The sequence below is a fragment of the Falco cherrug genome, chromosome 7 (assembly GCF_023634085.1).
Source record: "Falco cherrug isolate bFalChe1 chromosome 7, bFalChe1.pri, whole genome shotgun sequence".
In the NCBI taxonomy this organism is placed as follows: domain Eukaryota; kingdom Metazoa; phylum Chordata; class Aves; order Falconiformes; family Falconidae; genus Falco; species Falco cherrug.
This window is the reverse complement of record NC_073703.1, coordinates 55,143,468-55,408,843: the sequence shown is the minus strand read 5'-3', so window position 1 is coordinate 55,408,843 and position 265,376 is coordinate 55,143,468. Positions and strand designations below refer to the sequence as shown.

At 37.6% G+C, this 265,376-nt stretch overlaps 4 protein-coding genes across 7 annotated transcripts; 3 read left to right on the top strand and 1 right to left on the bottom strand.

Annotated features, from left to right (window-relative positions):
• The first annotated feature begins 30,295 nt into the window (after positions 1-30,295).
• Positions 30,296-43,711, top strand: ARHGAP11A (Rho GTPase activating protein 11A). 2 transcript variants are annotated; one of them, XM_055715535.1, is made up of 12 exons: positions 30,296-30,557; positions 33,025-33,095; positions 33,423-33,519; positions 34,090-34,340; positions 34,884-35,044; positions 35,144-35,290; positions 37,034-37,108; positions 37,761-37,928; positions 39,173-39,308; positions 39,630-39,738; positions 40,510-40,657; positions 41,056-43,711. In XM_055715535.1, exons 1-12 carry the CDS (start codon positions 30,426-30,428, stop codon positions 42,639-42,641), a joined length of 3,081 nt encoding a protein of 1,026 aa, XP_055571510.1. In that variant the 5' UTR covers positions 30,296-30,425; the 3' UTR covers positions 42,642-43,711. The 2 variants fall into 2 exon arrangements, with proteins under 2 accessions (XP_055571510.1, XP_055571511.1); XM_055715536.1 differs by lacking the exon at positions 37,034-37,108 and having other exon boundaries at positions 30,298-30,557.
• Positions 43,712-46,241: 2,530 nt separating this feature from the next.
• Positions 46,242-75,385, top strand: SCG5 (secretogranin V). 3 transcript variants are annotated; one of them, XM_055715538.1, is made up of 7 exons: positions 46,278-46,367; positions 46,849-46,943; positions 47,638-47,870; positions 62,712-62,861; positions 65,792-65,904; positions 71,425-71,478; positions 75,194-75,385. In XM_055715538.1, the coding sequence occupies exons 3-7, from the start codon at positions 47,657-47,659 to the stop codon at positions 75,287-75,289; spliced, it is 627 nt and encodes a 208-aa protein (XP_055571513.1). In that variant the 5' UTR covers positions 46,278-46,367; positions 46,849-46,943; positions 47,638-47,656; the 3' UTR covers positions 75,290-75,385. The 3 variants fall into 3 exon arrangements, with proteins under 3 accessions (XP_055571512.1, XP_055571513.1, XP_005444208.2); XM_055715537.1 differs by lacking the exon at positions 46,849-46,943 and having other exon boundaries at positions 46,242-46,367; XM_005444151.4 differs by lacking the exon at positions 46,278-46,367 and having other exon boundaries at positions 46,681-46,943.
• A 17,123-nt stretch (positions 75,386-92,508) lies between these two features.
• On the top strand, positions 92,509-100,135 carry GREM1 (gremlin 1, DAN family BMP antagonist). The gene is made up of 2 exons (XM_055715540.1): positions 92,509-92,694; positions 99,424-100,135. The coding sequence occupies exon 2, from the start codon at positions 99,425-99,427 to the stop codon at positions 99,977-99,979; it is 555 nt and encodes a 184-aa protein (XP_055571515.1). The 5' UTR covers positions 92,509-92,694; position 99,424; the 3' UTR covers positions 99,980-100,135.
• Positions 100,136-116,082: 15,947 nt separating this feature from the next.
• Positions 116,083-264,365, bottom strand: LOC102051331 (formin-like). Its single transcript, XM_005444152.3, has 17 exons — positions 262,190-264,365; positions 260,067-260,184; positions 238,014-238,075; positions 215,350-216,110; positions 211,070-211,220; positions 200,117-200,204; positions 190,217-190,278; positions 189,374-189,462; positions 184,542-184,671; positions 182,937-183,083; positions 179,346-179,405; positions 177,062-177,182; positions 162,966-163,058; positions 143,273-143,324; positions 139,952-140,101; positions 126,856-126,940; positions 116,083-125,778 (listed from the first exon to the last, which is right to left on the bottom strand). Exons 1-17 carry the CDS (start codon positions 263,579-263,581, stop codon positions 125,734-125,736), a joined length of 3,606 nt encoding a protein of 1,201 aa, XP_005444209.2. The 5' UTR covers positions 263,582-264,365; the 3' UTR covers positions 116,083-125,733.
• Positions 264,366-265,376: the final 1,011 nt, after the last annotated feature.

Genomic DNA, 265,376 nt, shown 5'->3' with positions numbered 1-265,376 from the left:
GCAAGCATGTAGATGTGCTACGCTAATAGTTGTGGTGACGATGCTGTGATAAACAGATACAATTTTAATGTTTAACATGCCTCTGTAGGAAGTTGTTCCCTTGGAGCTGTGTATATTACAAAACATGCTTAGGTATACTGCACGGGACTGAAAGAGTTATTTCATTTATTTTTAATTCTGTTTTTCTCTGTTATTTTCACTGCCTGTATTTACATAGATACAGTTCAAGTTAATAGGTAACCACCTTTTCAAGCATTGTTTGCCTCCCTCATCACTACTTCCATCATTTACCTCATTCTCCTGTTCCTTGAACTGTAATCTCAGTGGTTTTGGAAACATCAGGCGTAAGAGGAAATTCAGTAGGTCACCCCAGCTATTTAACAAGCCTCTCTCAATCACATGCCTTCTCTGTTTCTTTTTTCTGCCATTTATGTATAGACCAAAACATGCCGGTTTTGTAAAAAACTTCATTCTATCTGTTGTGTAGGTATCTACTTTTCCTTCTTTATTTCTTTGTATCTCATCTGTCTCTTTACTCCCACAAGACAAATTATTTAACAAGACAATTATTTAAAGTGTTCTGCAATTAGTTTATGGAAAATGTTTTGAAAAGCAACAAAACTTTCCCACTATAAGAAGTCTTTGTGCTCTCTTTTAAAGGCTTAAATACTATGCTTTTGAAAGCTTAATTCTTTTAATCTTTTTGATACTTTGAAAAATTGCTTAAAGGAATCTTTTAATTTGAAGCTGTTTAACTTTGTTAAATATTTGTCTGTTGTATTTTTTTCTTCTATAACCATATGGTGGTTATTTCTGATTTTCTCACAGTTTTGATGTAGTTAATCACACAGAACCTGGGGCACGTAGGGAACTACCAACATTGACGTTTCACTAATGGACAGCTGTTCAGCAAGACTGATATCTCAGTCCATAGAGTATTTCGTATTCCAAATTCTTTAGATACAAGTTAAAATTCTTAATACCTCAACACAGCTGCTTCCTCAATCTGGTGGCATCTAAAGCTCTTTTTCAGGACAGGCTAGTAAGCCCCCAGCAATCAAAATCCGTAGGCTGTTTGCTCCTCTGTCTGTGTTGCTTGAAAAGCTTGATCCAAGGACTACTTAGTATTAAATATAACAGAAACTGAACCTGATTTCTTCCCTTCCCAAGAAAGTGTTCTGGTAGTTGGCTGTGTTATTGTTTCTTGTGTGCATTCCCTGTATACATAAGGTTCTTTCATTATTGAACGGGAGAGAGTGAGAGCACCCTTCCCTTTTAAATGTCCTACAGCCTGGCATTTAAGACATTTTTCCACTGAGATGTGGGGGGTAAGATGTTAATTTCCAGACAGTGGAACGAATTGAACCGAGGTGTCTCATATAATGATATAACGAGTGAGAGCATGTCTATGAGGGCTCCTAGCATCTGAGCCATTGAATTTAAATACAATACAAAACCAGAGTGTTGACTTCCTTGCCCTTTGAAGGGAATATATCTTGAGGAGAGATTCCAGAACCTCAAGTAGAATAAGTGCCTCCTCTCAGCAAAGACCACTTATGCACCTCAGATGATGTAATATAAGATATGATCTCTCAGAAGCAATTACTGTTAACTGTGTTCAGCTACTCACAGTTCAGAATGCAGCCTGTTGTCAGTCCGAGTAACTTAAGGTTCTGGATTCTGCTCCATGGCCAAGAACCTAAAATTGCTTGTTACTGCTCGTAACTTTTAGTTAACACTGTGTTTCACTGGATCTGAACTGCATGACATGGTCAAGGTCACAAAAGCAAGCTGTGGAAGAGCAAAATACTGAATTGAAATGTCAAAGATCTGATGCTAGCATCTTAACCAAGAGTCAACCTTCCTCTCTCAAATAGGTCATCATAATCCAATAAACATGTCATAAGCATGCTGTTGACTTATGCTTCCTTCTTTCCTTGATAGCATCACTTTCTCGCATTGCAGTTGTATAGCTACCATTTGAAAGTACCAACCTCTTTATATGTGTGATTGCAGCGATTGCGCAATCAGCTGTATTCATTACTATAGCAACCAGAATAAAAACATTCTGTAGCACATCCCATGTAAAAAGATCTTAGAGTTTCAGCTGCTTTCCTTCCATTTTATGCTTACGCTGAGTAAGGTGTATGACGCAGTGGAAATTGTGTGCTTTGGTTTGGTTGAAGGCTGCTCACACTAGTGAGGGTGGAAAATTGAATGATACTGGAACCCTTGTTTTAAAAAGGGAAATAAAATTTCTGACCTGCTCAGCAGTACTCAAATGAAACATATATACCCTTTCTCCAGCTTCCTTTGCACACTCTTGGCAGGGCGTCTCACCAGCTAGGAAGAAGAAGAACAGTTCTTGTAAAGGAGTAAATAACTTCCAACATGAGGCAGATACTCAAACTGCATATCCTAATGTTCGAAGTTGAATCATTGCCTTCTCTGAGCCTCGATGAGGCCTTGCCAACACTGATATTTTTTAATAGACCTTGCCTAATTATAATGTCTGAAATCAATAACATAAATAGTCTCAATCTTGAACATAACTTCACCCCACTTTTCATCTCTGTTTCCTACTTCTTCCTTTAAATCCAGCAGCAGGGCTTTCTGCTACTACCAGTTTTACCCTCTGAAGCACAGAGGAAATCTGGATGTGGCTCAAAAAGACATGATACCCGCAGGCTGAAATGAGAGATCCACGCGCCATCCATGCTTGAGCAGTTGTTCTAGTTCATTATTTTATTATGAATAGTACAGTATTTGGCTTTCACCCTTTAAGCTCCAGTTCCTAATATTGCATTGTTTCAGGAAATTGCATTTGTTGTTGGGTTTTTAATTAATAAATTTCCTAATATGGAGGGAAACTCTGAAACCTAAGTAAAGAGGTCAGTGAGTGGTTCTGTTAACACCAAAACTAAAGTAGTATGATTTCTATCACATTAGTTTTCTTGCCGCCAGGCTACAGTCTGGTATCTACAGTTGTCCCCCTATTTTCACAACATCTGTGTTACGTTACCTTTGGGACCAATACCTTTGAATTACATTGCCAGTACTTTGTGTCCAAGTTTGCTACAATTTGCCAGGAGGTTCAAAAGTGGCATGTGAACGCGCGGGCCAGGCGCCCTTACACACCCACCATGATTGCACAAGTTTCATTTCCTTAGGAAACCAGGCTGAAAATGAGAGGCAAACCCAGGGAACTCAAAACTTTGTCTCCTAATCCAATACGGTATCCACATTCTAGCAAGAGAAAAAGTGCAGTGTTTAGTTTTCCCTGTAAGTTTTACAGGGCAAAAAGCAGCCTGATCCACTGCTTACTGGGCTTAAATGCAGGAAATCTTGTTTCTTTTGTTTGCTATTAGTCAGTTGCATAATTTTGGTCAAATTCTCTCTCATTTCCCTTTTTGCCTGTTTAGACACAGTTCAGTCAGGCAGGAGCAAGCACTTTGTCCCTGTCTTTACAGTGCTTAGCATGCTGATGCCCATGAAAGACTCTAAAAATCAATTAATACATAATGCAGCATTCCTCTTGTTGATTACGGTATAATTAATCAGAATAGGAACAACATCTGAGGACTTCAGTCACCAATACACCAGAAATAGAGCTGTTCACAGATAACTTTTTGAAAACTTCCTGCAGATTAGAGGGGATTTGTTTATTGACTCTAAACAATTTTAATCTGGTACATCTTTTTTCTGAATCCTTTAAAAGCATAAAAAAAATAAAATCAATTACTCATTATGAAGAATTAATCCAACTTACTAGTTTCTTTTCTCTTAAGCAATCTTCTGAAGGATTCTTCTCTAAAGTACTTGTTTCTTTGGCTATTCAGAAAATGCAAGGATCCCGAGAGTGAATAATGGTCTTTCTTACTGTCTCCTTTTTCTAAATTGACAATGAAAGCTACATTGAGAAATTCTGTCTAGTTTTGATGTTGCTGGTGGTGCAAGTGCTGATAACTGTAGCAGATTTTTTTAAGTGAGTTCAAAAGGCTATGAAAGCCTGGCTTGCTCAGTACCTTACTGTAAACAGACCAAGGGATGGGTTCTATGATAAGATAGTAAGTGTGCACCACACCCTAGATTCAGTTACATCAGAAAAAGTGCCAGATTTTCATTCACATCACCTCTCTTGCTGTTAACTTCTGCTTTTCCTTCAGCACAGACTAAAATAATGGATTTGTGCCTCAAGTTTAATATTAGAAATAAGGGTTCTGAACTATAAAAAAGCTATCCTTGGCTTAATTGTAACTGACATAAGTCTCATTTTGAATGAACAAATGAGTGCTGTGCTTTGGGCTAATGCAAGTGATCCCACAAAGCCTGTGCAAATCATATGAAACACTGAGTGAAACTTGAGTTTAGTTTGGATTAGATGTCCATCATTATCAGTTTATGTTAAATCAGTAACAAGTTTTATATTGACAAAGCCACCTCCTTCCTCCAATTACTTTCAGGTTTCCTTCTTATGTACAGTGTGTTTACAAAGGCCTATTTCTCTTTCATGAACTTACAATGTTTAGAAACTTTGGATTAATTTTCCTACCTGATTGATAACTAGCCAGAATGTGTTCCTGATTCATCAAAGGAATTTGAACATAAAAAACTTTGACAAGATATGACTAGTATACACATCATCAATTAACGGCCGATTACTAAAAAAAACCTCTAAGCTGCCATTAACTGATGCTCTATGCAAATTAGCATGAAACAGTAGCAATGAGTACAGTTAAGCTGATGAGTAGAGGTCAGAATAGTAAGGAGAAGCAAATATATTGTCTGTGGTAGGAATGTAAGAATTATCATTCTAAAATACATCAATGCTCTTTCCTTTCAGCCTCAAACCTTGCATTTATATAATACATCGGGTACTTCAAGCAAGACTTAAAAAAAAAAAAAGTGTGGTTTTACTTTTTACTTAAGCAAACATTTCCATCATGTGTTGCTGAAGACTATAATAGATTATTTTGTACTTAGACTGCTGCTTAGGAAAGAATCCCAAGTAGCTGGGATTCAACCTTGTAATGAATGCAACAGTACTGTCATGAAATAGGACCTTTTCTGATCCCCCTAGGTGGAAAGAAATTTTACTTTCGGGCTTAATTCTATTTCCAGGGGGGGGGTCCCCAAATGCCTTGTGATGATCTTTGAAGCAGCACGTTGTGCAAACTGTGCTACAGAACACATCTTTTAAAAAAACGGTAATGCCTCTGTATATGGAAGGCCAGAGCTGAAGCATCAGGAAACTAGTGTCAGGGAAGGTGTATAAAATATACTGCCTGGATCTTTTCTGTGACTTAGACGTGACACTTGAACCCACACAGCTGTATGTGGAGCAGAGAAGACTCTTTTTGTTTTGGGCAGGGTGAGAGAGATAGAATGTATGCTTTTAGAACAAATCCTTACAACTGAGGTAAGTGAATTTCCCGTGTAAAAAGCTTCAGATTATAAATATGGGAAATAACTTGAGAACAAAGAAAATGTTAATGTTGTTTAAAAAAAAATTGCACCGATATTCATCCTTTCAGCATCTTTATGAACAAAATTAACTTACCAATCTTTGCACATCTATAAAACGTAGCTCATAGCTTACTGATTCTACCATTCATTAAACATCCATTATTAGACTTACTACATCTCTTAAAATGACTCATGCACTTGTATGTAGAATTTCAATAACATCCTGGTTGCTAGGGTACATGGGATCACTCTGACATATAAAGTATCTGTTAGAAACAGATTTTTTTTAAGTATATAATGAACAAATCTGTATGGTTTTTTGTTCAATAGATGTTTCTGCCAGCAGTTAATCATGCAAAACAACATGACATCTTATGCCTTCAAATAAATATTGATCTATATTGTACACAATCCGTAACTGATACATACAACATTTATTTTTCCATTTCATTGAACAACTTTTTATTCCTGACATATGTATGTGTTAGAATAGTTTCTGGGGTAATTTTCCTTGACTTATTTTTTTCCCCACTGGCCCACTCTGTCAGCATTGTTCCTTGCCTATAATTGGGTTTTATCTTTGTTTCAAGCTTCTCCCAGCTTTCTCTGGGGGTCAGTACAAAAGCATTAGCCATGGTATGGCTTTTGACATATGCTTCTGTGTCCTCATCTTAGAACTACAGGCTTGTTTATGCACATGGGACTGTGTTTGTTTCTACATCAAATGCATTCTTGCAGAGACTGGGGACATTTTAGGCATTATCACTCCTCCATTAGTCCAAGCTTTTCCAGAATTTATGCTTGTGCATAGTGTGACACAATCTGAACTTTAAGACCAGAGTTTTCTCTGCCACACTGGTATTTAATTTTAAATTGTGTCCCGAAAAAACTGTGTTAAGAGAACAATAAACCTGCAAAGTGATGGGGCTGGCATATGAGGAGACCAGAATTCATGCTGCCTAAAAACTAGAGGTGGATTAAATAAATTATTTTTTTCAGTTCCATTGCAAAATCAAAACAATCAGAAAGTACATTAATTTTATGTCAATCCAAAAGACCTTTTCTTTTTTTTTTTTTTTTTTTTTTTTACTCAAGATATGTTTTTCTTGGTTTGGATTCACCAAAAATCATTCATTGTGAGTCACTAAGAATTTTATTCATTATTCTAGGTAACATTTGGGTCTTTTCAATTGTTTTTAATTTAGCTCAGTAACGAAACAGGGTATGATTTTTCAAAATGAAACATCAAAAATATTCCACCATGTATGAAACAAAACCTTTTGCCTTAATAATAGCAAAAATCTTGATTTTAATACTCCATACCTCTTAGTATTATGTATCAGATTCAACTAGTGTTTGCAAATAGTGTCAGTACAGCAGAAAAGGACATTTTTGATTATTAAAAAAAATCCCTAGATTTATATAAATCCTCACTTTAGTCTGTAGGTAAATATGCATCATTAGACAGTCCTTACCTAAATATGAACATATTATTTCTGCAGGACTCCTGCCTAATGACTGTGCATTCAGTGCACATGATAATCAATGCTTACTAATTACTGAAAGCACTATTTTGCAAGAGAGGAAGATAACAAGTGTCATTGAAAGGGAAAGTGCTGTTGTAAGAGTATGAATAGTGGAGCTTATCAAGGGTCAGTCTTTAAACAGTTCTTACTTAATAACTTCATTAATAAGCTTATATGGAGATACGAGAGTGTGATGATTGAGTTTGCCAACATCAAAAAATACATCTACCATTAACGCAGAAGGCGGCTGCAATATCCAGGAAGACCCAGATGACTGTAAGGACTAGAATAATATACAAGGGATGAAATTTAATAGTATGAAGTACAAGACCTCTTTGGGACTAATACTGAGAGTTTCTGTTAATTTGTGAGCTCACTGACTGGAAACGGCTGTGGTGGGGACAACTGCAGTGAGTGGCTGATCACAGAATGATTTATGAGTCACCAGTGTGATATGGCTGTGAAAGAGGCAAGCGCACTAGATGACATCGGTTACAATAGTGTTGGAAAGCTGTTGTGTTAATCTGATGTGCAGGAGCTATTTCATCTATGAAAGTTCTTGGCATCCAAGCTCAAGAAAGATTAATTCAGCATGAAACAAATGTTACGGAAGGAGATGCTCCATTTCTCTGCTGTGTTTCAATCCGTCATAAAATCTCTGTTCATTTAGCTGACTATATGAAACTTCATTCTAAAGGAAAACATAAGCACAAGTACAGATAGAAACTTTGATGAATAAATTCAGATTGAGCATTAGAAGTTTCTGGCAAAATGGTCAGTAAAATCCAGAGGTGGCTGGGTTATGGCTTCTCCTATTATGGGCAAGTAATTCAATAATCCTTGAAACCAGTTTGGAACATTCAGGAAAAGGATTAGATTATGTGGTTGCCTGCAATTGCAGGAAATTAGATTTAGTGATCCGTAGCATATAGTTGTATAGTCCTATGAAAAGTTTGCTATTTTCTGCAGTATACCTCTCCATGAATAAGTTTATTGCAGTCTGCACTGAATACAGAATATTTAGCTTCCATTTTACAATTTCTGTTGCTATTACTTCATTAATTTTTCTAGATTGAAAGAAAAACTGTTCATGTTGTATATATGGAATACCAAAGTACTAAGAGTAAAATCCAAACAATTACATCAAGTAATGTTTGGTGTCCCATCTAAGATACCTATAATCTGGTTTTCCAAGTATTTAGAAATTCGTATTGAAATCATACTTAGCACTCTAACTTCTGCTGAGGAGACTCAGCTCTGCTGCGAGTCAGACCACCAGACCACAGGTGCCTTTTTTTTTTTTAGTCCTGAGTGATACTTAGATTGAGGAACTGTATGGAAAAGACAATTCAATATAAAATCCTCCATCATGTTCTATAACACTAAGTTAAGATGTAGCAAAAGACTATTTCTTTTCACCTGATCTGTCCCTAACAAGTAGAGATGTTCATCCAAGCAATGTTTTATCTGAAGGTGACTTAACGTTTCAAACTGAAATGGTGCCAATACGCAACTTTGGCAAAGGACTTAACTAGACAACTTGGTTGAATTAGTATCATTTGTTAGCTGGTCCACCAGTCACTGTTATTAACCCCCTGAGTTTTGGTTTAGAGGATAGCCCCCACAGGCTCTAATTCCACTATACAGTGGTAATGCCAGCCTAAGGCATTGCCATCTTTCCCATGCCTGGACGTTCGTTACCCCAGCGCTGCAGTTCATGTCCCCTGCCTACCTTGTACCTGTGCAGCTGACTGTGGGACTATGTTGTGAACTGTCAGCCAACTGATCTGCCTTATGTGTGCGTGTTTTCTTTCTCACTTAAATCAGTTAAGCCCTCCAGTTCACAGGATGACTCACAAGCTGTTGCTCTGGCTTAACCTAGAAGGAGGACATGTACTACCACATGAGCCCAGGAACAATCAGCCTGAACAGCTCTTCAAGCCACAGTATCATAGAACAATGACTCTGGGTATGTCTGTGCTGGACACTAGGTGTGTGACCATTGCTTGGATAGACAAAAGAGTTCACCTGTGAATTGCTGTTTGCTAGAAGTGGCTGTAGTCATTACACAATTATCGGACGCAACAATTTTTAATCAGGGCAGGCAAATCCACATCATCATCTTGGTGAATTTAACAAAGCATGAAAAGATTTATTATATCCAGTGGTACTGTGCATAGGTTGATCCTATTACTTGATCTCTTGTCTACTGAAATCTAGAAGGTAATTTAACACAGACAATACAATGTTTTTTCTCTTGATTTTACTCTCAGAGCTGGTTCCATTGTGGTAGCTGAAACTTACAGAAATACCCAGCTAGTGGCAGTGGCATGAAGAATTTCAGCCCACATAGTTACAGTTTGCTAGTTAGAAACAAGAAAAACTAAGTTCTTATTATGGAAAATTATAGGCCTTATAACACTTAAAAAATGCTAATCCTGTAAGCCTTGCACTTTATTGCCCTACTTAAAAATGAAAGGCAGGAACATTGTTTTTAAGCTGTGGTTTTACTCTGTCCTTATGTGCTCTGCTTTGATTTTGACACTGCCTGTATAAGCGCTTCTAAAAACTGTGATATGATAGGTGTTTAATTTAAAGTGTGCTTCTGGGAAATCTTTGTGCCTGTCAGGCAGTGATTTTTTAAAATCTGACAAAAAAAGAGAGCATTAATCTCATGACCAGATACCAGTTTCTTCTTTAACTTTCTTTCTCAGTCTTAATGCGAGTACTTTCTCTTTAGTCAGAATTCCTGAACAGTCAGACCTAAACTTTTCTCACACTATAAGGTGCTGCAGGTTGCACAGGTGCATTTGAGAAGTGTTTTCTCTCAGATGGTTATTGAAGTCTCAGATTTAAGATAGAATCTGTATGTTCATGAACTTCCTATTACAGTGTTCTATCAAGCTCACCTGCCATAATGCTTTAACCAAGGGGGTCATTCTGCTTTTGGTACCATTTATTTCAAAGAGAAGCTAAACCCTGGAAATTTTAACAGATGAGTTAATTATAGTAAAGCAGTTATCTTCTTTTTTGCATATGCTTCTCATAGGTATCATGTAAGGCAAGTGTCCATGTTTTCATTTTACCTAGTGTTGAGCTGTGAGTGGTAAGTTGAAGGATAGCCCTTCAAGTTACTTTAATTATGGAAACTAGGAAAGACAGCTTAACAATGAAACTGTGTTGCAAAATTTTTGTATTTTGTCTATTCAAATTTTGCTTACCGACTAACTTGCTACCTCAGCTGTGGTGTTACACTGAGTCTGAGAAAGGCACATGACAGATTTCAAATGAGTTAATTAACTAAACTAACATAATTTGAATTTTGATCTCCTAACTTTGAACTTTGATCTACTTTCAGCCTCACAAGAAAAATGTAATGTATACATATGTCACAGAAAAAAATCATTTTAGTGAGAGCCTAAGTTGCCTTGCATTCCATATGTAATTACATATTCAAGAGATAATCTCCATTACATACCTTTCAGCAGCAGTGCAAAGGAGCAATGACTTGGAAGAAACAGTTTTCAGAGATTACTGTAGATACGTATGTCAAGTTTCAGAGGTTATCAGCAGTTTTTCTGAGTTTTGTAATTGTTGATTAAAGAAGCTGCTATGTCAGTCAGCACTGACCCAAAGAAGAATACATATCCTAATACATACCCATAGGCTCTGAAGAGATCTTATATACATGTTCCCTTTACAGCCTGAGTATGTGTTGGAACTAGAATGGAAAAAGAGGAAAAGAACAAAAGCTCTGTAAGGAAATATCAAAGGCCATTAGAGAAAGAGCTTTTAAAAGGAGACAACGTAGCAAAATTATCAGGCACTGCTATACAGAGAAGAAGAATATTCAGCTGTTAAATGGAACTGACTGGCTATATTGTGAAAGCAAATACAACATTCAAAATATGTAAAACTTGCCTGTGAGGGGTTCTTTCCCTAGTTAAAAGTTGGTTTTAATTTTTTTAAAAGGTTTACCAACGGTTAAACATTTATTACTTCTCTGAATTAATTTATTATTTTTAATGGAAATTAATATTTATTGTTTATATATTTCATATAGGTAATGTCTGGTTGTCCTAGGCTGAAAAAATATATAGATAAAAAGAGTTTAGCAGGTCTACCATTTTAATGCATTTGAATAAAGCCACCAGAAACTCTACATGGCTTAGAACATTTTAATTAAATGAAAACACTGGTCGACAAAAGAATGACCACTTCTAGTCATATCACTTTAATATGGTCATTTTACATTTCATAACTCAGACCATTTGACACTGAGATTGATAATTTTTTTTGTAAAGTTATTGCTAAACAATATTCTTCTCCATTGAACCTACTTAAATCTTTCAATACATATTATTGTAGCTCTATGCTAAAAATGGCCTCTCTGCGAACATACTGACTATGTGGCAAATTTTTAAGTATTGAAAACTTAAAACTGGCCTAAAATGCAAAGTGTGATTCTGAACCTAGATTCAAACTCTTTAAAATTGTAACGTTATTTGAAATCTGGACTCACTTTGAGATGCACATCCATTTTAGAAATGCTTTCTCTAGTAAGCAGGCAAGAGCACAATGTTATCCCGTCATCCAGTATTGCAATACAGTAAGAGAGAATTTGGCGTGCCAGTTCCTCTTAACTGAAATAATCTTAGCATTGCAAAAGGTAAACAGTGGGGCACATTTCAAAAGGAAGTAAAGGGCCCATTAGGCTGTTCATTCCTGTAGGGTGTTCAGAAAATTTAGTAACAAAGAATATCTAATTAGGCATATGATGTTTTATATATAATATACCATAATTTGTTGGGTTTTGATCTAGTTCTTAATTTCCTATATCATGAGCCTGATGTGTTAAAATTAGGCTAACGTATAGCTACAATTAATTGCATTAGTAATTAAGGAATAAACTCAAATGTTGGACTTGGGAAGTGTGTAATCCAGAGTAGGCCTGGTTGTAAATCAGGAGATTAATAACTCAAATGTTGGTAGATACATTATCAATTAACTGCTAGGAAAACAAAAACAAAAAACCACCCACAACCCAGCCTAAATGTCTAAGGAATACATTTGGGGAAATGAAAGGAAAATCAATTGAGGAAAAAAATCAAGAAAAGAGATCTTTCCTAGCCTAGCTAAAAAACCCAAGTACAGCTACATGAGTTAGGAAATAATGGTAATGCCAACACTGAAGCTTTGTAGAAGCAACCCACCCTTTATCCTTAGTGCAATGCACGAGGGGTGAAGAAATGCTTAAAAACTTTCCAAGCTTTTGCCTGTGAGGAGTGACACACCCACAGCAGAATGATCCCTTGGCTAGAACAGAGGTTGCACTGTGCCGACACAGAATGATTAACTTTCAACTCAAAAAACAGGTAAGCTTTCTGGGTTAAGAGTTTGCAGAACAAGAACTCTCATACTGTAAATTTCTCAGATGTGACCTGAAATGAACATATTTCTGAGAGTAGGCTGGTTTACTTTGACAATGCTGGGTGGCATTGTGCAATATGTAACAATATAAAGTAATAGAATATGTATGCAGAGTTTTTTTAAAGTTTATCATCTTCTACCCTTCCAGCCCTCAGACTGTAAAAATACTAGCAGGAACTCACAGCTACCTTGGATACACATACTTGTGCTGCAGTTTTAGCTCCTGAACACACAGAGGGACATGATGTCTTTATTGCTGCCTCTCCAAGGAAGTATTCATGCCTTCGTATATTAGTTACACTGTGAAGTCCTGAGAAGAAAGAGGCTTGGTTATCTTGTTAGACATGTGGTCTAACTAGACAGTGGGAGGGGGTGGGGGAGGCGGTGAGGTAGAGGAGAGGGTTTCACGCTTAGTCATGAGCGGTGCTGGAGGCAACTCAAATCATTAGTATAGACTGGCTGTGTGTGGGATTCCATTACCAGCACAGAAAGAGAGATTCACAACCCGAGAGTGGTTTCAGAAAAATGCTGCAGAGTGGAAATTCCATTCCCTCCTGAGCTCCAGACCTAGGGGCTCATTTCCCATTAGGGAACAGGAAAGAAGAAGAAAAATAAAATTCCTGCTCAGAGAAAAACCACCCATGCATCAGGCGACACAACTAGACACAGATGTGAATGACATTTCTGGTGATGAGTGAAATTTGTTTTCATTTCAGTTATTTGGTATTTTGTAGTACCTAGCATGTAAACTTTGGCATGAAATGCTACTGAAGAGGCACATAAGCAAATTCAGCATAAACACTTACCTATATTTAAAGAAATAGTTGAGTTAGTATCTAGATAGATTGAAAAACAAATTAGAAACAAAATTAGATTACTTACCTATCTTTTACTGTTATCTCTGTGGGTTTACCTCATGTAATTTTAAAGTTTGTTTCTCCTTTGTTGTCATGTAAAGTACAACATAATTTGTAAGACCCACGTGACTAAATTGAATCCAATCAGACTAGATACATCTGAATTTTCAGCAAGTAATAAACAGCAAAACAAAGAAAACCTTTTCACCTTACTGTTTCAGTGGTAGCTGGCTAAAAATAAAGACAAGCAGCTATTTTTAATAGCATGCTATTTCTTAGGAAATGGAGCTTAAAAATCTTTTTTGAGTAAAGAATATTAATAAACTAGAGTTCTGGCCCTGTAACAGTAATGTGCATTAGTTGCTTTATTTGCATTATTTGACTACACACAGAATCGGCAATTGTAAGAGCACATAAAACTACATCTCCACCTCAAAAATAGATGAGACTACATCTTCACTCCATCACAAGTATGCATGTAATGATGATACAAAGATACTTGCACAAAAGTATTTTATTTTAATACTGTACAGGTTTAATTGATTTGAAAAGGTGTAATGTGAGCCATGCTGGAAATGGCTAACTTCCCATAAAGTAGCAAAATGTTTGAAATGCTCTGCCTTGTCATAAGATCCTCAGGGCAGGGGCTTTCCTTATTCTTTCTTGTTTGTACTTATTTTATTTAGGAAAATGAAGCAGAATTATTTCCACTCTCAATTTTAAGCCCCCAGTTTGAAGACTAAACTAGTGTCCTACAGCCAATGACAGAAGGAAGGCACTTCTATGACCATCTGTGTCAGAAGTCAAACTGCAGCCCCATTTTCTGTGGTCTGAATCACCTTACAGAAAATTACTATCTTTGCCCATTAATACACAAAATTTAGGAAGCCTGCTCACCGGTACAGAAACTTAATGTGGCTGTATATATATTGGACAGTACTATCAAAATTTCTTTTTACAAGACCAGTATAGGTATTGCTGTGGTTTAACCCCAGCCGGCAACTAAGCCCCACGCAGCCACTCGCTCACTCCCACTGGGGGATGGGGGGAGAATAGGCAGCTTAAAAGTGAGAAAACTTGTGGGTTGAGATAAAGACAGTTCAATAGGTAAAGAAAAAGCCGCATATGTGAGCAAAGCAAAACAAGGAATTCATTCCCCACTTCCCATCAGCAGGCTCAGCCATCTCCAGGAAGGCCGGGCTCCAGCACATGTAACGGTTACTTGGCCAGACAAACACCATCACTCCGAATGTCACCCACTTCTTCCCCCAGTTTATATACTCAGCATGATGTTCTGTGGTATGGAGCATCCCTTTGGCTAGTTTGAGTCAGCTGTCCTGGCTGTGTCCCATCCCAATTTCTTGTGCCCCTCCAGCCTTCTTGCTGGCAGGGCCCAAGAAACTGAGAAGTCCTTGACTTGGTATAAACATCACTCAGCAACAACTAACATCATCAGTGTGTTATCAACATGATTCTCACACGAAATCCAAAACAGAGCACTGCACCAGCTACTAAGAAGAAAATTAACTCCACCTCAGCTGAAACCAGGACAAGTATGCACTTCACAGGCATGAAATAATAAAGGCCACTGTATCATTTTTACTCTACTATATTTATTTGCAATTTAAACTAGTCTTGTACATTCTCTTACTGTTCTCCTCTGTATTTATGTTTAGATGGATGAGAATATAGACACATCACCTTATTTCTCCTTTTAACAACTGACATGACATTAATGATGCACTTTTTCACATAAACCCTTCTCTGTCCCAACCCCCACCCAAACAAAGAAGTGGAATTTGGAACCATAGGATTAGAAGTTACTTTTTGAGTCACTCAGCCTAGTTCCCTTTTATAGGAAACCATGAAATCTCTTTTGTAAAGTAACAAGGTACCATCCTAAAGCCAGTGAGTTACTTACCCCATTACTCCTATTGTAGGGCTATTTTGGAACCTTACATTCATGATGGGTGGAAATTTTTGTATAATTTACAATCTAAATGTGTTCATACTACATATACCTACTTGTGTCTTTACTATCATTAGCCTTTATCTAAATAATATCTTACTTTACCTCTGAAGGGTTTCTCTAGCTAATGACTTTCCAGACAATTGAATTTGTTGGTTTTTTCCACACAAGCCTCTGTGCGTCTTTCAGCCTCCCCTTGCATACATGCTCTTTATTCCTTTCATCATCCTAGGAGCTCTTTGGATTGTCCTGTCAGCAAAGTATAAATAATTGCCAATGGTAGCAAGATTCAAAGGGTAAGAAGGGAAGCCAGGCTTTTTTAATGTCTAAAAAAAACCCAACAAAATATTTACAGCAGTCAGGCTGCCAACCCTTAGTTTTGTAGAAGGATGGATTTTCACGAGAGTGGCACATGTCATCTGTGTGTTATTTTAAACTTTTAGAAGAAAAGCTGCTATGCAAACAGTATATTAAGGGATTTACTTATTATAGTGAAACGTCCATGATGAGAAAACATTTGCAATAGAACGGATTGAAGAACCTAATTTATCTCTGCTTATTTACAATGTCCAGATTGTACATCACTTGACAGAGAACTTCATCCAAAAGCTCTATTTTTCCAGGCCAATAAGGACTATAGTGAAGTTTTGCTCCTAGCTGGTTAATATAAACCAACTTCCTTGATTTTACTGATAACAGGTGTCTGTTGCAGATGCATGTGAACAAGCACATTAGTTCCATAGCAGAAGCTGTATAGGTATCAATAGTTATGTTAAAACTTCTATAAAATTATGGTTGTACAATATTAATGTCTACAGTTATTTCATGAAGATTTTATGAGTTCTGTTCAGCTTAAATTGAAATGCTTATATGTGTGTATGCATATAAATATATATTTATATAAAATTAAAGAAATACATTTATACAGTATTTTGTTTTATCTTAGACCACTTAGAATGCTACAAAGCCAGAAGGATTTTAATGGAGTTGCTGTTGATTTAAAATTAGGCTCATAATCAATAAGAACCAGGAAAAACGAGAGTGCTGATAATAAGGGATGAGAAGCGGTTTCATATCCATACCCACCAGTCCCGAAAATCTTTAAATGGATGAAATCAGAGCATTTAAAACCTTAACTCTACATCTGGAATTTGTTTTCAAAAGTGCAGTCACTCTGGATATTTCAGTTTTCTCTGCACTTGATTGGCAAATCCAGGTCTTTGGGGTGACTACCCCAGTTATTCTTAGTGCTGACTATTGCTGTGCATCAGGTCCTAGATATTTTAAGATAATCAGTCAAAATTGCATTTAAATTCAAACAGCTCCTAAAACTCTATGGCCCTTTAATTATTATTTACTATTCCAGCCAACTTTATGAAATCCATTTAACTCAGGGGCCCAGATCTTGGTGGTAGAGGTTAAACTGTAACATGCTGACGACGCTAACTGTTGGTGAGATGATTTTCAGCCCCTGAAGCCCCTGTAAACCCTTTTCTTCTCTCCTGCGTGCACCTTGTCTTTCTACCCTGCCCCTCGCCTGGCCGTGTAATACTGATACAGCTGCCCCATGAAGCAGTCATGTCCCTCCATCACGGAACTGTATTTCAGAGGTGCAGCCAGCGAAGCACAGATGGATGGGAAGCCAGGACAGCAAGCCACGGAGTTGCTTCTACTTGGCTTCCTGTGCTCAAGCCCTTCACAGAGACAGGATTCAAACACCTCATGGGGAGGAGAGAGGGGTAGCTTGGCAGAGCCACATGACTGCCTTCAGGCCCTGGAATGAAGCAAAATTCCTGGGGATTAGATTAAGAGATCTTTAATGTGGATGGTTAGAAGGTCTGGGTTTAAGTGCATCCTATCGTATTTCAGAAATTAAACTCATCAATGTCACACAGGCCTAGCAGCACTCATTGTAGTATTGCCTGAATAGTTTTAGAAGCTGAATACCTGAGACAATGAAACTGTTTTCTGAAAATGTAGTTTTTAAGATGTTAAAATCTAGAGCTATTTTCATTAATTAATCATAATAGTTTTAATTATGGTAAAACTTGAGTTTAAATTGGACATTAAATGCACCAAACATTTGGCTTTGAAAAATGAGTAGAAAAGTAGGTGCCATCATCACCAGGCAATAAATAAATAATAAATATTGATGAATATATTTTAATTAAAAAACCCACCACCTCACACAAAACCAGTCTTCTAAGTACCACAGGTGACCTGTTGCTCTCTTCCTGTTGTTCTTTTTATTGTCAGTCATGTAACAGACATTATCCTGGCACCATGGGTTTGAATCTTGGTAACTGACTTGAAGAGAGTGGGAAGGATTTTAATTTTTCAAAAAAGCAGCAGGTGGAAAGTGACTTGGTAAAGATGACAGTTGACTGAAAAAAACACAGCTGCCTACTCTTTACCCAAATACATGCTCTTTGGAGCAGCTGAAACTGAAAATTTTGAGACTAAAGGATGCAGCTTGCTTGGCTTCATGCTATAGCATCACATCCAGCAGTATTAACAGTGTACATCAACAAGAATGTCTTCTTCATAGAACATGGAAAACATCTACAAGCTATTCCACATCAGACACACTTTAACACAGTAACTGCTGAAAGTGGAGAAGCTCTCAAAATGTACCTTTTGTTCTGCAATTAGCTTATGGTTTCTTAAGCAGGAAATCAGCTTCAGCGGTGGTGGTTTTTCTGCAGCTAACATAACCAGCATAGGAATTGTTTGATCTTTGCAGGTTTTTAAATAGATAGTTTTGTGCAGAGTCAATAGAGAGAATTAAGTATCTCTGTAGCTACCTGAAAATATCTCATAAAGCTATAAATAAATGGATGCAGAAATTACTGAAATGAGAATTTCTTCACATTAAGATTTTTTTTAGTTCTACATTTAGCTGTCTTGAGAGCTTGTATATTTATGAAAAATTGAAACCAAATGGAAGAAATAATAATGCTTATGCAGTAGTATACTAATTACTTTGTTTCCTCTAAAACATGAACAAAGGAAGTTTTGCTTGTTTGAGGATTACATGATGCAGATCTGACTGGTGAAAGGAAAACTAACTGATTTGGAAAGGGGAAGAGCAGTCCTGCAGCTCTGACACTGGAACCGGTGGATACCACCAGTCTTCCACTCCTAGCAAAATTTCCTCCAAGAGCATGTGCAATTCATAGTCTGTTTCTGTTGGAAATGTCTCATTTTCACTTTTCCTTCTGCCAAAACCAGTTACAAATACCACAATCTGAAAAGTGCAGTATTTCTTTATTTTGCTGTATTTCTGTATTTTTTTTAGTTTTGAAAGAAACATGGATTATAAACATTCACTTGTTAGAATACAGTACTCACAAGACACTGTGGCAATTTAAGAGTAAATTAAAATTGGATGTAGCGTGGGAAGCTAGGATGACATGTAGCGTTTTCACCTTGACAGCCTTTCACTGGAAGTGGCACAGCAAAAGATCTTGACAGATCTTGATGCCAGTGTAAATGCCTTCAGCTGGAAGGCAGGTAATTTTTTTCAGATGCAATACGAATCTAAACTTAAAGGTAGTCACAAGACAAAAAAAAAAAAAGACGAACTTCTGCATTTCCTAGATGAGTGCTGATCTTACATCTATTTTTGGGAGCAAAAGTAACTAAAAACAAAATAAATTTTTAAATAACATACAAATAACATACATGTAAAAAACAGCTATATATGCATAGTTAGAACTAGTTTGCCTAGTAGAGTAAAGCTATAGGAAAAGTCCAATATGGCAATTTAGAAAGCGGAGATGTTTGGAAATGTCATGTTAAAAACAATGCAAAATTCCAGAGATCACAAAGAACGGAGGAAATTTAAGTATACAGCGGTAGGTTCTTATTTGCCTCTTTTGTTTGCTGTCTCAAGAAACCTTCCTGTTTTTTCTTCCTAGTTGCTGCCTTCTTTAAGTTCTCATTCTTGATGTATTTAGTGTCTTTCTATCATCTTTTTTCTTCTAAAATAATTGAAAATAATAGATGAGCAGACATTTAATTCTAATCCTGTAAAATAAACAGTTGTACTACATGAAATTGAAGTTTGTTTTAATAGGATTGCTGATTATGTTAGCATTAAATAAGGTCAGTTTTTGTTTATCTAAGGTGATGAGGAATGAGATAACACAGTAAAACCACACATAATACAACACTTAGGTAATAAGGCTAGGAAAATATACAATGAGATGTAATAAAGACATTAACCATTGAACAACGGTTCAAAAGCTGCAAAAAAAACTGGTTCGAAAGCTTGCAAGCTCACACAATGAGGCAAGCCACACACATGTGTATCAGTGAGGGAAGCTGCGGCGCTCTGATCATGTGGTGCCACTCCCAAGTGACAAACCCCATCCCTCGAGGCTGGGTCACTGCACCAGATATACCTACACTGCAGAGATCCAGTTCCCAGTCATACACAGAAAGCTGACCTGAGCTTCTCTGCACTCACAACATGCCGAGTCTCTGAAATGGGTTAAGATCCACCCACAAATAATAGAAAAGTATCTATATGTGTAAGAGGTTTCAGGATTGTGGCTTTGTAGGTAACAAGGCTGTTTCTAACTACATTCACATATAAACCTTATAGCAGTGAGATGTCAGTGCTGTTTGTATAAGTAGCTGTAATGAAAATAGTAATAAATTTGACCTTACTACTGCCACCTACAATAACGCTGCATGTTTGCATGTTTGTGTCTGGATTTCTCTATAATTTGTCAGTAGACTATTCAGATCTGAAAAAGGGTAATAAAGAAGTTATACTGTGGGCTCTTGAAACAGTCATCATTGTCTAAATCAAGGTCTGTTTGATTTTCCTCCATCATATTTACTAACCAGTCCCAACTTGTGAAAATGTAGTCAGTGCATTGGCTGAACTGTTTGCATAAGCCTATTTGAAGGCATGTTCCGTTCACTGAGTTGCTCTTCAATATGAGCTGGACTCAATAGCCATTAGAAGTATTTATATTTAATACAAACAGCAGCAGGCTGTATAGGAGAAGTGTATAAGTCACACAGTACCACTGTTTCTACCCAGTTAGAATTATGCTTTATGAAAGAAGTTGAGTAGGTCAGTTGGTGGTTACTTGGACTGAACTTCAAGAGACCTGGACTCTGTATTTGGCTTAGCCATTGACCTTCCTAGACTAGCTGTATCATCGATCTGTTCCTCTCCTACCTAATAATACGTGCTGCCATGTTTATTTTTATTCCAAGCTTTTCCTAATAGGTCCTGTCTCTTACTGGACTTACGCAGCATCTAGCATAGGGAGACTAAAATGCTAGCTAAGTCCAGCAAGCACATCTGTAATATAAATGTGTAAAAAGAAAGGGAAGGGGGGGAAAAGAAGTAATAAAAGTAACAGTGAATATTCTTGTTCATATACAATTATCTTTTCTACCAGAGGAAAAAAAAAGTGAATTTGTATAAAGAAATTAGATTAAAGCAACTTCAAAGATTAAAAGAATGGAAGAAGAATTGAGGGAATATATTAAACAAACCCACAAAATAATTATCTACTCTCCTTTAAACGTTCAGTAGACAGAGAGCCTTTTACAGATGGAGGTTCAAGAGGAGTCTGGGACTGCACAGCAGGAGAAAGACGGAGTTAGAAACAGGGGCGAGATTTCCCATCCCACGCACTGGGGTATCATAACAACTTCTCAACCTACAACTGTGTAACTGATGAGTATAGAGTGACTAGTGGGAAAACTGAGGAAAGAAAGCCTGTGTGTGCTCTTCAAAATAAGTTTGCTTAAAACCACACATCAGGTTGTTGTTCCTAGGCCAAAGTGTGCTTTGATTACAGATATGCACAGCAGAGCCCTCCAGTGACGTGTACGTCCCTATGTAGTCTATGAAACTAAACAACACCACCATCATGAATATTATCTACAGATTATATTTCTTCAAACACTCTCACTGTTCATGTGTTAAAACATCTTTTTTTTTTTTTTTTTTTTTTTTTGCCTCACTACACACAGGAAAAGCCCATTCTATAAAAGAAACAGAGAATGGAGTTAAAAAGGGGAATCTGTGGCTTCTGTTCTCTACTGAATTCCAGTAAAGTTCTCCTTTGAATTGGCAGATGAAATTGAGTTACTGCTTGTTTTTGTCCAGCCCCAACTCTAGCCCTAGAGCTAGACAACTCTCTACAGCAGCACAACTCTCAAGCCTGCACTGAGCTCCTAAAAGTACATACATTCCATTGCAAAATGATCTAGTGATCATCGTATCTAACAATACATCACATTCATAAATTGTTTAAATTATAAGGCTATTGTGAAAGTAGTTTGAGACAGCTTATCTGTAGAAACGAAAATTACTTCTATAACATTCAAATCCTTTAGCACGCTTCAAACATTCCAAAAACCAAAGGACACTAATTGTGTTGGCATAGCTTTAAGCCTAAAAGCCTTTTTATGCAAGAAATTAAGTCTTCATCAAGAAAATAACTCTTGAAATCTTAATATCTTTCAATGACAGCCACATTTGAAGAGCAATTTTTATATCATAATGATCCTTGTTGCATAATTTGGACAGGCTTTTATTCTCATTTTGATTTCCCAAACACAGCTTGCTTTTCCAGCTCTCCTTCCCACACTGATTGAAAAGGAGAGATCAAAAGTCAAGAGAGAAAACATCAAGATTTGGGTCTGGGGTTAAACTTCTAAAGATTTCAGAACAGCTCCTACTTCAGACATGCTATGGCATATCTGACTAAAGCCTTGGATGCCTCATATAAGACTTGGACAGGTGCATTCCACCCGAGATCCCACTGTAGGCACAAGTCCAAAACAGCAACTTTAAAACCCCCACTCTTGTGACCACTTGTGATATACAAGAGGTCAGACTAGACAACCTAAGAGTAATTACTGGCTTTAAATTCTATGATAATCTCTGAAAATTAATGTGCTGCCATAAATAAATAAGGCATTTTGCCTTTGAGTCATTACTTTCACAACATGGGAACAATATGCTAAAGCAACAAAGAAAAATTAAAACCCAGAATATTTGTGACAAGTTCTGTGCCGCAAGACATGATGCTTAGTGTCCCATCTAACTTTTGCCTTGGGGTCTGCCCAGCCTTTGCACTTCCAACGGACTGAGAGTTTCAGCCCGTGAGCTGAGTCCTATATATAGTTTGTGAAACTATTCTGTAAATGAGGAATAATATAAGAGGAATCTTAATTTCCTTTCCATGTGCAGAATTATACCAGTCTGAAGCTTCTACTTCCTTCCAAGGAAGTTTTATTAACCCTTACATCCTAGAAACACAGGTCTTCAGAATGAAGGCATTGTCTCAGTAATGGGTTCTCAGCATGATTTCTTCAGTGGATCAAAACTGTATCTCTTCAGAGAAGAAACCTGTACTGGGCTGGTGTGGCAAAGTTTTGGTAGCGGGGGGGAGAAGGGGTGGCTTCTGTGAGAAGCTTCCCCTGTGTCTGATGGAGCTGATGCCAGCCGGCCCCAAGATGGACCTGCTGATGGCCAAGGCCGAGCCCGTCTGCAACGGTGGTGGTGCTGCTGTCATAAGGGGGAAAAAAGTGCTGCAGAGCAGCAGCTGGGGGGAGGGTGAGACTGTGCGAGAGCAGCAGCCCTGCCGGCACCCAGGGCAGGAGGAGGCCGGGGGGCTCCAGGCGCCGGAGCAGAGACCCCCCGGCAGCCCGAGGTGCAGCCCCCGGTGCGGCAGGCTGTGCCCCCAGCCCACGGAGCCCCCGGGGGAGCAGACACCCCCCCGCAGCCCGCGGAGGGCCCCACGCCGGGGCAGGGGGTGCCCGAGGGAGGCTGTGACCCGTGGGCAGCCCACGCTGGGGCAGCTCCTGGCAGGGCCCGTGGCCCCGCGGGGAGAGGAGCCCGGGCTGGGGCCGGGCTGCGGGCAGGGCTGGGGACCCCGCGGGGACCCCCGGGGAGCAGCCTGGGCCTGAGGGGCTGCAAGCCGTGGGAGGGAGCCATGCTGACACAGTATGTGAAGAAGTGTAGCCCGTGGGAAGGACTCACCCTGGAGAAGTTCATGGAGGACTTTCTCCTGTGGGGGGGACCCCACGCTGGAGCAGGGGAAGCGTGTGAGGAGGAAGGAGCGGCAGAGACAACGTGATGAACTGACCACAACCCCCATTGCCTGTCTGCCTGCACCGCTCAGGGGGAGGAGATAGACAAAATCAGGCCTGACTTTGAGCTTGCGAAGAAGGGAGAGTGGGGGAAGGTGTTATAAGATTTGGTTTCATTTCTCATTACCCTACTCTTATTTGATTGGTAATAATTTAAATTAATTTTCCTGAGTTGAGCCTGTTTTGCCCATGACAGTGATCACAGAGTGATCTCCCTGTCCTTATCTCAACCCACGAGCCTTTTGTTATATTTTCTCTCCCCTGTCTGGTTGAGGAGGGGAGTGACAGAGTGGCTTTTGTGGGCACCTGGCATCCAGCCAGGGTCACCCACCGCAAAACTGTACTGCCCTTTCAAGCTAACTAGGCAATGCGTCCATATCTTTCCAACTGAAGTAGGAACCGGGAAGATAAATCTCTTGTATTATGGTTACATACAAAAGAGATGTGAGACACTTGAAAGTCTTAGACAAGAGCAGAAAAATACACAACCCATCACTCGTTCCTGAGAGTGGTTGGGAAATCATTTCTCCACATAGCAGATACCAACAATATTGTTCAGTGTCTTGACTCCATTGATAACCTCACAAAGCCTAGCATCTTCCTCCCTTACACCTTGGGTCAGTGTCACACAATTGTATTCTAAAATAGTGGTTGCCCAAATAAACTGTATCCTTGACACAGAGAATTTTTAAAAACTTAGATTTTGCCTTGGATATAAAATTTCCAATCCTTTAATGAATTTAACTATTTATTATTTCAAAATTAAAATGTCCTACCAGAAACATTTAATAATCCTCTAAATGCAGTCTCTACTTACATGGAGTTGAGAAAAGGAAATTGAAATTCCTATTACCTGAGTATTATCTCTAAGCTGTAGGATACGCAAGATATTCAGAGGAGCCAGTTGATGAAAAAAATCAGTTTCTCCTTTACCCATCAGGGAGTTTATGAAAGGGATGTGCTGAAAAAAGAGCTCATATTAAGTAGAATTTTAAAAGAATATAGAGGGTGAGAAGTGAGAGGAAGAGATTTTTTTTGCTTCTAAGTGCCACTATAGATCCTTGATTCAAACTTGGTTAGAGGAAACTGTTACGGTTTGAGGGAGTTGTCTGATAGCAGCATCAAATCTATGGTACTGCAACTTTCTTCCACTTTTTCTTTTTTATTATTTTTTCTCTCTGAAAGAGAAATAATTATCATTTTGCTCTGCCCTGAAGACCTTGCTTGAGACTGAATAAGCTATTGCTGTCCCTGAATTCAGAGAACAAGCAGATTTGCAAGAGATGCCTTCAGAACTTGCTGGGGAAGTCTGCAATCTTTGCTGATGCGGGAAGAGATGCAGCAGCAGCTAAGACCCAGATTTCCAAATAAGCTTGTACCTCTGCAATATATGAACAAACAAAAGCATTTTTCTACACTAGTGGCAGGGTAACTGTCATTATTCTATCTATATTCTTAGGTCAGGTTTGTAAATAATAGCTCTTTTAACACCAACTGGTATAGGTGGCAAAAAAACAGATAAGCCTTTAGGTATGCAGGATCTTTTTCAAGCCTAAAATAAAAATACTGGGTATAAAATCTACACCACCCCCACCTCCAAAAAATAAAACAAAACAACAAAGAAACAAAAAAACCCAACCCAACAAACCACAATCAAACCCAAATCAAAACCCCAATTCAAAACAAAAGTTAGAAACTACCTTAAGTTATTATTAATCTATCACACCAGAATTTTAAACTGCTTTTGCTTTGTATATCTTGAAAGTAAAAATCTAAACATAGACTTGCTATCCTGAATAGAAATGAAAGACTGCTTTGAGTATCTTCTCCGAGAAATGAAGCGCTCTAGGAAAACTGAATGGGTGTAAAAGATTATTCACCCAGAGGCTACTTATCCTGAATTATCAATATTGCCTAGGACATCAACAAAGCACTGACTGTTTTTTCCATCTACTGTAGGCTACTATTCATGGAACTACTAAAACTTTTAAGTTTCTTTTCTAGTATTGTTAAACAAAAGCATGCTTTCCGGGATAGTGGCTTGAATTCTGGGAAGTCTTTCCTGGGTTTTTAGATGTACTTAGCTACTTGGGTTCTCCTCCAGATTCCCAGTTGTCACACACATATGTTAAGGTGGAAATATAAATCAACTAATGTGTTAGCTTTAGCCTCCTTTTACCTTTCAGGTTTATTGAATAAACCTTATTTAAACTGAAGAATGCAACTTTCCATTTTTACTCTTTTCTTTCTGGGTACCTCTGTTCTTTTTCATGTTACTACTAAGGTAGGATGCGAACCAATTGCTTCTTGTATCTTTAACTTCTAATGCAATATTTGCAAGCTGCTGAGGTGAATGTTAGTCTTCATTTATTATTTCCATCTTGAGCAGACCATCAGTTGCTTAAGACCATCAGCCTTGCTTACATATTGCTTAAACTGTCCCAGTCTATGATGTCAATAAAATATAAGTCTATAACTATGCTAAGTATGATATGGTTATATCAATCTGTATTTTAACTATGAAGTCAGCTGTGGTTTAAGCAGCAGATGTGAAAGTCTGTGTCTGTTAGATGGCTTGTTCAGCTCTGCTTTCATTTTAAAGGTACATCCTGCAGCACGATGCACAGATCAATGTGTTGATTTTACCAGAGAGCATTCTGCATTGAGGAACATCTTAAAACATTTTCCTTGTTAGAAGTATCTTAACACCTTTTATTTTAAATTCTGTGCTTTAGGGTTAAAACATTGGGTGAAGATTGCACATCTAGCTGTTAAATCATTCTTTCTCAGGTAAATTGCCAGACCATTTCAGACCATTTAACCACTCAAGCACAAGAACTAAAAGTGAGAGAAAAACAGACAAGAGAGAACTGTCTTCCTACCAGTGTTGATAAAATGAAGTGTATTATAAGTGCAAAATGTCATGCACAGTGTCAAGTATAAACTCTTAGCTTCAGCCATGCTTGCAAGCATCAAGCACTTACAACAGAAAGTGTCTGCAAACTCAAACATTGAGTTGAGTTGACCAGTGTGGTATTATCAGTAGCTACACTGCTTTAAGTCAGAATCACTCTAAATTTCACAGGCTGATTTCCAAGATAGTATGTGGCATCAAAAAAATTGACATTCTTAGTGCGGTAAAAGGAATTTTTCACATTTCTCAATGTACTCAACAAATCCTGTTACTTTCAGTCATTTCCTGATTCTTTATTTTCTAGCAGAGTTCCAGATGGTATGGTGAACTTGAAGCCGGCTCAGTCGATTGATTTATTCTAATTAGTATTTGAAGGTATCAGAAGTACATTATCCAGCCCAAACAACAATCGGTAAAATGCTTCCTCAGTGCAATAAGTATGGCAGTTTAGTCACTGATTGAAGATCCTAGCATTACATTTGTTAGAATCTGCCTATGAAATCTTTAGGCCTTTCCAAAGTTTCACCTACATAAATTAGAGATGCAGGTATCTTTTCCCTCACATGGTGATTCCTTTGTTCCTTCAAACGTGGTCTTGCAGAGTAAATGAAGGAAGGTACATTGTATACTGCTGTTCTCTGAGAGCTATCCTAAAACTTCATTAGACAAATTTATTTGACTACAGCACTAGTGAATGTAAAAAACAAATTCAATTTCTACTTTTCACAAAATCACGTTTTAGAATATTTCATACAAAATACTGATGGTGTTTAGTGTGGAACATTCAGACTTGAATGAGTTAGCTTTGATAATCTGTCCTCAAGAAATCTGTATGGGGAGGAAGCTCAGACACAGAGTTAACAATTTATACAACTGATACTAAGGTTTTAAGATTGTTGTATCTAATTTTCTGCAATAGTGTCCTCAAAAACCTGAAGTGATAAGATGGTAAATTGAAACCAAACTCATAATCCAAATGAAAATTATTCTGTCCTCAAACCATGGTTCAGAGGAAATTAATGTTGAATGTCAGTTTGGAAGACACTTTCTAACCTTATTTTCTTACTTCAAATACACTTTAAATCCTCTTGCATATCATTTTCTTGATCTGGAGTTAGTTTTCATCAAGCTTATCACAGAGGTAGGGGATATATTTAACCTTAAATGTTGAAGGTATTCAGAGTATCCAGATTGTTTTGCTTCTGACATAATTCTGAATGGTTGCAAGTAGGAATAACATTGCATGAGACTGATCCTCCACATCACTTTCAGCCCTGGGCAAAATTGTTTATTGAAGACAAGACAAAGCAGCAGAGGGAGTGGGAGATGGAAAAGGGGCATAACTAACATAAATGCAGGCTGAACAGCACAGAGAGATGACAACTGGCAACTGGAGTAAATAATTCCTTGCTGAGAGAAAGCCAGAAACAGACATGAATGAGTAAGGATGTTCAAAATAAACTGCACTACTAGTCAGACTTTAAGGACATCAATGGGTAAACATCCCTCATGCAGCTGCTTTTCCCAGTGGTCTGGCTTTGTGCCCTCATGATCTTTCTTTTTTATGATCTATTCTTATGGTCTTTCTGTCTCCAGCTTCTTTGGTTGAAGAAGTAAGGCAAAACCAGCCCTTGCATTGCTAGAACGAGGAATGCTTACACTCTTTCCCAACAACTTCTGAGTTTGTTCAGGGAGGGGTACTTTGGAGTAAGGTCTGTTTTCCATATTCCTCGTGATGTTACTCTGCTTGTTGAAGTAGCTTGTTTCTTCCTCTGGCTGAGTTTCTGGTGGGTTTGACCACTGACTGTTCTGAGTGGTTACTGAAATGAGACTGTTGGTAAACATTTGACTTGTTTTTTAAAGCTCTCATTTCTGTAATAGCTTCCAAAATTCACAAAATGCCATGGTAGATGGAGGTGCTCATGGTTGGTTTTTTCTCCCTAAATGTCATACCTATATAGGGATAGTGCAAAAGAGCATCTGTGTGTGTGTGTGTACAAATAAATACATTTGTGTATTACATGCTGGATGCAAAAGGAGTGTAAGCCTGGCCTTCCTGATGACAAAAGTTATGCCCTTTACTTCATTCAGGACAGGATAGCTCTCTGAAACTTAGAATTATTTAAAATGCCAGAAACTTGGGATGTCAATTCTTAAGACTATTCTGTGGGGGAAAAAAAGGTAGCCAAATAGCTGTTTATTTTTTCTAACTCAGTTTTGAAAGAGCGTAATAGATTTGAGATGTGATGCTACAACTGTTTCCAAAATTAGATGCCTAGTTCTTATTTGCCAAGTAATTTTCCTGCTCCAGTCTCTACTATAAATAAAACAAAAAAATGTTAAAATAGTCACCTAAAGGATATTAAAGTATTTGACAAATGGTTTTGACAAAATTACAAGACACTACTGTGGCTTTAAATATCTTTTGTAAAATGTAAAGATTACTTCCATCACTTTTTTTGGAAAAAAACACAGCACATACTACATCGTCTGTTTTTTCTTATGTGACTACTGAAGGGAAAATCCTAGACACGAAAAGTTGCAATACGTTTATCAGATCACAGCTCCCTCTTCTGTAATTCATCATTACTACAGAAAACCAAGTTGGACAGAGATTGCTTAAACTAAATTCTATGATACCTATTCATTTTATTCCTTTATTTTCTCATCAGTGATACTTCAGGGTTTGAAATTTCACATTTTCCTGCAATTTCAATGCCAGGACAGATAATAAAACCTACAGTACAGCTGCATTAAAGCTACTTTTAGAGGAATATTACTTTTGCTCAGTGACATGATTTTGATGTCCATAATCGAAATCCTGGGGTTTTACTGAAGAAAATTCATGTCTAATCTGCTATTTATTATTGCTGCTAGGTCTTCCTTCCACACAACTTTCTAGGGTTGTTTTTTTTTCTGTTTTTATTTTGGTGACTTTTGAAAAAACTTCAGCTATTCTCCTTTTGTTTTATTCTCTAATTTTTGTGTTCATGGGTGTTCAGAGCACCGCAACATGGTTATCACCATTCTGTGTCTAAACTTTGTGGCCTTCTCTTTCTCTCAGTGAAGTAAGACTCACTTTAGAACTAGTACCAGCGTATGTACAGGGGAAAGGCTGGAAAGTTCATTTTTTCTACAGCACTTGTTTCCTGTGTTTCATTAATGTGGTGGTTAACACTTGAAGAGTTACCTTTGGAACAGAAATTTTGGAAGAATAAAAAAATTACAGTTTTTCCTGTAACAGCATAGTGCAAAGCCCCGAAGGAGCCTCCTGGAGGTCTGGAGCACAGCACGGGGCAGGTAAGCAAACCCAGAGTACACCCAACTCGGTGCTGATGGATTAACGGCCACTAAAACTGGGAAATTTGGTCCACAGAAAACGATGTATCATCTTGGACAGACCCGCACAGCCCAAAGCTAAGGCAGGTGAAGGCAGCATCACTGACTGAGGTAGATGCGAAGGGCCTTAACTTTTTCCCCACTCCAGCACACACCGCCATTACCACCAGGTAAGGCTGACGGCCTGTGCCCCATTCCTCTGTTTAGTTCACAAAACCGCGGCGGGTTACTTCTTTAAATCGAAACTTCTTTCCAAAGAAACAAGCAAGCATTTATTCTCAGGTAAACAACCAACCAAACCAACCCCAAGCTTGGCAGCACTGCCCTGAAACTTGCTGGTGCGGGGAAGGAGAGGTGGCGGCTCACAGCGGGCGAGAACCCCCCCTGCCGGCTGCCCCGGCGCCACGCCGGCCCCGGGCCGCGGACAGCCCCGGCGACTCGCGGTGCACCCCAGCCCTTGGCGCTGCCGGGGCCGCTGCCGGGGCCGCTGCCGGGGCCGCTGCCGGGGCCGCTGCCCGCCCCGCGGCGAGGCCGGCGAGGCCCCCGAGGCACCCAGCGTGCTGCCCGCAGGCGGCGCGGCGAGCAGGCGGCGCCGGGCAGCCCCGGCCGGCCGTTGGGCGGCGGGGGCCTCATTTCGAACGGCGAGCGGGCCAATCAGCGGCGCGGGCGGGGTAGGGCGCTGGGTTTGAGCCAGGCGGTAACTGGCGGCGTGGGAGCAGGGGTCTGGCCAGGTGGCAGCAGCAATGGTGCAGAGCAGGGTCTGAGGGGCGGCGGGGGAGGCGGCGGGCGCTGGGATGGCGGAGCAGAGGCGAAGGCTGGTGCGGCTGGCCGTGCTGGAGGAGCTCCGGGCTTCTTACGGGATTAAGGTGAAGAGTGGGAGCTGTCTGGCAGCGGCCAAGCAGCCGGTAGCGGCGGCCGTGGCGGAGGTAAGCGGAGCGGTGACGCTGCGGCGCTCAGGGAGGGTGCCCGGCGCTCCGCCGCGGCGGGTGGGCGAGCGCGGCGGCTGCTGTTGCTGCCGGACCGCAACTCGCGCAGGCCTGGGGGCTGCTCTGTCCCCGCTGCGGCCGCCGGGCCTGGCAGCAGCGATGCTGTTGCTCCTGCTGGCCCCTGGCCGGGCATAACCTCCTCCCGTGGGGAAACGGCTTCATCCCTGCAGGGGGAAAGTCTTCCTCGTTTTCCTTCCCTCTTCCCTTTCCTCAGCAAGTGCCCCCGGCCATCGTCAGGTGTGGTAGGGTAATGGTCTGGCGATGCCGAGCTCTCCCTGCCCGGTTAGGACGCGGACTGCGGGGCAGACCGGGCGGTGAGCGAGCCGTGGCCCTCTCGGTAACGCCGCTGATGGTCTCAAGCACACACGCGCGCCTCTCGTCTGTGCTACATCTTTTTACGCTTTACTGTGCTTAATGTCGCTCACTATGGATCGTAAGTCTTAGTCACTGTATTATTTCTTGGAATACGTAGCTACTGTGTAGCTTCTGGAAGCTTTATATCTTCTTATTTTGTTTGAATACTTAGACTTTTTGTTTGAACGGCTTTATTTGCTTGGTTTCTTAGTATAACACGTGACTATAGGTGTTTTGGTACAGACAGATCTGGCCTTGATTTGCCTGTGTTCTGCGGAATGAAATCCGCCCTCTTGCCGTAAAATACCTACTTTGAATCTGCTGAAGGAAAAAAAGTGTTTTCTGTCTCGGGACTCCTACTTTAGTTTTAAATATCAGAACAGATGCCAGTTTAGACAGCACTGAAGTCCATTTAAGAATACCGATCTTCTGGTAGATTGTAATTTATAAAGCATGGACCACTCTCATGTCCTAAATAAGACTGCCACACAACTGATACAGGGCAGACCTGATAGTTCTCAGAATGAGCTTTCTGTAAGGCTGAGAGGGTATTACAAAATGCAGCATCATTAACCCTTGCTCAACATAAGGCCAAAGAAGTTGTGAAAACACATGCTTGAGTTGGGTTGTTTGGAAAGGGAGAGGGCAACAGTAAAATTTCAATTAGTTTCCTTCCCCCTTGTTGATATCAATGTTATGGTTGTACTTTTTTTCCCTGTTTGAAGGGAGAGTAATGGAAACCGTGAATAACATGTATGTTGTAATAAAAGCTGTCTATGTAGCTGTCTGTAGTGCTTAAATTTTATATGAGGAAGAAAATGTGTATTTAAATAACAACTGGGCAATGTAGGAAAAGGAAAAATAGAAGAACGTTTGTTTTGCCAGAGGCATTCTATTTCTATTATATGGGAACCGACATAACTTTAAGAACTTTAATCACAACTTGTGATATTTCAAACAAGATCTAATAAAGTGGAGGATATCAGTTATTAATTTTAAATGTTGAATTACAAGCCACTGGAATTCTCTACTACATGATCTTGTAAACACAGAAAAACATCGTCTATTGGAGTTGGTTTTCTTTATGTACCTTTTGGAACCTGGAATACAATGACAAATGCTTCTTTCCTTATCATGTTATGCTTGTTTTCTGTAGTACAGATAGGCCCAGGGTGGCCTAATGGGTTAGTTATTGATTAACTATTTTCTCAACATAGTCAGCACTTTGAATTTCGGGTGTAAACGACCAAGAGTTTGCATTCATCCCTGATAGGAGGTTGGGCATGATCCCGCTCTTCTGATTGAGGGAGGGGCTGGCTTGCATGCTCTGTAAATATAAATAGCACAGGTGGAGCAAAGCAATAAAAGTACAATTGTTACATTGAAATGCAGGTTTTCTATACCTGGAACAACTGTGTAGTGACCTTGGATAAACAATTTAAAAAAATGCTGTAGGTGAGCATCAGTAGTAATGGCTGAGGAAATTGCTTGTTTTCTGAAATGCAACAGGTACTCTGATGCCTTGCTATAAGGCAGTAGAGTTGTAAGAGGTTTTTAAATACAAATACTAAACAAAGGAGTTCAGAACAGTTTTCTAGACTATTCTGTTGAGTTTAATCCTTCCTAGGACAGCAATCTTGAGTACCTCAAATGCAGAAAAAATTACTTGAAAGTTTCTTAAAAATCAACAAAACACATTTGAAATAAAATAGGATTTAGTCAATTTGAGATTGTCAAGGTGAGACTCCAGAACAGTCTGTTTAATATCCTTACTGATTTGGAGGCCTTATAGAAAAACTGACTCCTTGTAAAATAAAAAGTGCAAAACATACTGTGGAAAACCTTTCTATTCTTTCACAGTAATCTAGGGCGTTACCTGTAACTAGAGTCAGCATAGGCTCAGATATCAGGAGATGATAGTGTTTTTCCTGACAATCCCTCTTATCTGAAAACCTCGGGGTTTTGTTTTAACTGCCCTTCTGTTTGTACCCTGTGGAATACGTAGTTAATCCCATCAACTTTTGAATAACGTTAATTTAATTTTGTATTTTAGGGTAAAATCTTTGGAGTATCTTTTCATGCGTTACCACAATCACTTGTGCCAGAATATGGTTATATTCCAAGGTAAATTAATACTATATTTAGATTTATGCTTACTTTGCTCTCTTTATAGTATTGAACTTTTGTCAGAGGGAACAAAATGTTTATTCCAGACCTGCTAAAGCTTATGGGGAATATGAGAATAGTTTCAGTTTGGGAAGGGGAAGGATGCAGGAGTTAGATGGGTAATTCTGAGCCACAGCTATCATCAAGTTTTATTTCTTTATGCTGCTTTTCATTGAGAAAAACTAGCTTATGTATTAAGTTTTATCTATTTATCTTTAAATGTTTTTTTCTGGGAAAAAAACAAGCTTTATTCTGAGTGACAGAAGTATGTTACTTTTTCCTCAGCTTTCTTGTTGATACTTGTGAATATTTGGAAGAACACGTTCACACTGAGGGACTCTTCAGAAAGTCTGGCTCTCTTGTTCGTTTAAAAGCTTTAAAGGTATTCTCTAAAGCCTTGGTTGGTTTGAGTTTTTTTGTTTGAAGTGTTTGGGGTTTTTTTTTTTTAAATAAGCTGCATTTCACTTGATCATCTGCATGTTTCAGGTTTTGGACTCTTTCAGTAGTATTCAAGTTTTAACATTTGAAGTAGACTAGTAACACTACTCACTTTAGGAATGAGAGGCAATCTAGTCCAGAAACTGACAAACCTCATTTCCCACCCACCCCCTGCACCCCCTGGAATTTTCTGGCTTTCCAGATGGCAAGAATACAGTCATGACTGAACAAACTTGTTAGTAGTTATGCACACTGGATGCTGTGAGGATATTTCTTTAGCAGTGTTTTCCCAGAAGGATGCATACATGGTGTAAAGCTATGAATTAACGCACGTGGTCTGACAATATCATCAGTGCCTTTGTAGATAATGTAGTTGGGTAAAATGTGACAAAGCTGAAACTAAAAATGGGGAAGATGTAACTTTTCTGATATGGGCTAGAGCATTAATGCCTAAACTTAGAAATCTGACAGTATGTTGAAGACTTCAAATTGTGTTTCTGATGAACAATTTCAGAGTAAACTGGATCAAGGTGAAAACTGCCTCTCAGCTGCACTGCCATGTGATGTTGCAGGGCTTCTTAAACAGTTCTTTAGAGAGTTGCCAGAACCCATCCTTCCACCTCACCTGCAGGAAGGGCTTTTCAAAGCTCAGCAGCTAGGAAATGAGAAGAAAACTGCGACTGTGTTGCTGTCATGTTTGATGGCTGATGGAACAATTGAAGCTTTGAGATACTTTTTCAACTTTCTGAGAACTGTGTCCCTAAGGTCAGTGTAAAGTCAGTGCTTTTAAACAGCTCCCAGTTCCTTTAAGGAATTCCCTTTCCAGCAACGGCTGTAACTTTCTGCGAGTGGTTTGTGACTTTAAACTTTCTTACCTGCAGTCATTCACTAGAATTCAGTCATGGTCTCTTCTCTCATAAATCCAAAGTGTTTTCTTTATGAAACTTTATTTTGCTGGAGACTTGACTTTATTCCATTCTTTCATAGTTGTATTCCTTATTCTTTGGAAAGCAAAAGGAGAGACTGATAAAGTTAACATAATCTAACTGATACCTTGCATTCCTCAAAACTAGCTGGGGTCTAACACCTCTTGATTTCAGTAGCATAGTCACACAGCCTGAGGTGCATAAGTCTATGCATTAATCTTAGTATGTAAGGACTCAGGTGAATGACTGTGTATTTATTTTTTTTCATCTATGTTTGTGTTATTTGGTCTTTTCTCTCTCTACTGTTTATGTCCTGATAATGTGTGCAAAAACAAACAAAACAAAGCAAAAACAAACAACCAAAAAACCTTTTCTTTTTAAGATCCAATGAAAACAGAATGGATAGCAGTAATCTGGCAGTGATTTTTGCTCCCAATCTCTTGCACTCAAATGAAAATGAGAAGATGTCTGCCAGTACAGAAAAAAAAATTCGCTTGCAAGCAGCTGTTGTGCAAACATTTATTGACCATGCAGCAGAAATTGGTAAGATGATAAATGTTTATTGAAATGTACATACTGGTATACAGTTTTTCTCTTAATTTTTTAAATAACTAAAATATATATATTTGTCAACTATTTCAGGACAAGTACCAGATTTTATCTTGGAAAAAATTCCTGCAATGTTAGGTGTTGATGCCTTTCAGTCTACTCCCTCACTGTGGGGCCACGAAGACAGTGAGAATGAATCTCTCGGTGAATCTAAGAAGAGGAGGCACCGAAGTGTTGGGGGTAGGTATATTGTGTGAAAGTTTTAGCAACTAAAATAGAATTACTTTGAGACTTCAAGTATGTTGACCCTAAGCACTTCCTTCTTCCACAAGCAGAATAGATGCCGGTGAAATTTGTTGGATTTGACTTGCAAAATCTGTATAAGACTTCAGTAATCACATCACTTTATTGTATATTTACTCTGAGTTTATTCTAGTGTCTGTTGACTATACCATATATGTGTTTGGATTTGTGAAGCCAGATTAATGTTCCACTTTTTGTTGAGTTAACTTCAGATCCTGTTGCAGAATGCTGATAAAGATTTTTTGTTTGTTTGTTTGGTTTTTGTTTGCTAGTTTTGAAGTTATACTTCAACACTCAAAGGTAGTACATAATTTAAATCAGGTCATCAGAAAGCAAGGATATAAATAGCATGTGTGTTTTGAATTATTCACTAATACTTGTTTTGAAGTGTAACTCTGAATTGGACTGTGTGCTCTGATATCGTGGTTTGTTTTCTCTTTTTTTTTTTTTCTTTCTGCATTTTAGCTATTCAGTAGGGTTTGGTTTTTCTTGTTTGTGGTTGTTTTGTTTTGCCAAGTATAGATAATCAAATGGTATCTTCTCTGTTCTGCATTCTCTTTGAGGAAATACCGTGGAATACATATGCTTGACTTGAGTCAAATCCACTATAACACTGATTGCTATAAAACTATCGTATGTCTTTAGCATATGTACCTGGAATATTAAACCAGACAGCAATTAAATTAAGGTTTTATTGTTGTGTATCTTCAGCCAAGGCATGGGGTTTTTGGGTTTGTTTTTTTGTTGGGTTTTTTTTTTGAGTAATATGCTTTTCCACTCTGAAGGATAGAGATCATCCTGTGCTTGTAAAGTGATAAATGTTTTGGAATGTTAAAATTTTGAGAAGTAGTTAGCTAGAATTTGTTAATTCTGAGGAATAGGTTCTGGTAGTAGGCAGCTCCTACTCTTTCTCCAGATGTAGTAAAACATAGTATTACTAAACTTCATCTATTTTCAAAGATTTATATTTTTTAAAAAAACTGCCTGATCTACCAAACACCATAAAAGTATTACCACAGGTGTGTAGTTTGCTAAACTTTGCTGTGAGCACATGGAAATACAACTGTAGGTTGCAACAGCATTTAAACACACTTCCATTTTACACATTTAAAAGCAGGAAAACCAGTAAAATTTCATGCATATATTCTTCTGGGTTTAATTTTGTATTTAAGAAAAAACAGTACACAGTACCCCAAATCAAACAAACAAAAAAAACATAGCTCACAGAAAAGTTATACATTATTTCTTTGCAAGACCAAAAATTTCATGTTTCTGTTCGGGCCTGACTTCAAAGCTCTAAGAGCTTTTCAGCTTTGCGATGACTTCCAGTAAAGTGAGAAAATCTGTGAGAAAGACTTCAATGGATGCCTTCTAGGTTTGCTACAAGAAATTAGAAGGCATATGATTTTACAATGACCAGTAGAATTTTCTACAAGAAACTTCTGTTGTCTGTGCATGATTTTTTTTATTTTTTATTTTCCCTCAAGGAAAGTAGAACTTTTCACCTGTTGTGGAAGCAACAAAAACTATGTTGGACGGTAGTTTTCTTTACATAAAGCAAATCAGTTTAAACAATTGTTTTATTTCTGTGTGAAAGAATCCAAGTTAAACTTGAGTTGAAAATAGAGCAAGACAAACTTCATATTTAAATTTGATTGCTCGGTGTGTCTTGCATTTCAGATATTGTTAGTGGAGCATTGAATAAATTTAAATCTAACAGAACACCCTCCACTACACCTCAGCAAGACAGAAGCGGTAGGTATTGGCGTATTTGTACTACATGAAGCCCATGCAGTATCTTCTGGATTTGTCAACTATATTCCACAAACTTTTTTAACTGAAGAACTAAACTTAGTTGAAGATAACGTGACTATGTTTAAATTGTTTAAAACTTTGAATATAGCTACATATTTACTGAAGATACTGCATTTACATTAGTTCTTTGAGCAGCTACGATCACTGCAGCAGTGGGCTGTGTGGTTCTAGGATTACACAACTGAACTTGTGCTTTTTTATCTAATGCACACTAAGGCTTCAGTGCAGTAGGTGCAGCATTTTATCATCTTGGGAATGAATTTCCAGGACTGAAATTCTTTTAATCTCATTCTGTCTCTTAAACCTCCAGAATATGACTATAGCTCTTTTGTTTTCTCTTCTAATACCTATATTTTATTAATGTGTGGTTTTGGATTTTCCTTTCTGGTACTCAAAATAAAGAAAACAAACCTTAAGCTGTACAAATTGCTTTGCCTGTTCAAAATGCATGCACTTTAGCTAAACTTTTACAACAATTTTCTTTTGGAGTTTAAAAAACCAAACTACTGTTTATATTCCAATAAACTCTTGATCTTTTAGGCTGTTTATTTCAAATTTGTGTTTGGTTGGTTTTTTTTGTTTTAAATTTCAGTCCTTTCATCGATGACTCCAATTGTTCTTACTCCAAGTACCAAGCGTAAACTTCCAACTGATTGCTCTCAGGGCTTGTCCAGCAAGAAAAGACGATCTTTTAAGCATAGTTTTGCTTTTGAGTTGTTACCAAGTGCCATTTTTAACAGCAGCTCAACGCCAGCTTCAGGTACAGTGCCTTCATTTTTTTCCTTGCTGCTTGAAGTCGTTGTTTATGGCTTTTCATTTATATGTGCAGTCTTCTGTTCTTGTTAGACAGTCATTGATAATCTTCACTTTAACAGTGTGTCTTGCACTACTTGCCCATCTTAGTAAATAGTCTATGGTCATCAGTGACTATAATGTTACATGGATTGAGCAAAGGCAAAATTGGCAAAATTTTCTTGTTTTCTGTTATATTAATCTCTCAAATCTGCAGTCCTGATGTCCTTTTATCTTTTTCAGACCCTCTATATCACCTAGGTTATACTCACATTTCTGTCTTAGCACACAAATCCATGAAAACTACCTGTGCTTCCAATGTTTTGAAAGTTGTAGCCTCCTTCAGTCTCCTAAATACTTGAATGACTGGTCTTAACTCTGTGAAATGTAATTGTTGCTATTATAAAGGCTCTTTCTTGAGAAAACAAGAGGTGATTGGATTCTAGATGCTAAATAATCTCAAAATTCTATAGAAAAAGTTCTACTGTAGTTTGACAATACTTTAATACCACTTCATTCTGTTAGTGCTTCCAACTGTCAGGCTCTTCTGGAAATCCTGCTTGAGTTTTGTTTGGTTCCTTAATGTGCTGTCAACTGAAGTTAGAGTAAAAAGAAATTTCTAGATTGGCTATGTTTGTTTTGCCTGAAGATCAATTTTTTTTTCCCCCTCAAAACTGAGTGGTGTAAAACTTCATGGATTTTTTTTCTTAAATCATTTCATGCACACCATGAAATTCTTGTTCTACAGATAAGCAAACCAAAGCAATGGCATTTTCTGAAGACGGTAGTAATGCATCTATTTTATAAAAAAATTTAGTAGAGTAGCAGCTCTTCATTTATTGTTTTTAACTGTTCTGGCTAGGTATGTAAAAAAGCACACTGCTAAAAATACTAAGATTGAATCTAATTTTTCTTAAGTTCTGAAATCTGAAGAACTGATCTGATGATAGCAGTGTGGAAACTTAATTGAGGTAGTGATACTGGTAGCATGCAATTAATTGCAATCCAGCCACTTCAATGTGTGCTACAAGCAATAGCTTCATATACTATTAAATAAAAGTGGAAGTCAAAGTGATTTCAAGCCAGCACTCCACAAAAAGAGCAAACAAACCTGTGCTGTTTAAACTATTTTTTATTGAATTAACTGTGAACTCTTCATCTGAAAAAATGTGACTGTTTTAAGGTCATGTAAATGTTACGTTGTTCCTGTAGTTCAGTTTGAAGCAAGTCCTTGTGCGTCTCTCGAGTCATCACAGACTTCACTGTCTCCTTCAACTGGTGGTGAAAATCTTCTGTCTAGTACAGGGAACAGAAGAAGTAAAAGACATACAAGGAAAAAATTACACAGGTAATTTGCCTTAACTCTCAGAAACTACCTTTCCAATTTATCTTTAGGTCTCGACCCCTTGACTAACGATGTGTAAAATCTCAGTCTGTCTTTTAAAATCACCTTTTTTGGTGTTCAAAACATACCGTATTTTTATAGTAATCTTCCAATGTGGAAAAAATGGAGCTCAAAATAAAATAAGATCTGGTATAGTAGCCTCCTGTGCCTATTAAAAAAGCTTGGCAAGAAGGCAATAGAAGAAGTAACCATGAATATCAGTATGTTCTCATTTCCCTCCTAAATAGTTTTTTGTGTGGCACTTCTTCCCCTCTTTTCTCCCAGGGCTGAATCAGGAAAGACAGGTTGTTTTTCTCCAAAGATTAGCCGAAAAGAAATGGTTCGTAGATCATTACGCTTGAAGTTTGGTTTGGGGAAAAGCAACAGAGAAATGGTAAGTATTCTGCTTCCAGTCTCCTTGTTACTGTGCAAAGTTTTGGGCACCACTTTTCAGTCGCAGGAGGGACTTCCTTGGTTATAGAGGGATCACAGCATAACTGGACCTGCTATCAAGTACAAGAAGCCCTAGGTTTATTTTCATAACAGTAACTGATCAGCTTGTACTGGGTTCAGCTGAGATTGGGCCAAGAGGCTGGAGGAGGGGACAGCTGACCTGAATTGACCAAGGAATTATTCCATGCCATTATATGGCATGCTCACCAGTAAAACTGTGTTGGGAGGACTTTTTATAAAGTAGACACTGTTCAGGGGCTGGCTGGGCCTCTGCCCACTTGTCATGAGTGATTGCTTTGGCTTGCAGGTGATTCTTATGTCATCAGTCCTCATCCCCTCCCTGTTCCTTTTGCCTTTCCCATTTTCTCCTTCATCCTGCTGGGGACTTGGGGGGAGTGAGCAAGCAGCTGGAGGGGAGCTTACCTGCCAGCTGGGGTCAACCCATGACACTTGTGATCTGTAGGTCTCTCAGCTCCTGAAATTTTGATATTACCAAGTCTATGCACAGAAGCCTTATGTTCAGTGTGGTTAAACTACCTTATTGCAGGTGGGTTGTTCCCTACCTAGATCTACAGAGAATCAAGGGAAAATAATGTATGGTCAAGAAAAGGCTGCTATGGCTGATTTGCATAGCCTTTTCCTGGAGGTTCCTTTGTAAATGAGATTCCATATCACAGGTCTAAATGAAAGTAACCTCTTTTGTTTGTTCAAGAATGTTGTATCAGGATGTACGGTTGGTAATAGATCTGAAAATATTGGAAGGCGTCTTGCAAGTCAACAAGGTTTGGAAAGCAGAACTGAATGTGCAAATAGAGATGTATTCTTCAGCCCATGTGTCAATGAAAAACTCAGCAAGAAAGGTAGGTATCTAACAGAATATATTAGATGGGGAAAACTTGCTTTTGTAAAGCAAAAGTAACTTTACGGATAAAGGTATAAAAGCAATCGGATTAAAAGTGCTCCTAGCTAGTAGGACAAAAGTTACTTGACTGTTTGTGACTTCTGGGGAAAAAAATTTAGGACAGGCTTGTGTTTCTAGTGTATTTTAGTCATTCTGTTAGTTACACATGATGAGATACGTGAATTCAGTTCTTAATATTACAACCTTTCCTCACATCTCTGAAACTTAAGGGAATAATGGCATCTTTAAATTCAGTGCTGCTTTGATAATTAGGGTTTTTTTAGCAAGAATTTTGCCTAAATGATCATGAAAATTGCAAGACATTATTTCTAAACACTGTGTGGTATTTATTTTAAGGTTCAAAAAAAGTGAGCAAGTCAGAAGAAAACTTGCTAACACCAAAGTATCACAATAAAGTAGTTCACCGAATGTCATGGAATAGTCCTACTGTTAGAGATTCTCAGGTGATCAGCGGGAACGAGGGAATTCTGCCAGGACATCCTGAAACAGGAATAGCTTCTTCAGAGTCTGTTCTGGTATTTGGAAAGCCACCGAATGTTACAGATGAATTCAAATCCACAACTGTAAGCAAACAAGACAACAGCTTAGAACTTTTGCTTTGTGAAGAGGAAAATAATTCAACTGCAGAAACATTACTGAAAGTTAAGCAAGCCTTCTCTGCATCTGGAAGTAATCTTCACAATTTGATAGGTGATACGGTATCTTCCTTCTCAGGCATAGCAGGTAGAACATTAAATGAAACTCTGTGTCTCACAGGGCTTAGTCCAGAGAAAGAATTGTTAGCTGAAGAAGTTTCTGAAGATCTAGCAAATACAAAATCCAGAGAGCTGCTGTACCAATGTAATCAATCTTACGCTATTGATAAACAGCAATCAAAAAAAGATGAAATTAAAGTTTTAGAGAAAAACTTCAAAACTTCTATTGAGATTGAACTTCAGGTCTCAAAACCAGATATAAAAAATGTAACTGAACTTCATGTGCCTGAAGTACTGGCCAGGGAAGACAAGCTGACTGTTCAGAATGGTTCATCAACAGATGACTTCAACAAATTAGATTCCTTTGGAAGAAAAGAGGAAGTAGAATTAACACACTCACAAACAGCTGAAAACTGTATGGTAAAATGCTGTAATTTGGAAGAAGATGCGGCTAAACTTTCTGTGGCAGGACAGCTTTCTATTTTGCAGTTGCCTAAATCACAAAACGAAGGTGGCAACCAATACTTGCAAAGTGAAAATTCTCATGAAACTTTAACTAAAACATCAACTGTTTCAGACCATGGAAAGGTTTCTGACCACATACAGTGGTTCAACAAGCTTTCATTAAATGATCCAAGTTGTTCTGCAAGCAAAACTAAACCACCTCTTAAGTTTCAACGTACTCCTGTTAGACAGTCTGTAAAAAGAATGAATTCCTTACTGGAGGCTAACAGACGGTGTGTAAAATCTCAGCTGCTTAAAGCAAGTGATGGTTCATCACTTGTTAAATCTTTGAGCTATGATTCTGCACTATTCTCCTGCACAGAAAAGCCCTCGAATAATTCTGTGGCTTTACTGCTAAGGAGTGAAAGTATGTATGACCAAGTTTCTGTATCTCATAAGCAGCTAGACATAACATCCAAATCATGCTGCAGGCCGTTAAGTCCATCAGACAAGCCTGATGCTTCTGTCGGAACCGCTGGAATTCATGAGCAGAAAGTGACTGTTCATCCATCAAAATCTGTTCTAGAAGATCTAACCAATCATGAAATGGTGAAATCCAGTTTAAAAGTTAATGCAAACATAAATATTTTAGGGGCTGGCCTAGAAAAATCTACAATCACAAGAAATGCTCTGGGAAAAGAAAGAATTCGTTATAGAGGCTCTCCAAAGAATCCAATATCTAAAGTGAAACTGCTACCAGCTGCAAAACCAGTAGACTTGTAAGATTAAATATGATTGCTAAATGGGCTTATTGTAACTTGGTTAATATTTGGAAAATCTAAATTTGTATGATTATTTTTTTAGCTCTAATTTGGTATTTTTGATTTATTTTTGTAACTGAGTCATGGACTTGTACGAATAACAATTTGTTTTATGTCGGTTTTCTTCATTTACTCTGAAACTCTTATAAACGATAGTCAGTTCACCCAAATTAATTTGACTTCTAAAACAAAAAAACCCCCTGTCTTTACAAATGTTTGTGTTAGAGCTCATATTTAGTTATCTCAGCTTCTAAAAACATGCTGAATCGCCCAAAATTTTTGCAGTATTTGGACTAAGTACCAAGTTTTTTAAAAAAAATTCTCAGACGCTTAAAACAATTGTGAAAGAAATTTGTTTGGTTTTTTTCTTTCACATTTGTGAAAGAAAATGTGTTGATGTGGAGTACTGGTAGTTAAATTTATTTACTTGTTAGTTTTAAGTGTATTGTAGCACTACTTTGATATTTAAATTGGACCTTACACCAGCTCTACTTCTGAGACAATTTTTTTTTATTTCTGTTGAAGTAAGTTGGGAGCATATTTTTCTTGTTGAATAGGTAAATTTTGACATATGTACACTGGAGAATTATTGGAACACATGGAAAATACGCAGTTCATTCAAGAAGTGAAAAGTCTTAAAAATTCATCCAGCAATGTGTTCTGCAATAGGTACCAAGTAATTTGTTGTAAGCAGTAAATTGTTTTATCTTAATATGTAAGGAAGGTTTTAACTTATTTTAAAGCAATAGCATAGTGTTAACTAGGTGGTGCAGAAGCAGGTTTTAGATGTTGATAGTGTTGCAAGAGACAAATGTAAGAAGCCATAGTATGTTTAAAAGTTGATTTGCACAAGCAAATGTTTACATCTCTCGGAATTAAAACTGTCTGTCATCAGTTGTAAATTTATTTAAGAGTAAACACTTGAAACTGTTCATTAGCTTTCTGTATGTGCAAATTGCTTGTTGGCAAAATGTAAAAGCTGAAAGCACTGGATACTTTTGGTTTTAATAAAACCATTGGTTTTCTTCTTTTTCTGAGCCTGTTCTTAGAAATTTAGATTATGTTGTTATGTGCAGACTATGCACATCAAAATGAGTAAGTGTGAAAATACTTAAGTCAGAAGAGATTCTATTCTGGCTCTCTTTTTTGTTCATCTTAGGTAAGTGTTGGTGATGCTCATAACTAGCAAAAGGCAAGGTGCAACCTAATTTAGCAGAAGTAGGCTTCTGATTTTCTTGAATGATATGTTAACAAAAGAAGTAGTTCTGCTTGCTTTCTGTTCCCTGCCTCCTTCTCCACCTATAGAACAGTTTGGCTTGGAAAAGACCTTTAAAGATCATCTACTTCCACCCCCCCTGCCATGGGCAGGAACACCTTCCACTGGACCAGGTTGCTCAAGGCCCTATCCAGCCTGGCCTTGAAACACTTCCAGGGATGGGGCACCCACAGCTTCTCTGGGCAACCTGGTCCAGTGCCTCACCACTCTCATAGTGAAGAATTTCTCCCTAATACCAAATCTACCCTCTTTCAGTTTAAAGCCATTCGCCCTTGTCCTGTCACTACATGCCCTTGTAAAAAGTCCCTCTCCAGCTTTCTTGTAGGCCCCTATAGGTACAGGAAGGCTGCTCTAAGGTCTTCCCAGAGCCTTCTCTTCTTCAGGCTGAACAATCCCAACTCTCAGCCTGTCTTCATAGGAGAGATCCTCCAGCCCTCTGATCATCCTTCCCTTTCATGGTCCTCCTCTGGAGTTGGTCTAACATGTCCATGTCCTTCTTGGGTTGGGGGCTCTGGAAATGAACACAGTGCTGCAGGTGGTGTCTTGCAAAAGCAGCGTAGATGGGAGAGTTGCCTCCCTTGGCCTGCTGGCCATGCTTCTTTTGATGCAGCCCAGGATTTGGTTGGCCTTCTGGGCTACAAATGCACATCGCCGGGTCCTGTTGAGCTTCTCATCAACCAACACCCTCAAGTCTTTCTTGTCAGGGTTGCTCTCAACCCATTCTCTGTCCAGCCTTTATTTGTGCTTGGGATTGCCCAAACTCATGTGCAGGGCCTTGCACTTGGCGTTGTTGAACTTCATGAGGTTTGCGCAGGCCTGCCTCCTAAGGTTGTCCAGGTTCCTAGTCCAGGACCACTGAACTAGTTCCACTCAGTGATTTGGCGGAAACCTCCCACCTGGGTCAGCCCAGCTGAGCTGCTTCACTGTTGCTACGTTATTAAGATCTAGCACTAGGGACACAGCCAGGAGAGGGTCTTAACAGGATTGTTTGGTGTTGTGGTTAAATATGGGAAGCCTTGGTTCCATGAAATAAGGGAGCCAATGTGATGGTTCACTTCCATCTGAAGAGGAAGCTGCTTCTCCCTGCTCAGCAACATGTTCCTACCCTCTGCCTTCAGCTGGTGCTGGCAGATGGCTGGATGTGGGCACCACAGCACCACGATTTGCATCATTTCACTGAGGTAAACAAGGCTCAGCAAAGTGCCAGCTGCTGCAGCTGGTACAAGGAGGTGGGAGATGGAAATAGGGCAGAAGACAATAAAGGCAACGTCATGAGGAAGAAAAAGGGATCTGACTCCGTCTGTAATAGTGAGCTGTCACATCAGTTCCTCCTTGAAAGAGCAAGACTTGAGATTTTTTCTGTTAATGTGTACCTAGGTTTTGAACTCTAATGTAGCTTTGGCGATGTGTCACGGATATTTTTGATCGTCATTGTAAATTGCTCTTGAACCAGTGGGCTTCATCATCAGAAAGGGAGATTTTGGTAGAGGCCAGACAAACCAACCCTTAAACACTAGGAAAGGTGGTCAAAGAAAGCTGTAGGCTGTTGGTGGAGGTTTTACAGAACATTTAGGCACACATCTGTTTACATAAAGTCGATCGTATTTTGGAGAAAGATTAGAAGCACCAGATTCTCGATGGAGATCCCAACTGCTTAATCCTGCAAGGTACAGATGTGTAAAATGTACTAGAGGCCAGAAACATGAGGGACTACTCTAGACGTGAGAGCGTAGCTCAGGGATCTGTTGTAGTTTATGGGGTATAATCTCAAGAGCTTTTCTGGTGGTAGTTCTCCTAAAATGGAACATGTCACGTTCACCTCAGTAGCAGTGAAGATGTGTTACATAAAACAGCCTTTAGAAATTAGCGTTTTGCCAAGCACTATTAAATGACAGGCTTCATTTGGCAAGATCCTTTTATGGTTGTCTTTTTGTTAACCTCTGCTACGGGTGATGTAGATAGATCTGCTTAACCTGCAGACCTTTACCTCCGAGCACTTGGAGATGGTTGCCATGTTGTTACCCTGTAAACCTGCAGTTAGGTAACACAATCATACCGTAAGTAAATCATTGATGATGTTATTCTGGGGAGAGAAACTGCAGTGGGAAGCCGGACACAATCCTAGGGATACCTAATATTTCTGTAACCGTTAATCCATCAACGACGTTCCGTTTGTTTTTCAGCTGTTGTGTTCAGCTGAAAAGGGAGATCCTGACTATCCCCCCCCTCCCCGCACCACGCCACACACACCCCCCGCGCCCCCCACCTCCCCCCCGGCACCCAGCGCAGGGGGCCGTGGCAGGTGCCCGGGCAGCGGGCGGGGCGCGGGGCCGTGGCTGCGCACGGCGGATGCGCACGGAGGATGCGCGGGCGCGGAGGGCCGCACCCGCAGAGCCGCGCTGGGAGCGGGAGGTGAGTGCAGTGCGGCGCGGCGCGGGGGAGGCCCGGCCCGGCCCGGCGCTGGGGGGCTCCGGGCCGCCGCTGGGCTGCCCCGGGGGAAGGCGAGGGGTTACGGTCCGGCTTCCCACGGGCGCGGTGCAGGGGCAGCCCTGCGCGCCTGCACGTTAAGGGGGACTATTCTGTGGGAAGCGGGCTTGCGTGCCCCGCAGGCAGCGGGAGGCGGCTGCCCCCCCTGCAGCCCCCCTGCAGGCGGCCGGCGGCGGGACCGGGGTGATTGCGGCGCGGAGGCAAAAATGGCTGAAGAACGCGGAGGGGCACGCACGTGCCTTGCGGGGGGCGGCCGGAGCTGGGGGGGGGGCGGCCTTGAACGTCTGGCGTGGAGAAACCGGGCGGCTGCGTGTGCAAGGGCGACAACAGGGACTCGAGGGCTTTGTGTTTGGTTTTTTGTTTTGTTTTGTTTTGTGGTTTTTTTGTTTGTTTTTGTTTTCCCAAGGGATTGGAAGCATTGTAATTATTCTCGGATGTGAGGGGAGAAGGAGCTTTAAGGCACAAGCATTCTGATTAACATTCATCCTCTCAAAGAGGGCAGTAAGTGGTGCTTGGTTGGTTTGATACCGGTTGGGTGGCTTTTTTATTTGTTGGTTTGGGGTGGTTGTTTTGTGTGTGTGTGCGTATGTGTGTGCCCCTAAACCATACTGTGCAGCCATTTAGTGAAAAAGATTTAAGGAAACACATTAAACTTACTTGCTTCAGGTGGGGAAGATGGTGCATGTGAAGTGGGGAGCCTCTTGTCTTAATGTACAAATAAAATATAGTCCAGGACGTTCAGCAATTTCTGGTGATTCATTTTTCAGGCAATATAAGAACAGGGCTTGGAAAACATGTTTCCTGGCTTAAGACTTCTTTGCCTTGAGCCCAGAGGTCTATAAAACAGCATAATAAATGGCGGTGGGGGGGCGGGATATTGCCGTTAAGTGAAATAGCAGACCCATTTTGTTTGCAGTGACCGTTAATGAATGTTATGGGCAAATGCAAATCAGAGAATTGACTTCTGCAGTTTGCTACTTAATGTTATGTTATAGGAGAAGAACCTGTCCACACTCTTTGCCCCACTCCTTCCTCCCGCCCCCTAGTTTCCAGCTGGCTAGATTCCTAGCTGCCCCTAGAAGCCGTAGTAGTAACCTGTGGTGTGCAGGAGTAAGATAGGAGTTACTTCCAGCATGTGTTAACTGGACTTTTTTCCTCACTGTCATTTATAATCAAATTCCTTTCTTTTTCACAGGATAAAAGTGGCTTCCACCATGACAACTGCTTTGCTTTGTAACATGATGTTTCTGCTGCTGTTTGGGTTGGCTTCACCTTTTAGCCATAGCCCCAGGACCCCGGACAGGGTGTCTGAAGCAGATATACAGAGACTCCTCCATGGGGTTATGGAGCAACTGGGCATTGCCAGACCGCGGGTAGAATATCCAGCACACCAGGCTATGAATCTAGTTGGTCCACAGAGCATTGAAGGTAGCTAGTTTCTACTTTGAATTATGATTAATTTATTTATTAGTATCCTTTGGTAATAATCATTGTTTTGCGTGTAGATGCAGAATATTCTGAGTTTAAAATCATGGATGACTTCACCATGTTGTTTCCTGATCTTTGTTTTAATATCATCATTCATCTTTTTAGCTTCATTAATGTAATGATTTTGGCAGAAGAAGTAGTGGGTTTTTTTAATGTACAGGCTTTGTGGAAAAAGTCATGTTGTTTTAGAAGTCCCTGGTCTGTAGTACCTCAGAACAATGGGTTTACTAAATTCTTCCTCAATAGTGCATATAAATACATCGCATACATGTTTCATGTGAAACAAATGTGAGCTGTAGAGCCCAAATCTCATGGATTTTTAGAAACATTTGCAGACCAGAAAGAGATCAAATGTTTGTGGTGTCATGTGAGGTAAAGGGAGAAACCTTATACAGGGGGTTCTTCCTACATGCTGCAGAATGTTGTGCAGCCCTCTGCGGGACAGGACCCGTGCTGGAGCGCGCAGGGCTGCAGCTGCAAGAGGTGCAAGGACACAGGTGCTCCTCTCCCTGTGTCCACAAGTAGCACCTCCATACTGTGTCGCTGTGATGAATACTCTGGGCTCAGGTTCGTGTTTTTTTGGCCAGTGCTTCTGGTCGTTGGAATCAATCTCGGAACTATGCAAACAATCTGAAATATCTGGCTCAAATGTTAGGGGATTAGGATAATGCTGCAAGAATTGTAATAAACTGGCTTTTGTTTTGGGATTACAGCAAAAGGTTGAAGGTGTGCAACTTCAAATACTATAGTTTGTGTGCGCATCAAAACAGAGCAGAAACTCTCAACCCTTCTCTCAGAATTAAACTGATTTGACACAGCATAGAACATCTCCACAGCTGATAAGTCTGTGCCCTTTATTTTGTCTCCATTCAGATCAAGACTGTCCTAGCTAAAGAGACACAATTGCCTTAATGGAGGCTAAGGAGAGGATTAAAGCTGAATAGGCATTTCTATGAAATAAGTGCAGGCCTAAGTTTATGTATTTTCTAAAGAAACTTGGATGGACATACGCTTTTCTGCAAACTTAGATGGCAGAGATTAGTTTTAAGGAGTAAAACTTGGTCTGTGCCCTTTTCTTCTCCTTCATGAGTGTCTGTGTGTAACGAAGTTGGGACAGACTGGCAGAAGCGAGTAATTTTACTCTCCACCTCCCTCCCTTTTTCCCCCCAGACTTTTTTTTTTTTAAACTATAGAAAAGATAAGCAAATCTGGATCTCTGACAAATAGTTTTTCAGCTGTTTGCCATTACTTTCCAATTACAGCGTTAGCAAAACCAGATTAAGGATCTGTTCTTTTAAGTGTCAAAACTTTCTGGTGCTTGTGAGACTTGAAGAATACTCGTTTTCTAGTCATCCATGCAGTCTTCCACAAAAAGCAGGTTGGACGAACCTCTTTTTAATTATTTTATTCTGCCCCCCTTCCCCTTCTTTTTTTTTCTCCCTTTTTAGAAATAAAAATACCTTCTGTGTATGTAAGAGAGTAAAACTGAAAGGTGATAAATCTAGTTTATTTATCATATTTAACATTCTCTTCTTGATCAGATGAGGACTTTTCTGTATTTTGAAGTCTATCTAGATTTTTAACAGCCTACTGAGAAATTTCTTCAAAAGCAAAAAAGCCTTGTGAGGTGAATGCTGTCAATCAGTGTAGAAATAGACATGCAAATCACAGCTTTACGTCAAACATTTAAGAAAGTGTTTGGAAAGTGTTGGTTCCAGTTACAAGATGAATATGGTGTGACATCATTCTACACAATATTTTCCTCATACTGCTTTTTAAAAAAGTACAGATAATTCAGTAAATTTTCACCATGAGTTTATCTTTAAGTATAGACCATGAATTACAGGATAGCTAATCCAAAAAATTTTGCATTTCACGCTGTACCAATGATTTTAGTTATTACATTCTGAAAGACTTCAGAATTTAAAATATGAATTACTAATCAGTTAACAATGCTCTGTTTTATCCTCTTTGGATATTTATTTGTGTGTGATTTGGGGAAAAAAACCTGCATAATGGGTTTGATTTTCTGTTAGATGTCTACTTTGGAAACCGAACTGCTAAAATGGCATAGTAAGATATTTATTAAAAACCATCTAATTCTGTAAGAGGTTTCCATACATAATGCTTCCACAGATGGCATCCGCCTGAAAAACTGCAGGTTTTACCATTTTCCCCACAGTCTGCCCACTACTCGCTTATTGCCAGGGGACTGACACACTGACACTCCTGACCTCCCAGTGGCTCTAGTCAAACTGTTTTCTGAACAAAACATAGTAGAAACTGGATTCAGGCAAGGACCATGTCCTCTGGTGAGGAATGAGGACAGGAGGCATTTGCACGAGGCCCGTGAGGCTTTGACCCATTACAGGCAGATGAAGTGTCATGCTCAGTGTAGTAAAAACACTGTGACCTTTCCATACTGGTGTTTTTTGGTTTTTTTTTTGTGGTTTGGGGGAGGGGGCAGGCTGGCTCTTACACACATATTTTGTGAAATTCTGTCACGTGATGTAGAAAGAGAATTTCCTCAGAGGAGAAAGCTCCAGTCTCTGCTCTGCTAAACAGACCTGCAGGACTTTCTGGAAGAATGTTTCTGGTGGTGGTGAGCTCTTACAGCTTGCTGGTGTCTCGGATACTTCTTGGCCAATGCTCAAGGAGGTGAACCGAGCAGCACAAGAAATGGTGTTGTGGGTTGTGATGTTTAAGCAAAAAACCCAGTGCCTGTAGTACAGATGGCTGACAGGACTGTTGAGAGGGATTGAGAGAGGACTTGTGACTGGTGTTCCCAGTGGTATCCATGTGGATTGTAAGTAATTTATGGTTGAGCTATAGAAAAACCAACTGCATGTGTTTTTAGAGTACATCAGTACAAGGTTTCAGATTCTGAAGGATTCAGCAATAGGTTTTCCACCACACAGCTACACTGTTATCACTGGCCAACAATTTTGTGTGCCAGTGCTTAAAAAGAATCTACAAGATAACAGAAGGGAAAACTAAGGGGGAAAGGAAGAAAGAGGTTTAATGATAATTAGAATATGTCACAGCAAAATAGGGTTTTCATCCTAAATACCATCACAGCAAAGTGGTAATTCACTAAGTACTCTCCTGAGGAACTGTTTTTGCTGGGAAATTTCACCTGACAATAGCACAGGGTAGAATTGGGTATGGAACTTTTATTATTTATGAGAAGTTCTGAGCAGCCAGAGTGTTGACTTCCAGCCATTTTTCAGACTGTAGGTTGCAGTGACCAGTGCAGACAGTTGAAAGCCTGGTTCATCCCATGCCACCATCTTCATCATCAACCCCCTGACGGTTCTGGAGTGCGTCTGTTTCTCATTCTGACCAGATACTGCATCTCAGCAGAAAAAGCTTTATCAATTGGAGCTTAGTAACGTTAATATTTTCCTGCAGAAAATTGTCTGTCTTAACGAAATGTTTTTGTCAGAACTGCCCTAGCGGTGCAGACCTGCAGCAGTGTTGATAGCTGTGGATGCCATCAGCTTCAGCTGAGCCAGGATTGCAGAAGTACCCATGATTTTCAAAAGGCCAAGTGTTCACCCATTATATGTGTACACTTGCAAATGAGGTGTTGTCAGGAAAAATTAATTTCTGTGGTTTTGGAATTTGGAAAAAAAATTAGGCTGCCATAATATAGACAAGTTTATACTAGCAGTGTGATTGTAATGAAGTGTTTGCGAATTTGAGTGATTATTATAATAAACTTTTCCAGCTGAATTAAGATCTCAATAATGTTAGGTGTAACTGAAAGACTATTGAGGCTAGTTCATAAGTAGATTTCCTAATTATGCCCATTTTCCATCTCTGCTATCTACATTTTTTCTGGTGTTAATTGTCATATTTTGACTTAAAAATGCTAAAAACCAGAAGGTGGATGTGTCGCAAGGAACTATACGTGGTCTCTCCCCACCTGCTCCCCACCCCCCCCCCCCCGGCCAAAAAAAGCAGCATGAAGCTGCCTTGGCTGTAGTACATGAACTCATAAACTTGCTCTGTACCAAAGACAACTAAAAGGTGGACACTTCAGAAAATACATTTAGCAACATGTTTTCTCTCTCCTAAGTGACCCAATGGTTTTCTTGTTGGTGGACAGAAAAAAAAGTATAGTTTGTTAATTCGAAGAAGTTAATGCCTTTTCTTATGTTGAAATCTATAAATGCATGGGTTGATTTTTTTGCTTTTCTTTCCCTTTGCATTTGTCAATTTACCTGTTACCTCAGATCAAGCTGCTAAAATAGGAGGAGTCTGGAAAATGCCTGATAAAGAATTTAGTCTACCAAGAAATTACAATGATGTTCATGCTGTGTGTAATCCAAGGACAGCTCAGGGATCCAGAGGACTGTGGGAGCTGTGGCTTTTCTCTCTCAGTGGCAGAGCTGCCTGGAGGGATGGCTTCCCTGCCCCAAGCCCGCAGGGAGGTGCAGAGGCAGCGTGAGTATGCTAGGGTTCTGTTAGCGGGGTGGAAGCAGTTCACAGGATAAATACGTCACAAAAATGGGAATTTGCTGGCTGATTCCCTGTACTTGTGTACCGCAGCTGGCAGATGGTGCATGGCGTGTCACCAAGGCAGAAGCCAAACAGATCCTACGTGATGAGCGTCAAGCAAAGATGTTTTTAACACCCAAGGTAGTATCTTAGGAGCAGCTGGTTTTTGCTGACCACTTAATAGATTTTCTTTCTGCACCCCCCACCCCGATTCCTAAAAGTAATAAACCCATATTAACTACTTTAATTCCTCTAATAATATTCACACTCCTTGTTAATTTATCATTTCGGAAAACTATATTGGAGTCACTTAGCAGTAGCTACACAAAGAGGGGAAAAAACATATAAAAGCAAAAGGAATTTTTAATGAGTGGCTGTGTCTCAGTAGTTACTATTTAGGTTTATCACTAAAATACTGTACAAACACAACTGGGTTTTGTTCAGGTTTTCTTCAGACAAGAAGGAGGCTGTAGCTATGTTAATATAAAACAAAAGAATAAAATAAATAAATACCTTTAACATTTCAAAAACATAGAAGTTATTTTTCCTGCCTGGCAGGGAATTTACAAAGTAAGAGACCACATGTGGGATTTGGGTTGGTTTTTTTTTTCTTTCCTTGCATGTTTATAGGTTTGTTCCAGTATTTAAGTTTTTTTGGGGGGGAGGGGAAGGCAATATGTGTATAATGCAGATTTCAGGACTATTGTACCATGCATCAGAGAACAGTAAAATCTTACTTAAACACACGGGGGCACCAGTAGCTCAGCTCGGGCCGTTTATAGCAATTCGTAATGGGAAGTGTGAAGTCCTTTTTTCGTTTTGCAAATACAATCTCCTTACATTTTCATTGCCTCCTGTGCAATTCAATATGAAAGAAAGCCTCGAGTGGTTGGTTTGTTTGTGTTTGATTTGGTTGGGATTTTTTAATTTCTTAAAAACACTTCAGAAAAGATGATGGTTGATAAAGGTGCTGGCATGACAGCCCAGAGTCTGAAGTTTTCAAATTGCAAAAAAGCTGTAATGCTGTCAGCCTCAGTGACAGCATTAAATGATGTCTCTTAAATCCTGATCGTTTGTAGGAATAAGAAAATACAATGCCTCTTTGGGAGGCTTTTGACTCTCCTGCAAGAGACTGCTTATAGCTACTGAGAAAAGGCTGGGGTTTTTTTTATTATTTTGAAAGGAAATAAATACCTAGTTATTGTTTTGGAAAAAGGTATTTACTGTTTTCCTGATTGAGATGATGAAAGTCAGAAGTCTTGAACATTATGCTAATATTTCTATCAACAACTGGTAGTTAATAACTTGTCAGACCAGACTGTACAAATAGCATTTTGCATGAAACCTGCTGTCTGTAAAATTATGCAGGTTACTCATGCATATTAATGATGTCTATTTTGTTCAAATTTTCCTGATAAGAAAACCAAGACAGGCAGTGCTGGATTACCTTGCTGTCTGGCTTGTAACATACCTGCAAGACTACTACTTGTTTCCTACAAGGACAGTGAGATCTTCTTATTAGAAAGTTGCCAAAACTTTTGCTTCTGAACGCACTCAGTGAAACCAGGAATGACCTTTGCACTCGTTTGCTTTTGGGCTGGTGTGTGCTATGCTTATAGCTGAATATATTTGGACTTCCTTGGGTGATTAGAAGTAATAACCATTGACACGTTGGGGTATGGTATCTGGGGGTCAGCAAATGTGGCGATGTGATGGCTGTGTCTCTGCTCTAGTTTCCATCCTCTGTGGCTGCATCCCGGGGGGCAGCAGTGCAGGAGTCCCTGGGCTGGCAGTGTGATGCTGGGCGGGGGCAGACCTCCCGCGGCCAATTCTGGCGCTCTGTGGTGTCAATTTACTGTAAAGAGACCCCACAGTCACCTGGGATTATTGTACCTGTTCCATTGAGAAAGTCCCGCTGCAGTTAAGGCATGAAGTTGTATTCACATTAGGACTGCCTTTGCTGAAGCACACGTGACTTTAATCAAACACTGTGTTATGGGCCTGACATTTAACAAACCAAATCAAACCCCAGCATCACTGTACTAGTTTCTGCTTTCAGGGTGGGTTTTTTTTGCAAATTACTGAAATAGCCCAGGAATTAAGATTTCAAAATTTAATATAGACATCTCAAATTTGTAACATAAAATGAAAATGGTAAAGCTACGGGGTTTTTATGTATTAATATGGTAGGTATCTGGATTTGTAGGGATCGGACTAAAAATACCTGTCATTTTCTTTGTATTTTATTCCCCAAATTTTAATGCCAAACGTAACTAGAACTTGAGTATCAGGCAGTGGTGCATGTCATAAGAGAGGCAATTTAGGATGTTAATTTCTGAACTTAAAAGGTAATGACACTGCCAAATGACAGCAGTGGTTTACAGCAGATTTTCTGTATCTAAGTGATACGGCATAGTTCTGTGAAGAAATGTCATGTAAAATGACTATAATGAGGTGGTATGATTTTATTTGTTCTTTAATGAAGACAAGTGTTTGAAAATTTGGCCCATACTATCCTTGCTTCCACATGAATTCATAAGCCATGACAAGCAGTGAATAATAAGAAAGCAAAGTTGTTGTTTGCATTGCGATGTGGAGGTACTACCGTATTACCTCAATGTGTTTGACAACTTTCCCTCTTGAGAAGGAACAGCAGGATCCAGCGAGGCTGTGGGTGTTGTCACTGTAGGCTCTGCGACTTTGGAATTTCGGGAGCTGCCCTTCCTGGATGCCCCAGTGCAGCGGGAGGTGTGCAGGCACCATCCCTGTCTCCTCAGCGTGTCTGGGGAGAGGGGGGGAAAGTTCTCAAGAGTGTGCTCCTCAAGAGAAGTCAGTCATTGGGGAACACAAGAAGAAAAGTGTATTAATCACTGTTTCTCTCTAAGATCTGTGTTATTTGCATGTTGGTCTGACTATGGGACCTATTTAGATTTGCGGCTTTGAACCTTTTCTTGAAACAGCGGGCATATAGCAGTTGTCTTGTGGCTGTGGGAGGGAGTGCAGGTGGCACTTCTGTCTTCTGAGGAACCAAGAAGATAAAGTGACTGGTTCTTAAGACCTCCCAGTCACCACTGTTACATGGTATAGACTACTACCGCTGTTCACAAAGTCATCTTTAAAAGATGCCACCAAAGGAGAAAGCAGTTAGAGATGGGACTCTTCCAGGGAAGAAGGGTGGCAGGCCTGTGGAGATCAAGAATTAAGTTGATTCTTACGTACCTAAAGGTAGGTAATTAATTAGAATAGGACTGATAACTACAACTATTTTTTTTTTACATGTTATTAGAAGGGAGTAATTCAATAAGAGAAGTAAGAAACCTGAGGAGGAGAGGGAATATGATAGCTTCTGTATTTCTGGTGCTTTGTAGTACTTCTGTTTTATAGTGTTGGCAGATGGTATATAGTAATTTAATATGAAACTGTAGAATTTTATCTAGCAATGGAATATGGTCCATAAGTATTTAAAAATCTGTCAGTGAAGATCAGCCAAATTATGATGAGCTCTTGTTTTCAAAGATTTTTTTTCCCCTGCTTATCTTTCACATGCATAAAATAAATCCTTGGCCACATTAGTTAGGTTTTATACCTTTTTGTAATTGTTCTCAAAATCACGTGCATTTCTCCTGCTCCCATCTGAATTTTAAATTAACTGCAGTAAGAAAAGCTTTTTTAATTTATTTGGTTCTATGAAAAGATATTTTTGAAGTCTAGACAAAGAGATTCTTGCTTCTCTTGATTGTGGTGTTGCGTGCAGGAGATGGGATCTCTGGCATGCTCCAGAGGTTTCCAGAGCTATGCTCTTCGTGCTTTCCTTTGTGCATGCTCTCAACAGTGCCCTCACAACTGCTGCAGGGACGAATGAGAAGAGCAATGTTCTCAGCTGCTGAACATGAGGGAAGAAGCGGCTGGTTTCTCCCCTGGAGATGCTTTAGTACATCAGGTTAGCTGGCCCGAGTCCCTCTTGCAGTGCCAGAGAGCAGCACCAGGCCTGGTCTTACCTGGTAGGCTCTTCATCTCACTGCTGTCTTGCATCTTCATTATGTGCCAGCACTTTCATTCAAGTGTAGAAGAAACCTTGTCTTGAATCGGGCCATGGCTGGCAAAAGTTTTGAATAGGATGACCTCTGCTGTTGGACTTGTGAGGTTTTACCAGCTCACCAAAGCAGAGACTTGGGAGCCTTGTGGCCCCACACTGGGATTGTTCACCAGGTCATTTGCGGAGTTAGAAAATCTGCCCTGGTGGCAGCTGTCAGACGGGCATGCATCTGTTGAAGGACCAGATGGGACTTTGAGCCATCTGAGGGGGAAAATGGAGTTGAATGAATACAAACGGGGAAAGGAACATCAAAACTTTGTGAAGTTCAGTGAAGCAGTAGGCAGAAAACATGGTCCCATTCTGCACAATTCTGGTGCCTCCATGGTTTGCATTACAGGAGTATTTTACTATGAGTGTGTTGACACTGGTGGAGCACCTTGGCTCCTCATGCAGCTGGTGTCGCTGCCAGTAAATAAAGTGCTCCAGTCTTTCATTGGCACGTTTACATTCATAGGATTTATATAATGTCCCATCCCTTGTGGGATGAAGTAGGTCACTGTCAAAGGAGAAGACAAGTTGGCTCTGGAATATAGGATGCTTGAGTATGTATTGATGTAGTTTTCTTGGGGTTCCTGAGGTATGCTCTTGAATGGTTAAGGAAGCTGGCTAGGTTTCAGGTTTTCTGTTTGTGGTTCTCCTATGCTCCTTCTCCTTCTCTGTTCTCTTATTTAGCAGCTTCTGTGGAATAGAAGCTCTTCTCCTGGTACTAGCCAGTCTCAGCAACCAGGATAAGACTCTCTAGGATGAAGCTAGCTGTAGATGCATGGGGGGAAATGGCATTGGGACTATGAAGCTTTTAGTGATCTGGGAGAAGGGGCAAGCAAAATGAAAATGCATTGTTTGCATTCTGGATTTTTCGGACAGTTTGAATTAATTGGATTACATGGTGAGGAGTCTTGCAGATAATAAAGGAAAGTAAAAAGGAAGTTAGTGGATGGTGTCCCATTTTAAGATACAAGAACACCAGAAAGCATTCTGCCAAACTTGCCTTTGATTAGTGATGAGACATCACTTTTGATTATGACAATGACACAGCAAAGGTAGGTACGGCGAGATGACTGGGGATGGAAGTGCAGCATAGTGTGGAGAGCTGTCATGGTGAAAGGAAAAAGAGCTATGTCTGTATCAGAGAGGGCACACTGGAAATGATTTTGAGGATTTTTCCCAGTGATAAAAACTAATAGTCTAGATTAACGAAAGATTTTACAAAAAAGCAAAGATGGTGTTGCTTCTCTGCATAATATCTGATTACTCCCTTGGGAATCTTTCCACAAATGGGATAAGGTGTACCAGGCTTCTCTTGCAACTGATATTTGCTTGGAGTTTGTACAGATCCAAGATGGTAAGTAGTGCAATTCTTACCTAGGTGGAGTATTCCTCTGTGTGTCTGGGAAGGGCTGGGACACTTTAAGAATCTGCTTCCTGATGTTAAGAATCTGCTTCATGTTGTTTAAGAGTAAAAATATGAAAGCTAGGGCATCTGGCATGACTCTCAAATAAAGGACTTTAATTTGGGATCTGGGATTTATTTACTCACAGCAGATACTCATGTTCAGTTCTATTTTGTATCTCCTTGCTAAGATTGGCCAAACCACCTCTTTTTCTGGAAGTGGGGTAACCCTACCTGCACTGTGATGTGGGAAACTGTTCCAATGAGACTGAAAAGCAAATTTGTCCCTTTTTTTGTCTTTAAATGATCTGCAATCATTTTATACCTTTGAAAATCCATTCTCGCTGACTTTTCTTGAAATGAATCTTCCATGGGGTAGCGTTGCCTCTTTGTAGTTGATGTGGAAGATTGCTTCTGAGAGCAGATTTGTTTCAGTTGTGCGTTACACTGCCAATAGCTGGGTAGCAGTGACTAGAACTTCAGTGGGCTAATAGCATTTCCATTGGATGTGTTTGACCAGGGGAATATTCAATACTGGCAAGAAACTAGTTGCTCTTTGTGTTGTCCTTTCCTTTTTTTTTTTTGTTTTCCCTTCTCCAAGAATGGAGTCATCGTGTTGTTCCCCCTCCCGCAGAGATATTATTACTCGTACAAAGAAATGAGCTAAAATGTGTGTACTTAAAATTTTTAGTCATTCCAGGTGTCTCTAATTGAGATGATTAAAGGACAGGCTGGACCCATGGGCTGAGGGCTGGTTGTACCAGGTTCAACAAGGCTCAGTGCTGGGTCCTGCACGTGGGTCACACCAGCCCCACACAGCGCTACGGGCTGGGGGCAGAGCGGCTGGAAAGTGCCTGGGGGAAAAGGGCCTGGGGGTGCTGGCTGACAGCTGGATGAACATGGGCCAGCAGTGTGCCCAGGTGGCCCAGAAGGCCCAGAACATCCTGGCTTGTGTCCAAAACAGTGTGGCCAGCAGGACCAGGGCAGTGATCGTCCCCCTGTACTGGGCACTGGTGAGGCCGCGCCTCGAATCCTGGGTTCAGCTTTGGGCCCCTCACTTCAGGAGGGACATTGAGGGGCTGGAGCTTGTCTGGAGGTAAGCAACGGAGCTGGTGAAGAGTCTGGAGTACAAGTCTGATGAGGAGCAACTAAGGGTTGTTTAGCCTGGAGAGGAGGGTCAGGGGGGACCTTACTGCTCTCTACAACTGCCTGACAGGAGGCCATAGGCAGCTGGGTGTCAGTCTCTTCTCCCAGATAACAAGCAACAGGACAAGAGGAAATGGCCTCAAGTTTAGTTTGGATAATAGGAAAAAATTCTTCGCTGAAAAGGTGGTCAGGCAATGGAACAGGCTGCCCAGGGAGGTGGTGGAATCACCATCCCTGGAGGTGTTTAAAAAAGGCGTAGATGTAGTGCTTAGGGACATGGTTTAGTGATGGACTTGGCAGTGCTGGGTTCATGGTTAGATCTGGTGTTCTTAAAGGTCTTTTCCAACCTAAATGATTCAGTGACTTTTCCAGAATTATAGGAAGGGTGAAAGGCATTGTTCCATTTTTGTTTTCCATCATGCAACAGTTCAAGACCAGTGCCAGAAGATGGTTACATATATGCGTACTTTTAAAATGAAATCCAAAGCTTACTTATGACAATACTGACCTCAGTCCAAAAGACCTAAATTTCTGTTTATCCTGTAGGGATGTAAAATAACTATATGCTTACACAGAAATTATGCATGTGAAAAGGAGGTGATTGTTCTAGAGGTGGGTTTTTTTGCTAGTATGTGGCCCACAAACACCAGTTTATACAACAAATAAGGAGAGATGGGAAAAACATAGATTTGTGTAGTCCATCCTTTCTCAGTAAAAAGGTGTTCTCTGTACTATTCTTCTGGATTTTTGCTAGTCCAGTTGCAAATACTTTTAACAGTGTTTCTCATGCTTCCCTTGGCTAGGAAATTACAAAAAATTTCTTGATATTTAGTAGTCTCATCTTTTTTTTTTCTTTCCGTCTCTACCTCAAGGTTCAGGAGACCCATATTGTGCTATTTTTGTAGCTGACTGTATATGTTTGTATCAATATCCTGACTTGGTAGCTGCAGTTTATTTAATCCTAATAAGTTTCTTCAAATCAGTAACGTTACAATAACAAAACTAACACAGCTTGTGAGTTACTGTACATAATACCTCTATCTGGTATATTCATAGCATTTCATTTTTATTATTGCAGTCTTTACTGAGTGCACTATTTATCAGAGTTTATAAGGAATGAGCTTTGCTGACATTATTAAATCACTCAAGTGTGCTAAATTATGGCACCAGAGCAGGTGCTATTGTCTCCAGCTATTTTGGAAAGACAGGAAAAACCCTTAAATGATCCTGGACATTTATACTTAAAGGAAACAACCCTTTATATTAATATAAAAAGATGGTACTCAGTCAAGCGAATTCTTGGCAGTCAGTTTAAACTTACATGTATATATAGCACACTGGAGCCTGCTAAGTACCTCTGTTTTCTTTATGGATGGAGCTTTGGTGCCAAGTGGTCTGCACCACGTACAGGCGTAGATATGCTTCTATCTGATGGATTGTTCCATAGTGAACCACACTGTATACAGGATGTTCAAACACGTATTGATTATATGGTTCTGTAGTTTACAGCAGCATCATAACCTGATGCTTTTAAATACATATATGCAATCAATCTTCATGTGATGGAGATCAGTACAAAAGTATTTTATGCTATACATTAGATGTTAGATTAAGTGACATTAGATTAAATGTATGTTACATGTTTTTTAACCTCATCACCATAGCATTGTTGTGAATCTGTACAGTTCTTACAAGCATTGTCCTTGCATTGGCTAGGGACTGTAAACGTATAATAGTGTATATAACACTATTCTGGTTTTAGTACCAGGTTTCGTGCTCAGCTGCAAGGGAAAACCTCATATAGCCCAGATGCAAATTTTGTTATAGGGCTACTTTTATGTTTGTTACATATCTGTAAAATTTTCCTTCAACATTGTATTACAGGATAAGAAACTTGTACTTAAGAGAGGAAATTGTCATGTTGATTAGATTTTAGTCCATTGTGCAAATGAAATATTTGTGCTTATAGACTACTTGTTTCTGGTACTATAATGCCAGCTTCCAACTGATTATTTGCAAAATATAGACATTTGACTCAACTACCACTTCTAAATGTAGAAATGTATACAAAATTTGTCAAGACTGTCTTATGTTAGTAATTTTTGAAAGTGATTGTGTTAGCTTACAATGCCTAGCTGTATAAAAGATTATTTAGGCTGGTAGTATTTATTGTAAGGTGGGACAGGAGTACTTGAATGATTCTTCTGGAGCAACATTCATGTTCAGAAGCTTTATTCCAATCTTTCGGATCTATGAAAATGATAGAAATGGAAAATAAGACCATTTGGTGATAATATGGTGCTATTTACCTGAACAGTCATATCTGCATTCGCTTTTTAACCGGCACTTTCCAATCATTCAAATTCCTTTTCCTCTCATTCATTGTAAGTGGAATTCATACACTGACTATATGTTGTTATCCCTTATTATATAGTTTTTTTAAAAAATATTGCTCTGCTGTTGCACAACCATCTTGGTACTCAATAACTACATAAGCTGCTGCTGCAGTGTGTGTGGTGGCTGTCTTATGGCAGTGAAAAAGAGCATGCTTGAAATTAGGATTTTAGTTGTCTGAAATTCAGAAGTGTGCTGTACAATAGTATTTACAAAACTCCACAAGCAGCAGGATTTTATCCTGTAGATGCATTTGGCCAGTAACAGATGCAGAAAAGATCAGGAGCAGATAAATATTTGTAGAGAGGCATACAGAGAATGGCCTGAGCTTCATTCCCAAACCTTTAGCAGAAGACCCGACTTGTCAAAGGCAAGGCACACAAGCTGAGATGCTGTGGCACACCACTTCTCTGTGCGCTTGCCCAAGAAGAGGAAGCCCATCATGGTGTCCTCCGCCACTGAGTTATAAAACCTGCTGCACACTGCTGTTGTAACCCTGTGGTGGTGGTGCTCCAGCCCACAGGGCAATATGAAAGCCTGCATCTAGAACTGATCTATTAAGTAAAAAGTCACTGAATGTGATGTTTCATACTCTGATGACTGCTGTGTAGGTGTACACGCACAGGAATTCCCATCAACAATATGGACTCGTCATCACTTTTCACCATTACCGCAGGAAACTCAAATTTGCATTTAATAAATGGTTTGATTTTAAAATAATTTTCCTAGCTGTATACAACAAAATTTTCTATATCTTGGGTCCCCTCACATGATTTGATTTATTAATGTATTTCTGGGCTGTGCAGATAGTATTATTTCTTTCTATAGTGTCATTAACTTTGTCTTATTGCCATGATGCTGTCTTGGCATATCTTCTTCAATTATTAGTTGCTACAATGAACAGTAATAGTATCAGTGACTGAAGGCGATTGTGCAGTAAATGTGTTAAGTTCCATTACTGTATCATGTTTCTTTTTCTTTGCATTTTCTTACCTATAATGTACATAGTTAAGGAAAAAAACAACCCTGAGATTAATAAGTGGCTGATTTTGTTTCCTTTTTCGTTACCCAAGTTACCTGATTTAGGTCACAGGGTTATGTTCCTAAAGGAAATGTTTGGAATCTAAACTTGGATCTGTCTCTATAGCAATTATATATTTTTTTAAATCTGAGCCTGGATTACTTGAAGCAACAAAAGGACTTACACTTTTAGTCTTGTAAATAGACAGTGTGTGTAAATCGTCTTTGCTAGGTGGTGCGCATGAGGGTCTCCAGCACTTGGGTCCTTATGGCAATATCCCAAACATCGTGGCTGAGCTGACAGGAGATAACGTGCCAAAGGATTTCAGTGAAGATCAAGGATATCCTGACCCTCCAAATCCCTGCCCGATTGGAAAAACAGGTAATTCTGCTGTAGCCTTTGCACCTCTGTCTTCACTGTACATCTTTCAGTGCTGCAACGGGTGTGTTCTTCCATTCTGTACTCCAAGAGCAGAACTGTTGAGCAATCAGGTGGTTTAGATGAGCTTTTTTATTTTTAATATGTGTACCTTCTGTATTGCTGTATGACTGCTAGAGAAGGTCAGGTGGAAGAAATCATCCTGACCTCGGAGTAGAAGACAGTGAGATTTATGATAGCCTCTTGTTCCTGAGGGAGTTCATTTTTAGGCTGGCCCCTGAAAAAAGTTATCATTCTGTGCAGATGAGATTTACCCTTATTTTAGAGACTTTCATTGTGCCAAGAGGAATGAAACTGTCTGCCCTGATCTCCAACCCAGACCATGAGTCAATATTTAAGATACCTTGGCTCCAATCCATGTGGCTTTATAGCTCACTGAGGGTGCATCTGTGCCAAGAAATGGAGAGCGATGTGGACGTACCCCAGCGCGCTGCATGCAGGCTCACGCCGGCTGAGGCACGGAGCAGCCGGAGTGGTGCAGCCCCCAGACAGCGGGTGCCCCCTCGGCTCGTGGCTGCCCGTGTACCAAGCTGGGGGGGGACGGACGGGGACATGACTGGTGCTGAGGGATCTCTAAAGCAGCGCTGTGTGCGGATGATGTATACGTATCCCAAGAGAATTGATCTTTTTCCTGTTACTTGAGCCAAGGAATGGCTTCCAGTACTGAAAGTAGTAGTAAAACCCCCATTGGCTGCCTTGGGAGCTGGAACTAGGAATGAGCACTCTATTTTTCTCTCATTTTTCATTTGTGAGCTAAGAGATCTTTTCAAAAATCTTTTCTGTTTAGTCTTCTTTTATGTTATTTGGATAATGCAAAACAGTTGTCTGTATTCTTATTAAAAAATGTTCTAACTAGCTTAGAATTGATCAAAAAATAAATATTTGTCATGAGAAGTTTTGCAAACAGTGTTTTTACATTTCATTCAAGAATATGACAAAATTTCAAATAGTCCTCCCTTACTGTTTTCTATTATAGCTCATTTGGTGTTGATGCCTGCATCTCTTCTGAAATAATTTCTAATTTTCCATTTTGTTCAATATAGCTGTTGCCTGACAGGTTGCAAATCATGGATTTAGGTTTTCTCACACACACAGACTTCCTATCTTCTGTGCTTCCCCATTAGACTTCTGTTAGTGATTAGATTAATACATTCAAAACCTGGCATCCAGAGAAATGCCTCTGAAAATCTCTTCAATTTTTCTTTCTCAGGTGAAATAGAAGTTGTTAGCTAAGCTAATACAGTCAGATCTGAACACAGGGGGAATTCTTTGGGAAGCGCTGCCCGCTCAGATAAATGGCTCTTGTCGTAGGTACGCTGTGAGTGAAGATAGTATCTACTAGGATTAAAGTAAAATGTTTTTCAGAGCCTTAAATGGAAATTCAAGTGGTGACTGTATTATGCATACAAATTACCAGAGGCCTTCCTCAATCAGGTCTCTGGATTTGCTTAATGGAAAACAATTTTTCCAGTCACTGTCTACATATGCACATTCCACAGCAGGAATACATAAGCCTGGAGCACTTGAGCTTGAAGACTTCTGGATTAGCGGTTGCAGAGGGTACTCCTGTGTCCCAGCTGCCTTTTGTGTTTTCTGCCAAAAGCAGAGACATTTGGAGATGGTCTACCCCATTTCTGTTGTCACCTGCTTCTCTCTTGAGATGACCCGGTCCCTGCTGAGACTAAAATAATTTTTAAGTGCTTGTAGTTAACTTCAGTGGTTTCTGAGTTAGCCAGTATGGTTAGTTTTCCCCTGTTCCTTATTGGTAACTTTATTTTTTCCCTCGTTTGAAGGAGAAAAGCGAGAAAGCAGCATCTTTTCAACTTAGAATAACCTCTTCAGGTCACTGAATCTACTCATTTAAAGTCAAGTCTTTACTGTTTCCTGCATGTTAGGGAAAAATATAATCCATCTGCAAATCTTTTTACATGATGATCAAACAAGGACAGGAGGGAGGGTCTACAGGTGTGTCCTCTGGAGTTGCCTGTGTTGTGGCTGTTTGGATGCCCAGCATCACGTCCAGGGTGGTAGGGTCTCCTTGGGTATGTCTGAGAAGAACTTGCAAGCTCCCCATGCTGACAGAGCAGAGGGAGCTCCAGGAGCAGACTATCGAAAGAGCTACTCTGGCCTCAAGCTGCTGAATCTTTGTTTAATGTAAAGATGTCTTATTTTGGTAAAAAATCCATAACCTGATTTTTTAAAAGGGTATTATCCTTGATAACGACGCTGTCTGCAAAACCATCCATTGTGATTAGATGATGTTTCGGGACCCATCAGGACCCATCAGATTAGTTACCAATCTGCAGAAATGTCTTCAGCATAAAACTTCCGCCACATTGCATTTTTATGAGATCTGATGTGTAAAGGATTTTTAGCCATTTTGAACAAAGTAGCAAACCAGAAATGGAGTTCCATGAATAGCTACTCAGTGAAGGAAATCCTGTCCTTGCTCACAGCATCATTTTACCATGAGCTTCAAAAGTATTGCCTAAACAACTTCTGCACTTTCCTGGGGGCATTTAAAAATGAAAGAGGATCCTTCTGAAACAGAATAACATGCAGTTCTATGTAAACCCAAGCTCAATCACTAATCTAAAAGGAAAACGAAAAAGAGGGGGAGAGCTTGGAAAATAATTCTGTTTTGAAGTTTCATTAAGTTGTGTTTTGTTTTTTTTTTTAAATTTAAATATATCCTGACACACTCCTTTCAAACAAAAAAATACCTGATATTTTCCAGTCAGCCAGTTCTTTAAATGTCTTTTGGTTTTTTTTAAATGGCATAATTGCATTTAAGAAGTTTGCTGATTAATGTGGCACTGACTGTGTGTTTAAAAGCTACTAAGCACTCAGGACTTTCTGACATACTTTTGCAGTTGATGATGGGTGTCTAGAAAACACCCCAGACACAGCAGAATTCAGCAGGGAATACCAGCTGCACCAACACCTTTTTGATCCAGAGCATGACTATCCCAACACAGGCAAGTGGGTGAGTACATGCTTCTTGCTTATTTTTGTTGCACGTGAAACTGGCTATTTGCTGTGTGGGGTACTGTGAAACCACAAGGAGAATGTTGTGCTTGTTGCCAGAATAATTATCACCCTAAGGAAGCTTCTCAAAAAGGTGAAATTGCTCTTGAAAACATGGAAATAATGCCTGTGATTGATAAAAAGCACATAAAAACAGAAATTAGAAATCCTTGTCTTATTATCTGTCCCAAAGCATGACGACTGTGTGCGCACTTGATAAATGCACACACCACATTTCAAACCACAATGAACATGTAACCACATATTAGTGCAGATCTTAGCACGACAGTTCAAAACGTAACAAGGCCCTAATCTGAAAGTTTATCCAGGTTCAGTGACTACTCATCTATATAGATGTTGAAAAAAAAAAAAAAATAATGGAGTGCAGCAGTGCCTAAATACCTTAAAAATCTGGGTACAGATAGCTTGCTCGAAGGAATTTTCTCTGGTTTAAGGATTTTGGAGGACTTGATGCTACTTCTTCCTCTGTTCAGGTTGTGCACTATATTACGTTGAAAACCTGTTTCAGACGTTGCATATAATAAACACAGTGAGCTACATTACGGGCAAAAATCTTGCTCTGAGTGTACAAGGACTTTAGTAACTCCAGCTAGACTATTTCTGCAAGTTAGAGGCTCCAAAAAGAGCTCTGCTGCTTAATCTTAGATTACATCAGTTAAATGTCCAATCCCAAATCCATCTTCAGGCGCCAGGAAAACAATAACAATGATCGTAATTTATGCTTCTAGAGCAAATCATGAAATCTCCTTTTACATTGTTTTAACACTACTTAAGATTGCCCTAAGCCAGTGATCTGTAAGTATATATCGATAAATGGACATGTCTGGCAGCCTCTTCTCCTGCTGTAATTGTGAGACAATGATTCATCGTTCATAATCAAACCAGTGTAAGATTTATAGTCTTAATTACTTATGTGAGTGCTAAATTTCTAGAGAGCGTCATGCCAAAAATCCAAATTTTGGGAACTCTTGTTGCATTCTAAGTAATTACCATCAAAGGTTTTAATTTTAAAACCACCAGATGGTGAACTTTCTTATTTATGCCAGATAATGCTGTTAGTTTTCTTATTATTCATAAGTAATTTAGTCCCATAATACCATTCTGAAGTCTATAAAAGCACTTCTGTAAATCTTTGGCCTATAGCAATATTTCAGAATCAAGCGTACATACTGCATTGTCATCAGCAACATACGTACTTAACAAATGGTAGGTAATCATTAGTGAATACTGGCCTTTTTTCATTTCTCCATCCATCACCACTAATTCAGGGGAAAAAACTGCTCACACATGGATTAAAACAGACTGTTAGGTACTAAACAGTAATCATATCTAGCTGCAGCATAGCCAACTCCTGATCTTTTTAATGAGAGATGAAACAGCTGGTAATGTGCATGAGCAAATGTTCTGCCGAGATCCAGGAGAAATGCCCCGATTGCCTCCTCATTGTCTATTACTACACATTAAAAAGATAAATACAATAGTATCTGATTTTATGGCTGGTTTTGTTATTTTTATCTCTCTGGAAAAATAAAGGCAGGAAAGCGCTCTAAAAATTAGCTATTTGAGATCTTGTAAAGCAGAGATAAAAGTAGAGCAGCTCTTTTAGGTCACTTGCTGTCATCTGGATTAGGTTGTAAATGACCAACGCAGCCAACTGTGGACTGCCCAGTGGGTGACTGTGCATCCTTATCCTGCCACTGCCCCCAGCTGCCAAAATCCCCGCTGCCCGCCAGCAGCCCATTCCTGCTTCTCCCGTGGAAGAGCCTAGGACCAAATGCCCCAGGAGCTGTAACGGCTGTCTATTTACAGACGGCGTTTCCACAGGCTCCTGCGTGCTGTGAAGACGCTAGGCTGTCACCACCGTCTGAAGCCCTCGGAGCCAGTGTGTCTCCTGGACCCGCGCAAGCTGGCGTGTGCTTGCAGCTCTCGGGGGAGCTTCTCCCCTGCCTTTTCCTGCCATGGAGCAGTTGAGGCGGTGTTACAGTTCCCACTGACTTGTCCTTCCAGGGAGCCAGCATGCATTCCTCAGCGTAACCACAGTAAAACCCAAATTGCATTAGCAGGTCAGGAAAAAAAAAAAAAAAGAGACCTGCTTGTTCATGAACAGTGGGAAAGAAACAGGTTGGTTGGTTGGTTTGGTGGCAGATCCTCGTGCTTGCAAAGCTGTGGAGCCTCTGCAGTACCCTGTGAGTATCAGACACATTCTATACGGGTAGAACAAGTCTAGAAGCTGTCTCACACAGCAAAGTGTGTGATTCCATGTAGATGCTCAATATTATGTGTAAATACTGCTAATACATATGAATATACAAATAGATAAATTATGATAAATGTATACTGGGTTACAGGAGAGGGAAGAAAGAGGAAAAATTTTCCTGTCTTTGGGACAGCTCTTCCTTATATCAGTACACTGAGCTGTGGGAGATCTCGGGAACAGACCCTGTTTATAGGGTGAGATGCCGGCAGCTTATACTCCACTCCCCAGCCCCAAAGACTCTCTTTCTCCTCATATGTGTAAAACATAGAGGGAACAGTGGAAGTGTAAGACGAGGGACTTTTGGAAGTTTCTACCCTGGTGTGCAACTGTAGTTTCTAAAATGTCTGGGGGCTTTTTTCCCCTGTCAGTTTGGACTTTTCCTTGCAGGAGACTGGTACTTTCCATTTCAGTCTGCCTTTTCCACATCTTGCAACTTGACTCTAGATGGTCTGAAAAAGTGTTGTTGGCATCCAGAAAGACTTGCAAGAAGATGGTTTACAATATACAATTTTCAATACAAATCTGAAAACCACTTACATAGAAGTTATTTATTGAAACCCAAAGTGTTAACCACTACCATGTGTAGGGGTTAAAAGGAGGAGGGAAGTTCAGCTGTGTTTTCTGACACCAGTATCAATAAAAATAGAAAATTAAAAGCAACTATGTTTTTCAGCAACGCTTACTTTTACTGAGGCAATGGATAACATTTCACTCTAAGGGTAGAAGTAATGCCAGTTTTGCTTATCAGGTAGTGTGTGGATCCAAGACAGTACAAAGAAAGGATAGGAAGCAGGGGTAAAAAAAGTATTTGATGAAATTGAAGTTTGTTAAAGAAGTTGCCATCTCTGCCTTCCTAATTTTAATGGAAATCTGAAACTAGTCACTCTGATTTGATTTTATTCCAACTCTAGTTATAGTGAGCCACATGAAGCGAATCTTTCTTTACCAGCTGATGTTGTTAACTACTGGAATGGCACTGGTGATTATTAGGATGGGTTATGGTAAGTCTGGTCCCCCTCTTCAATTTCAGACAGTGCAGATTGTTTGATTTAGTATAGTATGCTTGGTGTAATAGAAATTGTCATGCTTTGTAGTCCTGATAAGGCTGTAAATTGACTGGGGGAAAAAAGCCCTCCCGTGAAAGGGTGCAGCCTTGCTAATGTATATCCTTTTCAGTTTTGCTTAGTAATTGTGCAGGTCCAGATTACAGAGCTGCTGATTATTACTGACTTAAAGAAGTTTTAGTGAAGACTTGAAAGGTCTAAGGGTAAATCTCTCTGGCATTAGTTAGTTGGTTGTAAGCATTCTAACTTCTGTGTTTTTCCCACCCAAATCCCAACCTGTAGTACCCTAATCCAGGTAGCCGAGAGGGTGCAAAGGAAGCTCCCGGAGTGGGAGGGAAATCGCAATTTATGTGCAGCACACCTCTATATGGGTGTATCTTTAATTGGAGAAACTCTGTGCCTTCATTCCTAACAACTCCTAGGTGAGGGATGAGAATGGTAAGCACTTAACGGGCAAATTTTGGTGGCTGATGAGCTCAGGCCCTTACACAGTAGAACATATTTTCAGGATTGCTGTTACCATGCAAGAACACTCTTGGCTCATGCTCCATAACGTCACTTGCTTTGTACTCCACATAATGCTGAAGTAGTAGTTACAGTCTTAAAACATTCCCAAACAAACTAAATAAAATATGATCTTCCTGAGCAGGAACAGTTCAATTGTGAGGAATTTTCCCGAGTGACAGAAATGTTAGCTTCAGTAGTCGTGAAATTCTTTTTATTTCAGAAATACCATTTTTCCTGTCATGAAAAGTATAAGGTCAAATAGTTCACCAATAGAGGCTTTGGTGATGCTTTGTTTCCTAAAGAGAGTAATTTATGCATCTGTGGGTTTCTTTAAAATGTTAAATTTAAGTTTTCCCAAAGTGAGTTTGCATAAATGACTAGCCAAGAATGTCTCCCCTGGCCAACTTCATCTCTGTTCCTTTTTGGCACAGCTCACACAAAATAACTGAGGTTGGGCAAGAGATAGGCCTTGTGAATTTGGGGTTTAATGAACATGAGAAGTGAAAAACAGACAATTTTGGCAGATTTCAGTGTAACACTTGAAAATGTTTGTTTTTTCTCATATCAAGGCTGCAGAGAGGGTAGAAGTGTTTGGTGAATTTGTCTTGCACTAGGATCACACTTTCTATTTATATAATCAATGTTAGGTCAGTTGTTTATAGCAGAATTAATGGCCTTGTTTATACAGTGTTCTGCTTTTTATACATGTAATTCTTCTCTCCTTCCATTTTCAGGTTAGGGTTTGGTTTTGTTTTTCTTCATAATACACAATTGAAACAAAATGTGTTGAGCATGTGTGTGTTATTCCAGACTTTATTAGAATTCACTACTTGTATGAAATACAACAATATGTGGATGCACTTATGTAAACTATGGTCAGAGGGTTTTTTTTGTGTTGGTTTTTTTTTCTTTTCTCATCATCATAACTTTCTCTTCTGCCAAGATGTTTTTGGCAGTTTTTAAAAGGTTCGCCATTAAAAAAATGTTATAGACCAAATGGTTTTTAGAAACTTTATTGAGGGCACTACTTAAACAAAGGAAGAGTTGGCGCTGAACTCCTTTCAACAGAACTTTGCACTGGGAAGTGTTGATATCTGGAAGGGAATAAGCAAAGACAACAAAACAGCAGGAATGACGCTGATTGCAGTTTTTAAAAGGAATTAGAAAATCCCTCATAAAGCAAGTATATTTTGCTCCTGTTCTTGTGTCACCTCAGACATATAGAAAGATGTACCAGGGGCAGGGTTTCTGTTCCTCTCCCTTCCACTCATTTTTCTTTTTTTCCTTCTCTTTTTTTTTAATATATATTTATTTATACTATGTATCACACGATGGGGAACATCCAGTCTACATCATTACACCAATGTACCTGAAGTGCTTATTGCCTGAACAGGGATGATAACATGGTGCAACATAGTGGAAAATTACTGGCTTTTTAATTGCTGGTAAGACTGTGGCTGCTCATGAAGAACTGCAAAATGTTAGCAGGAATATCCAAATACATGTTTGTGGTTTATCCTTCCCGTAAATCTACACACCCCTTTAAACTTGCTAATATTTAACAGCAAAAATAACATTTTAAAAGAAGAGTATAATTAATTTGATGGCTGCATTTTTTTTCCCCTTCCAGAGCAAGAATTTACTCTTTGAGAAGATTAATGGTGGTCCAAAAAGAAGGAAGAGGGTAACTATCAAAATACTTTATAGCCCGTGTATCATCTAGAGGGCTAAGAAGAATTAAAATCATAGTGTTGAAATGAACAGTTAGTCTAACACATCTGCATTGTACCTTAGATAATGTGTCAAGTCAGGGAACCTCTGTGATAAACTACTACAGCAGGCTTCAGGACTCTCCGCCGAGTACAAGACCTATTTCCCTAAATAGCCTGTTTCTTTCAGAAGATGCACTTCAATGTAGAGCATTAATTAAAAACCCCTTTATATTATCTGCCTTTTAAAATTGATCCTATTTGCATAAACCCATTTAAAATTATTGAAATGTCTTTAAAACACAATTTTAAAGTTTCCTACTAAAATACTGGTTACATTAATTACCACTATCCATGCATGTGAATATGTTTTTGAGTGTAAATGACAGAACTGTTTCTTTAGCTGATGTAATTTGATTCACTTACTTAGATTTACATCAGATTGCACTCCTATCTCTGTGTCCCGCCTGCTTGAAAGGCAAAGATGAACATTTTTCTGCCCCTGAAACAAGGCAGGCAGTCCACATATCACAGAGAACCTCTGCATAGCCCATCTCACTATTGCCTCTCTCTTTTTCAGTCATGTCAGCCTTTCTTTTACCAGAAAATCACTTTCTGGCAGTTCAAAGTCTTTAGCTTTGGTGCTGGTGTATTTTTTTAGAAGAAGAAAAAGTCTAGCTGTCTGTCAGAAAGTAGATTTTCAAAATATGACAGGAGAGTTTATATTGAAAATGTGAAGTACATTTCGTTTAAAGTAACTGACGCGTAAGTGAAGATGATTATTTATTTACTTGACTCTCAAACCAGAAGTCTTTGCTGGAAGCAGAGGAGGTGAGTTAATTTCTTACGGATTCACACATCACTGGTAATAAACACTGTTCAACCATAAGTTAATAATCCGTCTTGAGCTTAGTATCTGCCTCCCCACTTATGTTTGATTTTCGAGTTTGTTAGCAAAAGAGGAAAGAGGTTAGACACTTGATTTTAACTGTAAAATAAGTAGAACTTACTCTGGAAATAGTTATGTGGAATATTTATTAAGAGCTAGAACAGCATGTTAAAATAGGATTAGTGTAATATATACAGGAGGGAAAAAAAAAGAAAAAATAAATTAATTTTCTGTCCACGTGCTGATTGACTTAATTGGATACAAAAGGAGTGATGGCTGGAGAGATGTGACAGCCACGTGGCCAGCAGTAGCTCAGAATTTTGGAGATGAAGCTTCAGTTTTTTGGTTTGCAGCGGATCTATTTTTCTTAGCACAGACATGTCACTTAATGATAAATTCATTATCATTTAAATTATTTTATTGTTTTGAGAGTAAGACTAATGATTACTATTCCTTTAACGAACAATTCAGGATTTTCACTTTATGAGCAGAAGGGTAACCTAGAGCTGTCAACAGCCGAGTGCATTTTTCCAGAAACCGAAAAGCCCGCTGGATTCCCCTCCTGCCTTCTGCGGTCCCTGCCACTCCTCCATGCCCTTCTGCACAGACAGCGTGTTTAGGGAGGACAGCTTCTGGCAACAGATTCATCCTTTGGGTCAGAATGTCCCGATTTGAGTTTAAAGCAAGTCCTGCGTAACTGTGTGCATAGCAACTGTGTGGTGTCTATATGATGTTACAGTCACAGAGGCACTTACTGGAGTCTACCAAACTACATTTTAAGTATGTGTGTATATTAATATATTTTTATATATATATGTATATAAACACACATATAAACATATATGCATATAATCAGTTTACATAGCGAAGGTGTGTATTTGCTATTTACTACTGTATTATTCTTTTGCAGCATTTGCAGTGCAGGACAAGGAAGCCTAATTTAACTAGCAGTTCTCCCCTTTTTAAAATTTCTATGCACGAGCAAAGCCCTGTCCAGAATCTAATAAGCTGAACGTGACAGGAGTGCATCTGTAATCACTGAGTCATGTTGCTGTGGGCTCAGAGCTGTGCACAAAGGTACTCGGGAACCGCATTACTTTGAATTCAGCACAGCTGTATAGGATTAAACATGTTTCAGTCAAATCAGCCAAAAATGTTGCATTATATTTTGTGTTTTCTTTTGTCAGTTGAGAAGGACTCAAATTTTTATGTATTCTCATTCTCTTCTACTTTATTTCAAAAAGTAGCAAGCAAGTACCATTCCAAAAAAAAGACCAATTAATCTTCCTAAGAATCTTCAAATAGTTCCTAGAAGTTTATGCAACAGCTGAATTTCACTAAATTAACATTAAACAGAACTTCTTTAAACAAACACAAACAAATCATTTACATTTGTCTTATTTTTAACAATTTAAAGCATTAAAATAGTTTAGTTTTATTTTCAAATATTTTTCCACATTCATTTCTGGTTCTTAATATTTTTATGGTTTCACTTGCAGCAAGCAAAGCACTCAAAAAACAGAAGTAAGCAAAAGGGCTGCTCTGTACTATGATTAAATATTAATGATAGCCTCTACAAATCTGGGGAAACCCAAGGGCTTAAACTTGAAGACAGACAAACCCCAAATCTTTTCCAGAGATTTGAAAAATACTTGAGTTATGTGAAAATAAGTATTTCAAGTCTGTTTTAAAAGCTGGGGGTTTTTTTGCGTAGCTTTGAATTCCTACATTTTGGTGAAAGAAGGACATAAATATCTCCAGAAAACTAATTTCTGTGATACAGCCAGCCTGACAAGAATCAGGAGATAGCAGCAAATTTGCATTCCTCCAAAGTTTGTTCTTTAGGCAAACAATTTTTATTGGCATAAGAAACTGCCACACTAAAACTTTTGTCTATATCTGTGAAGGAGAAAGTATATATTTGAATTTTGTTTACACTGACACCGTAACAGGTCAGAAAGTGGGTGTAAAAAATATTCAAGTTAATTCCAAAGCTCCACTTAACTGCTTGATACTTGCAAATACAGTAAATAGGGTTTATTCCATTGGTATAGGAAAAATTCAAGCATAGGCTTTCTGCATTACTGTGATCTCTAGTTCTGAGACAGGATCTGTTCATCTTCAGTCTCACTTTGTGCTGCTCGCATGGCGCAAAGTGAAGTTAAACCCTCTCCAGAGATCTCCTCTCCAGCATTCCCTTGTTCTGGCAGTGGTATGAGAACCATTCCCTATGCCAAAACCTTGCTTGGCTCTGCTTCTGTGCCAGCAGTTTTTTATCTCAGCATCAGGAGAGGAAGCAAGGAGGGGTTTCCTGGAGAGGAGCTGGGCTGAAGAAGAGACTTTGGTCAAAAATGGTATTGTGATACCTAACTTGTCTCACAGCATAAGGTCCATCAAAGCCTACTGATTTAAGCTAAAGCTTACCTGTCTGTACTTCTCTGACAAGTTCTGTCCTGCCTCAGAAATTAGGGAGTTAGGTCTGCTGCTGCCTCTTTGTTGAACTGAGGAAAGGAGGAGTGGAGCAAAAAGACAAGTGTTTAATTCAGACTATCCTATATTCTTGATAGCCCTCCTTCACTTGTATTCTTTTTAGTGGATTGGATTAAACTCTTGCACATAAAAAAATACTAGAAAACAAAACGCTGATTGACTTGTAGATTTACTCCCTAGGAGCATTTTCTTTTTTCTTCAGTCTGCAAATATTTGATAAATAAGAAATCATAAATATATATACTTATTCTAGTTACCTTTTATATGTTTCCCTGTTTCTAGTAGGTATAAATAATTTAAAACTTTTTCAGAGTGTGAACCCGTATCTGCAAGGACAGCGACTGGACAACGTTGTAGCAAAGAAGTCTGTTCCACAGTTCTCAGATGAAGACAAGGGTCCTGAATAAGTACAGTAAAAATTAATGATGAAAACTCATGCCATCCTCTGCTAGATCGTAATATTGCTTATGTATGATCATCTATTAAAATCCTTGTGAATGACAGCATGTTTATTATTTATATAATTGTAGATGAAAAACATCTGTATTTATAAACAGTATGTTCTCCTAGATAACAAAAATATGGTTCTGCTTTTTGTTAAGTTATGGTAAAAGGACATTTCTGTTGTTTTTATTTTAGTAATGGAGAAAACTTTAAAAATGTTAGTCATTTTAATAGCTAATATAAAGTAAATGGTCTTAATGAGCAGCTTGTAAATAGGAAGATGTTAAAAAAATGGCCAGTTTGAATCCAACATTTAATCTTAAATGTTACTATGTTTGACACATGAAAATTACAGTTTTATGTTTTGTTCACAAATACCGTTACTTAGCAAAGACAAAGTATTTATTTTACCCAGAGAATTTTGGCTTTTAGTCCATTTTAATAAACATTTAAGCAATCTAAAAGGTTTGCAAAATTATATTTTCCAAAATATTTCAGAGACTTATTTGTCTCTGTTATTGCTGTGCAAATTTTAAAATTAAAGACCTGCTTTTTGACTCTATCCACTGGAATATTTTTTGTTAGTTTTAATCATTCCATGTCCACAGCTTTCCTGAACACTTGCACATCTTTCTTCTTTATCAGCGGTACTGTTGTGTGGAAATTAAATCTCCCCTGCTGCTCTTTGCTTTAGTAACAGCAGCATTTGTGCATTATTATAACGTTCTTCAATTATGTGTCCCTGGGATGTTGTAAGTGAAGATGGAGACATTTGTCTGTGTTAATAAGGTTGTGTCAACATCCTCTGAATCTAAATCCAGGATGTGAAGGTCATTACAGTTGATGATCTGAAAAACTATGATTCTGTAGTAACACTGGTAGCTGTCACTGCTCTTGAAGTTGCTTTGGGAAGCTTAAATTGCCTTTTTGTCCCCTAGGAGACTGAAGAACTTTTTATTCCAGAAAACAGAGTTCTCCCTTTCTGAAAGATGAGAATATGAAATTACATAAAATTTTGTAATTGTCAGGGTGCATCTGAAATATTTCAAGCTATGTGCATGGGCTGTTGGAATTCCAGAAAACAGCATTAGCTTACAGCTCTGAACTTCAAATCTGTGGGAGAAAAATGTTGCTTCCTTCCCCGCCCTATAGAAAGACACAGTAAAATAACGATGACCCCTTAGAAAAAGCAGAAACTAAAGGTTCTAGCTACTAGCTACGTAAGATTAAAGTTAACAGCATGGCACAAATACTGCTGCGTATGGCATTTGCTAGTTCTATCCCAGCACTTAGTGATTTGTAATAAATTACGTATGCAGAGAGTCAGTCCTCTCACGTCATTCATCCGTAGGTTGCAAAACTCGGTAACATTCTAGGCTGAACTATCATGTCTTTCATCCTGTTTCCTCTTTAAAAAAATTCTGGAAGAGAAAACTAAATAGTGTGTAATGCAGTGGGGTTTATACTCACACATGACATGAAATTGAGTTTGTGTGAATTGCAGAGCTTCTTTCACTTCTGGCGCCTGGAATGGGATGGGAGTGATCCAGCTGTTCATGTGAGACAACTCTTATTCTCTGCTTATTAAGCTTACTCTTTTTATCTGCACTCCTGCTTAGCCTTCACACGGGTACTGAGAGTTGGAGAGGTTGTCTCTAAAAGCAGGAAAAACTGCGTATCACAGCATGAATCTGAGATCGGAACCCACTGATGCTCAGCAGCCCAGAGGATGTGAAATGGTTGTTCGTTCCACCTAACCCCACCGCCAGCCGCTGGCGCTGCCACAAGGCTTCCAGTTGGTCAGAGGCTAATTTCCATTCCTCAGAAACTGGTGTTTCTTCAGATTCTCAACTGTCTTATTGATGCTTTTGAAGTCATCTGAGATACATTCTGTCCTTGCTAGCTCCAGTAAAATCCATTTTAATCACAAAAATGAAGCAACCACGAAGGCAATTTATTTCATTTTTTAAGCTCTTAGTAAGAACCAGCACATAATAAAAAGTGGTGTGTACAGTAAATGGGGGGGCTTAAAAAGGGATGGGCAAAGAAGTATTGCTTGCTTAATGGTATCAGAAATGCCACATCTGATTTCTTGAGGCATGTTAGGTTACTACCCCCCCTGAGTGGAGATACAATAATCTGGCACTGCAAACTGACCAGAAGAGGGATCTGGACAGAGCAGGCAAAGGAAAAATTACACAATTTAGAGATGTTTTGTCTTTAAATGCAAGCAAAAAATCCCCTTTACACTGCACAATACCATGATGTGTCTTACAGGAACTGTCTGCTGGAAGGAATCAAACGCGTGGTGGTGAGCAGCCATCTGCTGAGTCCATCAGGCAGCTTGAGTGTTTCACCAGGAAGACTCGAAAGCACTGTTGTGAAATATTAATAAAATATAGTTATTATGCTGTAATAATGACATTAATTATTCTAATTTCAATTCCATAGTAGGGCTGCCTTTCTGTACTGGGACTGGTAGCCCATATAAAAAAAAACCCAAAGGCCAAGCAAGAAAAAGTTGTCCCTCCTACTGCTCCGACAACAGTCCTAACATGGATATCTAGGAAGAGTCATCACAGTGCTGGTCTTTCAGAATCGATGAACAAAGATACCAGCTGCCCCCCTCACTAAGAGCTCATTCCACCAAAACAGTATTTAGAAGAATGTCAATAGCTGCTCAGCTCTTACAGGTGTAGTCACCCTTTTACATTTACAGCGCATGTGAATTAAGGAGCATGTATATTACTATTGTTTAGAATTTTCATTATATTAAAACCTTTTTAGATTATTTTAAAATCTGCAAGTGTGTTAATTGCCTCTAACGTATCTGAGACACAATGTGCTTAAAAGAAGCTATACAGAATAAAGTATATTGCCATGCAACATTGGTTTTGTCTGGTAAAGAAATATTTATGACCCTAGTTCAAAAAAGCCCTGTGTAACCGAACAGATTATAGTATTTCATTTGCGATACAAAACTTCCTCTGGGATTCCATCTGTGTGTGCACGCGCATGCATACACTAACATACACTTTTAAAAAGATGATTCAGTCATATAATAAGCTCGGTAGTAAAGAATATAAAGATGTCAACCCACAGAAAAAAGTAATATAAAAGTGCTTAGTGAATTATTTAGAAGGGGAAATAGTGATACGCTTCTTTTTATTGGCACATTTGCATTCACCTAACAAAACCATGCTGCTAATCTATTCAGCAAGTCACGAGCAAACCAAAGAAACCTGGAACTAGTTCTGGGAACCTGATGTCAAGAGTCCTGAGAGTCACCTACAGGACTGTAAGTAAAGCTGATCTGAAGCTTATTTTATCAAAATACGATGAAGCATATCTTCATCTGTTAAACTGATGAAGGACACAGGCAGAAAGATGACTACCAAGTCAAGTTTTTGGCTTCGTTAAGGGCAAAGTAACACTCAAGGCCCTTTGTTTCCAAATGTAAGGAGTTGGGGATGAAGACAAGTATTTTTTTGATGATGAAGACGAGACTTGAGTCCATGCCCTCAAATCAGGCTTCTAAGCAGTAGCTGTGTGCAAGTGTTGAAAAGTCTTTATTTTCATTTTCATGCTGTACAATAACTATTTTTTGAACACTTAAATTTGTTGGGAGAAGCCTACAAGAACACCAACCCAAAACAAACTTGGAATCTTCTGGCCTTTTTGCTGGTAAGCTCACTAAACCAATTCTAACCTCAGCTATAATGCTGTAATGCTTCTTCTGTGAAATAATTTTTACGCAAGTGCTTCTTTTTTTACATGCAAGTCTGGAATGCTGGATCATTAGGATAGAGAGTTCAAAGATACCTTTTCAGTCAAGGTCGTAAGACTTAGATTTATGGAAAGAGAAGGGGAAGGCAGGCAGATTCAGAAGATGGTACCATGACCGCAGAAAAACTTACAATATACAAGGAAAGTACAGTTTCACATGACCCATGTGGGAGAAGAGTGTGTTCACTGTTTTATTAGCCAAGTACACTATGATTTGACGTACCTGTCCGTGCAAGTCAGAAGCTATCAAGGCTATCAGGGAATCAGAAGACATTATCTTCCAATTTTGAAACACCTGAATCCAAGGTTTCAGGCTACTGGAGCTGACAATTAAGATTGGTTTACATTTCTTCCGTGCTTGATACAAATAGATTGGCAATCTGGTATGCCTTAAAGAAAAGACAGATGCAAAAAAACCAGAACATATCAAATCCATTGCCACATGTACACTTAAAAATTTAGGTTTGTCTGAAGTCATGCAATTACCTTCAATGCTCTTAAATAAGTATAATGTTCAAGAATTAACTCAAATAAGAAGTCTTCTTTTTAAATAAAGAATGACTGTGTCCCTTAAAAGGTTTACTTATTTGTGGTACCTAGAGCCAAAGGCAGACTCCAACCAGGAGCAAAGACTACAAGCTCCCTTAAAGTGGGCAGCCACTGACAATAAGATACTTACATGCAAACTAAATAAAAGCTAAAAGGAAATGTAGAAGAAGAAAGAGGAATTGCCATCATGAAGAGCCCCATGAATCACAAATACGGCTGACTGGCACAGGATAGGGTCCCAAGACAAGATTTTCAAATATGAGACAACAATAGGGTCAAAGGAATCGTTTTCCAAGTACCTGCATGTCCAAGTCTACCACGCTCAAGCCTTTTGCTGTTAGGTGAAGAATGGCATCGAACTCCAGTTCATCATCTTAATTCACCATGAGAAGGAAGTATGTAGTACCAGTTCGTATTTGCTTTATTTATGATGCTAACTGCTTTGCTGTGATTACAGGGATCCTGACGGCTGGAAGAGCTGCTAGCCATGTGTGCAACACATGGGCGCATAACAAACTTTAAATGATGTGAGTGTCATGACAGCAGCATTTCCAATTGGAACTAAAAGAGCTTAAAAAAATTTCCTGTTTGACTAACAAGGTCTCTTTTTCTGTGTGGGGCAGAGGTGGAGAAGGGATCAGAAACGGTAGGAATTGAGAATGTCTTCAGACTTCAAAGATTAGGTAGACCTGAGTCACCTCTTTTTATTTTTTCCTATGGTTCTTGTTACCAAAACACGTGGAATCCAGCTCCTATTGCAATGCATGGGTGTCTTTTACATTTAATCACTGTGTTTCTTCATCCTGCTCTGCTCTCCAAGAAAAACAGTGGTGGGAGTTGGTGGCTAAATTTCATTGTAAACTGAGTGAGGCAAAGGAGAAAGCACAAAGAAAAATAATGTGCTATTTGCCACTAGCCTCAAACTCTCCCTCGTTCCCTAACCGGTGTCACTCATTTACAGACCATTAAACCCTGATTTTAAATGTATAAACACTGACTACTTTTATTGCAGATATTTGTTTTGAACCTAACCACAATATGACAGTTTAACTTTCCTGGGAGCCACCAAAGATCTCCGTTATAGATGATAGGGGGTTTTAGGTCTGGGCATATGACTTTCGTAGACCACAGAATATGCATACAGCTTTGATGCTGAATTGAGTTTTAGCCTCTTTTAATTAATTCTTTATCCTGAGAAACAAAACAATATAACCCTAGCAGTTCTTCAGTGCATTATCTACATATGAATGCCCCAAAGTCCTTTAAAAGTGGCTGAAATTCAAGTGGGATAGCCCCTATGGGGAAATATGGGCCTGACTCCTCATCCTAACATAGAACACCTTTCTACATTGGGAAATAAAATACCACGCTGTGGCATTTTATATTTCAAAATGGAGAAAACAGATTCATGAAAGAACAAGTCAGGTCATCCAGAGAAACAGTCATAATTCACCATGGGTTAATTTTTTTTTAACAATGCTGCAAACACTGACTAACTCAATTGCAAAACTTTAAGTGACTCCGATCGGCAGTGCAATGGCTGTAAGATTTATGGGCTTTAAAGCTGTGTTACTGCAATCCAAGTAAGAAACTTATTTTTAATGCTGCATAAACCATTTATCACTTTAAAAAATAGTCATAACTGATTTAAGTAAGTTTTTAAAAAGATGTTGTTGTAACAGATAAGTTCTGCTGTCATAGTTTATGCGCAGACCTGGCTATTGGTTGAATTCCCAAACAACCCTAGGACTCGGGTGCCTCAGGGGTCTGCGCATGCACAGGTTACATTGTGTGCACACAGTTAAAAAAAGCAAGTTTTTTTATCAGTTATCTTCTGCTTTAGTAGTTTAGTAATTTCTAACTATATCAGCTATTTCCTGCTGTGCTTTCATGTTCCCGGAAGCAACCTATGAGCTGTTAAAAGGACAAGCATCATCCACATATTTGAAGATCAGGCCTTCGTAGTCTGCCCCTAAAATACCGGTTGCTTGTTAAAAATGCTTCGTGTCTGTTTTGTTGTATGTCTGGACCAGGTTTTTAATCTGGCGGTTTACAAAGCTGGGACTTATTTCCAATTAATAGATGGGCGAACAGTTGCAAACAGGTCGAGGACCAGCTCCGCTATGGCTTCAGTGCCCACAGCTGGATTTGTGTGCAATACAAACACCAAAGTCCAAGCACGTGATCCTCAAACCCTGCCTCCCTTGCCTGATCCTTAGGTAGCTCAACTCTATGCACAGCTCCATTTTCTTATCAATGACATACCTCAGGCACCAAAACTTCTACTCCTGTGCACACCTAGGACTGTTTGAAACTTGGTGAATGCACGGCTCTGTATCTATCTCAGTCCTGAACACAACCTGAATCCACAAACTTGCCAATTCCTCCCCTATATTCCCTGGGGGAACGAGCCTGGTAAAGGACCGACCTCACAGATGCCTACAGGACCAGGCATTGCTCAAAATAGCACCACAGGAGTAGACGGTTTAAATAAAAAAAAAAAAAAAAGAAAAAGAAAAAAAAAAAAAAGAGTCTGGATGAGGTATGGCAAAAGAATCAAGGCTCTAATGGCACCAGCGAAGGGGATCGAGAACAAACACAGATTTGTCATCTAGTGCTTAGTAGGGCAGGGTGAACATGAGGAATGTCAGGGTTACACCTGGGCTCTAGCTAGCCCTCAAGGAGTGCCTGGGTAGCTAGCCAGCACTGAATCAAAACACAGAGTAGACTTAGAGCATGGCGAAAACAATCCAAGCACCCTCCCCCATCCTCCCTAGCAGATGGCTTGATTTGGCTGTGTGTGGATGCAATCGGTTCCGAGCTGTCACAGCCTCGGCGGGGAGGTGCAGAGTCCTCTCACACCGTCAGGCTCCTGCCTCGTGGCGGAGTGGCTGCACCTCTGGAGGTGCAGGAGACACAGGTTTGAACATCCCCAGTGAACAGACAGGCACCACAACCTTTTCTTTTATGATTCCTGAAACAATGCAAGCTGCCTTTCACTCATTGTTAATGTATTATTCTTTCAAGAAAATTACATGCATCTGGCTGCTACCGAAATAATCGGAAGTATGTTGCATTTAGCAAGACTCGTAAATGAGCAATTCATTTATGTGACTGTACATTCTTTCTTCTAATAATGTAAAGAATACCTTTAGATCATTTTGCATCAGTTGAAAAAGAAGCATTTAAAGCCCCCGCTTTCTTAGCACTTCGCTATTAGCACTACAGTGACAAATTTGATCTTGCAGTCATTGTCATGTGTAAGTTTGCTGACCAAGAGCTCCAGCGATCCTGAGGGATGCTGTCAGTGTTGCTAACACAGCATCTCCTTATAGCAAGACATGTCTCGTTATAAGCATTTTCAGCACTGAAGCCAAGACAGAGTCTTTGTCTCCACACCAGCAGGAATAATTCTCAAGGTGATTTCAGGTGGAGTTCTCCCTAGTAAAAAATGCAGTGGCAAATACTGAAGGGGTTTTCAAGGCTTTTCGAGAACCTGGTGGTAGTATATGGAAAGCAAGAGGGATCTGGACCCCAGATAAAACAAACAATTTGATTTGAGATACTAAAACCTCAAAGTACTTGGTCTTACAAAGTACTTCTTTACATTAGAGACAAAGAAGTCACATTTGGTTATGGCGGTTTTCCTATATCTAGGAAGGTTTTGGGTTTTTTATATATATATATATATATACACACAAACAAATATATATATATTGTTTTTTTTTATATATATACACACACACACACAAATATATATATATATATTGTTTTTTATATATATATATATACACACACACAAACAAATATAGTATAACACCTGGTTATAGCAGTCACCTCCCCCTTAATGTGCAGAGGTTTCTAAACAAATTGTCCTGCCTCTGGTGGATAAAAAAGTGCCTTCTGCCTCCAGATAACTCATGCCCTTGTTTGGATTTCTCTCAACTAATTATATCAAGGTAAAACCACTGTAACTTGTCGCTAGTACATTTTTACATCACAATAACTGTCTCAATGTAAAAAATTCAGCCTGAAGGAGAGGCATAGCCAAAAGAAGTCATAAACTCTGAATCCAAGAATTTACTACGTTAATAAGGAGAATTTCTTCTTTGCCTCACATTGCAGGAAAATATCCTGTTAATTTCTTCTTGGTCAGAAATAGCTACAATGATTTTTTTTTTTTTTTAATCTGTCTGATAGCTTTTGGTGATGCCAGCTCCCAAGGATTCTTTGCTCTAAGTGCTCTATGATATTTATCAAGAGGAAAAATAGGTATTTTTTTACTGTGAATTCACTTTGAAACCCTGACAAGAAATAATAATACCTCCTTTACAAGGAGTCTAGTTCCATCTGGTTGAGAACCAAAAAGCCCTGCCACAGCCTGATCTGAAGTGTAATTGACTTGATCACTTGCAATTTAACTTCTTCGCTTATGTCTTTAGTGCATTAAGACTTCCTGGGGAGGGAAAAGAAAACTGTTTACATTTTTAGAGTTTTTAAAAGTGCATCCAAATGCTCCAAGTGTTTGGTGCCTGATTAATTACAAACACCTAGAGGATTGCTCCGGAACCTATTTACAGAACCTCTCCTAACATCAAGTGATTTTACACTTTTCCAGGCACTTTGAATTACATGTTATTTGTGTGGGTGGGTGGGAAATATATATAAAAGATTATTTTATCAAACTGTCAATGAAAGCGGCTAATGGAGAATTGCTGGGCAGTGTGGTTAGTCCCAGAACATACGATGACAGCTCTCCCATGACTCTGAACAGCTCTGCTGAGGGAAAGGGTGATGTCTGTTGTAGCTATGTTTGGAGAATAAAGTAAAAGGACTTGAGAAACACTAATTAGAATTCAAGATACTGTAAGAAAGGGAAAGATCAATGAATAAATATCCAACTACCCTTAGCCAAACAGGCTAAACAGGATACTTTTGACAAGGAAACAGGAGAAGCAAAACAGAGCAGTTGGAAATATCAAGACAAGAGATTTGGCCCTAGGCTTGCCTGTGTAGTTTCCCAGAAGTGATTTTCTTTGGCAATTTTTGAAAGAGTAAATTTTTGGTAACCATACAGATAAAAAAATAGACTATTCTTGTATTTTATTATTATTGTATTGTACTTTTAATTCTTAAGTTCGTAGAGTTTAACATTCTAATATGCACGTCAACTAGAATGCCCTTCAACAGGGGAAAGATGTATATATAAATTATTTTTGGGTCTTTTAGAAAGGGTCGCCTGACTCAAGCCTCTTGGATTGTTGTGCGTGCCTCATTTTATACACTCCAACAGCCCCACTGAAAACAAAGTCAAGCATCTGGCAAGTCCCTGCAGGATTCCGGACCGAATCAAAGTTTAGCAAAAAACTGAAGTATGAGCCCACCTCTCTTACCAAAGTACTTAACTGTCTGTTTGCACTTCTGTATATAGTTAAAATGCTATGCAAATGAACAGACTGCTAAATTGGAGCCTTATTTTAGCAGTTCTTTTAGATAACCACAACTGGTCAAACACGTCTTCGTCTGCCTTTAGATTTTTTTTGTCCACAACAGTGAAAACTTGGCGTATTCACTGGAAACACCTTTTTTTCTTTTTTTATTGGGGAGAATTACAGAAATTGAAAGGCCTTCTTCCCCATTAAAACCATTTAGACATTTCAAAACTGATGCATTCAAGCACACAGACATAAAACAGGTGAAAATTAAAAAAAATATTACTTATTTTCCCAGATTAAGTCAAACTCTCACCTCCTCTTATAAATAACTTACTTTGTGGGAAGTCTGATACCAAGCCAGCTTTAAGGATTTAGGCCAAAATTATTCTGTCTCCTTTGAACAGCCTGTTCCCTATGGCAGTTTTATAGGTGGGGAAATGGCCTCAAGAGAAAATCAGTGGGAATGAAAAGGGTAAAGGATGAAGGAGGGTGTACGGGGTGCACTCATGGCTCTTACACCTCTTCTTCTTGACATGGAGACCACCTAAATAAAAAATGGCAGTGAGGAGGAGTTCTGTTTCTTCCCACCTGCATTAGTATGAACTCTGAGGAGCACTAACCAGTGCTGGAGCAGTACAACTTCACAGAGCAACTTCCTTCCTGTAACACAGCAGCTGCTTTTGGGACACTGGATTTCAGATACAAAACGCAGAAGTTCTGCACAATCTAAATAAGTTGTTGTCTAGGCAAAAAAAAAGGGCTTCAGCTCTTTCATTCCTGCAAAGCTACTTTTTTAATCTGATATTCCATTTTCACCTGGATATTGCCAGGAAAAACAAACAGAACAGATAAGATTTCAATTTTGAAAAAAGGGCAATGGAATAAAAAACCCCCAAACAAACCAAAACAAAAGCCTTGCACATCTCCTTTCATAATAAAATAGTCACCCTGCCTCTCTTACTCCTTTTGCTACAAGCAGTCAGGAAACAAGCCTAGACTTCTTAGCTTCCAGCTACCTACCCGACCTGCTAGGCTGCCATGGTACGCCCTAGAGGTGCTGTGCAGAAGCCCCCACAGTGCAAGGAGGAGAAAGCACTCCTCTTCCAGGGAGCATATCTATACATGCCTTAAAAGTGTATGTAATCTGCCTAAGATGTTGGGAAGCAGTAAGGTGTGGGAAGGGAGTATTTTAGTTTTGCAGCATAACTGGAAACAGTATTTCACAGCTGTCATATCCCTGGAGTGAAATATGTAAGCAAATAACACACTGAGCCCCTAAGATGCCTCCTTTCATAATTCCCGGTTAAGACTTCAGACTGTAAGGGCTTCTTATACTCACACAAACTCAGTTTGCTTAGCTGAGTCACTTCTTGTATCACATTGCTTCAGAGCTGCCCTGAAAGCAAAGCATGTCAGCGAACACCTCCGACAGCTTCACGAGACAGAAGAAAAAGAAAAGCAAATGCATGAGGGCAGCGGAATTTTTCATGGGTATTCTGTGGCTTTCATTTTCTTGGCAAATTCTTCTATAGTCATCAAATGCATAGAATGCATCAAAAAAAATTGTGAAAAGAGTTTTAAAAAGGTTAGCTTGACAAATGATATTTCCTCATTTGGCATGAAAGTTTGTATTTGTCCAGCAAACTTCATCCTATAAAATAAGCTTCTCTAAATCACTTTTGAAAAATAGTCACATATGGATTGTATTATATGTGTAGGTGTTTTGAGGCCAGAAAACATATTTTTTGTTCTATATCTGCAGCACATAGCAGAGTGGAATGCTGGTGGGTGACCACGGCTCCTAGGTGTGGAGATCATTACAAGTCCACAACCTGACTCTGCATGTAATATATGCTAAACAAGAAAGCTTTTCAGACATAGCAGGACCCCATACTTTTCAGAGAGGGATCCCAGTCTTTTAAAGTATTAGATGCTTAAAGCTTTTATCTCAAACACATTTATTCTTTTGATTTCCAATGTCCTGTTTCTGAATGTTCGCAAATTATTCCTAGATGAAGCAATATTTTTAAATTAAAAAAATAAATATATTCAATTTTCCAAAACACCCTGAACCCCCAAATAAACATTTTTCCTTACATAATTTCCTCTCATTCAGCTAATGGAAATCTATATATTAAAATGTTGACATTCTGTCAACTTAAATCTAAAATACTGCTTTTCAATATGTACCACATTATCCAAATCTTCCTTTTCAGTCTGTGGGGTGGACCCTCCACCACGTGGACGTTAATTCTACAATTCAAATAAAAGAAATATTTATATTCTTTAATTAAACCAAATTTTGGTAAAGTGAAGCACAGTCTTAAGCTTGATTTTCTAGTAGATTTTATGAGAAATTTAACTCAATTCAGACTAACCTCAGCCTTTTCTGGTATTACTTTATACAGCTTGATATGAAGTACAGTGCTATTTAAATGAGGGTGGGTTTTTTTTCCATACAATCATCTGTAATAGAATAAGCTGTGGAGTACCTGAACAAGAACCTTAGGACTGGTGTATTAATAGAGTATCTCGAAACTAAAGCCCATAGTATCTCTTTCCCTCATCTTATCACATTTATTACTGTGTACTTACTTAGGTTTGAAATAAAAAGTGAAAAATCCTTTTCCTTGTTCATTTATCATAAGGCTTTTTGTCCATTAGTTTTGGATATATCTAAAACCCACAGGGAACTGGATTCTTTGAGTATCACTTCTTCTCTGTGAGAAAACATGGGGTTTTTTTCCCTGTAAAGCAAAGAAGCTCCCACATCTGGGCAAGAATGTAGCAATGGATCATTTCCACGCACAGCCCATCCAACACACACTACATATGATCTTGCTTATGCTCCAAGTCGTGGATTACTTCTGTGACACTGCCCATCTTGCCCATCAAGTCAGGACGATCACCAGTGTGCACCACCTGAAGCTCAACAATCCCCGTAGCATGAAGACAGCCCTCATTTCTAAGAGCATGTCCTACAAAAGTCACTTCTGAGAGCAGACATCTCTGCAACACACACATCTTCTGTCACATCAGATAACAACCGTGCCAAACTTCATCGCCTCACGGCTCCACTGGACAGCTTCAAATCCCCCCTAGGATGGCAGGTGGCAAGCAGCAGACTGCAGTGAAGCCAGCACTTGCTTCCAGCCTTGTTACAAACTCAGTAAGAAAAATTACGGTTGCGTTGGTGAGACAAATTCTTAACACTTCACTCCCTTATTTTCCCAAGTTTTTCATGAGTACCGCTAGAATTTTAAAAGGCAAAAAGCACAACAAAGCATCAGTACCTCTGTATTAACAAGACGTTGAGGCACGCTGGTAGGTAGGTACGTAGGTGTGTACATTCGTATTTTCTGCTTTAAAATACATGAATGAAGTGCTTTGGCATTACGCTTCTTGAATGTTACCAACAGAAAGGCAACATCTCAAGCTGCTGCCATACAAAAAGCACTGAAAACATTAGAGATTTTGTCATCAATGGCTGAATTTTATGTACCCTTTCAGTTTTTCCTCTGTAAATTAGTGCCAGATTCATAGCCCTGTAAACCAAGCTCCTTTCTCTCCTTAGCAGAACAGTTCAAAATACCAAGTAAAGCAGTTCAGATGTGCCCTGTCTCTCCTGGCCAGCTTGCCTTACTTCTGATCTGGAGGAACATGTCCGGGAGTGAGAGATGTGGGGTTTCTAGGTATATCAGGGCCAGATTCTCAGCTGGCATAAATCAGTTACATCTCCCTGAAGTTATTATAAGCTATTTCAATTTACTCAAGAAGAGGATCTGGCCCCTGTGAGTCTTTGGCTTCTCTGCAAAGGCTTTTAACGAGGCGCCAACTGTCCTGGCAGTGAGGATATATTGAGTAGCGCTCAAAGTTAGCAGTAGCAGACAGGAGCTCAGCCCAATAATATTTTTCTCTGCAAGAATTAAGTACAGCACTTCTTTTAAGCTTAAAACAATTCTTACTGTTCCACTAAAACAAAGAACAACTCACACAGTGAATACCCGCAAGAAATGGGAGAGGAAATTTAAAAAAAAAAACAAACCCAAAATAAGAAAGCCGAACAACACAATAGCGAGTGGGTAGTTGAATCCAGCCAGGTTCATAGTACATGCCACTACCGCCCCATGACACTGAAGTTCTTCATCTCAAACCTATATGCCACAAAAACGTGCAGATTGCCATAGGCCTCTTTTATACTAAATTACACAAAATTTCCCCATCAGTATTCCATATACAATTTGCAGCATTAGTGAGCATCAACAGAATTTCAAGTCTGGGTAAGGTGGGAGGAAGGGGAGTATTTTTCAAGTAGTAGGAAGGTTTTTTTTAAGTCAGAAGATAGCACAACCTTGTCTTTGGTTGGAATCTGACCAGCACAGCTGAATCTTTGGAGTAAACTTGGGGAACGTCCTGTTAAAGAATCCAGCAGTAAAAGAAATACAAACTTCCAAGCTAGAAATCATCTGGATACCTAATATTAAAAGAACAAAGAGGGAAAAGACATCTTTTCCCCACCTCCCTCACCCACAAATAAATAAAAATAGACATGTTTCTTCCTTTTTGCCAAGCCTTTTTTATATACCTTTTTTTTTATTTATTTCTACCTTCATTCAGTCCAAGGAAGCAGATACAGCTACAATTATTTACCCTGTTGGTATCTGACTAGTTTATTTTTCTGAATGAACAGGCAAATGCTTGCAGGAATAATTCTACTTTCCAACCATCAGAGAAATCTGAAAAATTGTCTTGCTGCACCCAAGATTCTAGTGCCTACTTGAAACACTCTGTGAATTGAAGTGAGTGAAAGAAAACAGATGGGAAAATATGGTGCAAAACATTCAACTGCAAGAAATGAAGACAGATCTTGAAAGGGGAACATACCTTCCACACCAGGAAATGCTTCCTAAAGGGTTTCTTAGTTTGCTTTAAGTCAGAGTGAGATCTACTCCAGATTAGCCACTCTGGCTAGAGCGCAGCAAGGCATTAAGTGGAGATACCTGCTCTGCAATAGATGCCCAAAAGTATCATCATCTAGGAGAGTCAGTGCCAGAGTGGCATGTAAGCTACATTCTAAAAAAATACAGCAGAGCAGCAGCTTGCCTGCAGCAATGCCTGGAAGAGCATGCGGTGCCAATGCCAGCACCAGGCACCACCAGGAAGGCGCTCAGAGCCACCACAGAAAACGCTTCCCCCAGCACCAGTGAGATGGCTGGCCATGGCCCTGGGGAAGGGGCCGCGTGAGGCAGCGCCCAGCCCCCCAGCCCAGCTCTAGGGCAGGTAATCGGAGAGAGAGACAGAGAGCAGAAGAGAAGTGAACAGACCCCCTCCTCACACATCAGTACAACTATTTAAGAAAAAGGAACACAAAAGTCTGTCAACATACTGATGGGTGGGAATTGTGACTTTTTCTTTGGATTCACAAAGGAAGGACCCCAATTAATGAAAAACTATTGATTTTAATAGCACTTTTAAAAATAAAATAACAAAAAATCCTAAAAATTCCCTAGGCCGCTCCTTCCATCCATCTAGATGTCATTTGCTGTGATTCTTTGCCAGTAATCCTTCCCCTTTTCATTGTATTCGAATTTCAGTGGCCCCTGAGCACCAACACATTTTCTCTCTCATGCTGCCACCTACCACTACAGTACAGTTGCTTGCCCTGTGATTGAAGTGATTATTTTTTAACAAGTTATTGCTAAATGTGTGCTTGAATTACAGCAACCAGCCTAATTTACTACCTTGCTGAGCACTCACCTATGTCACCGGTGCCAAGTGGAGCTGTGCTTTGACCTTAGCAAAGAGCAAGCTGCTGCCAAGTGATTGTGAAAAGTCAGCAGCCTGGCATCCTGCACGGCCCCTGGCATCCCTAATGCAGCAGGGATTTCGTTTTAATTCTTCTTGCCCATCTGCAAAACCAGGGACGATAAAAATCTCTGGTTTTCAGACGAGACGTGGGCCTCCCTGAGGCCCAGAGTGGGTGCTGACTGCCAGGGCTGGGCCACCGAGGTGCAGGGCTGGTTTGGTCCCCAGGCACTAATTCACACCGGACAGTGAGGAGAAAACAAGGCAGGGCTGGCAGCACCACCTGCACGGCCCGGGTCCCGTGCGGGGCGCTTCACTGTGCTTCGTGCTGGGTGATGCCCACTGCAGCTGACAAACACCTCGGTGTAATTAGCAAGCCCAAAGGTCAACGCTTACTGCAGAGCCTGCTCCCGCTCCCTGCGACTGCCGGTAGCGCTGCAGCCCTCCGCGGTGAAGAGCCCGTGGGAGGCGAGCGCCGGGAGGTCGGGGCGGCCGGGTGGCACCGAGGGAGGGGCGGGCTGCGGCCCCTCGATGCCCCCGGCCCCACGCTGGCTGCAGACTCGGGGTAAGCTTCGGGCAGCCCCCGCGCGGAGCGGCGCCCCGCTTACGGCTGCGAAGGGCTCGCTCCACAGAGACGCTCAGCCCCCGCTGGTTTTTGCCTAATTCCGAGCGACTCCTGGGACCCCGCGGGGGCCGCCCCGAGCATCGCGGCCCCCTCGCCGAGGGGCTCCGGCGCGGCAGCCTGCGGGGCGGCCGCGGGTGCGGAGCGGCGCTGCCCCGGCAGCCGCCCCGACGGTCGGGCGGCCCCGGCCGCCCCCGCACTCAGCCCAGCGGGGCGCGCCGCTCCTTCGCCGCCCCAGCCCTTCGCGGGATGCCTGAGGAGCCCGCAGCCCCCTGAGAGCCGCTGTGACAGGAGGGGAGAAGCCACCCGAGGGGTCCCGCCTCTTGAGAGACAAATAAATAAATAAATACTAATTTAAAAAAAATCTCATTCCTAAAGAGCTATGAGCGCAGCTGCGGACCGTAAGCCACGGTTTAATGCCCCCCTGCCCGCCCCCGCACGACTTACACACAGGGTGGGGTTGTTTTTTGCCAAAGCTGCCCAATTCCCGGCGTATTTGCAGAAGGCAAATCTCAGCGAAGGTAATTTGTAACGGGGAGGGCGGGGAAGGTGACTGCCGCCCTCCTGGCCGGGGCCGGCCGGGAAGGGGCTCCCCGCGGCGGCTGCGCTGGCCCGCCGGCCCTCGGGCAGCGGAGCGCCCCGGCAGCCCAGCCCGCGGCCCCGGGCAGCGTGCACGGAAGGGCAGGGGGGGCGGGGGGGTTAACTCTTCTTAAATGTCGTACTTTAATGGGGATGGAAAATGTGAATTTTCCGTGCATTCCAGGAACAATTCCTTGGGGTGGTGACCTTTAGCACCGATTCTCTTAAGAGAGGAAAGTAGTCGAGTGTTTATCTGGATGACTGAAAGCTTTCCCTGGTGGAAGTTTATGGAAGTGTTAAAGGGGGCGGATAACACGGGCTTTGGAGGCGCTTGTCCAATGATCTGGAGGGGCTTGGAGAGCAGATCTCAGCTGGCAGACATTTAAATGGGAGACAGCTCGGCGCTGCTGCAATTTGTAGGCAGGATCCGAGACTCACTCTCTATGGCCTCCCGGGCAGCTCCGGGCTCCCACGCCACCCGCTCCGCCGAGTGACCCGCCGGGCAGCACCCCGCCGAGCCCCGCGCCCCGCCGAGGAGCCGCCGCCGCCGAGCCGGGTCCCGCCAGGAGCCGCCGCCGCCGCCGCCGCGCAGGTGAGCCGGGCCGCGCTGCGCGCACTCACGACAGGGGCGCAAACGGGTCCGGCAGGTCCCTGTGGGAGGCAAAATTTTAATCGCTCTATCCTACCTTCGGGGAGGGGGAAGGGGAGGAGTCGTTCATCGGTGTCTAGCAAAACTCCGGGGCGCCTCGGTTTTGCGGAGGGTGACACGCGTCCCTCCCGTCGGCGGGAGCGAGGGGGACACCGACATTTCCGCTGCAGCGCTGCGGCTCAGGGCACCGTTACATCTCTCTCCCCTGACAAGCGCGGAGACTGCAAAACCACCGTTAGCTCTGCCTCTCATCTCCGCCTACAGCATCACTCCCGACAAATTGGATTCGGCGCCCATCCGACACCCGGCAAAATCCCGGCCCGGCCTCTGCGCGGAGCGGGGCGGGGGCAGATCCCCAGGTGCCGGCTCCGTCCCCTCCCGTCCCGCTGAGCTGCCCTTTACGAGACCACTCAGCCCCCGGCTCTGCCCCGGCCCGCCTTTGCGAACCTCTGCTCCCCCGTCGAACATGCGCCTCCTCCGCCCCCCCCCCCCCCGGGGCGGGCACCGTCCTGCCCGGGACACCCGGTGTGTGCCGCCGGGGCCGAGGGTCTGCACCGGCAGCGCGCCCGGGGGCAGCGCCGCGCGTCCTCGGGCTCCCTCGGGGTGACGGGCCGCGGCTCCACCACTGCGCCCGGCGCCCCTCCGCCTTCCCCTGCGCCGCCTCCCCGCTCTGCCCTCCCACCTGATTCGGAGCCAGGGGCGTTTTGCCGGCCCGACGGCTCCGTGCATCCGTCGGCAAGCGCGGCCCCTCCCCGCGCCGCCAGCCCCCAGGCGCCCCGCGGCCCGGCCGGACTCCCCCAACCCCCCCGGTTGCGCGGCGGCGCGGGGCGACCCCGCGGGCGCGGCCTGTCCGCGCTCCTCTCGGCCCCGGGCGCGACCTGGCGCCGGGCTCTTCCCTCCGGGAGGGCGCTTGTTTGCTCGCCCCGTCCGTTTTAATGCTGTCTCCCGGGCGCTCGGGAGTCACTTCTAGGGAGCTCGTCTTCCGCGGGGTAAGCCTAGACGGCGGCCGCCCCCCGCAGGGGAGGCCCGGGCGGTGTCGCCAGTCGCCGCGAGGAGCGTCCGCGCCCACGGGGAGCCGGGCCGGGCCGCGCCGCTCCCGGCCGAGCCAAGCCGGCGGCCTCTCCGCCCCGACGGCCGCCGGCCATCCCCGCGGCGCGCCCAGGCCGCGCTCGGCCGCAGCCCCGTCTTACCTCGGCGGGCTGGGCGGTGCGGCGGCAGCTCCTGGCCCGGGCGGGGCCGGCCTGGCCGGTGCGGGACCCCCGCATACCGCCGGCCTGCGCTGCGCGGCCCGCTGCTCTGAGCCGCAGCTTCCCTCCCCGAGCGCTCCTGGTGTCCCGCCCGTGGCTCCGCTCGGCGGCAGGATCGCGGGTGAAGCCCGTTTCTCTCTTCGGGGCCGAGACCCAGCGCTGGGGAAACCTCTTTTTGCGCAGACGGGGGCTGTGACACACCAGCCCGCCTTTGCCTCGCGCTGCCCGCTGGAACGACGCGGGGTTTGGTCACGCGTTGTGTGAGATGCGCACGGAGCCCTGGGCGCAGCGACAGTCACGTCCGAGCCACCGCCGCCTCTGAGCCAGGCCCGGTGGCTCCGGGCGGGGACAGCCCTGCGCCCCAGCGCCCCAGCCCCCTGCGCCTCCCTGCGCCGGAAGAGCCTGGGGGTAACGCGCCGGCGTGCGGCGGGGCTGTGCGTGACAGCGGGGGCAGTGCCCGCAGCTTTCCGCTCCTCTGTAGGTTTCAGCCCCAATCGGAGCTGCACCATTTATTTTTCCCTCTCGGCGATGTCGCGCAGCAGTGCGCGGCTGCTCCCGCGGACGCTGCTCCCCGCTGTGCGCGGCTGCGCGCCAGAGCCGAGCCGTGCGGGTGGGCTGGGGGCTGCGGGGGCAAACCGGGTGCGGGGCTGCGGAGCTGTCCGGCTGCAGGGGCGGCTCCGGGCAAGGCCAGTTCGGGCTTGGACCAGCCGTGCCCACCATGATGTTCAGCTTCCCTGTCGTCCCGCAGGATGCCCCATGCTTTCTTACAGGGGGAATTCTCCAAGTGTCAAAAGTTCGGGGTTGTTTTTTTTTTCCTGTTTTTTTTTTTTTTTTTCCCCCGTCATTATGTGTCTCAAAGCCATCTCCGTGACGTGCAAAAAGAAATTACCTGAAATGTAAACCGTATCCAAATTCTACCACCCAGAGATGTTAGTTTTGCTGTCTTCGTCTCAGAAAAAAAATTAAAAAATAAAAAATTGTGGTTCTCTGGGAGCTGCCATTGCTATGTCTTTTTGTATATTTAAAAATACAGACCTATGGACTATGAAAACATTACATAAGACTGTTTCTGTAATTCATATATAATAAGCCAGGCATAAAATTATTCCGATCCTTTGGGACATAAACCACTTCAGTTTTCTCAGTAGTCAAAGGCTGTGTTTTGCCTCTTCCTTTGGCTGGTATTTGAAGCCCACCAAATGCATGTATTTTTTTGTGTAGGTCTTCATCAGATTATTTTTCATGTTTTCTGTGAAGCACATGAGTTCATGGCTCATCATAATATTTTCCTAGTAAATATGGTTCACAGATGAAATTATGGGCCTGCTGAGGTCTGTGAGGATTCTGCTGTATGTTTCAACAGAATCAGGATCCCATCCAGTTCTTTTAAACAAGTTGCTTTGTGCTGAAAATTTCAGTAATAACTTTCTGACTGCCTGGGAACACATAGGGAAATTCTGTTTATGAACTGACATGTGGAGATCCTTAGTTTATAGCAGAAAATATATACACGAAAAAATTACAGCTTAATTGTATGAAATAATAAACCTGAAAGCATTTACAGTTCTCTGTGAATGGTTGCTAGTGTTAATCCACAAGATTTCTAATCTGTTTTAGATGATGAGATCCCGGGCTCTAGATAAACCACATATGAGGTGATATGAATGTTAGGGCCCAATTCTGCTCCTGTTTGAAGTCAGCAATAAAACTCTTGGCTTTAGGACTAAGAGCTTACAGATGATGAAAAGAAGAACTCAGCAATGAAATATGGAAAGAACAGATTTTTGAAGTATTTTATCACTTTAAAAAAGAAATTATTAATTCCATCAGATCTCTCTAGATCTGAACGAAGTAAGTGGGAGATGACCATTTTTGTTATAGTAATCTGTTCAAAGGATTCTTGAAGGGATCTCAAAAGGATTTCCGGTTATGCCAGTGTAAGAGCCAATATCAACTACTGAAAATTTTTTAGAAATTTGGAATTTAAACTTTTAGACTCTGATTCCTCACAGCTCCTACCCAAGATTTGGAGTTACTACTTCTGCAGAGTTATGCCTGTGACAAAGAAAACCACATTTACTTCAGGAGAGATTTCTGTTTGGTAAAACTTGGGTATGGTAACACTGATTTAGCTACTTGTACTCTTTTGTGTTCTGGGTTTTTTTCAGTAATACCCCCCCCCCCCCCCTCCCCCCACCTGTTAAGGAAACATTCATGAAGAGTAATTCATAGACGGATGAACCACCCTAGTTCCTAAAGTAAGCAAACAGAGGTGTCCTCTGCTCTCATAAGCAGATGTGTTGCATTGAGACCAGAGGTGGTGCAGAGCGCCCGGACTGCGTTTTGGCTGCAGAACTTCTGTACTGAGCCATACCGCTTAATTTTCCTTTGTGTTTTGCATTTTTTAAAGATAATTTATTTTTTTTATAAATGTTTAATGAGTTGCTATTAAAAGAAGGTCCTGCTAGAGCTGTTGCGGGGGTCATGAAGTTCACACAGCCTCTTCTGTGGGTCTGTGTTTAAATTGTATTTATGCCTAAATGATTGGATTGCTTTTACTTTTAGACGTGTGTTTTGGAAGTGACCGTAAAAATGTTTTTGCCGAGTTGCTGATTTTCATTTGAATCACAGTTTCTTTTATGAGCATGTAATATAGCTTCCACTTTCAAGGCTGGAAACAAACTCAGTGAAAAATTACCTTTCCTCCCCCAGTTTAGGATTATATTGAGACACGTGCTTACATTTCCTTAGGGTTAAACACATACTTAACAAAGATGCATGAATCTGGGACACAGACCTTACAATAGTAAACATTACCATCAAATTTTCCCCAAATTCCCATCCCAAAGTACACCTCGTTTTTACATGACTATACCTTACTGTGTCATCAATCGCACATTTCTGGGAGGGGAAAAAAAAAAAGAAAAGGTGAAGTAATGTGGAGGTCATCAATTTTAGAAATAAAAGTAGTCCAGGAATATGGTGGTGGAACTTCAACTCGGTTATGGGACACTAAACAAACACCTGAAGTTTCCTGGCACTGCTTATAAACTATCAATTTATTTTCAATTGCATGCAATGACTTTTTTTTTTCCCCCCCTTTTTTTTTTTTAATTTCTTTTAAGGCTCTGGCACCATGTTGAGTAAATAAAGTGCATATTAAAGTACTGTCTAAATACAGCATGGGTATACAGTTGCGGGAGAAATAGAAATAGTTTTGGAAGAAGTCATTCTGGTCTCTTGAGGAAATAATCAGTGGTTTGTAACTCTTGTAAAAAAGATATTTTAAAAAAAATTTTAAAAGAAACATGTTTAAATAACATTCAGGTTGGAATAGAAATGGGGAAAAAACAGCAAATGTCCAAGCTGACACCTGAAATTATGCTGCTGTAGTCTCCAATTAGAATTCCCAACTTTTTTTGTTTGTTCTGTGTCAGAGCCTTAAGTGATTAAAATTGCATGTTCTGTACTATGTTTCATTGAGATATTAAAAGCAGCCCTTCCAAGCTGTGCACTGGAGTTGGCAATAGCGTCATTCTTAACACCCCTTGCTTGAAGCCTGAAGCTTCTGCCAAACATAAGACATACTGGTACATAAACATAAATGAATAAAGCGAATGCATATATTTATCATGCATATTATAAACTCTAGGTGTTCTAACTATCTGTAGACAAACCCTTAAAACATTGGATCGGCAAAGCAAATCCCTGAACTTTCCCACTCCAGTAATTTGTTTCCCAGTCTGTTCGGTGAGAAACACTTTTTGAACAGCATAACGTAACTTTTATTTCCTTTGTGTGACTGAAAAGACCTAGTAACTGAGAAATTAACAGTTATCTTTTATAGCAAGTGGTACTTACCCTGAGCCTCTGCTGAGTCTCTAGGTGGCCCTTAAAGTGTTGGTGTTTGGCTGCTTTCCTCCTAGCTGTGTGGTCCCAGGCAGAAGGATTGAGCCGTCCAGGATTGTGCCCTTGGTTTCACATGTTTCTTGGGTAGTAACACAAGCAGGACTCTTCAGTTGAAACACAAATTTGTCCCTTACTGATGAAATGAGTCAAATAAGGGATACAACCGCAACCCTTCAAACAAGCAGAAGATGCTGGCTTCCTCAGGTGTTTAATGCGCGTGCCTCTTCACAGTTCTCTTGTTTCACAGTTTTTTTGCAAGCAGTTGCTCATTTCTGGTGGCTTCTTCCAAGCTGCCACAGGGAGGGTCCCCTGAGAGCCTTGTTGCTGATCTGTCTGTCTTGCTGCCACTGCTACATCACTGGCTTTCCAGAACAGCATGGAGACCACAGTACTTCAGGGAGGGGGGAAAAGTGTAACAGCTGAGTTTCTTCCTGGCTGGTTGGTGTATTGATCTGACTGAGCAGCCAAAAGAACTCAGAGATTTGGGAAGCAGCAGAGATGGTGGAAAAAGGGAGGCAGCAAAGGCTGTTCCTACACTATGAATTAGGTTTGGAGCAGGGATGCAGTTCTGAAGAACCTGATGGTCTCCACTTACTGCACTTCTTGAAGTGGTTATTTTTTTTTGTGTGTGCACAAACTACATGATACTTAATGTCGTATATGAAACTCTGCTGTCCTCATATGTCCTTTCAATATCATGCTGTATATAATGAATAAAATTCAGGGATCTGGAAAGTTCTGACCACTGTGACTGCATTTGTATAACCTCTGTCAAGGATTCAGAGTAATGTGTAAGAAAGTGTAATTTGAAATTACAGACGCATCTCTTTTAATGTATACCTAAATATTCTTTTATGTTAGTTGCCTGTCTTTTGCGTCTCTTACCTTAAGCATCATTACATTGAGATGGGTTGGACCACTTTAGAGGTGCAGTGTGACAGAGCTTGGGATGCTGTAATTCAGACAACAGGTGGATATAGCATGCACATTATATTCTGGATGTATATTATGCAAGAAGCTGTACAGAGCTTCTGAATCTGAATAAGGAACACATAGCTAGACTGCGTCTCCTGAGTCAAAATGTTTAGTGCTCTGGTATTGTAGGTAGCTATATCGTATAAATCCTTGTGCAGCATAAAATCTGTTCTTCCATAAGTGTAAGTCAGTAGCAACCTTCCTAATGTCAGTAAGCTATAAGAAAGGAATAAGAACTCTTAACTAGGGTAATATACATGGGGAAAGGAGCTGGGAAAAGATGTGTGCTACACAAAATAAAATTCTGTTTGGACTTACTTTAGCCTCTGATTTTCAGTCACTGTATGTGAAAGCTTTTATCACCTGCTAATTTGGAAATGGCTTTCCAGCTGGTAAAGGCTAAATGCTTATCTTTTGTAAGTGTGTGCGTGCACACACACACACATTTGTTTCATGGAACTGAATGTTTACTGCATACCTGGCTTCTGTTGAGATTTGAAATCCACAACTGTGCTTTATTCCCTCAACTTTCTCCATATAGGATGGTCCGCACACTGTATGCCATTGGTGCTGTGTGTCTGCTGATGGGATTTCTGCTACCAACAGCAGAAGGGAGAAAGAGGAATCGTGGATCTCAAGGTGCTATCCCTCCTCCTGACAAAGATCAGCCCAATGATTCAGAGCAAATGCAAACACAGCAGCAGTCAGGCTCTAGGCATCGAGAACGGGGAAAAGGCACTTCAATGCCTGCTGAGGAGGTGCTGGAGTCTAGTCAGGAGGCATTGCACATCACTGAGCGCAAATACCTAAAGCGGGATTGGTGTAAAACTCAACCGCTCAAACAAACTATCCACGAAGAAGGCTGCAACAGTCGTACCATTATCAACAGGTTCTGCTATGGCCAGTGCAATTCCTTCTACATCCCCAGGCATGTCCGTAAAGAAGAAGGCTCCTTCCAGTCTTGTTCCTTCTGCAAGCCCAAGAAGTTCACCACCATGACTGTTACACTCAATTGCCCTGAGCTTCAGCCCCCAAGAAAGAAGAAAAGGATCACCCGGGTTAAGGAATGCCGGTGTATATCTATTGACTTGGACTAAACGGAGACAAACATAGTGATTGCACTCTGACTGTATGCAGCCATTGCCAGCATGAGAGTGAGTGGCATGAACTAGCATACCTTGGGGGCTGGACAGAACTGAAAGGAACCTAGTGAATTACCTAAAACAAGCACCACCCCCCCCCCACCCCCCCAACACCCCCCCCCCCCCCCCCCCCCCCGGCCACCCAAGAAAAAAATCGATGTAAGGGAAGGGAGAAAACAGAAGTGTACAAGCAAATATATGAATGTTCACTACGACAAAAAAATTTAACAGGTATGAAATAAGAAAAAACTCTATTTACCTGCAGTCATGAATTAGGTTTCCTAGTGCATATTCACATTTTTGCTGCTTGCTGGGAAACTGGAGCTGTGGCTTTTGCTAATGTTCACCTGCTATGCTATTAGCTTTTACTGTATTAAGAGGAACATCAAAGTGAGAGGACAATATATTTGGAAGCATGAATGTATTCTTAAATATGAAGTAGGCAAAAAGCAGTTTAAAGCATAGCAAAACCATCACTGAAATAGCAGCTGTATCAAGAGTTTGTAACATGCTTCGTCAAAAAAACCCAACCATAACTGCAATCCAAAAGCCATGTCTGGAGAACAATGCGGGGACATGGGAGTGCTGAAAAGCCACTATAGGTGGATGGAAAGCAGAGCTACAGCGAGTTAGAAAGCAAAAGGCTAAAGTACGTAGATGGAGAGTACAAAAGGAAGTAGAAAAAGGAAAGATACATAAATAGGAAGACACAGAGGAAGAGATACTGTCTTCTGTTTACGTTTTGCTTTAATTTATATACCTAGTCATATATTACATAAATTAAAGAGAAACTATATACAAGGCTATAAATATACTTCTGAATTCTAATGGCTCTCTCAGTCAGTCAAAACCCATACTTGTGCCACTAGAACATTTCATGTCTTGTATTTCTGCTATCAGTTATTCTTCATATCCACATATATATGTATATGCAGTACCTTATAGTCATTGGTATCTATATGTACATACAATGAGTATGCATACTTCATTGTGTGTATCTGAACTCTTTCCTCTTTTTCACACACATACATAAAAACCATACATAACCACAGCACAAAAATCTTGCTAACCAAGATCAAGTACAGAATGGCAGTAATTTAGTACATAAAGAGCAAAGCAAAAATTAAAACAAGCATCATGTGACTGCAAATGCAATAACCACACAAGAGACAAAAGACACGACATTCATGACTAGTAAACATTGCATTGTTATTGTTATTTTAGCTTTGCCACAGGCATGCAGTTTGTTGAAAAAGAGATGCAGAACTTTGCCAGCAATAATCCTCTTTTTATATCTTTTACCACAGACTTGCATTTAAAATGGATTTGGACTAAGTAAAGAGAATTTCCTGAAAATTAAGGGCTAACTGCCCCTCTCATCTGGGGGGAAAAAACATAAAAGGGGACATGCTACTTCCAACAGGTCGATGAATCTCACCTGTGAGGTTATCCTGCCTTCAGGATTAGGAGCTTAAACTTGGTCAGGGCTGTAGGGTTTGGCAGGAGCACGAGAGGTCCTGCCAAGGATTTGGTCTGTGGAGGGGGACCCTGGGCTGTGGGAGGCAGCCCTTCCATGCGTGTTGCCCGTGCTTTCCTGGGTTCTGGATGTTGTCTGGCTGGCAGCACCTTGTACCACATGGTGTGCAGCCTGCTCGTGCCGGTGCTGAAGAGCTCACCAGGTGCTGCCGGACCTTCCCGCCTGTGCCTGCGGGACCCCAGCCCGCCCTGTTTGGGGGGTGTGTGTGCCAAAGGAAAGGCGTGTTCCTGTGCCAGAGTCAGTACCGGGCCTGAAAGCAACCCTGACATCACTGGTGTGAGTGAAATGGGAGTTAGGTCTGCATTAATTGTATGATGAGGCTTGGATAGTCCAGGACTCAGTTTCCCCATTCAGCAGCAATACCCTCTAGTACCCGCTCTCGGTGTAACTGTTCTCTCTCACACCAGATGCCTCTCTCAGCCACAAAGTGATTATCTTGACAGCACTTCTGCCCACTGAACGCCGAGAAAGACAATTGTGCTCTTACTAACACATCCAAAGAGAAAAATATACAGTGAGTGGCATGTCACAGATGCATCCTGCATGTCTTCATTATAGGAGATGCCCCAGCTGTTGCACAATGCACCACATAGTTATTGGTGATATCCTGCATCTCTGCAATTAATATATTTTTGCTGTAAAATCCACTGCTGTGAGGTCTGCATTTGTAAGATTAAGAGATTGCAACTCGTTGGTTGATATTATTAAAATGCGTTTCATCTGGTGTAGTCTGACTCAGCAGGTTTGACACATTTCTTCATGGATTTTAAAATCCAGTTTTAAAATCTGGAATTACAGGAGGTAGATTTCCACTGTGTGGAACATGAATAGTTAAACAGAAAGATAAGGATATTTAATGTTATTATTAATACAAATACACTTTCACTGGTCATAGGCAGGGGTTGTTTTCCTTTAAATTACTTTTTTGAGTTGGTTTGCAGGGGAAAGGGCCAATCTCAGCCATTGCTGAAAGTTTTGTACTAGCTAGGGTTTCTGCTCAAGAAATGGGAACACCTTAAGAATGATTTTTTTTTTTCTTCATGTGAAGTTGACAGCAAAACTCCCTTTGTTTTTTACAGCGACTGCTATGTCCCTGAACCCTTAGCCATTAAGCAAAGCTTCAGACATTACTGACTGCTTTATTTGAGATTAGGCTAGCATTCTGAAGGAAAATTGATAAAAGTTTTACAAATCTTTATGTTCCAAACCAGCCTGTGCACAGATCATGATGGAACTCCCCTTGAGGCAGATTCCCCCCCAATATGTAAATTTTATACAAAGAACTTTTATGAATTGCTAGTTATTGCCTGAGAGTAAGAAAGTTCTGCTAACTTACAATTATACGAGATATTTAATATCAACCACAATATGTATTTAAATGTCTGCTTTATTCTAAAAACAATAGACTATATAACCTAAGGCTGCAGTATTTTCATGCTCGGTCTCACAAAGCAAAACTTGGTTTAAAATGAAGTTTTAATTATTTTGTAGCTGAATAGAATTGGAGTTTCTTCTTCCCAGCATTTTGTACGTCATTTTAACTACTAGTAACAAATAAATAAAATATTTTCTCCAGCCCATGTCTATTGTTGGATTTTTTTTTAATTTCTTCCTTAAGTTTCCAGCTCTTTCTGGATCTGTTGTACTTTACTCTGACTTCTGTGGTTTCTTCTAATTATAAAAGGGCTTACATTATGACAGTGAGACACAGAGACAAGCAATGGCACCATCATTCAACACGGCTACTTCAATAAGGTTTTTAAATGAGATCTGTCACTTCCCCCTCACCCTTCCACAATTTATAGAAAGAAAAATCTCAATCTTTACTCACACTTTTCCCCTTGTAAACCATATAGTGACAGTTCAAAATATAAATCAGCCTTGAATTGTTGTACAGTTAAAGCTGGAGCCAGCGTGCCTGCCTTACACCTTCTCTCAGTTTTGTGTCTAGTCGGCAGTTCGCTCCCACTTTTAGGAAAAAAGAGTAAGGAACACCTTTACAATACAGCATGTCACAAGCTGTAAATAGGGGCAGAGGAGGTGACAAATAATTAGAAAAGAGGACAGGAGGATTTGACCCTGCTGGCAGCACTTGGGCATGGCCAGGGTTGAGGAAGGATGGCAACCACGTTGAGAACGGGTTCCCTCAGACTTCCCTCCCTGCCAGTGGGAGATAGGCAAGGGGTGATGTAAATTTTACCTTTCCAACCTGCCACCTTGTCCCATGTGTGAGGGAGTGGGTCAGTCATTACAGACCCCTGTACAGCCCTGCTGTCCGCAGCAGCGGTGGCATTGCCGGCCTTGGTGCAGAAAGCTGCTAGGCCAGGGACCGCCACCTCACTGAGCCGCTCCGAGAACAGCCTCTGATCCACGTAAACCTCTCGGCAATGGCAGAAGCCCAGCAATTTCCAGATGTACACCTCTTAGTTCCAAGGACTGAATGACACACGTCAGATATACAGTCGTATGAGGGACCACCATGTGGTGTTTTCCTCTGGCACACACAGATAACCAGAGAAAAGGGTCAGGTGTCCCGCTTCCAGCCCTGAGAAGCTGGGTGCAGGTTAGATCTGGTGTGTTTTTCCTTCACAGAATCATAGAACAGTTTAGGATGGAAAAGATCTCTAAGGTCATCAAGTCCAGCACAGTAATGGAGCTGAACAGTCTAGTAGCCCTGGTTGTTTGAGGTCTTTTAAAGCTGTTTTGGTTTAGTTTTCTTTCTCTTCTAGCTTTTTTGTGCTTCTAAAACCTACTGAAAGGCTAACAACATTAAAATCACTGTCTTTAGAAGGCAGTTGACTTTTTCTGGTCTGAGATATGGGCACAGCTGGATGGAATAAATTTCCTTGAAAAGATGTGCATATATATCTTCATTTGAATATTTAAAACAGAAAGAAAAAACTCCTGGGCTTACCTTTCTAGTACTCTGTAGTACCATGGTCTTACTATTTATATGCTAAGAAGCTCAGACATTCATTATAATTTGCATTTGGCCTACATACCAGCTTTGAACTGGAGATACGTTCACTGCAAAGTCCTGTGTACTTTATAGAGAATTACACTGATCAAAAGAAGATAACAGGGAGGGAATTCACACACCTTAATCAGCTTTTGGTCGGGGCCACAGAGATAAGACTTCTTTTTTCTCTCTCCCCAGTGATGCAGGCTAGATTTCTGTTTGGGGTTTCTCTGTGTGCTCTGCCACCCATGTGCTGCGCAGTTGATTCACACACACGTTATAGGACCGAGGCATCAAGAGCATGTCAGATTTGCCGAGCATGTGCTAAGACATCTGAGCAACACATGCGCACAGTAGGTACGGTGCGCCTTGGATGGGTCAGTGGAACAGACAGTGCCATGGCTCCGCTCCAGCTGCCTGTCAGCGGCGGTGCCTGGCTGGGAAAGGGGACCCACCAAAAGGGTCCCAAAGGGACTGCGTCAAAAATGAGGCGGTGGTTTAACCTTGTAGTTTACCTTCTCCTGAGGGGGGGGGGGGGGGGGGGGGGGGGCCGGGACAGGACAAAAAAAACCAAACCAAAACAAAAAAAAAAAGGAGCAGTAGACAACTGTACTGTAGGGGACTGGTGTTTCTTTGTGCTATCCAGTGTACAGGAATAAACCTAAAACTGTTAGTTCCAAAAGGTTTCTTAAAGGAGAAGCACTGAGACACTAGTAGAAGACTGAGACAAGAATGCTGATTTGCTTAACCCAATGATCCCCTTACACACTCTGCCTTTGCTTTTTAAAAAGCATGCATCTTATTTGCTCCAAATAACTCAAACCTGCCTTAGAAACCACTTTCTTAATTAGTGAAATACAACAGTCAATATCAGCAGAAGAAGGTCCAAAATTTTTTTCTGAGTCATTCTGCTTGGTTGGATGATTGCACTAAACAGCAGCTTCTGAAGGGAAGAGCTGCATAATTTAAAATTTCAGGGAGAAAAAAAATCTGTATTTGGATTTAGTCAAAACACTGGAGGTATCACTGGTACATATTTTTAATAATCATCAGATCTTGGCCTTAAGGTATCAAAAAGATTAACTGTAATAAGATTCAGACACCTTGCTTTATTTTTTTCTTTTTTTTATCAGCTGAGACTGAAACCAGAAATACACAGCAATGCACAGGTATCATAACGAATCCCAGTGCAGATTTTTGGTGCTACCTTGTAATGCAGCTTCGTAAAAACATCTGAAGCCTGTCTGCACTGCCTGCCTGGGAATGTAGCTGATGACTTTAAGGTGCCCTTTGACAATGTGTGGCTTCTGGCTGCCTGAATTTCTCCTCTAGCTTTTATGGGTCTGGGGGAAGAAATTTTAACTGTCACTTTCTCCCTTTCTTATTATTTTCTAAAAATATTGAAAATAAAATTCACGATCTGCCTTTTTTGAATGATCAAGGAGCAAGATATGAGGATCAAATTATATACTGACATAAAAGAAGAACGTTTGGGTTTGCATTAAAAAAACCCCCAACTTCTAAGTTGTGATAAGCAATAACTCCTACTTGCTGTGATACAGATGTAAATCACATAGCTTGGGCATGAATCAAATGGAGGAGTTACATTGACTCCCAGTAAAAGTTCTGCAAATAAAATTTGAAATCGCCATGTTTGCCTTTCTTTTTTAAAGAATGCCTTACGGAAACAGCCATATTCCAATTCATATTACAAGAGATCAAAAGAAAAAAGGTTAAAATAACATCTCCATCTCTCTCTAGAATAATTGAGAGCTATATCTTATCCTTCTGTCTAGTATATCAGTATGGATTCCGGCAAGAAAGCAATTGGAAAGAATTAATGTGTGTCAGTTACAGCTCATCTGGGACAGCAACACTCAAATTCATTCATCATAATTTTATAGTTATTGCATGGCACCACTACAGAGCACTGTTAAGTTTGTTTGATTTATTTAATGATGAATTTGCAGACCTTAATATTGTTTTTCCTTTAAATTAAACTTTACTGTTTCTCTATGTTTTGTAATTAGTTTCTTGAGATATAAAGGCACAGTCTTTTCTGTAGGTAAGAAAAGAGACTTATTGTCAATCCCAGTTCTGTATTAGGGTATTCTTTTATTCCGATAATTAAAAAATTATGCTCTATAGATGTAACATACATGTATTTATTTCTCTAAACAAAGGTACCAAAAGCCTAGGAATGCATCAGTATATTTAGACATCTGAAAAATGTACATTTGATATGTTTACCCATAAAAGTTTAGGCCAGTGTGCCAAGCTTCTTAACAACACACTTTATGAGTGATTAGTATAGAATAAAGCCAACAATGACAATAATTGCAACAGTAGGCATGAAGAACTTATTTTTTGGGGACACACACACACCCGGTTGTGTGTACTCAGTAAAGTTTGTTTCTAGACAATTACACTTCATGGCAAAGTTGAAGGCTAGCTGAACCTCTCTCCTTAGGATCTGAAGGACCTTGAATGCTCCTTAGGAAACAGATGTTCATGAGGAACATAGATTTGTATTTTTGTTGTTAATTTATTTCAACTCCAAATGAGTGAAGAGGCTAGCATTTGGGCGTTAAGTTAGATCTAGCAAATAAAAAGGAGAAGAAAACTATGTGTACAATGGAAAGAACTTACTGAATGGATCTAAATCCTATGGTAGGTAATTTGATCTAATTTTTGCAGAAAGGCAAATGCCAGATGTTTGCTCCACTTTGATCTTAATAACACTTTAGGCTGCAGACAATAAGATTGGTTTAAAATTTATTGTCTCTTTGATTTCTCCATTCTAATGCTTTTTAAATTCTTTACACAAGACAGATCTATATATAGGCAACCGGGGTGGCATCAGAAGCGTTGTATACTTAAGACATTCTTGAAAACCTCAGTGTGGAACAGTGTTTGCTGTTTTATGCATCAAAACAAAGCCAGATTTTATACAAGCAACATTCAATTTTCTTTTTATTATAATGTCTCTTTTTATTTTGCATATGAAGTTCTGACTGTCGCATCTGTGGCACAGCTCCTTATATGCTTTTATCTTTCAATAACCTTATTAAAAGTCAAGACAATATATTAAATCAAAATTAAGCAGCAGGAGTTGAAAGTTAAGTTAATCCATTCCCTTGCATTGAGAGTGTAATATACGTAGATCTTCGATTTCACCATTAAGTTGCTTTTAGGATACTTTTTGTGCAGAATATGCCTTAAAAGGAGAGCTGCCACTGAACGGACACCAGTGATAGCCTCTGAGAAACCGTAACATCCAAGAGGCATCCAGCTTGCCTGCAGTTTCAGTCTTCACATTCAAGGAGGCTATTGCTCTGCAAATGTGTGTTGAACTCAGCTTATGGCTGCTTATTAAGCGGCCTCAGGTTTTTAGCAGAATATCTCATATATTCACTGTTACTGAGAAACAATGAAAAGCAAGTGAAACTGAGAACAGTAGAGCAAGATCAACGATTAAAAAGAAACAAACAGAAAAAAATCCTGGTATGCAGCCTGAATGTCTTATCATAATTCTTTGGCATAGTTCACAGCCATCTGTCCCTTAGATCCATGCATGATGTCTCTCAACAATTGTTTTCACTCTGCTCAGCCCAGTAGTCTGAAAGTTAAAAAAGTCGGAGTCAGCTTTCCTTGGAAAGACATTTGCAACTTTGCTGATGAAACTGCCACTGCTCAGCCAGCTGAGACAACTGCCACCCTGCCAGGTCTTCTTAAACTGGCAGTGTCCATGGGCTATCAGGAGTCGGCCGCCTCCCTACTCCCCTACCACCCAGTTTAATCCTTGCAAGAAACTCCTTTGTAAAGCAAAACAAAAATTCTTCCTTCAGAACCAAATATTTCGGTTCATTACGGAGAACAAAATGTTATACACAGATACATGGTAACAAATACTCTTCCTGCCACATAACCATGACTAGTGAGAAGAATTCCCATGACCTCACCCCAAGACAGGAGCTGGGTAAAGCAAAAAACTCTTCCAATGAGAATTGCCTTAAGTTCAAATGCATCTTTGTGTCTTTTCTTCCTTATCTTTGCTACATTTCCAGAGCTAAAACATCTTTAATGTAGTCTACTATATTTATCACATTGACATTGAAATACTGTTTGCATCATTCCAGGGCATGTTTTGCCAGTCCTCTCCTTGACATAATATACCACCTGTACCATTAGAGAAAGGTCTGATTGAAAAGACAGGACAACCAAGTCACAAAACATAGGGAGGTTTAAATGCCATTTGATTTCAATTAAAAGGTGTGCAGAAGCACTGGTTTCCTAAAAAGGCATGGTGTTATGAGACTCCAAAAACCTTTTGCAACACTAGCCCTTGTGCATCGTGGTTAAAAGGTGTGCAAATGCTACCCAATGAAATTTAATGGAAGCCACACAAGGAAAGATTTTAGCCTCGACATTTATCTTTACCAACACATGGAACCACCTTGATCTGTTTTACTGTTGGTGAAAAAAGAAGGTAGTGTCTATTTCACAGGAGAGGATAGGAAGTAAGAGTCAGTGTGATGGATGGTGGAAAGAAACAGAGGGCAAGAGGGAAGAAATACGAGCGTCAGGTACTGCTCTCAAAGATGAGGTCTAGGCTGCTGTCAGAAAGTGTATAAATAGCTTATTAATAACAGGAGAGATGTATTGGCGTTAGTGTGAAAGGAGGAGCATACTCAGTTTGTATTGTGTTGTCAGAAATAAGCCGTCTAGGTAGAGTACAGTTATATTTGTTAGGTATGAATAGACTACGCCAGTACAAGTCAAGTACTGATCAATTTCTGTGAAAATATTCACTCACCTCAAGGCATTTATCCAGCAGATTACACTGCAGTAACCTCTGCCACCTCTATCAAATCTGTCACATTCACTTGCTGGGGGCATAGCTGCACTTCAGGGTAGCACAGAAATCCCAGGTAAGTTTTAACCTCATGAACATGGTTACCAGCAATAATTTAATTGCAAAAGCATGAGGTTTATTTAATTAGCATCATTCAATGGGCGAGACAAACCCTGCTTTCTGTCCCAGCATAGGGAAAAAAAAAAGGGTTATCAGGGAAATGTTCTTTTAATCTTCTATAACGATTACATCAGATCGTTGCTGAGCACACTGACATTTAAGAATGACACCCTGGTTCTCTTCCCACTTAACCCGCCTGTCCCAAACGCAGCTCGGCTTCCACCTGGGGCTGACACATGGGGAAAAGAAAGACCAGAATCACCTGGTGAGGTGACGCTGAGGAGGGGGTTCATGCTGAGGGGAACCCCTGCAAAGTGGGGTTTGGTGCTATTTCCATCTTGTCCTTGCTGGTAAAGGAATGAATTCAGGGAGGAGTGCACTATACACCTGCAGGGCACCCTTGACACAAGCTCAGCAGCTTGCTGCTGCAGTTTCACTGGCAGTGCTGGTACAACTAACATCTCCTGGGAAGCAATCTGGTTTATTGCTCTACGCCCAGATTTTTTTGAGATATTTAGGAAATGCTCCATTTGGTGTTGTTGCAGGTCTTGCTTGATTTAGGCACCTAAGTCTCATTTCCAGTGACCTGCAATACGGTAAGTTGTTCTTTGATCTATTATTTCTTTTCCAAATAAAATTACTATTGGGCAATATGTTTTGGTTCTGGATTTTTAAGATTTCAGAGGCTTAATTAATTCAGTTTGCTGCTGAACAATGTACTGCCTGATAGCTGTGGAAATAGGTTCTCCAGACTCTGGATTGTGCCTCTAAGCATAAACTAAGCGTAGAGGCTATTCACGTGAAACATTACAAAGGAGCTACAGACTGTAGCCTTTCCTCAGGGCTCATTGTTGGTACAACAACGTGAAATATATACATAGTTTTCATTCGGGTCAAAAGAAGCTGGAAGCTGGGGTGGCAGCTCCGTTTTTTCCAGCTTCAGCCTCAGTCTGTTTGGCTTTGCATAAAAACCTAACCTTACACACAGCCTTGGACAGGACTTGTTTTAGGCAGATGGTGCAAGCTGCCAAAGCTTCTATGTAGGGCTGTGTTTGGGGAAGGACCTCGGCAATGTAAGGCCTGGAGTGCTTATTACCCTCTGAGCTGGAATCGGATGTTGCTCCCTGAGGCACAGGTCAGCACGGCTGTCATGCATAGATGAGACCGTCTGCTCCTCTCAGTCGGAGAGGGATGTTATTTTCTTAAGGAGCAGGATGTTATTCCTAGAGGTCTGCCCCTTGGTAGGGTCAAGAGTAATATTTTATGGTTAATGTTTATGATTAATTTTGGCTGTGGCCTTTCCTTTCAGAATTTGTATGGTGTCGGTTCAAGCTGGTAAGGGGGAAGCTTGACAAGGTTGAGGCGTGAACCGTATGCTCACTTTTCCTTCCTAAGTAAATACTACAACAACAATGCACATGGGAACCAAGCAGCACATTCCTAAATCAAACCAGAAGATTCACACAAGGAACTTAAACAGTAGGGTCCAAGAGGGTGGGTTTTGCCTTTTTTTTTTTCCCCTCTTCCAAAGGATATATTTTCAGAAGGATGCCTTGGGAATAGGCTCAACACAATCCCAGGAGCAAAAAAGGGCAGTTGGGCATCAGATTTCTTGTGCTCACATCGCTTAAAAATTAGTATCGCCTTTGCCCCTTTTCTCTCAGAAAATGTCTGTTTAAAGTAAGGTGAATGATTCTCAGCTGTTCAGTGCTGCTCAAAGGATAGGACATGCTAACATCACAGTGTGCAGTGAGTTTATATTGAATCTCGCTTTTGGAACATATCCAGATTTTTTGCCTGGCTTTGAATAGGATCTTTAGATTCATATGCAAGTTATTCTCTTTGTAAGAATCTTAACTCTTCTCTCAGCTTCTGGAAACTGTGATTTCCCTTCACATTTTTTATTAATGTAATAGTTTCACAATAGGCTTGCAGATGGATTTGGTTTGATATTCTAGAAGACACTTAAGACTGAAAGAGGTGAGAAACTTATTTTAAAATCACAAGGCATTCTTTTTGTTGTCAGGACATGGTGTACGGTCCTGTAACTTGCTTTCTGTGGCAGTATCACCAGAGAGCAACAAGTAGAAAGAAGACATATTCTTGTGGTATTGTGAAAATTTCAAAAATATGCTATTGTCTGCAAGCAATAAAGATGGCAGCTTCAGAAGTGGGTGCATGAAGCAGTCTCAGAAACCCATCTTGGATCTACATTGTCATTTTGGAGTTTTGGAATGCATCATCCGATGGGGGTGGGGGAGACCATTATATAAGGGCTTCTGATGATTTTAAATCAGGAAAAAAAGAGAGCAAAATTCACATGGTGAAACACCTTCTCTCTCTCTTTCTTTCGACTCTTGTCTCTCATTCATCCTCTAAGAACTAATTTCTGTAGTCAGAGAATACACCTCACATTGTGCTTTCCTTTCGAATTCTCAGATCTTTAAAAATCTTTCAAATCTTTAAAATTGCTGAACTTCAGACCCTAAGGGTAACAAAGTTTTGGTAATGCATACACCTCAAACATCTGAAAGCATTTTGTGATCTATAATTAAATCCCTATTATCCCACATCATGAAGGCACAGCCTCCTCGGGACATTTGCATCGTACCTTACGCGTCTCAAAGACAGGGTCATTACGACTGCTCTGAATCACATATAAAACTAGCACAGTCAGTCCTCATCAATACTTCAGTCGAAATCAAAGTTGCTCAAGGTTAAAAAAAAATAAAATGGGCACAGCACACTTCTGTCTGATTCATAACCAGTCACCAGCCCAACATACTGCTACAGATGCTGCAAGTGAGATTGGCAAAGAGCACTTTCAAACATCATTGTTGCCATTTTTTGAGGTTAGTAAGAGAAGGGAAAGATAAAAAATATAGACTTCAAAACTTAAAAATGTTTCCCTGAACTATCATATGTGGTCCTTTGGAGATCACTTTATGTGGCCATTTGTGGGGTCAAGCTTTTCATAACAAGTTGATTTAAAATTTTACTGCTCAGCTAATTACATAATTGTAAAATTCTCAATGGTTGATTGGCACTATCTTGATTAGCTATGAATTGTGTGATAGGTTTTTATGCCTGGCTGCAACTAATAGAGTCTGAAATAAAAATTTTGTAAGTATTAGTACAAATACTTACAAGTATGACCAATAATCTGGCTGAGAAATTTGGAGATCAATTAATGGAGCCATTTCAAACGGCTTAATCATTGCAGTCCTGGAATTTACAGTTTGAATAAATTTCATTATTAGCAATGAACAAATGTTGGAGCTGGATAAATGCACATGAAACTAGCAATGGTTTCTTAAATGGAGGGAGAAAGAGGAGGACAGAAAAATTTACAAAGAGGAAACAATGCAGAAGAAAAAAAAAGCAAGAAGTCTTATAACACACTGTGACTGAAAAAATTATTCCTCACTCACCCCTCACATTCTTTTTCAGAAGCTGCAGAGGGTTTTCATGAAGGCCCAGCATGCCTAAACAAGTTTCACTCAGAAAGAATAAGTTGTAAAAGTTAAATCACCACTCATTTCTTTTGAGTCTGTCTTCAGCTGTGATCTGTGGAGCTTCGGTTTCTCTTGTCAAGGATAGATAAAACAGTACTGTAAGCCCCAATTAAAAAAACCCCAACTTTTCTTAAGTGTCTGGGAATTACCTGTATAAGAGCAGTACTTCTTCCAGCAGTAGCCAATACAGTAGATTGCCTATATGGAAGCCAGAAACTTCTGAAGCCCATACACCTGTTCATCTACCATCTTACAGAAGGTATTTGGTACATACATGAATGTGTCAATGTCAAAGATTGTAAGATGCCAAACCCCTACAGCAAATAGACACAACGAAATGCAATGATTATGTAGAAGGCAAAACCAAGGCTTGCAAACTCTTTTGAACATTTTTTCATCCTTCCTAAAAAGACAGCACGGAATGAAAGGCAGATACTCTATTTGGCTGGCTTTGTGGCTTATGCTATTTTTTGCACCTGGAATCCCTTGGTTTGTTGACTTATGGTAGTGGCACTCTCAAGACCAAGGACTGCTTTGTTTGACCTAGTGTGTTCATCAATATATGCATTGTTAATTTAATTATTTTGCAAGGCACCTTGGGATGTGCCTTTATGAAAGAGGTTACACATAGAAATCCCCTGTCTGCTTTGATTAAAGTTTTGTGACAAGCACATCTCAAATGCTAGTCATAAGCTCATTAGCTTTTAAATTATTTTAATAACTACAGTATTCCAGCTTTTAATATTGATTTTGTGCTAACTATATTTTCCTGAACTAATGGATGTATGAAAATTTAATTATATAATACTGAAATATAGATATTAGATCTATGAATGGATCAATTTCTTTTGCCTTATAAGTAGCATAGCCTGTATTAGAGATGTGTGTATAATATAATATAAATATATATATTAAACCCATTATACATATGCATATAAATGTATCTGCATATTAACTGGTATTTCCTGCTTTTATCTCCAACTTTAACCCTTGTAATATTTACAGATATGAAACAATGCATCTCTGAAATTATTGAATTGTATGAATCTAATCTATTAATTAGAAGCAATTTGTATTCTAGTACTTAACAGCAATCTATCATAGATCAACTTTGTGCTTATGAAGTAACACTTTTAAATAACCCTAGAGCTGAAATACACTAACAATTAAATAATGAATTCTACAGCATAGAAAACATGGTTTATGTCTGATGAGAGCTTTGTACTTTCAGAAAAGTAGCATTTATTTTAGAACTTTAGGATTGGTCTCACTAATTTGGATTTCTGTTCATCTTTGGTTCAACTTTTATTATGTAGGTTTATTCTTGAAAATAAATTCACTTTATCTGATGTATTTGCTTCCCTGCATGTGGCATTTCTCCCCCGGAATAACTGGCACAGCACTATGGCAAATACTGCGCCTTGGCTAGAGCTTGGGAGTTGCTGAAAAAATCCTGTGTTCCAAGAAGCACAAAGACAGCTCAAGAACTTCAGGACTCCAACACTTCTTTCCGACCCAAGGGTCAAATTTAGGTTTTTAATGAACACTAAATCAGTTGTTCATGTGGATAAAGAAAAAAATGTCATCTGACATCTTGGCATGTCAGCAGGATTCCAAGCAAAAAAGCTTATAACATCCATCTCTTCAGCAGTACACCATCTTATTGTCTTAAAGGATCAAGAAACTAGGCAAGACATAGTAAGAGGAGGAAAAGACAGCAACTGTCTCTAACTTGGATTGCTTTGGCTTAGCTAATTGTAATTAGGATGACCTAACCCGTCACATACTTAACTGTTCAGTACCTATATTGATATTTCTTACATGCTCATCATGTGGTATGTAAGCATCTAGCATGGTCTTCCCAGTACCTGTGTCCCCCCTTCTCTTCTATAGAAAATCGATTGCAAACAGTTCTTCATATTTGGTTAATGTCTACACCTTGGTGATTATTTCTAATCTGGCTTCTCAAATTCATTTATGCAGCTGAAATCCTTGCTCAGGTTCTTGTCTTCTCCAGTCTCAGTGTGGTAGTCTCTTCTGTGATGAGAAATGCAACTTTTCAAACCAAAACCCATTGGTTTGACCCTGCTGCTGTAGATCTGCTGAGTATCTCCACTGGCTCTGTCTTTTAACCCGAGTAGTTTGATAGGATTTTCAAGGTCCTTCGTAGCATATCTCTGCTCTTACTCTCTGTTGACACGATCACTCCAACCTCTGATAGGCTAAGGATAATGATTTTCAAACAAACACAGTAAGCTATTCTCAGAAACATCCAAAACCAAATCACATTTTTTCTATTTTAAACTTGTGTGATGTGTGCTGCGAAAAAAAAAACCCTCAACACTGGCTAAAATAACCAGTCTTTGGAGAATTGCTGAGCATCCTGGTGAAGATGCTTCCAATTTCTGTACTCCCTCAATGGTCAGCTGCTGGATGAAATTACTGCATCATTTTATACTTAAATTGTAATTGTTTTCTATTCTGTCTGTTGAGAAACTGGAAAACATATCTCTGATGATCTATAGTAAGGTTTCCTATGCTAACAGTCTAGAGAAATACAAGTAACAGTAAAATATAGATAAAACTGTAATTTATACTTTTTTCCCTTTAGATAATGGATCTCAAATATTAGTGTCTGGAGACATGAATGATACATACCTTTGAGACACTATTTTAATATAATTTTGTGAGCAGTGTGCTCTGAGTTACTGAAAAGCATTAAAGAGCTTTTCAATATTATATATTTGGAAATGTGACAAGTTGTCAGAAGTGGCATGAGAACTAAAGGAAATCCACATCCCCAGACGTGTGTGCAACCCTTCCCAACATTTATTAAAATACCTTCACGAAATTTATATCAGTAAGCTACATATTTGAATTCTTTGGAGATCCCCAAAATATTGTGTATCTTTTTAACAAGCACACTGATCCTGGAATATTAACTGGATCAGTAAAGCAGTGTAAACAATAGCAAGTTATTTAGACTTAGAATTATTCAAACAGAGAAACCTACAGTATCTCAACAATATATTTTGCATACAAAAATACAATTGATAAAATGAACAAAAATACTGAGAAGGAAAATACAGTCTTTTATTTACAGTCAAGGGTTCCTTAAGAATTTAGTTTAAAAATAAATACTCCATTCCACTACAATAACTTTTACAAAGTTAATCATGTGCACATCTTTTTTTTTGAGAAAATTAAACTTTCAGATACATAGTAGAAACACACACACACATATAATCGCAATGCAAAGGAGAAGCACCTGAATCTATTTAGCTTTTTTTTAAAAGATGTTTATAACATATTTAGTTAAGAACTACCCAAAAGAGTTTGATTCCTGAAAAATAAAAAAACCCTAAACTGTACTAATATTCCATTATTTTTGCTGTATATTTTGTGGGATGAAAAATACAAAGTTGAGATCAACTCAAATGACAACAAATATATGACTGCTGAGTTTATGTGTGAACATGCAAGCAAAACTATGATTTTACTAAAGAAAATCCCATATGGACATGAGAGACTTAAACCCTGTTACATCTGTGAAGCTTGCTAGGTACACAGAGAACATTAATAACATTGCGAGAGAACTTGCCCTTTTGCTACATCTTCAGAGAGAAGTTAACCTGCCAAAGAGACCTGTATTTTGATGGCTTTGAGTCATATGGAGAGAAGAGGGGGAAGAGTACCAACAACAACATTCAGAAGTGCAAGTATTCAACTCAAAATCATTGCAAAAGAAACCAAAAAAATTTTCAAAATAATTAAAGTTGAAAATCATACTATAATCCTACTAAAAACAGTTTCCAGAAGCCAGCTCTGATTCTTCCCCAGATTTTGCCTCCTATAACTTCTGAATATGGCAAAGCTTTCAGCTTGTACAGAGAGTTTAGCTTGTACAGCTGAGTGCAATGACAGGGGCAGCTTTTCTTTTTGAGGGTGATATACCCAAAAAATTAAAGTGTCATTAAAATAAATACATTTTTTTTTTTTTTTTTAAATCTGTTTCTCCTGGGCAACCTATTGTCAGTCATCAGATGGGGATTCAGAACTTTGCTGAGAGCTCCTACAAGTATATTTACCAACTCTCCATAATGTCTTTATGCAATCCCATCTGACATGGAACATGAGTTTTCTCTTCCTTTGCAACAGGTATCATTGATATTTCAAAACCAGTGCAATATGACAAGAACGCGTTTCATTTGATGTAGCTTTTCTGAACTTGGCACCTAAAAATCCATTAAATTTCCCTCTCAGGTCTCTCCCTTTTCTGAGCTATATGCAGGTGAAACAGTGTTGTTCAGGCTACAGTAGTGGTAAGTGGAGCTGTTTGTGCATGCACAGATTATTTGACTAATGCTCCAGCCCCCACAGAAGGTTGCCCAAAACAAGCTGAATTGATCATCTAATATAATATAATATTTTAATTAAAACCAACAAACAAACCCAAACACATTGATAGAAAGTTACATGAGGATGGACTTAATCAAATGAAAATCCACTAGAAAGAAACAGTGAACTTTGTATTTCAATGGCACTTTTAACCAACATCTTCATTTTAGGTACATTACTGAGTCTTTTTACTTGGCCTCTGGATAAGTGATGGAAAAGATGTATAAAACATAATGCCAGAACACTCGGATACATCTCCCATATCACACATAATTCTGGTCTGGAATAGAGCAGAAGTTGATTATGGAACTAAATGCTCAAGTTCTGCCTCCTACTCAGAGACACAGGTTTTCTTGACATAAAATAAGAGAAATGCATGAAAGCACTGTATTGATTGTCTAACTCTTTGAAAGGGAGTTGTGTTCAGCTTAGGTGAATTGTGAAGGTTCAACTCGCGTGCAGTAAAGCCATGTAAGTCTCTATTGTGGTTTAGAAGTTAATTGACCTCTCCGCACCTGATAGTTGAGTTTTCCTTGGATCTTTAGCAGCCAGTTTGGTAACTACATGACCACTTTTAATAAAAGAAGGAGAGTGGGGAATTATATGAATTGCTGAGGAAAACCGGTGATAGAGAAGTTCCCCATGCCAGTTTGCTAAATTTGAACACTACAGGGAAACTTTAAGGAGTGAGATTCATATGTCTGAACCTTCTAATTTCTTCACAGCCCTTCTGAAACACACTGGACTGTAACACAAAATGAATAACTGAATGAAAAAGAATCAGAAAAAAAGTATCATTTTTATGTGAAATTTAAAGACATCAGTTTTATTCCTTCAACTTTCTGTCAGATATGAAAGAAGTCTAGACTAGAACTGTGACCTTGTTTCATTTTGATTCGTTACAGAATGGTATCTTCCCCCCTAAAATCTAGAAGATACCCACACCACAAAAACCCATTCTAATAAAGGAAAGAAACAAGAATTATAAGACGATGACCATGGCTTTTATCCAGGTTATAGTCATTAGCTGCTAATGGCAATATATTCCTTAAACTACTTTACAACTAAGAAATCAGCACCAGGTGCTATACTATATATATATATATATATATATATGTTAATTTCCTGACTATTGATGCTCCAAGCAGTAGGAAATAGTGCTGTATTCTTTAATCTCTACACAGTTTCTGCAGTTTCTGTAACATACTGTCTGTGGATAGCTGCTCAGGATGAGCATTTGCCCAGCTACAATGGGATGTATTTACAGCATGCCACATGAGAAAGTAAAAATACTGAACTACAAGCTCGGTCCCTCTGGGAGAAGCCAGAGAGAAAATGTACCATTTAAAGTTTTTGAATGCATAATTCACAGACTGACAAAAATCAGGTTGTTGAAGATTCAGAAAAAGATTAACCAGTGAACAGATAGTACAGCTCCCCTTTCTAAAGCCACTTGAGCGTAACCTATGAGGATGCTGTGTGTTAGAGTCAATATAGTGCATGTATCTCAGACTGTGTCAGTACTCTTTAGAACCTGGAGCTTATCAGATGCATTACAGTTGAATAAGTATCACAAGAACATCCCACCTGCCATCTTGAGGATTATTTTATGCCCCAGTTAACTTCTAATTGTGGTGAAGACAATAGTTATCAGTGATGACAGAATTTGGCCCCATTATTTGGCCCCAGGCTACAACTGCTAGTTTCTGATTAGGAAAGCCTGAGAACTCGGATGGCACGGCAGCTAAACTCTTCTTACCTCTGGGAAAACATGAAGGTTCCTGGCAGGACAGCACCAGGAAGCCTGGAATTCAACTGCCTGTTGGGACTCTCTTAATGGATCTCTCGTTCAACAGTGTTTGTAGTCAACATTTTAGTAGTTGCAGCACAATAAAAGAGTAAGAATATATAAGTGATTCTGTTCATATTAAATAAATACAAGAACACAGGCGCAGAATGAAGTTCACATATGAATGCAGAATCTCTGAAATCTGTAGAACCTAATTAAAGAATACATAAAACTATATAAATTTTCTGCTATTTTGGAAGAGTCTACCAGCTTTTACTTTAATCTGGAAATATAAAGATGATCTCTTTCCCTTTTGAAAATGTATGGCCGTTGCCAGTATTTTCCAGTCTCCCTTCCAGGAGTCCCTGGGGCAATGGTGGCTCAGGCAACTCAACTGCAGTGTAACTCCAGAGAATCCGTACTTTTAGGAATTGATGGCTAAAGCAAAGGTGCTGTGCCAACAGCCTCATTCTCCATTCTCCAAAAGCTCCCAGAGTTCCAAAACCTTTTGAGGCTGCTCCTACCACAGAAAAGAAATCTATGTCCCATACTGGGATATTTCAGGAGAATTTTCATAACAGGATTCTAAAAGAGATTTTATTCAGTCCCATGACCTCATAATGTCCTCTACAGGTATTTTTTACTGTGTGATCCAGAGGAATACTTATCTAAATAAAACTACTTGCATATATAAGCACTATTAGCCTCTATAAAAAAGCTTTGTATTACCTCAAGACTGTTGAAGACAAAATTGAGGTGACAAAGTATGAAATGAAATTAACAAGAAATGTCTAACGAAAATAAAATAAAATTGGTGCCTTTAATTTACTCTAAGATGACAACTGGCAAAAACAAACCACAGGAAACACAATGCTGTTCTACATTATGGGAAAACTTAACGCTACTTGATAACGTACTACCAGGAAGGTGGTGCATTCTGGGTTTAAGTTATCGGTTCAGCTTTTTCACTTCATTGCTTCTTAAAACAAATGTTCTCTTTTACCCAGTGCTTACAGTTTACACAGAGGCCCTAATTTAAAGCTTGAATTCTATGAGGTATCGCATTAAGGTCATTTAAAGCCAGTTGAAGCTTGCCAAATTTACTGAAAACATAGAGTTTAGGTGTACATTTTCAAGTGGAAAAAAACTAACATCCATTTTAGTAATGTTTCTAAGAATATTTTTTGAATTGAAAATAATTGTAAAAAAACCCAAACCAACAAACCAAGAAAGGAAAGTTCTTGCAGGCATTTTGAAAAAAAAAATTTGCAAACCCAACTATTATTGAAAAGTTACACCAATTTTGCTTGCACAACTTTTGAACTTTAGATCTCTAAAAAAATTGCATAAAATTGTTATGGTTCAAACACCAAAACATCAAAAGCAGTGGAAATATTTGGTAATAATATTAACAGGTCATATCTAATATTTCACTAAAAGGAGAGACCATTATTTAAATTTTGCATCACATCACCTGGACCCAAGAGAAATTCCCTTGCATATGCTCAAACCTTTGACAAATACTAAGGAACTTGGATTTCTGTGATTCTGTGACTTCACATTGTGCAATCTAAAATGCCAATTTTCTCAGACCTAGCTTGGGAATCTCTAAAACAATGTTGAATTTCACAGCATATAAATTTGCTACCTTTTAAATACCACAAGATGCATCAGACAGATACTAATTACTTAATCATTTGTAATACAAGCGTTTATAATTTGACAATGGTTTCCTGCATTATGTTGTTCTACACCACACTGTTTGTGATATTTTAAATTTAAAACCACAACAAAGAGCTCTTTTAGCTTGGATAAGAATATTCCAATAGAGCTGAGAAAAAAATACTTTATTAGGTCTTTTGACATTCTTACATTTTTCTGTCTAGAGGAACTATTTGAACTGGTGAGCCAATGGATACAGGACACCACTTAGGTACATCTGAACTGAATCCAATAAGCTGTATTAGACTACACAAACCTTCCAGAAAGATGTTCCATCCTGACTTGAATGTGTCAGAAAATGAAGAAACCACAACTATCTTTGCTAACATCTTCCAGTGGTTAACTAACCTCATTACTAACAGTTTGGAATTTATTGCTAATTTTAATTTATCTGGTTCTAATTTTTATACTGTATTTATTATATTTTCTTATGCTGGCTCAAGGAATCATTTAGTTCCTAGTATTTTCTCTCTTTGGAAGAACTTACTGAATATAATCAAGTTACCTCTTAACTTTCTTTTTTATTTTCTTTACATTTATATGCAAACACATAGGCTTATCTTCAAAAGAAGAATGCCAAAGAGAACTCTCCAGACTGCAAATCCTGAAATTCACTAACTGGCATTGATAAATTCTAAAGGTGTTGAAAAAGGAAAAGGGAAAAGGGAAAGGAGTGAGATCCATAACAATATTGAACAAGATTAGACAAGGCCAAGAATGAGCAAAACCTGGGTGGATATGATTTTCTGAAGTGATAAACTTAGACTGGTGCCTAAACACATATTAAGGAGGTAGATTTTCAAATCTATGTCAATGCTGTAATGAGATGAATATTTCTAACTTGTCTGGGTCTTTCTGAAATTCCACATCCACACAAGATTAAGGCATCCATTCTTAAGATATTGACCTGAAGCAATGAAGAAATAGTATTACTAAATAAATAAAGACAGTCTTCCACTGTGCCATATTCATATGCTAAGAAAGAAATTGTTAACAATTAACAGGAAAATAAGGGCAATAAGTACCCTGTACATCATATGGAAAATGAAATATTTTATCATGTGTCATGTAGTAAAAAATTAGACTGGTCAGAGATAACCTGGCTGTTTGTATCTGGTTGGAGGAAATATCCTCAGTAATTCAGAAAGGTTGAAATCCTGTGTAAACTTTATCCTTCCTAGAACCGCTTAAGATATTAAATTATTTTTTTCTTTGCTTTCTGAATATTCCATCCATTCTACTTTGATTTTCTATATGTACAGAAACTGAATATCATACAGTTTCTATTTTGCTACAAAAAAATTCCTAAGTTAAATATGAAAGAATAATATTAAATCATACATTTACAATCCTATAATAAAACACATAATAAAACATTTACATGGGTTAGTCATGGCAAAACACCTGGGTAGTTTTCATAGATTAATAAAAACACAATGAAAATATAATTTATATTGTCAAAATATCTCAAAGACACTAAAAGGTCTTCCATTTTAAAATCATTAAGTGGTAACATAAATAAGGTAAAGAGCACTTCACAAATTATTGATATTTACTAATCTAAACTGAATTTTTCCTAATAATTTGATTTATAAATCAGTAATGTATATTATTTTCCTGGGTAATAAGCACCTACTGAGTAATACACATTTTAATAGTGCTTTACTTTACAGACTTTGAGAAGCTTGGCAATAAAATTGTTGAAAACAAAATGAAAGCCATGAAAAAAACCTCTTACGCCACATCTACTTTGTGGTCACAGAAGTGATTTCTGTGTGGTGTAGAAGCATTTTAAATTATATAGCCCAGAAAGTTTTAACTGTCTAGCTATTGCTGCTTGGCTTAATTTAGTCCAATCTTTACTTTTACTTCCTTGACAGCAATATAGACATGTACCAGAGACTTCTCTCCATTTCATCTTTTTATTTTTTTTCTTTTCTCTTCTCCTATTTTTCCCCCCAAACTAGAAAGCTCAGGGTAAAGTCAGGCACCAAAGTTAACGCAAGCTTAAAAGATAATTTTTGTTGACACTTGGTGACCCCAAGATGAATGCTGGTTGATGCCCACTTGTTAGGTCTGTAGTGTCTAAACACTTCATAACTGAACAGCTTACATAGATATGTTGTATCTGTTAATGTAACATTTTAGTGAAGGTCAGCAGGTGCACAACTGCCACTTCAATTACTGTCTGAAGACACTTCCGGGTATTACTATGGGTGTAAGTGTGATATTTAGCTGGTGAAATCCATCTAAGAGTCTTAAAGTCTTGATTAAGAGAGTGAATCAAATAGTCTGGGTGAATTTTTTTTTTTTTTAAACTTAAAAATAGTTTAACTAGTAGTAGAGGATTTAAGTCACGGGTGAAGCTGGAATCAGAATCTCTGTCTTGAGAGGAAGATCACTACAACTGAAAGTGAGGAAGAAACAATGTCTTTGTGCTATATAAGTTTTTGAATCTTCTGAAAAAATAGCCCAAATTCTTAAAACTTTGGCAAATTGATAATCTGAAAAAAGAATTACAAATCTGATGAAGGAATGGTTTACATTATTAATTTTAATTTTAATCCCTTTTTATATACATTTTTCATCATGTGAAAATGAAAAGTGAACTTGAACTGAAAACTCAAAACTTCACATTTAGAAAATTTGAAACAGGGTATTTCAATAATGGAAAAACTTTTTTCCATAATAGGTTTCTAATGAGAATTTTCAAGACTAATCCTTTTTCACAAACAGTGCTACTCTTGTTGACTAATATTTCAAGTAAAACATTTCATTGAAAAACTCCTGATCAAGTCAAATGGCAATATACACTATCTTCATGAAAATCATATCAAAACTCAACACTTGTTTGCTTAAACACTCATCAGAATTGCCCTGCTTGCTGTTGTTCTTTGGCTTTTATAAACATTATTGCTCCTTTTGTTCATCACTAATAATATTGGAAACAAATGTACTTTACCTATTTGGTGGAAGACAGAAAACTTACATCTTTGGAATTTACTTCTCTGCAATGGGAATAGCCAAACAACAAATCAGATTATTTTTGCTGGTATATTACTGACTGTTTTCATAAGAATTATGCTTACACATCTTCAGTGAATCTGCAGCAGCTAGAAACTAAAACATACAAGGGAGTCTTGATTCCCTTGTTTTTATCTATGAGAGAATGAGAGAGAGATTCATTTAAGAAACCTGCAATATATGAAATCTTCAAGTAAATTCATGAATGGGGGTCTCCACAACCACTGTTTTCCTTAATAAGTGTACATTTCTAGGGGTGACCTTGCCTGAGGTTTCATCGCAATTTCTCTATCTAAGTTGCTGTATGGATGTCTGTCTCACATATTCTTTCCAGCTTCTAAGCAAAGCACTAATACCTTGCCCCTATTACCTTTTCCTACTTTTTTGCTTCACCTAATTTCTATTATTTCTAAATTTCCTGCACCTAATTTCTCTTTTTAACCAACTTCAGACACCGTTGGCAGAAAGAAGGGGATTTCTCTCTTACAGACAGCAAGCAGAAGCGTATTTTCTTGTTTGTTGTTCCTATTTATAGGCTGTTACCTACTTGTATTTAAAAATCACTTTTCTGTTTTACCTTATATTAACTTTTGCTTCAAGATCTCTTCTTCTCAGAATCTAAATCCCTAAAATGCAGCAAGAATCTTCAAGTAACGGTGGGTATTCTGTAGTTTTTTTTCAAGCTCTGCTACTTTACGGGCAATGGTTATAATGTTACAGGAGGACAGTGAGACTCTCTTATTTCTTCCTCAAGTTTTACTTATTAGATTTTATATCTACCTATACCTATATCGATACTGATATAGATATGTAAGTTAGACATTCTTCATACAAATATAGGGGGACAAGAGCAGATTGCATAATGTATTTTAGAGTGAGATATTCACTCTTAAAAGAAAGCTTTCAATAGAATTGAAAGCCAGAGATTTAATGGCAAATGTTTAAGTTCATGGGAACGTATTGTATTTCAGTTCAATGAATAATGACTAATAATACCATCATTTCATGGAATTGATATTTTCAATATATACTGAAATAAAAATATACATTTTTATAATTTTTCTTTTGAAGCTCAAAATTTAGGAAATGTTAGGTTAAAACCATAAAAATAATGAATCAGTTATGCCATCAATCACAAAACTAAAGAATTAGAAGCTATTCATTTTCATGTGCAAAATACTGTTTCCATTTCAATGTATGGCATAAGCTGAAGCTTCTATAAAAATATTTATAGTAAAATACAGCATAAATCTATACTTACATTTAATCAGTTTTAGAAAGATGCATCCAATAGTTAGACACTGTAAAATTATGTAGAATCAGTCAATTTTGCCTCAGTTACTGCTGGAGTAACAAAAATTACGATGTAGTAAGTCTTTTGTGAGCTGAATAGCATATTTGCTCTCATCTACACAAAGCCCTGTAAATAACCTACAGGTTGTTAGTCATTACTTAACTCAGCATCCTAAATGCTCATTTTAGCTCTTCCATATTAATGCATTATGCACAGAGTACTTTGAAGAACCATTAACAACCAGATGCATTTTAAGCAATGTAAGGAAGAGTTACAGAAAATAACTTTGACTTCCCATGTAAAAACCTTCTTAGAATTCCCTCCAATAAATGTACAAACCCCTCTGAAGGAACTCAGAAGTCTTTAGTGGATTGTCTTGGAACAGATCAGCAAAGCAGAATTCAGTATCTAACATAAGGTGCTCCCTGGGCCATGTCTGTAGTAAAGCATCATGCAAGGTACAAAGTCACACTATCATTTTCGGTTTTTTCTTCTTTCAGTTGGTAGTCACATTGGCTTCCTTCTGACGCAGTCGTTCTTTCTGTTAAGGAAAAAGAAAGAGTTTCACTATCATTCTTGTGTATAATTTTCCATCTCCTCTCAAGTTGCTCTAAGCATTTGGTCTAGAAGACTGAGAAGTACTAAACAAGTCACAGTAGAGTTTTCTTTAATTAAAAAAAAAAAAAAATCATGTCTGGAGCCCTCAAGGAAGGCTCAAAACCAGTTCATTACTTAGTAAAAACTGAGCTTGCTTTAGCTATGCACTTGCCAGATACTGTGTATCTTTAAAAATACGCAGCTCTGTGAAGACCAGTACAGCTAGAGAAAACCAGATACATTTCAAATTCATGTGAATCTGATACCTTCTCTTGCCTGGAATGGTTTCTGCTGACTTAAAGGCTCTAATTTAGCATTAGCTAAACTATGTTGTTTAAAGACCTCTTCCCAAGCAAGTGTAGTCATTCATACCTCTGCCGCCTGTCCTGCAACTGATATGCTCTGCTGGGAATGGAAATAATATACTGATTCCTTCATGTACACTTCCTTCCTTAGTCTCTTGCTTCCTGCAGTTTGAGAAATGCTGATCTAACCTACGTGCCTTGCACACAGACAAAAAAGGTTTTATCTATAGTGTAAATTATTAGTCCTCTTTTTGTGTTGTTATCACAATACCTGGGAAACAGCAAGGAACAAAATGGGGATTTAATCCCTTTTACCATTATTCCACAGAGCAAAAAAGATTTTGCAAGGTTTTGAAAAAAACAACACTCAGCCGTTGGACAAATATATATGCAGTAAGCCTCAATGCACTATGGAGCATGGAAGAAAATACAAGAAACTTCAGTGGAAGGGGGAAGAAACCAGAAAAGCAGCTCTTATCACATTTTGTTATCTAAAATAGTGCTTAGGTACAAGTAAACAAAGTTTTAAACTTAACTGTTGGACTACCATAGGGCACAAGATTAAAGATTTCTCCTTGGGAAGAAAATCGCTCCACTACATTCAAACAAGGCATATACTATGTCACCCTTCAACAGCAGCACAAACCCACCATCATTCTGAGCAAAAACTGTGTCACAGAAACTCTTCTGAATGTCACACTGAGAAATACTCATACCAGGCTAGCTGTAGGATTGATTTTCTTTGTTTCAACTTTCTTCTCTGCTGTTAACTTGCTTACTGATTGCTGAGCCACTTTAATTCTGAAACAAAATACACAGAAAATACATTGTTAAATTCAAAGAAATTAAACATGTTCTGATCCTGCTTGGTATATACTCTATCTTTGAGAACCATCACCACTAACTCTTTAGGCATATTAGCCCAACAAACTGCTATTACTATTCAAAGACACTTAATAAAATATCAAAAGCAGATCAAAGTACATTTTATATAGAGAAAATCAAAAGCAAAAGGACAGACTGCTTGTATTGTTCACTGAAATTGTCACCAGGCAAACAATTTCTCTGCTCTTGCAGGATCTGGGTTTTATGGAGTATCAGGGTTTTAGGGTGTCTTCTTCCCACCAAAAAAGCTGCAGTATCAAGGCAAGAAGATACTCCTCTGAAAAAAACAAAAGCTAGCTGGCTCACTCTGTTGTATATACAGAACGTGCTATTTTATTAGGCCATCTGCCAGTCTACACTTGATATTTCCTCAGAAAACCTTGAGATGAAAGCACCTGCCAGTTATTCCTTAATGTTTTCCCTGTTGCTTTACATGGAATTGACTGACCAACCTGACTGATGTGGTAATAGCTGGAGAGGCAAACTAGAAGGGGTTCTTGTCTAGGGGTAGTTAAACCTGTCTTGTCTGCAGCTACAGACCAGTCTACTGAAAGCACTATTGAGATAAGGAGAAAGAAGAACACAGATCTGATTCCCCTGTTTCTTGCCTTTTGCTCTTAGGATTGTGCATAGGGAACCCCAGTTTCTGAGGGAGGAGTTCAACACAAAGAACCCAATCAAGAAGTTTAATCAGGAGAAAAATCAGAAACAGAATTTAATGAAAAGGACTTGACTCTCCTCTTCCAGAGAGAGGAAAGGGCAGGGGAAATTATGTGCTAAACAGCGATGAAAAGGAAAGAATTTTTTTGGCACTCCTAAGAAAGGATCTGCCCAGCTATCAGTGCCTTTAAAATGCTGATGCTATAAACACCTACTTTACAATACTATATGAAAAATGCAGAGGGAAAGAAGTTGCGAGTGAATTTTTACAAGCAAGGAGAACTCAGCAAACCAATTTTCACTAATGCACACCAAATCAGTCTTTTACTAGAAACAACACATTTCTTGGCACTCTTGAACTGAAAAATTCTATTTTGTTCTCTTATTTAATTTTTTCAGCTGCCAGATATAAGTGCTATGGCTAGTCAAGAAGTATTTAAAATACTATGTCCAGTTCAAACCACTTTAGACACACTCAATTTTTGAGGAATTTTGGAAGAAAAGCAAAAAGGAAAGTGGATTATAGCTGCACTTACTGATGTGTACTTCCTTACTCAACACTATCAGCAAAATAGATTCTTTTAAAAATATAGAACACGTTATTGTGTTTATCAACGCTCAGTGTTGGAAACTAAAATTCCTTCTGTGAGCTATGTATTTTAGAAGCATCTACTGGGTAGTTATTGGCGGTGTCTCACTTTCCAGTGCTTAAGAACAGGAGGAAACTGTTACAGTACTTTCAACTGAACTTATTTTCAACACAGTTTAGCTACAACATTGATGGAAAGTGTAAGTACACCCTCAAATACATAAATATAGAATTATTATTCTGTACATTTTAAAATATATCTGAAGTCTTTTAAAAACTTAATTAGTATTCTACATTTCTGCAGGTAAACTAAGAGGCAACGTACTATTCTATCTTTTTACAATTTTGTTAATCAGTACTTTAATACTTAATGATGGATGATAGCATGCACTGGACAGCAAGCTATTCCTCACAGCTACAAAGTTCATGCAAAGATGATGATATATTTCAACTGATGGTATTCAGGTTCAGCAGAAACACACCAAGGTATCAGCTTCTAAATTCTTCCCTATTTTGAGCACATTTTCATCCCACTCACATTCTCTTTGGCCTTAGGAGTATTTCCCAAACACTTGAAAAATGTTTTTATTATTAAAAATCATGGCATGTAAATATATATATATATATATAAATAGTTATAAATATAAATAATTGTAAATTATGGGATTATAAATGTTTAGACTTAAAAAGAAAATTATGCCTATAACTGGTTTAGGCCTAGTTCTGTGTATTTTATTCTATATTTGCACAATTTCCAGGAAACCTGGATTTTTAAAAATAGAATGCATAATTTGGAATACAAAATAAAAATAAACCAGCTCACTAACATTATTTGAATTGTGATATCTGGCTCATAAAAATGACAGACTAATTACATGTCACACTTTGGTCTCCTAGGGAAAAAAAATCATCACTCTGCTAACGTATGAGTGGTGAGATTAGCAGACATTACCAGAAAATCAAGTGCATAATTTAAAAGGAATGTAATTCTTGGGGATTTTTAAAAATCAGATGGCTCAATTTTAAGAAAGCAGTTAGCTCAATAATTACATCAGTAAAGCACCCATGCTGTAAAGGTGCCTTACAAACAAAAATAATTAGTTGTTAAACATGGTCAGGATACGAGAACTGGCTATTGCGTTTGGAAGCACTATCCTTGAAATTGAGAAAAATGGAAGAGTATGAAAGCTATCATATTCAAAATAATAAAATTGGCTAACAGCAGAAGTCTAATCCTCATATTTCCATTATTTTACTCTCACTAAAAAAACCCTAGATATGAACACATAACTTTAACTGTCCATTAAAAGCTATAACAACCTTCCATCAAAAGCTGCAAACACACACAATATTCTTTATTCATGTCCAGCTCTGGAGTCATCAGCACAGGAAAGCCATGGACCTGTTGGAGCAAGTCCAGAGGAAACCACAAAAATGATCAGAGGGCTGCAGCACCTCTCCTGTGGGGACAGGCTGATAGAGTTGGGGTTGTCCAGCCTGGAGAAGACTCCAGGGAAGACCTTATTGCGGTCCTCCAATACTTAGGGGAGGCTTATAAGAAAGAAGGGGACAACATTTTAGTAGGGCCTGTTGTGATAGGACAAAGGGTAATGGTTTTAAACTAAAAGAAGATAGATTCAGACTAGATATAAGGAAGAAATTTTTTACAATGACTGGAACAGGCTGCCCAGAGAGGTGGTAGATGCCCCATTCCTGGAAACATTCAAGGTCAGGCTGGATGGGGTTCTGAGCAACCTGATCTAGTGAAGATGTCCCTGCTCACTGCAAGGTTGGAACAGATGACCTTTAAAGGTCCATTCCAACCCAAACTATTCTATGATTGTATGTTCTAAAGTTGAATGTATGCACAACATTTGACCAAGTCTGTAATTGAAATGGTAAGTAAAAACAAACACAATACATACTCAAAGAATGATTAGCTAGTGACTAGACAAACTCAGTTAACTCAACTTAGTTGAGTTCTCTGTTCACTCTATTTTTTTCTACCACCCTTCCTTAGCACAAATAGAAATAATTTCTCATTTGTATAAACCACATAATAGCATAACTTCATTTGAAAAGGTTTTCATTAAAATACCAAATATTAGAAGTAAAATTAGACATGAATAAGGTACAGAAAGAACAAAATTACGAAGTATATTCAAAAGGACAGAACTAAACGAATAATTTTCTGATCTTTTCTTAGACCCATATGCTACGTTATTAATCAATTTGCAGATATACCACACAACATCCTATTATTTTTAGTTAACTTAAACTATCAAACATATTATAAAGTTGTTTAAGGCATTACTTGTAGTTTATGATAATTTATATAGATATAAATTGTTTAACTTTTTGTAAAAGTATAAACTTGCTTAACTATCAATTGTTCGGCAATTATGTGTTCAAAATCTATTTGAAGTAAAACAAAAGCTATGTCAAAATGCACGGGAAATAAATATTCTCTTAAATCTCCCTTCTTCCTTGTGAGTAACAGCACTCTATTAAATGGTAACAAAGGTGGCCAATTTTAACATTTATACCTTACAGAAACCAGGTGGAATAGAAAATAAGTTGAGGGAATATGGGAAATCCACTGAAGTCTTGTGTGGGTCAACAAAACTCTGAAGAGGACTTTGAAATACATTGCTAAAACATATACTGTAGATGTGCTAGAGTAAGTAGTGTCTTAGTGACACTGATTAGGGGGCAAGATTTAAAAAGTAGGAGCTTAAAATACTTACTCACTTCATCTTGTTATGTAAACTTGTTCATTCCTTAAGTGTTACACGAGACACCAAACAGAAGTCTACGTGTCTTTTAAACACCTCCAGGGATGGTGACAACCACTTCCCTGGGCAGCCTGTTCCAATGCTTGACCACCCTTGCAGTGAACAATTTTTCTCAATATCTAACCTAAACCTCCCCTGGGACAACTTGATGCCATTTCCTCTCATCCTAACACTGGTTCCTTTGGAAAAGAGACTAACACCCACGTGCCTACAACCCCCTTTCAGGCAGCTGTAGAGTGATAAGGTCTCCCCTCAGCCTCCTTTTCTCCAGGCTAAACAACGCCAGTTCCCAGCTGGAAAGATAATAGGGACTGATAAGTTCAGTTTCGGGAAGTTCAATTAATATGTATTCTGAAAAGAATCTCCTCAGGACCCTTATCCCGGAGAAACAGTGGCAGAAATCCAGCCCTGACGTAGAGCTCCACAATTGCAACTCACAGGCGCAGGCTTAACAACATGAACGAAGCATCCCATCAACCACTCTATACCCCTTCTGAGGTTTTGTCACGTGAATTAATGTACAGGCAAGCAGCTCACATGAACTGGACATTAGAGAGGCATGACCATGAAGGGGAGTTTGGAGATGTGCAAAGGAATGGACTCAGTTAAAAGATTTGGTTTTTTCTTCCTGTATCAGTATAAAATAGCATGGATGGGCACATTAGTCTAGCTATGTTTTAGAGATTTAATGGAAGAGAAATTGGGACTGAATCTAATAGATGTGAAATCAAGGAGAAAGAAAGGGGAATAGAAAAGTCAGCAGAGGTATATCTAAAAAAGAAAAGCAAGAGGGGATAGAAGTGTGTGGTAAAACACGCTAGAAAAATAGTGACAAGAACACTTTTGAACAGAGAGCACTGCAGAGGACAAAGAGATCATAAAGGACGGTGGAACAGGTGGATCAAAACACAGAGACAAAAGGCGTGCAGGTGCTAATTTAGCAAGCAATAACATGAGGCCAAAAAATTAAGGAATGGGATTGCAGGTTGGTTACACCTTGAAACCTGACCAGCTGCAACATAGGTGTGTTCAAAGGAAAAGTTACTCTCCTTCAACAGCGCGAGCAAAAGAGGGTTTTAGTTTTAGTGAATTATTTAGTGAATAAAAGTGTGGTGTCAGCTGTAATAGTGAGCAGTATTGCACATTACCACACAACATGGAAAACAAAATTGAATGAAATTATCAGAACAATGTGTTTTTAAATAGGAGACTCATGACTCTCACATTGCATATGGATCTTTACTATAAGCAACAGGAATACAGCTGGCTTTTTCCTGCCTTTATGTGGCAGGTGTTGTCTTCCCCTGTAAATTGGATGTAAGCCACAACTCTTACATTCGAAGTTATTAGTGAAAAATAAAGACATTATTTTTATTCAAAATTATTATTTTTATTTTGTAACTAGGGGAACTAAATCTAAACATAAGCCTGTATTTATTAAAAGGTTCCTTCATAAGCTTGGGAAAATACTTTTTCTCCTTACAGGAAAAGATACTATCTAGCCAGGGACTAACCAGATAAACTCATAATTTTCACCCCTGCTTCCCATTCAAGTCAGACAAAAGAGGGTGTGAGTTTAGAATCCCTTCTAAACAAGTCAGTTGCTACTCATATATGTTCAGGCTCTGCTACTGTGCAAATACAGAGACCAAATTATCTGGTTCTCTCAACCTCTTGATATTCTGGAATAATCCATTCTCTTTGCTTCTGCAGCTCCTTCTGTGCAGCTGATGGGTTGTGTGGATAGTTGTGGGTTATGAAAATAGCTTGGAACGACAATTCTGTGCCACCTGAGCTTTCCATGACTTGAAGTTCAAACTTCTCCCATAAGACTGTGCTGGCATAGGAATTGTGCAACCCAAATTTTCAGATGTGAGTGGAGATGAACAAGCAGAGGTAGTTACAGTCAGTATCAACTGTTTAACCTAGAGCTATGCTACATACCCAGCCTAGATCCTTAATGACTCCCTTTGAGAGATTAAGAAATATCCCCATAGCTCAAATTCCTTTCATCTGTTACATGCCTTACTGCTCTCAGTCATATGATAATTTCTGTATGCAGCCCATACAGAAATTACTTAATCCTTAAGTAACAGCACCATTTCCTGAAAACACTGTTAGACCACGTAATACAACAGGCTACATTTCAATCTCAAAATTTTAGAAAACAGATGCCTATGTACTACCTGGACTGGCAGATGATTTTACGGAGTTCTTGGTTAGCCTCACAGTTAGAAGCCATATCCATCTGAATAGGAGAATAACTTTACTTTGAGGATGACAGAGCCCTGGGACAAGCTGCTCAGAGAGGCTGTGGGGTCTCCTGCTCTGGGGACATTTAAAACCCGCCTGAATGTGATTCTGTGCAACCTGCTGTAGGTGACCCTGCTTTAGCAGGGGCTTGGACTAGATGCTCTCCAGAGGCCCCTACCACCCCCGACCAGTCTGTGAGTCTGATTCTGTGATAACAAATTACGAAGTTTGAACATTGTCCACTTCTACTACCGTGTTGTACAATACAATAGCCTAACCAAACCTTCAGGCTTAAATCTTCTGGAAATTGCATTTAGAATAAATGTCTGCTAACTAAAGTGGTACAAATACAGTAAAAGTTTTTGTCAGCGGAATTTGTCTCCAAACCTCAAATTGCTAATATGCTTGATATGTTTGTATTTTTTCTGGATCGACTGACAGTGTTTTGATTATAAAGTGGGTGAGAAATTTTAACTCTGTAGTCACAAGAAAAAAACCCCTATTTTTATGTCTTTAGGAACGCTGGTGTTTAAGAAAAAATAGGAAGAAAAAGGCTACACAAATTCAGATTAAAAATATGCTTCAGTATGCCTGAAATGGCTGCTAGCAGATACCTAGGAGCGTATAAGGACGGCCAAAGCATACAGTGATAATCCCCAGAATACTTTCGCAGCTGGAAGCTGTCTTCATGTATCACAGGCCTTCATGTATTTTGCTAATATGAATTTGTACTGTCACCATTTGGAAGCAATGGAAGCTTTTGGCACCTGTGACATCTTGTGGCAGAGCGTTCAACAGATTAAGTATGGCTACTGTAAAGAGGCATTGCTGTGTTTGGCTTGTACCAGCCACTTGCTGACTTCATTTGATGCTCTTCAGCTGCTGTATTAGATGAGGTATGTAATGACTATTTCCCATTTACTCTTCAGGCTTGTAGAGATTCCTACCGTATCCTTTTCAGTAGGGTCCTTTCCAAGCCAAAGAATTCCCCTTTATTTAAATGGTTCCTTATGCAGAAGCTGTTCTGTACCCAATTGTTCTCATTCTTACCTCTCCTAGCTCTACCAGACCCTGCTGGAGAGAAAGGGAGAACCACCGAATCTGGATAACTGTAGATTCATATAATGATTCAGTGATGTTTTCTGTTCTGCTGTATAGTACTTTCCTAATAACACCTAAAAATAAACACTTTTTTTCTTTCCAAGAGCAAGAGCCTTGATGCAGCACTTTGCCAGATCTGTTGTATGCTCTATGGAAAATGCCCATTTCTGATTTGCAGCACAGGCCTGTTATTTATAATTATCTCCTCAATTTGTCCCATAGCTACATCTTAACCTCAGAAACTTATAAAAACCCTCCCCTTTTTCTCTGTCTGCATTGCTCAACAATCTGATACAATTCTTCATTAATTCATGTACCAGCTACTTCAAACCTTTCTGGTATAGATAAAGGCTACACTGGCCATCTAAAATCTACTCAAAATGCATGTGGAGTGTAGAAATGTAGAATGTCACCTTATTCTCTTTCTTCACTCAAGCACAATTAACTTCAACTCACTCCAAAAGCTTTTATATGACAACAAGCCATTAGCCTCCAGCCTGGCAATGCTGTAGGACCCTTTGATCAAATTTCCTCACAAATATGTTGTCTTTTCCTGATGCTGCAACTATGTGTACAAGGAACTTCCAGCATAAATCAATAAAGTTACCTAATGATCCTAATGATCATATCTGAAATATTTTCTTGTTCTTTCCTTATTTCTCTTCCATGAAAACTCATTTACGTTATGATGTCAATTTGCCTTAACAGACCATTAGTTTAATACTAAGTGAAACAAACAACATCTGGGTTTTTTTTCATACAGACAGATTATCTGATACCTGGATGATGTCCTATTTTGGAGTGTTGACTAATGCTCAGGACAGAGTGTTCTACCATAGTACAAATTGATTAAAATGGCTGTGAATCTAGACCCTCACGGACTCTCCTTGTCTTAAGTTACATATACATGACATACATTAGATGAAAGATAAATGAATTTTTAAAATCAAACTATAAAATTAATCTGGTCTTCTAAAATAGATACAATGTCTTGAACCAAAGCATATTTATCTTCATTGCTCACTGTGATATTGCAAATGAAAGTATAATCCACTAGTTCCTCTGTGGCAAGTGTTTCTGTCAAATGTCAGTCATTTGTTAGGTATAAGATAGTGTCATAATTAGCTTAATCAATGGTTAAAAATATTATATATTGTATTGGCCAGCACTGCTGAGAGATTTTGCAATTTACGTGTTATCTCTTACGACCATGTGGTCTTACAAAGACTCCCCAGACTTACTTTTCCTGTGCAGAAATAGAGGGCAATGAATATAATTTATTCTGTATTTAATAAATAGAAGAATTGGGTAGAAAGCTATAGCCAACTCTAATTTACTATAATAAACAAAAATTACATGGGCACTGCTGAGTGCTTTTTATTTTGTTAGGACATTTTCATCTTTACTATTAGCTATTTACACTGGTACATTCAAAGCTTCTGCTTTTGAAAGCTGTTACAGCCTTTGTGGCAAAAAAACCACTGTGGTTTTTTTCACAAGATGAAGCTGAAACCATCAACATGCTTTGGGCTAGAGATGAAATTCAAGAACAAAGAAAGCATTATAAAAGGTACCATTAAAAATAGGACTTTCCCCCCTATTTTTAAGATGAAGTACACAGTTCTGTTCACTAAATAATGATTATCTTCTCCAGCTATTGAAACACACTTAGATTCTCTTTTTCTTTTCTACATTTTGACCTATACAATTTGTATGTAAGCTCAATCTGAAAGAGATGGCTTCATCCAGTATAGTAACAGCTGTAGCAATCTTAACTTTGCAGTTTAAGCAGTGGGTCGAATTAACAGCAATAATTCCTTTCATATCTAATTATTTCATATTTAAAGTGTAACACCCATAATTACATAATGATAATCCTTGTCATATTTCTTTTGCAAAACATACAATCACAGTTTGTGATGAAAACACTCACTAAAAACTATTAGTATTTTTTCTATTTTTACTTTTTCCCCATATTCAGACTTGGCTAGGATATCCTCTTGAAATATACTTTACAGATCCTAAATGCTTTAGTAGACTTAGAGGTAGGCATTCATATATATGTATAATGTATTTCAGTTGTTATAAACCAATATTTGTTTCGATTCTGAATTCATAGACATGCCCATTACAAATAAAATTAGTAGTCTAAGAAAAGGAAGTGAGAGTGGAATTATATGCAATCTACCATGGTGTAAGTGCCTTGTTGCCAAAACCCCCTCACCTTTGTTTTAGTCTTCAATTCAGTTATCATTACAAATTTTATGAACAGAAGAAAGCATAAAAGCATTTGATGTACCTGGATGCACAGACACAGCAAATTAGAAAGCTGTCAGCAACAAAACTAGGTTTTGATGCAAAACAAAACAAAAACAAGTCTCCAACATTTGGTGAGTATTATGGTGCATTCAAATTAAACTGTCAGAGATGAAAAGGTGATCGTCAAAGCAATTTTTATTGTAATTGCATTCTGGTATTGACCCTACTGTCTGAAAGAAAACTGCCATCATATTCCTATCAGAAATATGGTTTTGAAAATTTTCTTCATTTTGTCATTTATTTAACATATCATATCACATCACATCATACTAAATCATAATCTATCTAGGCTCGTTATCTATCTGTAACTCTGTCTTGCATTCCTAAATGCTGTGCAAATTTTGCCCAGGAAAGAGACAATGATTCAACTATATTTTGCAGGCAGCTAATTTGTTTTCACGGTAGGTTAAATGCAGGGCAGCTCAGTCAAAGTGTTTCCTTTACTTTAAGAAAAAGTCTCATAGAAATCTAATTAGATTTCTACAGTTGTGTTACATTTGGGAGCCAAGTAGTTTTTAGACAAAACAGGCTCTTGCAGCTGAGGCTGTCATTTAGTTCAAGGCAGTATTCTTTTTTTTCCTGAAATTCTGAGCTTTTAAGGTTGTCTTGTTATACAACACAAATTAGTTCTGAGTATAAACTTTAATTTTGGAATCTTAGATCTTTTGACCTATTTTTACTACTGTTAATTTTAACCTAATATGTTTTTTGTTATACCTTTGCATAATGATATTTCTGCATATTATAATTAAATTTTGACTTTTCTGAGCTATAGTAATTGAGAGAAAAACTATAATTCAATATTAACATTCCTATATAAATGTAAACAATGAAATCCATTTTTAGGTATCTGTGTGACTACCTAATTCAGACACATTTTACACTGAGTTTTTGCAGCTCCTCCTGAACATTGAAGGGTAATCCAATTGTAAATGTTTTCACATAAAGATATCAATGCCTCAGTTTAAGAACCCAGGTTTGAAAAAATTGACTTACACTGCCAATTCTTCCTCTTTAAAATTTTCTTCAAAACAAAATAATTGGTTTGCGATAAACAGATTTTTTTAAATTAAATTACAATCTCTAAAAATGCAAAACAAATAGTGCATCCAATTAATTAGGCAGTTAAGGAAGACAGCTGTCCATTCCTGTCATACTCAGGATTTTAGTTACCGATATGCACAATGACCCTTAGCTTGCTTGCAAACTTTTTTGGACAGCAGCTCATCAACTGTTAGTCTCATACTTTGTAAAACAGAAACCTTAAATGGTCATGACTTTATGGGACATTTTCAGGTGATGAAAATAGCTTTTCCATCATTCTAATCTACCAATTTCATGACTTCTTCTCAATAGCACATTACAAAACAATTTAGGATGATGAAAAAAGTTCTTCTGTCATTCTAGTTTACTTATTACACAAGGATCATCATTTCATCAACTCATTGTCTTGAAGAATCATCTAAATTTTGAATGTAAAGAACAATGTATTGTCCTTTTTAGATTAATGAAACTGTAAAAACAACTTGAAGTGAACCCTGAAAAACAGTCTGTATAATCCAGAAAGTGTCAGCACTTTTAAGTATTGTAGCAACTGGTGGTCTCCATCCTGCTAGCATTAGTTTACATTTACGAATAGGAATAAAGGTATCCATCAAAGAAGCTGATGACATATTTGCACTGTGGTTCTATTTTTAGATTTTATTTATATAATTATTAAACCCTAACAAATTCTTATCTCATCCCAGTAGGAAAGCACAGAATTTAGCAGTTTACTTACAAACAAAGATTTCTTGAATATTGTGTTAAGAAAGTTAAGAAGTTATGTAGTGTTAAAACATTTACAAGGCATTTTAAATCAATTTCTTTGAAGGGATCATTGTATGCCATCAGCAAGGTGCTAATTACATAAAATGGAATGGATGTATGGTCTGGTGGTTGGTTTTTTTTTTGGTAGTTAATGCCTATTCCTCTGCCTGCTTTTGGAACAAAAACAAGTAATGATTCAGCAGAAAATATATTCCTGAGAAAAGCCTTATCATGATTATAGCAATCTGCTAGCGACTGTTTATTTTACACAGTTTTTAACATGTAAAACAAATTTGCATATTGATTTGGACACAAGGAAATAAAAGATTATTTGTAAATGTTTGCAGTTGTCAGCTTCCAAAATCCACCTAATCATTACGTAGACAATACAAAAAACAACTTTCAAGTGTGTAAAACGTATAGTATCTGTAAAACAATGCTGATAAGGTTGATAACCAGGAACTTATAATTTCTACATCTCGTCCTTTAAAAATCTACGTGAACTGAACCTAAAAGCCCCACTGATTTTGAGCAAATTGGGAAATGTAACTGTAAATGAGTTTACTACTTTTGCTGATACTTTTAAAGACATTTTTCTCTAAATCTGTGTCAGTTTGGAATAAGCACCTGGGTTTATATTTCATGCTGAAAGTGATTAATCCATTCTTTTCCAAAGCATGACCGCATTATCACTTTGTGGGTCTATGTAAATGAATTGAGATATGGTAAGCATGGTGCGCTTGTAGTGGAACTGTTTTTTCTTTGTAAAAGATTATAAGCTTCTTTAAGAAAATCAAGAAAATAATTGAAGGTTTTCTCCTTTTTTTTTTTTTTTTTTTTTTTACTCTAACTAATAAAATCAGGAGACTGCGGTGAGATCTAGCGGCAAGTAGTTTGATGTCCTCAGCAGGACACCAAAAGTCAGAAGTAGTGCTGTAAATTCAGTGTGGGGCTTCGACACTGTGCTAAGTGTGGCCTGAATCTCTGGGGCTTCCCTTTGATGCAAGTGCAGTATATTAACTGGAAAAGCATTCACTTTTATTTGTCTGTACTGTCTGCGACAGCAATATCGCCTCATTTAGGCTAGTTCAACATGAAAATGCACAGAGAAGCAATCTGTTACAAATTAGCACAGCTCCCCTTTCATTTTACTAGCTAGTAATTGGAAGGGGTTACAAAAGTGTAATTTATCAGATTATATGTGTTTATCTTTTTGTGGGGACAGCATGCCTTTGGTGAATTTTCCTACGCACCCTGAGGGAATAATCTTTCCTTGATGTCCATTAGATCTGAAAGAAAACAATGACGCCTGTGAAATATAGGAGTATAATTTGTTGGGTTTGAGAAGGAACAGTTTCCCAGACATCTAAAATGGTATTAATGACTTTATTAGAACCTTACCGTTCCTTGGAAATGCTTTTGCTCTCTCGTTTCCAAATGGTCTTGAAGTCACTGCAGAATTCATACCACACCGTGAAAACGTAGTTTGGTGTAATCTCCTTCTCGCCAGGCTTTGGCTTTATCCCAAAGTATCCCACTGTTTCTTCAAAGCTATGAGGGAGGGGGGAAAATAACTGTCAACACATAAGCCCACTGGGGAAACAGTTTCTCTGAGGGCTAGTTCCAGATTCAGTAGTCAAGGCTGGTAATTACCATAACTTCTCCTTGGAAATCATAGCAGCAATTCATGCCAAGTATATCTAACCTTCCAACACCTACCTCATTCCCAGGAGGATAACTTAGATGCACAAGCCATCATAGAGACATGTCACACAAGCAAATCATGGGCATTCAATTTTAATAAGAAAAACTTAACTTCTTGCTTTTCAAGAAATCTATATTATATCTATTTATTTTATTTTTTTTTCTGCAACACTCCATGAAGATATTTTTTATCTTTATTGAAGGACTGTGGAAGAGTAGTCATCAAAAATCTCCAGGCTTGTTTAAAAATAATCTCAAGTACTCAGTGAGAATTGGGAGTAGCAACAAAAAAGCCACACAAAGTGCCAATAGTCAGTTTGCAAAGTTTTTACTGAAAATAAATAATCTTCCAGATGTGTCAATAAGCCGATAATTTATTTTATGAAAATACATTGCCAATATTTTTTCATTTTATAATGTGGCTACTGAATTCCTGTAGAGCTGATTATTTTCAATGCAGTCTTTTATTACGGATGATATTTGTGATTGCATTTTAACTGATTGTGCATTTTAAACCTTTGTAATATTGCTTTGTATAGATAAAATGGAATGATTCACATGACTAGGTACTTATCTAAACAAAATAAAATAAAACTATATTCACTTTTCTAAAGGTTGAATCAGTTTTCTCTGCAAAGCAGATGTAACAATTCTGAAAGATTTGGTGATACTTACTAAAAAGAATGCTATAATTTAAAAAGAAAGGTAACAACTTATTTCAAAATAACTCATTTTTCTTGGAATACTGGTCTTATTTAAGCAAAAGTTAAATTCTTCTTTACAGTTGCCAATAGGTCCTAAATCTAGAAGACAGGAAGTATAAATCCAGAAAATAACATAAATAAGAGGTATGTTAAAGACTTGCAAGGACTCCCCAACTATTCAACAGATGTTACTTGAGCAACAGATGCAGCTTCAGCAAATATTTCTGTCTTAATTTATACTTGCACTTGTATAGTTTACATTGCAAGTCTTCACATGGAATTGCCAAGGTTAGGGTCTGGGTTTTTTGCCTTATGTTGAGATTCAAGCTTCTAGCTAGGCTTGAAGAATATAAAGTAACCATCAAAAAATACAGAGGTTACCCCCCAAAATAAAGGAACATTGTACTCCAGCTGATTCACAAAGTAAAGAAGTTTGGATTTTAGCCACACAAACCAATATGCGCTGGGTTTTTTTGATACTTTAAAGATGGATACAGCTTTCAGGACATGCTGAAGAGTATCACATATTGCTCAAGGTGAGTTATTAAAGATTTTTAAATCCTTATATATGATAACTGTAAGCTTTTAAATTTCTTACATAGGTTTTGTATGAAACGTAACTATTTCAAGTTAATTGGTGATCCATGGTAAAGGAATCACAATGAAGTAAATATGAATAAGCACATAATACTCAGAGTTGAAGGGTCCTACAGGGACACTACAAGGAGAAAATATTAAATAAAAAAATTAAAAACTAATACAGCTTTAAATATTCGTGTAAAACATTCTGGGATTTAACCCCCTAAAAATACCAATATACCTTAGTCATAATCACGTGGTTAAAACAGTTTACATTTATTGGGCAATGTCATTTCCATTACGTTTGCTTGGGCTGAATCTTCCTCAGCTGCTCATACCCCTTGACGAGGACAGCCAGGCTAAGCCAGGAACAGTAGGACCAGAAACTCTCTGCTCAGATTTGCTTCGTGTAACAGCAGCCCTGGTAAAATCGTGTTCTCTTCCTAACAGGAGCCTTCTCCATCCCAGCTGTAGCTGATAACAGTTGTCTCTGCACACCTCAGGATTCTGAATTCCCGCAAACTCGCTCTGCCTCCATCCTGACACTTACTCCTCATCCCCTCTTTGTGCTTCAGCCTCAGCCCTTCCCCCAGCAGCACTGTTTTGCTTTCACCCAGCTTGATCTACCTTCCTGGGCTGCTTTCTGACTTTCAAAAGTAACAGATCTTTTTAGCAGTAATTTAAAATACTGAATGTTTAGTTAGCAATTGAAAAACCCAAATTCTGCATCACACAACTAATTCCTTAAGTCAACTGCAAGGGTACCCCCGTACCCCAGAGAGTCTACCCTGCTCCAGAAAGGCTACAAAACAGGTAGAATATGAAAGAGCCCTGGCCACACGAGGTAGGATTGTAGCCAGGTGGAGAGGAAACAAGCCAGCCAGCCACCCTTGACAAATGAAATGGAGAGGTGAAGCCCCAGCTGATGTCAGCCAACAGTTCAGCTAATTCAGGCACCTTCTGCAAGCGAATGGGAACAGCTCACCTAAGACATGAACCGCATTTGGAAGGTGGCCCTCTCTCTTTTCCTGTCTAGGAAGACTAACCTAGGTGCCTCAGTCAGGTGGAGTGACTCGGGGCTCAGAAAAGTAACATAAAAATGCAAATTACCACAGATCTGCCTTTAGTGACCGCAAAGAAAAAATATTGAAAAAAATGTTAAAGATTAATTCACCCCAGCTGATTTATAGCAGTTCCACAGTTAAACCAAACAAGGTTAAATGCAGATCCTTCACTCTCACCAAACTGTAATTTGCTAAACAAAGTTTATCAGAAATACCCACTTATTAAATGTTTTACTAGCTATAAATCAATTTATCTCCCTTTTCTCCCTGTTTTGCCTTCTTTGGCCTAAGTAAGGCACAGATACTCAGGCAATAAAAACATTAGGATATCACTGGTTTCGTAGCAAACTGCATTCAATAGCCTAAGTGCTGAAAATGTTCAGTGACGATGAAACACATTTTAACTACACTAAGTAGTTAATCAGTTATTACAATATTCTGTACAACTCTTGATTCAGTTCAATGTTGACAGTAGTTAAAACCTCAAACACAGTACACTGTTTGGCTAAAAAAATCAACTGAACTTTTTCCTGGAAGACTACATAAGAATTTTTCAGAAAGCATATTACTACTTTGAAGTACAGATCTTTTTTCCTTTTTAATGTAATTCCTAAGATCAATAACATCTTTGACCAAAGTAAACTGTTAGAAAACACTAGCAAAACCCTTACCATTTTTGTGCATTTTCCAAACTGCTCTCTTCTTTTTTACGTTCTTCTTTAGCTGCCAATTAAAAACATTTCAAAGATATAAATTACTGCCTTACTGTTTTAGGGATCCCACAGATGAAACATCTCTTACATTCAAAATTCGATAGGTTGCATGCTAAAGATAATAAAAGTGATAAACATTTGCTAACTTTCAATTTTTATTTATGTCTGGTACCTAAATGAATGATTCTAATGTACCAATAAAGTGTACTGGGTTTAAAAAGTCATTTAAAATCCTTACTATAAGATAGAGGGGTAGACATTAAGCTGAATAAAAAGCAAATAATTAAACCTGACTTTCAGATTATAAAAAAGAACATTAAGTTGTGTACATTTCTTTATTGTTGCAGACCAGAACTTACAAATTTAAACCTGTTTTTGCAGTAGAAATAATTGGAAGTTCAATTGGATTTGAACAGGTACCAAACATAGTTAACACCAACTGTTCCATATAGCTATCACATTTTGTTCAGGAAGCTGGAAAGTGAAAACATATGTACTAAGTTTTAAATGTATGGTATGTACATGATTTTTTTGAAAAAGCAGCCAAGAGTTTGAAATATGGTTAGTGAATCTGAGCCCCTCTGTTACAGAATGCTCACATGAACTACTTAAAAGGATTTGATTTTCAAAGGATGGGCATTTGCTACTTTTGAAAGTGTTTCCTGAGCTGGATACTCAAGCAAAAGCACTAGCTTTTTCCACAAAATTTTGACCTACGCTTCTTAATACAGTGGAGCAACTTTAGCTGTGCAGAATACCACATATGTAAAACAATATTTATGTGGAAAAGTTATTCCTACTCCACCCTAGAGTAATCGTGTAAGTGCAAATGTTATTATAGACAGAATTCAGGCACTTTATACAAAGATAAAGAACTGTATCTTTTTGCTGCTTGGTCTATAGGAGTGCATTGGATGCCTGAAACACTGTTCCAAACTTGAGTTCACAGACCAGCCCACTGAGAAATTGATCCTAAATGATTCCATTTTATTATAAGCCTAATGACACACATGTTTGTACTAAGACAGTTAAAACAATTTAACAACCTGATTACTTCAGAACATTTAATGTTAACATAACAAATCAATTTTAACTCATATGTTTACCTATATTGGCCAAGTGTGTGGGAGATACCTACTCAGATTATTTCAGTATGGCAAAAGCCAGAAACAATGTTGTGTGCCCTTTGCAAGGAAAAAATTAATTCTGTACCATCAAATACTCCACCTCAAACCTTGGTGGCAAGACAGCTGCAATTGACAGAGGTAGGGCATCTCTGATTTATTGTGTTCTTCTCAAGCTCCTGAGAAATTCAGCTAAAGTTAACCTACTATACTTAATTCATTATTTCCACAGCTTTTCTGTTTTATATTATTAAAAGCAGAAAACATAGGCTGGAATTCTGATGGCTCATCATGATACAAAATTAACTACATATAGAGAACCAAAGATGGTTAAAAGCTGAACTGTGTATAAAATTGTATGCTTTATGATTACATTAATAATTTTTTTTCTGGTTGTTATAGAGATGAAAAATTGTGAAGTAAGGAAAATTTCCCAACATTGCTACATTCACAGCTACCACAGAAACTGAATGTCCTCAGGTCCGTCCCTGCAGGTGAACAAGAACACGATAATTTAACAAGGACAACACACTTAGATGTTTATAGTTCGGTGGTAAGACTTGATGTAGTGATTTCTAACCTTGTAAGAACATAATAAGGGAAGACAGAGGAAAGAATTTTTAATTTGTTATAGAAAGTAGAAAAAGAGGTGTGACATCTAGGAGGGAACGCACAAAGTTTACATTAATAGAACATTGTGTGTGTTTGTGTACCAATGTAAGGGAAAAGAGGAAGGAAGAAAATAATTGTATTATATGACAAACAGTATTTGTCATATTTTAAACTATAAGCATGTCTATCAAGAAACTATTTAAAAGCATTTATTTGAAATTTAGACGTTTAGGCTTGTTAAGAAAACAAATGAACAATTCCATGCAACAAATTCTAAGTAAACAGGAGTCACAAATACTACATAATGTTAAGACAAGACACCAGATCAATTTGCTAATTTTCCATACAATTTCTAAGTAATCTTCTACTCAGAGTTTGTAATATCCTACTCTTTCACCCCCTCCACAGCCTGCAATAACTAACACTATCAATGCTGTCAGTAAAGGTTTTCACAAAACATTGTATTTTACTCAGCAGGGTCCTCAGAGCCCCATAAGTCAAGATATCAATCCTCATCTTAATTCATGGAATTACTGAAGGCAATGAAAATGAATTATATAAATGAAAGAACTTCTTTCTTTTTATTTATCTGGCAACACCACATTTGCTTGCATGGAATGTCCTTTTTGCTGAAGTGGTATCATGTGATTCTTTCACCCTCAGACCACACGCTTGATTTCAGTTTCCTCAGTTTGCTTCAGTTAAGAATGTAGTAAAAGCCACATCAAACTGGCACAGAGATTCATCCAGCTTAACAGCCTGCCTCTGGCAGGCACTGAAACAGGTGCTCAGAGTTAAGGATCAGGACAAAGACACGATCCTTCCCCTGAGTGCTCTCTGCCTCTGAGGTTCTGTAGCTCCTGCACTGGATGTAATTTCAATGTATTTTCAGATTTCTCAGTGGATTCTCTCCCAAGAACTCGCCCATTCTCTGCTTAAACTTTTAGAAACTTTTTAGCTTCCACAAACTGCTGTGGCAAGTGTTCTACAGTCTAACTACATGTAGCACATTTTGTTTTGAAACGGACTCCTGATGTCACACTCTATTTCTTGTATTGGAGAAAAGCATGGCTGCAGTGAACACTGAAATACAGTGACTATTGGCATTAGCATTTTGATTAGGATGCTTTTGAAGTGAATTTCCTCGCTGTCCCCATTTATTGAGCATGGATTTGGTTTGCAGATAACTTTAGGTGCTTGTGAAGTAATTTCCATTAGGAGGAAACTAATAGGAAGCTCCCCAGCAAATATGCTCCAACATTTAATAGGGACAAAAGGACAAAAATAATGCTTGAGCCTTCAGACACCTTTGAAAAACATGAGGTAGAGATGTTCACCCCAGATGAAATCTAACTCAGAGCTTAAATCTCTGCTGTAAACACACTGGTATTAGCCACTGCTGCTTCAATCTGCTGTTTTCAATCCTACTGCACCAAATTGATCCATAATGTGGCCATAGATGGTTCTACATTACATGTATACAGACTACATAGACGTCCTTCAGAAAGATTTCCCATAAGCTGCATTTGGTATGGAGACATGCTTCTGACTGGTCTTGGAGTCATTACGCTTGACCAGCTTTGAAAATGACAGAGCACTGTCAAATGTAAAGTTTGCTGTCTGGTCTCATATCTAAATGCAAGTTCTTAATATGCTGTACTGTTTGGATTACTCCATATCTTGAATAAAGTATCAGATCCTGTCTTATGACAAGCAGACAAATGTATCTTCTTTGAATATAGATATGAAAGCTAGGATCAATTAAGAATTTCTGTGTTTTTCTACAGACAAGTTATCTTGGAAAGGGAAGCAGGTATTTACAAAACATGCAGTTCCAGTTTGCTGTAAGAACAGTCTTCTGTAACACAGACAGCTACAGACTCTGAAGACCAGCCATCAGTCTTATTCATCTTGCTATCTGTATCTAGCTCAAAAAATGAGAGAATAAATGGACTATGATCTTATTAATTTGCCTTATGAACCTGAGGTATCTCTGGGGACTTCCTTTTACTGAAATGCAGAAGGAAGCAAGCATGAACCTTTAACAGTCCTAAGTTCACTGTAAGAGTCAAACAGTAATAGAGTGAAATGGTACACAACAACATACACAGCTTATTGCTTCTATATATTCTACTTGCTGAGGATGAAACAGCATGCCAAAGACTACTCTGAGAATGAGAAATTACCAGAAAATACATATTTTTTAGATGAGTCTAATACACGCATAGCAGCTTCCAGTTACAACAGAACCAAGAGCTCTTCATGGATCAGGCCACTATGAAATAGTTCCCCAAGGAACAAAGGACAGAAAATATTGCATAATGGCACAGACTGGAAGTTGCTCAGTAACTAACAGAAGCAAGCACAGAATGATGAAACTACTTACTCCAAGAAGGGAGGACAAAGAAAAACGGGCAGACAACTGCACAAAAATCTCAAAGTTACTTCTTCCCCTCTAGTGAAAATTTTTAAGTTACTGAGTCTGACTGGATGAATTTTCTGGTATTTCTCTCTGACCTTAAATATATGAATGCATGTAAGAAAGATAATTCACACAAGTCTACTGATCTAGTTGTACCCATTACAGCTTTTTTATTTTTCAGTATCTTACTATTTTCAGAAATGAAAGGTTTGATGCATAATTTTTAATAACTTTTTTAAGCATTCTGGAGCAATGACAATCTTCAAAATTATGCAAATTCTCAGACAACTAACAGTTAGGATGGACACATCAGAACTCTTAGTTTTATATTCCAAGGCTGAGTTCATGTGGTTCAAAAATGTATGCTTCATGAACTTTTAGGGACCAGTAAATTATAAGTTTTTCTGCAGAGGAAAAAAACCCCACCCTAAAAAAAGGTATTTGATTTTTTTTCCCTAAGGAAAAAAATATGTCTTTTCTGACTCGTATCTTCCAACCAACCAGTTAAGATTAAGACAGACTCGAGGATAAGACACACACACACACAAACAAACCCTAAAACCAAACCACAAAGCCAACGAACAAACCAAAAACCTAAACTGAAATAAAACATGCAAAACCAGAACAAAACCCCTAATGACATTACTCTGAACTTTTTAGAGCCTGGGCAGAGGCAGTTGACCCCGGCCAGTAGCTGTGCACCACAGAGCCACTCGCTCACTTGTCCCCCTTCCCCCGCAGTGTGATGGGGGAGAGAACAGGAAGAGCATCCTGTAAGTAAGACAATCCTATAGATCAAGATAAAGACAGTTCAGTAAGTGAAGAAAAGAGGAAGCAAATTACGACGTTTCAGAAATTCTAGAGGAGGTGTGTATTGTATCCCGTTCTAGGAAGAGACATACTGAGGAAAAATCTGTCTCTCTAGAGCTGTACATAAACCCTGAATTCTGTGCTATTTTTACAAAATTATATTGAGTTATTTGTAATACAAGTCTATCTTTTGAGAAATACAACTTTTAAGTTAGTTCTATACAAAATGGTTCTTACTACTTAAGAACTGACTTCATAGCAGAGGAGAAGACATAGAGTGTACAATATCTTCCATTTTATTTTGGTTTTTACTGTATTGTATTTAATTTCAAATGTGAAAAATACGTATTTAATATGACTGCAAATTATTTCATGTGGCTACAGTCCACCATTCTCATGCAAGAGATTTTTTTTATCTTATAAAAATGTTATATTTCAGAAATAATAAAAAATCGTGTGTTCTATGCACAGATTCCTAGCAACTAACCCTTCTAATATGTATTACTTGATTACCTTTCTTTAGCTAGTTACTAACTTCTAATTGGTAGGCTTTATGAGCTCATGGAATTCAAGAGAGCCTGGAAATTACATGTAAATATTTCATTATATGCCTAATGTAGTTTTCTATTCCAGTATATTAGAATGCAAAAAGTCCCCAAAACAAATGATCCTGTGCCCACCAAGAGATCTTTCTTCTACGGTATCAGTTAAGCAAGGAGGTCTGGGAGCAATGGAATCAATGAAACCTGGCCTGCTGCGGATAGGTATTTTAGGGGTAGTTCCCAGATGGATTCGTTAATGTTCAATTAAGGGCTGAGTTCATGATACAGCCTTTCTCTCCCTGGAAGGCTAATAAGGTCACTCTTGTCTATTTAGCCACATATTTTTATTGAGATTTTAGGAGCTTATATCTTAGGATCTCTAACTGTCACATTTAGTCAAAATTGGCCAACGCATTAAAAATTATTGGCAGGGGAACAATCAGCAGGCAGTATGATCACATAAGCCTTGTTTCCTTTACCTCTTCTCTAAATTAGAAAATACCACATTTTTAACATGGGATTTGGCTATGCAATTTTTTTTAGATGGTTTAAATACTGGTATAGACATCTTAACTCTTTTCAAAACAATCTTCAGAACACTTGCTGCCATGAGGCCTTAATCATGCTTCCCTGAAACAGTCCTTACAAGTTTATTTTCCTTTGCAGTGGTACAAAAATTGTTTTTAACTAAGAAACCCACATCCAATGATGAGAATGTACAAATGTTTCCATCATACAAAGAGTCTCTGTGAGTCTTGGAAAGCTGCTTAACAAACAGATTTCCCCACAAGTAATCTGGAACATTAGTTACCAACTTGTATGTTAGGTGCTGGGCAAGGACTACTTAATCAACATTTCCCATCCAGAAATAGTTAAAACATTGTAAAAGACTCAGGATTTTTTAATGTTACCAAATCATAACAATTTGTAGACATTTCTACACACACAGAGGCACGCAACACCAGCAGAACACACTCAAACAACACATTCAAGAAAGTGTTTATTATCATAGGTAATAAAAAACCTAGGAAATTATGTTTTCCTTTAAAAGTGATAATGCTGTCTATAAACGTGCCACAAAGTGTTGAAGGTAATTATACCAGAACGTTAGAACTAACTAGGAAGAAAAAAAAATATTTATTTTCACAAAGTCTTGGATGTCTTAAAATGTATGTTTCTTAGTATGATGCTTCTATTGTATTTTCTATTGTATTGTATATTCTTAAATTAAAGCTTCTTTTTCAGTTAGCTTCTACACAAAAAAGTAATTGTTTCATTAAAATTAGCACTAACATTGGTCTTACTTGCCTGTGTTCTTGAATTATTAATTAAAAAACAAGAATGAGAATTACTTTTTTCAGTTTATTCCAATGAAATTATTTGAAACTGCATTCTGTTAAAATGCAATCAAGCCATTAATGTCTCATTCTCCCACACTTGTGGTTCCAGAGAATAAATATTTTTTAAAGCCTATTAGTACTTAAACCCTATAGAAATATATTCTAATCCTAATTTTTTTTTCAATAAACTCTTATAATGTCGTGGTCTAATTCCAAGGTTAATCTTTGAGATGCTAAATGTATCTAAACAGTTTATGGAAATGAGAAATTAGTTCTAATCCTTTCAAACAGAACAAGGTTAAAGCTAATCTGTTCTGTGTTTGGGAAAACTAACTAGCCAGATTATCTGTAACTACAATCTCCTCTTGTAAGCAGAAGTAAAAATTTTAAGGATCAGCACATTTTTATACCAAGGACAATACTTTTAAATAGTTGAATGATTATTAAAACCAGTAAGAAGCAGGAGGTCTTCTCAAAAGCATTAAGATATATTAAAAAAAAAGTCAATTCAATGGTGAACCAACAGCTAATCTGGTGGGTAAAGAATGAATAATTATAAAAATACAATTAAATTCCACTAATTTCAGAAAAGCTTGTGAAATTTGTGGCCTGAAAACTTTTAGGAGGCAAAAGCCATAGTATTGCCTCCTCCTGTGGAATGATAACAATGATTTATGAAGCTACAGTCATTTCTGCTGATTGAGCTCACTCAAGATTGGTTTCACATGATCAGCCCAAGTACAGCAATACGTGACATGTAGTGGCCCCACATGTCTGAACACACTAGGACATGCTCTTCTAGGTGATCCAAAGGATGGGGGTGGGGGCTTAAAAGCTGCTGCTTTGTTTTCCATACGTTTTCCCCTCATTAGGATACACTCCTCCTGCAAAGTAAGCCACTTCTGGTGGTCGGGAGCAAAGTCTCATTGTAAATGCACAGCAGGATAGTGGCAAAGCTGAGATTAATTCTCCATAGATTTATATAGACCTTTCTCACTGTTGATTGCTTGTACTGTTTCAAAGGTGTGTATGTTGCCTTTTTTTATTGCTGGTTACTGACTTTATTCCAGCATATGGTGGTTGGCGCCATGACACAAAGTGAACATTTTATACTAGAATTAAAGTGGATATTTGACAGTTTCTGTCAGAAAGTTCAGAGCAAAGAATTTGTGAGACAAGATTTATTGCATATTTTATATGGGACACATCTGTTTCTTTGCTACGTTTCTGTTTAAATAAAAAAAGCAATGAAGGTTCTTTAAGAAACAAAGACTGTCAATAAAAAGCATGAACAGAAGAACTACATTATTGAGAATGAATTTAATCATTCTGACCTTCTAAAAATGTGCTGCTTGGAAGTATGACAGTCACCTTCCCCTTATTGTTCGCCTGTATAGACAGGATGGGGGAGGAGAATTTCAAGCCCAAACTGATTCTCAAATACACAGCTAACCATATTTAAGTGTAAATCAAATAAAAATAAAATTAAATATAAGTATTGATATAAGATTTTCACATTTAAAAGTAAGGTGAAATATTAAGGTAGCTTTTGCCTACTTTGTTTTTTTAGTATCCATAACTGCATTTTAGTGATGTGAAATGTGCCAGAGGAACAGTCCTTGATCTGAAATTTTCTTATAAAATTACAGTTGAAGTATATCAAGGCATACAGCAAACTTCTCCACATTTATCTATTAACATCACTGAACCTGAATGATCTATTAACATCACTGAACTGAATATAGTTTGGCCTCTAAAGTTCAATGTTTTAGTCTTCATCATAACAGAATCAAACTCAATTTGGAGAACACCTAGCATGGTCTTGTTTAAGAAAAAAAAAAGTATGCCCTATACAAGAGAGAAAAATTCTTTCAATAAAACTCTGAATTTTTAACCACAACCTTCCTGTTTACATAAAGATTCATTTTTAATATGAAAACCTAAGATTCAGCTTGAGAAAAATAGACAGAATTAAACAAGGAACAAGTACAAAATAAAATTATATTGCTCAAAAATCACATATTTACGAAAAAGCCAGTGTGTTATATTTAACTTCTAATTAAAGAACACATCAATAGAAAAATCACCTCTGTTGGACTACATACATTCTACACAAACAGTTACAAAAGGTTGTTAAAAAAAATAAATATGACAATTTCCCAAACAAAAATGCAGCAATTTCCTCTACAAAACCACAAATATTTCTCAAATGATTTCATACTACCAATGTATTTAATTCTCGTTTTTAACTTAAAAGTTCTTCTACAACTTGGCTTTATGCAGGAAAAATCATCTAGCTACTAGTTTGAGAGGTCTGTAATTTGAAACAAAATGTAAACAAGAGGCAAACTTGGACCTGCAATATTTATCCTTCTTGCCACAAATAAAATACAGGACGTTATCTTTAAAAAGGATTTTATTAGGATTCTTTTAATCAATGGTTTTATAAGAAACACCAAACTGCATTCAATTACAAGGCATACATTTTTTTCTAAGCTTGTCATCTTTGTGATAAACTCAGAGAAAAATGTATTTTTAAAAAGCATCTCTCAATTTCTAAATTAAAAACCTACTATTCTTATGGGGAAAGGATGATGCGAAAAGTAAAGCATGTGTGACGCATTAGTCAGGCCATTTAATTCACTCCTAGAAAGCACTCTGTTACTACCATGATGAGAGAAATGAGTGTATTAAAAAAAAAAAAAAAAAAGTCTCATCTTAGCTTAATTTAAGACAGGCAAAATAACAAAAATTATTACTGTATCTACCTAATCTATTGTTTTTTACAGCTTGCTTATTTTCTGTTGAACTCTGTGCTGGGAGTATCCAGATAATTTTTTTCCCCCACAGTGAATAGAAACATTTTTACATGTTTATATTTATCCTCATGTAAGAGTATGATTGTTACATAACAGGACCAGGGAAGGTGAGTGCAGCAGCCAAGGCCATGACTGCAGACTTTCTGCTCACTGTACCTCTGTGCCTTAATTATTACTTTTTTTTTTTTTATGAGGTTTATTTATGTTTATGAGGTAACTCCTATCTTTTGGAAATGGTTTTTACTCAGTAGCAACAGCAGGTCCATGCCAAAGGCAGAGAGAAGAATAGAAATACACGATAATGATAATTTAAATGAAATCCTAAAAAACGGAGGCAATTCCAACTGACCTATTTGTAGAAGATTTAAATATAATTATAGTCATAGTGAAAGTTTTGACTACCATTTTGATTTTATCTTATGTATTAAAAACCACAAAACCTATTTCTGACAACGATAATTAACCCAAACCATAGCAATACCATTTGTATCTAAATTCATTCTGCTCTAATGACCCAGTCATAATGAGCTTAATTCCTCTCCATTTTTTTCTCCATTAGAACAAGTAAATCTTGAATAGTCTTAAAAAATCCTATGCAGAGTAAAAGTAGTAATATGCTTCAGAATGTGATGCGCCTGCATCTACAATGGTAGAATATTCTTTAAATAAAATATTTAATAGGACAACTTGCTTTACAGCATTTTTGGAAATGTTATAAAATATTTGGCATTATTTTTTAAAATTTGAAAGGAAATTTTAAATCTTGAGGCAATTTACTTTATTCAGATCAAAACGAAACCACTATCAAATTACACTGAAATGAAAAAAGACTGTCATTTAAAACGCAGGAAAGCCAAAGTTCCCCTACCATTATTTAAAACAGAAATGCAGAGTCATTGCTCCTAATTAAGCTTGGGGATTCTCTGTCCTAGAAACTGCCCAACTACATGGAAGGAAAGAGTCCCTGATGTGGAAACCTTAAATAATCTTAAACATAAATATGCCTTATCCAACTCCCATTCAATTCTAAGTCAATGCTGGGTCATCATGTGCAAAACTTTGTGCAAACTTTTGTCCGTTGTGCAAAACTCAACGTAAGGAAACACATTACAAACATCTACTGACAAAAATGTACCAATAACTCTACAGAGAATCAAACAAAATACATTTTATAGAGCAGCTTTTCTTTTTAGCATTATATTCTTTAATATTCAAAGTTTTCTGCTTGGCCACAGATGCTACACTGTTGTGCCTAGTGAGGTATCCCTGCCTGTTCTAGGGCACCAGGACCCTTTCTGATACCACATGCCATTCCCAAGATGGCAACAGTTTGTGGAGGGAATTTTCAGATTGTAAGACGTTCTCAAGATGCAAGACTTCGTACACATGCTTTGTACAAATAATTACATCCTAAAATACGCTATACAGTAGCTGAAAAGAAGTAGTTTAAGAAATATTTTTATACACTTTGAAAATAGCTGAATTGGGACAAAGTTTTGATGGCTGAAAAATCCTGACACTAAGAAGTTGAATTGATTTACATGCCATGAAAGAAATATTGTTCCAATCAATTCTGTACATAAATCTCTAAAGAGAAATAAACCTACTGATTTCTCCACCTCTGTCAAGGTGCTCACTAAGCAGGACTATAAGGACTCTTCGCAGCCCAAAGGTGCATTTTTAAATATCTTGCTCTGGCATCTGACATATTTAGGGGCAAAGATATCACAGAAGTTGCAGGAGGGGTTGACTGATGACCAGAAATCAGACTTTCCTTACGTTTACAAGTCTGTCCTTTATCACAGCTGTAATCTTACAACACTGTATCATCCATATATTTTTACTCTGTCATTCTCCAATTTTGAGAGCTTAGTAGCAAGCTGGTGATTTGTCTTTTAACTAGCTTCAAATTTCTGAGAATCGCTATATGAACATTGTGATTGTTCTTTTTGTTCTCAGAACAAATGATCCTGCTACGTCCTCTTTGACAAGTCTGGGTGTCAAACTTTTTTTTTTCTTAGAAAGAAGCTTCCTTCTGATGGCTGTTTCCTGCCTGGCCTACAGGTTTTACCTGTTATCATTGCTTAAGGAAAACAATAGCAGAACCCAACCCAGACTGCTCCAATTTCATGCTGAAATTTTCAGCATCTAGTATTTTAATCAATCATGCTCAAAAGCATTAGAAGAGGATATTCATCTGTTTGCACGGGTACAAAATATAATTAAAAATTATGAACATACCAAAATTATGGAAGCCTGCAGAGAAACTCTACATAAATGCCTATCAGATTAAGCATGTTATTGTCATAATCAGTTTGTATTATGGTAGCAGTGAAGAATATTTCCAAGATTAATCTGAAGAGCGTGGTGTGAAATTACAGAGTACAGGGGACAAACATAAGGTCAGAGTGACCACTGTAATGGTAGGTATAAAGTCTTTTGATAAAAAATGCATTTGGGCCTTTCATTATTTATGAAGTGCATTAATCTCTTCTACCCAATCCTTTCCAATCCTTGACTCTGTTCTTTCCTTGCAGTAGTATCTTCCATGTAATGTAACCACTTGCACACAGGATATATCATTTAAAGTAATCAAACAGTGAGCATCCTGATTTCTTGCCAAGGAAAGCTTTGACAGGGATTTAAATTGTATTAGTTCACTGACCCCGAAATATCAGCACAAATAGGGTAAGACAAGGATGCCAACAGCAGAGCAGATCCAGATAAACTGCCCGCTAGTGCAGTTGACTGCAGTACACAGAATAATGACACAAGAAGATAAGTAGGCAAATAGGAAATCATGCAGGAAATTCATGAGGATACAGTAAAGAAGAAAGCAGCTGGACTGAAAGAATAGCCTAACAGGATCCCTGTGAAAAACCAAAACATATAATCTATGGTTCTGCTTACCTATAAGGCTATGATATAGGCACTGGAAGAAATCTAGTGGAATGGAACAGAAAATAAATGTTTCAATGAGAATTTAGAGACTGTTAGACTCCAGACAGCAGATAGTGGTTATACTAAAGGTATCAGTAATTCTATGTATAGATTTTATAACTATTATATATATCAGATGTTTACTTAGTTGTTATTAATAGGAAACCCTTCTCAATCATGCATTGCCAGTGACTTTGCAGCAGCAAATTCAGTATAACACAAATTGAAAAGAAGCTGGAAGGAACTGGTGTCTCTAATAAGATTCTACCCTTGTCTTCTAAGAGAGAACATTGTATTTTTAATTACAAGCCCTTCTAAATTACATTCATATTACACATTCTAATGGAGTGTAACCCTCCAATTTTTTATATTAAGTCACAATACAGTGGAACTGATTACAGTAATTTGATGTATATATGTTTCAAAAATAATAAATGGAAAGTTTCCCAAAAAGTCATAGTTCTAATCAGTATCAATTTTCAGGACTTTGATGCTGGTAATTCTTTTGGTAGTGTAGGAGGAAACATTCATTTCAGAGCAAATTCTTGTTCTTGGAATCAGATCACTGTCAATATTGCATTAGTTAGAGGCATATGGATGCAATCACATTCTAGGACACCTTATTTGGTGTCTTATGGACTTAGGCTATTGTCTAACTACAGAATCTCAGAGTACCACAGCAACAAGGTTCTGTGCTTTGCAGACTCATGCCAATTTATGTAAATCACTCCTTCATCTGTTTAAATACAACAATCTTTGAGTGATGAAAACAGTTATGACTGTCACAAACAGTTTGAAAGATTAAAGTAATTCTGCTGCTGGCATATAAAACAGCGTTCCAGATCTAAACACAAACTTTCCCTGGTCTGTAATGTCATTGCTGGGAAGGATAAAAAGTTTTAAGCAAACATTATCACTGCAAGGAAGTATGACATATTTTTCATGTTTGACACTGGACATAAATATCCTCCCACACTGTTTAATGTGAGAACTGCATATGTGTGGCAGAGATAATAAAACATTTCAGTAGAAACAAATGAAGGGAGGAAAAAAAAAAATGAGTTATAATAAGTAGACCAGAAAATAAAGCTTTGAAGTTAAAAGTCTTCATATTTGTACAGTTTATTCAGAAAAAGAAGAATCGGTATTTGTTAAGCAGACTGGATAGTCACAGAATCTGTAAGAAAGTCTGGTGCTTTGTAGAACCAGTTATCTTTACAGAGAGATGTTTTTTGGTCGACAGAAGCAGCTTCATAATTGCAGGTAACAAAATCAGGACAACTGCAAGATCCTTGTAAGTGCTATTGCTCTCCTGCTGTTGTTTACACACCATTTTTTAAAGGGCAGCTGGTAGTGAAATTTGATGCACTTAAAAATTATTCTTGATTTTCTTGCTTTACTTATTCAGCAATAAAATGTTCAAGAGCTTTACAAATAAAATGGAATACAAGTACCATAATCTGACATGTAGATTAAGGTAGAGAAGTACTTACTGGGAAGACAAGTATGGGACTTAGTTTCACATACAGTTTTAGAATATTTTTCTTTTTCCTCTTAATATCTTCTTGTGGAGAAAAGCTATATTTTTATTGTAGAGAAGCAAGAATTTTAAATATTTCTCAGGGGTTTCTGGTATTTTGGGAAGTCATTACAGGCAAGCTCTACTGAACTGCTATGAATAAAGACTTAAAACATATTCTCTGTATCTGTTTCAAAAAACCCCAATAGAATATTCTCCAAGTATTAAAGGCAATAAGTGCTGGTGTAAATTTCTTCCTGATCTGTGACTGTATTAAAATTTATAAAGGTATGTCCTGTTGACAGTAAGAGAGAAGTATTGTTGTATTGTGAAAATGGTGCTGATAATAGTGTCTTGGGAGTATGCTTGACATCTGATTCACTACTACTAAATGACATTAGCATTCTGCTTTATACTTCATAGACTGCTTTGACTGAAAAGCAGTACAGTTTTGAGTGGAAAGACTCTTTTTGCTGTAATGTAAGATATACTGTCAGCCTCCTATACTCAAAATGTCTACAGGGCTATAAATTAAGAAAGGAAGGTTATTTTCCCTGGGTTAATACAACAGGTGCTACTAGATGAGGAGAAGAAATCACCAAGTATGAGCACATAGCACAAGAACAACATTTAAGATGGAATACTTATATACCCAGGAACAAGTAGAAAATAACAGGAAATGGAAAGTCTGCCAGCTGAAGTATACTACAGTGGAGTTAAAGAAAAGTTTGTGGCATAAATTTCTTACATGAAAGCTATTATGGTATTTTATGTACTGTCAATGAAGAAAATAGAAACAAAGTTAGGTGCATATAAATTTAAGATAGTAACAAGTAATGTGCTAATAACATTATTTGAATAGGTATATTAGGAATGAAAACCAACAGTAATAAAAATATCTTCCTGGATGCTAGCATGGAATCAAGACCTAAATGATTTATGGTTTCAATTATTTGGTTAAAAGAAGTCAAATAAAATTCAACAAGGTTTCATTTTAAGCTCTGTGACCTAAAAAACAGTGATTCCCAATAAAGAATCAGTATTTAATTTTCTTACTGCTGAACAAATTTGTAAGAAAATACAGAATCGCAGTATTCAATGAGAATTTGTTAAACAGAAGAAAACATTTTTCTGGAAATCAAAGGTGGAACTGATAGAGAAGCATGAAGGCATGCAGACATGCATGAGAAAGGAAGCAATAATTCTCTATGTAGTTACAGTAATCCAGATCAAACAATTCATGTGAAATTGCTTCACACATTTGAAAAGGCCAGGAGCTTGCTCTCTGCTTTTTTAGGCAGCCAGGTATGTTACAGAATCACACAAGTCTCCTTGTTTATCCCCTCCGTTCTCATGTTAGAGAGTGCAGCAGTTTGATCACAGTTTCTGGCCAGTACACCTGGATGTTATTTTATCCTGACATTTCTTAGTTTCTTGGTATAGTGTCCCCCCCCCCGAATAATATAATACAGAAAGTAGTTAATTACCAAGTGAAGGGGCCCAGCCTTAATAGAATTTTTTTCTTATTTTCATTCCCACTGGGCTACCTCAATAATCCTCCATGGTGCATTCCAACAGGCAAATGAAGAAATGTGGATCAAAGCTCCTGTTCTGCACCAGAAATACATTAGAAAGGGCAACAGACTGGACACATGCCCAGGTAGCTACTGCAGCTCAGCAAAAATGATTAATCACTCAGCAGTAAAAATCAGATTTACTGACATTTTCCATGTGGTTGCCAACCTTGTCTGAAAAATGCACTACCTCCTGACATAATGCTGTGCTTAGTAGCTTGGTCTAGGACTTTTTCTCTATTGTACAGTCCCATGACTGCACAGTGTTAATCTTTTATGTAGTATAAGACATACAGCAGTTATATCAAGGCAATGACTTAACCAAGTGCTAGGTGAGAATTCTAAACACAGGACAATTTCTTTTACTATGGGATTAATCTGGATTATTCTCAACATATCTACTCTATTTGACAAATCCCTCCCTCTACATTTTGCTTTGTTACCTTGGACACCTCACTGTATCATGGGCTTTTCCCAAATAACGTTGCTTTCCACTATTAATGATTTTCAAAAACCGTTGTGTCTTGACATCAGACTACTTGCTTCCCAGACTCTGCTGTAAACTGAATGAATTTCTTTAATAGCACAATCTTTATCATCAAGATGATTTATTCTTAGAGATGAAAAGGCAGCTATGCTCTTACTATGCTATCTGCTATGGAGCATACAGACTTTTTGATTTGCACATTCCAGTATATGAGGGAGGAAACTGGGCTCAGATTTAAAGTTTTTACATACTTTCTGACCTGGAAGCAATGAAGGGGAATTTGGGACCAGATTTTGCAAGATCCTGCATGAATCTGTGTCATGCATTTCCGTATTTATTAAAATGGACAAACAATAAGAAATAGTCAAGTGGCAAAATAAGAAATGAATTTTAGTAGGCTAGTTGCATACTCTGTCATTTACTATCTGGTTTGTATTATTCTTGAAAGAATGCACAAGGAGAATAAAAAATGTTATGAAAAACTAACACCAATGGCCACTGGCCAGCACCCCTTCCAGTGAGCTTCACAGCTGCAGCAAAAAACTACTTTCTTTTCTCCTTTTCAAAATAGAGTATTTTGCATCTTTCTCATATTCATCTAAGTATTTTGATTTTTTTGTGTGAGATAGTTTCATACTAAAAGAGGAGTTTTCTTCAAAGCAATTCTAAGCGAGAATTTCATAAATTAAGGAGCATTCCAAACCAACCAATAATTTCATGATTTCAAAGTATTTTTTAATATCATGGAAATTTAAATGGAAAATGTTATGAACATATTTCTGAAAAAAACCCCATACAGTAATTCCACTGGAAATACAGTAGGTATATATTAATTTATAGTAATTCTTAGGTCTCCATATTACAATAAAACTACTATAGTTTGTGGCATATAATGTAATTAAATCTACCAAAGATTATTTCCACCTTGAGATTGATCTAAACCCTTTTAAAAAAGCATGGACATATCAAATACAGTGAATGAAGTATTAACACAGTTTATACATGATGTCTTTCATGTGGCAATCGCAAAGTACTTGACAAAGATTATCTTTCACTACAAAAATAGCAAGAATCATTATTTAACATTCTGTGTATCAGAAAAGTGAAGTGCTCTCTTCGAAAGAGAAAAAGAATAAAAATAAGAAAAAGAGCTTAAGCAACTATTCTAGCATCACATGTCAAGTAGCTAAACTGGGAATAGAAGCTAAAGGTTTTGGCACCTAATTCCCTGTTGAAGGCACTAGGATACATTACATTCAGCTACACAAAACAGCACTGACATCAGCAGAAGTACAGTTTATCCCCTCTAGCATTTTAGAATGTCAGTCTCCACAACACTCTCAGTGTTTTTTGCTACAACAGAGCAAGTATTAGATTTTAATTGGAATTAATTGTAATTAGGAAATGTAAACAGTTCAGTTTAAGCAAATCAGTATGGTTTTTTTCTTACAGTATTTCCAATTTAGCATTGACTAGAAATGATGGGAAATTGTGTGTGTGAGAAAAACCTGAATTTCTATGAGTTCCAGCCCTATTTTCAAGCCAGAAGTTTCAGAAAAGCCTCTCAGCTTTGGATACTTGCTGTGAGCTGGCAGAAAGATAACAGACAAATTTTTCTTACATTTGCTTAAACCAGCCACAACTCTTCTTTCAAACAAACAAAACTGAAAGCACATGCTTAACGGGTGCTCAGTATTATCAGTTAACTCTTAATTTCAGAGAAGCAGCTGAGTTTGCAGACACTTATCTAAAGTGAACCTCTGAGTTTGACATTTGTTCAATGCTTATTCTAGCACCATAAATCAAAATGGGTTTCTGCGTTATTTTTACCAATCTTTGATCTTCAGTGTAGAATTTTGTAAGATTTCCGTTCTAACGCCACAGAAAGTATCACCCACCAATTATAAAGATTCAAATAAATCAGGTGACTGAAAGAGAAATATGGTTAATAATTGTAGGCTCTGACAACCTACTGACATCTCAAAAAAAGGTAGAGGACAGAAGTGTCAAAAGATGAGAAGTTAAATTAGTAAAAATTAAATGTGTATAACTAGATACCATCAAACATAATATTATAAAGCAAAAGGAGCAAAAGCGGACAAGTAATCCATGTGTTTTTTCTCCTTCTAGAATACAAAAAGCCTGAAACACTAAAAAATGTCCAATAAATTTAATAATTTATATGAAGAACTCATTGTCCCAGGACACTGTGCAAAAATGTATTCTCTTTTTTTTTTTTTTTTAAATATATACATTATTTACAGACATAAGGGCAAAATTTTCTGTTAGGCTGACAGATATCTCAATTTCAACATCAATAGGCATAAACAGGTCAAAAATATGGAAGAATATGTTTTTCTATTTGAAATGATAACATGCAATTAAATTGCAATTTCTCTAAAGCAGAACTGATCTTCTTCCAAGATCAACTGGGTATTTTTATCGTATTCTACTCATCAGAAATTAGGTAGCTCAGCTCTGCAGGAGAAACTAGGGTACTGTGTTGCCTTTATTTTTTGGGACTGTGGTGGTACGCATTTGCTACTCCTGCTGCTGCTTTTAGTTGGGGTGGAGTTTTTTCATAGCAGCTTGTATGGTACTGTGTATTGGATTTGTGACCAAAACAGTAAATTGTTAAACTGTTCACAGTTTCTGTGACAAATACTAGTTCTTTGGTAATATTTAATTCTTAACAGTTCTTAATATAGTCATCAGAAATGCAACACTCTACTCTGATTACCCGAGTAGTCTGTACTCCTACAATTTGGCAGAGGGCGGGGAAATAATCTATTCCCTCATTTATTTTTGCACAGCTCCAGAGATACGCTTCTGGCAGAAGCAGGTAACAGGGAACACATAATCTGGGAAACAGGAGGGAGCAGAACTGTCTTTTCAACAGAAACCTGCGTTTACATTGTCTTGAACTGATGATCAAATGGGACCTTGGATCTCACCCCTGTTGTCTCTGTACTCTGTCCTGGTAAATCACTTCCTTATGCCTATTTCTGTTGCACACAAGACAAAAATCTTTAAATCTGAATTAGTTACTTCATAAGACCACACTATGACAAAAGATACCATTACTTCATGTATATATGTGGGCTTTCTCTAGAAGGGTATTTTTCGTTCTAGTCTTTTATAAACCTGTGGGTTTATATTCTCTCTGATAAATTTGGTCTATGATGAATATCTTTTCCATTTTGATTATAAAAAATGATAAAGAAAAAAGCAGAAAATAACAAATAGGAATTGAGTGAGATTAATTATATTTGACAAGTGATGTCCAAGATCTACATAAATATTATTCATATTCTTAGTATATATTAGGCACATCAGGAACATAATCCATAACAGATGATAGATATTTTCAGTGGCAACAGATATTTAATGCAGCTTATGTTATGCACAACCTTCAAACCACTACATTATTTAGCAATATTTTTTTCTTTCAACTGTGATTACCTTTCTGGAAGAATTCCTCTAATTTCTCCTTGAAGGGCTGGAGATGCTCTTCAGAAGACTCTTTGCAAACTAACTTCATCTGCTTTTCAGAGGCTACAAAAAGAAGTTGAAAGAAAGTTTGTGACATAATTTGCCTACCAGAAGTAGATATCAACACTGTAGAAGGCTACACCTAAATTAGTCACCAAGACTTTAAAGGAAATGGAAATAAATAAGCATTAAGGAATCCAGCAATTATGTTAAAATAAAAAATACCACACTAGTCTAGCATACCAAATAGAAAATTCTATACGTGTTTAAAGAGTGGAATTCGTCTTTAGTAATGACTTTGTCCTAAAAGTCCAGGTATTTGCTGAGACTTGCCACTAACACAGACTGCCTCACACACAAACTCTAGCTCAGGGGTCCTCAAACTATGGCCCGCGGGCCGGATACGGCCCCCCAGGGTCCTCAATCCGGCCCCCGGTATTTACAGACCCCCCCCCGCCGGGGGGTGGGGGGGGAAACCAAGCAGCCACAGATGGCTGCCTGCCACTTCATCTGCGTGCCAGCCCCCTGGTTAAAATGTTTGAGGACCCCCTGCTCTAGATGGTATTTAAAAGACTAAACTTTGTTTCTGTGGTGAGTGGAGGATGCCTTCTATCTGGACTGATTTCAGTCAGTCAGTGCCAGGCATCCTATCCTCAACCATGTTTCCTAACACAGATGCAGGAATTCAGCTTTACTTAGGTATTCAAATTCCAGGCCGTGATATGAATAGTAGAAGTCTGTAAAAAAGTTAACTTACATCTAACTGCAATTTGTTTACTATTTAATCTATCTGTTGTTTTAAGACCTGATGCCATGTCACTTTCTAAAACCTCCTGGTTAGTTACCAATGAATTTTGACATTCCTAGAACTTCTAGTAAACTTTGCAGATTCCAGCATTCCACATTAAAGATGAACTGAGACTGTTAGAAATCAAAATGCAATTGCCTTCCATTTAGCAACTGAATTTATGAACTACTGTAAGATTTTTATTTTTCCCATAACTCTTCATTCCCAAGAAGCTAAATTTAGATGGAAATTTAATTTGGAGTTAAACCTGAGAGTTACAGTTTGGCTGCATGAACCATATTTTACATAATATTGCTACCACCACTATATAATTCAATTTATTGCAGCAAAAATTAATGCACAACCATGAAAACAGAAGTTGAGGATTTGTAATTAAAATGTCATGTTAGTTTGCAGCACCATGAAAAAAGTCAATGGGATGCATACAATTTATTGTACGACTAGTAGTGTACCTAAAATATCCTTGGACCACCAGGACTTACTAAAAAAGACAGCTTTTCAATTAATTGAGACCAGAAATATTTTTGGGCAGTTGTTACAGAAAAATGCTGAAAAGATACTTGTTCCCATCTAAGTGTTTATTTTAATTTAGCATCCCTCCACAACTCATGTAGGTTGTGGACCATGACATTATTGTGGAGCTCCAGAGCTCAAGTAAAATGACCCAGGCTACGCTATAAAGTTTATCTTTAATCTCTAGTCTTTCAACCTGTAGCATAAGATGGACCTTTGAAACTGTTCAGAGAAAAGTTAATGGATATTTATTTGTATGCCAGACAGTAGGCAGAATGGAGCATTGACTTGAACGTACCAGATGGGGAAAAGAAGTCTTTTACAAGCTGCTCAGTTCTGTGTCATTAATAAATTAAATAAAGCAAAACAAATCAGCAATCAGGGAGTTCATGCAACTTTTAAAGATTATTTTTTCATGATACATGCCTCTTCACCAGTAAAAATTTGAACTTTCCATGACTGTTATGATACACTGAATGAAATGAATGTATACTTAACATTTATGTTTGTAGAGTTAGAAGATTTCTACAGATATTCAAGCAAATTGTAACACTTTATTTTCGAAGAAGACAGACATATTACAATTGTATAGGGGAAAAAATCTAACAAAATAACCGAGACAGTATTGTCAAGTTTCTGACTGGAAGTTTTAACAAAGCAGAAGCTACAGATTTGTGCATTTTCATTGTGTTTAAACAAATCTACAGAAAATCATATAAGGCAATACCTAGAAATTATTTTAGATAAGTATAAAATGACTAAAGCGCAAAAGTGTTAGTACACATAATGTTCAGGCAATTGGCACACAGTGACTATAGAATGCACATGATTATTACAATCATTTAAGGTTGCAGCAATTGCAAGCCAATAATTATTTTATAATGATTTTATATAACTAGATTTTTATAAATCCATACAAATGTAGATTTCTATGAATATGTATCATAATATGATGAGTTGTAGCTACAGTAGTATCTAAACATACTCTTAACATATTCTAGAAAGGCATTTTCCCAAACATATAGTGTTGCTAATACACTGTCTGGAGTATTGAAATCTTCCTAGATGCTTCCTACAAGCTTTAATAACGCAAGATTTGGAAAGGTTACTCACATAAGTCCCATGTAAATGTTTAAATGACCAAGATTAAAATGAATTGCTTCTAAATTAAAAAGAAATTTAATAGACTTTTTTATTAATAAAGATGACTAACATTAACCTTAATCAGAAGACAAAAGCTACAGGAAAATATGGACAAGAAGTACCAGTGTATAGAGAAAAAGCTGTTTTGGATAGTGAATTCTTAAGAAGAATCCTAACATCCTTAACAAGAAGATCAACATTTGGCATGAGAGAAGAGGAAGAGCAAGAAGGCAGGTACAGAAGAGCAAATGAGGTAGAAGGAACAGAATAAGTGAATCAAGGGTCCTGATTAAAACTCTAGAAGTTTGAAATGAGATGAGGTAAAATGTGACAGCAGTTTGCATTGCTTAAGTCATCTTGAAACAATGAAACTGAAAGAGACAAAAGAAGTCAAATAAATGCTGGCAGACTCTGGAAAGCCTTAAAAAGAGACCTTTGTACGATTCTGTCTGCTGATGATGTTTATCCAGATGATATTTATCTAAAACTAAAATCTATCCCCTTACTTCCTGAAGTTCTTTCAGGTAAGTGTCAAACTAGACTGAAGAGCTCCGAGAAAGTTTTAGCTTTGAGCTAAAGGAATCAAGGACAAGGGTTATGATGTGAAAATCTGTTAATCACAAAAGCAACATGTTTGCCCTACAGCGCTTAATCCTTTAACTTGTTATACTTCACTCAATAACCTTTACTTTTGGTCTACAAACAAACAAAAAATTATCTGGGCAACTGGAGGTTAACTAATTCCATTTAAAGTTAACTGCAGTGAAATATCTGAATAAAACTTGAATTTATTTACTTGCTAATGTTAAAAATAAGACACATCACATAGGTATGGAGTCACTGGCAGAAGGCAGTCATGAACTTCAGCTTGAACTGCAGTGTCAAAAATTTTGCATTCCTGCTGAAATCTCGCCAGTCTCAGTATTCCCTTCAATAATGAAAAGTCCTATGCAGAATAATGATTCCTTGTCCAATACCTATAAGAAAATGAAGGCTAGGACCACCAACTAAATGTAGCTTTTAGGCTGAAGAACTCTGGAACATCACCACATTTGCCTGGGGATAGATATAGCAAAGAATGCTGGAAGTCTGTTCAAAGGAATCACAAATCAGATACAAATAAAGACACACATGACAGAAGAGAAAGATTTTCATGACAGGGCTAAATCAAAGGTTTTGATTAAAATGGCAGTTGTAATTTGTAATACTGGTGAAAGGCTATCATACAACTGTATGACCTGACTCAGCTCTGCACAACATAATATAGAGGTTTCTGATAACAAACATTCACTGAATTTCCTGTTATGTAAGTTCTTTTTTGTTTGTTTGTTTACTCAGAAATTTACCTGAAAAATTTTCCTTTAAAAAACCATAAAGTTATCAAGTCATGCCAAAAATTACATAAAAAATTACAACTGAGAAGTCCTGTTCCATCAGTTGCCCTGATCATCTTTGCTAAAAATGCTATATAACATGTGTGAGGGACCATTGCATGATTTTCTTATATTTTGTTCTCATATTCACTACAATATAAACCCTTTCTTTTTTAAAAAAGAAAATTATTTTAGCAAGGCTTTTATTAGAAAGATTCTGTGGTAAAGCATCCTATTATGCATTCCTTCTTCGAAATAAATTCTGAAAAACTTTCTGAAAAAAATTCTTTCTGAAGTTCTGAGGAATCTGAAGGAATTCTGAGGAATCTGACAGCACATGCACACTTCTTCTCTCACCATCTCATTCCAAATTAATAATTTGAGAAAACAAACAACCTGAATGTAATAAACTTTTGGTTCATTTTCTTGGTATGCATTTTATATTAGTGAAATTAAATGTAATAAGCTACTTCAAACATTGTTTATTTCTAAATGAGCTATTGCAAAAAAAAAAAAAAAAAGAAAAAAGAAAAAGCAAGTGTGCAATAGTACTTGAAAAGCCCTTAGAAATTGTTGGATGTACATCATGCTTCACCGACGGCAAATCTTGGCCACAGAAATGGAAACCATTAGCAAAACATTAAAACAAAGCTGGAAACTGCTGATTATCAGTTTGCCACTGTCTTCAGATTTAATGCAGTACTTGGCTCAAAAGTTCTTTAAAAATCCCCAATATAAGTGAAAATATTTACAAAATAGAATGTCTCTCACTTAATGCCTATTGGGCAATAGTCTTTTAAAACTCCACAGACACTTGTAAATCTGTCAAAAGAATCACTGCCCATAAACAAACTTCCACGTAAAGGGTATTTCAGTGTCAATCAGACAGGACTTGGAATTTTTTAAGCACCATTTTTAAAGCAAGTGCAAAACCAGAAATAGTTTAACGTTGATAACAGTAAATTACTAACTATTTACTCACCAGAACACACCAGTAGCATTTAAAGGAATCATCCTGACAGTGAAACCAAGTATCAACACCATGAATTCCTATAAACCTGTCACTGACACTATCCCCCATGAGTTATGCCACTGTGCAAGCTGCTGAGCATGCCCCCACCCCTCGCCTGCTCCCAGCCTGGCAGGTTATACTGCCAAACTTGCTATTTCATTTTCTTGTTATAATGCAGGCTTTGACAGGAGGGTTACTATTCGAGCAGGTTTTTTTAGAACCCTTATCTTTTCTGTTTCAAAGAGGATTTGAACCCATACCACAAATGAATTCAATGTAGCATTAAATAACCACAAATTTCTGTACGAGAGGATCCATTTTTTTTACAGTGCAGAAGTCTGCTACACTCCTTGGGCCTATATACCGCAATAAAATCTAATAAACTTCAGATAAAAAGCATAAATTTAAATCACTCAGCAAGTGCTACATAAGTTCCTCATTATTTAGTTTGGTTTTGCTTTATTACATTTTCTTACTCACAAACAACTTGGCAAGTTAAGAAGTTAGAGGAGATGCTTCTGTGTCCCCGTTAGACACTGTTGCAGGACTTGGTTATACTCTCTTGTTATTACATGCAACTTAGTTACGTATTTACTGCAGGTACCTTTACCACCTTCATTATATCAGTGCCATCTACAGCTATTGTGCTTATTACAACCTTGCAAGTAAATGGATCTTTTCAATGACAGCAACACAATAAAGGTTCAAGCCCTAAAACCCTAGACAAAGCTGGGTTGACTCATACAAAAGCCTTTGCATCAAGTAGAGAGGGAAATGCCACGAAATGGGGTGGGAGGCTTTTTGAGACAAAAGTATCTCAGAAAAATGTAGAAGAGGATCAAATTGTGGTGGTACTCTATTCTCCAGCTTTGTTTTTATTGTCTTAAATAAAGGTCAAGAATTTAATGCAAAAGAAGCGCTAGCACATATAAAACTAACTGCAACATTCTAACCTACTAATCACTTGCATAGTTACTGTTCTGTAACGTTTTCAGCTAATTTAGAAAAAGAAATGTGCTTCTATGTACAATTATTCGCTCATTAGTATTTTGTTTTTCTTAAAAAAAACATTTCAGAGGATAGACACCAATAAGTGCAACTTCAAACAGTCTGATCCTTCTCTGTTTGAAATATATTTCCCTCCTACCACAGAGAAACATGTATCTGTTTAGGTGCTCAAGCTCTCACATATAAATGAGACAGAAAAAACATTTCCATAGTAAGTCCTAAGCTGTGTAACGTGAAATAATAGAATTGGTGGCATACAAAACACCCTCTAAAGCTCACCTGTTCTAATGGAGTTTTAACGGAAGTGGGGAGTCAGACATCTTGACAATTTTCCCAAGTTTGATCAGGTATTCTGGCTTTGTCTTTCAGATTTAAGATTTGTGAGGGGTTTTTGCCTGTTTCTTTTAAGTTCGTTTTGAACTTTTCCAGTATGTGATGGCACGCAGAGGAACTGTCAGGCCTCTATTAGTTTCAACTAATCTAAAAGAAAATTTTTTGCTCCTTGTTTTGTCAAAGGGTATCAACATTTTATACAAATAATTTAAAAACCTTTCTGTTAAGATTGTTTCCTAAGAACACATTTAATAAAATGAACAAAGATTGCTAGTAAAACTAAATATTTTTCACACCATAGCAACATATCTGAGTCTCTGGTTAATGTATTCTCTCTGACATAGTAGTTTACATTCAGCGCGCCCTTCAGTGGATAAGCATACTGCAAGGGACTGAACAGCACATATAAATGAATATATGACTAAACCCTCAAAATTTTCTAGTCAAGTCTTTGTAAGATCTCTTAAGTGATTCCAGCACATGTTATGAGTAGAAAGTTTTGGTTAGCATCAAGATCCAAATATACAGACCTCCGCACATCATTAAGATCTGCCGTGAGTGCAGAAATGTGTGCTAGCAGAACCTGCTGAGAAACCCGAACATTTACCTTCTGTGTGAACAGAAGAAACAAATGAGTATTTTGAAATTGAAGAGTCTTGTCTGGCTTATTTAGAGGAAGTAAAAATTTTTAAGCAGCAATAATAATATTTTTAATTGGATGACCCAAGATTTTTACAGTGCTAGGGAAAAAAAAGACCTTTCAAACACACAAACATGTTACTTAGCGTACTGAACAAGGGGTCAGATAGAAAAGAATTGCTGGGCAATGGTTGAAAGACTATGTTTATAAGCTGACATTGTGGAGGCCAGAGAAGTGATCTCCTGTTTCCCTCTGTACTGCTGGATCTCTGATTTTATGTGCAAGACAGATTATAAGGTTCCACCTAATGAATTCTTCTACTGAGTTTGTGGCTTTGGTTTAGCTAAAGCATGGTGCTTGGATTTAAAATCATGCAAATTCATAAATTAACTCTACCCTAGTCAAAACCAGCACAAATAGTAGCAGGAACACTTCTTGAAGTGCTAATTAGCCTCACTACACTAATTTGTATCCCACTGTCTGAATTAATGTACTTTCAGTGTTTGATCATTGGCAGTAAATATGTGACTGCCTCAATTCTAGCAGAAATCTGCCTTGCCTTTTACTGCATACTCCCTCAAAGAGCAAAAGCTGATGAGGTCCCTAGATATGAAGTCACTGTTCCTCCCAGTGCTAGCATTACCATTCAATACCATTCAGTATCCATCACACACATTGACAGGGGCAATATTCCTTCTGTTCCCAGACGTATGCTACCTGCTCCCAGATGTATAACACATAGTTATATACCTAATGCTCAGCACGTGCACACATTTATTTACATGGAAGGGCACAGAGAAAAGTGCACAGAAACTCATAACTATGGTATTTCCAAGATTTGTTTGAGAATCTTAACATTTGCAGAACGATTTTTAACAAGAAGTTTCCTAGGATTCTTCAGTCAAAGAAAAAAAAATAAAAGAAAAAATTAACAGCATGCCATTGTTTAACCAACAGAGAGCTTTCTCCCTCGCCTTTGTGTACACATGCAGACATCTGCTCCCAGGGATAAACTCTACTTTCCTCTATTATATTTCTAAATCTTATTAAAGCCATTTCATATTATTCTCTATTATCACAAACTAGAAAATCTAATGGAATTTTAAGAAATGGTGTACTTAGGAAAATTTCCACTTAATGTATCCGCATATGAACATCACCACTGGAACACTGGCAAAATGTTAAGTTTCATTGTAAAACAGGATCCAATGTGCACATACAAAAAGTTTTTTTTAATGCCTGTGTTGTATCTTTGCCAAATCAAAACAAACTGAAATGTATCTCACCCTGCTGAGGCAAGAGACTATTCAAAAAGTAGTCAGAAAAATCTGAGAAGGAAGAAAGTATAATTTTGTCAACTCTTTTAAACAAAATAACTTTTCCTGTACGAAGCTGTCCTTTGATCTTTTCCTTACATCATTCTGCATTGCCTCAAAATACACCACGTAAATGCTGGACAGTGCAAAAATATAGCGATACTCACCAGGTACAAAACAACAGGCTCCATTTATGCTAATGTCTAAAGACATAACACATGCACCTATTTGGCTCCTCATGTTCCAACACAGTTCAAATTTCTATTTGCTTGCACTTCCAAAATTTTAAGTTTAATTTTAAAATGTGAAAGTATAATTAATATGAAGAAAATTAAAGTGACTAGTTCCTGGAAAGTTATCATACAACTTCTCCGCTCCTGCTGGGAAAATTTTTCTAGAACATTTAATGTGACTCAGATGTCTAAACCCTACTTACAAGTTGACTTAAAACATTTCATTTAAATTAGACTAAGGCTTCAACTCATTGAAAATATTTTAGAAAAAGACCTTTGATACTTTTTTGAATACTGTGCTCCTGTAATGAATAATCAATCACCTTCTACTGGGAAATATCTATTGATTCAACAAATTATTTAGAAAGTTAACACTCAAACAGATAGGATTAAAATTTTCATGATGTGATCCGGTAGCCTTACTGTCTACAAAGCAAATCACACAACGGTCAAAACCTCTCAACATCACAATTGTTGCCCTATTGATAATTATTGTATCATGATTATGCTAAAACTCTATTCCATATAACAGACTTTATCTAAGGCTGTATTATATATGAACTAAGCATAGAATTCCATCTGTATAAATAATAACACATTCAATTGAGTTCTCCATCTGTGCTTACATAGAAATCCAACAAAAGCTGAAAATGAGTCCATTAATTGACAACATCAATTAATCTCTGTAACAAAAATGGTTTACAGTTAATTAGTGGGCATTTTGTTGCAAAAACCTTTAACTCCGTTTGAGAACTCTGATAGGAACACACATTTAAGAAATTTAAATTAACTTCTTTAATCAATAATATTGATTAAACTTTTTCTGATGTTGTATATTTTCCTATTGGTAAATATATTACCTTAAAATCCTTGTTAAAAACAAATGTTGTTCAGTATTTTAAATCTGGAAAATCAGACAGTTTTAGTCTTAAATGAGCGTGAACCGATTATTTCTTCTTTTTGCAGCTTCCTCCTTGTCTCTATTTACAGTGATAGTGGTTGCAAGAATAGCGAATGAGTGACGCTTTTCAATTGCCACCCATTTATCATTTCTAAAATCTCTTCCATTCTTGTCTAAATTTTGTAACACACATCCACTTTGCAATATAACATGGTACCGAGCTCCCTGAAGAGGCACTCAATGAAAGCAATGTCTGGTCTAGTCAGCAATGCAAAGAGACAGGGTTAATTAGCTATGATGCTGGTATCGGTACGGCAACACCATGCTAGTCACATCCAGCGCACTGGATCTGTTTCTATGAAAAAGAATATATATATACACACACAGACACACAAACATATTCATATCTGAAAAAGAATATACATATTGTCATGCCATTTGAGAATGAAAATAAAATGAAACACTTGAAGAAGAGGCAGAGGAAGCCAGGCATTTTCAGCCTGGTGAAGAGAAAGCTAACTGGGGATCTAGTTTTTCATTTCAACTATATAGCGAATAGCTATAGAGAAAATGAAGCCAGACTTTTCTCAGAAATGCACATCTAAAGAAAAAGGAGCCATAGTCACCAGTTGCAGCACAGGAAATTCTCACACAGGATAAGGAAAAAACAGTGATTCAGCACTGGAACAGGTGGCCAGAGAGGTGTTGGAATGTCTATCCTTAGATTCAAAATTGAGCTGGCTAAGGCCCTGCACAACCCAATCTAAATATGAAATTAGTCCTGCTCAAAGGCTTTGGACCACAGGACCTCCAGAGGCTCCTTCCAACCAACCAGCCTGCATTTGTGTATGATTTTAAAATACTTGTAATGCTTCTGTATGAAAACAGCCAATGTAACATTGTCATTGCTCAGCTTTTCACACATAGCTTTTACCTGCTTCCCTTTAAATATTTTTATAAGGATTACACAACTTTATAAGACGGGGTTGCCATAAGCTAAAGTTTTGATGAAGTTCTACTACTTAAATGTGGGAAAGTTGGGGGTAACATTTATGTGAGATACAGATCTGTCAACAACTAGGTTAAGAGGCCCTCAGTTTGAGAACGTGTCTCCTGTAATACTGAAATCCAGCTGACTATTACAGGTAGCTGATCCATGAAGTCTTGTTTCTATTTTAGATTAAATTATTTCCTTTCAGTCGTGTGTGTGTAAACACTTACATATACAGTCACTCATACTCAGTTAGTAAAAATTTAAAACATATACAGTACTGAAAAAATACCAGTAAGCAAATGGCAACTAGTATTTCTACTGGTAGCCATGGAAAAAGGTGAAAGCAAAAGGATCTGGATTTTCAATGGAATTTGAACATTACAGTCTCATAGGAAATGTAATTTATTATGAGAAATAAAGGTGTGACTCTTCAAAGTATTCAGAGTGGACCTACCTTGGTTTCCATCTTTAACCATTCAATAAATATCTTTGCTCTTTCAGTTGTTAAGGTCAAGAATACTAAAAAGTTATAATGAACATTACAGTAAATGATACAATGAATCTAATATTGCTTTCTTTTGACCAATGGAACAGCATTTTAAAATTTCACAAATTTGCTCTTGTATTGCAATAAAGAACAATGTGTATTTTGTATGTACAGAAACAATCTATAGTGCAACTGATTTTGAATAATTAAGATGGTTCAACTTTGGAGAGAGATGAATAAAAGGTTCACAGTAAAACTCATACAAGTCTATCATACTTTGGTAAAGTGGCTTTCTTTCTAAAGATCTTCTTATGATTACACACTTCAAGTGTTATATACTTACTGCACAAGAACAGCAATCAAGTGGTATTGTCCAGACTAAAAAGGAGATCATTTTTCATCATAGGGAAAGGAAAAAGTGGAAATCATTGCTCTAGACAAGGAATAAGATATCTTACAATCTTAAAATACTGATGCAAAGCAAACCCTTTTTTTTTTTTAAAAAAAAAAATATTAACTGGAAAGCTAACACTTGTTAAATGAATCAATGTATCTGCTTATGCTACTATGTAGAATTTGAAAACCTTGGAAATATACAGGCTATACAGACCTGGAATGAAAAAATGAGTTTACAGAAAAAAAAAATTCTTTTTCCTGTGACTTCAAAGTGGAACCAGCTTTCACTCTAAAATTTTTATCTAGCTATTTAATATTACACTCATTTGCATGTCTTTTCCCTTAAAAGCCTATATTAAATGCAAGCATTATTTTTAATGTAAGAATGCTCATTATTATAAAGTTTGTTCAGGAATATGTTTTAAAAAAATGTTGAATTAAGGTTGTCCAGAAATTTGCTTGAATTTTTTGAGCAAAACTTTAGCTTAATCCCTTTTGACTGAAGTTAGCCTGTCCCTTCAAAGTCTAATCTAAAAGACTTCAAAATACCAAGTTGTATGGAACTCAATCTGTTTATCTGAAAAGGATGAAAGGGTTTGTGCTCCATCTAGATTTGAACTTTTGGTTCCACAGCGTCTAGGTATTTAAAACCAGAGGTTTACACCATTAAGACATGCCATTCATGATAACTCAATCTTTCCTATGTTAATAACCATGACAGAAAGATAATTAATGCCTTGGTAAACTAGTAAAAAATTTTTTTAAATACTAATGACAGCTATTATGAAAAGTGTCTATGAAAATTGCCATTTCGGGTGCAAGAGGTGAATTTTTTTTTTTTAATTATTCTGTACAAATCTCAGAAAAAAAGTAAATCACTAACAGAAACATTAGTTCGCTCCCTAATGACACAGAAGAAACCCCCTCTTTGGTTTATTATCTTTGTCTCATCCAACTTCCAAGGTAATCTGCTTAAGACTACCTTAGCCAACCAAACTGTGAAATAAATCCAATGTACCCTATAACACTGGCAGCCCCAGTTAATATTGTTCAAATTATTTACATCTGAAGGGCCGCGCCTGTCTGGATAGCTGGGCCCGACGCTTCTCTGGACTTGGTTTCTGCTACTCACATCTGTTTCAGCTTTAGACTTTCACTGGTATTCTGCCAGCACCCACAACTTTTTAATGGCTACAATAAACTACAGAGACTCATCAAATCTTTGTTGTACGTGTTAAAATTATAACCTCTTCAATTAAAATTTTGATTTAAAAATAAACTTCAGCATTATCTGAAGAAAAAAAAAATTGAAAGGGAATGTTTGAAAGAGATACAATATTTTTATATGAGTTATTATTTCTTTGTTTAAACATAAGAGAATAATCACAGGAATGCTTGTTAGAATTCTGCTGCATATTTCTGAGTGATAAAGTACCAACACTGGAAAACATTTCCACAACCTTCTTTGTTTCAAATCTTTGCTGTCATTAACTTTATATGTTAATTGGCTCGGCTGGGTTTCAAATACATCTTTACAAAGAAGAATTATGAAAAAAACCTCAACATAACGATTTTTCAGATTTCCTATAAATAAACAAGAAAATTTGTTTTAGAAACTAGAAGTCAGTGATTACAAGAAAGCTGAAGTTTTTATTTTAAGAGTTAAAGTGTTTAGCTTTTCCTGCTTGCTGTCTGTGCCTTTGCAATGTAGAACAAATATGATGTGAATGTCACAGCCTCAATGCAGATCCTGCAAGCCCAAGACGCATGACAGCAGGACTACATGCCGAAAAAGTACACGATCAAACACAGATCAAGTTTCTGCACAAATGAGCCCAAAAGAGGGCAGGGCAAGGGGTTTACAGGGCCAAGCGATGAGAGGAGATAGAGCACTCACTTATGCCCGGGTCGAACAAACAACAACTGATACTTTCCTACCACTGTTAACCTTTGAAACTATCCTAAAGATGGCAGTGACCTAATCCAGCAATTTCTAACTGTAAGGATAAATTATTTTGCAATGGTTTTCATTGCCTTATATTGAAAAAAATCTAAAACAATCATCTTGTCCAACTCTGATTCTAAAACAACTCGTCCATTTTGATGCAGCTATATAAATGTAAACAGAAGTTTTTATAGAAAGGGTTTTATGCAGACTCTTTCCCTGAACTCCATTTTCTACACCAAACTGCTTCAGCAAAAGTAGCAACTTTTCCTTAAGAAACAAGACAGGCTTAAAATATTCAGTCATCATTTGCTGGACTTATTTTAGAAAGTTAAATGAAGCACAAAATAAAAATGAAACTGCTTGGAATATTTAGAGAGCAACCCTTCCTACTTTATTTCCACTCAGTACCTTGATTGATAGATGAGTTGGGTTTCCGAGCCCCTCTTTATAATAAACATTTTAAAATGTTTATTTTATGTCCCAGGGTGAAAATATTTTGAACTGGAGCTTTCCATTTCCCTTTGCTGTGCCTTGGCAAGCTGTGTTTTATTTCTACATTAATAGTATTCAACTCTTTCTTGTAGCTGTTAAATTGTTGTTAGACAAGTACTGAAGAAAGTATTTATGTTATGGAACTAACAGATATCTACAGTTAAACACACAGTTCTGGAGAAGCCAGAGGAAAATTCACACATAACTAAAGAAAATTTCAGAAAAATTTCTTTAGGGACCTCTTGATTGTAAAAGGGAAAATTACTTTTCAGTATCTTTACTTTCATTTTTATTAAGTCATGAGTTTGATTTTTTCTTTCTAATTTATGTGAGTAATTTGTGCCACAGTGTAAAAACTCTTAAATGAATCAACACTATAAACCTAATTAGCAATAAGAAAACCTCATAAAGGTCACATTTTAAATGGCACTTTGTTGTTAGCAGAAAAAATGTGAAAGTTCCCAGTTACCTTCTAGATCTCTCTTCAGTTTCCTTAAGTCTTTTATTAGGTCTTCAAACTTAACTTGGGAGGCCTGGAAAAAATCCTGTGGTTCTGGTAAAGGAAAAATACTCTTGTCTGTTCCTGCTTCCTAAACAAACAAACAAACAAACAGGCCACTATGAAAGCTGAATGCATTTGCAGTGATATAAATTACTTTTTTTGAAACGTCATCTATGAAACGCTACTATAGAAATGCAAAAAGAATATATTTTTAATCATTCTTGCTAAAACAACATATATATCATTCATGATGAAATCCTGACCATTCTGAGTGTTGAAACTTCCTTTTCGATTTTGTTAAGCAAACTGTGCTCACTTTAAATTACAAAACAACACTTAGCTCAAGAAATTTCAGTTCATTTTATATCAATAAAGGTTTAGATAAAGGATTAGAAATTTCTTAAAAACAGACAACATGCCAAAAGTTTGTGATTTCATTCTCTCTTAACTCATTAAATGACACACGCTGTGTAAGAATAAATTGAAAACAGTATTTATATATTGCCTGAAGTATTTTGTACTGATTAAAAATACACAGTTGAAGGTTTATGTGGCTAAATACATTACATGGGTTAATGTCTGTATGGAATTCCTAAGTATGTACCTTATTTTTAGCATAGTAAGAAAAAAAAAATCAGAAGTAAACCAAACCAACCAAAAAAACCCTTACAATGTTTAAAGCAGTACCTCCAGTGAAAATTTAACCAGTATATAAATGGTATTAATATGACATCGCTGTGCATAACCATATCCTAGTGAGTTTAAAATATTACCTGTGCACAAAATTCAATGTATAATAAAGGAAAACTCATAGGTTAGAGAACTAATTGTTTTGTGAGCAGGGAAAAAATATTTTTATAAAGATATGAACATTCAGGGGAAAAAAGTACAATGGATGACATTTGTACTGTGTCCATTTCCTCCCAAGGAAGATAAACTGTTTTGTTTTACAAAACTCCCTGAAGTAAAATTACAGTGTAGTAGAAAGTTTGCAGAAAAATTTAAATATTTAAATAAATTAATCAGAAAGCATTAGCTTCAGCAGTATTAAAAAAGGAGAGAAGAATACATATGCCAATACCCAGAGAATTGAGACACACTACAGGTAAGACAAAGTTGCTTTCATTATAAGGCTTTTTACAAGACGGATACTTAGGTTAAAGTAATAACACTTTATTTACTTCCCTGCCCTCCCCATCCCCCTAGCACCAGCCCCCACCCCCATTAAAAAAAAAAAAAAAAAAAAAAAAGGAAAAAGAATACAAGCACAGATCTATGTATTTGCTACTGCTTTTTATCCTCTGCAGCTCAGCCCCAGGAGCTGTTCCACAGGCTCTTGACACACAGACCCTCCAGCATCAGAGATCATTAAATCATTGAATTGCTTGTATTGGAAAGGGACCTTTAAAAATCACCTAGTCCAACCCCCCTTCCATGGGCAGGGAAATGTCTTCACTTACTTTAGTCCTACTCTTGGAAAAAATACTTATGATTACTAACTCATCAGTTCAACATCCTTATGTAAGAGTTAAAAAGAAAAAGACAAAAATGAAAAAGAAAAAAATATTTGTATTCAACCAGACATAGGGCCATGAAAAATTACACTAGTCTTAGATTCAAAGATTAGATAAAGCCATCTCCTTAATCTCAAAAATAAGCAACTACATACTTTAAATCAATTAAAAGTGACATTTTCATTTGAAAGACAATAATTCAAATTTTCCACTCAAAAACTCTGGGCACTGCTGATACCTATCAAAAAGCCTCATAAATGTAACTCACTTAAAGCAGCAGCCACACCTCTTCCCACAGTAACTTCATCCCCATCAACTGACTCACCCATATTAAAATACCAACCTGTCCTTGCTTTCTGTCATGAGAGAGAGAAATCATGCTCCTGTCTTCCATTATTACCACATCAGAACAAGATTTACAACACCACAGTAACCAGGATGTAAGAAAACAGGAGCGGAACGACCACCTGCCCAGTCCCCAACAGTCGCAGGCAACTGCCTGCAGTGGTTAGTTCAACTGTTAATGTGTAAAATTTTCTAAAGCCTTGTCTTAAAACCTATAGCAAATTTCAGACCTATTGAGGTCCACAACTATTATAGGAGAGCAAAAGAAATGGATTTTATTTTTCTGTCAAAGCTACTGTGTTCAGATTTTTAAAAGGCTAATACCAACCCTTTGTCAGGCTCTTACAGAAACTAACTTTTGGAGAGGCTGATAGAGCAAATAAATCTTTTACCTTATCACAGTGGCGTAGGTAATATATGACGACATAATCCACGAGATTAATACCACTATCCTAGGAAAAATAAACACATTATTAAAAATGTGTGAGATTAAGACTGTTTCAGGTGACGGAAAACTTACTCTATTTCAAAATAAATGTATTATTATTTCATATAGCTGTGAGAAATAGGACTCACAATATCTTCAGTCCTAGTATTATTGATGAAAAAAATCAATCTTTTGTAACATAGGCTTGAATGTACCACCACACGACCTAGAGCTGCCTTTGGTTCTAAATACCAGGTAAGAAACCATGCATTGGGAGAAGCTGTCCCCGTATATTTTTTTAGTAATACAAGGAATTACTGAATAACAATATTAATTTAAATAATAATATTAAGAAATAATATTATTCTTGACTATAACATTAACTAAATATTACAGTCACCTAAGATATATTAAGGTGAATTGAATTAATTTCTTGATTCCTCTAGTCTCAATTCATCTGTAATGAAGATCTGAAAGAGCCATGGATATTTTTCATATTTGACTCCAAATATAAAACCAGACAGCATTTACCTAACAATTAGTGTATTTCATGCCCTTTTGCCTTATAAATATGAATTTTAATACACTCTTTGTGGAATCACCATTTCCACGGTCCTCCATACAACTGTACACAACATCATTCTATGTTGTTACATGTTATTGGGTTAGCATAGGCCAGACAAACTAAAGGAAAAGTGTAAAACTGCGCCTTATACATTAGAGGGTATCGTTTAACAACATAAAGAATCATAACATAGGGAATTAGATCTGGAATGTCTTTGAAGGTTTTCTGGATGTGTTTTCATATTGTATATTGACAGGTATCAGGACTAATATTTGTATGTGAACAATGTCTGACTTCCTGTACAGAGCTGCCTCGCTTGTATTAGCAGCACATTATATTTTATTAAGATCATATACCAGCAAAATTCTTAACTAAGCAAGTCACTGCTGTCATGCAGACAAAGCCACTCTACTGGTATAATGGTTTTAGAAGACATTGCTGGCAGGTCATGTGACAAAAAAAACCCTGAAGTGACTCATGAACATTTGATTGCCCTTTTAGAATAAAATATACCCGTTACTTTATTTTCTACATGTTAAATTATCAAACCTATTAATTTGGTTTAAAGAGCATTTGCAGATGACAAAACACAGATTTTGAAGTAGTGAGCTACATTTAAAAAAAAAATCTCTATACCAAGTAACATACTAGGCTCATGTAACAAAAAATAACTTTTATGTGAAATAAGAGATATTTAACATTGACACTTTACCTTTGCTCCTGGAATACAGCTTACCTAGATGTAATAGTGCTTGCTGACAATTCCCAAGAACGGAAAAATGGGACACAGGAAGGATACCTCAGTGTTCAAAAATACAAGACCCTGCATTCATCTTCCTTGCAGATACGGTCTACCAATTATCTCTGGGGTTCCACGTCTGCCTGTAGTGGTTGGTCCCTTTGAGTTTTTCTGCATTTTGGAGACTAGTCCGAACTAATAATATATTTATTTTGGCTACCAGGAAACTGTAAATAATGTAATTTTTTAGCTTGTTTTGCTGAGGAACAAGTCTTATGCAATTACACTGTGCAACTGCCACTCCTTTTCATAACCTGTTATTTTGGAACGTGCTGGCTAAATTCGGCCAAATTATTCCAGGGATTATTACATTCTTACAAGTTTATGGTTAGATAGAAGAGTGAGGCTAAAATTAGTGCTTCTGCTGAGAAAAGTCAGGCAAAGCTGAGCTGGTTTACATTTTTCTCCATGGCAGCTGGCCAACCAATGAACACCTGGGTACTGGGAAACTTGGCCTAGTTCTAGTTTAGCTGCAGTTTGTACCGTGCTTTGTCCATAGAGTAGGATTGGAAGAAAAGTGGTCATAGGGAACAGCTGAACTCATTGCAGTGAAGAGGAAAGTAAGAACTAGAATCATAGAATCATTTAGGTTGGGAAAGACCTTTAAGACCATAGAGTCTGACTGTAAACCTAACACTGTCAAGTCCACCACCAAACCATGTCCTTAAGTACCACATCTACACCTCTTCTAAATACCTCCAGGGATGGTGACTCAACCACCTCCCTAGGCAGCCTGTTCCAATGCTTGGCCACCCTTTCAGTGAAGAATTTTTCTTAATATTCAATCTAAACCTCCCCTGGCACAACCTGAGCCTGTTTCCTCTCATCCTAACACTGGTTCCTTGGGAGAAGAGACTGACACCTCCCTCGCTACAGCCTCCTTTCAGGTAGTTGTAGAGAGTGACAAGGTCCCCCCTGAGCCTCCTTTTCTCCAGGCTAGACAACCCCAGTTCCCCCAGCTGTTCCTCATACAACTTGTTCTCTAGACCCTCCACTATCCTTGTTGCTCTTTGGACACACTCCAGCATCTTAATGTCTTTAGGAGACAAAGGACTCAAATCCATCGGAAAAAGTCTATTAATAGAGTTGCTCACTGAACAATTCAACAAACATGTTTTTACATTTCATTAATGATGGTATTCACAAGTAAAATAAAAAGCTCCCTAGACATACTGCTTCCCTGACATTGCCTGTCTCACAAGCACATCCCTACATACATGAAGCATAAACAGGAACAAAAGCTTTAAATCTACCATTCTAGTTCAAGACAGTACTTCATGCAGGAAAAGAGGAAGAACATGAAAGAGCAGTTTTTTTTCTCACCCTTCAAATCTGTACCAGCATCAGCAGAAAATACCTCCTATTCCTTGCTGCTTCATATATCCATGTGATGTCTAGGTATGTTCTTTGGCAAAGAATAACTCTGAGCAGTGTTTCCATTGCCTACATTATTTAGCACCTCCTCCTCCACCCTACTGAAATAAGGAACAAAGTAACCTCATCTCAAAAGGTGCCAAGAGTTTGTTTGAGCCTGACTTTGATCCCAGCATGACTAACCAAAAACGTGCTAGTGGTTCTCAGTTTTTGACAAAATAATTTACTGCCATCTATGAGCATTTTCTTGTCCATGCTGTTCATAACTCATGCCTCACATCCGTTACACTGCCAATTCAAAAAGACTGAAAATATCTTGTTGGATCTGACAAACCTCTTTGAAGAGGATTAAAACCTGTATATTATATATTTATATCCATTACATATAATTCCTTAGTGTATATGGTACACTGAACCATTAGTGATACTTTGGTCCTAAACCTGATTTTTAAAATGTTTTTACTCACACAGAACTACCTTAAGTTAAGAGCAAGAAAAAAGAATGGGGACATTTGCTGGAGAAGACTTCATCTGTGCTCTCTCACTTCTCTGTCCCCTACTGTAATTAAGTCCCTTCTAGCAGAGACACACAGAAGTTCTCACATAAGACAACTAATTTAGTAGTACTGAATGAGAAATTGGAGATTAAGGAAATATGCACGTGTATAGGAGGAGGTGAAAAGTTGGGAGAAAATAAGCAAGAAAATGGTACAAAGTGCCTTGCTAATAGCAAGAAGAAAATACTCATTTTTGACAAATGATAGAACAAAAAAAGAACACTTAAGAAAAATTATCTTTAATTAAAGATGAGTACTTACCCTGCTTTTGACATCCTTTAGTTTGGGGAGTATTTCCAAACCAAATCCATCAGCTTGACCTCGTGTCCTATTCCCGCCATTCATGTAATTTCCAAAAGCCAGAATCAAACCTAAAATTTCCTTTACACTTGTCATGTTCAGCAAAGCCTGGAAAATGGATACTAGTCTGTAACTTCTATTGCACAAAAATTATGATAGCTAAAAAGTTTTTTTTTAGATTCTATTTTTGCTAGGGTTTTTGTTTCTTGTATGTTTTTACCCCTGTAGGGAAAGGAAGCTGAAATTGGTACAACAATCAAATATTTAGGAGAAGCATTTATTAAGACTGCATCTGCCTAAGATACTATGTTTAACTCAATCCATATGAAGCAAATTATGTGGCATCATATACTATGTACATGAAAAAAAGTTTAATGGAAGATTACTAAACATTCTTAATAGGCTTTAAAAGTCTTACAGATGAGGCGATTATCATGAGTTTGCATAATGCACAGCCAAATGGAGATGTGGGGGTTTTGCTGCCACTAAGTTCAACTGGGACTGTCACCTTCAGTCTGCTTCTCGTTGGTCCTGGACTCTGGAAATTCACATTTCTGGATCTATACTTAACACAGATATACCAGGGCTAAGGACTAAAGTACTATGCCTCAAAACAGAAATCTGGAAACAGTGGAGAATTAATAAATTATTTTAATTTACCTATAAAGATATCTATATTGTCAATCAAGAATCTGAGGCCACAGGCCTAATTCTTAACTGTGTAGCCTTATACTACACATTAGGTAAATCAATTGTAGTGTGAGCTCCTCATGAGTAAACAGAGGGAAATACCACTTTCCCTATCTTATACAAAACTGATTTCCTTTGGAAAGGAAACATTAAGTAACTATTTTTGTTGTTAGAACATGCAAAGAAATCCAAGGGGTAGAGTATGGGTACTTTGTGGCAGTAAAGCTAATCAAAAGCTAATCTTCAAATCGGAAAAAAAAATTAAATACCCTTAGGTCACTATTTAATTTCTCTTTTAATTCTCACCTCATTCTACTTTTCATGTTTTATTTATTATAATTTAGAAAAACTTGTCTTTAGTCACTCATAATATAGAAGTCTTAGGTAAAGCTTTGTCAGGTACTAAAAAATCTGCTGTATTAGTATAGATACCAGAGGAAAGTAATAAGTTAATGAACATGATAGGCATCTATTGCTGATGGCATGAACAATGATATGCCAAAAAAAGTAAGTTTGCAAGGCCCTGTACTAAGCTACTCTGATATTTCTATTTTATGGAGATTATTACTCTACTTACTGTGCAAAGTAATAAAAATCTGCCATTCAAATAAAAATACATTTTCTATGTAGAGCATAGGCCATGATGCACAACTCGCCTTCCCTCTTTCGTCCTCTTTTCGTTCTTAAAAAGCAGCTAAAAAAATAAATATATTTATTTTCTTGAAAAGCCAATAACCAGGCTTATCTTTCATCACTTATGGTTAAAAAACAAACAAACAAAAAACCAAAAACAAACAAAAAAAAACCCACAAAAGAAAGAAGCATGAATACTCTAAAATAAATTTATGTTTTTATTTAGCTTTCATTATCACTTACCTTGGAAACACGAGTTATGATGTCAACTTTCCGGTGCACTGATGTTATCCCTTCAGAAAAAACTGACTGGAAGATAATACACTGAGCTCGTTCTGTGAAGTTTGGGATCTGAGATAACTCATATAAAAATCTGAGGAAAATAAAGAGTATTAATGAATCTTTGTATTTCTTACCTGTGGGATACATAATGGATCAAAGCTGTAGTATCATGAAATATACATGCAGTCTTTCCTATTCTAATCAAATCTGACAGAATCTATAATTGTTATATTCTTTATTTTCAATGTGTTAAGAAATCGTATTGGTATCAAGAAAAAGGCAAGGCATTAATCGGTATCACATTAATCCATTAACCCCCTATCACAGCTGCATACTAGTAAACAGAAGAATCATAAACCTAGACCATAGGTTAAAAAAAAAAAAGCAAGAAAAAGAAATGGCAAGAGCTAGAGAAACACTATCTATTTACTGTTTTCACTCATGTGTTTTTGCTTCCCTTAAAAATGTGCCCTGCAATACAGAACTCAACATATTCCTACAGGGTTATTTCATAATATAAAACGTCTGTCAAGAAATTTCTTCTGATGTTTAGCCTCAGTTTTCTTTTACTAATTTGCATCACACTTCCAATTATACAGCAGCATGGTTTATGGTAATGCACCTAGCCATGTATTTAGTTCTAAAATACTTGCAGATTATATCCCTCTTCAGTCACTGGTCAGCAAAGTTACTAATTCTTTATCTGCCCTTGTATATACACTTCCCTCATGAGTCTATTAAAGCTTTCTTCCTTTAACTCTTTGGTAAATAAAAATAAATAGAAGCATATTCAACAACTCCAGTTTGGATATCACAAAATGAAAGCATCCCAAAGGCATGAGTAATTCCTCGCTTTTCTTCAATTTAAAATTTAAGAGCTTGGCTGAATAATACAAGAAGCTTTTACATTTCTTCTAATAACAGGGTTTGCATAATTTGCTTTGTGCATTTTGAGTCTAGGATTTCAGTGATACAAATGCTTTCTTAAAAACCAGAAACAAGCTGTCTTCTGCTCCAATATCACTCAGAAACATTCTTCTTCTAATCTCCTGTCTACAGATTCCTTAGAGCCCCCTTAACGCAACACCATAAAGATATTTCTACCTCACTGAATTATGGGAAATTCTGTGAACCATTATTAGCTGGAATTCTTATTAAATTTATTTTAATTATTTAATGCCAATACATGGGATTTATCCAAATTATTTTTTTCATAATAAATTTCAGCATCTTCAAATTAGCTTTATAAATTTCTCATGCATGCAATGCTTTGCTGAATACGTAGTGACTGTCTAAAAAATCAGCTAAATCCACCTGTGGCTGGTGTGAAATACTACATTTTAATTGGAATATCATTTTTTTCCTTCTTTTGCTTTCTTTCCTGATGAAAAAAACTTATTGTGAGAGAAAGATTGGGAAGGCCCAGTTTGGCTCTTACACTTAAGCAGTGGGAAAAAAAGAAATGCCAAGCTGGTATTAATAAAAATGCTTCCTATTGGGAATGAATGGTATTGCCAGGAAAAAAAGAGGATACTTTGCACTTTGTGTGAGAGAAACAAAAGAAAGAAAATCCCAAACCGCTTCACTACAGTTCTAACATACATGTGTTTTAAAAGTTTAAATTTACAAAGTCAAATAATACATATTCTTGCTCTCTGAGAAGGGAACTATCTCCTACACTGCTGGTCATTGTAATACAGTATAATTGTGCGAGAGTTAAAAAAGCATCAGCATAAAAAGAAAATGTCTCTCCAAATTTTTTAATTCAAAGTATTCAATGTAGACAGAACATTTATAACTGAAATCTGTCACAAAAAGGATTCTTAGTGACTACAAATGTAGTTACTAAACACAATGTCATGACATGAATCTGTAGCTATCAAAGATAAACCACCAATTGAAGTGGACAAAACTTATGCAGACAACACAATATTCCTACTTCCATCATTTTTGCAATTTTAGTCTGAGAAAAGTATGATTTTGACTTAAAGTAATAATGACATGACTGTGACATAGCTTTTTGATGGGTTTCTCACTACTACACTTCTTATGGCCTAAAGTAAACATAGAAAATTTCATCTCTGTGAGGTCCATTTTACTTCTCTCCTGCAGAAACTGTAAATAAAAAAAATGCTTTTACTTGAGAACTCCTTTATCATACCAGAATTTTGTAGTAAAGGGCTTGAAAGTACTTTCAAGGCATATCACCATGTTAGCGTAACAGAACATTCTTCTAGAAGATAGGCAAAGAAGGCTGGTTCTGTGGAGATAAACTATTTAACATTTCACCTCTATCCACACTTGAGGAATATAAAATTTAGAAATAATTTTTTGCGGAAAAAGGTGTATCCAATCCTGCAACCTTCTGAGTAAACCAGCAAGATTTAAGTTGGAGTCAAAGGAAAGCAGTCTTCAAAGAAAAGCAAATGGCATTACTTGGACAGCAATTATCAATAGCTTACTACTTCCTGAATTCAAACTACATACAAACCAGGAAGGCTCGGTACCATATTTTGCTACTATTTCCTTCGTTAGTATTTCTTTCACAGTAGAGAGGGCTTCACAGAGATTATATTCCAGCTAAAAGGGTCTTCTTGGAGACCAGCTAAAGCACCTGTATCCTGCTAGCAAAGCCCCAAATTGTGGCCAATTGTGCATATAAATCCTTATCATGTTAATTAATATTAGCATTTTAACACCTATTATCATGAAGCATAATTTAGGGGAGTACTGTCATGTTGGTGTCATACTTACAGTTTGTGCCAGCAATAGCAAATTTAACATGCTAAATCAAAATCACATGTGCAGGAGAGCATCAGTGATACCACTTAAAGCCTTCTATTTGTCTGGCAAAAGTTTTAAAAGGTTTTAAAGGTTTTAAAGATGGCAAAGGTTTCCTTTAGACTTTAGTGAATTCATGCCAGTGATTTCATTATATGAATGCCTACTGCTAGTATCTGCAACCACTTGATAAATGGTTTGGTTTGCACTTTTGTTCTGATCTCCACTGAAGAAAATACATAAGGCTTATGCCCTGTAACAAATACTTTCATTTGCACATACAAATTTAGTACTTTTCTGTCTTTAACCTTTTATGGAATTAATATGCATGGTACAGTACCAGCAAATCTCCAGTTCTGCATTCAGGTTGACTTAGAGGCTGACAGACAACAAAACCAGCAGCACCTGAACTACTGAGTTTTCAGTAAGTATGTTATTTTGAAGGTCCCATAAAATTTACATAACTGCATCATCAGCAAATTGTTTCCCCCTAGAGGCAACATTTTAAAAAGCTAGTTTTCTTAACCTATATAGTTTAATAATAGGGAAAAATTAAGATTATTAAGACTTGCAGAGAGAACACAAAGAGTAATAATTGATAAAAAGTAGCTTATGCCTTTGCCACTACTATTCCACTCTGAATGATCAGGCGTGACTGCTTAATTCACAGTTCTTTACTTATAATTATGGAACAATGATAGCATGAATCCAACTTCGTGTTTAATTTAGATCAACCTCTCTCCATTATAATTTACAAAAACAGACAACCTTTCATAACTCCAGTGGCTCTACAAGATTCATATTCCCCAGAACACAAAACACATTAATATTTATTTCACTCAGACATACAGCAAGCAGATTGCCAAAGATTCAAGCTCTGGAAAACATCAACTACTCACAATGTATTCTTATGCCCCAAGCCAATGCAATGAAAGCCATGGATATGGGATGCAAGAACAGACTAGTATATACACTTTACAGATATTTGTCTTCTTAATCTTATTGAAGAATGATAGCCACTCTTAATCAAGAACAAGCATGATAGTCTCATCTCCCAACACTAACCTATTCCCCAGTGGACAGTCAGAAATGAGTATTTTGCTGCCTTGTGTTAGAAGAAAGAGAAAAAAAATAATTCTGCCCTTCACCAATAACATTTTAATGGAAAAAAAAAGGCAAGAAAAATTTAATACTTCTGACATCAATCAATTACATATTATCTCTGGTGTTTCAGCTCTCCCTCACCATACCCTTTCTTACGTGAAAGAGAGCAGAAAAAAAACAAAAATAGAGAAGACTGAAAAGGAAGCAAGATGGCAGAGAGGCCTCAGGGCAGGAAACTATGCTATGATTAGAAGAGGATGGAAGTACAAAGGGAAAAGTAGCATAAGACAAACACCACTGGTAGGCTAAAATCTGAAATCAAATGTATACACTAAAATGAATTTCAGAATTTCAGGATCAGACTAAGAAATCTGATCTTGTGATTTTCACATTGGTCTAAGGTTCTTCTGCAGCAGAAGGAGCAACACTTTTTAATCCTTATATTTGTCACTGCCCACAACAGTTGCAGGATATGAACTGTGGAATCAGCCTTGTAGGGCTTCAAACAGCATGACCAGAGTGTGCAGGTCACAGGACTCACCAAAAGCCTCTGTGCAGCTCTTTCAAATAATCAACAACCAAAATCAGTCTGGCCCTGCTTTATGTCACATTAATTTAGCCCTAAAAGCTCCAAGGGAAGGGTAAGTGTTTTACAAATGTGAGAATGGAAACAGAAATTTTTATTGATTCAAGGCTATGTATTTTACCAGTTCTGGTGGTCCAAGTTGATGCAGTAAAATCTGTCATGTCTGAAAAAAGTTATGTGATAAAGGCAAACTACATCATCCCTTGAAATACACAGAAACTCTAAAAATTAGCTACCAAAAATTATGTCTCAAGATACCTTTAATATATCAGCAAAGGACCATACCATATAATGATAAAATATTACAAAAACATAATCTTACTGTTCTGGTTTATCCAGAAGCTTCAGTTCCTCTTCTTTTGAAGTCTGATAATATTGCTTGATTTTCTCCAGTTCATCCTGTTGTGCTCTCTAAGTGAATTATGAAGTAATTAATAACAAATTAATAAATTACAAATTTACCTGTTTGTCTGCAAGTAACAATTATATTTTTTATTGAGAAACATTTAGACTATGCAAAAGACTAAGGCTTAAAAATCCAGGATAAATTTCTTCAGTACCTTGCAGTGCGATTTACTGCCAATGGCCACAAAGCAGAGCATCCTTGTAGAACACAGCACTGCAAAACTTGATATAGGATCCTTCACAGTTTAGGTCCGAGAGGTAGCTCTGATATCTCTACAGCCAAGTGTAAATGTATTCTTTCATGCAACTTCAGAGTTACACAGTTCATGAATGCTACATACTTAGGCTGCAGAACAATTTGGGTAATGACAGCAAAGCACTAGCCTTACTTAACTGTTTCAGCCACATACAACTTTAATGAGAAAAATTCAGCATGTTAGCACAAACCAGGCCTTAAGTAAGGACAGTATTTTTTAGGTAGTTCAGGAGAGAACACTGCTAGATGTTATGCTTTTTGTTACACTTTAACCTGATTCCAAAGGCACTCCACTGATTTATAATTTCTGACATTTAAGCCAGTAAGAGAAATAAGCATGTCAGAAGATGTTTTTTTGTTACCTGTTTTATTATATTTACATTCCCTAAAGACTTTTTCTATATAATGTCTCTTGTATAAAATGACAACAGAAAATAAAACTTCACTTATTCTGTGTCTGAAATACTACAGTGATTAACTACAGCTTTGCCCCAGCCTACTTACGTTTTCATATAGTGCTTCCAGTGTCTCCAGATCTACTACGGAGTCATCAACACACAGGATAGCTGTATAGAATACAATCACAAATTAGATGCTAAAAAACATACTTGAGAATTCAATTCTGTTTCCTGAGAAATGTACTAAAGAGAGCTGACCTAGCTAAAGAACATATTTGTACACAGTTAGTATTTTCTTATTGTCAGCATCTTATTTTTGTTCTGACTTCAAGTCACAGCACTCACACAAGAATTTACTATAAATGCAGAAGAACAGAGCTTTACTTTTCCCCTTCACTATATTCAGCAGACAAAGCTATGACCTGCCAGGTACCCAGCTGATTGCGTAGCTGGCCAGGCAGGAGAATGTGACAATTGATAAAAGGCAATGAGCAGCACAGATTTCATGGTAGTTCATAAGGCTGGATAGGAAGGAATTCAGAGCTAGGGTGTTCAGGTCTCCCTATGTGCATGGGAGATCAGGGAGATCTGCTTGTCTTGGGGCTAGCAATCTTGGGAAGTAGACAGATAGACACACTTGTAAGATTTGCAAGTTGCAAATTTGCAAGCACAAAAGACTGTGCTATAGATTTTTAAGGTATTTTCACAGAGCACTCACGTTTGAGTTATCTTTATCCACTAGAAGACTACTCACATGACAATTTCCAGGTAAATACTTTTAACGTCACACAGAGACGCCTAAAGTATACTCTTCAATGATTAATTATGCCTCATTACCAAAAATGAAAAGTCTCAAAATGTTTCCTACCTTAGTTCCAAATGTTACTACATATGGAATATATGGCATTAGGTGTTTCCAACATTTGCAAATCTGTTAAAATTTAGGCAATTACAATTACAATTTAGGCAATGTATTTTTCTTTTGAAAACTAAATAGGATTGGTCCACAGCCCGCTCTAATTGCTCTCTAACGTTAAATTCCAATAAGCTGAGATGCACAATGGAATATAAATAACTTTGGATGCCTAATTTTTCTGAAACTACTTTTTCATCAAGATTCATAATAGGACTGAGCACAATTTCTGAAATCTTGACTTCTGTTTAAATGTTACTGGGAACATTAAACCCAAAAATGTTACTGGGAACATTAAACCCAAAAGAATCAAGCTTAAGGTCTGTACCAATTTTCCACATAATCAGTGACTCATCATTACTTCATACCTGATAACTTTTGATTTCAACTGTATTATATTTCTTCAAAGGAAACTTGACTGCTTGTGAATTTAGAAGATTGTAAAAGCTCTTGCTGCATTTTCGATCCATGTTTGAAAGGGGCAAGGTACACATCTTTAAATAATTATTTAAAAGTAATAAGCTTTCGCCTGCTCTTCCACCTACCCCATGATTTTACATTGTGAAACTAACCAGCAGGCTAGTAAATTTTCTCTGTGGCAAGCTAATTAATTTTATTAAAAGGTCCAATGACATCTAGAAAGCTTTAACATTTTTCCTGTCAATTATGATTCCATCTGTTGACATTACCTTGGTTAGAAGTAAAGAATTATACAGAAGAAGACAGTATCAGTGAAAAAAGGCAGTTTCTCCAACTATTAATCTTTACAGTAGGACAAAAATAAAAAGCTCAAGAGTGTAACCAAATATAAAGCCCCAACAACAGAGCTTGAAAAAAATCTTTGTTTAAGGAAAAATCATCAGGGATGGAACCTATGAGATCATCTGGTGGATCTTACAAGATGGTTCCATGAGTTGCATTATAGTCTGTATTACGCAATGAAATTTCAAAAGAACCTAAGAGATTGGAAAATCTTTTGGAAAATTGGTTTTACAGTCCAATAGATATAACTGTTAAGATTTTAAAGTATGCATATTGAGGTAAAAAGCTTCCTTTTGTGGTTTCATTTTCATCCTATTTTGAAATATTCCAAAATCTGCTTAGAAGGAGAAATCTTTTTTCAGAGTTGTCTAGAAAAGCAACTTATTTGAGGTAATTTGAAGTTGTAATAGAAATGTAAAACATGTAAATAATTGTACATTTTTAAAGATACAGAACTATTACAATGAGAGGAAACAGTTTGCAAAAAAGAACACTTTAATAAGAATATCAAGATTTGTACATCTAACTAATTATCAGGCAGAGATTCGTCACAAAACCTGCTCCAAAATCACAAAGTGGATTTTAATGCTTTATTTCCTTATCCATGTTTCTGTACTCAACACCAGCTCTAAGTAGTCAGCATTGTTTTGAAGTGACACGATAAAGGAAAAAAAAATCGAGTTTAAACTAATAAAATACAATCTGATAAATGAACACATTTTTAAGAGAATAAATAATAACCAGTGTTAGAAGACATTAACATGGATTAGTTTCTCTTTCGGACAAGTACGTGATTGTATAAAAGTACCAAGAAAATATTTTCTGATTTAGTTGTTATACAACCTGTCCTGCTGTCATTGGCAATGTCCATGCAGACAGGCTGCAGTTAAAAATCCAGCCATACTACTCAATTCAATGATAGCTGGACATCTTAGGATGTAGAGACACACTCTGAAAAAGCCAGAAGTACGGCCAAAATCCACACAGGCTCTTTTACATGTAATTTAATATATTTATCTTTGCCCTTATATCTTTTTTTGATTCAAACTGATAAAACTTAATGCCATACACATTTGGTACAGAAGACAAAAACCCCAAACATGTAAAAATATGAAGATCGGTCCATTTCATGAAAAAAAGAAGCATTGATTTTGAAAAGCTGGAAGAAATCGCCAAATTCACAGGTGTCTTAGTATTCTTCATATTCTTAAAATACAGCATGTGCAATACCTTCACAGTATGTTGTGTAAATGGAATTGGGGCAGCTGAAAAAACCCATTACACTAGATCAAAGAAACTAATTATTTTCCTTTTCACTTAAGAGTTACAAAGAACTAAAGCTTCTTAATTTTTCTGTGAAAAACAAACTCCAGTTTTAAATGTATGTATATTAATGTTATTAAAATGAATAAAACCTTGGCATGTTTTTCAAAATGCTCTTCCTGATACAGTGAATCTACATGTTTTTCAAAATGCTCTTCCTGATACAGTGAATCTAACCATGACACTTTACTGCATTAAATCTTACTATATTAAGACTCACATAAGTGTAAGTAATAATGGTGAAGTATCATAAATCTACAAAAGAGGCTCCAAAACAATTAATAGCTATTACAATATCAATCATCATTGGTGGTTTTTACTTTTATCTTGCTTTCTGGTTAGCTGTCTTCCTTACACTGTCAGTTCAGTTAGAATATTTCACCTACACCTCACAATATGTCGAAAGGAAGTAGACTCATGCTGTGAAAAGCTGGTAATTTTATTGGGTTCCTCTACCTTTAAAAAAATCTGTTACTTGGCCAAGTCTGGTTTCTGAGATCCTTTTTTGCAGGGAAATTGAGGCAAACATTTTTATGTGGCCTATGGTGTCTGCTCACAACAAGAAGAATTTATATACACAAGGATCATTAGTGCAGGGTTGCACCCATTAGGATATAATAACCGTCAGCTAGGACAAAAAACAGATCAGCATCATGCATTCAAACTAACAGGCACACATAAAAATACTTGCCAACTACATTTCACATAGTAAGGGGATTTCTTGGAATATAAACTTGTACCAAAGGTTTTTAACAGACTCACTTTTTAAAAATTAATCTAACTGTAAAAAACAGATTCCCTACTGCACAGATTTTTCACATATTCTGTTTTATCACTTCAAAAAAAACCCCAAACAACCCAAAGAAAAGCTGAGAATTTAAAGCATACTGTGTGCAGTCTACATATGACTATAGAACTTAGATGTTAAATACGAAAAAGATACTTCTCTTGTCTTGACCAGCTTAAATACCAACAGTCTTAAGGCTGACTGATATACAGCCTCCCTCCTACTAAACACATTTTGGTTAAATCAGGATTTAAGTCCTGCTGACAGAGCTTACATATACTCAGCGTATCAAACCACTTAATGTGACAATTAAACTATGAAATATGAAGAAATCACCTTAACTGCTCCCTAATGATAAAACAGAAATTTGTTATTTAAATAAAAAGAGCTTGCCAAAGGTACATTTATTTGACCTGGAAGTACTTCATTGTTTTATGTAGTACATTCTGCTGAGTAAGGCTTGATTTCATGGGAACATGAAGCCCGTCACTGGGAAGTTTAAATTAAATTGTGACCGATCTAGTCAATTAGAAGCAATTGTTAAATACAAATCCCTACTTGACAAAACTGCCTAAATTATCCAAATCACTCTGGTTTACTTCTGACAAATTGATACGTAAACTTATTTAAAGGTTTTCTCCAGTATTTAACTATCACACAACATAAAAACCATTAAAAAATACATTACAAATAAGCACCACAGGCAAAATGTATGTTTAGAAGACTAAGCTCGCTCAACTCCTGCAAGAAGTCATGAGCAAAAGACTCTGGCACTAATGTTAACCTACCCACATCAGGCTGGATGCCCAAGACAGATTCATAAAAACATATGTTGTGAATTTTCCAGAACAAAGAAAGTATTTTTTTTAAGAAAATTGTTTCCCAACTTCTGAGATGGGTATGCAGCTATCTCTACAATTCATGCATAGCATACAGTATATATAGAATGCATACATGTAATAGTCTGTGTAGGTGGAAAAGTCACACAGCTTTGGAATGACAGGTTTTAAACCTTTATGATATACACATATATCCTGCAAAATAGTTTAGTTGAAACCCCAATAAACATCTTTTCACAGAGTGCAAGTAAGAAATATTCCAAAGCATCTATCTTTATCCAGAAGTATTTCCAAATTATAACAGAGAAAGGAACTGTGAAACTATTTGTGCTGCATGATATGGTTAAAACCCAAACTGGGATTCAGAAATTCTGAGCACACTAAGGTCTGCAGCTTAGAGTTGCTTTAGAAGAGTTTGCCTTCTACATATAAAACTTAATCTGTCAGATGCTAAGGAAAAGTGCCTGGTTAACAACGATATGTTCTCTAAAGTTTAGATGTGCCATAAACCACAACCTGCACTAAGAGAATGCAACCTATTTATAGAACTTCTATGGCCTCTCATTAGAGGAAGACCACACAGAAATCCCAGGATGATTAGAAACATAATACAGAATTAGAATGATTATTGGACTGATCATCAGTCTGGGGTGAGTTGACCTGCTGTTCACATTTTTCCATTTACTCCAAGGTGCTGATAATGGAGGGTATATCACAAAGTTGGAGAAGACTGGGCAAGCACTTTCCAACTGGTTGACTGACATCGTACAATAGTATAACTGTGTTCTTTCTAGAAAGTTGGTTGGTCTGCTCCTACAATGTCACGCAAAAAAATTGATGCAGAGCGGCATGATAGTTATTTGCGTTGCTCACCATCAGAATATCATTATTGTGACATTATAATAAAAATATATTCCACATTTGAGGAACAACCAAAAGAACTCCCCAGTAATGATGGCGAATCTACAAAAGCAGATAGCATGACCTAGGCTTTTTAACAAAATCCGTTCTAACTCAGCCCCGTCTAAGTGTGATCAAATACATTTCTCTAATATTTTCAAAGCTTAATGTGCCTCTGCATAGATAATTTACATTGTTGGTGAACACAAGAATGTTCAAAATGCATAACATACCAGGTCCCCGTATGTGCTATTACGGGTTGGCCAGTGCTACTCTGATTTAATAAATGGAGTCTCAGACATTATATTTAATTGCTTAAAATCTAGGAAAGAAAAAAACCACCAAATTAGCATTAGAAATAGTCTCAATGCCAAGGATCAGCATTAAATTCTCCCCTTTGCCATATAGGCTAAGCTCTGTCAGCATTGCAGCGTTACAGCATTAAAACTCTTGCCAGGGTAAATGTACTAGAAAAGCCTGCAGCTGTTCTGCATGGAGTAATACGGTACTTTATTGACATAAAGAGGGCAATAAGCTATACAGTGTGCAGCTAGTGTGATCTACCATGCCTCATAGACTGGGACCCATCAGCATGTGGGACCATCTAGTTAATACGTCCTGATGGAAACTGGGGTATTAATACAGTGAACTGTTTCAGCAGCAGAGCATCTGATGCCCCACAATTTTAAGTGAGAAAATGCACATACTATGGAGGTAGGGAAGGATTTGGAAGACTCACTCTTTTGGGCACAGGCACCTACATTTTATCTACATCCCTTTTTCTGTATTTCATCTGGGCTGCCCCATAGTTTTGCCAGTTTACTCTTGAACAAAGATCTCTGTAGCTCATGGGAAGCCAGCACGGAAGACATATGGTGCAGGAAAGAGTATTACTATGTGTTTTCCAGTATACTGTTATTGCTAGCTACTATATTGGGAGCTGCCTGAGTGACTGGAATGTAGCCCTGTAAAAAGCTGGGACCACTGCCCACAGAGGGTCTTCACATATAGTTATAATCAGCATTTCCCACTAGAAACAGAACTGATACACCTCATTGTGGAGAGTTGTAATATTTCAACAGCAAAGCCGCACAAGTAGTCTTGAGCCACAAGTTTTTCTCTGGAGCTGTAATATTTCAGCTGAGAAATGATAGGAAAAGTAAGACAGAAGTGCGCTGAGAAGAAATAGAGATTACTTCTCTAAGTGTGTAGTGTTAAAGCATGTTCCTTACCTAACAGCTGATCTCCACTATTCCTCATCTCTACTTTATAAAGGCTTTAAAAAAATGCAGAGAGGCAGCTTTGAACATAATCTCAAACCTATGTACAATTTGATTATTGCTATTTGATTTTTAAATATAAATAAAGATCCTATATAACACACTGTGACAGTTTTTCTGGCTGCTTCTTCTGCTTAGGAAGTGAGTATTATTAATAGTGGTCTAATCAGAAACTATAATACTCTCTTCAGTACCAGATTCACCATAAAACTTGTTAGTGTTCTCAGAACATTACAGCACCAAGGATTTCCTCCTCGCTCACCTATCACAAATCTGACTCTTAGGACAGGTGCAGCATGACAACGTTAACTCTCCCTCTGCCAACATTAGCCAAAATAATTATTCAATTTTACATTGTCTTCTTCCTAGACTGTACTCAGATATAACAAGAATTTAAACTTATCTGTGAAGGATGAACTTCATTCTCTCAAACAAACATGTGTGGGAGATTCCCTTCCTGAAGTGTGGCAGCTGACTCATTATCAAATGTAAACTGAAACATCTGGGTGCCAGATATGGTCACTTGCTTGTTTTGCACTGCTGAGCTATCTACAGAATATGTTATGAAGCTCTTTATTTTGAGAAAGTAATCCTATAGATGCAGAAATCTCATAGTATTTTGAAGGATGATTTATTTTTTCTTGTGATAACTCTTGCTTTGTCTTCTTTACAATTTTGCATGCATTTGGATGCATAGGGAAGTTCATCTGAGGACAGTTTTTGTTTATATGTATTTCCATAACTGCTACTTATGGCAGAGTAACCAGTACGCTATACATAGACAGTGAATTCATTTGTACATTGCTTTTCAACAAGCCTGGCCAGAAAAACTTGAAATAAAATTAGATAGCCTTTTTTTTATTATTTCAACTTTATTTTGCTTCAAGTTTCTTCATTCTCTGTTGCAAGCTCCAAAGACTGTTAACTTTTCTCTTCCCTGTCTTTTACATACTGAATTATGCAATGGAAATTGGCTTGAAAAATGGATGAGTGCTTAATTTTCATGTTTCTTACAGGTAACTTTGTAACTTCACTGTGTAAAAAGAAGAACTTTTGACATTCATCACCCAATGATCCTATGCGCTTTTGATTAGGTGTTGTCATGAGCTACTTAGCCTATTATGGTCTCTTTTCATCTAGTACGTTGACTACAGCAGTCTTCAAAGAATTTGTCTGCTGATAGGCAGGACTGCACACAGGTTTCAATTAAACAAAATACTAGGGGATAAACACACACTAGAAGAGAAACAAGCATAATTCTACTTGTATCTTCATTGTAGTATGTATTACTAAAGGTCCTCTCTACAGAAGTTTTCTCCGAATCTGATGAACTGTTTTTTTTCCCCTCCCCTAGATAGCCTTTGCACATAGACCTTGATTACAGTCACTCATCCTGCTTTGTTAATATATTTTTTTTTAAAAGTTCCACTAACAGTATTCCTAAATCCCATTGGTATCTCCTAGCTGTTTCCATAAGCAAGAGGCAGCACACCCCACTGCTGCCTTGAGCAACGCATGTGGTGACAGGCCAACTATTTGCTACCTCAGAATAGAGAGGGTGATGAGTTATAAACTTCCCTTCAGTGACACCACTTGTTTTGGTGTCTCTCTTCTACCAACCCTTAAATTTTCATTAAATTTGTAGGACTACATTAGCTTTGTCTACAACTGCAAATAGTGTAGTCTTTAAAAATGGACTTGTGGACAGCAACAGCTGGCACTGAGGATCCAGTGTTCACACTACACACGTTTCAGGGAGTTTTAACTCTCTCTCATGTGTTCCTGTGGAATTTAAAGCCTGCCATAGGTGGAGACTGCTGGCGTACTCCTAGAGCACATCTCATTTAATTCTGAAGGATGTTTCTGCACTTTGAGACTGCTCTGCCTTGCTCTGCAATGCAAACCCTGCAAAAGGGACAACTGGTAGATTTGATGCAAAAGTGCACAGCCCATTCAAGCTCAAATGCTAGTGTATAAATACCTAAATGTTTGACTTACTCTTTTCTCTTAAATTTGGTATAAACAGGCCAGAGGGTTTCAAAAGCTAGAGAAGTACAGCAAATGACTGATAGATAGAGAGATGGGTAGACAGACAGAGAGATGTTCTATTTTAGTAGAACATCATGGCAAGGAAAATAAGAAGTCATGAAAACGTCTCTGAAGATACTTAAGAATACTACCCAGTTCTTTTAACACAGCTGCTATCCTATCCTACGCTGCTGCAATTTCTGCCAGCAAATTATTCAGACTTTTAGTAACAGCAGTTTTTTCCATCTCATTCTGATACCTTTCACACAATACTGGCAGGCACAAAGTTATTCCCTCTTCTCGTTGTTCCCTCCATCCCAAGAGACATGTGTAAGCCCTTGTGCTTTTAAAGTGCTAGATGCTCAAAGGCTCTTCTGAAATTAATAATAATCAATGCCAGCAGCATCTCAACACCCTACCCAGTATTTGCATGTGATGGAATGGAAAACAATAGCAAAAAGGAGACATCAACTTAAATTCTTCCAGCAGTTGTTTTAAATGGTGAATATTTTCCTTTTTCTAATGTGAAAAAGAAATAAACAATATTCTTAAACAATATCTTTTCAAATCCGGAACATAAGCAGAATCTGAATTACCCCAGAAAAATCTGTATTTCTCTACAGTTGTATTGGCAAACTCAGAGAATTTCTACCAGTACTGGAATTTATACACTGAGTAGCCTTATGCTTTGAAAAATGCCATCCAGTGATCATCTTTGTGATTGCTAAGTGGTAGCTGTATCAGTTTGGGATGTGCTTTTTATACTGCTAATGAAGCAAAATTTAAACATTCAACAAATACTGACTGCATGTTTCAAGCTCAAAAGATGTCTATATAAGCTCTCCATTTATTTTTTTTCAGTGGAGGACTTGCTTAAAAAAAAAGAAGGAGGGAACTGTAGGGGAGGAATATGAAGCGGTTTTGAGAAAACACTGTACTGAAAGTGATAATACACTGAAACAGTACAGAAGGAGTTGTACCTAAACTGATTTCTGATTATTTAGGTGAAACTTTTACATATACTGGAATATAGTGGAAGAATGATTCTTCTGGCATCTTAAAGATGACTATATTCAAGGCACATTCTGTAATCTAAGACATTATCTGAAGGCTGAAGGGGGCTATGAGAAAACATCCATGAAAATATGATTGATTAAGTGTAAGATACACTTACCTTGTTGAATGTCCTTCATCTCCAGGTGCAAACTGGATATTAGAATTCCTACAGTTTGAGACCGTTTTCCATCCAACAATTTGATAATCTAGAAAGATGATACACAATCATCTGAGATCAAATAACCACTCTACAAGGGATTAATTCACATTAATGACAAGCTAATTAGTGAATTGAATTCAGCGTCTCTCTAAACATCAAACATTTTTATAAACTACATGCAGTATTAAGACCTTCATCTTATCTCTGTGCCCTGCACCTTAACAAATAGCTGATAAATATCAGCTTGAATTCTCACCAGGTCTAATAAAGAACATCACCTCTTACTTGTAGGATGCTATTAAGAAGCAAAAAAAGGCACATCAAATATTCTGCAACATACATTTCTTCCCTTCTCCTTAAGGTGATCAGGGCAGAACTATTTAGGGCACTCTGAGGACATCACAAGTCCCTTAGTTTGTCTGCTAGTTTATATTTCAGTGTGAACACATTTAAGTCTCTTTTGACAAAGTATCAATTCCTACCAAGAGGAACTGGAGAATAGTCTTATTATGCCCTGTCAAAGCTACTTCTGGAACACTAGGGGCTACTGAATGGATTCTTTCACTCTTGTCTGAATGTGCTTCTCCCACACTCTTGACACTTCACAAGGATTTGAGGATTTTGTTCACATTTTGGGTAACAGACACTTGTTGGTAAAATATACTGACATTCAGACTGCAGTCTTTTAAGATGTCATGTCGAGGTGGGGTATAAGAAAAAGGGGGAAGGAAGAAAACCTTGGGGAAGCTGTTCTGGCTGGTTGAGTCTAGTGATATTGATGTGGATAAATAAGTAAATTAAGTAACTAAAAGTAAGCAATCACAACTATAGAAGCGTAGTTCAGATGTTAGAAATGTCAAATCCAAACTTCCCACAATGTTTGGACTGTTTGTATTTGTGATTTTGATCTATGTCATAAGGAAGATATGACAGCAGCACATCTCAAAATGCAATACAGACATAAGTTCTTCAAAATAAGAAATATTCAGATCCAAGCAGCTGGCTTACTTCATAGTGTTGATGAAAAAATACTATTACTAATACCAACTCATATGTAAAATTAAAACTACTAGCTAAATTTCCCCTACATTTATATTCCTAGTATCCGAACAATGTTTAAATGGGTGATATTATTATTTGGATTTTTAATACTATTAAAAACTTCAAGTAATTGTTATTCCTTATCCCTGTAATATTCTCAATCTCATCTGTAAGAGATGCTCAAACTAGAGACAGTTACCTGACAAAATTTATACTAACTCATACAAATGTTTCTTACCTAAGTTTTATGGGATTTAGGAATATTTAACCATGCAACTACTTAGTCATTCATCTATATATCAAGGATATTTGAAGTTGAAAAATACACGAAAAGGAGAAATGATAGTGACATTTTCACCTGAAAATGCAAAGTTAGTTGTTACTTGTAGAGTACTGAAAATGGACAATAGATGAACAAGTTGGAATACAAGCTGCCTTCAAAAAAGATCTGACACATTTTATGTCCCGGTTGTAGGGACTCAGCATTTAATAAACTTATGTTAAAGTAGATGTTGCATATTTTCTGCCAAAATTGGAAATGAAACCTATCCTGAGAGTTTTTTTCAGCCTGTATGTACAGTACGTATGCTCAAAAGTAAGAAAGTAATACTACTGAAAGTGGTTTCTTTAAATGAGAAGGAATTCAGGCTCTTTATCTCCTGATTACATAAGCAGACAAGATGATTTGGCTCCAGGTTACCATAAATGAATACTCCGTAAGCATCACATCCTGTTGACTTTGATTTTTTAGAGCAAATGTAAATAACTGCCCAGTTTATCCTGGTCATTTCTAAAGCTTTACGTGAAATTTGCTGAACTCCGCAGCACATTAACTTCTTACAGGGATAATTACAGGTTGAGTAGTATGCAATTTGTATAGCATTCACTGACCTCCAAGTTGACCTTGTTCAGGGGCAAATTCATAGGTTGTCATAAACCCCATTAGACATGCCTAGTTTGAGGCAAAACCTTTCCAGACTATAGCCGTTGTAGAGAATATAACATTTGAAATCATTCTAATTTTAAGTGCTAATATATTCTCTAGATATGACCAGACTAGCTCCCATTGCTAAGCAAGACTTCCTCCTTAAAAGATTAATGAAAAGAAAAATTAAAGACGACCCTCTATAATTTTAACAGCTAAAACAGAGATTCATGTTTTAAAATGGCCAACTAACTGTATGTTCACATGCATTCTAGACAAATGTACACATGGTCACAATTACCAGGCATCAAACTAGACCCAGACTACCTGAAATAGCTTCAACCAACTGAAATCTGTAACTGAAGGCTAATATTTTATTCATTAGGGAGCAAACACAGAGCAACAAGACAATGGAATAGCTTAAATTGGGCATAAAACTATTCCAAAAACAAAGTCGTAATGCTAAGATTTTTGTCGTAGATTTTTAGAACCAATGTGTAACTTGAAAGATTTTGCAACAAAAACATATAATCAGTAGTAAAACAGAGAACATATTTTGCCCCAAAGTACGGTTATTCTGGGGAAGTCACTGTCAGGGAATTAAATATGTGTGTGAATTCCAAAGGAGTTGAATGAAAGGAGACACGAAAAAATCAGCACTTTTCCAGGTCACAAAAACCATAAGGCAAATAAAATGAAAGTTTGTAAAGACTGCACTGAACTATTTAGTCTATGCTTTTAAAAGACAAATCGCTGATCGCCTCTCAGCGTGTTGAGACTTGCTTGTAGCTGGCAGTGACAGGTAAGCAGCTAAAACCCAGTGCCGCCAGCTGACATTGCTATGCCAGCTGCCAGGGCTGGCCAGCTGCCTGCCACCCCTCCAGACTGTGAGCGTATCGTAATTGCAGCATCTCCTGGCTCACTGACAAAACTGCGACTGGTGGTGCCAATTCATTTAATTCACTGATCCATAACTTTATTTGCTCTATGTGGTGTTCCCCGACTATTTTTTAATGTTGTTAGTTGACTTGCTGTACACAAGTGCCCCTTCTACATCTTTCAAATATTTATCATCCAATTTAAAAGTGGAGACATACTGAATCTTGAGTACATCCATCAATTATTCTGCCCTTCCTATTAAAAGGTGTTTCTCTAACGTAGCCAGAAATATATTTCACTAAATATTATATGACAGACTTCACTGTTTTGTCTAACTGTAATGTCTACATTTCATCCAGGACACTTACTGGTGCTGAAATCTGAACAGATTCAGTTTACTTTAGCGATTAAAAGCTAAATCCTTCCTCCTGCTGGTGCATGGATTATTTCCATAATATTTAAATTTATTGAGAGAAACCATAAGCTAAAAAAGCTGTCCTGCATATCACAGTGTTTCCCTCCATTCCCACTCATTAACTTTTATGGTGAAGTCGACAGCCTGGACCCATAAGTAGTCTGCTGAAACCCTGTTCAAACAGAGGAAGAATATCCTGCACAAGACATCAGTAGTGGATGCCCCTGAAGCCACTCCACATAAACACCCCAAGAAGTTACCAATGACATTTCAGAAGCTTAACACTAGACATTATCTCTTCTATTTCTACTCAAAGGAAAGAAAAGTTGAACTATTTTTTGTTTAACATGGATGAACCATAGACTGATATTTTTTTAATATTTAAAAAATATTTTAGGAGGCATGTAATTCTATTGGATGAAAAAACCCCCACTATTTGTAGCCTTTTGCTAAAGGACAAGCAAATGGCAACTACTCAGGATAAAGCAGGAGGTAAGAAACTTATGTTAATATCTTTATTCCTATCCAAACTCTAAAAACAAGACAAAGCCACAAAATATTTACCCTTTATAGATATTTCCAAATCCTACATGACTGCAGAGCTTTGTGATAAACAAGCAAATGCCATATTCATTCTTCCTAGTACAGCACAAAAAATAAAAAGAAAGTGAGAGTGCCTCGGAAGAACACGCACTAGCATTTTACTACTTCTACTCAAGTTTGAACACTGTTTATTATCTTATGCAGACAGCTGAAGACAGTCATTGTGTTTCAACCCTGCAAAGCTTCCAACATTTTTTGCAAAATCTGCCCTTCTTGCGGAAACACAAAATTCATTAATTGTAATTCCTCATTTAGTTAGATGGACAAAAAACTTGCTGACAGACATATCCCTTTCAGTTAAAAAAATGCCATTCACTCAAAATATTGACACTCTTCTTAAATGAGAACACATGTTAATAATTATGTGAAGTCTGTTAGAGATAATAGACAACAGAAAAGCCATTATCTTTAATGTCCTCCTGTGTCTTTGAAATGATAATCATTGCACTAAAGGGCCAAAAATGATTGATGGACTTTCATTTGGAGCATACACCTGACACAAATTACTTGACATTTACTCTTTTTTTTTTTCCAAGATGAAGACAGAGTGGCATCACAAACATTCAACTATCCTGTTTCTTGAAAAAGTATAGAAATTTCTTGAGTTTTTGAGGGTAAGTTACTAACAAGTGCTCAAATATATTGGAAAAACTAATGCAACTTCAAAATATGTGCAAGTCCAGCAATAAGCTACAGAATGCACACAGAATAAATCCCAGCAAAGGAATGTTCTTTTCTAAACTTTTTCAGGATTACAGGGTATCATAGCTTAATACATAATGAATCATGTTTTTGATTTCATTCCAAAATATACGTCCTAATTTTGCCTTTCTTCTACTTGGTACTAAAAGAACAATTTTCGTTCTTGAAATTTAACAGGAAAGGGAGAACTTATGGCTTGAAAACATATTACGTGTGCCTACCAGCTATAAAATCTGCATGAATATGTACAGAAAAGAAATGTTAACAGTTTAGAATAAATGAAAGCAAAACTGTTTGCATGTAAAACTTCAGTCCTTCATCTGACATGAAAACTTCTATGGAAGACTTTCAGGGTCTGAGAAAGATGTTAGATCCTTCAAATTATATTCAAATCTATTCAAAGCCGAGTTCTTTCAAAAACAACCAATGGTGAGGGTTTATTTTGTTGGGGGTTTTTTTTTGTTTGTTTCGTTGGTTGGTTTGGTGGTTGTTTTTTTTTCCAGAAAAAAAAGTTAAGAGTTTTAATATGCTAATTGTTTTCAATTTTCGTTGTTTTCATAAATAGCTATGGCCCTTACGGTACGGTACTGAATCTACTTACAGTTGAACATTTTTTAGTTGAAGTCCATTTATGATTTCAAAAATTTTTTTACATAAATCATACATTCATAAAGAAATGCTTTAACGTGAATGTTAGTGGATAATACAGTAGGTGCAGAAATCATATGTCCACAATGCTACAACTGAAATCTAAGCATAAGAAAACAGTCTAGATTAACAGTTCACAAGCGTATCAATGATACTTCAAATGTAGGAGTTAAAAACAGGAGTCATATTCCAAAGGCGTTTAAAGTCTAAATGTCCATTACAATCAATACCTAAATTGACATTATGTACTAAAATAACCTGGTGGATCTAGCCCCTTCACTTCTCGATTTTAAGAAGCTGTAACTTCTAAGTAATTTTGAAAGTGGGACCAACTATGTACATTTGAAAAAGCTTAATTAAAGACCACAACACCTCACCTGGTGTAAATACATTTAGATCCAATATATATCGCAGAGCTGCATCATACCAGTAACTTATGTATTTAGATTAAACTGAATCAAGCAAAACCAGAGAGAAATTTGATTCATATTCAAGTGCAAATAAACTTATTTTTCTCCAGTAACTTCAACTTCGCTGCTGCAATTAAACTACTTCAGGACTATTCTAGGAAATAAATCCCACTCCTGTACATTGCTTACCCATCTACAGTTTCTGGGAAAGTCAGGATACAAGCAATAGTCTTTTTCCCATTTCATAGATAACACATCCAAAAAATGTCATTAGCTACATAATACTGTAGAACTTTTATTTACAAGATTGCACATATGCAGAGCAGATAAGTGCAGATGAGTAAGGGTTTCCTAAAATATTTCAGAGGTTGTAGAGTTGGAAAAAAGAAGAGATTCCTCCAAAGCTGCTAGATTTTCCAAAGGAGTGCATGATTGAAGAAGCATGAGCAGCCACACACTTTGCAGTTTCTAAGTCCAGATAAGCACTACCATAACAAACATCAAGAATACATAAGTGTACCAAAAAGGTACATCTGACCTTCATTTAAACTATATTATTTTTACATTGTATTACTATCAAGTGAATGTAGTACATTTTTCCAAACTAAGTTAATATATGCCTAAAAATCAATAAAATCACCCTCTATGTAGTCCTTTAAGAAGTTGTATTGCCATTGTTGCTGGAAGGTTAACTTCCCTTCCTTTTTTCCCCCACATACCTGTTAGGATACCTTATTTCTCAATGACCGCATTTTAAATTCTGTTAATTTCATCCTCACGTCAGGATGACAGCCTCCAGAAACTAGTGTAAATTAATAAGCCATTTTATGACAGGCACGAAAGCAACGCATTTGGGAATCATTAAAGTGGTTCCACTCTGGAAAAAAGGGATAGCCAGCTGTTTCCATCCATAGGACAACGGACAGAAAGTGGACTTTATGCCTTTTAAGTAACAGAATCATCATGTTGGAAAGGTACTCAAAATGTCATCCAAAGCATTTCTGCACTTCAAAGAAGCATCAACTGTATGTGTATTATACAAAACAAATTTTCTTAAAGATCTCCCAATACAGAAACACAATTTTCCAACACAAAATTTTCTCGATTCCTTTGTTATCCTTCCTCTTAGAAAGCTTTTCATATTTTTAATTTGCAGCAGCTGCATGCACTTGACACTTACTGTGTGTCCCAATCAACCTTCTCTTTCCTAGACTACACAGTCATAATAATTCAATTCTTTCTCAGAAACTGCTTTTACACTTTTCATCATTCTCACTCTTCTTGACTCTTTGCAGTTAGTAAACATTTTTAATGACGGGTTATAGTGCCTAAATCTAGATGCAGTTCTTAACTGTGACATGGTTGAGTAGGTTGTCTTGCAAGTAATACTTCTATTGATCTATCAGAATTCTGTTTTCCCTTTTTAGTAGTACCACAATTTGTCAGTTCATGTTCTTCTGAGTTGTTATAACCCCAATATCCTGTCTGCTAAACAATTACCTAGGTCAGCCAGTTGTACCCCATCTTATTTTTAGATAGCTGAATATCCTTAACTGTATTAACCTTGTGGTTAACTGTACTAGCTTTTTGTTTATCCCTGTCTTTCAGACCATCTCTCTTGACACATGAAAGCTTTCTAAAGTGTCTACTCCAGTACATTTGGAGCCTCTCACAACTAGGCTGAAGAGTAATATTTCATTATCAAGCTCGTAAGTGAAAATACCAAGCTAGCCACACCCAGCATAGATGTCCATAGAATCCTCAGTGTAGTCTCCTTTTACAACACTGAGTGTATGTATGAGTATAAACATAGTCTATATTACAAATATTTTATAATCGACATATTCTATTGTAAGTACATTATATATATGAGTATAAATATATATATATAAAAATAAATATATACTCAGAAATTTCCCTTCTGAGCATAACTTGCCAAATGGTACTGGAAAACAGACCATCCATTCCATTTATGTATGAAAAGATTTAGATATTTCTGGCTGAAAATGGTAGACGTCTATCAGCTGTAAGCAACAGAAGGACAGCATACAGTGAATATTTTAATTTGCGTTGCCATAATGCATCTACTATGTGGACAAATGGGTAAGAACAGAACAAAATGAAATTTCTAGAGGCTTAATGTGATGCTTTCCACAGCAGTCATTTCACAGACTAAGCATACAGACTATTCTGACTAGTTTCACAAAAATAAAAATTCTGAGAATAAATTGAATAACATTATTTTATTTGGAACTGCAAAAGAAATGTAAATAGATGGTAAAGAAATCATAATTCAACAGACCACTAATTGTTAAAGTCTCCTTCGTTTCATAAAGAAGATCCAGTTAAATAAGAAATAATTCCCCTCTTATTTGAAAGATAGAATCTTACTTCCAGCTGCATAAGGAACTTGATTGTGAGGCACTGATGTGATTCTCATTCGAGGAGAAAAGTATTAAGCAATCATGTTTTAATAAGCAATCCTGCACCACCTATTGGTCTGTCATTTCTCTAAATACTAAGAAGGGTGAACTTAGTTTGTGTAAGATGGTAAGAAATAGGATAAAGTTTGTGCAGAGGAGAAGAGATTTAATGCAGTAAGTCAGCACTAACATGTATTATTAAATAAAATAGCTTACCTATTCCAAACACAAACTACTACTCCAGATTCTATCACTGTACCTATATCTTGCCTTGGAAGGCTTTTCTACAGAACATGAGAAAGGAATTTACAAAGAAATACAAAATGACACAGCATCAGCTAAAAAACATAAGATGAACCTCATAAAATTTGTATGTGTTTCTTAAAGTTTGGAGAAAGCATCTTTAACCAGACTATACAATTCCATACACCATGACACTTGCAGCATTCTTAAGACCAGACCAAGCACACATTTCTGTACTAAAGCAAAGAAAAAGATTGTTAAAACCCTAGTAGATAGCTGTAATTGATAGAAAAAAGGCATGAAAAGTTGAGTGCCAAGAAGAAGCATGAGAAAGCACAAATGAAGTCAGCAGAACTGATAGTTTTACATTGACCTGCAAGAGCTTTCTGTTACTATCTACTAATAAACCCTCCTGTAACTTAATAAAATGCCTCTCTACCACTGTATCACTTGCATCCCACCAAGGCTGATCCATTTGAGCCAGCCTGCAGACATCTGGGCTTTCAGAGAGATGAAGAAAAACACAGGATCATCTAAGAGGACCAACTGTCTGTAAAAATATTCAGCTGCTACTATGAGTCATTTTAGAAAAAGGTGGAAAGACAGGATATACAATAAGAAAATGTTTCTATATTCAGTTAAATTCAAATTTCATTTGAATTCTAAAAGCTGATTAATCTTTAATTCTTAAATTGACCAAATGAGGGAAAGTTTAATATAGTTGACCAAAAATTTTTGAAATTTTCACAGAAAGTGCTACAGTTCCTATGGTTTGTAACACCATGATCAAAATCCCATGAGTTTTACCAAAGTAAAGACATAGAAATAGATATGACTCTTAATTTATCTCTTAGGGGATTTATTTTGGTATTTTCCCACAGTACTTTAACGGTACTTTATTGATTTCATTAATTTCATTAAATATAAATTTTTTTGTCTAGGGATATATTTACTAACAAAACAAATTAATTCAAACAATGGTATAAATAAAGAAGATATCTTTGTAAGAACATACATTCATTTCTCACAAGAAATAGTACTTGTTATTATACCATTATTTCCTATATTGTACAGAACAACCATTATCCAATTTGATTTTGGGTCAAGAGAGATTACTTGTGCTGCTGTAGCACAAAGCAGCAAGGAAAGAGAATAATGCAATTTCATCTTTCAGAATAGTGGCATAATTCTCTGCCTGGTTTGCTGTCATACACCTGGAGAAATAGGTACATTCACTGAATTGCTGAGATTTTGAAATACAAAGGTAACTATTTGCACATATTATTTTTTCATTCAAGTTACACTGGTTACATTCTCCTTCAAAGTTCTTTAGAAACCTATACTTCCTATTAAATAATTATTTCTGAAAGAGTAAATTAGTGAAACATAAAAATAAATTGTAGAAAGAGGGCATCAGAAATAAATTTACAGATACAGCTGAGTACTGCATGCCATATGCACTTGAAGCATTTCTCAAGTAAAATATGTCAAAATGTTTTTCACAGAGATATTAATCTCCAACTTTAATCTAACATTTGAAGGACTATAACAATTAATAATTTCTTTAGGGTGTATTTACAAAAGCCAGCATGCCCCCATCCTGGACCCCTTTTTCATTTTTAACATTTTGCATCACATGAGTTTGAATTTTATAAATTCTCTAGCCTTATTTACACTTCTCATTAACTACTGTGCTAAGAGACAATACAGGAAGTTTACGATCAAAGCTGTTTTGAAAGATCTGACTGCACTGATATGTATCTATATAGGTATAGTTCACATTATATGTATTATAAAACTGCATGTAGATAACACAGCTTACATGCAAAGTGCCCTCTTGTGGTTCCAAGCAGGTAAGTTTAAAGGGATTTACGATATAGTATACATTTAAGTGGCTTTCTAATATATAACCACATTGTTTTAGGAAAAGAGTATCCATTATTATCCAGCCTAGAACTTTTCCAGCAACAAATACTACTAATTTAATTTCTTTGTCCTACCTGTGCACAGTAATTGACAAGTACAAGCTCTCTCTGTAACGGATCACGTCTGAGGCAGACAATATCTGCACTATGGTAATGACATAGCTACTGCATTAACTTTTGGCCATTAAAGACATGATTGTCCTCTCCCTTCCTGACACAGCTCTTTAGCTGTACTGAAAAAAGCTTTTTGGCATTCCGTATTTAAAATGTCTAACAGTCTTACCTTGCTTTATGCTTTATTTTTCCAACAAAATGAGTATTAATGGAAGAGAGGTTTGCTATAGTAACTTAATGACAGTCTAATTATAAATCAGTTCAAGAGCAGACATGGCCTGAAATATTGGCACTTTTAGATATGCATTAGAACTTTCATTCAGTTCTTCTACACAGTATTTTTTCTACCTCACTGGGATGCGGAACTTTAATTTTCAAAGGCAAGAAATCTTCCAAGGTAAAGAATAAACCTGCATTCTCAAGCAAGAGTTGAATCGGCAATCCATCTATTTTGCTTTAAAATCAGATTTACAAACCCATCCATTATCTGTTCATTCAAAAATAAATAAAAAGTGAGTTATCTTATAATGTAAAACTAAGTGGTGACACAAAAAAAAAGCAAATAAAAAGAAACAATAAATACCTTTTTGGCCTTGGTTTTTTTTTCATAAGTCTCTGATAATGGTTTTCTTTTTTCCTGAGCAGTGTCTTTGGAGAATAAATATTCAAACTCAGTAGTATCAAGTATATCAGGTTCTTCTAGTGATTCCCATAATGTTGGTATAGCAGTTTTCCTATAAAGGGAAAGGTAATAATAAAATTTACGATAAACATTTATGAAAAACCATAACAGACCAAGTCATAATAGATGAAAATGCATATTGGATTTAAAACTCAAAGCAACATGCACTGCTGCTATACAAACAGCATTACTTCCCTAAACCTTGCTCTTGTAAGGAGTCAAAATGTTTCGCAGAAGGCTGTACCAAAAGTTTAGCTATTTTCTGTTCATGCCTGCTAGATTGTCAAAATGCATTATCTGTATTGTACAACCACCAAATACTACAATACTACATCTCGAGAGATTTCTGGCACTTTAACTAGGATAGGGAGTATTTCAGCAGCAGCTTTTTTGAGAAAGGCCCTGTAATTTATTTAGACCTATAAAAATAAAAAATATCAACGAAGAGTGATTCAAACACATTTTAAGAACATTTGGGGTCATTTGTATAGTACTTGATTCGCTTCATGTTAGCTGCAGATGTTGTGTGCTCATATTTTTTGTTGCAGTTCTCAGGAAGTAATTATGTGGCCTGTATTTTGGGAGACTAACCAGTATTCTGCTCCATTCAACCAACTGTAAATTTTAAATGTGGATTATCTTTCCTTGGGTTTTTTGTCTTCTAAGACCAGATTTAGTTTTGGAACACTTTGGAACCTGTTTACACGATGCTCTAGTTTTATCTGGATTTGGGGAAAATACTATGTAGTGCTACTAACACACCACTGCAATCCTAGAAGAGCTTTGCTTCAATATTTCAGTACTTCAGCAAAGTATGTGGGACACGACTTTTAAGGGCTCTTCTTGTCTGTTCATCACAAGTTGGCTCACTCCTTCCAGCAGATGTCACTAAAAGGCAGTGAAATTATTTCCAATTAAAAAAAAAAAAGTGATGAAACCCCCTATAAAATACAAATGGCCAATGTCACTAAATAGACTTTTATTAGATGTAATATACAATAAAATGCAATACCTAACAATTTAAGTGGATCTAAAATTATTATTTTTTTAATTTGGGGTTTTTTTCTAATTTATATTCAACTGTGCATCTGCTATCATGAACGTTTAAGGAACTCTAAATTTTCCATTAGCATCCACTGATGTAGCTTATTCTGTGTCATAGGACATGCTTACAGTTCCACAGCTTCACTCTCCCTGATATTAGCCATAGTATTGGCCACACTGAAGTATGAAGGATTCTTTCTGGCTCTGTAACAAGAACTTTGAAGTCCTGGAGAACTGCTGATTTGAACAGCAGACCCTTAGAGAAATTTCCAGTTCTAGTGCATGCCATGAAAATGCTGGACCACTACAGCTGGTGACCAGAAAGCTATGACTTAGACCTAGTCTTGCATTCAGGAAAAGGAACAAGCAGTATTTCAGAACAAACATTTTGATTTCAGTGAATCAACAGGAATAATTACAATAACGTTTATTTATAGACCAACTATTTATTCACTATGAAACAATTTTTCACTAGTAATTTTGGGAAAGTAAAACCAAAATGCTCAAACTTCCTGCTTCGAAATACTTCAAAGCCTTTAATTCTGAATACTTGAAAGAACAGAACTGAGATTTCATTAACTGTTTGTTCCTGTCAAACATTTTATATAAAAGATTTTTCACAATACTTTATAATACCAAAATATTTTTTTTCATCAAAATAAATTCAGACAAAAGATTCTAAAATAAAAATCCTATCTAAATACATTTAAATGCAGATATTTAAGTGTTTAAATATAACTCTAAAAATAACTTAAAGATTAAGAATAATTGTAATTGTAAATAACTTATATTAATTTATAGTGTCTTATTATAACATAATAACTAATATATAATAATCTTTAATATAATTCATAATATATATAATATAGTCACAGTATATAATATATAGTGTGCAATATATAGTATACTATATTACGTTATGGCTATAGGTCATATATATAGAATCACAGAATCATTTAGGTTGGAAAAGACCTTTGAGATCATCAAGTCCAACTTATATAATGTAATTTATTACAATTTTTAAAATTAACTCAGCATCTTTGTAACTGTACTTAACGCTAAAATAATTCTGAACACGGATAATAATGATGTGAATGTTAAGACCTGAATAATCATGTCATTTCATTACTTGGATAACACAGGACCTGAATTTTATTTCATGATTCTAGGAACTTCGTTAAACTAGAAATAGTCTGTGTTGCTTAAGCATCCCGAAGAAACACTTTCTCAATTAATAAACAGCTGAAGCAAAATTAGAATCAGCCAAAGTCCAAAAGAGTAGCTGAGCGGCACTGAAACCACGTACTGCTGTGTCAGTAAGTTACAAGCTGGCCCAGAAAGTGTAAAAGGGAGTACTTTCGTTCAGCCAGCTGAATAAATGGATTGCATAAACAAAAGCCATGTTATCATTTCAAAAAGGCTGTCCAAAAATTGTTTATTTATGCCTGTTCAGAAAATGATCCCTTACAAGCAAATCAATAAAACAATATGTTTAACAGTAACTTTAGATTCACAATGGTATATACTATTAGATTACTTTCATAGAAGCACAGAATGGTTTGGGTCAGAAGGGACATTTGAAGATCATCTAGTCCTGCCCGCCCCCCCCCGCCCCCCCCCCCCCCCGCCATAAGCAGGGACATCTTTCACTTGATCAGGTTGCTCAAAATCCCATCCAACCTGATCTTGAAGACTTTCAATGATGAGCCATCCACAGCTTCTCTGGGTAACGTGTTCCAGTGTCACACCAGCCTTGCTTGAAAAGTTTCTTCCATATACGCAATCTAAAGCTACCTCCTTTCAGTTTAAATCCAATGCCCTTTGTCCTTTCACTACAGGCGTCAATAAAATGTTTCTCCATCTGTCTGATAAGCCCCCTTTATACGCTGAAAGGCCACAATAAGGTGTTCCCCCTAAGCCTCCTCTTCTCCAAGCTGAATAACCCCAACTCTCAGTCTTTCTTCATAGAAGAGGTGCTCCAGCCCTCTGATCATTTTCATGGCCCTCCTCTGGACCCACTCTACGAGTCCATGTCTGTCTTGTACTGGGAGCCCCAGAAGTGGATGCAGTATTCCAAGTGAGGTCTCACAAGAGCAGAGTAGAAGGGCAGAATCACCTCCCTCAACCTGCTGGCCATGCTTCTTTTAGCGCAGGCCAAGATATGCTTGCCATTTTGGTCTTCAAGCTCACTTTGCCAGCTCATGTTCAATTTTTCATCCACAGGTATCCCCGAGTTCTTCTCTGCAGGGCTGCTCTAAATCCATTCATACCTTAGTCTGCCTCAACTCAGGTGCTTGACCTGGCACTTGGCCTTGTTGAACTTCATGAGATTTGCACTCCACATGAGGGCCCACTCCTCAAGCCTGTCAGGGTCCCTCTGGATGGCATATCCTCTCTCAAGTGTATTTAGCGGTTTATCCCAGCACTAAATCACAGTAAGATTAGTAATTTTAAGGTTTTTTTATATTTATTTTATTACACCATAGAGGTCTCTATCAGTACTGAAACTCCTCCATAACGGATGCTTCATGCTACAGGTTCCTTAGCTGCATATATTTTTATATATGCTTTACTTTTCCTGCTCTGACAGAATTATACAGAGAGGTTAGGTTCCAGTTTAACTGTTTCTAGAGCTGGAATCACAGAGGATGACAGAACATAGTACTCTGAAGATGGTATCACCTGAAGTGACGGGAAAGCAAAAATGAAACTCTACATTCTCACCTGAACAAATTTTAACAATTCAATTCTAATTGAGATTTTTTTAAAATAAATCTTTCTAATCTCTTGGCTACCTTTTTACTCTTTAGGGCTACACCTAGGAACCACCATGTTGCTATAGTTGTCTATGGAGTACTTGGATTTTTGGGAAAAAAACAACATTTCTTTTTGTTATAATGCAAAATAATATTCATTTATAATGCATATAGTTGTAATTTATATTTAATATTTTAAAATAATTTCTTATGATCTTTTTTAGATTTTTTTAGATTTTTTTCTTAAAACTTGTAAATTCCATGCATCTACACTCATTTTCCTAGACCATTAACTTTTTGTTATTAAGTCTTAAATAGTATACATACCCATGTATCACGGTCTATGAATAACAACACTAAGTTCAATTAAATATATTTTACCTGCTACCTTGTAATTGTATCCGTGTCCAATACAAAGGCTTCATAGGACGACTAGGTTCAATGGCAGGTTTTCGAGGACCTTGGTTTGAAGATAAAGTGCTATTAAAAAAGAACCCAGGCCCAGGAGGTGGAGGGGGTGGAGGTAACCCAGGTCCAGGCAGTGGAGGAGCAACAGGAGGTCCCAACCCTGGAAGCGGCGGTGGTGGTGGTAGCGCTTGAAAATTCCGACAGCCTTCAGAAAGTGGAGGTGGCAATGGTGGACCAGATCCAAACTGAGGTGTCAGTGAGGTCAGACCCATTGGCAAAGGTGGTGGTGGAGGAACTACACCCAGTAATGAAGATTCAGGAAGGGGAGGAGGAGGAGGTGGTGGTGGCGGAGGCAGCATTTGTTTTGGTTGACAACATAAGACACTTTCTGAAGACTGCACATTGTAATTGTCCTTATTTTCACTTTGGGCAGAAATACTATGTGACAAAGAAGAAATATTAAGCTTTTTGGGTATTATTTGGTTATTTTTGACAGCTCTGTTTTCTTCTTCACTAGGCTTTATGAAAGTTTCTCTGTCAGTCTGTATACATACATTTCGGTATGTCTTTGGTGGGTTATCTTCAGTAGAAACACCAATATCCTTTGCTTTTTCATTTCTCCTGTTTAATTTATTATCAAGTTCATTCTTCAGATGTGCAATGGTTTCCTCAAGCTGAGCAGTTGATACAGCATGTTCTCCACGAATATGGAATACCCTGAGTTCAAACTGAGACTGCAGAACAACAACAAAAAATCCCTTAGTGCAAATATTTTCTGAAGAGTTTATTTTCACGTTTTAACTTTAAACAAGGACAGAAATACTTCACTTTCCCAGTTCTAAATGGCTTTATTGTAAGCTATTATGTAACTGGACAATTACTAATCTTTAAAGTCATGTAAGCAGCATGTGTTTCAAGAAAACATATTTCATGAGTAAATATACAGAACATCAATTTAGCACATTCTAATTTGTACCTTGTCTTTAAGCAGACTTACTGTTTTTTAAATGCTGAACACAATAATTAATAGTTCATTATGGAAAAAAGGTACCTCTTTGGAATGGCGTTGTACTTAATGACATGATTTTACTGACTATTCCATTTCATAAATATGCCATGTATATAGCTAATACGTTAGGAACTAAAATATAGATTAAACACAACAGTAGCTGAGATTCCTCCCAGCTAAAACATTAAATAGACAAATTAAAAGACCTTATCAATCTATTAAAAGTGTTGTCATCAATCAAATTCACAGAGGTACACATAAATTCTTCTTCAAATTTATCTTTACTATTAGATAAAAATGACATTTCTACCAGATCTATTTTAAACTACGATTCAGGAAAATAAATCTTAGAACAAAGATAATCAAAAGGCTTTAACTGAGGTGGAAGGAAATAACAATCTCTCAAGAATATATGTAATTATGGAAAAAACCCCAACATTTTTCTTACCATATATCAGAGACATACAAAACATTTGACACTGAAATATCTCCTTTAAATAATCCAGTCCAATACTGCTATTCCAGATGATTCAAGTCCCTACAAGCTATTTTCTGTCACGCCATGATCCTATCAGGCAGCTGACCAGTGTTACCTTGTTTCTTTGCAAGGCAATGCTTCCTGAAAGAGCATTTTCCATGATTCTTTCAGGATCTCTGTACGAAGGAAAGCCAACATTTCAACAGAAGCAGCTAATGAGCTGTGATTTTCCCAAATTCCTGCAAGCACAGCAATTTACACTTAAAATATTCCCACACAGTGCTGGTACACAGTGTTGGTCAGAAGTGGCAACATAGCACACCCTACCTATCATTACAACTTGAGTATTAGGTCAGAGTTAATAGCTTATGGCATTAATTAATATGCATCCAAGTCATGCATGTGTAGCTTAGTATGGCAAATACAGTAGTGTAATATACTGTAATTTTATATTGTGCAAAGAAGCTTGAATAGATATGAAAACAATACATGTTATTCCTTACAGCAGTATGATCAGCTTGCGTTCTAATCAATTTGTTAAGATAAAGTCCAAAGTAAACAGTCTGAAAATATTGCACACAAAATGCTCCTTTTCTTAACTTGCAAGTGAAGGTGGGAAATCAAGTTTAAAGCCTTGCAAAGATAAATAAACTGAGATTTGAACAGGAAACCACCCAATTTCTATTGGTTTTATAGAAGAACTAGGACTAATACATACAACAAATAGAAGATTTTTACTTAGAGTTTATTTTCCTACCGTTACTCTATCAAAGTTTGTTGTTGCTCAGCCTAATTATTAGTTCAGTTCAACTATCACAAGATTTTCTGCCATCTGAATTGCTCCAGAGCAACCACCTTTCTTTTTAAACTCTGCATACTGATCCATAAATGAAGTAATGAAGTAAGTTTGCCTTAGGGAATTTAGCTATTTTGTTTATCATAGTATTTTGCCCCTACTGGACATCAAAAACTCCCTGATAGAACAATTTACTTTGAATGCTAAAGATTTTCCCAGCAGTAAATCTGAAGTCACCTTAAAAACACACTGTAAAACAAGCACAGTATTTAACAGAACTACTTATTACATTTAACTGGGCATGAAAGCAACGGTGTTAGCACCATGTACCTTTTCAACTACAGATCTTCAGTCCTTAATTTACAATATAAAAATTGGTGGTTTAAACTCAAGATTATATTTGAGGTGATTGTTTTGTTCTTTGTTTTCTTTTTTACTTTTTCACATTTTCAAAATTATTTTCTGTTAATAAAACTAATAAAATTTTGAATATAAACAAGAATTAAAGCTAAAATTACTAAGCACATAAAAGGAAAGCAGGCTTAGCAAAAATGACACATTGGGAATAACCTGTGTTGAACATGTCAACAATGGCAAAGACCATGTTTAATTGGATAAGATGCAAGCTTATCCCACTGACTGCAATACAAAAGAGCAGTAAGTAATAAAACAAGTTTTTTAATCACTTTACATCTCAAGTTAAAACACTGTTTTCAACTAAATGGGAACCAAATCTTTTTTTAGTACAGTATGTATCTCTCTAAGCTTACAGTTTTATTTTCAGGCATCTGTCAACACTGATCCAAAATATTTATGATGGCTAGCTAAATTCAGATCTACAGGGATTTGAACAGATACTGTTCAAATTATTCAGCTGGATAGCTAGAGTTCAAATTATTCAGTATGTCAGTATGTTGTTACTGAACCATGTCAGCAATTATTACTATCAATATTGGCAATATACTGAGTCTGTTTTCATAGCACATCATGCACCAGGCTCCTAGAGTCTCTGGGAACTGCTGTTAAGATGAACAATGACCAAAGGCCATCATCGGAATATAATAGTTTGGTCAGAGCTATTTTATGCAAAATGAGACAAAAAATTTCAGCATGATACAAGATGTCCGAGGCAGGGAATGTGTGGGAAGAATGCTGGAGGGACAGAAGATACGGGAAGAAGGCTGGAAACTAAAGCTTAGAAAGCCACCTTATGCAGCGTGAATTAACATGATTTATTCCTGAAGAAGGTTAGATGACTTAGAAACCTATTAGAGTAAAATGTCTGTATAAATTACTGTGTAAAAGGAAAGCAATACATTATGAATAACAATTTGGGAGATTTCATCAGCATGTTTTAGCTATAACAATATATAATAAATATATTATATGATTATATAACTATATTTATATATCTATATAAGCTTTTTTTCCACTTGAAAAATGCATTTGCAACTCTGCTGACTTGTTTAGAAGCCTGGTTGCCTGTTTCTCAACAACATTCATATAAGAAATCGGGATTGCATATGTAGATTTAACGCCCAACAAACTAGCACAAGGAACACATTTTTCTGCTCCCTTTACCTTTTCGCGTTCTTGCAGCATTAATCGACTCTTTCAGGAATTAAGCCCTCAGGCCTTGGCATGTAGGGGATTTCTGGCTTCTCACTACAGCAATGGCTCTTGCCAGTCAGTGAGTGACATTATCCAGTTTTTGTTACCTATTCTTCCCCCCTGCCCCTCCCCCCCTCAAAAAAACCCCCCAAACCCACCAAAAAAACCAACAAACACATGGATACTTGTGGCTGCCTAGGTTTCCATGAAAGCAGGGGTATATTTTCCCCAGATTACTTTTACAAATGCCAGATTAGAGACAAGTACACTTCAACAAAACCTTACTGCTATTTCCTCTTCATATTGCCAGCTCAAAAGAAAATGTAAGCATATAAACAAATGTACTCTAAAAGCCTTAATATCTAAAATATCTAAAAGCCCGAAATCAGATTTCAATCATAAATTAGGAAGCATATCCTCAGTATCTTAAGCCTAATCCACACAGCAATATGCTACTGAAAAACTGCCTTAGCTTGGTACAGTCTTTCTTGCATTCAATGTCAATATTAAATATACAAACAATGCTGTGCTAGTATGCTGGAGAGCCTGTTAAGAATTCAGAAATTCAGAATCCTTAATAGCTTTATCAGATATGGAAGCGGTCTGAAAATACATGCTACAATTCAAAAAAGAGAACCACTGAACGGACCCATCAGTAGTACAGCAACTCTAGGGGAAAAGGACCTGTGAAGGACATAGATCACAAACTGATCGCAAGTCAACAACTCTGTATTACAGTATATAAATAGAAACGTCACATGCAAAAAAGATCCAGCTACAAAAAGCCATCTGTACATTCAGTTTAAGAAAAATGCCACCCCTGTGTTCATGATCACTGCTGTTGAAATCTGGGGCAGCTCATTTGATATTAATTTTCTAGGTTCAATTTGCATTGCCTTGTATCTCCACCTCACCTTTACTGGATAATGCCCCCCCCTTGATTCCTTAGTTCTTTCCGTTTCTGAAGAATACTTCTACTGTACCCTTAAAATTGCTTTGGAAGATGTAATTCAGCTTGAGTGTTGTCAACTGTCTTTTTAAGCCTATGCTTTTCTGACTTCTAAAACTAGCCTTCCTGGCTGATGTACATGTTCTTCCATTCTCCTATAGGCTCTCTGCTTCCACATAATATCCATTTTGAGGAGGCTGAAGAGATGGTTTGGTCTATCCCTCTCCTTGAGAAGTCTTTTTTTGCTTCCAAAAGTATTTTTTTTTCAGAGTTTCTGCACCTCTGATTCTGACTAAATAAGGTCCATGCCTATTTGCAATTCAAGCTCACCAGTACAGCTGTAAACAGAAAATAGTTTCTTTCATTTCTCAGTGTTTGTCTGATACCTGCCACTGGAATGGGCTGAGTCCTTGAACAGGACATATTCCTTGAGCAAAATCACCTCACAGGAGCAAATGATCCCAGCTGATTCTCAGTTCCTTTAAACACAAATATTTATATGTAAGCTTAGAAGACCTGTACTACCTGCTTTGTAAAAACACTGAAACACTACTCTTACTGGGTGAAATAAAAAACACTTATTAAAAAAAAAAAAGAAAGAAAGAAAGAAAGAAAAATCACCCCTGTTACTAAAATGCATGATATTGCCACGATACAAAGATGACTATGCAAATATCCCAAATACTGATGCACAGTAACCCGGAAAACAAGAAGCTTTTGGTATGGCTTTCCAATGTCTTCCTCTTTTTCCCTCTTACACCCAGCCCTCTGCCATATGACTACACTGCCTTTTTGTGCCTGCTAGGTGACTTGACACAACACAGAGAAAAAAGGCAAGGTATATTTTCTGAAATAATGCAGACAGCTCAGCCTTGGTCCCGTGGCACTCAGGAACATAGGAAGCATATGGTCAAATGAAGAAAAAGCCCCAAAATTGAATCAGGGTACCACACTTCCATTAACCGTCACAGTCTCAGATGGTAAAACATGTAATTAATCAGAAAAGAAAAAGACTAATTCCTCTCGTTCAGAATGTAACCTAAAGGTTGTCTAAATGTCTTTGAAAAAACAACGTGGATGGACACAGACACATCTCAATACCAACGCGGCAGCTTTCCCCTCTGCTCTGACAGGATTACAGTCTCATTTAATACAGTCAATTACAGTCTGTATAGTCAATGAAATGCAATGAACAAGTATAGTTGTTGTGTTAGTGATTTATATAATTTGATTTTATAGGGACAAAGACTTTCTAACCATCACTTCGAATTTCTCTGATATGAAATTTCTAGAACAATTTGTATGTATGAATATGAGGAAATCATAAATCTCTACAGCAATCTACCTGTAAAAATTAGTTGTTAGCTTATTAGTCAAGACTTATTTGCACTATAAATGTTTTAAAAACTTCTGAGAACTGTGAGACATAAAAAAAGTTCTCTAAAACACTCTAAAGCAAGAAATATGCAGAACTTTTGCTTTGAAACTAGCAAGTTAATGCTTCACTGTTAATGCAAAAATATTTTTTCACTAGCGTTTACAGTGCAATTCTACTCTGAAAAGCAACTGTGTAAAAATGGCACGTCTTTAATGAACAAAGCTCTTCTATGTATGTCAGAGACAGACCTCTTCTTTAACTGAGAAACACACACTTTTAATAGTTTTTAGTCTAATTAGCCTAGAAAAACAACATAGTAGAAAGTGAGCTCCATTTTATTCCTTTCTCTAACTTCATATACTGATTGTTACATCTAATTAGTTACTTATGCCAAGCCATGAAAATTAAAAAAAAAAAAAGTGAACAAAGGCGACACAAAGTATCTAAGGAGTTTAAAAGAAAAGGAGAAAGGAAAAAAAATTTAAACAAATTATAGATGTTACAGCTTTTTTTTTTTTTTTTTCTCCTCTGTAACAGTATTTTGGCCATCAAAGTCCTGTGCATAGAAAAGAGAGGAAACCTAAATTTTTCACAGCTTCTGACTTCTTGGTTTTGTTCATTCTAAGTAATTTCATCTTCAGTTTTTGGAAGAGCTCACTTTTTATTCTTGTATTGTGTTGACAAGAAAAAAAAAGAAGTCCTTTTTTGTTAAACCTCCGTCTTTGAAAAAACATACATTTGTTTTAAATTTTAACAACAAATGAGATTTGAGAAAGGATTTCTCAATGAAAAAAGTATTAAGCCTGTGCCAGTTTGAATAAAAATGAGAACTCCTCTCTAACATATATAGTAAGTTGCATAGGGTACACCACCATTTTCAAGAGCACAAAGTAAGAATTATTCTTACACCTCATAGTAAAAAAGTAAGCTAAATGATTGACCATTATAAAACATTCCCAGAACTCTAAACATTTGCATAGGCTATGTATACAGGGCCCAATTATCTTTCTAATCTATAGAGTAAATGTAGCAGAAATATTTAGGAGGAAATCTGACAATAGGGGGTATACAGGTCATTGTTTTTCTATCTATTTTTTGATATTTAGTTATTTAACAATTAGTAGCACAGCACATCATTAAAACATATCCAGTAACGCTGCAACATACAGTTGTTTTTTTTTTTCTAAATATCACATGCATGGTTAGTTGCATATAGGACCACAGACGGCTTAAAATTCACATAACATTTTAAGCACTAATTCACTTCAAGTTTGATAATTTAAATATTTACTGTGAAAATATATATCATGTATGATGTGTTAGGAGATACAACTTCTGATTTAACAACACCTACAATTACTTGTAAGGATTGATTTGTGATTCTTTGAACAATTATCATTTCTACAAGGACATATATAAAGAGGTCCTCAATCTCAGGTTACTACACTTAAGTAAAAGCTACAAATAGGAACCAAGCACGTAGCTAGTTGATTACACATTTAAAAAAAATAAGATATTATTCTTCCAATAGCTAAGTTGCACTGTAATTAAATTGAATTTTGAGATGTGAAATATCATGAAACATCCAAAAACCAAAGCAGATCTTTAATAGCTTTACTATTTCAAATAGAGTAGTAAAACCCTTTACTTATGAAAATGAAACCTAGATGATCAAGTTGTATATCCTATATGAAGGCTTTTAATATTTAAGTATTTTAGTATATCAGTTGCACATTTAGAATGGCTCAGAATGCATCTTCCATAACTTCTTCCTTACTTACTTAGTATTTTATCGCCATATGTAACAGATGGATTACTATATTTAAACAATGCATACTCACACAAGAAATGAGGTTGTTAAAAGCTCTGTTTCATTATAAAAAGCGTATTTCTGTGAGCTTAAGGGAGTTGTTACAGAAAGTATAACAGAATACAGAAAGCTTGACACAGTTAACATGTCTAGCCTTTATAAGACTTGTATTTATACTGTCTGAAGGTCTGACTAATGTAAAAAAGAACGGTCAGTACAACTTCACAAGTTGTGTGTATTACCTAACAGAAAGTAAAAAGCAATGACATTAACCTGGAATTTTGAATTCACTCATTAATTTATCCTTCCTATGCCACCAATCTAGATGAGTACAAATAAAATAGATGGTAAAGAATTTTTACTACTACTTCCTTCTCTTTTTCCTTGTCCTGTCTGGATGAAACAGAATCTAACCAAGATCAGCTTCAAAAAACCAAGGAGGTAAACAAACAGCTGAACAAATACATGAGAAAGTAATACAGGCAATGCAAGTAGGTATTTAAAGGCAACCTAAGGAAAAATATTTTGAGAAATTAATTATGTTTTGAACTCCATCTGTTGTTATTTCTGGTAGTTTATTATTCTTTGTTAGAAATACTTCAAAACAAACAATCTGCACTTCTCAGAATACAGAAAATCAATGAGAAACTGAAGGTATTAACATAATATCTACTCTCTCTACTGCAGAAACACTCAAATCAAGCATGCCATTTTTATAGTATTTAAATTAACATATTCTTCCATTTTCTTGTATGCTTGTGTTTCTAATAGCCTTCCAATTCATTGTCCCAGTTTCAGTCAGAACTATTCTTGATGTAGCCAGTAACATGTTCTTCATGACACTTCAGAATTAGTTTGCATTTATAGCACATTTTGAATCTTTATTTTCTATAGATTTAGTTATGCATACAAAATTAAGGAACATTTATTAACATCTATACTTACTCTTCGCTCTCCTCCCTCTATATAGTATGTCAGCTGTATTACTCCTTTGCTTTCCTCCCTGAACTAATTTCCTAGCAATTCCCACTGCTGGTTTTCTCTGTTTTTCCTATTTCACCTTCTATGCATATTCAACTGTATACTACATCGGAAATGTGTCACTGAAATTACTGTAATCATTATAGGCTTATTGTCACCCTTCACTTTTATTATATCACTGTAAAAAGATTCTTATAAGTTAAATTTCATTCTTCAGCAATTTGATTCTTTATAGATGCTTTCTGTCTTCTCTTCCTCCCCTTTACCATTTTCCAGGACCCAGAATCACTGACAGCCAGGCTACCACCCTTCCAATTGCAAAGCCTGTGTGCCTGTTTCCAACAACAAATGTCCGGCAAAAGACGCGCATGCTTTTGGCCAGTGCGTTTGTGCACACTGAGTCTAGTGGCTCTACAAAGACAATAAATAAGAAATAGCTGGTTTTTTAAAAAAAATATATACATACTATAAGTTTTAAAAATAGACATACTGTAAGTAAAAAAAAAAAAAAATAAAAAAAAAATCCTGAACTGGAACTTACTAAGTCTGCTGACAATGGAATATAGTGGGAGTGGGAAGCTTTCACTGACCCTGTAAGTTTAAGGTAACAAACGCACCTCCATTTTTGTCACTGTAGAAAGGGTATGAACAGCCATGCAAAACAGATCTACACACAAGGACCCTGTAGCTCTTTGCTGACCAGGACCACATATTTCAAGGGACTATTTCATACAAGGTACAAACCACCCCTGGCATTATGGACTGCATGCAGTCCTGGTTTCTTCTACACTTCATCGTTTCCTCTTCCAGCTGTTTGTGGACCTTTCATTCTGTCTTAATATTTTGTTCTCTTTTCCATGCTCTTCACAGAGTGATTTCCAGGTTGCCTTAAAGTCTGCTTTCCTCATCCCAATTGCCTTGTGTCTGCTCTGTAAATGTTTCTGTAAAATTACATTCATCTAGGTTTTGTTTTCTGCACATATACATATGCTCCCCTCAGCCCTTTCCCTGTTAATAACTACCATCCAACCATTTTACAGTACACAAATTAACTTGCTTGGAGAACTTTGCTTATACAAGACATAGCTCACAACAGCTCATCTCCAGTCCTTGCTTTTCTATGTGAAACTTTACTCAGATGAACCTTCTTCTTAAGGGTAAATCCCTTGCCCTTCTCCATAACTTCTAATCAAACACCCAGATAGAACCCCTTGATGTGTGTCCTTGAAATTTTTTGGTAATCATCAAAATCCTGCAAACGTTATGAATTCACTATATAGAAAAACATCTCTGATAATGTTCATTGTACTCCACAGCATACTCCACATTTATGGATCCTATTATGTCAACTTTAGCACCTGGGAAGCTATGTACTCTACTGTGGCATTTCTGTGCCCACAGAGAAATCCCACGGGAATCTAAATCCTTCTTGAATCTGATATATATGAGGAGCAGAAAACTATTCATGCCTTGGATTCATGAACTTCCTGCCACAGGCACATTTGTTAAACAATGTCATCCCTTGAGATAAATGATAGCACCTCTAAAAAACTAGACTAAATATCACTTAATAATGCCAACTGTTAATAACGTGCTTAAAGGGGTAAATTTCAGGTTATTAACAGAGAAATATTAACAGTAGATAATGTAGCATTTTATGAAATTTTATATGTTTTATAACATAAAATTAATGTTACTAGATGTAATACTAAAGTTTCTGTTCATTTGAATGTTTGTTTTTAAAAAGAATAAAACCATAAAAGTATCCAAATGACCAAACCCAATATAAGTCTGCATGTATCTCAGGTAGCAGTGAGAAGGAATACCACACCCACTAGAATTCTGCAAATTAATTGTGTACAGCAGCTACAAGAGGCCATGTAACATCCAATACATGTAAAGCCATGCAGAAAGGGAGTCATTCTTGCAGAAAGTGACCATATGTTGATTTTTCCTAAATATGTTGGCTTATGCTAGGAAAGATAAATCTTACATATTTTCTAAAAAAGGGGTAGCCAGCTAAATTGAGACCGACCTTTAAATTTCAAGGAAAACTGGTATTTTCTTGGATGATTTCATTGGTAATACCTCTACATAATGTTAAACTCTTAAAGATTTAAATTCTACAGAATGGAATGAGGCAATTCAGCATGCAACACATTAATAAATGTAAATGATACATTGCACGCAACTTCTCTGAGACCAAGGTAATTAAAGAATGAAACCACACTTACACGTTAAAATTTCATTTCAAAGTTTCATTGAACTAAGACCATGAACAATTAACATGCAGATACCAACAGCCCTTCCTATCACAAAAAACATGGTTACTTCCCTATTTGTTACTCACTTGCAGCTACTACCTTAGTTTTAGGACAGCCTAGGTTACTACATCTGTATTGATACAAAAAATACGAATAACTATGCTTTGCGGTAGTGTTCAAAAGATTATATCCAAGGAGAAAAAAATATTATTGCTATTCAAATATTTTAAAATGCAATAGATAAAAATATAGACCTGTATTCAAAAATCTATTTTAGTTAATCACTTGTTTTGATGACAATTTACTTTAAAGAAGTTTTTCTCATTTGCCAGGGAAATTACATGAATCATTACTTTTACTGATACATATAATGATTTGGCATGTAAAATGTGAAAATAGTGCAAAAAATGGTTGAAAACCAGTTGGAAGGTGAAGTTTCAGTGACAAAAACTACAGAGGCAGTATGGATCCAATAAGAAAACTGATTGTAGTAGAGAGCAAGTTGTCTCTGATCTTGGGAGAATGTTTTTGGACACCTAACAGCTTTTTTATTACTGTGGCTGATTAAAATGAAAAGCCTTACTACTAAAATGTTCTTTTTGATGAGTTTTTTTGCCATGAACTATAGACCTTGCAGTCCAGTGGGATACAAATCCTTTGATCCTGTGCAGTCACATAAATTCAAAGTCGTAAAACAACATTGAATTTGATTTTATTAGTGTGGCTGATGTTGCCAGAATTGTAATGCAACCTTGTTTTTCTTCTCTTTTCTTCCTTTTCTTTTGGGGAGGGGGTGGAGAGGAAAGGAGCGTTTACTGTCAACATTGCTTCACAGTATAAAGAACTAATTTCTTTGGCAACCAGACTCCAAGATTAAGCCATTATAACAGAGCTTTGTAACTACATAGGAAAGTAATGATATATATCACATTCCAATCACAACCAACGATCTGGTTGAAGAAAAAGTCAAAGCAAAAAGCAGTGTAAGTATAGCACATAGAAAACAGTAACCAAGGATAAAATTAGAGATCTGTAGAAGGATAATGGGCAGTAACGAATACTACTTTTCAGAAGGAAATATTCAACCAAATAGTGCTATGAGTTTGCTATGACAAAAAAATAAAGTAACTACACTTTCAGAAATTGAAGATGTTCATTGTGTATTAACATATTTTTTTGTCTAGAAATTCTAAGAATATCTACACTGAGGAGGTGACTAGCCTCTCCACCAATATATAGAGAGTTCACATGTGCAATGAAAACAACTAGAAGATTTTGAGGTGTAGCAAGCCATTGAGTTCCTAGCTATGGAGGGAAATTAATTTTCTAGGGCTTTTTTGACACCAGATATCAAAGTAACACCAGAGGTTCAATTTTTCTTTCAGGAACTTAGTCACCTAAAAGAGTAATTTTCTGATGCTTACAATTAACGCATTTCTCACATGTTAGAGGGACCTCAATAAGTCAAAACAAACGGATTGCTTGGTGAAACAGCCTACCTCTTTCTCTATAGCAAAGGAAATGAATGCAGAGGTTCATTTCACATTCAGCTTCACATTCAGAAAACAACAGTTTTCATTAAATTACACACTTTCTATAAGAAAAAAATATATCTCCTTTCCTCACAACTTCATTATAGAAAAGATCTTTTCATGTTGACAGTACAATACTCGCCTCAATTACAATGATTAACGAGGAAATTCAAGCTGCAGATATCCTTGTCAAGACAAAAGTATATGAGATCCTACACACTCAAGGTTAATCTCTCATGACTTCTATCTTAGTTTAACTATGAAGCTTCCAATTCTGCAGATACTATCATAAACTTTAGCGGTAAAACCAGAAGACAGTCTTTAAATATTCACCAATTATGTAACATTTACAAGAAAACCCAACAGTGTGTTTGAAATTGGTCTTTTTTAACATTGGAGAGATGTTTACACTACACTTAGCAGATAAAGGTGCCAGTACTCTTAGCTAAGATACAGCTTATGTACTTCTGAGATTCTACCTGGATAAGCAGAAGTATAACATCAGTTACAACAGTTACTCTGTAAATGTGTAAAAGGCATATCTACTTTGAAGTAATGTATCCTACATGCTAATTATGCATCATCACATTATTCTAGATGTTCCCATTACGGACAAGCGTGGTTGCCAGAGCAACCCTCATTTTCTCCCTCTCCTTCCATGTTTCCATGTAGCACAGCTATGCAGAAACAACTTCTCTGACAGAGCCAGTATCTCATTCAGTGAACACGATGGGAGTTATTCCAGACAATAATTGAAAACTGTATTATCAAAAAGCTGCAAGCTTTTAAGACTTCTGCATTATGTGTGCTGAAGTTGAAAAGTATATAATGAACAAAGAATGGAACCTCACGAAGAGGCACAGCAATATTACAGTACAGGCATGATAATGTTGACCTGGAAAAGCAGATTCTATACTCGCTCAAACTGAAAGTCCCTGCAAGATGAGCCACAAGTCACTTGGGTCAGTGTTTCTCAAGTGGTACCCAATGATACAACTTATTTTCTAAGCAACTATCTTGAGATTCTGGGATCCAATGTATAGTTGCAAGGTAAGTTAAAATTGAACTGTAATGTGTCTCTGTGCATAAAATACAAATAATAATACATGTCTATCTGAATACATATTGTGAAATGCAACTTATAAGCATGAAACATCCTGAAAATCAAAACTTGTAACACCAGAAAGTCCATAATGAAACTATATTTGGATCACATTTTGATTAACAAACAAGGGAGGGTATTACGCACAGACCAACAAAAATAAAAGCAAACACTGAATAGACTGCATTCATTCTAGGATACATATTCTGGGAGAAACTGTCCACTTACAAGCAAAGGCTTTATCGTAATGCCCAGATCCAATTCTCTTATCTATCACCTACGATTTTCTGTCTTAACTTCCAGGCAGCTTCTTTACCCTTCCAGCTTGTCAGTCTCATCCTAGCATCTCTAGTCACCATTTTCTGCCTAAAGCTCCACCTCTCATATCTCTGTATATGCTTCCAGATCTTTAACGTTGCCTCATCATCAAAACAGGTGTCAGGAGACAGACTCCTAGCTTTCAGTTTCAAAGCATCCTTGGAAGGGTGATCCCCACCTAACCAACAGTAACTTGAGGCACCCATCAATCAGTGTAACTTAGTTTTGCCACAGTGTTATAACAACTTTGGTGGCTTCGTTATCTTTGGCAGCTTTGTGGAAAAGGCGTATTAAAAATTTGGTGAGCACCAGAAGATGCAATAAGCACAATGGAGATTGGATTTGCAAAGTCAGAAGCTGCTAAAATCTGACGTCCTTACTAAATATGAGAAAGATTTTTTTTTCCAAAAGTTTTAACATGTTTTCACTTTAGCAGCAAAATGCCCATCCTTGCCAAATTTGACCCTGTTCTAAAACCCAGGAATATTAGAGCCAGAATTTTTAAACAACATAAAATTGCATATTCCATTCAGAGAAATGGCTTACAATTATTAAATTCAAACAAAATCTGGTGTAGTAAATTTCAAAAAGCAGGTGATTTCGACAATGAGGCACGGGGTACATGTTTTCAAAATCAAAATGGTAAGATAACATTGTTACTACTTAATTTTTAGTGGGTTTTACACTCCTATGATCACATTTCACTTCATTTCTCTTGTTGACAATTGTTTCCTATGTTACAGGGGTCTTCCAAATCTGTCAAAATAAAACGTCATCACGTTCACAATATGTGTTCTACTTTATTCTCCTGAGTCTGTGGTAACTTCTTAAATAAACAGGAGAATTCTTGGATCAACATGTGGAATTAACAGCATTCTGCAGCTGACATGAAGTTTAAACAATCCAAGTTCCTACAGTGAAATTGTATCGATGAAAATAATAGAGTGGCAATATAAGACATAGCAAGTTGCAGTGAAAAAACCAACACAATAAGAGAAGTCTTCCTGGATATTCAAGCTATCTAATAAGAAAACGATCGCAACATAAACATATGATTAAAGGAACATAAAGATGCAAAACACGCATTGCATCAAAAATATGGAAAATATGAAGTCAATGGAGGAGAAGAAGGGGGGGGGGAGATTTTGTTCAATGTAAGTATCAGAGCATAGCAGAGATACTTAAAATTTCATCAAGATTTTTATTATAGAGTTGCATTATACAGTGCAAGTTTTTAAAACTTCATTAAGCACCGAACTGGGGAATATCTACATATACCATGGAGAACTGTTCCAAGCTTCCGTTCTTGAATGAAGATGCAATTGTCAACAAGTAGTTCCAAAGAGATTCAAGTACTTCTTGCTAGCTTTTTTTATGTGCTTCTATGCACCCTGTAGGAAGTTATTGTTTTATTTCTCATGTCCTTTGCTATCATTCCCCAGTCTGCTATGCCACCTTCTCTAGCACTGGCCGTGCAAATTTTTCATTACAGGGTGATTTTCTCCTGCTGGGATTTTTCTATTTCAGGACATACATACTTAGAAGATAATCTTGCTCCTGTTGTCTGGGAATCTTAGGAGACTGAAATTGATAGTTTAATACTATTTTCATAGGATTTCAGTCTCTTTCTCATAGTATCTATGCTTTTCATAATCTTTATATTTTCACTGTCTTGCACTGCAGAGACGTTCCATGCTGAACAGGGAGAACTCCTTCATAGGACAGAGTATCCTAGAAGAAGATTTATAAAGACACACAGTACACACACAGTGGTGAAACCATAAATTCAGCAGCTCAGCACAAAAGAGTGAAACATTTCAAGTTAGGCAAGAGTTGTATCAATAATTAACCACAAGCTGGGAGACCTTCATCAGTAACACCACATGGAAATGCTGAAAAACCTGAACAGCTCATTAGGAAAGATTGACTAATAAACCCTTGCTGACCTTGGCTGCTCCTTTGAGCTGCAATTCCACTTCCCCAGACAAAAGCATACATGACATAGATTTTCTTCTATTTGTGTAAGCTGGGACGTGAAAATCCAGTGAAGAACACCAAAGCAGCTAGCCACCTTACAGATGCATTTCATCTTGTAAAGGTTAAAAACAATCTCAGCATCCTGAAGACAAATTTTATTACCAGAAGTCTGCATATTATCCAGTTCTTAAATGTTGTTTTGTTAAGTACTATGGCATATCAAAGCTTTCAACACTATTTGTCATTAGCTCCCGTATTTTAATAGTAGTTTTCAAAACGTTGAGACTTCTGACAAATTGTGAAATCCCTATCCTATGCAAAAATTCACATATACACGCACAAAACTGAAGGAAAACAAAAATTAAAATTTCTTTTTTCCAGAATGGAATGATAAAGATCCCTACCTAAAAGCAGACAGGTCAATTGAATCTGTTAAACAAAACTCCACTTTGTTGTAGCAGACTATCTATAAAAGAGGAGATTTAGACAAATTGAAATATTTAAAAATGTTTTGATTTGGTGTTAAAGCATATAATTTCTAATGTTCTTTCTGAAGCTGAAATGAAATTTCACTTTTACACATAAATAAAAGGCATTTTGAATTGTTAAAACAGAAATGAAATCTCCCACTTCTATAAAAGAGTTTTTTTGATAAGTATTCTGGCATACAGCAGCTTTCAACACTATCCACCATTGCCTCTCACAGTCAAATTAAAAATTTCAAAATGTAGCACAGAGAAGCCATACCTTTTGCTATCCACATTATAATTAAAGAGCAATGGATGCATTCATAAATGGAAGCACACTGACCATGATGGAAAATGAATGGAAGGAAAGTGAAAAGGCAAAGGTCCAGGGAAGGACTTGTGAAGCACAAGAGATGTAAACACAGATTTGTAAAAGAATGAAAAGGTCATCACATAGGTAAAGTTTTATTAATTCACTCAGTAACTCAGAAAATTTTGATATGCCTTTCTGGTCTTAGTACAAAATAAAAATGAATCATTTTGAAATTATCAGACAATTCCGACTTTCCCTTTCATGTTCTTTTTTCTCCCACATCTTTCAACCTTTTTCTGTGGCACTTTGGGGCACTGGTCTTTAATCTCAGCTTATGATATAAAATTGTTTCGAAAGTTAAGCAAGTTCTTCTGTCAAAAGGAAATTACTTTCTACCCACTTCTACATTTCAGGTCTTGAAACCTTCATGAAAATGCAAAAGTGCAAACATTACTAAGGAGACCACAAAGGTCACTATGAACACCCCATGATACATTCTTCTCTAAATGAGGCCAGCCTGTTCTTTAATAGTATCATACAAACTGCATTACCACTTATTATTTCTTAAGTTTCAATAATATGTTCATAACTGTGTTAGATGCAACTGCAGGTATTTCCTTCTAAAATTTGCAATTAAATACTTTGAGAGATGTAGAAATATTATTTTATCATATAATAATTATTGTGTCATTTACAACCGATCCATAGTTTATATTTTATTGTTACCAAAATCTGTTATTATTTCTTACAGAGTATATTATATAATGTGCATCATATAATATATATTAATATGATTAGAAAAACCTGTGATTAATGGTTAAAGACATTATTATTCTCAATTTGGGAAAAGATGTAGTGAGTTGGTGGAAGCCTAATAACCCATATTAGAGAGAAAGATCCATGCATAGGGTAGAGTCATTGAACAGCTTAGGACTTTGATTCCATCTTCCAAAAGCAATATTAAACTTCCACGTAACTGAAGATGTAGGAATATTTGGTACCCTTGTGTTAAAGGAAAGAAGGAGAAATTAGGGTAAAAGCTTAACTTTTTTACTCATTTTGTCAAACGAACTTACAGAAAAAAGAAGAAAAAAAAAAAGTATATTGCACCCCTGTGCAGCTGTGTGTTGGATTAGCCATTAAGCACTGCAATCAGAATATTCCCTTCAAGTTAATTCCTTCCTTTTGGAAGTCACTAGTCTATTTACAATATTTTGATTCAATGTTAAGTCGTTGTCATCTACTTAGTTGGTTATTAGATACTGTAGACTTGGTTATATAGGGAAAATACTACTACTACTACGGTGATGACAGCAATTACTTATCTATTGAGCAACTTCAATTCTACTCCCACGATGTGCAAGCTAATTTCTGACCTAAAACTAAGACTATGCCAAATCCACAAATAGTAGGCAGGATGTCACCACCACACACATTCTCACAGTTCAGAGTGAACCATGAAATTTGCACCCACACCGAGCTGTGACAGGCCTTGGGAACTTATTCTGAAAGACTTCGCTGACATCTAGTGGTAGGAGCAGGGAAAGCAAAAAATTCAACGGAGAATAGAAACAAGTTTAATGTCTTAAAAATATGTAATTCAATTGTCGGTAAATAACAGGTGCAAAATTCAAGAAATGCTTTGAACGCAGCAACTAGTAAATGTACCCTAAAGGTGAATGGGTAAAAAAAAAGTATTTCTCTACTATATTATCCTTTCTAAAGATTATATTCATGTGGATGGTTCAGTTGAATTATGTACGTTAATGAGCACATTAAGAGATGTTATGAGTTATTCTAATGGTTATGCAATATAATATGGTACAGATTTATCAATAGTTGGTGTAATAGATGTTGTAATCTTAATTAATATGCATGCTACATGACTGGAATTAATTTCAAGTGACATCAAAAAACAGAACAAAGCTTCAAGTTACTGTGATTGCATAAAGCTGGCAATATCAAAACACAAAATACCAGCATTTACCCTCCCTACGCAGTGACTGCTTTACATCCTTCAAGACTGCTACATCTGCTGCAACTTCAACTGTTCGCTGCTGAATCAGCACCAACCCTTTTAAATTGGTGTTAAGGGTAAAGCTCTGGTGGTACTCAGGGTATTCCATATGAAGTTTATAGGAAATGAACACAGTAATAACAAATCTTGAAGAATAAAAATCCATTAGGAATTTCATTCACATAGTCAAGGAAAAAAATAACTTCCAAAAGTAAAAGTACACAAGTATAGGACACTTTCTGTTGCTAAAGAGTAAAAAATCTCTCACTTATAAGCCATGATATACCAGTTTCAAAGGACAGACTGTGGATAACTTACTTTATTTCACCTTCAGAGAACAGTTTAATAATTTTTTGAGAACTTTCCCCTACACATACCTTTAAGGGCTCCCTAAGATTTTTCTAGGCATCTTAGGAATAACAAAAAGGATCTCCTAATCTTTTACAGAGAAGATATGATGATCAACCTTCTCCATAAATATAAGATATGGGATTTGGATCAGTTTGAAAAAGAGCTGGTTCAGAGAAATTTCTGTCTGTAGGTGCCTTCAGTGCATAGTACAAAATCACATTTAACCCAAGCATTTCCAATAGTCAAGATACCTACCACCATATTTTTCTGTTATATCCTTAAAGAATAAAATGCAAAAAAAAAATAAGATGCAAAATTGTATCATGACACAATTTTACTCCTCTGTATTTTCCAATATGGAATTTTATAACAAAGTTCCATACATACAGCAGTATGTAGTAATTAATTTTTTTTACATCTTAAAATATATCTTTCCCTTTCTTCAAATACTGAAAAGCCACAAGAAAGATAGAAAGTATACGAAGTGTGGCCTTCTCTAATGCATTCCATTTAGATGCTCTTTATATTCCATATAGATGATCTTTAAGGTCCCTTCTCTGAAACCATTCTATGATATAGAAATTTTCACATGGCATTCTACACATTCCAGAGAAATAAAAAGCTCCAAAACAACTGTACAAACAAAAAGCATTCATCTATGATGGGTCACATTCTAGTACAAGGAACTAATCGCCAAGGACACACAGAAAAAGAATGGGAACACTACTCAGATGGTGTAGCATTCAGAAGTCACGGAAGTATGTGATACTATAATTTATTCATCAGTACTGTATACCATAACCTGTGTGCAGACTCTGTTTCAGGAAACCCTTAAAACACTAATTGCTGGGAATGGTACACTAAGGCAACATTTCTCAGTAATTTAGTCACTATGCATCTTTTATGAACCTGATACTTCATACCAGGCTGGGCTGAGGTCCAAAAATCAAGGAGCACACTGTTAAGGAAGGGGCACAGAGGCAGTGGTAGTAGAAGCAACAAGAAAGAGATAATGAAGACACTCAGACTTGCAAAAAAAAAAACAACAACAAAACCCAGATCAAAACAAAAAGCACCACACAGGAAGAAGGCATCGCTCTTACACTCTATTTACGTGTTTTCTAAGCACCCACTGCTGGTCACTGCTGCAGACAGGATACTTGTTTCAACTGGCCTTTGGTATAGTAAGTTTTTATGTCCTTCAGTATCACAAAATGAAAAATCACATTATATCTCAGGAATCATCAGTCTTACAAACGGAACTGCAAGGTCTCCAGTGACTTAACTCCAAAATGGAAAGCCAAAAATCTTGTGTGAATTATGCCTTGCATACAATAAACACAGGTGTTATTTTTCTGAATCACCATGATGCAGACATTACACTTCACTGCCATTACCTGAAAGGCCTACAAAATATTCATATCACCTTTTGTGGTTTGCCTTTGGAACTACAGGGTGTAAGATAAAACAGTAACAAACATGAAAATAATCACCAAATGCATGCAATATAAGAAAACATGATCTTTAGGACATTGCTGCTAAGAGTGCAAAAGTCTACTAATCACGGACAACAAATATTTGCATTTTAGCTCATTCTCATTATATTTACATACATATATAAAATGGTGAGATTTTATGATGCTGAAAGTTACATCACAATGTCACTTTTCTGGAAATAAACAAATTCACAATTTCCTTACAACTAAACAAGATAACATACAAACACAACTAATCATTAAGAAGTGATGATATTTGAGGAAAACCCAAATAATCCATACAAAAGCACTAAGCTGATTTAAAACAGAATGTTTCTATTATTCAAAGTTATGAGCAGCAAATAAATTAATCTCAGATGTACTCTTATGGGAAAAAAATGTGCAAGACGAACATTCTTTTAATGAAAAATTAGATCGGAGAGATGCGTGATTTTTCATGGATGCTTGCCAGTACCTGTGTGTCCTCTGCCTCTACTGTTTCCAGGGTTGCTAGAGATGCACACACACATTGTTCTCTCTCACTGAGACTATGTATTCTCTGAAATACCCTCTCAATATTAATAGATCCCCCTTGCATCCATCTACTGTTCTTGTGTGGGAGAGTTATGCTATTCTTCGTAAGAGTAATGTACATTACTGTTGTATTTAGTGCTAGCTTGCATTTCCCTGTGCTGAATTTTAAGAGATGCTGCACACACCAGACACTCTGCCCATCCTGTCCACTCCACAAGCTGCTAACATCATTCCAACCCATCTACTCAAAGACCTCGCTAAGTTTTTTCAAATACATAGGTTTTATGTCCATTATGTCCATGCATTTGTGCAGACACAAATACATAAATACTCTTGTGTAATACAAATACTGTACTTGTACTAGTCTGATGATTGCTGTACGTGATCTGCCTAATCACATGGGCAATGTATTAATATACTGGATTATCAGAATCCCTTTGTTAGTAGATTTGTTTTTTCCATTCTATTTGCTTTAATGATGACAAAGAAAATACGGAACATTTTGTACTTGATGACTTTTATACTAAAGACTTAGCATACGGATCTGTATTACAACACAGTGCAGCTATGGTTAAGAATGTATCACAACTGGTGAGAAAATGAAGATGCTGTTAATTTTTCCTTAAACTAGGACTGCTCAACAAATTAAAAGTTATGCTACCATTTAAGTTCCTGCTTTCATGATAAAAACACTTCCTTGTAATATTCCACTGTGCTTAGCAGTCTATCATGCCAAGGGAAAGTGAGTTCTAATATTAAACTTTGTTATTTCTGATTTTGATGATTAGACGGTTGGTCAAGTTTACACTTACAAAACCAGACATCAATAAAGAGTGTTCAATATAAAATTTCACTCTCACAAGTGGAATTTCCACACTTATTTTTCCATTTAAAATTACAGAAAACTTCTGTAAAAAGCTACAGAAAAACTATAGAAGTATATTTCACTGAGAAAGAGTGAGTAGTTAAAAGCCAGTGCCTTAATATAATAAGCAAATTTAAAAGTACTGCACTGCTGAGTTAAAGGGAAGAATTTAAAAGTACAACAATAAGCAAAACTACAAAGAGGAAACATGCAAAACTGCTTTTTGCCATCATATATGACTACATGTATATGGGTTTTAACTAGATTAATTTTAACTGAGTTGGCAGTGAATGGAAAACTACTTTTAGGAAAAAAAATTCTTAACATTTGATGGAAAGTATATGCTTGCACTTCTTTAATCTGTAAAACGCACTAGAGTCAGGGAAAGAAAGAACATTACAAAAGTATACCTTTAATGTTTCAATTTCTTCTTTATGTTCCCTCTTTAAATGCAAAATGGCAGCTTGGTACTCTGTAAAAATAAAAAAAGTACATTCCATTAGAGTCAGAAAACAACGTGCCATCTTCAGCATAGTATATTTCATACAATACCAATGGGTCCAGGATACAGACGTAGGCTCTCAAATAACACCTTTTACATTGCAATGGAAAAGAAAATCTGAACACACTAATTAGCATTATTTTCTAAGACCACATGATCAGGTTTTCTGTGATGTTTCTGAGAGCAGAGGATAAAGCAAAGAGGTCTTCCATGCTGAGAGGGGAAAACAGAAGGAAGATACATCAGACTGAAATAACAAAAGGAAACCAGTTTTGCAGATAAATGTAGAGCTGACAGGATGTTATGACATGCACACACACCCACCTGAATTCTAAAAAAACCACGCATTAAATGCAACGATTTAAACTGAACTGTAAACATACAATCACTATACATAGGCAAATTGGATAAAAGAGCAATCACAAGTATAAATGAAGACCTGGAGAAGTACCCACCAGGATGAAATAGAAAGAATTCATTCTTTGTCTTAATTCTATCAGATAAAGATTAATTACAGGGTTTAAATACCTTCACAGGGTACTATATAGTTCTGCTGTTTAGCAGGAACACAAAAAAATCCAAAGGTATAACAAAATTGAAAGCATGAGACTTAAAGCCAGAGAAATTTAAAATAGCAATGAAAAAATGAGGAGGTTGGGCATCGATTACGCAGGTTTAGTGATGGCTGTAATGTCAAGGTATAGATTTACCAAATAGACCTCAAAAACCTGGGTCTCATACTATGGTTTCTCTCAATCCACACCATGGCTACATTTGGCCAGATGAAAAAAGAGAAGACCTTTCATTACAGCTGTGTAATGATTTAAGAGAATCCTGTCTTCTGTAAGACATTGGCCCAGAAGCTACAGCCCTCCTCAACAAGCAACAGGAATTCATTCCTAGACCATCAAAGCCCCACTTCTATCTGTTTCCAAACCAAAAGTCATCCAAAAGCACTTAGTTCCTTGGTTTGGCTTCTGCTTCCTTGACTAAAAGAAGGAATCAAATCCTAATTTAAACAAGGACTGAAAATAGTCTAAAGACTTCAAATTTTACTATCAATGTTCTCTAACACTAAGGGATTTCTATGGTCCCTGAAACAGTATAATCAATAAAACAGCACCAGAACGCCAAAGCATGAACCAAAGCACCAGATCAGTAAAATATTCCAGTCCTTAGGTGCTTTTTTCTTTTTTTTTTAATTCTTTTTTTCTTTTTTCTCTTGAGAGCACGTGGAAGAAAGAGGAAAGGAAAAATAACCTGGTCATCACCCTGAAACGTCTGTATGACATGGAAGCTTTTAATGCAATGTTATTTTCTTCAAAGGCAGGTGAAGCTATACGCAAGCAGCTGAACGGATATACAAAATCCAAAGGAAAAGGGATTGATACTTTACAAGCCACAAATAAAAAACTCCGGTGATTCCAACTAGTAACAGTATCTACCTAAACTCTTCCTTCCTGTCTAATGGGCCTCTACTTAGACCATTCCAGTACAGGAAAATTGCCTGACTGCTCTGCTGGAATCACAACCAGTTTGTTCTATGGACTTTTAAATTTTCTGCTGTTAATTCCTTTGACTCGTTGATATTCCCCCTGGACACAGGCTCTGCTTACTCATTCACCTAAACAGGACTTAACAAAACAGCTGCCTCAGGTCCCCAGAAAAAATTGTGACCCTTCTGTCACCTCAGCTGGTTAAGCACTGGCTGTTTGCAGGGCATGAACTTTATGAACATCTTGACTTGAAGTTTAGCTATTTAAGGTCACACAACAACTGAAGCAAACAACAGGCTTTGAAAATGCTGCTAACAATCAGTTCTTAGTTTGGCTAAAAGAAGGATACAGATCTACCTTAACAAAAGATTTACTTTCTACGTGGGATTATTCAATGCTTAACATTCTTTGGGGTTTGGGTAAGACAGTCATAGTTCTCATATGCTGACATAGTTCACATACGCACTGGCACCAAAGCCAAATTTTTCACTTTGTCTACCCATTCCCAACCTTCTGTTGCAAAATTTGTGCAGAGAATAATGAAAGAACACCCATGGATGAAACCTAACACAACATAATAAGTTAAAATTTTTTTTCAAGACACCATCTTTTTAAGTTATTTAAGTTGGCACATTTTTCATTAGTTCTCCTAGCTGAAAGCTCCAAAGTTTTAGAGATTCTTTGTTTAATCTCTGTTCTAAAGCAGAGGTAAAATAGAGAGTAACAATTTTATGGTTTACTTATTCCTTAAGAATATGCTTAGAAAGTACTAGGTTTTAAGAACTAATAAACCTAATTATTTACTTAAAACACTGCTACTGCATAAAAGCAAGTTTATTATAAATTGATATTTTGTCTACTATACAATAAACTGATGTTCTACAGCATAAGCTTCTTCCTACCATTATATTTCTTTTTTAACTAGAAGAAACTTATCTATTGGATAGAAGCTGATACCTGGCAAAGTACCTTTTAAATTCTTAAGCAAAATAAAGAAAAATAAATCACATCACAATTACAGTTTTGTATAATATAAAGTAACTCATGTTCATTCCTTTCATGTTTTTTGTGAAGTCACAATAATTTAGTATAATTCTACATGGATAGTTAACATCCCAAGAAAATACCCTGCACACAGATACAGTAATCTGAATCATTAAAACAATGAAGAATTTGACTAGAAAGAATAATCACATCCATGTAATTCCAAAAATCAGTTTCTGAACACATTGGCAACAGAATAATAAAGTTTAATTATGCAGTGATGTTGGGATGCTGCTTAGAATGGTAAAATCACAACAGCAAAGTAAACAATAATGACATGTTAATGGAAGGAACTGGTATTGCAAACAAAATATAGGTCAGGCTTTATAAACTACTGAGTTCTTAAATTCCATTTAACTTAAAAATAGATTCACCTAGACTACAGAAACAAACCAGAAATACTATAAACCCTAAACTATCAATGAGTGATTTGTCTAGGTTACAAATTAACTATGCTAGAATTCAAGAAACCTGATACAGCTCTGTGTGTAGCCATCCTGATTATCACATAATCACTGTAACTCACCCAGCCTTATTAATTAAGGCACACAAACATACGTGTATAGTCCTCAGAACCAGCTAAGATATAAGGTTGCAATTGAACTGTATGACCTCCAGCTTCTTAGGGCTGCAATACCTTAAGGACCTTTGAGACCCACCCGGAAACAAAGCTCCTAATCACAGAACCACAGAACAGCTGAGGTTGGGAGGGATCTCTGGAGGTCATCTGGTCCAACCCCAGCCACAGCTGGTTACTTAGGGCCATGTCCAGGCAGCTTTTGGATGCTTCCTCAAATCTCCATCCTCCTCCTCGTCCTCTCTGGGCAACCTGTGCCAGTGCTCAGTCACCCTGGCAGTGAGAAAGTGTTTCCTGACACTTAGCTGGACCCTTCTGCATTTCAATGTGTGCTCACACTGGTCCTGTCACTGGCCACCACTGAAAAGTGCCTGGCTCCCTCTTCGTTACACCCTAATTTATATATGCAACCTGATCTTGTGTCACAAGGTGACTGTATTCCATGCCAGCACATCCTCTAGTTTATGCGATGTCACGGGGGCTGTCTTTTTGGCGGTTTTAAGTCTTTCATTACACTGGATAGCAGAAGGCTGACTGTGTGAACATCCTGTTGTACTTGCCTGGTCTCCAAACAGCCTGGGAAGACGATGGCTGAAGAGCATGAATAAGTTAGCTAACCCTAATGCAGATACTACTCTGAAGGGCTTTTGAAACAAACAAAAAAATCAGAAACAAATTAGATAGCAAATGCTCCTATCCTGAAAAATGACCGCAAGCAAATTAGGATTTCATTACTGAGAAAATTAAAAATGTTAGTCCTTTACACAAGGCAAAGAAGCAAAAAAAGTAAACAGTCTCACTGCATAGATTCAGCTCCAGCCAGCTCTAATTCTTAATTTGCATTTACTACTACTAATTTACTACTTTTCCCTTTGTTTTGAGAGGACTCCCTCCCAAGAAAAATTTCAGAAATGATGGAATTTGTTGCCCATTCGGGCATACTCTTTTACTTCGGCAACTTGATGCTTTCTTCAGTCAATAATTATAATCCACTGCAGCTAAAGCTTTCATAAAACTCGATGTTTTTTTCTAAGACACTGAGATAAAGCAGATATACATTATAAAGTCTTAAATAAATACAAATATTTGTTACATCTGCTGGCAGTCAGCAATGTATTTTAAAATACTAGTTTAATGAAATACGTTTAATTGAAATACTTTTTTTAAAGTAACACGAAAGTTGGCAAAGTAAATGGGAAGCTGGATAGAGGCCTTGATAAAACCTAAAGAGATAAAGTGACATGACAGTGCAAGTTTTCCCTTTCTATGGTGTTGTTGGAAAAATAAATCAGTAACTGTAAAAAAAAAAATCCTTACTGTGAAACTTAAATTTCCATTTACTCCCATGTTTTGCCATACTTGGTAGATAAGAGTGGTATCTAACGCAGTCTTGCTAATCATATGGGTTTATCAGCTAGAGCAAAACTCTACTTGGACCTCATTATCATGACAAAATGAACCTTCCCTTCACCACCACTATCACTTTTCTGCACTTTCATCCTCTAGGACTTGCCATACATATTTTGTATCCAACGTGCAACTTATGCCAACATTAAACTGCAAGGATCCTCTCTTCACATAGAAACAGCACAAAGAGGTGCCTGTCATCTAGATCAAATCACTTTTACACGTTTTGAGTTCTAGCCAGACCTTTTGAGGGGAATAGTTTTTACCCAATGAAGGTACCTGGGGGTAATTAATTCGATCAGATTTTACAGTGAAGCTGCACTAATCCATAATAGGGGGAAAAAACAGCTACGTAAGTAAAGGAAAATATCTAGTTTTGGAAGATAAGCTCATTGTAGACCATTAAAGCAGCAGAATGATGGAAAAATGCTTGGAAAGAGTAGCTGGAAAGCTAGCTGGTGGAAAAGGGAATGGGGGTGCTAGTTGACAGCCAGCTGAACATGAGCCAGCAGTGTGCCCAGGTGGTCTTTTTGGCTTCCTGGCTTTTATTGAAAACAATGTGGCCAGCAGGACAAGAGCAGTGATTGTCCTCCTGTACTGGGCACTGGTGAGGCTGCACCTTGAATCCTGGGTATAGTTTTGGACCCCTCACTGCAGGAGACATTGAGGTGTTGGACACTGTCCAGCAAAGGGCAGTGAGGCTGGTAAAGGGTCTGGAGAAGTCATCTTATGAGGAGCAGCTGAGGGAACTGGGGTTGTTTAGCCTGAAGAAAAGGAGGCTGAGGGGAGACCTTATCACTCTACAGCTACCTGAAATGAGGTGGTAGTGAGGTGGGGGTCGGTCTCTTTTCCCAGGTAACAAGCAATGAGAAGAAATGGCCTCAAATTGCACCAGGGAAGGTTTAGTGTAGATATTAGGAAAAATTTCTTCACCAAAAGTGTTGCCAAGCATTGGAACAGGCTGCCCAGGGAAGTGGTTGAGTCAATGTGTTTAAGAGATGTGTAGATGTGGTACTTAGTGATGGACTTGTCAGTAATAGGTTAACAGTTGGACTTGATGACCCTAAAGGTCTTTTCCAACTAAACAATTCCATCATTTCATGATTCTAAAAATTTTTGAAAACTGAAAAGATTCAGTTTCCAGAAGATACTCTGAATTACAGTTAATTAAGGAAAAACATCTTATTTGGGGATTACTCATGTCATATATTCCCATTTTACAAAGGTTTGGGGGCACAAGTCAAAGGCTATTTTTTTTTAGTATTTCTATAGGCCCCTGAAGAGGTAAACTGAGAACTGCCACAACACAGAAAATAAAAATCATTCAGTTTCATAGTAAACAAAATTGTATCTGTATTGAGACAAGCAAAAAGTCTATTTTGCCTAGTATCCTGTCTGAGTGGCTAAAAAACAAGTGATGTAAAAAACTTAAAAACTGGCAAAAAGGTAGTAGTACTTTTCCAGTACACTCTTCCAGCAACCTGATTTGCAATTCAGGAACTTTCTAAACAAGAGCTGTTTGCATATTTAATAATTTGCAAATGGATTTCTCTTCAATGAATGTGCATTGCTGATTTTAAAGCTCCTGCAAGCAGACAAGAATTAATTGCACATGAGGTAAAGACCCTCTTGTTTATTTTGAATCTGCACCTGTTAAGTTGATTTGATGCCTGCAGTCCCTGTGCTGGAAGAAACAGTGCACAACTGTTCACCATTTAGCCGTTTGCTGTTTCTTATGATTTTAGAGATCTCCATCATATGTCCCCTGGACTGATTTTTCTTCAGTTGAAAGAATATTAGACTACATAGGCTTTCCTCATAAGGAACATGTTCCATACCATTGATCAGAGTTGCCATCTTTCCCTGAACCTTTTACAGTTGTACTGTACTCTCTCTGAGCTGACAAAACTACAGTTTCCCATGAAAATCAAAATGTGGACATTCATATAGTGGCATTATGATGATCTAGAAGATTTTATCTTCTATTTCTTTCCTACTTCCTAAAACTTCAGCTGCTTTTTGATCACTAATGAGCACTGAACTGACATTTCCAAAGACCTACTTTAACATCAAGGTCTCATTTTCAAAGAGTAATGATCAGATCAGAGTTAATTATTCTCTGTATGGATTTAGGAATTTTTTTCCTCAAGCATACCTCTTAATAGTTCTGTATTTTGGACTTCCTTTGCCGTTTTACTGCATAGTCCCTCAACCTTAGATATTTATTTTTTTTTACTTTTTTTTCATCTTTTTTTTCCCCTAATTCTCATGAAAAAAATTTGCATACTGATGAGAGAATGCTAAATTTGCATTCAGGTCTTACCTTCACTATTCTTACAAACTTCATATCAGCCGCAAGCTTCCCCTTCTCATGTCTCACTTTTCCAGTTCATTAATGAATATGTGCAGAGTGGCAGAGCGTCTGCACCTGCAGCAAGCTTGCTGACAACACGAAACTGGGAGGAGTGGCTCATAAGCTGGAGTGTTGCTGCCCTCCAGAAGGACCTCAACAGGCTGGAGAAATGGGCTGACAGGAACTTCATGTTCAACAAGGGGAAGTGCAAAGTCCTGCACCTGAGGAGGAACAACCCCAGGCACAAGTACGTGCTGGGGGCCAACCGGCTGGAGAGCAGCTTTTCAGGAAAGGACCTGGGGGACACCTAGCTGAATATGAGCCAGCAATTTGTCCTTGCAGCAAAGGTGGCCAACAGCATCCTGGGTTGTTAGGAGTCTTGCCAGCAGCTTGAAGGAGGTGATCCTTCCCCTCTACCCAGCACTGGTAAGGTAACACCTGGAGTGCTGTGTTCAGTGCTGGGCTCTCCAGTACAAGAAAGACAAGGACCTTTTAAAATCTATCTGCATATATGCATTCCAATATTCCCTGTGCACTGTAAAACTGTGCTCTTGTAAAATCATAATTTTCCTATTTTGTATTGTTTGTTTGAAACATTATTCTCTACTGTAGATAAATATAATTATGATCAAAAAAATGGGAATAATTTCCATAAGTTAATGTATTATTTGTTCCAGTGACACAAAAATAGATCTCTGATTTCTTGAAAATCTGAAGGAGATTGAGAAAATGTAAAATTAGCAACTTCCACTGGGTGGCAGTTTTGTACTCCATTAATAACCTTTTCAGGTTTTTTTCTGATGTCAGACTATAAATTCACCAATTTATGGATATAGATATACTGTTCTTTTATTCTGGGTGTGACCTTGTTATATCATTAGTTTTTCATCTAGTTTTTTATTTTAATACAGGAGGGGGTTTTTGTCTTATTTTTTCCCTAATGATTAGCTTGTTAAATCTTATTTGATAGTAACATATACATTTGAAATTTCCTTGTTCAACTGTATATTTTCAGAAGGTGCTTGGGAAAAAACCCACCATGATTTCTGGAGCGATCAACTAGCCTAATGTCATGATCCCGTTCTGCCATTCATAGTCAATATTAGAAAGTATCATAACTTTATTTCCAGTTATACTATATTTGGTTCTGCCTACACACAACTGCAGGAAAAATGAATTATAATTAGTGTTTTATCTGATTTTAAACAAATATTTTAGCAGTGAACACTGCAAGGACAGAACCAGTGCAAATCTGATAACATTCTTCCTCAGCTAATTTCCAGTTTTGCTTCATGGTTTTAAAGTATGTTGGCAATATGGATCATATAAAGATAACATTGACAAAAAAAGCTATCAGTGTATCAGGAAAAGAAATCTAGATCTAAAAGCAAAGATTTTTCAATAACATTTTCTTTATCATAAGGTACTACAGTATTTTAAATGCTTCAATTAAAAGCATGGAATAAAAACCTACAACAAAGTAAAGGGTTGCAAAAAGGGTAGGAGATTGTGTTTTAACTGAATACCCACTGCAAGGAGGAAGCAACCCTGTCCTGTAATTGCATCAAACATAGTATATAAACAGATTAGAGAATTATTGTGGAAGCATGATGGAAAAGCTGAAGCAGCAAAGCCAAACAATTAAAAAAGAGTGAATAATTAAGATGGACAAGAGGTCAACAAAGGGCTTTAAAATACTCTAAAGGCAGCAGAAACTGAACTTGTTATAGAATCACAGACATTAATTGTGTGAAAACAACAGAGTATCACATATTGTGAAACAGTAGAAAAATGCCTACAAGCATTTATACATCACATCTGCCAGAGCAAAGAGTTTAAAATACATTAAAGGATGTTAGGGGTGTACAGGTGTGACAGCAGGAGATTTTATTTGTGTTCTTTTGAGCAGCAGTTCAAAAAAGGAAGTACCTGGAACCCAAGAAGTTGACAGATTCAAAAACTTACAGATGGGGAAAAAAGGTAAGGCAATAAAGGCTGCTTATCCTGATGTAAGTTATATAAAAACTATATACTTTTTAATAGTTTTTGCATTTTATAACCACAGATTTTAAACTTAATACAGAATAATCTGAAACGAAGACATATTCAATATATTAGACTGATTTTTACAGCACTGTGTTTTCTAAAATTTGTCCCTCAAAGCTAATCTTGCAAATAAAATGCGCAACACAGACTGCTCAAATCAACCATTAAGATTCAGAAAACCCAAGTATCTAAAATAGGAGCATATTCTAGTATTACTAGGCCTTTATCTGAATATGAATGAGTCCATCCATATTTACTGCCCCAACTGTTCAGCTTTAGCATTTATCTGCACCTTCTAGGATCAACATGATCTCCAGGCAATAGACCCATAACTTCTCTGGGACTGACTGGGTCTATGGTTTCTACAGAGAAAGTTGAGCTTTGATATCAAGGTGTTATAGGTACTGAATGGAAGGTTCAGTTTGAGCTGGCTTCTTTAAAACACACAGAATTCCCAAATAATTACACCCCTAGTCTTTTTAGTTACAAATTCAGAAGACCTTCAAAATCTGAACTGCGTATCTATATGACCAGTAAATATTGTTTAGTGTGTCCAAGAAGATGCGTAGGCCAGAATTCCTTCACCTCAGAACCCCAGCTTCTAGGGTAGAGATGAGTGGTAGGATTTTCTTTTTCTGTTCCACAAACAATTCTAAGATGTTTTTACACTGTTCGTTACATTGGAAAGGAAGGAAAAAGTAAGAGATTTTTATGGGATCAGTAAACATAGGATGTTGCTCGTTTGCCCAGTCTCCAAGCAAGCAGTAAACCATGAGTGGCCTGTAATTCTTAATACCTAAGTGTTTCTAGGACCTCCACACCACCACCACTCTTGTAAGGTCAGGCCTGCTTTGAGTGAGGGAAATGGGAAATGCTAAGGAATTGTCAGGGAGAGATGAGTGTGTCAGACCAGACTTTTCAGAAGTCCACTTAATGACCATTTATATAGACAACATAACTTCCCTACCCTAAGATCATTTGCAGGAAAGTTCTAACAAATTCCAAAATAAGCTACTTTGATTAATGCAAATATCTGAACACTGTCTTTATTTCCTAAGTAGTATTCAGCAGCTGTAACAAGCGTGAATGAACTTCTATTATGAAACCTCAAAGGGAATAGGACAGGCCTTCAAAGTCTTTTGGAGGTATTTCTTCTAATATGGTGTCCACTTGCATCATCATCTAAATGGTGTTTCATGGTAGAATTAAGGACCTTGTTCTTCAGTGATACAATACATTAAGAGTTTATCCTGGTCATCAGGGTTGTTTTCAAGTCTTGTAAAATAATCAGGATTGAATATTCAACAACAACTAGTATTCCGAACTCAACTACAAAAAAAGATTTTAATAAAAGTTTAAACTCAGCAGATTGCTATACTGTAATTGCTTGAAAAGCATGAGAACTTTTCAAAAAAAATCTTGAAAAGCAGGAAACTGCTTAATGAATAAACAAATAATGATCATCCATACACAGTATAATGAAAGTTTCGTAACTTAAGAAATAAAGAAGACAGGCTAGAGATACTGAGGCAAAACATTACACTAAAAGCAAGACTCAGAAACAACATCTTCCTCTTCAGAAAGGGTGTTTTAATCACTAGAGAGTTGGTATTTCATAATTTGAGAATGTCTTTAGGAAGCTTTTATTCAAATATTTATTTTAGAAAAAAAGGCAGACCAAAATTTCAGAGTACTTTATGTTATGGATTATATAAATTCAATATCAACAGAAGTAGCACCTTTATAAAAAGTACACAGGTTCACCACCTTCATGACACCGGAATGAAACTAGTGTTCACCTAAAATACTAAAAAAACCCCCTGCAATCTCAGTTGCCACAGAAGGATCCTCCAAAAGATGTTGTTTTCTCTCATTTCCACATTCATGGAAAAATATAAATGCATTGAAACATGCCTTATTCAGTTATGTCAGTTACTTCAACAAGCAACTGCAGAAGTGACATCTCATTGTAGAAAAAAGAACAATACTATCAGAAAATCCTCTTTTAAAATAAAATTAATTCCAGCTCAGCGTCAGCTGTTTATCACAAAATCAATAATAATTCAATAATTGGAAAGAGCTGCTTAAAAGGAGTTTCCAGGCCACAAGAGTTTGTACTATGTAAGTTCCTTAAACTCCATTTGAAATCAAACAACGGCTAGGGCTGTGCGTGTCCTGCTCTTGGTGAGATAGAAAGCTTAGCTAGAAAATGCAGAAAGACACAGCAGGGGCTATATCTGAAATAAACTTCTATAAATCAGGTTAATATCATTCACTCCCTTTCTCAAAGCACAATTAAAGCTCCTTTTCCTTCAAAAGACATCCCTACTGATTCACTGCTAATGGTGTTATCAGTTAGTATCTAATTAGCCCTCACACAGTTTCAGTGGGATTTTATTGTATTTCTTTGGCAGTGTTAAAAATGCTCGCTTTAAATAAAGACCAGGGTGTGTCCAAATACACCAAGGTTAGGGAAAAATAAAAAGCTATCATCCCTTTAAACCTTTCAAACTGACTAGTACTAAATGAGTAAACAGGGTAAACTTAGTTCTTGTACAAAAAGCTTCAGTTCCCATTTTTAATAGGCAATATTTATCCAAATCAGTAAAAGTATGCTGCTACAATATTTCTGATCATTTATTAATACAATTCACCTTGTCTTTTTGCTTAAATTCAGCTGTTACCTCAGTTTTAGGTAAGATACACCTCACGATGGTGGACCGTAGCCCACCAACTCAGAAAGCATTTTCACTATACTGAAGTCTTTGCTTCAAAGATTTTTAAAACAAGCACTACCGTATTATAACAAGCACAATTATTAGGTGTATTAGATTGTCTCTAAAATGGGTTACATTCACCTGGAGTTTGCTCACAGACAAAAGAAATGGGGGGGGGGGGGGGGGGGGGGGGGGGAAGAAGAAGGAGAAGAGAAGGAAATACACCAGTTCTCAATTGTGACGTTATTCCAATCAGATTTCAAATCTTTGCAAGATTTCACACTCTACATTGTGGGATGGATCTGAAAGTCAAAGAAATCAACCTAAGTTCCACTCAGTGGGATGGTGGCCACTGAAACCGAAGTATCACGGGCTTGAATTCTAGAAACAGTGCCTCATCTATATTAAAGAACTTTTGTAGTCTTTTTCAAGTTTTTAGTGCTAAATAGTGGTAGGTACTGCAGGCTCTGCCCTTACCATTTTTATTCCATCAGGGAAAGGTAAATACTGCCTTTACAGTAGTAGAAGAGACCAAAGACTAGACACAGACGGACAACATTACAACTGTTCCACCCACCTGGTGGTCCCTCCTTGCAAAGCTTTAGGTGAGCTAGAGACAAAAGCATAAGTAAGATTGTATTTAAGCGTCACACAGGGAATTTATGTTTTTACACGCATTAAATACACATCCTAGCAGGGAGTCTGCCAGACACCCTGCTTTTTATTCATTACTGCAAACATATACCTCAATCGGTGTTTTCAGCTTCCATTTATGTAATTTTGTCTTGCAAAAAATTATCAAGTGTTATGCATTGCTTAATTTTTAAGTGTTCCTAGATATTAGCACTGTCCATCGAATCAAATCAAAATCAAATAGTAAGCATTTAAATCTCTACCATGTAAAAAAATCCCACGGACATTCCTTAGTTAACCATAGGTCATATATAATAACACTTACATGAAAACAAACTTGCAAATATCTCTATAAAGCTCTTGGCTCAATACATACACAGAATTGTGTACCACACACTGTAGAATGATTAAATTGCTTATTTTATTCATGCCTTAAGACTTTAAATTCAAAATAACAGTGGTGCTCACTCATACTGTCTTTTCGCGTTGCTTGGTAAGGCAAGGAAAGTAATGCAGGTGAGAAAGCTGAGCCTTCTCTGACAGATTCATTCCACACAATCCAATTAGAAGACAGAAGTCTGGCATGGGAACACTTTCAAGAATTCCTTCGCTTGCTTTTTAAGTTATTTCTAAAACATGCACTTAAAAAAAAAATATAAAATTATAGACTGTGCAATGACAGTGGCCAATGTATGACATATGCTAACGGGTGGTAGAAATAGAAATGTAAGATATTACTATTAGTAAAGTATAAGGCATGCTTCATTGTTTTGCAAAGAAAATACACACTATAGCATGCATGTTTTTCTTCAATGCATAGAAAACCAAACATCAAATAAAATCTGGATGTTTTGGCCAACCTATGTAATTTATGCAAATGCTTAATGTATGTCCAGTTGTATAATCACACAGAAATTAATCTGAATACAGAGCAGCAATACACAATACATCCTCATGTAAATCTTTGCAAATCTGAGCAAGCTTCACTGTTCAAACACCATTTCTTAAAGAAAAGATATAAGCTCTCACTGGTAAACCTGGTGACCCGAAAATTTAACCTACAACTTTGGGAATACTGGATATGGTGGGTCACAGTGTTTCAAATGGCAACTTTGATTCTCCAAAACTGTTGCAAAAAGCAACTATACATACTCAAATATTATTCAGTATTATGCTAATTGTGTTCAAAACTGTACTGTGCAAAAACTACCTTTTCTTCTTTGATAATAAAACAAATTACCCAGTTGAATAATTCTAAATAAAATCTTATATGAAAACCTTTCCCACAGAAATCTCCATAACTTGCATTTCAAACAGATGTGTTACTCCTCAAACTTTACATAAGCAATTTAGGAATCTTCTCTGCCATGATCTCAAAATTTAAGTAGAAGGTAGAAGCTTTGAAGATAAATGAACTATATAGTCACTTCTGATCAGAACATTCATTTTTTAAAAAAAATCTTACATATTAAACTCAGTATGTGGAAATAATGTTAATACAATTTAAAAGCAATTAAAGAACAAAAGCTGGGAAACTTGAGTGCAATCTCCTTCTCTTGAGATGTACCACACCGTGTAGCATAGAGGAAATAATTAACTTTTAATTGAGCCGTTTCATTAAATTTCAGAATAGTGAAGGTTTCTTAATCTTTCCTCCCTCCCTAGTAACCTTGGTCCCACAATTTTCAGTATTCCCTTTTACTACATAGTTCCTCCTCCATTACTTCCCCGTGTAGTTTCCCCTCTAACCACCAGGCGTCAGAAGGGAAGGCATTCACCACAGTTCCACCTTTTCTATTATTTGTTTATGTATTTTTACAGAAGCATTGATGCAACCTTCCAGGCTTTTTCCAGGCTACAGTCCTAAAAAGCAGCAAATGTTCAGGCTTTTCTTCCAATAAACATAGTCATGAACAACTTCCAAAATATGTTGTTTGTTCAGTCTTGGAATGGTACTTACAAAGCATAATTTTCACACTTGTATGGGTATTACACCAGATGTAATACTGGGAGAAATACAGACATTTATTTGAAACACTACATGAATGCAACATTTTAAGAGGGAAAATTGCATTTTTTACACGATGACTGGTCAGTTGAAGCCCAAAGCTTAGGTTTATAAAAAGTTGACAGACAGACTTCCCCAAACTTTCTGAACACCAATTTGAACAAGTTTTGTACTTACGCATCCTTTCAGAACTAGGAAGTTAAAATTGATTGTACTTAAAGAAATTCTTAGAATTGCCTCTTTTTTAGGGATAGGGGATTTGCTAAAACAATACTGAATGTGGTTTTGACACATAATTATAATCCTCCTTCCCTCACCCCATTCCACCTACTCCTATCTGTCCTCCTTTCTTTACTTCCCATGGAATCTGAACTCTTTTACAGCCCTGTAATTCAATACATATAAGGATGTCAGTTCCCCAGTCTGCAAAATGAAGAGACATCCTTCACTGCAACTTAATTTTTATTATTTAAGACTTTTAAGGGAAGGAAAAATCCCCCAGGCCTAAAGTTTTAGCACCTTAAAGATTCTGGTACAATGAAAATACGGAAGATGTGAGGAAAGGAAACAGATGGACAAGGACATGTGGAAAATAAACAGTCCTAAACAAGCCATCAGTGCAGTATCTAAATACTGTCTGAGATAACACCGAAGATATGAGTTAACTTACTACAGAAAATTAAATAACATCACAATACTCATTGGATTCCCTGAGAACAACATAACAAGGCCCACAGAAAAGCAGCCTCCTGAAGGAAAAAACAGCAACCCCTTGATTGTCTGATACAGAAATGAAGAAAATAGTTCTTACTCTTTCCGACTGCAAAGCAGTATAAAGCACTATTCAGAAGCAGTCACCTGAGTACCTTACCTACTTGATTGTTCGTTCGCTGTGAGAGGTTACAGCTACAGTTCATTTACCTGATAGAAATGAATAGTTTTGCTTGTCATTTTCACTCACCCAGGCAGGCAATGTTAGATGTACTGCTGCTGGGGACATTAAACATGACTTCTTTCTCAATAAATGTCCTACTTCAGACTTACAAAGCCAATCTATTACAGAATCACATTCACCAACGCAACACGGTAAACAAATAACACCTTTTTAGCAAACATGAGGAAGAAATTTATTACAGAATTTCTTTGATGAGTTACAGACTACCTACTTCATCTAGCACAAATTTAAAATACAAAGGACTTATTCTAAATCTATAACACCTTCGCAATCACCGTATACTATATATAGTAAGCATACGTTGAGAATGCATGTATACTATACATGCAGTCTAAGCACACAATTATTCAAAAGTGGGCGGATATGTGGTTGAGTGTTGGCTTACTACATATCCATACGCACAGGCACACCACCTCCCCCAATATATTCTCAGCAATTCTCAATAGAACTGTTGACAAACTTAAAACTTGGATTATACAAACCTAAGAAATGTACAATCAGTAGGGTTGGGTTTTTTACAGGTAAGAGTATGTGTCTGTGCTGTAGCAGAGGGGGCAAACTTGGCAGAGATGATATCAAATTTAACTAAAAAGAAACACAAAAAGCAGTTCTAAATCTAGGTGCAAATTTTCAGAAAGTGTCAGGGTTTCATTTAGACTATTATCTAAATATCTCATGTTCAAATGCTGGGCCAAACAGAACTTTACATCACATGAACAGTGCGGCTGGAGAACAGGAAAGTGAACTCAATGAAACTCAGAAGCACTCCTGTAGTATAAAGGGCCTTATGTATTTTGAAATAGAACCATGGAAATAAAATACAAAATCATTCTTCTTGTGCTGTACACAATTGCCTTTTCACTGTGTTTCAACTATGTAACAAGAATCATCTCACAAAACCCTGTGACTGTTTTGGGCCTCTGCAACATCACTTTGGTAGGACCCATAGTGGTGCCGATATTTCAAACTAAAAACTACAGTAAAAGAAATAATTCACAGAACTTGCCTTCATTATATTTGGATAATAGATTAACCTTCTCACTAGGAAAAATGTAGTTTAAAAATCAAGTTTCTACTTTGAGTTGACCAAAGCTGTTCTGTATGTGAATTGTTCAGCACAGCGGTATCTATGGCTACACAGATGCATGCATCCAGATATGGCTTTGTATACTGCAAAACATTCAGGCATCTACTGCAACAGATTTATCCAAACTAAAAAACAATAGGTCTCCTAAAATGACTACATTTCTATAGAGTTATGGACAATGGAAATAAAGCAGGGATTCTTCAAGAAGTGGAGCACAACTCTTCTGCCCCCTTATTTTATAATAATATAATCCTCAGTGTATAGGAAGGCATGAACATGTTATGACATGACCTTAGGCACAGTTACCATACTCTAAATGCTATTTTTTTTTTTTTTTTTCAGATTTAAGTTTAGGAAGTCAGTATTCTTTTCCATTCTGCATCTCTAGCTAATGCTAATGGCCTACAAACAGAAAAGGAATTGAAATACGCTTGACAAATACGTCAGGATTCTTATTCCAATTTTACGGATGGGTAAACTAAAGCTTGGAAAAGTCTCACAACTTTCCTGAAGTCATTCCAGGAGGTAGCAGAAGGGCTGGAAACAGAACACAAGTATCACAACAAATTTTCAGCATTAACATGTGCTTATCTTTTTCCTCCTGTCTCAAGAGTCACAGTATGAATGACAGTATCAGCTGAGGTGGGGAGAGAAAAGCAAAGGAAATGTTTGTTACTTGGTTTGAGTAGTTGTTGTTTGGGTTTTTTTTTAATATTTTCAAAGTAAATCTTAGCAGACAGGGCTGCAAGATATCTGGAAAAGTGGCTGCTGCATTGATCAGCACATGCACAACCCATTTGTCTGAGAAAGCAGAGATTTCCAAGCAGCACTATGTCCAATACTTTAAAAATCCATAAAATTATAGCTTTAGTTGCCACAAGTAAGGGGAGAAAATGTCATTGTTACTCTAGAGGAATATAATATGGTTACAACAATCTGGCTTGTAGTAAGAAACTCAGTTTCTCAATAATGAGCTAGTGTATTTGTCAGAATATGAAACGCTGACATAACATGGCCAAATATGCTTGTCATGCTGCAAAATACGTAATAAAATAATTTAAAAAACCTTCATGCAGCCCACCTGAACTCTGAGGTCAAATTAAATTGATCAGTGACCATTAAATCACAGAAACACTACCTTCAACCAGTGAGCAATATCCTGTTTGCTGTAGTCCTGCTTTATCTAATTCATTACAATAACATTTATAATAGAATCCCAGAACTAAACCCCAAATACCACATTGAAATCAAATGAATTGAAATTATGGGAAAAAAAAAAAGTCAACTTTTTTATTTTAACATGAAACCAACTGTTAGCAGCCACTGTTACAACAGCTTCCTTCAGGGTACTAACAACATGAAGCATTATGTCTTTTTTTGGAGACAAACACAAATTGTTCAAGGCCACAAAGGAAGTTTATGTTAAAGAAAGATAAGAAATCATGTTCTTATCCCTCATCTCTTTGTTCAGACCATTATGCTTCTCTTTCTCTCACATAAGCTGGTTGTTCTCTGCATTTACATCATGACCATAAACCCATTTTCTTGCTGGGAACGCAGAGGATAGGGGACTAAGGCTTTAATATATTTGAGACTTTGCAATAAATATCTGCCATTATTTTGTGTTTCATTCACCACTTACATAGACACTCTTTAATAAGAGCTTTCTCAGTCACCTTCTGATTTTCTTATTTACCCTGAACGTTGTGCTTACAGCATCACAGTCTGTTGTTATAGAAATTGTGGCACCATAGAGACAGCATTACCTCACTGCAGATTTAAGGATGATGAATAGACAGGCTATATGAGAACAGGATTTTTCATGTTGAATACAGAAATTTGAATTACCAAGAAAACATATGATGAAAAAAAGCCCTAAATTTACTTATGTTAGAACTTGGGGTTTGGTTTTGTTTTTTTGTTTTTTTTTTTTATTTTCTCTAGCAGGAATTTCAAATACTTCTCTCTCATATCTTTTTTTATTTGTTTTGCTTTAGCAAAAGACTAAACTCTGTTTTAATACAAGAGAACTACTTTAATCCTAAAGGCTAAAAATTAATTTTTAATAGGAAACACAGGATCTGTGTATGTATACCACCTTAATGTGGAAACTGTTCTTCAAACGTAAGTAGGTTTATGAGCAGCAAAAAGCATGTTTAAACTCTCATGTCTTCTTGGACATGAGAGGCTGCAGGTGCTGATCTAGTCACATGCAGCAGCTGAGACATTCATTATATGTGGATTCTATGTGATCTAGTATCACAGATGAGTTCACTCAGTACAGACATGGATTTGTCTCCTCTAGCTGGTTAGATACTTTCACCATATGTAACAGCTGGCACATCTACCTTTCCATCAGATTTCATGTTTAAAAAATGGGAGAAATCTCTCCAAGATCTATGCAGGAAACAAAACTTTATAATGAAAACAGAATAGAACTTTAGGACCAGAGAAATATGCACAGAAATGTCTTTGATTACACAGGAAAGATTTCCATGGAATAAATCTATAACTATAAATTAATATACCCTTTTTCTAGTCTTCCACGATATAAATTGTGTAATGTACTACAGACTTTCTGGACTTCAGACTTTAGACTGACACACTTCAAAGAAGTTCCAGTTTCTCTAGACAACCGTGTAAGCAGCTTGTGCTAATTATAGAGCACTAGTTGACAACACAGTCACTTGCTCTATGGAAACAGAAGAATTAAAGGATTAAGAAAACGTATGATATTTTGGCATATTTTATATCATCCTTTTAATTCAAAATTTACAACTCAAGATTCAGGTGCTGGGGGTGACCACACTATGACTATGCAAGACATTATCAAAGGCATGAAAAAAACCCCATTGCAGAGTTATAGTTGTTCACTAACTTCTTTCACTTCTAATATCCTAACAGGCCTAGTCAGCCCCACACACGTGTTCCTTGTTATGTCCATTTGCTTTGCAGTTGGTTTCCCACACATCAAGCCAGACTACAAGCCTCAGGAGGGAGTTAGCTACTCCTCCAAGCTGCTATGAGTCACTGTGATGTCTGCTGCGTAGGCCAAATTAAGCCTGAATTTCTTGCTTCCACTAAGCAACACGAACAATGAGAAAAAACATGGCAAGGAGGTGAGAAAAGATCAAAAAGCCAGGAATCCTCTCCCTCAATATCCCTACCTTCCTGTCATAGTTGCCATTGTGCATAGTAATGAAGGAAGTAAATCAAAGACTTGGTGCAGAATTGTAAGAAAGATTACAGTATTCCAACTTCCAAATTTGCAGTGTTACTTTAAATACTGATTTCTCATGACAAATGAAAAGAAATATCTATGCTACTTCATAAAATAAATACATATACTTCTACCCTGTTAGAAGTACAAAGACATGTCCACATATTTATCCTTAGATGTAACCAATTTGTGACAGATGTATTTTGTTTAAACCTAAAATAAAGCTCTGCTAAATGGATATTTACCTAATTATTCAGCCTGTTGTTATTGTTTTGTATATAGCTTCCTATTGTTTTGGTAGATAAAACTCAATCACAGAAATTAAAATACTAACATAATCACTTCAGCATTTTTTATGTTACAGATAATCACCTATTCAGGAACATCACTGAGGAAGACTGGACTCACAGGCATCCCCATCACATAATTTTTGAACTCTATTCTGAAATCAAGGATTTTTCATTCATCCTGACTTAGCTGTCAGGGCAAGACACTGGGGTAAGAAATAGGGTTTCAGGCTGAGACCAGTCAGTCTAGTGGTGATCATTAACCTGTTCTACATCATAATTTTAAGAAGTCCAATTTGTGGACACTAAGTTCCTATGGTACAGGTGGCTGGGAGTGAATTTTGGATGGGAAGGGGCACGAAGGCAAATGCCAGTATACACATGCATTTTGAAGGTACCAATCACTGTCAGCAACAAGATACTGAGTTTAGAAGTAATGCTGTATTGCCACTTCCATGTTCATTTAAAAAACCACAAACCTGCCCCCCCAGCAATAAGACCGGCATTGAATTTTTAAAAATTCTATTAGCACTACACATGAAAGGTACCTTCCTTCACTTGCAGAAGACTGCATAACTTCATTCCTGTATATAGTGCTTTAAAACAGTCACCCCAGTACTCAGAAAAGCAGATGTAACTAATCCATCCCCGGCAACTTACAATGCTCACAGTGTCATTGCTGCCACAACTGCTTTCTGGGTATCCGTGACCAGCTGAAAGAAACACAAACCTGCTAATCACTGAGGCACACCTGCAACTCTACTGCAGTCTCAACATATGTTGCAAGTACATCCTTTGCCTATTTCCTTTAAAAGCGCCGCTTCCGTCTCATCCTAGCTGAATCACCAGCAGTTTGCTTTCATTCAAATCCCTCCCTCTGCCAGACACTGGAGTGACTAATGAACTGCAGAATCTGGTCCGTATAAAAATTTGACTTAGTAAACTAACCATCAGCATGTTGATGACACTGCCACACAAAATATCACAGTAACAAAAGAGCAACAATTTACATGGGCTCTAAGCCAGTCTGTCCTTCTTATTGACATTTCAGGAAAACATGACCTAATTTCTTCACAAGTAGTAGAATCTGGAGCTTTTTTAATTCAGTTTCCTTTCCTTTATTTCAGCATATGCTTTTGCCACAGATGATTACAGTCATAAGGAAAAAAAATATTTATTTGAGTAAAATTAAACACTGCAAGCATATAGCCTATAATAACAATCTAAGAGTAACAGAAAGAGCCTGTAGCACTCCCTTTCAACAACTGAATACCTGTCCTGGTCAACTAGTAATAGACTCCACACCTCAGACTGATCAGATGCGCTGTAAATTCAATTCTGTCTGTACTGGAAACATGTTGTTCCTGTCAAAACCAAGTTTTCTGAATCCTCCAGCAGCTTTTACACTTCCAGTATCATGCCCACTTTAAAAAAAAAAAAGATTAAGGCAGAGAAAACTAAGGAAAGAAGGAGAAAGGAGTAATACACTAAGCAATACAAAGCAGTAGACCCGCCTATTTATCCTTTCTTATATACAAAGCCAAACAGATATCCACTGGAGTTTGAAAGAACCGTACAGCACTACCCTCTACAATTTCTCACAGCAAGGTAGTATAAAAGCTTGGTTTGTAATTCCACCACACATGGCTACCTATAAAAGTGATCTCAGCAGGTATGAGTATTCCTCTGTTTATACACAAGTGTAATAATGGTATTTGTTACTTTTATTCTGGACACCACCTGAAGAACATCTGCAGCCAGACTATAGAGTCCAGCAGGTCACTGCCCCGCCCCCCCCCCAGCGTTCTAAGGCAATTGAAAAGGCATTCAGGTTTCCATTTGTTCACTATTCTGTTGCTCATTTGAACAGAATCCCATTGGAAATGAATAACCTAATTTAGCAAAAAACCACTCCTTTCCTCATGAATTTGTACAGGCAAACATTTAGACTTCCACACAGACTTAGCCATTTACATTTAAAAATCAGATGCTTAACAGGTAGCAGGTATCCAAAATATAAGATCTATTTTTCCAGAAAAGAAAATACTGTGACTTATCACCATTTCTGTATTAAACAAGATTAAAAATGTCAGAAACTAATTTCTGCAAATGCTTCACCTCTTTGTTTTACCTGCTTCTGTGTACTTTAATCCTACTTTTACTTCTTCGTGCTTTGCTTTTGGTGGTGGCCAGACAGTCTGGAGTCTCCCTGGAGTCTTGTCATCTTGCTCTGAGGGACTCAGGTCAGGCTGTTAAAATTACGCAAGAAAAAATTAAAGTCTGCATTATCAACTGATTCCAAAACAGCAACTACCATGCCTCATTCTACTGATTGAGACATTGCTTGGCTGGCTGAAAGGGATAGAAAGAAATCAGTGTAAAAAAATAATTTTGAGGAGGAAGATGACATAATGCATGCAACATAACAATGATTTGTAGAAACTGTTCACATCAACGTGGAAAGCTGTCTATCCTTTGGTGAACCACAGTGGTCAAGAACACTAGGGTTTTTTCCCCTGTATCTTTTCTCCAGAGTGCAAAGACCCATCTGTGCTCCTCTTACAAGTAAACATTAGTGCAATTCACCGAAGACATCATTTGACAATATAATTTTGTGGAAGCAGAGCTAGTTTATGAAATTCCTGCCCCACCTCCAGCAGCTTGCTCAGTCCACACACCACATAATACTGCCACATCAAAGTGGCTGTTAATGGAACTGCACTGTCAACTGGAATGCTAAAATAACCCTTTAAATGTGGGGAAAAAAACCCACTAAACAAGCATTCTTTTAGAGGGTTACATTTTGGGTTTTTTTTATATCTCTAACATTTCTGTAATCTGATTGACAACTTGCTACTACGAGTAACTGCATAGACAGAACTGCAGCAACAGCAAAACCCTATATGAAAGTGGCCCCATAAATGGCCCAGATGAGCAAGGAAAAAGGAAAGTCCAGACCTTCTTACTCTGCCTTTGCCCTGAGAAAATGCACATTTGCACTAGACCGGACGTTAAGCAGACATTTATAAAGCCACTCCTGCTGACCCGTGTGCTTCTTCCTCCCTCGCTGCTGTGATGACAGCTTCCCAGATAGGTTTGCTGTGAGCCACACAAATGCTTATGCCAGCACAGCGCAGGGAATGGTGTAACCAGGAAGAATCAAGCCAGGAATGGGAAGGGCACACGCAGACTGCAATTGTCATACATGCCATGGCCAACGAGTATCTCTTCTCTCCTCCCCACAGGTAATTTGCTACAAACCGGTATTATCGGTCTGCCCAGGTGTCAGTCAAGACTTTTTTAAAAAGTTTAAATTTTATGTAAGAATAAGAATTCGAAACAGAGTACAACTGACACAGCAAATTAACTTAAGTAGCTTCACGTTTAGGGTCTAGTCTTGCAAATTTCATCATTCAGATAATTCCCCCTTCATAAGAACAATCTTCCGGACTGATTATATCTGCCGTAGACGTAGCTGTAAGAATTTCGGGTTGGGGTTTCCCCAACCCAAGGGCTGCTCATTTAATTAGAGTTCATTTGTCATTATGGTTCTATGAAAACAGCGTAGATTTTAATTTCTTAAAAATATACTAAGTAAATCTCCATATGCCTAAGAATATTAACCTTGCAAATGGTTAATTAATCCATAACTTGTCTAATTGGAATCACTAAGGTATACTCGGATAAGGTTAAATGCTTATCAATATTTCCAAAGCCAGACTTACACACATAAATAGGAGAAAAAATTACTTTAAATTATATGTCTTGGACAAATCAAGATGAAAATAATCCATAAATTCATATATCAGTTTTATCATTGAATTATTCCTAAGGGTAAAATGAAATTTTACTTTTAAACATAAAAAACTAAATGAAAGAAAAGAGTGAGATTGAGAAACTATTAAATAATACAACAGTAAATATTTGCACCACCAAACTGATTTAAAGCCATATGTAACACATGGGCAACTGTTTTGTAGTGGTCTTTTAAAATCAGAAACTGATTTTTTAGTTCTTACTTGTAACAGTAAGGCTGTGACCATCATCAGTTCTCACTGAATTCTGCAGATGATCAAGAATTTTGACAAATTAGCCTCACGATTTCTTCAGTTGGGAATCCAAACTGGAGATTGCCAAAAGAAGAGGACAATGCTGACATTTCGACCTAAAGTCCCCACCAATAATATTTAAACAAGAAATTATTTTTTCTCCACCTATTTCCAGATATTAGGAATAAAAAGTAATTCAACCTACAGATTTGTCTGATGATCCATCCCCAGGTTTTGATTTTGACCTTTCAAATACAGCTTTTAAGAACTCTTTTTCAGTTCTCATTTTGCGCTTTATGGCTTCCAGCTCTGAAGGATCTGCAGTTGTTTCTTTTTTGGGAGGCCGTGTGAATAAAGCTTTAAAGACATCGAGTGCAGATTCAGCAGGGCTTGATTTTATTTCCTCAGAGGAAAATCGTGGTTCTGTTTTGCTGGAGGCCTTGTTCTCTTGAGCTTCATCACTGTCCTCGGTCTCCCCAGATCCGTCACCAGAGTCCTCAGCTCTATCTTCATTCTTGGAGACATCTATGTTTAACAAGTGTGAGAGCTGTTCCAGGAAAGTAGGGCTTGCTTTAGGTTCAGCTGATTTTTTTTTAGTGGTCAAACCTGACGTAATGCTGGATTTCTTAACAGGCTGTCGTAATTTAAGCAGAGCTAAATCATTCTCCCTCGGTTTAATTTCTGTAACAGTTTCCCCATCCTCTGTGGTTAGTCCCTTTTTCCTCACACGTAGTCCACTAAAGAAAGCAGGCAGCTGGAAAGTCTTTTCAGCCAGTGTTGTTTTTTGGAGCGATACATTATCAGTTGAAGGTCTTTGTTCTTCATCTGGAAGTTCTTGAGGGCATTCCCCTGTAGCAAGCAAGCCACTGAACTGCTCATCCATTAAGATTTTGTCTTTTCCATTGGAGTCGTGCTCCAGAAAACCACCCAGCTTTTTGGGGAGCCGCTTGGAAATTGGTGGGTGTAACTCAATGTCATCTGTATCCACAGTGTCATCACTGTTGCTGTGCCCTTCTGATTCTGACTCTTCCTTACTTTGATTGTTATTGTCCAAAGCCTCAGCAGACAAAGCAGCATTATTTAGCCCAGATTCCCTTGTATTGTTTTCATTGGCATCTAGGTCCTTACTCTCTGTGTCCGACTCTGTATCACTTGTTGTATGAACCAAAGTGCCTTGCACGAGAATAGCATCCTTGTCATCATTGTCAGATTCAGACAAAGAAGTCTGTACAAACCTTAAACGGTGAAGTAGTAATTTGTTTTGTTCTGCTAACGCCAGATCCAGGTCAGTTTCCCTGCCAGACATTGGGTCAGCTTGGCCACTGGTACTATTCATGCCGTGCTGATTTTCTGAGTCGTCATTACAATCATTATCATTCCTCTCATGCCGGGTGTTAGCATGAGTATTTATATTGGTGTGCAAAGGTTGAAATGTTTTAAGCCCTGTTGCTTCTTTGGAAGCCGTAGATTCAAGTTTAGTTGTAAATCCCAGAAGTGTTTTCGCAGAAGACGCAGTGAAAAGATCAGGTTCGCTTTCTGCTGCGTTCTCCAGGTCTGAAAGCTCACTACAATCAGGCACTGCATTTCCTTCTTCCATGTCGCGTGAAGTACAGAACAGGTTTGCTTCCAGCGGCGCTACTCACCGCCGGACGAGTAGTTACTACGTGCAGCAGGCAGGCGGGAGGCGCCCCGGCCCCGCAGCAGGCAGCGCTCCTGCCCCGCCGCGGCGGCCAGCCCGAGCCTGGCTCCCCGGCCCCGCCCGCCGCCCCGGGGCCGCCCGGCCCCCGAACTACCTCGGGAGCAGCAAAAACACCCACCGTCAAAAATTGTGAAGAAATGAAAAAGTTGGCAGCAGCGCCGGTAACTTTCTCCGGTGCACAAAGCGCTGTTTGTCACGGCCGATCTGCCCGCGCACTAATCTCGGTCGGAACTTCGGGCAACGGCCGGGGCCGGGGCGGCCGCGACCCAGCGGCTACGGGGCCCTGGCGCCGGGCCGGGGCCACTTCCTCGTCCCCGCGCGCCGCGGGGCTGGGCACAGCGTTCCCGACGGGCCCTTCCGCACAGTCCTTCCACTTCGGTAAAGGCCGTTTCTAAATCCATAACCACCAAAACGTATCAGCTCCCTAAGTGACGAATCCGAAGCTTCCCGTGCCACCGCCCGCAGCCTGGGACGCGCCCCCAGCTCCCGGCCGGCCCGAGCCGACTCGGGTGAGCGCCCTTGAAAGTTGGTGGAGGGGGGTGGAACGGCGAAAAAAAGTAACGAGGCTCTCTTCCGATTTGCTGCAGGTTTCATCTGGAATGCAGATTTCAGCCTGCGGGGCCACGCACAAAACCCAACAGGCCTGGTTTCGCATTACCAGTGCCCTAACCCCGCACAACTGCTCCTGCGGGCGGCGCCCAGGTACTTACCGCAGCCCCCGGGCGCGGCCGGCGCTGGGGAGCGCAGCCCGTCCCCCCTCCCCCCCGAGACCCCCCCTAGACCCCCCCTCCCCGCGACCCCCCCACCGGGACACCCCCCCCGCCCCACACACACACCCCGCCGCTGGCCGTCTGGGCTGCACCAAGCCTGGGTTGTTTCAAACCAGAACAATCTCTGCTGAGTGTATCCTTTGATAATTATCATCAATAGGTATTGCCACGGTAATGCTGTATGTGCAAGATTTGTTTTAGTTAATGCTGGCAAAAGCCCGTGGAGAAAATCTTCAAGACTGTATGACTCAGTATTAACAGAAGCTGTCAGGGATGATTGGTTTTTTTCGTAACATATAAAGGAAGTACAAAATACTCAAGCACCTTTGATATTCAGAAAGTCAGCAACATTTAGGTCAGGTTCCTATCAAAAGTCTTCACTTTTATTCCTTTTCTTATTTTTGGAACTATAGAGACTGTGCATCTGCAGGAATTTATATCCTTCTTATTGCCTGGCCTATAAGAAGTTTGTTTAGTCAAATTTCCACATTGGTACCTTTGAAAGTCAAAGATACTGGGGGTTTTTTGCACCTGAGTTCGAGGGTCATTCTACAGTCAGCCATTTACCTGCGGTGAGTAATCTTAAGCATACATGGGGAAAGCCGACCTTCACAGGGAATTCGCGGCACACCACACCATGTGTCAAATTACTGAAAAGCTGGGTATTACCGACAACGAGCAGCAACAAAGTATCCCAACACATTTAACTTCCGGCTTAACCTTTAAAAATGTAGGGTACAAAAAGCATATGTTTACCTTTTCAGTACATCATAAAAGATTGTGAAGTCTACAACAGAAGTCATTGGTATCTACTGTAGGAAGAAAGTTTCCTGAAAATCAGATGGCAATACCAAGGGCTTAGATGAAGTTTACAGACACCTTTTGAATTACAGGGCTGCATGTATGCCCATAGACAAGGGAAC

Excerpts from the sequence above, each read along its gene's own strand:
- LOC102051331 (XM_005444152.3), bottom strand. The coding sequence starts at position 263,581 with ATGGAAGAAGGAAATGCAGTGCCTGATTGTAGTGAGCTTTCAGACCTG. Across the intron at positions 190,279-200,116 it reads GATGAAGGACATTCAACAAG|CTATCCTGTGTGTTGATGAC; the intron begins GTAAGTGTATCT and ends TATTCTATACAG. Across the intron at positions 183,084-184,541 it reads TCATAACTCGTGTTTCCAAG|GCTTTGCTGAACATGACAAG; the intron begins GTAAGTGATAAT and ends TCCATTTTCCAG.
- ARHGAP11A (XM_055715535.1), top strand. The coding sequence starts at position 30,426 with ATGGCGGAGCAGAGGCGAAGGCTGGTGCGGCTGGCCGTGCTGGAGGAG. Across the intron at positions 35,045-35,143 it reads TGACCATGCAGCAGAAATTG|GACAAGTACCAGATTTTATC; the intron begins GTAAGATGATAA and ends CAACTATTTCAG. Across the intron at positions 35,291-37,033 it reads GAGGCACCGAAGTGTTGGGG|ATATTGTTAGTGGAGCATTG; the intron begins GTAGGTATATTG and ends CTTGCATTTCAG.
- SCG5 (XM_055715537.1), top strand. The coding sequence starts at position 46,318 with ATGCGCGGGCGCGGAGGGCCGCACCCGCAGAGCCGCGCTGGGAGCGGG. Across the intron at positions 62,862-65,791 it reads CTGCCCGATTGGAAAAACAG|TTGATGATGGGTGTCTAGAA; the intron begins GTAATTCTGCTG and ends ATACTTTTGCAG. Across the intron at positions 71,479-75,193 it reads GTCCAAAAAGAAGGAAGAGG|AGTGTGAACCCGTATCTGCA; the intron begins GTAACTATCAAA and ends AAACTTTTTCAG.
- GREM1 (XM_055715540.1), top strand. The coding sequence starts at position 99,425 with ATGGTCCGCACACTGTATGCCATTGGTGCTGTGTGTCTGCTGATGGGA.